At 47.6% G+C, this 288,358-nt stretch overlaps 5 protein-coding genes and 2 long non-coding RNA genes across 9 annotated transcripts; 3 read left to right on the top strand and 4 right to left on the bottom strand.

The window, feature by feature from the left end:
• Positions 1 to 51,726: 51,726 nt before the first annotated feature.
• LOC144161896 (beta-1,4-mannosyl-glycoprotein 4-beta-N-acetylglucosaminyltransferase-like) lies at positions 51,727 to 61,491 on the bottom strand. Its single transcript, XM_077692458.1, has 2 exons — positions 60,495 to 61,491; positions 51,727 to 52,387 (listed from the first exon to the last, which is right to left on the bottom strand). Exons 1-2 carry the CDS (start codon positions 61,446 to 61,448, stop codon positions 52,181 to 52,183), a joined length of 1,161 nt encoding a protein of 386 aa, XP_077548584.1. The 5' UTR covers positions 61,449 to 61,491; the 3' UTR covers positions 51,727 to 52,180.
• A 36,876-nt stretch (positions 61,492 to 98,367) lies between these two features.
• On the bottom strand, positions 98,368 to 99,748 carry LOC144162501 (uncharacterized). The gene is made up of 2 exons (XR_013320681.1): positions 99,647 to 99,748; positions 98,368 to 98,535 (listed from the first exon to the last, which is right to left on the bottom strand). It is a non-coding gene; the product is annotated as an uncharacterized LOC144162501 (long non-coding RNA).
• A 389-nt stretch (positions 99,749 to 100,137) lies between these two features.
• On the top strand, positions 100,138 to 132,251 carry LOC144162502 (E3 ubiquitin-protein ligase PHF7-like). 3 transcript variants are annotated; one of them, XM_077693065.1, is made up of 11 exons: positions 100,138 to 100,767; positions 100,813 to 100,934; positions 100,993 to 101,094; positions 101,163 to 101,287; positions 102,974 to 103,130; positions 105,735 to 105,841; positions 111,394 to 111,510; positions 123,146 to 123,270; positions 125,141 to 125,352; positions 129,418 to 129,607; positions 131,464 to 132,251. In XM_077693065.1, exons 1-10 carry the CDS (start codon positions 100,719 to 100,721, stop codon positions 129,604 to 129,606), a joined length of 1,305 nt encoding a protein of 434 aa, XP_077549191.1. In that variant the 5' UTR covers positions 100,138 to 100,718; the 3' UTR covers position 129,607; positions 131,464 to 132,251. The 3 variants fall into 3 exon arrangements, with proteins under 3 accessions (XP_077549191.1, XP_077549190.1, XP_077549192.1); XM_077693064.1 differs by having other exon boundaries at positions 100,141 to 100,767; positions 125,141 to 125,356; positions 129,419 to 129,607; XM_077693066.1 differs by having other exon boundaries at positions 100,144 to 100,767; positions 100,825 to 100,934; positions 125,141 to 125,356; positions 129,419 to 129,607.
• Positions 132,252 to 146,905: 14,654 nt separating this feature from the next.
• On the top strand, positions 146,906 to 156,643 carry LOC144162503 (uncharacterized). The gene is made up of 3 exons (XR_013320682.1): positions 146,906 to 147,021; positions 149,461 to 149,563; positions 156,515 to 156,643. It is a non-coding gene; the product is annotated as an uncharacterized LOC144162503 (long non-coding RNA).
• A 7,165-nt stretch (positions 156,644 to 163,808) lies between these two features.
• Hacd1 (3-hydroxyacyl-CoA dehydratase 1) lies at positions 163,809 to 188,158 on the top strand. The gene is made up of 7 exons (XM_077693068.1): positions 163,809 to 164,048; positions 167,721 to 167,838; positions 172,183 to 172,290; positions 178,177 to 178,298; positions 179,271 to 179,310; positions 184,517 to 184,655; positions 187,371 to 188,158. The coding sequence occupies exons 1-7, from the start codon at positions 163,945 to 163,947 to the stop codon at positions 187,448 to 187,450; spliced, it is 711 nt and encodes a 236-aa protein (XP_077549194.1). The 5' UTR covers positions 163,809 to 163,944; the 3' UTR covers positions 187,451 to 188,158.
• LOC144162504 (ribosome production factor 1) lies at positions 188,145 to 202,984 on the bottom strand. Its single transcript, XM_077693067.1, has 9 exons — positions 202,826 to 202,984; positions 202,055 to 202,111; positions 201,887 to 201,967; positions 201,686 to 201,781; positions 200,721 to 200,874; positions 198,939 to 199,021; positions 197,262 to 197,440; positions 190,967 to 191,093; positions 188,145 to 188,352 (listed from the first exon to the last, which is right to left on the bottom strand). The coding sequence occupies exons 1-9, from the start codon at positions 202,982 to 202,984 to the stop codon at positions 188,311 to 188,313; spliced, it is 978 nt and encodes a 325-aa protein (XP_077549193.1). The 3' UTR covers positions 188,145 to 188,310.
• Positions 202,985 to 211,923: 8,939 nt separating this feature from the next.
• LOC144161531 (uncharacterized) lies at positions 211,924 to 225,610 on the bottom strand. Its single transcript, XM_077692190.1, has 5 exons — positions 225,385 to 225,610; positions 224,085 to 224,197; positions 217,857 to 217,921; positions 217,428 to 217,712; positions 211,924 to 212,738 (listed from the first exon to the last, which is right to left on the bottom strand). The coding sequence occupies exons 1-5, from the start codon at positions 225,608 to 225,610 to the stop codon at positions 212,654 to 212,656; spliced, it is 774 nt and encodes a 257-aa protein (XP_077548316.1). The 3' UTR covers positions 211,924 to 212,653.
• Positions 225,611 to 288,358: the final 62,748 nt, after the last annotated feature.

The raw sequence follows: 288,358 nt of genomic DNA on the forward strand, positions 1-288,358 counted from the left end.
GTGCACGGTTCGGTAGGAAAAGTCGACTGTGTTTCTACATACGTAGAAATATAAGTATTAGGCGTGTCCTCCTGGGCGCTGTACCGCTGACTTCCTTTGCCATCTCTCAATTGAGAATACGAAATCAATGTATTGCGCATTGCCAAACATTTTGTTCAGCCAGGTTTTTTTTTCATATGCTCTCGGAGGCGCAGTGCCCATCGACGCAGCCGCCCATTGGATCCTTCAGTAGCAGGCAGCAACAGAGAGCGTAGATCACGGCTTGCATGGCGTGTCGCATAAGCAACGGTGGATTTTAACCACTTCATCCACAATTGCCAGACACTCGCACTGTGTGAACTCGAATTGACGTTTCAGCGATGACAAGACGTGCCTGCACTTCGCGTGGACGCACTCGTGATGAACTTGCCTACGCACCCAAACCGCACTCTGACACGTCGTCTGTATCAGTGCGGACATCAGTCGGAGCAGAGGGGTGGAAACACGCCATCACGGAAAAAACCATCAGGCTGGCGGCGAGCACCAATGCGTCGCGTGTTCTCCGGGCCTCCGTGTGAATGTGGCTCTAGTCCGGAGAAGAGCCCTTATTTGACGGCCGAGGGCTGCGAACGTCTTTGCGAATTGCCAGAAGTAAGAACATAGCCTACTGAAACTAACGGCAGCACGCAGTTAACGCATCCACAGGGCCCCTTGCCGGAGCTAAAATAGCCAGCAGTATTTGCTTCTCTTTATCTTCTCTATAAAGAAAAGCACAATTTAGCACCCTAAACTTTATTGATTGAGTGATTGTAGGGTTTAACGCGCCGACGCAACGCAGACGATGAGCCGCGCCGTATTTAAGGGCTCCGGATTAATTTCGACAACTTGGGGATCTTTACCTCGCACCGAAATCTCATACACACGGGCGTTTTTCCGTTTCGCCTTCAACAGAAAAGCGGCCGCTGCGGCCGGGAATCGAACCCGCGTCCTCGTGCTCAGCAGCACAACGCCTTAGCCACTGAGCCACCGCGGCAGGTAGCGCCCTAAACATCGCTCTTAAGCTCCAATGCAAAATTTCTGTGGGGTGTTCTCGGGAAAAAGAACTGCAGTTAAGCTAACCATTCCTGTCGAATGCAACTGTGGTTAAATTAAGTTCGTTCCTGTTTGATGCTTGCAGTGGCAGTCCCGCATCGGATACTGCTTCCAGATTGATGGCCTCCTGGGCGCATTGAATGCCTATGAGTTCCTGTACTTGGTTGGCCGCCTGCGAGGCATCGCGGACGAGGATCTCCGCACGATTGTCGACAACATGATCACACTCACAGAACTGAATGAATACGCCCACCGAGGATGCGGCGGCTACAGGTGCGCGCTTCATATTTTAAAGGAAACGAACGATCGATGGGCTGTTCTATTCAGCGCAGTCACTGTGTGCACTTCTGAATGTGGCGGCTGTGTGTCTGGAGAAGGCGAAAACGCCAACACTAAGGTGTCGATACGCTGAGAGTTAAAAAAGTTCCACGTCGTTTAGATTGTTCGGTACCCCAACGCTACTAAACGCCTCGTGAACCAGTAATTCGACGTGTAATAACCAAAAATGCGCAAGAAACAAAGGACACTTGAACAGAGACTTGAAAGGGTGATCGACGGCTTTAAAATGAATTTACAATACTTCTGTCTGTATAACTCGGCGTTTCGTTGCAAAACCTGCTGATACCACGTTGCAAACGTAGCGCAGATGAACAGTATTTGTGCCACCAGTGGTATTTCGCTGTTTCCCAATGGTTGTTTTTGGTAGTGCACGGCCATAAAAATTAAGATGCTACCATACTGGGGCAAAAAGCAATTCGGACTTGGCTTGTTTCTTTGTGAAGTCAAGATCCGGCGAACAATGGATATCCGGGATGCCTCCGGCGTTCAGCTGAAAGAAGTTAATTGTCTAAGCAGAACTTTATAATGTTGCTGTCGGTTAGGGGGGAGAGTAGCGATGGGGGTAGACACTTAGCTGGTGAACGTAAGGTGAACGGCAAAACTGAGATTGCGAAAGTTAGTCTGGCCTCCTTGCATGTTAGACGCTTTTTGTTGTAGCCGCGTCTTCGGGAAGAAAAATGTCAAGAACTTGGTTGAAAATAAACCACCTTCCCTATCGGCATGAGAGGTGACAACATATGCCGCAAATTTGGGGGACAACCGAGGCAAACAGAGAGTTTAAACATTTGTTTTCAGGAAACGCTGATTTTAGGCTTAGGGGCTTTCTAATAGAGGTAACACTGGGCGCCACTGGCCTTCCCGGGCCGCACTAACTGCAGACGCTGAGATGTAAGGTCTGGGCAGGTCAGGTGGGCGGCCCTTGGCTTGGACTGACAGCATGGGGACAACAGGTTTGTTTATGCCCGCACAACAAAGGAGGCTCGGCATAGCTGAACGGGACGGGGTAGATGAGGGAGGTCTGGCTGTAAACACGCGCTGAGTGACCAATTAGCGCACAATGCCCAGTTAAAAATCGCGGCCCGAAATTATGTCGGGGCAAGGCTGGAATACTCTGAAGAAAACGAACGCGTGGTGTTGGCCGATCACCTCACGTGAGGCACGCAAGACCACTATTGTCTCTCTATGGCAGTCTGCGATTAGAGAGCACAGAAAAATGCAATAACTGCATTCACAATTCTATCTTCCAAATTCTCAGAACTCCCTTTGCTCCTTTATCTCCATAGCGTACGCACCTTAGAGCGCATGGAGGTCATTCAAAGTGTAAAAGAATCAGAAGGGCATTTATTATGTGCAACTGAGGAAGCAAACGTCTTACGTTGACCAGAGCAAATAAAAAGAATACCTTGTCGGTGAATGCCAACATCCGAAACACAGTTGATGCAAAAGTGCACCGTTCACTTGAGTTTATTAATCAAATGGTATTATTCAAATGTGGGAATCTCATTAGGATTGGATGTAGCCTTACCCTGACACGGGCGTAGGCCAAACGTTTAGGCGCAAAAATCAGTGTGCTAAATAAATTCAATTTGCAGTCAATTTCGTGTAATTACGAGCTTACTTCCAAATCGCCCCATTTGCGGTTCCTATCAGAGCAGCAAGAGCGCATTAAGTACGCGAATGCACAGCCGAAATGAGCAAACTGATTAAATTGACATAATGCCATGAGTACATACCCACTAATATATAGGCACCAAAGTGAAAACATGTAAAACTGCAAAATTCGGGGAACCTATCTTATGCAACCACGAACAACTTCTCCAATGCTGCCAAACCTTGAACAAGCGCATCGAATGTGCGTAAACGGGACGCTACAGTCGCCAAAGGTTTTGCTCGACTAGTATTGCGTCAAGGATGCGCATAACTGGCAACAGCAATGGCAAGAACTAGCAGCAAGGTTTTGCGATGCAAGTTCCAACTTTCAGCCGATGTCAACAAACATAGCTTGGCCCCAATTCCAGAGAACCGCAAGTGGCAAGTGCCCACCTATCTCTTCAATTGCGGGCTGATTCTATCCATCACAGATCGGTACACCATTCAGTGTCAACAAAATAATGTTTTAGACTCATGTGCAAATCCCAAAACAGTCGACAGACTTGCGAGGATCATTGGGAAGAAACAGAGGAGGCGCGAGTACGGAGATAGGAAACCCAGCTGGCCTGCTTGTTTCCCAGCTCCCTTCTTGGGTGGCCGACACCGCCTTTACTACGTTGTGGCCAACGTGAGCATAGCCTCCAGCGCGAAGCAACACGGTTGGCTGCTCTTAAAGGAACCAAAGATGCCGATCTCTCTTTGGATTCGTTATGACTGAATTTCAACACTGAATTATTTCGTGGACTTTTACGGCTGTTTCGACTCTGGACTATCTCAATAGCGAAAATCGCTTAGACCAGCAGTCCTCAGCCACAGTCCACACATGGCACTCGCGAACAACGCAAGCGCTCATTTCTCCCTTACTTAATCGTGCACCAGTTGCGCGCCGACGCAAATTTCCTGTAGAACAATACGTAAAGCTGTACACAGCCTAAATCTGCCACACATTTTGTTATCAATAGGTATGCACCGCGTATTTCACCGGTTAAGTGTAAATACTTTTAGCCAAAAGGGAGCAACAGGGGAGTGCCATTGCTCCTGTGGGGGACTAACTGCATTGCCACAACCATTAGTCCCCTACGGGAGTAAATGCGAGGGGACGAACGGTTACACCCCCACCCGTTTGTCCTTAACGGAAGAATGGTTGCTCCGTTCCGTTACCCCCCACGGAGACGACATAGGATGGGCGAAAATAAAACCCTCTGGCGGGGAATCAAACCACTGCCCCCGCAACACGAACCCGACGCGCTACCCACTACACCACGAGACCATATGGAGAATCGCGCAGAGAAATGGTAGTCGAGCGGAAAACCTTTGGTACTCTGAACTTGCTGTCGTTGAGTTTATTGCTGGCGTCAGAATTCCTAGCAATGCAACTGATGAAATTTACGCGCTGCGAATTATAGACATTATTGCTGAGCTTCGACTGCAAGTAGACGCTCACAAGCATAGTCTTTCCTCGTAAAAGAACGAAAATTAACTGCCCTTGTCGCGGCTGGAGGATGAGTGGTCCAACGACGCACCCGCCTCGGCAAAAACTAAAAAGTTTCTTAATGTTCGCAACTTACCCCAAATTTCTTTGTTCTCATATGTGCGAGTTCACGGCCGTCTGTACGAGAGAAATAATAGCAGAACAGGTCTTATGTCCCTGCGTAGACGAAATAAATTTTCTCCCTGCTGAGTTCTTTGTCATGTTGGTAGATGGGATTGGAAAATGCAGCCGGGTCTTACGGCTGTTGAGGCATTGTCATTGCTTTCGTACGAAAAGCATTTATGTATCGCTAATGAAGGCTAACAGCAAACCGCTTACCTGTAGTATGCGCTTACAATTTACAGTTGTTGTCATTGTTTTTTACCTTTGTCGGCACGTGTATTCACTACACTTAGTGAATAACGTTAGCACTTTTTACTAACACCTGTCTCAGTATGTCATGTGCGCGGAGTCTTTCGTTTGCCTGTAGAATCGCCCGCCAGATCTGGGTGCGTGACACTTCGTATCAACGTGAACAAGAGACGTTGGTCTATCGCACATTGCCTCTCCATTCCACGAGCCACCTCTTCACTTAGGGCGCTTTTTGTTATTTTAAAGCTAAAATTTCTTCCTATGCCACTATATAAAAGATTCTGTCTTAGCAGCTACGTTTGTTTGAAACTTATGAAACTGAACATAGATATGCGGCAGATGGCATAGCAGCGACACCATTAGAGGGGGCAGTAACTGCCCGGCTCTTCGTCCTCCCGTTGCCCTCTAGATCGGCGGGGACGAACATTTGCTGCGCAAATTATGCGCATGTCACGAACCTCCCCACAGTAACTCCTGTTGAGGAGCATGGTCACTCGAAGGAAAAAACGGCTGTAGGTATTGATTTTTTTGCCCTTTTTGGCCAAGAGTGTACACATGTGCGCAAACGAAGCGTTTCTTCAAAATGTTTTGAAATATTGCATGGTGCCTTTTTCGAGCATTTTTTCGAGTCTGTTTTTGGGTGGTGGGGTTTCAATGTTGGGATTTATATCGCATCAACCTATTTGCTCTCTGTGTGCACACATGGCCGGATCAAGCGGGGGCAACAAACGCAAGCTTTCCGTGGCCGCGGCTTTGCTGGGGCTGCCCCCTCTCGTGTTCCTGGACGAACCATACGCCGGAGTGGACGTTGTGGCACGCAACAAGATCTTCAAGGGCGTGGACAGGATCAAGAAGATGTCCAAAAGCACCATCGTGCTCACCTCTCACAGGTGAGGTGATTCGTCGCATTCTTTTGGAAACAACGCATATTTTCTGCCAACTCATCAGGAATCACGTTTTTACCCACTCTAACAGCACAGCATATAAAGACACGTGGAGTACTCCAAGTGCACGTTCACCACCTTATCCTAAAAGTGGTAGTGTGAATTTCCGAGCCCACACAACCTCTCTGAATATGAAATGTTCTATTCTTTGATATATTTGCGTTTTCTTTAGTGAATATTCACTGCCTGCAATATTTTATTGGATTTGGGGATTACGTGCTTCAAGCATGCACGTAAACTCGAAGAATCGGTTCATTGATGACTCCAAGACGCCAGGTTACCGAATTGAGGTCTACAGCCCGTAGTATACAACGGTCTACTCCCACATGAAGAACAAATATGTAATTCATTCATACTAAGTCTTTGCAATTTATAGCATCAGTCAAAGAAACTCACGTACAAGCACTTCAGTTTGATTCTGGATATCAAAAGAAGTCAAACCAAAGTGCGGACGACATATTAAATAGACTCCACTAGGCTCCACTAGGCCACCTATTAGTCACAATAGCAACCAGTTATAGGCGCGAACACAAATAATCATGTGATCCAACCTCTGGCTCTCCTGAAGAAACCACGGGGTGCTCATCAAAGCACGCCAACAAAAACACAAGACTGCAGAGGTTGCAGCGCTCATCAAAACATGGGTTGAAAGTATAAAATTATCGTCCGTACAATGCGCGCATAAAGGTTCGCTTCATGCAGACAAATTCATCATTTGTTTGGAAATCCCTCGTTTTCCATTATCCCTGCTCTGCAAGCAGCCGCGACCAAATATATTTTCTCGCCTGCGCTTACACACCGGGCCATTACCACAGAGGGACAAACACCGCTTGCGGGCCCCAAAACAGAACCGCTTGTCAGGTATGCTGACATTCTCATTTATTACCGTCAAGGCCGAAGAACCTTCCCGACTACGCACTCCCAATTAACAAGAGCAGAAGCCACCACCCTTCGAAGACTACAGACAAATACGTACCCCCACAGAACCCTACTCCATGCGATTTACCCTACCCAATACCCGTTCACCTGCAATTTCTGTCCAACTCCCTGTACACTGTACCACCAGATTTGGGAGTGCCAGAAGACCCCAGGCTTTGCCCCAATAACCGCACCCTCCTACAAGCAGTGGGTGAACCGCCTGACGAGCCCGGACATTGGGATTCAGCGTGAACTGGTGAAGAGGGCCTGGACCGCCAGCCGAGCTCAGGGTATCCCGGAATAGAGAAGCCCCCCCACCCCCACCCCCCCCCCCCCCCCGGGCGGGTGCCCTAACATCTGCACCAGCTTGACAAATAAAGATTGATTCATCATCATTCATCATCGCCTGCCGCAAATCTCCGTCTTTGGGACGACACAGCAGTCGCGTGATGGATCGAAATGCCTCTCGGTAGCAGTAATAACCGAAGCAGAGACCAGCAGCACGGAGATTTATTGAGTGATAGCCTAGCCTAAATTGTGATAGCCTAGCCTAAATTGCATCAGCACCGATACTTACCGGCGTTCATGAAGAGAGAGAAGAAAAGAAGGAAAGGCGCATGCTCGGCGCTTTGTCCTGCACGTCCCCGCACGGTGTCACCTGGCACAATATCACATCCTTCCCTCCAAAGTGTCTATGACGTATCGGCGCACTGAATGCTGATCGCAAGAGGACCGTCTCAACCCGGGTGTCTCGGCCGAAGGTGGCCCCGTTGCCAGACTTGAAGGATACGGAAGTGCAGCCGAGGCCTTGGGCTGCCCAGAATCTAAACTTGGCATTTCGGGAATGGCACACGAAACTTTGTTCCGCCTCTTGTTGGTTCTTATTCCGATGGTGTCGATGGATACTTCCGTCTGACATCTGGGCCTCGTATATCAAGTGACCACGGGGACGGTGCACATGAGCCGCCAACCTTCTGGGACCGCGGCGAACGTTTCTTGCGTAGACAGAGTCGTCGGATCGAAAGCTTTGTTCCGGAGGCTGCCGCTTGAATTCCATGTCCATCGAATCGGGATGAAGTTCTGACAGACCCGAGCGTAGCTTGAAACCCGGCATAAGCTCTGCGGGTCATAGTGTGGCGTAAAATGGTGCTCGAACCAGAACAGGGACAGTTAGCACGCCAGAATGCCCTGACTCTGTTTTCTTAACGCAAATTTTATCTCATGAACATAACGTTTCGCTCTTTCATTACTTAAAGGGCGGTTGGAAGCAGTTCACATGTAGTCAATGCTGTGCAGCTTCAGGAAGGAGGTGAAGAGCGAAAACACCCGTGTGTTGGAGATTTCGGCGCACCTTAAAGATCCCCAGGTGGTCAAAATTAATCCGCAGCCCTCCACAACGGCGCCGCTCATCGCCTCCCAAGCAGGGTCGTGTAAAGCCCCACAATCAATACATAAATCAATCAATCAACTTCAGGAAGGATTGCATTTCGAAGCTTGTAAACGCCGTGCCGTTATTTGAAACGACCAAATCTGGCAGTCCGTGTGCGCCAAATATTTACGCAGCGGCTCTATCACGGCAGATGAGCGCAGTGGATCATTATTTCCACTTCAGCCCAGTTCGACAAAGCATCAGTTACAACCAAGAAAACACCACCATCGGCAGGACCCGCAACAAAATTCGTCTCCGTCCCGCCCGGCGAAAGTGGATGTCCATCAAAGCTGTCGTCAACCACTGCAAATGGTGACGGAGGAGGGAATGAGCTCTTTCTTGTCATCTCGGCAGGCTTCTTGGTTGCACTCGGCTAGTGTAACTAGATGAGGGTACAGCGTATCGCCACTCTTTTCTCCTGTTATTTCGTGCCGCCGCCATATTTCTTGGTCAGTTCGCTTTACGGGACAACTTCTTACACTGCGACGGTTCATGCGCGCCGCGATATCGTTGTTTATGTGTTTTAGTCGGTCACCTCTGGTTGGCTTGGCTTGTTTTCCTTGCTCTGCGGCTGCGCGCGACAGTCGTAGTTTCGAATGGAAATCAAGCATAACGCGTGTAACAGCATTTAAGCAGCAGAAGCATCTCCAAAGATGCCGTTTTTCTGCGTCTTTAGTATGTTGTTAACAAACGACCCGGTCAAAGTTAACGCCGAGGCCGTAGATGCGGCAATCTCGCAACAATGATGACCGACGAAATGGCCGCAGCCGCTGACTTGCGTGCCTGAGTGGCGGTACATTAATTACTTCTCTACTGACACTCCGCGCGCCTTCTCTGGCAGCAAATACTGGGATCTGCCTAGACTGACGCATGTGCCCAGCGTCTTGGAAAAGAAATGTTCTACTTAGTGACACTAGTGCTGTCTAGCCTTCAACGCTAATATGCAAAAATAATTTTTGCCAGAAACACATTGCTGGGGGAGCCCCGTTGGTCATAGGCGCCTTATCAGCTATATTACAGTTTCGATACTTCTTTTGGGGTTTCCTTAAACGAAGGCTAGCTCTATATTGTAGTATGCCTTATTAGCCTGACGCATATGCACGGCATCATATACCTTCACGTATTTGCCACGGAGAACTTTTTTTTTCTCAGGGTGATGAAACCGCGGGGGAACGGGGGTATAGGCATATTTCTTTACTGTAAAATAGACATGAACTGCGCGCCACGGTTCCTCCGGCTTTCTCCAGGAATGCGTAGGCGTTTTCGGTGAACTTTGCCTGTTCTCTAGACACGCCTTGCTGTGCTGAACGAATTCTTCGATCTGCGCATCCATGTTAGGCCACCAGACGTAGCACCTTGCGATAGCCGTCATTGCTCTCACCCCCGGGGTATTGGCATGAATCAAGATGACCACAGTTTTGCAAAACAGCGGGAACTGCCACGCGGTTTCCGTAAACAACACAATCACGACGCACAAACGGTTCATGCTGTCTCAACATGTATGTAACGTTGTCTTTGGGTACCCCTTCTTTTGGCCTGCCGTCAACAACCCATTTCCTCACTTCCGATAGCAGACAGACTCGTGACGTGCGCTAAGCCATTTAGGCGGCGGTGACTTACGGGTACTCGGCGGGTTCGAAAAGCTACACGTCATCTAGCGCCTCTGCCAGCTCGACAGGTAGCCTGCGCAAACAATCCGCGTTTGCGCGATCCTCCGTTTTGCGGTAGTCAAGCTGGTACTCGTACGGCGACAGCCTGGGGCTCCATTCCAGCATGCAAATTGACACAACTACCGGTATTTTTTTCTCTCGGTGAAATATTACTAGCAGCTGTTTGTGGTCTGTGGAAATAGAACATTTCCGACCGGGTAAGTACTGGAGAAAATGACACACTCCAGATCACACGGATAACGCTTCTGGGTCGATTTGAGCATAGTTCCGTCCAGCTTTCATCAATGTCCTTGATGCATAGGTAATGGGTTGCTCTTTTCCCGTTTCGTCAGCGTAAGCGAGTGCTGCTCCCGCAGTCACCGGGGAAGCGCCACAATACAGTACCAGCGGCACACTTACCTTAAATTGCACCAGCAAGGACTGCGATGTTAGCAACCTCTTTAGACCTTCGGACGCCCGTTGGTGCTCTTCGCCCCACTCCTTGGTAGCATTATCATCACGCAAATGATAAAGCTGCTCGGCTATTTCAAATCTCCCCCCCAAGAAACTGTTGTAAAAATCGACCATACCAGAGAAGGCCTGAAGTTCCTTGTTGTTTGTTCGGAACGGGGCTTTGGCTTTGTGGATGGCCTCGACTTTGGATTCGCAAAAATCGTAGATGCCACACTTGTTAATGCGATAGCTCAGGAACTCCGGACTTTGCTGAAGCAACTCACATTGGTTGGCTTGCACTCTGAGTCCAACATTAGCTCTACGGCTGAATACCTGGGTGAGCATGCATTCTGGCTCTTCTACGGTTTCGCTCTCCATCAGAATGTCTTCCCAGGTACAGAGCTACTTGAAGTAGGCCAGCCAGGATTGTTTCCGTGGCCGTTTGGAACACGCCGGGTGCGACAGACACGCCATCCGATAGCCGACAATCTTTGCGGAACCCTTCTAGTGAGCGCTTTATTGTAGGGCCCTTCTATGGTGTAGAGAATTTGTACCGTCGACTAAGCTTCTGATAAGCAGGTCTCTGATAACCAGCAAGCTTCTGATAACCAGGTCAAGCTTCGAGAACAAGCGCCCCTTTCCTAGCTTGGCAAAAAGCTCCTCGCTAGTGAATAGGACATGCATGTTGCCCTTCAACGGGTGGTTGACTGTTCTTCAGTAGTCGCCGCAGATTCTGAGTGAGCCACCGTTTTTCCGCACCACACCACTGGACTGCTCGGAGTATTGGGTTGGCTTCAAAATTCCTACCTGCACACGCCTATTCAGCTCTCTCGGAATAGCATCCTTCAGAGCAAAAGGAACGTTTGGGCACTGAAGGAGCCTCCGCAGGGCGCTGTCCTTCAGCTCAATGTGAACGGGCGGTAAAACAGCAACCGGAAGCAGACACTCGCTGAAAAGCTCCGGAAATCTGGCGGCGAAAACTTCTCGGCTCCTATTGATGCGATGAAGACCTATTTCCTCGGTTTCCAAAGGCCCGAACCAATCGTGGGCAAGCAAATTGCTCCCGTAGTTTTTGATCCGCATCTTACGGGAATTCGACATTTCGCCCCTTAATCTTAAAGGGAAGGTGAAGCGGTTTTAGAATTAAAAGAAAAGTTGACTAGCAGCAATTACACATTGAATCGTTCATGTGTACGAAATATTTTCGCAATACATGCAATAGAAGCGGCGCAATGAGCAAACAAAAGTGGCCCGATGCCCCGCCCCCATCTCGCCGCGCGATGCCGGAAGACCGAAGAGCGCGGGCGAAAACCGGCTGAAAAACGTCATACCTGGACTTCCGGCCGGATCGGCCGCCTCGGCCATGCTCTTTTCGCCGTGTTTCCTTGTGAATGATACTTGTTGTTGTTGTGGTTGATAGCACTCATTTGTACAATTTTCGTGTTCAAAAAGTATGCACGAACGCCAAACGAGGCATACGTTATCATGCCGTATTCCTAAGCAGAATAATGCCACGCCGGGATGCTTGATAACTTACGGAAGCGACAGCTGAGGTGGCTGTGCTTGATGACAGAGAATATGCTACACTACGTTAAATACTTTGTAAACCGCTCCAATGCGTTTTTTTTTTTTTTTTTTTTGATGCGACGGACGTGAATGTTCACATTAGATTCTAGATTTAGGAAGGATGGGGAATACTGCTGTACTTTGGCCGGGGATGTTTCGTTCCATTCAAGAAACCAAGTCACATTTGTTCAGGAAATACTTGTTTCGTTAAACGCGTCGGTTTTCTTTCTTTGGGCTCAGGACAGTGTTCAAAAAAACAATTTTTTGGCGAAACTAAAACAAGGGGCCAATCCTGATAGAAGTTCTCTCCCGGCTAAGAGGTAAAGTATTCCTACAAAGTAAAAGAACCAAGACAACCAGATTACTTATTTTGCAAGTATACATATGTCACGTTATAAGGTGATGTTTGTCTGGAATTAAAAAAAAAACCACCACTCCGAACCACCACCGTGCCATAATTTGTGTTGACTGCCGGGGCCTAATTTTTTGCCCAAGATTCCGTGTGGCTGCATATTATAACCTGGCAAGCACTTGTTGTCACTGAACCTCAAGTGTGCTCCAGTGATAGTCGGTGATATATATAATGATGATACTAAAAAAATTAGGAGCGAAGAGTAAATATACGGCTTCTGCACGACTAGCGCGGTAAATGCTTAAATCTAAAAATGCTGAAACAGGCCAACGATTCATTATCACAAACGTTTGGTGATTGTTACCTAAAGTAACGTAACTACAACGTAACTGCCTTGTACGACTGGTCTGTTTATTATAACGAGGTGGCCGTAATATTGTAGCAGAATGCACAACGCACAAGCGAAAATCAAGCCCTACTACAGCCAATAATGCTGAGCAGGCATTAGTATGCTGCAGTGTTTTCAGAATAAATGCATGTGAAGCAGTAAGACGCCACTCATCGAAGTGCAGCTAGCAATCGCGGAGGCGCCGTAGCGCGCGCGCGCGTGTGGGTCTGTGTACGGGGATGAGTAACGGGGCTGGGGTGGGCGACAAGGAACAAAGGAAATGCGGAAGCAGAGTCTGCTTGTTGGTTTATGCGTGTACCCCCAAGATGTGTCTCGCATATACGTTTACAGCGCATGAACGCTATTTTTTCGCGCAGTGCACGTACGTGCTTTTCGCTGGTAGATTGTTTATAAAACGCCCATTAATCTTCGGCATAAATGGTTTTGTGTATAATAAGAAACAGTTAAGGCAGTCCCTAATATTAACATAAGGTATAAAATCCCCCTATGCTGGTTGCCTAATTCAAAAATATTTTGATATGGAACCCACTAGTCGACGTCACAGTCAGTTTTGGGGTTCTCTGTCGTGTAAAGCAAATTTAAGCTCAAAGATAATTGAACCAACAGCACGGGAAATTATAAAACAAACTTCCAGTCATGTGCGAAAATTAAACTGCAACCTAAATTGCCGCAAAGGCAACCGTACGATCGTTCGCAATGCTTCCGACAACCCGCGCGGCCGAAGGGTGTCCTCCTTTGACGTCATGACGGGCGCAACCAATCAGGGGCGTCAAAAGACGAAAAGCGCGCGTCTTTCAAACGGGGCCGCGCTTTTTACAAGATAAATGCCACTTGGACTCATGTACGATAAATTTCAATGTGATATTCGGAATCAGCGCGCAAGAAACTATATAACTGTTAATCTAACTCAAATTTTTTGGAAAGCGCTTCAGCTTCCCTTTAAGTGAAAACACAGCTTTTCCCAATATGTCAATACTCTATTTCATCCAGGTGACTAGTTGCGGGTTCTGGCAGTTCCACTTTTCCACGCTTTGCCACCAGTAGTTTTTAAGCTCGGTCTGATAATAGGCCACGATGTCCCCAATCCGCTTCCATATTCTCATGGCCGCTAATCTTCACATCAACGACCTACTTCGGACACCGCATGCAACTTGACCGACGCTGAATAGGCTGTCCTACTCTGCTCCTGTACAAACTCCAGTCTAATCCAGCTGATCCTGTGCTTGTGGCTTACTTGGTCGACGAGCTTTGGGGGGGGGGGGGGGGGGGGGGGGGGGCGTCTAGCATCCGCCGGGGTACCTCGTAATGCGCGCCACCAGTGTCAAATGCTCCCCTGTTATCACGTGGTGTCCGGAAATCTTTGCATTAGTTGTCATGGCAGCGGCTGGAAAGGAGAGCGACGGGGCTGCGTGATGTCATTCTCTTTCTCGTGATGTCATTTTTTTTTAAGATGATAGTCTTTCTTGCGGTACTTACTTGATCACAGAAGTTTTGGTGTCTCTGTATGGCTGCCCCTCGATTCAGGCTCCCGGCTAGTTAAACAGATGTTGAACAATACGTTTATATAGCCGCAATCATTTTTAAACATCTAAATATTGTGGCAATATTTGCAGTTGTCAACATTGTTTAGAAAAACGAAACATTGCAATATCTGAACCCAAACAGCAATTCATAGGTGATATTTGCAATGCTACCTTATGAAAAATGTCACAGATTCTTGTTTGATGCGATTGCAAATGAAATACTAGCCACTTGAGAAATGCAAACCATAAGACAATCCGGTAGAAAGATTTTTGGTGGTCGTTCTCTTTGTTGTGGGCGGGCACCTCAGAATACGAAGATATGGTGGCGCCATCTTGCAGTGGCCCGGGGCGCGCAACACCGAGGGTGTTCTAACGCCACTGCCAGGTGGCGCCACCAGGCTTGTGGGCACTATGTTTCGATATATCGCTCCGGCGTTCGTATCTGCAACCCGGTTTAAACGACTTGCGACATCGTCTTTCAACGCGGCCTAACACAAGTCGGAGTACTGAAGTATGCCTGGTACCTCAGCGTTCACAGACCCATGCCCTGCATGGTTGGCAATGCATCAGAACACGATTCATGTGATTGGGATCCTCACGGCGCCAGATGTGTTAGTGCGCCTGTGAAATATCATCCTGCCTTATACCATGACGTCACCAGAGAGGGCAAGGTGTGTACTTCGGCGAACCATTAGTACATGCGCACAGCCAGTGACCCTACCATAATACATCCTGGTTTCACAAATAATTGTTCTTTCAAAACTATGACGCTATAGAGTACTGCACGGGCGCCAAACGTTGCAATGACCTGAAGTTACCAACACATCGCACGCCACGCGAGAAGAGCGAACGTGGTAAAACATCTGCAGAAATTCAGAGAATTGTCTTCTAATGCGTCGCATTGCTACGCTTCCTGCCTTGAGTGTGAGTTTTTTGCAGCCAATTCTTTTGATTGTGCTAAATTCTGTCCAACCAATCATCTCCATTTAAGCTACTATAGCGATTACAGATGGAACTTTCGCGAAATCTGCATTATTGTGGAAATTCAGGGCGTTAAATGGTTCGCCATTTTCCGTATTTCTTTTATTTTTTATTTTTTCGAAATTTCGTTCAACCAGCTGTCTCCCTTTTAAGCTATTATACCGATCACCGGGGGAACTTTCGCGAAATCTTCATTTTTGCAGAAATGCAGGGCGTTCCATAGTCGTAGCTGTGGGGGGTACCCGGAATTTAATGCACCGCCTTAAAAGAGGAATCCCCTTAAAACAAACTTCCATTGCCTTTATGTCCAACGCCTTAAAAGAAAAACCTCCTTAAGCATACCCCCATTGGATTTAGCATGCCACGACGAAAATGGTACGGGAGAGCATCACGGGTCAGCGGTTAAAGACGAGGACTTATTTAGCACAGGCGGCAGAAGTCTGTCATCGCCCTTTTCGTAAACAAATATCCCGCAGTGTTCATCGTTAAAGGTGCTCATAATGTGTCGCGATTACGCTGGGTGATCCGCACCAACGCCGCCTGTAAAAACATTGCCTAACGCGTCACCCGGCTGTATAATGGGAGCAGTAGGGGCGCTTAGTTCAGGCACTCATCCGCTACGTGGCGCGCGCCTGTGGAGGTCCTGCCTTACGTCAATGATCGCGGGTCGCGGACGCTGCACCCATTTCTACGACGGCTGGCTGCAAGCTTCCTGTTGGGTTTCAAGAGCCGTTTTGCTCACTTCTTAGCCGTGACGGGGCGCTACTTCTGGGGTGCACTGGGGATCTCATTCAACGTGTCGCTCGTTACATACCTGCTGCATTTTTCGCAAGATGACTGACGTACACGGAAGTGAAATAGTGTTAGAACATATTAATTGGCGGAGAGACAAATAGCAAACATAGAAACTGTATATTTGGATGGTACAGCCAGTATTTTACTGATATATTTTTTTTCCTAAACGATTTAGTGAAGGAAAAAATGAGTATACATTTTTTGTTCAAGCGCTACTTTCACAAGCGCTACTTTCAAGCGCTGTTCACTACTTTCCAAAAAATAGCACGTGCTTATAATTTTTAAGCGATTATAGAAAACAACAGGATAAGCAGTTGACCGTCCAGCCACGCTGTAAGGGCGCTTTTACAGTACAGTCCTCAATTTTAAAACTGTGTACCGATGCGGATGGCGAACAGCGTGTACAGAACAAGGCAGAAACGCAGAGGGATCAGAGGGGGGATGCCCCAATCAGAAAATTTCGGGGCCCTTGATTCCAGGACGTAAGCGCGCGGAGCCGGCATAATCCTGCGGCACCACAAGTGGTTTTGCGTCCGCCGTGGCGCAGACGGTTTTATCAGCGTCAGGCCAAGACAGACAGGCATAGTGATAACCAAGAAGGCGTAGGAGCGCCGCCTGTGGAACGCTAGACAAACTGTCAGTCATTTTTCCACGGCCTCCGCGATCGGCTGCCGGCGGCGCGCCGTTGCTCCGGCCGTCCCATTCGGCGCGTCCCCCAGCAAAAAAATGTAATGTGGCTCACTCCGCAACGTGCCGCGAGGTGGCGGTGTTATCCGATGGTTCGGCCGCTCGCACCGGCTCCTCTGAATAGCTTGGCGGAGATTGCGCGGCTGGGTGTCTTCGCTGTCGTAATTCCTTTTGCCTCCCCTGCGGGCGTTTTGTTTTGATGAAATAAGAGACTTGACAATGATTTTATGAAGTCGGCTTGTCTCAGCAGCTTAGAGAAACTTATTTAACTGAAGCAAAGGTGTGCCAGCGATCAACGAAATGTTGACCAACTTTCAAGCGTGGAGCGAGCATACGGAGTGGTGCGCACTACTTTCTCGGAGGTTATTTATAGAGTTATTATAAATAGTTATTTGGGGTTATGAGAACAAGTTTGCAGTTGGCGTGCCATGTTGTTGCAACGGTCACCTACCAGGCCCCATCGCGCAAGGAACTAACATCCAGGGCACTGCAACGTGATTTGAAATTATAAGCATATATATAAAAATTTTTACCGCACTGAAATATTTTCTGCTTGTGTCAGGCACACGCTTTGAGATCCTACATTTGTGAATGCAACTACTGCGTATATTTAAAAAAAAAAAACAGTTTACTGCCGTTCTTCTGTGTGAAAGCTGACCAGCGGCCGGACCAGCAGGCCGGGTGCAATCGAAGAAGTGCATGAAACAAACATTGTTTGTAATTTGTGATTGAACGTATACGGTATACTCCTTAGTTAATTTGTTTAATGAAACTGGACAACCATATGAAGCTGTTCGTTTCCCTCACGTAAATGTTTTGACAGCATACGGGAATTCCAACTTCAGCTGTGAACTACTTAATGGTGAAAAGCAGATAAAACGTAGCGTAATGTTCGAGTCGTTTCCGTTAATAGTTGTGATATTGGTTTCGCGAGAGTTTTGATAAAACAAACGTTACAGCCGTTTTTTGTATCCATACACTCTCCAGAGGGCCATGTAGAGCAGACGGGACTTTTGTAACATTTATAACGTCACTGTAAACTAATTATGACAAATAAATCAAGCACAGCGTAATGATGCAACCGCCCTGGCGACCAATTTCTTTATTATTTTTTTAGGACCGAGATGAGATCGACATATACAGAGCAAACGCCAGAAAGTTGGCTTTGCCACAAGATACATGCTGTCAACGCAACTTTTTCTACGCACCCTGTCGACGTTCGCAGATATTGATCGGAACCTAGCCTGTAACACTTCCCCTTAAACACGTTCACAGAGACACTTTGCTTACTTGCAGGAATGCGAATCCATTTTATTTTAAGCTGTACGTGCGATCCTCAATGTAGGTCCGTCGCGGTTGTGTCACCTTCTATTTCGACAATGTCTTAGTCATCAAAGGGATACGTCTGGCGTATAATCTACGTGTCGTAACGGTTGAGGAGGCGTCGATTAGGAATCATTTTAGCGGCAGCGAGAACTTGCGTCTTTGTAGGCCTTGCGTCATTTTTTGTTCGTTTGCATCTTCTTGCGAGCCCCCTCCCGTGGTCGCCCACGTTTAGCAGCTCCCGCTGCGAACTGTGGACCTGAGTACCGGTCTATAAGGCCACAGCGCATTCACTGGCCATTTTGCAGGCGTATAGCGTGTTTGACAGCTGGCAATCCGTCGGCTCAGAATTTCATTTCCTGATCAAATACATCGTGTTTTCTTCCATTTTATTTTCTTTGCGCAGCCTGCAATTTTTGGAACCATATCTCGCTCGCACTGACCCGCAACTCCATATTTTTGCGCAATTGAGTATTTAATGCTTCCGCAGTGATTATGTAAAAAAGCCATGCGGCCCCTGGACTCGCTTGTGCGCTGTGGTAGGTAGGTGAACAGAAATTGCTAACATTCGGCGCGCCGCCGGCAGCCGATCGCGGAGGCCGTGCCATTTTTCATAGTTCCCGAGAAGCGCCGCTGGCTGGCGGACATGAAAGCACGCAGGAAGGCTACGGAGCGAGAAAGGGTAGGAGAGAGCAGCAGGAGAGTGGCTGTTTGCCCATTTTTCGCTCACACGTTAGGCAATGATTGTACAGGCGGCGTTGTCCGCCCGCATCTGCAACCACTTCACCATCTGTTACGCGCTGTGCACTGCTATGGCAAACATGGGCCCGCATAAGACATCGTGCATATAAAGAGCACACCCACGCACTCTTGGTTGATGACGCGCATCGTCCGTGGGAAGCTGTCAAAGTGTAGAAATGCTGCGTCGCAATGACGCATATCATTACGCTCACTGACGTCAGTAGCGCATTGAACAGTCACCTGCGTGTTAATGAAGACGCCTGCAGTCAACTTTTGTGCTCTTTAGTCACGTCTCACGAAGTTGCAGTTTGTGTTGTATTAATTGTTACTTCGCTTTAGGCACGCCATAATAGCGTTCGGCCATTCATCTCTGCAGCATGGAGGAGTGCGAGTTCTCGTGCGACCGGCTCTGCATAATGGTGGCGGGCCAGATGAAATGTCTCGGCTCTCTGCAGCACCTGAGAGACAAGTTCGGCAAGGGCTACCGGTTCGAGTTCATGCTGAAGCACGGCGCCGATAACGACCCGGCCAAGTTCGTGGCAGCTGTCCTTGAGCTGTTCCCGGGCATCAGAGTCGTCGAGACGCACGAGGTCAGTGTGAATATCTCTTAGTGCGTCAGCCAATCATTCTCCGTAGTTTTAAAGTGTATATCTCCACGTATAATTCATATCTAAAGTTATCTTTCATTTTTTCTCCAAGCGATGGTGTCTTTCCTTCGGAGCCAACATAATTAGTAATTTCCTTCGGTCCCGCAAGGGAGTCGAGTCATACTTCTTCGCTCTAGCTTGGACAACCCAAACATAGTTGACCGCGCCTTTTGCGTGAGCCTAGTCGCGCACACCGATTTAACCATAAGACAATCATACCTCTTTTATTCACAAGATCAAAGTGTAAAAACACACAGTTTTTCCGAAATCTTCATTGTAAGTATAGGGTGGGTGCTATGGAGAGATCTTCTATAACAGTGTTTAGATACCTGCAAAAACTACCTCTACCAACAAAAGGCATTTCAATATCTGAACTGCCCGGCGTTAAAAAGTAAATATCTGAAAAATTATTTCCACACTTTTCACTCTATTCCTTTTCTAGTTTTTATAAAGCAGCAATCTTGAGCTCGTAAACCACATAAACAATGTGTTCATTATATTCGGATCTGTTTAAACCAGCTGTTTCGCTAGGCGTTTGGATTTCCTGTTAGGTCTTGGCGGCTCATCAGACGTGCCAAGTTAAAACAAAAATACTTTTCGCCCTTTCACCGGCGTCGCAGGGCGAAATTCTTAACATTGGTTTTGCGCAATTGTATGAGTAGCATTCATTGGCAAAAACCAGTTGGTTAAATAATTCTCTGAAACATTTATTGAAGAATCTTTCAGAGCACCCATTTGTTCGGAAATGCAGAATCGCCCCAACAGTGTTGGTTAGGGTGAAACCGTAGCCCTACTTTTTAAATAATCTTAAAGGCTTGACAAATGACCAAAAAACACTTAGATGTGTGAATGGGTGACCGCGATAATAACAACTTTGCTATAACACAATTTCCCTCTTTTCGTTGGTTAGGATGGGAATTTCCAAAAATCCCGCATTAGTGAGCCCCTACCTCATGACACTAATGTACTCCCAAACTTTCAAGTCTCTATATCTGGCAGTTTTGGTTCTGCGTTAATGAAGCAGTCAGTGAGTCAGTAAGCCAGCCGTTCGGGCACTTCTCTTTATAGTTCTAGATTTCAGCACACAAGTAACGTACCTACAAAATAAAAAAACTATGCCGTTAGGAGTATTTTCATGGATCTGCAAATTGTTTCGTGTTGGTGCGCGATGGCTTGCAAGCCCGTGGGTCATCGTAGGCCCCATAAGAATAATAACAGGCGAGTCACCCTTAACGAGTTTAAGTTGTGGCAGTTGACGGGGAAAATACTGGAAGAAAGACTACCTCAATGTGTATTTACCGCCAAGTCCCGTAAAGAAGTTGTTCATTTCCATGCAATTGTCAGTAAACATAACACTTGACAACAGGCGGTTTCAGGATTATTGCAGAAGCACCTTTCGACTTTGCAGCTTGCCGATTCGCTTGTTTTTTCCTAGTTCCGTGCAAGTAGCTGAATTTTTCCTAGATAGCAATACAAGCCTGTGTTGCGTTCAGCATTGAAGCTGAGAAGCCTTTTGTACTCACTTCCACATAATCAGAGGTCATGGTGTCTGTAAATAACGCTGTACGGTCCTCAACGATCAGGTTATGTATATGTACAGTTGTGTTATTTCTGCACAGGCCTTTTTTTGGAGCTGCTGGGTTTTACTTAAATTCAACCAGTGCAGATTTGCACAGCTCCGAAATCTTTAAGGGGAATTTGCTTCCTTGGTGACTTACATTTTCATGGTTCATGTCTACAGTGCATTGGAACGCGACTTGGAAGGTTTGGCACTAAAAACTATACGCTATTAAGATGATTACCTGCTGTTTTAGGACTCCAATCCTACAAGAAAAAAATGTGGTTGATCCTTTGTTCATTGGAATCGGTAAAATACGAATGTGAAATGTGCCTTCCCTGGAGCATTTGAATTTTTATTGTGCATCGATATCAACTTGCACATCGCTTTTTATGGCACCATAAGACGCATCAACATTAGACACTAGATTACACGCGACGTAGCATTGCGTAAATCCGATTGAAACACCAGACGCTGGCAAACCGTGCGAACAAAACCGAACTGGTTGTGAGCGAATCGTTTAGTGAAGTCACAGTAGGCTACAGTGAAAGGAGCATGATTTGCGGGTCGGCTGCATGCGGTCTTGTCGTTGTGCTTGGAGAGCGACGTACTTTAGGCGGGTCGCTTAGGCAAGCGTGCAAACTCATTGGTCCTGCTCTGTGACGTCTACTCCAAGCGCTTACATTGCGACGAGGTCAGGTTCCACAAGCTGAGCGGCATTCCACATTGACCGCGGACGAATTAACACAGCAGCGTCGGCTGCTACACACAGACCTATCGAGGCGCCAACTTAGTTTTGCTCGCCCTCTGGCTTTTAATGTTTTTTTCTTCTTGGAGTTCAACGCCTGTCTTGTCTTTTCTTCTCCAATTTGTTCCGACCGTTTTTACGCTGTGAAGGTAAACCTTAACAACTCGCCCGGCTTTCTGCGTTACTATCGTTCTGGAAGCCCTCACAGCTCTCCCGCCACAAGTGCAACTTCAACAGCAATTGCAGGCCGTGCAACAGGCGATTCAGAAGTAGGAGCAACAAGTCCAGGAACAGTAGCAGCGCATACAAAATGAGCTGCACTCGCCCGACGATTTTTATCAGCGCGTGACGGGCCAAGACCTCCGAGGCCCCGCTCAAACGGTCAGACCAGCGGTCGCTGTCAATGCCGATGCTAAAGCTACTGCGGCGTGCGCCAACCTTCCATTAGTTTTGGCTTAGGGAACGCGGACAAACGTTCCAAAGCTTCATTAACAACGTGCCTAGATTTCTACTTCGTCTATCTTGACGATACACGGTTTTCTCTTGCAATGAAGAGGACCACCGCCATCACTTTCGGGAACATATTTAGCGTCTCAGTGACCACGGTTTACTCAACAACGTCCAGAACATTATGGTTGGCAACCCCATCGTCACCCTCCTCGGCGACAATTTTTTTTTAGAAGGGACTACCCTTTCCTGACTGACTCCTGGCCGTCGAAACCTTTTCTCGGCCTATCACGGCAAAGAACCTTCACCGCCTTCTTAGAATGCTTACTTTCTACAGACACTTCGTGCCTACAGCAGCCACAAACCCGGTTTTATTCTACGATGCCTACCGGAAAGCTACCCGCATGTTAGGCAGCTTGCGCCGACAATTCTCATCTGCGCCATAGTCAAGAAAACTACTCTTAACAAAACACAACTGCACTCCCAACAAGAATACGTATGCGCCTTTTGGGACCCGGTAGCATCACACGCATCACAGCATTAAAGCGATTCAAAATCGTGTTGCGCGTTTTATCTTATCTAACCACTCTCGATATGCCAGCATTAGATCGGTGAAGATATTGAACTTTCCCGAACCTTTTGTCGTAGATGCTTTTGCTTTTCGCTTCATAAAATCTAACCCAAACCTTTGTTGAAAGAACAGCTTATCAAACAACTCTTGTACACATCTCGCTCTGGCCACAGTTTCAAAGTTGGCGTGCCGTCTTCACGTACAAAATTTCGTAACAAGGCATTTATTCCTAGCGCAAGGAAATATAAATAAAAAATGCACTGCATATTTTACGAACGCCTGCACCAAACGATTGACAGTTTGGAACAAGTTTACAACCACCAAATGTTCCAAATGAGTCCATATTCCCTCAGTAACGCTCACCGGTACTCAACGCATTGATAGCGTCGGCATGGGAAACAGTGATTGGAAAATTGTTAGGTTTGTTAACTGTTATATACTATACTATAGGAGACGAACATGCACGCAGCTTTAAGCGCTTTACCCCTATAACTGAAGCGAAACATAAAACTGCGTCATGCCGGCTTTCTCTTCTCGCAGAATGTGTGCGTGTTTATCCTGGAAAACAAGCTTCCATGGAGCACTATCTTCGCCAAGGTGGCCCTCCTGGAAGAGACCTTCACCTTGGAGCACACCCTCATTGGAGAGAACACGTTGGAGCAAATCTTCATCGCATTCGCACAACAAGAGGAAAACAAATCCGCCGGTGTTCGAAGTTGATGACGAAGGGTCGTAACTTGCGCCCCTTGGCTGTGTTTGACGGGCTCATTGCGAAAGCAGTATGTATTATTAAAAGCGTAAATGGCTGACATTTCCAGCTCGGCTTCCTAGGGGGTCCTGAAAGCACCGCTGAGTCTTCCCTTCATTTTGTGTACGCCATTTCCCGGGGCGTAGTGAGGGGGTTTCTTTCTGTAGATTTTTTCGGTGCATCCCGGCGGGCTGGAAGTTTTGGGCGCAGTTTAGCCGGAAACGTTCTTGCTGTCATTTTTCTGAGCCTATTCCACAACGTGTTCTCGACAACAAACGCCCTTTGTTGAACTGCGGGCTGCTCTTGGAAGCCAAAGGAGGGCGCTGCGAGTCAGCAGCCGAGCGAACGCGCTTTCATCGACACCGTCTTCCAATGAGCCTTTCGCGGTTTTAATTATGAGAAAACCTAAACCTTTGCCCATGAAACAGTTCGCTGCTTCGAATGGCATCGATTTACTCCAGCATCATCGAAGGCAAGTGCGTTTTCGTCGATCTATTGGACTCTCTCGCATCACTACTGAAGGGAGGGGGGCAGCAAAGCCTACGTATGATCCCCGAGGCTAGGCTTAACGCCGCACCGGGCAAGGCCTACCCGGTATTGAAGGACGCGAAGCACCGCCGCGGCGATGGAGGTGTTCACTTTGTCAACTAATGAGGCATCTAGGGTGAGCGTGCAAGTATAATGTGAAGAAATTTCACCCGAAGAATTTAAGCAAGACTCTGGATGGAGGCTGGCGAACGACCGACTCTCGCGGAGCCGGCGCCGAGTGGCCTCGACGCCGTCGACCGACGCTGCGGCTGCTACCAAGAAGGCCGCTGCGTATGCCAGGAAAATTAGAGCCTCGGCTATAAAGACTGCGCGCATGCCGGCACTGCCGAGAGACGCAATAAAGATTGTGCTACGACCGTAGACTCGTGGAGGTGACCGCAGCCGTTCGGGCGGCGGCCGGTGTTACCAAGGACTCAGGTAGTGGGGACATTTTGTGCATCAATGCTCAGCAGGACATCGTGGTGATCAGCACCGCCATGAAGGAGCGTGCCACCCGATACGGCAGAATCAGCGAGATCGAAATCAAGGGCCACCTCCATGAGGTGTTCAAATACAGGACAGCGCCGCACGACACAGTCAAGGGGGTCTTAATGGGTATCCCGCTCAGCGAGACCCCCAGGACATCGACACGAGCATCGTCAATGAGTACAAACCGCTGGCCCTCGCGGCCAAAAGGATCGGCAGCACGACGACGGTGATCGTGATCTTCGAAGGCCCAAAGGTACGGAACTACGCCAGGTACATCTCGGCACTACTAACGTGCTATTTATGCCGCAAGCACGAAGACCTCTGCTATCAGTGCGGGCGTGCCGGACATCGAAAGGATGTGTGCCCAACGCCCGCCGAAAAAAGATGAAGGGAGTGCGGAAAACTAGACCCCGAGGCGACTCATCCGTGTACGCCAAAGAGTAAGCTGTGCGGTAACGGCCATTTAATGGCCGATAAGAAATTTAAGGCCAGATACAAAACACCGTACGTGGTTCGAAAGAGACAATGGGAGCGACGTGAACCAGCAGCGGAGGAGCAGTAGCGGCAGCTCGAACGCGACTTCCCGGTACTCGGCTCGCTGGCTGTGCGCAAGTCGAAATCTCCATACAAAAATCGCTCGCTTTCGAGAGACGCCAGCAAGCAGCGACGCCAGAGCAGCAGCGCTAGCACCTGGAAGAACGGAAGATCTCCGTCACAGGAGCGCGCCAGCTGGGCCGATGCGGCCAGGGGAACCAAGGCCGAGTCAACCAAGACCAAGAGTAACGGAGCCATGAAGCAACACAACAAACACAAGGAGCTCGAAATGATCGAGGCCCTACGCGAGGAGAATGAGGAAACGAAGAAAACTATACAGCGACTCACTGAGGTCGTGTCTGGCTTTCGGCGTCACGGGACTTAGCGGGGAATTAGGAGGCAGCAGAACCAAGGAGTAACCGATGGAGGTTGGGGTGACTGCAACATCCGAGCCGTCTACAAGCACGTCCGTGACACAAGAGGCGTAAAACGCCCAGGAACCTAAGGAACCGGAGCACAAGAAGAGCGTGACCGAGAAGCGGTGAAGCAAGAAAATCACCAACGTTGACGCCAGACTCGACTGGCTCGAGAGGCAGATCCAAAAGATGTTCACGTCACTCAAGACCACCATCGAAAGGAGATTCTCCGAAGTCGACGACACATACACAGCATTGGAAAGAAGCAACCAGTTGATCATGACCCATCCTATATTTGCACACAAACAGGAGCTCCGAGTGGCGGCGGCAGAAAGAAATCCCACACCCGATAAACCATGGCCACAACAGTAACGAGCATAGTGATGTGGCAGTGGAACTGTCACAGCCTGCAACGGAGGCGAGCAGTTTTACAACAATACATCCACCATGCCGGACACAAGCCCCACATTATATTACTGCAAGAAACTCTCACGGCAACACCGTTTATCCCTGACAACCGGATGCAAACGGGACCGCCCGACGGCTGAGGACTCTGTACATTTGTTAGAAAGGGACTCACAATGGTGGAGCACCAAATTACAAGCGTCAAGATGGCGCACGATTTTAAATGCAGAGCATTTCAGTAACTCACGATGTCACCCGCGTTGGCGTCCGTAGTCCGCATCGCTCCCCCTACACTATATAAAAGAATAATTCCTTCCGGCGCCAGGTTTCGATCCCACGACTCTGCGGGCGGAACGCAAGGTACACGGCGCTCTACCGACTGCTCCACAAAGCCGACACAGAATGGAAGGTTACGCACGCGCCTTATATCCTTGACTCATTCAACTGTCGGCCACAGGTGCGCCCTCTCCCCCGCGTCCTCCTCGCCTTCTCTCCGCTCGCAACACCCTCTCTCGCCGCGTTCGGTTCGGGCGCACAACAAGTGGGGACGTGCGCAACACCATCTCTCGCAGCGTTGGGTTCGCATCACGCGTTCGTGTGGTGGCGCGATTTCGGCGCATAACACACTCTCGCGAAGGGCATTGGATTGGATTCGATTGGATTGGCTGGGCTTGGCTTGGCTTGGCTTGGATTGGATTTGGATTGGGTTGGATTAAAGTGGATTGTGTTGGATTGTGTTGCGTCATAGCCGCGCCATGTTGCGTCATAGCCGCTCCACGTTGCGTAATAGCCGCGGCAGTGGGTTCACGGCACGTTTCACGTTTCACCATCGACTTCATCGACAATGTCTACGCTGGAAGACAACAATTACAACAACAACAACCAATACGTAATCCATAAGACTTGCAGGCGCGCCCCCCGCGGAAATGCTCTGCACTTGATCGTGCCCCTCGCGAGGGGGATGGTTTGTATGTTTGAACAATTGTGTTACACTGTAGACCGACCAACTGTTCGCTGCTTCCCTTTATAAGATGGGGGGGGGAGAAGTCGTGTGAGGATGTCGGAACTTGGCACCGCCGAGAGCAGGTCTCGCGGCAGCAGGCCTCGAGAGACAAGGGGTCTTTTCTAAAATTTTGGTGGGCGTTTAGGATACGTTTTTGTCCTTAGAATACGTTTTTGTCCTTAACATATACAGCAACTCGTCGCACACCAAACAGCGGTTCAAGGCGATCCCGCAAAAAGCGATTACGGTGGCGGGCAACGCTAAACTGCTAGTGTGCTGGGACTTCAACGCCGTGGACCAATCATGAAGGTACTATTATAAGCAATATGAAAGGGAACACAAGAACGCGTAGAAAACGCCCTCAGACCAAGCCGCCATCGGAAACAGAGTGGAAAGGAGGACGCTGTTCTTGCAACTGTTCCCATTATTCCCGCATTGCGCCTTATCGGCTGCCCGACGATACCATATTATCGGTGAAAGGACGTAAGCTTCTGCTTTGTAGAAATTCCAGCGTGGTGGGAGTGCAAACAGTAAGTGGAAGAGCGCCCTCCTTTTCCCCTTTGGTTGTCACAGCGCCATCCGCGTATCGCTTCGAGTCTGTTTCGAGGCTGTTTGCCACGCGTTCCTGTGTTCACTTTTATATTGCTCATAATAGTACGTCAGAAGCAACGCCAAGGGCGGGGACCTGGTACAGGACGCACTGGACATCAGATACGTCCTCAACACGGATCCGGCCAACCCCACGAGAATAGGAAACTTGTGTCCAGGTACACAACCCCTCACCTGACGTATACCAAGAACATCGAAGCCAGTGAAGTCACCTGGAGAAACACCGGTGACGAGCTCGGCAGCGACCACATGATGGTGGAGACCGAGCTAGTCACGCCGGTAGCCAAGTCGATCCCCCCAAGCAGGCACACTTGGGTCGACTGGGAAACGTTCAGGAAACTAAGGAGCGAAGGGGGTAGTGATACCCAAAACATCGAAGACATCAAGGAATGGATTAAGGAGATCGTGAGCGACGTCAAGACTACGACCACGGAAATCGAAACGGAGGGACAGGCCGACGGCATAAACAGCAGACTAGCCCACCTCGTCGAGGCGAAGCAGTCCATCCTGCGACGGTGGAAGAAACGAAAACTCAACAGGAGACGCAGAAAGAGGATTGCGGAACTAAATCTAGCTATAGAAAAGCACTGCCGAGTGCGTAGTATCAAACGGTGGAACGTACTCTGCAATGTGCCGGACGGGCCGTTCCATAACGGGAAGATGTGAATCCTGTTCCGACACTTGCTAGACGAGACAGACTAAATCGCACCAAAGAGACGGGCTCGCCAAACTCCTTCATAAGGAAATCGCGGAACACGGTGAAGATGCGGTGAAAAAAAACTCCTCGAGAAGTACATTCCCACCACGCCGACGGTCACCCATGGCCCATACCACGGGAGACCGAACGCGAGACTGGACAGAGACATACAGGTGGAAGGGATGAGGATGGCCCTTCACGAGCTCAACAGCAAGTCGGCCCCGGGGCCCGACAGGGTATCGAAAAAAAAATCAAACATCCCCCTCGCGAGGGGCACGATCAAATGCAGAGCATTTCCGCGGGGGGCGTGCCTGCAAGTCTTATGGATTACGTATTGGTTGTTGTTGTTGTAATTGTTGTCTTCCAGCGTAGACATTGTCGATGAAGTCGATGGTGAAACGTGGAACGTGCCGTGAACCCCCTGCCGCGGCTATTACGCAACGTGGAGAGGCTACGACGCAACGTGGCGCGGCTATGACGCAACACAATTCAACACAATCCACTTTAATCCAACCAAATCCAATCCAAGCCAAGCCAAGCCAAGCCAATCCAATCCAATCGCGAGAGAGTGTTATAGCGCCGAAATCGCGCCACCACATGAACGCGAACCGAACGCGGCGAGAGAGGGTGTTGCGAGCGGAGAGAAGGCGAGGAGGACGCGGGGGAGAGGGCGCACCTGTGGCCGGCGGTTGAATGAGTCAAGGATATAAGGCGCGTGCGTAACCTTCCATTCTGTGTCGGCTCCGTGGAGCAGTCGGTAAAGTGCCGTGTACCTTGCGTTCCGCCCGCAGAGTCGTGGGATCGAAACCTGGCGCCGGAAGGCATTATTTCTTTATATAGTGTAGGGTGCGGACTACGTAGTGATGCGGACTACGGACGCCAACGCGGGTGACATCGTGAGTTACTAAAATGCTCTGCATTTAAAAGAGCTCTCAATAATCTGGACGACTGCTCCGTGGAATCTCTCACGGCTTACTACAACGAGTTCTGGAGGGCCGCATCACTGCTGAAAGAATGAAAGAAGCCCAAGATTATTTTCATCCCGAAGCCAGGGAAGCCTCCGAGCACGGACAACCTGATCTCGCCCACGTCCATTGTGGGGAAGGTGCTGGAACACGTCCTGCTCGCCCGATGGCAAGAGTACCTGGAAAACAATGATCTGTATCCGAGACCGTAATTGACGATTGGCTTCCGCCAGCACCTCAGCACGCAGAATGCCATGATACAGCTAAAGCATTATATTATAGATTGCGACACCCTGGACTTTACGGCTATATTAGGCCTGGACCTGCCAGGGCCCTGTGGCAACGTCAATCACGCAGCCATACTCAACCAGGTCTCGGAACTAGGTATGGGGGAGAGGTCTGACGACTACATAAAGAACTTCCTAACAGGACGTATGGCATAGATCGTGGCAGCGCACATCGAAACGGAAGCCAAAGAGGTGTGTAGCCGAGGCACCCCTCAAGGGTCGGTAGTCTCACAGCTTCTTTTCAACTTCGTCATGATTAGACTAGCCAAGAAGCTTAGTCAGCTAGAAGACATCGGACATACCTTATATGCCGATGCCATTACGCTATTGGTAACAGGAGGCAGCGACGTTCACGTTGAAGCTGCATTACAGCGAGCACTAGAGGGAGTCGAGGAAAGCCTGGCAGGCGCGGGGATTCGGTGCTCACCCAGGAAGTCCGAGCTCCTGATATACAGACCAAGGGAAGGACGCCGTGCAAGAGAAAGAAATGAGCATGGGGAAATCAAGGTATTCACTGGTGACGGCAACAGAATGCCAAAGTTAAAGTACATTCGCGTCCTGGGCATGCTGACTGACGAGCATGGTAACAACCGATGCACTATAGGGCTCCTGCGGAGAGTGTCCAACAGAAGAGGAGGAATAGGAGGAATGCGCGAAGACAACCTCGCCAGGCTCGTGCACTCCTTCGTGTTGTGCCACATAACGTGCGTGGCAGCGTTTCAACGATGGAAGAAAAGCGAGAAAAAAAGCTCGAAGTCATTGTCCGACGGGCATACAAGACGTCCATCGGAATACCCGAGAATACCAACATGAACAGACTAGTTAGCCTGGGCATCCATAACACGCTCGACGACATGGTCGAGGTCCAAAAGGCTGCCAAGCTGAAAAGACTGTCGGTGACCAAGGCAGGAAGAAAAATCCTGGTGAAGCTGGGAATTGCGTATCACAGGCAACAGGGTCACAAGGGTCCAATTTCCGAAGGCGTACGCGGCAGTATCCGCGTGGACCCTGTCCCGCGGAACATGCATCCAGAGTATAATGTCGGCAGAAGGCGAGCAAGGTCCAAGGCGTTGACGAACCTGCACGCCAACGACAGCAGCTCTCGATACGTAAATGCTGCAGAATACGCAAGTAGAGACGGCTTCACGGAGGTGGCAGTCAACGCTGAGGAGGAGACGAGAGCGGCAGCCAGCATAGCCCGGCAAACAACCAGAGAAGACAGAAAAGATTGCCATCGCGCTCGCCTTCGTGGACCCAGGAGGCCGAACAGTCCTCAGTGACTCTAGGCAGGCCGAGGCAGTGAAGAACTACGGGTACGCGTAGGCAGTGAAGAACTACGCAAGCGGTAGAATCTACCCTGGGGCGGCCAGGATACTACACCAAAAGACTGAAAGCGACAGATATGTTAGAATCAAGTGGTTCCCGGCACATGCAGGGAAAGTTTCGAAGACAACGACAACCGCAACGAGACCGCACACTCACGAGCGCGAAAATTAACAGAACGCGCCGTGGGAGCCTGCCGACGACTCTGGTTCAGTACCAAGGACTGCATGACAAGCTTCGACGAGATCACGAAAGCCTACAGGATGGCCAGACGAACCCTACCGCCGTCCTGCAAAGGGCTCAGCCGGGAGCAGGCCATCATATACACGCAACTACAAACAAGATTGATCCCGAGCCCAGCGCTCAAGCACAAGATGTACCCAGAAGCACACCCTGACGACAAGTGTAGGGAGTGTCGAAAGGAAGTAGCAACGCTCGACCAAATAGGTTGGGACTGCATCAATTTCCCAACGGAGTCAGTATCAGGGAAGTTACCGCCGGCGATGCAAGAAGCAACGCGGCAAGGAAACCAAGACCCACAAATCGAGGCCGTCCAGTGGGTCATCGTGGCACTGTCTCGGCAGGAGCCCGGCGGACCGGGAAAAGCTAGCAGGGCTCCGGCTGCGGCTGGGGTCAGGAAGAAGACGCAGGCCACGTCTGAAGTCTGCATGCAGACTTTACTGCAGGACCAATAATTTTTTTTTTCAATTCAATTGGAAGCCAAAATGTGCAGCGAATCAGGGGGCACACAGGCGCAGATAAGCGAGATCTTTGGACGTGTACATAGCGAAGGCCCTGGGAATGTGCGCACTCCAAACTGAATTTTTTTACCTGTTCTCAATATCCCTTTCTCACCATACGTAATAAACAGCAGTGGGAGGTAGCGCTGGGCATCCGGGACAAAGAGGTCTGCCGGACTAAACATGATGGCAACCCCGCTCCCATAAACATGCTTAAAGGACCATGTAGACAAAACACACGTTTGGTTAATTCGACAGATAGCCTCGATAGAATCATACTGGCACCAGTTCTAACGTAAACGTTGGTCTAATAAGCTATATTATTAGGAAAGAATGGGATGGCCATGCGATCCATTCGCTCATTTTTGCAACAAGACCTATGATGCCACATGTTGCAGCTCTGCGATTAGCTGAGGCCGCCAAAAGCAAACGCAAATTAGGCAGGGTTAGAAGCTTGCCGAACGAGCTATCTGCGCCTAAATTAAGGGCACAGTCTTTTTATATCAGTAAGAATGCTTGGGTAAACAGTGAAAGTTATGGACGTAGAGGCAAACATAGAAGTTCCGATGCGTGCTGTTGTTGGTACTGCGCACACTATGCTTCTTTTGGCTTCACAGCACCACGATGCTTTGGGATTGTCTCAGACGACACTGGCTGATTGGCGTAAGCGATGGTGTCTTACGGGACCATATTTGTCGAGCAAACATCGTGTTTCACGAAACGATTGTTTTCCACCTTACCAAAAACAAGCCAGGTACAAACACGGTCAAAAACAAAGCAAAGGCCGAAAACGGCCCTTCGTTGAGTGGTGGCGCCTTTTACGTTGAATAACGGTAAGCAAAGCTTCGCAATTGGCTGCAGAACTGTTCTTGGGATGTCATTGCACACGCCGCGAAAACACACTACTGGGCGGGAGAATGGAAATATCAAGTTAAATTAAAGCTGTGTTGTCCGAATCAATCCTCTGCGAAGTTTTGCGCGTGAGTTCAGCAATGGCGTTCGTCGATGATGATTATTCCTCACATAACATTGGTGCTCATTTCTTCGAGAAAATTTTTGTTTCGCCTATGTACGCCTGATGGGAATCAGCGCACGGTGTCTTGAATACGACTTTTGGAAAATAATCACTGAGCAGCCTGTCTTTCACAGTCATAAGCCGGTTTCAGAAATTCCTGGTCGGTCCATTGCCAATGGCCATGTCGCATTGCGAAAAAAAAACGCGTGACAGTGCTTCGCTGTTTCCAGGGACGTAGTGATGCCCTGTTGTCGGGTATTCTTGGCTGCAGTATCTTAATCTAAGTTTCGCGAATAAATCGTTGAGGATTGCCGTCGGCGATTACCTCACTGCAGGTAGTTCCTAATTCATGTATCAGTGCACTACCATCTGAACAGACAAGTGCGGCGCGCGTTAACAAAGACGACACAACAGACGTCTTGTGGCCGACTGGGCGGCAATATGCAAAATTGAGGTAACGACCCGTGTGTGGGGACTTCCTGCTCACTGAGAAGGCCCCCTCCTCCCGGATAATCAGTACAACAAAGAAACAAAGCACGTCGTCTTGCTGGAATTTCACCGGAATCTGTATCTTCGCATTCTGGGCGTTGAGGCTGTCAAGGTTGGTTGGTTGGTTGCCTCAGACCATCGCACATACCCACGCGGGGGATTGGCCAAGAACCTTTGTACCTAATCAGGATGTGATCTAATTTATTTTAGATCTCAAAATTTAGAAAAGGAAATACAGAACAGAACTTTTTAAATATATATAATACGGAAGTAGAGTCAGGAAGAAAAATGAAATAAATGTGAACGCTTTGCTGGCTAGCAGAAAAACCGGCCTGTCGCCGCAACATAAGAGTAAAGGGCGGACACAACATCCCCTGTGGCAGACTCCTAGGGCGGAAGCGCCTTGTGACAGAACCTCGGAAGTCGATAGCGGAAGGTGGAGGCGCCTAAACGTTGACTCCAGAAGCATGCGTCGCATTGGGGAGAAGCTGCGGCAATTAAACAGGTAATGTTCGATATTTTCTATGTCGTCGCAGAAGGGGCATTGCGGATATGGAGCCAGGCCAGATTTATAAAGATAAACATTTAATGGGGGAATTTCGCACCGAAGTTTAGTGATTGCTACCTCGCATAGCCTTGATTCACAAAACATCAGCTTCCATGCATGACGAAGGTGGCTATAATCTGTAGAAGAGAGAAGGGCGTCTTGCCGATAAGTCTGGAGTAGTTGTAAAAGTCTATATCTCGCCCCCAATAGAAAGCTATCATTTAGACATTGCACGACCTCAGGGCCACCAAGAGACATACTGGCTAATTGATCAGCCACTTCATTGTATGAAGTGGCTGATCAATTGCATGTCCTGGAACCCACACTAGCCTAAACTCACAAATCTGATAAGGAACAAATGACCGGAATGTACGGACCATTGAAGAATCTTTTTCGGGTGTTAATACGGAACACACAGAGAGGGAGTCAGAAAGGATAACATGTGAAAATATATGCTGAAGTTTTTGAAGCGCCAAAATCATTGCCAATAATTTCGCCTGGAAAATAGGTGTGTAATCAGGTAATCTAATTGAAAAGGACCGATGGAGGGACTGTGAGAATATCCCGACTCCAGCCTTCTCATCACTTTGCGAGGCATCAGTAGCAATGATGATATGGGAATGAAGGGTTGCCAAATGATCCTCCAGCAATCCATTGAGGATTCGGGCCGGCAACATCTTTGCATTCGGGGGGAAGATATTATCAATGTGATTTCCACAGATGACACGCTAATACGAGGAAGGGGAGTCTAAAAAGGTCTGCATGGAGTGGTTGAAGCCATGACTGTACTAGATCCATCTGGGGGCTCTGGAACCGCGACCACTGAATGCTGTGACAGAGATCAGGCCTCAGACGGAAAATGAACTGTGCGTCATGCAGTGGGGAGTCAAACAATTTGATAAAGGTTAATATGGTCAATAATTGAACTCTATACTTCAGTGGAGGAAATCGCGCCTCAAGGTGGAAAATAGGGTTAGCGCCATATTTTGGTAATCCCAAGCATACTCGCAAAGCCATTCTCTAAACGATAAATAGGGAGTGTAACTTGTACGCCCCACAACCAGAAAATAGGACGCAGCCAAACTGTAATAACGGGCGGACACAACTCCGATATATCATTAACAGTGTGTCTCTACACAACCCGAATTTGTGGTTACATAGCCTGCGGAGCACGCCTGCAGCTCTTTCTCCTTTAGCAGCAACATGTTTAAAAGAATCATTAAACCCCATGCTTCTTTTTTATCAAAAGGAGTCGTCCACGTAGCGGCAGAAAATTCTTAGTAATTTAAACTGGAAGTTGTTGTGCAAGTTGTCGACTTGAATAATAAAAATTATAGAAGGGAAACAAATTATCAACACCAGCAATGTCGCGAACGTTTTTTGGCAACATGAAAGTTTCAGTGTTTTTCTTTGTAGTAGTCATCCAACCCAATTTGCAGTAGTTCATACGGGAAGCAAACATGGCGTGAAAAAAACAACACGTTTCCGTGCACTGTAAGTAAAGATCGGCAATATCAAGTTCATCGAAGAGCGTATCCCACACTAAATTTGAAAGGAATGTAACACCAAGAATTTTATGTTCATCTGCAACCGCTATCTCTTCACCGGCATAACTGATAATTTCATCAGTCTCACCTTTTGTATTCTGGGTGCGGAAGAAATTTTAGTTTTCGAAGAATTAATTCAAATACAGTTTGATTGCGACGACAGGTGCAGTTTGTTAACTGCAATGTTACACTTCTCGATTATGTCATAAATTTTCATTTCAGAAAACAGCAAGGTACCATCATCCACTTATATGATGTATTTTACCGATGTGTCGACATTAAGAATGTCATGAACACATAGGGAGAATAAAATTCGCCCATGAGCACTCCCTAGAGTTACACCACAATACAAGGGTTGCCAATGCAACTCTTGTTGCCCATGGAAACACACTGATGTTTGTCCTCTAAGTAAAAAGATGGCAAGGGCTCACACAAACCACAGATTCCATTACGAGAATGCTTATCTCTCAGAATGCTGTGTTTCAAGCAATCAAATGGTTTTTTAAATCGATAAAGAGAGCAATCATCTAATGTGTTTTCTTAAAAATTGCACGAAACTTGTTTTGTTAGCGTTAGGGCAGATTCCGTGGATCATCCGGCACGAAATCCAAATTATGAACCAGATAGAATCGGATTTCTATCTCAATATTTTACAAGCTGTGTGCAAATTATTTCTTTCATAATACTGTAGGCGAATTCGCTGGCTCTAGCTGGAGTAGGTGCGTCCGACATTACTGTAAAAACAACAGACAGCAATATAGCCGCAACATAAAAGTTAGGAGAGAAGGTGACGCTCCAAGTCAGAAAACTATTAGAATCAAAATGTTAGAGGGCAGTAAATTACGATCTTCCACAGTTCTAGGGAAAAACTATGTTCTAGGGAAAAAACTAAGTTTGGCAGCATTTTATCAGGCAAAAATCAGGGATAGAGAATATTCATGACCATGGCGTGCACGTCGTGTTGGTGGGGGTTCAACCCTGTCAGGGAGATACATTTTGACATTACCATATATACCGTTGTACAGAAAGGAAAGGCGACGCAACTTTCTGCGATCTTCTAAAGCACAAATGCCGTTTCATTGCATTAGCTTGGTCGAGCAGCAAGCCTGAGATATTTCCCAAAAGTAAACATAGCTGCTTTTCTGTTAATACGCCCGAGTTGCGCGATATGTTTCTTTCTACTGGCAGAATAAGAGGAAGAAACAGAGGTGTTATAACCTATGTATCTCAGTGTATATGGGTGAATACATCCGCTTTCTTTTCAGAAATTATAGCTTACATAGCGCCGATAAGGTGATATCAGATATGTTGGTTGACCAAGTTAGCTTGCTTGTGAAAGTGATGCCCTAATACTTAATTTTATCTACATTATTTGTGATGCTGACCCTTAGGGAATAGCAGAATTGACTAGGATTTAGTTGTCTGGGGATACGCAGTAGCATAGTTTTTTGTGCGTTCAGCTGTCGTCCCATTTCTAACACCAGTTGACGATAGCGATAAGTGCTGTTGTAATTTCACATGATCACACGGAGATATAGGTTTAAAGAATGGTACGATCAAATGCAAACAAACGTACAGACGTATTTTAAGGAATAAAAAAAGCGTATTCACTAACACAAAAAAACAAAAAAGATTTTATCACCTTTTCCCATTGGATGCCATAAGAGACAAAAAGAATAGTTGATGAGAAATTGTTAATCTATTTTGCAGTTAGGCAAGGAAACAGAACAATTTTTTTAGGTATGACTAAACACTGTAACTTGCATAACAACTTCCCATTTGGCACTTTATTGAAGGATTTACAAAGATCTAGAAACAATACATCAGTTTGTCCTAACATATCACGCACACGGGGAAATTCATGGCACTTGTCCCTAGACTGCGTAACAGTAGATAACCCTCTTCCGAATCCATGCTGATGCTTTGATAGTACACTGTGTACACTGAGAAATTTATACACGTTGTTTCCAACGATATGCTCAGGAAGTTTTCAACAACCGCTTGTATATAGATGGGGCGATAATTCTCAAACGATACGGGGTCACCTTTTTTATGAATCGGTATAACGGGTGCCATATTCCAAATATTTCAGGGTTACAGACAGAGATAGAGGGACATCGAGGTAGGGTTACAGAGAGATAGAGAGATATTAGGCGATAGAGAGAGGCAGAGAGATGGAGAGTGATCGAGAGATGGAGAGATATAGACAGATAGACATATCGAGAGAGGTAGACAGCAATACAGGGAGATAGAGCTATAAATACAGAGACATGGAGATAGAGAGAAATAGAGACATAGAGAGCGACAGCAAGAGATAGTGATAGATATTGTTACGCGGCGGCAGGACATAGATGAGACGAACGATGTAATGTGGTGGAACGATCTATTTACAGTATTTACAAGCGGCCATGGCCGAGTCCGCTGAGTCTGCACGCGCCCTCTTCTACGTCGTCTTCGATACCGAGCTATGCCACCATGGGGCATTGTCCACTGGTCCCGTGACACTACCCCCCCGGGCAAAGACGACCGTCCCGGTCGAGGCCGTAGGGATACGACTCGAAGGCGGTGCCGTTGATTCCTTTCACCTGCGAGGGTCCGAGTCGGCAGCTCGACCTTGTCTTAGCAGTGCTCGAGTGCCAGCCGCAGTAGTGCACGTGGTTATATAGGTTGAGCGCAATTGCAGAAGACGGGGGCTGTGTGGTTGGATGTGCCTGTACGACGCTCAGCTTTGTTATTGGGGCCTCTCAACCGGGTAGCTACAGGCAGCTCTTGGTCCACAAGCTGTTGCACCAGTAACTCAATTTTTCTTCGGGGCAAGGCTTTTCCCGTCGCGGAGAATCCGTCGGTAGCAACCAGTGCGAGTTCGATGATGTCGACGCACAGCCGGAAAGTTTTGACGTCGATAGCTGCGGTGAGGACGAGATGAGATGAGTATATATAGTGAAGTCCTGGCCGCCGCATATGATGGTGACTGTCGTGATAAGCACCGGCCCCGGAACAGCTGTGACCACCGCCGACCCCACGAGGCAGCATCCAAAGCTCTCGGAGAAGCGCCGGAGATCTGGGCGTGGGAACGTCGTCGGCTCTACGTCTGGTCGTGGCTGGTCAGTTCGTCTGGTCTCGGCGGGGCATGGGCAGAGGACACGGGGCTGGGGAATGGTCGCTTCCATGGCTCACCGGGGCTGGGGCGGGCCGACGCTTTCCAAGAGCCAGGGTGAGACCGCTTCATGAGTCGAGGCGAGGTGAAGCTCGAGGCCGGGATGATGGGACTGTACCCCGCACGCTCCACCAAAATGTTACGCGGCGGCAGGACATAGATGAGACGAACGATGTAATGTGGTGGAACGATCTATTTACAGTATTTACAAGCGGCCATGGCCGAGTCCGCTGAGTCTGCACGCGCCCTCTTCTACGTCGTCTTCGATACCGAGCTATGCCACCATGGGGCATTGTCCACTGGTCCCGTGACAATATGAAGAGATAAAGAAAGATAGATAGATATTGATAGAACGACATAGAGAGAGCAATAGAAGGAGATAGGGAGAGCTAGAGATAGATTTAGTCAGACAGAGAGGGAGATAGACATAGAGAGTGTGTGTGAGAGATATAGACTTTATTGCCGTTCTTGCCGTCCTTGTCGTTCCTTCCTCGTCCCCGTTCGTTTTGCGTAAGTCCAATCATGAATCGTTTCCAACTAGGCCGGCTTGCTGAGATATAGATAGAGATTGAGAGATAAAGATAGGGATATAGAGAGAAACAGATAGAGGTAGAAAGATAGAGAGATAGAGAGAGAGTAAGAGAGACATAGAGATAGAGAGATAGATAATGAATGGCAGCCTACCATTGTCCCTGACGAAGAAAGTGTACAACAGCTGCATCTTACCGATACTCACCTACGGGGCAGAAACTTCGAGGCTCACTAAGAAGGTTCAACTTAAATTCAGGACGACTGAGCGAGCAATAGAACGGAAGATGGTAGGTGTAACATTAAGGGACAAGAAGAGAGCAGAGTGGGTCAGGGAACAAATGCGTGTTAAGGACATATTAGTAGAAATTAAGAAGAAATGGACGTGGGCAGTGAATGTAATGCAAAGACAAGCTAACCGTTGGATATTAAGGGTAACAGAGTGGATCCCTAGATAAGGCAAGCGTTGCAGGGGGGGGGGGGCGGAAAGTTAGATGGGCAGATGAGATCAAGAAGTTTGCGCGGATAAATTGGTCGCAGTTAGCACAGGACCAGGGTGATTGGAGATTAATGGGAGAGGTCTTTGCCCTGCTGTGGGCGTAGATAGGTTGGTGATGATGATGATGTGATGATGAGACATAGAGTGAGACAGAGAAATAGAGCGATAGAGAGAGGGAGTGAGATAGAGATAAAGATGGAGAGTGATAGAGACATTGCGAAAGAGAGATGAAGAGAGGAAAGTGAGATAGACATAGAGCTAGAGAGATATATAGATAGCGACAGACATATAGAGATTGAAAGAAATATGTATATGTATATATATAAAACTTTGAAGATGGTAGAGAATACAAGAAAAGAAAACTTCGAACAAGGTAGAAGCACGATGTTGCCAACGTTTAATCGTGCTTCTACCTTGTTCGAAGTTTTCTATTCTTGCGTATATATATATATATATATATATATATATATATATATATATATATATATATATATATATATATATATATATATATATATATATATATATATATATATATATATATATATATACATATATATGAAGATAGAGAGAGGCAGTGATAAGGATTTGGAGAGAGAGGAATAGAGGGCGATAGGCATAGAGATAGATTAAGAGATATAGAGAAATAGGGAGAGAGATAAAGGGAGACAGGGCTAGAGAAAGAGGGATAGAGATGTAGGTACAGAGATACCGATAGAGATCGAGTCAGAGAGAGAGAGTAAGATAAGGATTTAGGCAGAGAGATAAGAGAGAGATAGCGAAAGACATAGAGATAGAGAAATAAAAGGACAGAGTGAGAGGGAGAGAGAGAGTGAAGGGTGCGAGAGAGAGACAGATGGAGATAAAGAGAGAAATGAAGACAGAAACGTGAGAGATACAGCTAGAAAGAGATAGACATGGAGAGGTACAGAGAGCAAAAGGGTGAGATATGGATGGATTTGGAGGCAGAAATGTAGAGAGATAGAGATAGTGAGACAGAGACAGAGGTAGAGATCGAGAGAGAGATGGTGATAGACGGTGGGATAGGGTATAGAGAGATAGAAAGAGATAAAGGTACAGAGATAGAGATAGAGAGAGAGATAGTGATAGAGAAATACCGAGAGATAGGGAGAGAAAGGCAGATAGCGACCAAGAGAAAGGGACATAGCCATGGAGAGATAGATAGGGATAGAGATAGGACAGAGATAGATGGAAAGAGAAAGAACAAGAGAGAGATGAAGATAGAGAGGGATAAACCAAAAGGTGAGATAAAGACAGAGATAGATAGACAGAGAGAGAAAGAGGGACATATTTAGAGGTAGAGATATAGAGAGGTAGTGAGATAGAGACCGAGGTAGAGATGGAGAGACAGTGATGTAGAGAGATTGGGAGAGATAGGGTGACATACATTTGAGTAAAGTGGCAAAGGTGCCTACCGGTACCACGTAAGTACAACCGGTATGAAAAAAAAGAAAAACAAAATAAAATAAAAAATGAATAAAAAAAGAAATGTCAGGAAAAGTAAGTGAGGGAAGGAGTTAAAACTTAGTAAAAAGAAAATTAAACGAAGCAAATCCTAACAAAAAACAAAAACAGGAAAAAGAGAAAGAGAAAACCCAACAAAAACGAAATGACGAGTTTCTTGGAAAACTCCAGCCTAATCACTGAAGTACAGCCCTGCCCCCCCCCCCCCCCCCCCCCCCCGCAGCGCAGGCAAAGCCCGGAGAAACACCGCCCACAAGGCCCCGAACCCCCCTCCCCCCTCCGGAGGCGATCCCCGCCGCGCGACACGCGCACACCCGCAAAAGCCGAGCCCCCCCACCCGAAACGCAGTGCAAAATAAAAATCCACCAAGAACCCTCGGAGCCGAACGGGGCGACGCAGAAATAGCAAACCACACCCCCACGCCCGCCAGGACGCGAAGCCCAGCGACATTTATTGAAAAGCCATTTGGGGTGTGCCTGTGCAGGATTAAACATTAGTCATCAATTAAGTTACTGCACTCCAGAGTGTGGGGGGGGGGGGTTACTAGCCCATCCCAGGGGGATGAAAAACCATGCCTCCCTCTCCTGGCTGGGCGAAAACATACCCCCCATAGTGATGAGGTTGGTCTCGTCCTCTCCTGACCTTGAATTAAGGGGAACCGAAGTCTCCAGGCCTTGCTCCAATCCAGGCTATTGTTGAGAGGGTTCCGTGTTGTATTCAACTGGTGGACGGACATTCCGAAGGCTGAAAGGAAAACTGGCGGAGTCCACCGCCTCGTCTGCCGTCTCTGCGCCTGCACTGTTTCCTCTCCTGACCAATTCCTTAGTTATTGAAAGGTGGTTGCTTCGTCCCGGTACCGGTGTAGGAGGTGTCCTGAGGCTCTGTATGGCGCCTGCGGTGTTGCTCGGTAGATTGCGTGTTCCTGAGAGTGGTGGCTGCCAGTCTCGTTTTTTGTTGTGGCCCCCTCTGATTCTCGAGGGGTTCCAGCACGCCCTCCCAGCTGTGGTCTGGTCGTCCCTCCAGCCCTTGTCATCCCCTAGAATGAGCCAAAAGAGCGTCAAAAGCCTCCCCCCCTCCCCTAGGTGAAGCCTAGGGGACTAGCCCTAGTACTGCGACTTTTGGGCCTACCCCTTCTGAGTCTTATGCCCTCCCAGCCTGTCTGCGTCTTTTGTGAGACCCCTGCTCATGCGTTATTTGAGTTACCCCTATGTTTTACTGCGGGGAAAGGTTTCATTTTGTGCTTTCTTTTTTCTTTCTCTCTGATTTTTTTTTAAATTTTTTCTCTTTCTTTGGTATTTTGTCCGCCTGTTCTCTATCCCGCTCCTTGTAACGCATATGTTGAAAAGAAGAGAATAAAACCAGGAAATGTAAGATATGTACATCTGCAATGCGCAGTGTTTAAAGAAAAAAAAATGACAAACTATAAACCCAGGAGAGTGGAAATATTGTCAGTATTCAACACTTTTGACAGGCTTTACAGTGCATGGCCACCTGTCTGGAAAAGTGTGATTATATGGTGAATAAAAACGAGGAAAAAAGCGGGAAAAAAAAGAAGAAAGAAGAAACAAAAAACAAAACAAGCAAAAGAAGCCATAAAAGCATCTACATAAAGATGGTAATGACGCAAAACTAGGGGACAGCTGTCCTGAAAGGACAGGTCTGACACGGCAAGCGATATTAAAGGGGCACTGACACAAAAATTTTGCATCTTGTTTTTTTTTTTTTTTTTGCGATAAGTAGCTAGTGACCTACTTATAACCTGTACAAACCTCATTTGCTTCAGCGTGCGACGGTTGTTTAACTAGAGGCATTTTCAATGCGGCCAGTCGCAGTTTCGGTTTCAGCGAGTGCCGCAAAACGATGGATTTTGTGGATTTTGTGTGAACAAAGCTGACCACGTGACCGTCGGAGGGATATCACAGAGCAGAGCCGCCGTAGCACTGTCGAATCCGCATCGACGGCAGTTTCTGCGAATGCCCCCACGTACTGATCTCGTGAGGCGCTTAATTAAAAAGCGACCGTGGATGTGACGCACGCGCTGCGAGTGCAAATGCTACCGCGGCTAAAGAACGACGCGCGACGCTCGAGACGGTGGGTGGCAAGACGCGCGCTGGGAGCAGCCGGCCGGTCTGCCTACAGGTCCGCCTACAGATGTGTTCGGCTTAGCACTGCGGCGGATATTCGAGTGCCGCTCTCGTAAGCGGTGCAGATGACAATTTTTAATGCAACCCGCCATCGCATCATTAACTCCTTTCTCATGTAAGCCACCATGGTCGGGACTTGGGGACAATTTCGGGCAGCGGTAACAAGCTATCACTCTTGCTACCTGCGCCGGCCTGGGCCACTTCGCGGCCGTGGCCGCCGCCTGCACAGCGACCGTGCGGCTCGCTCAGTGGGCTTTTCGTGTCTCCGGCGCGTTTTCGCATCCAATGGTAATAAACAGTAATAGAAACAGAGTGCCTCGAATCGCTGTAGAACTTTGGTCGCGTCCAGCTGCCCGATGAGCTGACGAAATCACGGCGCCTCCGCCGCCAACGATCGGGTCGTTCGTTCTCGAGAGCAGAAGCTCCGCCCTCCGGCCCTCCGATTGGAGCGGCGAGCTGGGCGAGCCGGCGAAAAACGCCGGCAGTGCGGAAGCGGCAAACACAAACTCGTGACGTGTTGGATGTTGTTTATTTACACAATATCCTCGGGATGTCGATTGCGCGTGGTCCTCTGCTGGCTGCTCGGTTGCGTTTCGCACACTTTAAAATTGATTTTAAATATGTTCTAGGCTGTATTCGCCGCTAATACTTTGCAGATGATGTATATGTGTTCCCACCAATCTATCTCCGAAGTTATCTCGCCTTCAAAATTTTGTGTCAGTGCCCCTTTAAGATCTCCTCTTGACCCTAGTCCGCGCCAGAACGGGCCCCGTGACGCTTGGTATGCTCGCGGGGGTAGCTGCAAGGCCCCTAGGCGTTTGACCGCAATGGGATGTCATTGTGCTGGCCCCAATTTATGCCCATCGGCCAGCGGCGGCCTAAGTGCCGCGGTCGGTGGGGATGGCGTCCTTTGTAGCCGCTAGAGCGGTGGCATCTACCGGCTGTCCGGCGTGGGCCACAGCCTCCCCACATTGGGCCGGCAGGGCGAGCTTCTAAGCTGTGCCGGTGTAGGTTGTGGGGCCACACTTTTGAAGTAATCCACATTGCGCTGGGTTCATTCCTCGCGGTTAAAGCTTCTATTTCGACAATCGCACTGGTCGTGTAGCCTATCCCCCGTGATTTCAGAGGTGTGACTCCCCAACCCGTACGACTGCCCCCCTGCGAGGGCCTTATGTGTGCTTTTTGCTTAGTGGTTTTTCTGCTCGGGCACACTTGGAGTAGTTGCTGGGGAAGAGGGTATCGAACGATACTGATAGTAGACTGTAAGGGAAGCATAGGAGCTATCATTTAGGAGAGAGCAAGTCTATATGGCCTTCAGGTTAATGTGGTCCACCATTTTACCTAAAATGGCTATGGATACTTTGCTCTTCACTATTTCTGGCTTTGCCTCAATGGTCCCGCCATGATGCTTTCTCTTCAGTTTTGCTCTGAATTCTTCCGTTAACTTGCAGTCTTTTAAATAGTGGTCCATTTTTTCGGCAGGTTGCCCACATTGACTGTTGTAGTTTTCGCGGATCCCAAAGCGGTAAAGGTAGGACGGAAACCTTTCATGACCAGTTAAGGCTTGTGTGGTACGATGGTCACTAGGGAAGTTTTCCGGTATATGTTTGGCATTTCTAATCCATTGGTACAGTTCCGAGTCTGCCTTCCGTGGTCCAGATGCTGTTCCATTTTTCGAAGATGTTCTTGGTGAGCTGTTTGTTAATAAAACGTTTAGATATGGGGATATCTAGTTTTGTGCCGGTGTTTATTGCCTCTTTAGCCAGTTCATCTGCTAGCTCGTTGCCTCCAATTCCACTATGTGCTTTCACGTACGAGAATTGAATCTGGAATTTCCCGCATATATTCCTGTATCTTGACTTGATCTGGTTAACCAGCATATTCCTGTTTTCAGAATTTGCCATTCCCCGTAAGGTTGACAGGCTGTCGGAAAAAATTGGAACCTGTAGGCCTTTTTCTTGGTTTGAGACTTATTCCAAAGCTTTGAGGATTGCCACTCCTTCAGCTTCAAAATTGTTGCTGTAGTTTGTCAGCTTCATTTGAAGGCTGTCTACTTTGCGTCCCGCCTCATCCAATACCACATACGCTGCTCCCACCCCTTCCTCGCTAGCCGAGCCATCTGTGAAGATCTTATGCCCTCCTGTCGGTTCTGACCCACTGTCGAATGCTATACTGAGAAGTTCACTAGGGTGGTGCTCCCACGAGTCAAAGTTTGTTCCTATTTGCTCTCCCCGGAACTCGGTCTCCTCCCATGTGAATGGTGCTCCCTCATGTTGAATTGCAAACATTGTATTTTCTCTCTCAATGATAAGGTGCACCAGGGATACTCCTGCCAGAATGTTAAGTGAAGTGTTGGGAGCTGTCCGATATGCCTGAGTTATTTTGAGTAACGAGAACCTCTGCCTGGACCGCAATTTTCTAGGGTGGCATACAGAAAGAGAGATAGGGAGAGATAAAGAGATCGAGAGAGTTGGGGAAAGGAAGGTCAAGCTGCATCTCGCAGCTTATAGCCCAGGAGGCCGTTCAGCGGTTGATCTGCAGAATAAATGAAATGAAAATGAAATGAGATAGATAGATACCGCGAGATAAAAAGAGATTGGGTGAGGTATAGTGATAGATTTAGGGTTAGGGATAGAAAGATAGTGAGATAGAGTGATAGGAAAACAGACAGAGAGAGATACAGAGTTATAGAGGTAGAGAGATATCGAGAGATAGAGAGAGAGAGTTCAGAGATAAAGTTAGAGGGACATAGAGATAAAGTTAGAAAGAGATAGGGAGACAGAGAGATATAGGGAGATAATGAGATAGAGGGAGATAGAGACCTATCGAGTGATAGAGAAAGAGAGAGATAGAGAGAGCAATAGATAAAGATAGAGATAGAGGAACATATCGATTGAGTTATAGAGAGAAAGAGATAAAGTCTTATAGAGACAGAAAGAGATAGATATGTAGAGAGATAGAGAGAGCAATAGATAAAGATAGAGATAGAGGAACATTTCGATTGAGTTATAGAGAGAGAGAGATAAAGTCTTATAGAGACAGAAAGAGATAGATATGTAGAGAGAACGAGAGACCGATATAGAGATTGATAGATGGAAAGAGACAAGAAGATAGTAATATAGAGATATAGAGAGCAAGAGAGAGAGAGAGAGAAATGGAGAGATAAAGAGTGATACAGAGATATAGAGGTAGAAAGAGCGATAGACATAGAGAGAAGTAGAGACAGCAATAGAGAGATAAATATATAGATAAATAGACATGGATATAGAGACAGACAGTTAGACATAGAGACAGAAAGCTAGGGTTATGGATATATATAGATATAGAGATAGAGACGGAGAGATAGAGGGAGCGGTAGATATACAGAGCGACATGAAGATAGACGGAAAGCGAGAGATAATGATAGAGATAGAGGGACATAGAGATAGAGTTGGAGAGATATAGAGATGTAGACATAGAGAGAAAGAGATAGTTGCAATAAGAGAGAAGGATAGAGGGAGATAGAGAGAGTTTGACACATTAAGAAAGATAGGAAAATACAGACAGGTAGAGATAGAGAGAGATATTCAGAGAGATACAGAGAGATAGAGAGATATATATTGGGAGATAGAGATAGGTAGATTGAGAGAACGCAATAGAAAGATATGTAGACAAAGGTAGAAATACAGAGATAGAGATTGAGAGAATAGAGACAGAGATAGAGCGATAGACTTAGAGAGAGATATGGAGATAGAGATAGAGGTAGAGATATATAGAGATACAAATAGAGAGACATAGAGACACAGCGAGATAGCGGAATAGATAGCGAGAGATAGAGCGAGCGATTAAGATTGACAAAGAAAGACAGACAGAGATAGAGACAGAGAGAGATAGACAGACATGGAGAGATAGAGATAGAGAGATCGAGATAGAAAGATAGAGAGATATATAGAGATGGTTAGAATGAGATTGGGGATAGTGAGATAGAGAGAGATAGAGACAGATAAAGTGAGAGATAGAAATCGACAGATAGTGAGATCGAGAGAGATAGAGATAAAAAGATGTCGATACAGAGAGATGCGGAGATAAAGAGAGATAGACATACACAGAGAGAGTGATAAAGTGAGAGATACCTAGATGGAGAGAGATAGAGAGATACTGAGAAAGATATGGAGAGAGATAGGTATGTAGAGATAGAGACAGAGGGAGATATTTATTGTTTGATAGATAGACATAGAGAGAGCGATAAAGGGAAATAGAAAAATAGCGAGTGATTTAGAGATACAGAGAGATAGAGATGCATCCAGAGTGAGAGATAGGTATAGACAGAGGTAGAGAGAGCTAGATAGAGAGCGATGTAGAGATAGAAAGAGGGGAATGAGATAGATGGAGATAGATGGAGATAGAGTGGGCTGGAGATGAAGATAGAGAGAGAGAGTTAGACAGAGATGGAGAGAAAAAGGAGATAAAGAGAGACCAAGAGAGAGTGACATAGAGAGGGAGAGAGAGATAGATAGGGATAGATACAGAGAGATAGAGAACGAGAGAGAAAGAGTGAGAGAGATGGAGATAGAAAGAGATAAAGAGAGAAATATGGATGGATGGATGGACGGATAGTGAGATAGAGATAGACAGATAGATCGTGAGAGAGATAGAGAGATAAAGATAGAGATGGAGAGACGTAGAGATAGAGTTAAAGCGATACAGAGAGAGGGATAGACATATAGAGAGAGGCAGAGCAATAGAGAGAGATAAAGATATAGATAAATAGACATGGAGATAGAGGTAGAGAGAGATAGAGACATAAAGAGAGACAGAGAGAGCTAGTGATGGAGAGGGAGAAATAAAGAGAAACACAGAAATATATAGATGTTAATATAAAGAGAGAGATGGATAGATGTAGTGATAGAGGCAGATTGTGAGGGATTGCGATGTCCCATGAGTATGAAGATTTGTTTGTATTTCCCCGCCTGATTGTATTACAGTGAAACCTGGATGTAACGAATCTCTATGTAATGAATTTCTGTATTTAATAAAGTTTTCAAAATTTCCGATTGGAAGCCCTATTGAAAGCCATGTGCTTGCGACCTCTATGTAACCAAGGCGCTGCGGTGGTTAACCTTGATGTAACAAGTTCTCTACGCTTATCAGCCATTGTTTTTTGCCCTTTTTCTGAAACATCGTCTCGAGATATGCACTAATTTGGCTAATTTAGCCCGCACCGCAAACTATCGTGCATTTTCACGTGTGATTGTAGTGTCGGTTAGGTCCAAGGCCTGCCTGTCGGTGGTTAGACGCGTGTCTCTACTGCTACCTGCAATATCGATTCATCGGTGATAAGTTCTGCTGCCACAAAGCGAAAAGTTTGGGTGTTTCCAAGACGAGCTCCCAATTTTACATTCTGATTCCGCCGGCGAGAGAGAACAACGTCGCCACCCTGTACAGTATCCGAGCTAGCACCCTCTCACCAATTCTGAATGGGTAAAAGGACATCAAGTTTACGAAAAGGCTTCTTTGAGCAGAAGTTTAGTCCTTGAAAGGAGTAAAGGTACCGAAATGTGTAAAACGGCAAATGTGATAGTTCATTTGCGTTTGTGAGTACAGGGTGAGTGAGTTTGCTAAATATGCTTTTAGGAAAGCAGCAGGTTCACATCACGCCGTTTTTTACTGTGAAATATAATTCTTGTAGGGCGAGTTCACCGGCACTCAAGTCTAGCACTTTGGTTTCGTTTCTTCTTCATTCACGTTCGCCTTAACTCGAAACATGCTTGTAAGGAAAACATGTAACGAAAAATTAGGAATTTTTTTCAACTTCGTTATATCCAGGTTCAACTGTAGAATTATTATCGCCATTGAGAATGAAGGTGGTTGGCCCGAAGCACTCAGAAACTAGAAGAGACAAGCACGGCTTGTAAAGGTGAGGCACAGAAGGACTAATGCAATGCCGGAGAAAGGGTTCACTCGATAACCCTAAAATAATGCATGAAAAAATTGTGCAACACAAAAAGCACACACAGAATATCATCACCTGTCAAATGTAAGATGTTGCTAAGCGCAGTGTACAAAACTGCATTTTCGAAGCACGGTAAACAAATATGCTCAGGTCACAAGAATAAGGAATAAAAAGACATGAGTTGGTGTCGGTTATGCTCACAAAGAAATACGAGTCCCACATAACCAGTTTTTCGAAGTACCGTACGATAGCAGATACTTCCACGCATATTACGCGCCCAAATAAAGGGTTAACATAGCTTCCCCAACGCAATTACATAGCCACTGAGTTTGTGTCAGCCAATGGCGTGTACAGCAAAGGGGCGCAGCCCCTTCCGGTCTTGGACTGTCGACACCTGTCGTCGTCGTCGTATCTCGTATCATGTATTCACGGTACTAAAACACCAGGACATTCGCTTTCCAAAACCTTGTTCTAGGACATAACGCGTACTAAAAGAACACACCGGAACACTCGTTATGAAACGCCTCGCGCCAGGACGTGTCATCACCATGGTGGAAAAGACATACTAAAAAAGCACACCGGGACACTCGTTTTCCAACACCTCGCACTGAAACGCTTCGTGCTTCAAAGACACGAGACTTTTACAGCAAAGCTCAAAACCACACAAAACCCCAGCAAACCCCACAAAGATTTCATCCTTGTAAGCAAAAACGCGAAGGCGCTGAGAATACACTAACACACTCATTGCTTCGCCCCTCCCCAGGTTTCTCGTTAGTTGAAAAGGTGCGGGATTTTTTTATATATAATGAAGCTGCTGCTAACCAGTGATGTTCTAACCAACACTGATTACAGCCACTCGACAAAACTGAACAAGCATTGCCTGTTAGCTTCCACGTGAAAAACGTTAAGATAAGATATAGAATGTGCTCACTGAAAAGTTTAGCGGGCGACTTTTTCTTTTGGAAACACTGAAAACCGCCAAAACCGTGTCCGCTGTAACTGCACATGCGCTTTGCGCCCGCATCTTGCAGAAAAAAAACAGTGTGCATCGCCAGCTGAGTTTCAACCCGATTCTCGGTGGTGTCGTCAACATATTATTAATCGCGCTCAGAATATGTGTTGGCGCTTCTCTAACCATCGAGCCCTTTGCATCCCCAGAGAATGAAACCGCAGGTGTGAACTAAAGCGACACGGCGCTTTAAGAGGCCAACGCTGCAGTTGCCTGCCACCACGCATTTCGCCACAAGTGTTGTTGAATGCAAGGTTGAGTGCAAAAACCGGAGAGTGGTTTTGAGGAAATGTTTCACGCGTACGCTAATTTTGCTGGAGAGATATAGAGAGATATAAAGATAGAAAGACCGAATAGTAGAGAGAGAGATAGAGAGACGTAGAGAGATTGAAAGAAACAGGGAGAGAGAGAGAGATATAGAGAGAGATAAAAAGATAAAAGGATAGAGAGAGACATAGAGAGAAAGACAGAGAGATAGAGGCAAAGATAGAAATAGAGAGAGACTGAGAGACAGAGAGATAGAGGGATAAAGAGAGGTACACAGAGAGATAGAGAGAGAGAGAGACACACAGAGAAAGATAAAGAGAGAGATAATAAGAGAGAGGTAAAGATTGAGAGGGAGAGATAATGAGAGAGAGGTAGAGATTGAGCGAGAGAAATATAGAACGAAAGAGAGGAAGATACAGAGGAACAGAGAGAGCTGGAGAGATAGACGGAGATGGAGAGATAGACAGAGATGGAGAGATAGACAGAGATATAGAGATAGAGATGCAGAGAGAGATAGAGCGATAGAGTGAGGGATAGGGAGATACAGAGAGAGATAGATTGAGATAGAAAGAGACACAGAGAGATAGCGATACTAACACACTACACTGAGGAAATGTATCACGCGTACGCTAATTCAGATACGATGGCAGCGTGGCAGCTAGTGCATACGAATTCGTCTCCCGAGCCGTGCCATGCTTTCACTGCCCAGTCGGCACAAGCGCTGGTGGATCGCAAGCAGCCTTTGAACAAATCACTTAACTTAAGCTTCCACGCAGAAAAATTTTCACCAATATATCTGTTGTTGTCCTTAAACAGGTGACAGACTTTGAGTGGCAATCGGCTTTCACTTGCACATGCACGCGATTAGGTCCATCACGATGCTGCCATGCCGCGCACTCGTTGGCTCCGGAGTTTTTTCCGTTATACCTAGCCTTGCAACGATTTCAACCGTGTCTCACGATAAGTACATCGTATGGTGCTGCACGTACCAGTGTTTGGCATCGAGGTATTACTTCGCGCTCGGCGGGGCATAGTTTGGGCCACCGAATAGCTCGCTGTAGTCATGTGGTGTGCCTTTTCGGGTGCCAGCACCGTCAACTACTGCCGTCTCGTGGAGCCCGACATAACCAGTGCGGCGTTGCCTTAGCAACACAGACGTTTGAACAAACGCATGGCAGCGCACTAGCATGGTTGCCCGCATGCTTGCCATGTCATTGAATACAACCTATGCCTGTAGTAGAGCTCTATAGAAGCACAGTAGGGAGACTGCAAAAAAATTAGAGAAGAGACATCACCGCGCTCTTGTTTTGTACAGCTTAACAAAACAAATATGATCAAAGGATTCAACGGTTTTTATTCATGATTCTCGCTTCATGGCAAGGCCGAAGATGAAACTTGCATACAAACTGCTTGTCGAGGGCGTCATACTAGTCCGGGCGCTAAGCAGCAGAGGTCAATATACATGCGGTACATTTTCTGTAGAATTGAATACAAAACAAACCACTTGAATCCTACTACAGTAACAAAAACACGCAAAGAAAAATGTATACACACTTACAAACTAAGCAAAAGAAGCCAAGATTGCATTCCGAAAATGTAGCAGTGCAACACAGAAAAGCTAATGCGTTTGCTGAAAAAAGAAAACAAAAACCACTAAGCACATATTGAAACCAAATTTTTTATATAAATGTGCAAGTCTACCAATTAGATGTACAGCGAAATAAGGAAAGTTATAACAATTAGCAGTGGCTTAGCTCCGCTATGCCAGGATATGCGTAGCGTGAGCTAAGGTTCAGCTGCTTATTCTTACGTTTCCTGCTTGTCTAGGGTTAGATGATTGTCATGCTTACTGCTGCTAAAACAATTCCCAATCCAATACAATCCAATTTATTCCAATTTTATTCAACCTAAATCAATCCAATCAAATTCAATTCAATTCAATCCGATCCAGTCGCGGCGGCGGCAGCTCCGGCGCGCCAGCTGTGCGCCGTGAGACGTCACTGCTCTTCGCGCATGCGCAGCGCGGCTCTCCAGGAGCCACGCGAAACTGCTCAACGTCGGCCAGTGTAGTTCACGCTACAAAAAGGAGTGCACAGCACGAAACATGGTACGCAAGGGTACACATCATAAAAGAAGACACATTGCACGATTTGTATATTGAAATGGGCTATTTTTAGGCACGCATAAGGTATGGAAACAAACGTTGGTGATGCTTGACGTATGCTGGAGCTGCGTCGACGGGATCGCACCCCCTCAGTGTTGTCGTATTGTCGAAATATTTTCCAGTCTTCCTCAGTGACTGGATGTACTCCAGGTCGGTTTTGTTGACGACGTCCCCCCAGCGTATCCCATCGTCTCTCTGCGCGGAAGCCAGCTTCACCTGCAGAAACAGTGAGAAGCACATTAGGCGTAAAGCAGTAACCGCTGTCCGAGGAAGATTAGTTACTGCGCTTACCATCCACATGATGCAGAATTAAACATGATAGACACCACAAAAGTCCAGTCTCCTTCCGCCAGATGAAAACAGATGCCCACCGAAGCCTTGGTGCGAATGTCAGAGTCGCCTTAGTAGCTAATTGTAATACAATTTGTTTTCGAATACTTCTGCAACCATGTTGCGTCGGAAGGTGGCCAGGAATTGAGACAGGAAATATTTCTCTAGCGCTTACAACTTTCTTGCGAAATACTTATGACAAGGAAATAAAACTCGGCGCAATGGTAGGGTTGTCTTGGCGGCTAATTATTATACGGTTTGTTTCGGAATATTTTTGATAACTCAAGAGTTAGTCTGTATACATAACCTTTCCGTGAAAGGCCTTGATTCCCTGCGCAACAGGCAATGTAGAAAAATGGGCTTACAAATACCAAGCTATAGCGATACTCTTAAAGTCCGCTTCACCTCTAAACAATATTGAATTACTCGGAAAACTTCTTCCAGGCACAATATGAGACGCCATATCAAAATGTGAAAGCCCAAGAAAGTGAATATTTTACGAACTTGAATGCCGCAGAATTGAATGTTACAATTGCAAAAGAAATGTAGATTGACGTCATGGTTACAAGAGTAGGAGATACACCAATTTCTGAAAGGGTTACAGGACAGGAGTCTAGTCTTAAAATGTACGTGTGAATGGCCGTAACCACACCTTTTTTTACTGGTTCAATTTCCATCGGCGATGAAGGAGGAGAGGAAAAAAGCTGTGTGAACAGCTTTACAAGTCCCCTCCCGCCTTCTGTCTACAGCGATTGGCATAGCACTCCCAACAGAGAATGTAATAAAGACCGCTTTGAATATGCGGTATACAAAGAGAAATTATAATGAATAATACTGGGCTTACGGAGCACTAATAAACAGAAGGCGTACACATAGCAGACATTGCAATATTAGTTTGATACAAATTGTTCCCAGGTAGGTATATGCCCTACGTACTAACAAATAAATACTAAATGAATGTATATATATATATATATAAATATATATATATATATATATATATATATATATATATATATATATATATATATATATATATATATATATATATATATATATAGAGAGAGAGAGAGAGAGAGAGAGAGAATAAGTGTTGGCAGTCAAGAAAACCTCGGAAAGCAAAGGGGGCATGCGGTAGGTCATAGCAACAGATGAAGAATTTATTATGAAGAACTTATGAAGAAGAACAGATGAAGAGTTTCTGTGACACAATATTCACGTGTTCATCCCACAACATATTGCTCGTGTAAGTTATACCTAAAGGACGGGGTAGCGACTATAGCTTTGGCAAGGAATATGGTTTCTTCGATTTTTGAAGCATTAATTACTAAACCATTATCAGGTCTTCATTTCATGATTTTGGATAATATAATGTTTGTGGTATCGCAGAGTGTAAGGCAGAAGATATAAATATGTTGGTATCGTCTGCGTATATAACAAATTTTGCCCGAGAATTGATGTGTACAATATCATTTATATATATGTTGAACAAGAAGGGTCCTAACGCGCTGCCCTGGGGAACTACATTTCGGGTCTGCAAAAGAGTTGAAGAACACCCGTTGTTTTTAACGAACTGAAATCTATTGGATAGGTACAATTTGATTAATTGTAACGGTTGCCCTCTTATTCTAGAATATCTTAGTTTATCAAGTAAAAGATCTCGGTTTAAGTATTCAAAGGCCTTAGTGAAGTCGAGAAATATTCCTAGCACAAATGTTTTGCCCTCTGTACCTTTGAGAATGTATTATTTTCGGTCAAGGCGAGCCATTTGTGTGGATCGATGAGGGCAGAAACCGCACTGTGCCTCTGTTGCTAAGTTTGTTTTATCTGCAAAGGATGCGAGGCGAACATAGATAACTTTTTCTAACCCCGTTAGAAAACACTGGTAAAATAGAAACAGGATGGTAGTTCCCAAGGTTATTTGCATTTTTTTATGAAAAATACCTCAGCAAAAAGGCAAGTTAAAAATACGTATTAACACCGGAGCTATGACATCGATTACAAATTTTACCGGTTTTATTTGTATGTCTTCCGCGTCGCAACAGTTGGTATTTTAGGGCTGCTAAAGTGCAGAACACTTATTCAGCAGAAACATGGTTTAAAAACATGCTATTAAACTGGCTGCCATTATTTGCAGTGTGGGCCTGATAGACGGTATAGGTAAATTAATAAAATGCGTATTTAAGAGATTTGATAAATCTTGGCCATTTCTTTTTGCACCATTGATAAGGAGTTCATCAATTGGTTTCGCGAGGCGAGAGTTTTTCAAAAGTTGGTTTAATTTCCTCCATAAAGCCTTCATATTGCTTTCAATTGGCTGAAAACTGTCTCCAAATTATTGAATTTTTGCTTTTTAAGTTCCTCATTCAAGTCATTACGATATCTTTTGAACTCGTGAAATTTCTTCTCATTCTCCACTTGCATAAAACTATGGTACAAGCTATTTTTTACGTTAATTTTTGTTGACAATCCCTTTTTATTCATGGCTTCCTAACTCTCTTGGATATGCTAATTGTTTTAAAAGGGAAGTATCTACTGTACACCCCCTTGAATTTATTTAAAAATATGTCATAAGCAGTATCACCATCTGGAGAAGCAAACACTTCCGACCAAGTTGATTTCATTATCTGGTGCCGGAACCGATGCAGTTGAGATGGTAGAATGCCCTGATAATTTAGTTCTTCCCTGAACCGTTTTTATTTACCGGTAGTATTTACGCACAAGGAAATTGGAAGCTGATCGCTAGTGTGGTACGCCAGGACTCCAGCTTTAGTTTGACAGGATTTATAATTTGTTAGAAATAAACCTATCAGCGTAGACGAGCTGGGTGTTACCCTTGTTGGTAATGAGATAGTATTTATGACGCAATGTGTTTCAAGTAAAATAATAAATTCTTTAACAGGTCCACGTTCCAACCAAACGTTAAGATTAAAATCACCACCACAAATAATGTTCAGCATATCATCATTCGTATAAGAGACAAGACGTTCTAAGTAACCAAAAACAGATGTTACGTTGCCGTCCAGAGGCCGGTATACTGTTGTAAAACTTTTTGGTTGCACTGTAGAGTGATAATCTCAATATCCCGTGTCGAGCACGTAAAGGGTGGCATTAACTCGCATTTCGTATCATTTCTGATCAAAATAGCAACCCCGCCACCCCTACCGGTTTGTCCGTTCAGGTTGTGCGTGTGATATCCTATGGCACTAAATGGTACATCGTTATTTTCATACCATGTGTCGGTTAGCATAACTGTATCGAATCTCATTTTTAGTTCACTATGTAAAACTTCCAAAGCGTCCAATTTATTTCTCTCAGATGGCATGTTGACGTGAAACCACTTCAGCGACGAGTGAAATTCTGGGCCTACAAAGCTATCAATCTGGTCTAAGTTTATGTACTTAAATTTCTGTTAAAGAATATAAGTACTTATGTTAACTTATATTCATGTTAAAGAAAAAGAACAGGAAACGTTAGCGGGGTGGCGTCATACATAGATTATCGGTTCTCTGCATTGGTGTCTGCAAGATTGTCCACTATTCTGATCTGGTGCTTTCGGTCACCGTTCTTGCGTCGCGTAAAACTTTTGCAGTTACGGTGCCAAGTGAACTGAAAGCGTTGTTGCTTTTCCCATTTCTTACTTTCAAAAAGCAGTAGCTTACAGTCCTTAGTCAAGTTCTCCTGACCTCTGTGACAGAACCCCAAGAATGCCTCCTTGAACGAGATGAGGACAAAATCGACGGAGTAAAGCCAGGGCGTTCAATTGGGGCCGCCAGGCAAAGTATCCAAGTGAAAAAAAAAACGCCGCAACACTCAGACAATTAGTAATTGCTTTAATTTCACCGCAAGCAGCACAAAGACGGGAGGGGTTAAGATGGGCTCGATGCAAATTAAGGTTAAGTGGGTTTGTCCCGCATATGGTACTGGTTAATATGACATCACACTTTCATTCTCAGATAATGAATGGCAGCCTACCATTGTACCTGAAGAAGAAAGCGTATAACAGCTGAATCTTACCGGTACACCTACGGAGCAGAAACTTGGAGGCTTGCTAAGAGGGTTCAACTCAAACGGAGGACGACTCAGCGAGCAGTGGTACGGAAGATGAAAGGTGTAACATTAAGGGACAAGAAGAGAGCGGAGTGGGTCAGGGAACACACGCGTATTAAGGGCATATTAGTAGAAATGAAGAAGAAGAAATGGACGTGGACAGGGCATGTAATGCGAAGGCAAGATAACCGCTGGTCATTTAGGGTAACAGACTGGATCCCTAGATAAGGCAAGCGTGGCAGGGGGTGGCGGAAAGTTAGATGGACAGATGAGATCAAGACGTTTGCGGTGATAAATTGGTCGCGTTAGCATAGGACTCGGATAATAAGAGATTAATGGAATAAACATTTGCCCTGCAGTGGGCGTAGATAGTCTGGTGATGTGATGCATATAACATCACGCTGGCGGGGCTCACAAAACCGTAAAACTCAAGCGTGCGCAAGGTGGTTATAGTCGCCCAAGCATGTGATAGCAGCTTTCCGTCATCTCTCTAGATGTTGATATCTGTGGACACTTCCTCGCGCCAGGAGCGATTGTGTAGGAAAGACATCCACCGGACGCCTATCTGAAAATGGTTCGGCAAAAAATCGGCCGTTCCATTCAGCAGTAGGCCCCGTGTGGCCTGGAAGCAAAATGCGTCGGATGCCGCTTAAATGGGAAGGCACGAGGGAATGGAAGATAGGCATTAATAATGATTTATTGGAGATGTTAGACAAACATAAACAAACAAACTGAATAAACAAACGTTTATATACTGGGCTGGTACCCTACTGGTACCCTACTGGGCTGCAGTAGGTCTCGGTTTGCAGTCGGCGGAGGAAGTAGGCTTGTTGGGCCGTGAACAAAAAGTGAAGGGGGGGGGGGGGGGCTATCGTCGTGGGGAGTTGGTGCAGTGGGAGAGGATGGATCCATAATTCATTTTGCACATGAACACTGTAAAACCGCTTAGTTATTGATTTTCTGCCTTATATTTGCGTAATGTCTTGTTCAGTTTCAACAATATTGAAAATTATGAGTATTCACACAGGATTCACACGTTTCGATTTGCCTGTGGGTATATCTAAGACTATTATTACGCAACCAATGTTTCATTTTGGCAGAGTCGCTGAATGGAGTCACAGACAGACAGACGGGCAGACAGAAACACAGGCCAAAATTTCGGCATTTAAGTAGCCCAAGAAAGACTATTATCTTTAAAAAACACCGGGACACTTGTTTACACCTCGGGCTATACAGCTTCGTGCTTCAAAAACAAGAGGCGTTTACAGCAAAGCTGTATACCTCTACCCCTCAACGGTTTCATCTCCGTTGGCAAAAACTCCAAGGCGCTATGAACACACTTATACAGTCAAACCCGTTTATAGCGAATTGCAATATGCACCGCGATTAGTTCGATATATCCAATAGTTCGATATAGCCAAACCCCCCTATAACGAACTTATCGTTACAAGTTCGCAATCCGCGGGAGCCCCCTCGCCCTCCTCAACTCCACCATCCCCGCATGTAAAAACGAACACAGTAAAGTAGCCATTACCCATACCCAAAATAATCCATTTATTGCAAGTATTAAAGCTACTTTCCGCTTAAACTGCCTACTTTGCAAAGAAAAAAGCGGTGATTTTTGTTTTCACTTTTGTTTTGGGGGCTTCAACTAGCATAGCAATCTCTACACGAAACATTATTTGCACCAGTTTGAGTCCGCGTCCTCCAGAATCTAAGAAACATTGGCGAAGCACATTGCCGAAAGCGCTTCATTATAAGCATCGGACGGCTTTCACTCGCGACATCATCGGGAATGTGGGAGAGCTCTTCCCACAGTTCACCGATGCTGCTGTCTTGGTCCGGACTCGCTGACTGCGCGGGTTCCTTTGCGAGTCCCGCGCGTCGGAAACAGTTACGGAAAATGTCGGTGGTCACGTCGCTCCGTGCGAGGCGCAATGTTTAAGTCGCCACTCTTGCTCCGTGGTCGCGGCCAATCCACATCTCAATCGCCGCTCCGAGACCATGCATTTCGGCGGCCATTTTAGGCGCGCGGAGTTGGATATATCGGATGTGAACTTCGTTATAAGGATTATGTTTCCAATGTATTTCCGTAACTGAAATATTTTTGTTCGATATATGTTTGACTGTACACTGCATGCTTTTCCCCTCCGTAGGTTTCACGTTAGTGGAGATAGCCCTGGATTTTTTCTTGATGTACTTGATGTGGCTTTGCTGAACATCATCATCACCGTTTTGTGAAACCTATTGTGTAAATTCGGATTTCCTCGAGCGTGATTTGGTGACTGCACGAGTGCCATTAAAGGGGCATAGAGAGCTTCATTTAAAATAAAACGTCTGTGGAGTGGTATGTTGGTTGCGCGCCCGTCCAGCATTCCAAGGCCATTCAGTCAGACTCCCAAGCCTCAAATTTGCCCAATCGTTTAAACTCGATTTTTTTACATTGTTTGCGGGCACTTGAATAGAAAATTATGCTTAATGGAGCACTCGTTGAAGTGTCGTTTGTTTTTCAGCTTTCACCCTTTTTGGATGCCTTCCGTCGGGAATTTTGTACGTCATATGCCGGATATTTGGTTGCCATCTTTTTTCATGGCGTACATTCTCGACCTACTGAGTTAACTAAAGCTGTTGCATAAAAACGAACTTTGATGCTCCAAGAAATTCAATTACAAACAAGAAATATAGATATAAGATTTACAATTCGGAGATCGAGAGGAAAGAACGACGAGTTTTGCGTACATTGGAAAGGTATCACCAGTCATGAACACATAAAAATGGCATAACTGTGGGTAAAATTTTTTGTTTTGTTCAAAATTGTCCAAATTCCTTCAAAATTGTTTTTATTATTACCTGAATACAGTGGGGAAATGTTTAGGCGGCATTCTTTGAAATCAGAGAAGCGGGAGCGTTTTTTCTAGAAAGATAAAAAACACAAGAAAACACTCATAAAACGTTGGCCGTACTGAAAGAAGATTTACACTGGTTAAAACGGTGGGCAATTACACTTTGGGCGTCGCACGCCAGCGCATTGTTTTGACATGCTGTTTTCTCATAATTTTGTGTGGTATTGCTCTGTTGACGTGTGCCTTACTATCCCGGACTATTAGATGCGACTGCATCTCATTCACTAGCCTTGTTCCTCCATATGGCGTTGTTGTTGTCCGTCCACACCCCTCCCCCATTTTCCTCACCGCGCGAGCTGCGCTCTCCTCCGCTCACCCCCTCTCCTCTCCGATAGCGAACACTCTCTCGCGAGGGGCATTGGATTGGATTTGATTGGCTTGGCTTGGCTTGGCTTGGCTTGGCTTGGCTTGGATTGGATTGGATTGGATTGGATTAAATTGCATTTTGTTGGATTGTGTTACGTCATAGCCGCGCCACGTTGCGTCATAGCCGCGGCAGGGGGTTCACGGCATGTTTCACGCGATGGGAGAATCAACCTAACGGAAACAACAACGGAGCACCCTATGCGTCGCATCTACACAGGGGTTCCCGCGAGGGGAGGTGGGAGTAGTTTTTTAAGCGTTCTCCTGCTTTGTCGTTGTACTATTTTCTCGCAGTGATTTTTCAACCATGGTACTATTTTCTCGCTGTTCTTTTTTCAAGCGTGGTGTTATATCGGCGAACTTCGGTCGCCTGCTTTTGTCGTTCGCAGTGCACTGAACCCCAATTTTGACTGCAGTAACTTCTCACTTAGCCATTTTTTGACCACAGATAAAAATTTTCGTACTAGGAAAATGACCGTTTTCGAAAAAAAATAGTCTTTTAAAAACATTTGTTTCTTTATGGCAGATTGTTCGCAGAGATTTTTAGAACAAGTTCTTATGAAGCCGCTTCTGCATTACTGGCTTCGAAGGGGGATGTGTTACACGAGTTCTCTGTGTAGTAAATGCCGTTAAGAGGTAATCTCTGCTGATGGTCGAGATATGGAAGCCACCCTCACCTGTATGCCGCGAGCAGTGAAGCACCAGGAACAGTGCCACCCCGAATAGCGAGGTTCCGTTCCACTCAGCGTCCACTGTTCTTGAAAGGTCCCTGTGTTAGGCAACCCAACGTGGCGGAAGTCCCTCGTTCCACGGAGAAGCCATGAGTCATTGCCAAGGACACGGCGCATGAACCCCACCGTGCACACTCCTGCTACGACGGATGCCTTATCCATCTCCCAGAAGAAGCCGTACATGAACCAACGCAGACTAATGGAAATGGGCTCACCGTAGCCGTCGTGATGCTTCAGAAAGAGCAGAACGTCGCGGCTAATTATTTCGTCGGCGTCGCTTATCCAAAAGAGATCGTCGTCGCGCAGGCTCGGAAGTCGGTGTTGCCCCTCGCGCCAGACGGAAGTGTAACAGTAGCGTTCGGGAGCCCACGGGCTGCCGTCACCGTAGTTGTAAACTCCCAGTGCAAGCGGAACGATCTTGCGGCTGTACTCGCGAAGAAAGCCGTCACTTAAGTTCGAACGCAAGTGGAGACCCTTCGGTGCGCCGAAGTAGGTGTAGTTGGACTCAAGGATGAGGTAATAGTCGACCGTGTCTCCAAGTTCCTGAACGCGTATTTTCACGAAGTCGAGTTCGTGATTGAAGAGGAGGCCGTTTACGAGAGTACGCGGCTGTGAGCGACGCGTTATGTACCCGTTCGCGTAGGCTATCTGGAACTCTTCGTTAGTCCACACCGCTTCAGGAATGGAGCAGTGGACACCATGCCAGCCCGGAGAACACACGCACGTCCTAGTCTCCAATCCAGGGACTGTGCCCGCCGCAAAGCACAGGTCACCAACGTTGACCAATGGTGTTTTAGAATAATCTTTTCGGAAAAATCCAGTTGATTTGATAGACGTATTTTTGGGAGACAATTTGGTGGGCAGTTTTTGGGCGATCGTCGTGCCGTTGACCAAAGTCATTTCATTTTCCCCAGCGTGATTCCCAGGCTTTGCGTGTTTGAGAAATATCAGAGCGATGCCCGGAAAGAAGCTGATTGCACAGAGCAGAAGCGCAGGCTTTCTTCGCTTATAAAGCATGTCTGGAAAAAAAAAGATACCGTTATGTGGCCGTTGTGCTGCGCCAAAGCTTTATTCACTTTTTCACGGCAGAAAATAGGCAAAGAGATTACCTCCTCGAGCACCAAGTAACCTGGACAAGGAAACTGGCAATTCTTGTTACGAGCACACTGCGAAGTTCGGTAGGGTGGCGAATGGTTTGCTGGAAAGAGGGACAGCTGTGTTTATAACTGTACACATTATGTACTCATTTAAATATGCTTCCAACAATTCGCGCAACGTGGAGCACGGTTCGCGGGTTAGCAGCCGCTCTGCAACCGAATTTCGACATAGAACTATGGAGGTTTTTGAAACGACCTCGCTACGAATCCACGGAGTTCGACAGTGCTCAAGACGAGCACCCGCTTCTCGTGCATTTTTTTTTAATTTAATTAGCACTGACAGTTGTCCCAGAGACCCCTCGTACTTTCCAAGTGGAAAAGAACAAGAGGATGTAAACTACTGACCATTACGTCCACCCGATTCCGTGTGATTGACCACTGATGCTCGCCTCGGGGCCCACACCTTCCGGGACACTTGTGCTGTGGTTGCTGATCCTTGGTTGACGGCACATACTCCCGTGGGGATTGGCCAAGAAGCGTGGTAACTTGGTAATGGCACTGTAATTTCAGTCTGTACCGCAGAACTGGGGAAACGGCCACAGAAATAAATAATGGAATTAGAGACTTGCAGATTGATTACATCATTAGAAGAATAGGAGAAATAGCTATTTTGAATGGGTTAACAGGACAGGCGTCCAGTCTCCGAAATGTGCGCGTGAATGGCCGCTGCCACACCTCTGTGACGGAACCCCGAGGATGTCATCATCATCAGCCCACTCAGGTCCACTGCAGGGCGAAGGCCTCTCCATTTGAAGTCCAACTACTCCTGTTCTGCACTGCTGGAGTCCACAGTTTACCCCCGAATTCCCCTATTTCATCTCTCCATCGGATTAATGGCCTTCCCCTTCTTCTGGGCCCATCTCTTGGTATCCACTCTGTTACCCTAACCGTCCACCAGTTGTCGGTTCGTCTCACTACATGGCCAGCACAGGACAATTTCTTTTTCGTTATTTGAACTATAATATCGTCTACTCTAGTTTGTTCGCTGATTCAGGTAGCTCGTTTCCTGTCCCTGAGTGTTACACCTAACATTATTTGTCTCGCTGAGCAGACCTAAGTCTAACATGTCTCGCTGAGCAGACCTAAGTGTACTTACTGGTTGTTTAGTAAGGCGCGAAGTTTCAGCTCCATATGTCATAACCGGCAGTGTGCACCGGTTGTGTATTTTTCTTTTGAGTAGCAGAGGCAGCTTACTTTCATTACTTGGGAGTGCTTGCCGAGTGCTCCCCAATCGATGCCTATTCTGCGCCGGATTTCTCTCTCGCTGTTGCAATCAGCAATAACTATCTGTTCGAGGTAACTGTATTCTTCCGAGGTACTTGTATTCTTCTGGGTCTCTGCCATAGCCATGCAGGTATGGAGTACTGCCTGCTGCGGAAGTAACCATCATACCGGATAGCTAAAAGCCTACACTAGAACGGTTCAACCATGCATGGCCACCCTGGTGTAGTTGATGGCCACCACCTCCCATGACTGACCAACTCCACTCTCGGCTTTCAGTCACCGAGGATGTGGCCCCGAACAAAAGGAGCACAGACACCAATAGGGTACGGCCAACGTGTTGGATTGGTGCGGCTAGGTAAACTATTCAAATGAAAGAAAAATCGTGGCAATTACCAAGAAATGCTTTATTGTTTCACTTCCAACGCAATAAGCACGAAGACGAAAGGGGGTGAGACCGCAACGATGCAAGTAAACATAAGCTGGGGTATTCTACATGGGATGCTGCTACTGTAATGCAGTAGAATCCCGCTGTTACGTTCCTCACTGTTGCGTTTTCCTGGCTGTTACGTTGTTTGTCATCGGTTCCGGCATAGCTCTCATATGATATAATGTATTGCGAACCCCGCTGTAACGTCGCAACTGTGGGCCCGTTCCCCTATGATGGGTCGCAACCTGACACTCCGAAGCGGCTTGGGCACCGCCATTTTGGCTTTTGATGAGTCTTGGCCAGGCTTTGTTACTGTTCTGGATACAAGAAACCCCAAACGAGTTGGAGATCATCACTGTGCTTACAACAGATGTTTCACTTCGTAACGCCGGAAGTGCTTGATGTTAGCGCCGCCGCACTGTTGTAATGGTTGCGTGCAGCGTATTTAGATTAGGTCAGTTGGCGACGAGCGCGGCCTTCCCGAACCGCTACAGTGGCTAGAATTCTAGCCACTGCAGTACCGCGGCGCGGGCCGATGCTGCCGCCGACCAGGCGGTGGCGCTGCGGTGGCGTTAAGTTCGGTCTCGGCGCTTCGTCTGCTGCTCTTTCCTTGCTACTATCGGTTATTTGTCTGGTTATTTGCCAGACACTACAAACGTTGGAGAAGCCGTCGCGACATTGGGCCTCCTTCGCACATACGTCGCACCTCTAAAGTGACGCTGAAAGCAATGCGGCCTTTCAGATTATTGAGAAGCGTGTGGTGCTTGCGAGCGGGCAAAAGAAACGGGAAGCTTTTTTTCGATTTTTTAAGCGTTAAGCTCACATTGCAGAAACAAATCTTTTTTGTCACAGGGGCACTGCTTTCATTCATTTTGCGTGTCACGATGTCCGTGTTCGCGCTGCGAGACGGTCTGAACGGCGAGCGAGTGGTATCGTTATTTCACGACGCCCGATTTTGTTGTCGACCTTCACGAGTAGGGTGACGGCGAGCGAGTAGCAGTGATTTTACGACGACTAACATGACTTCACGCCCGTCTTAATTACTATCAGCAACACTAAAAGTGCACATAAAAATGCAAAAGAAGACCGCTACATTTCGCAGAACGGATAGAAACCAAGTTGGCAACAATGGAGCTCTAGAAAATGTGAAATCGGATTTTCTGATCGTCTGCTAGCTCATTTGGCTCCTCCCTAGGTGCATTTTCTGATCGTCTGCTGCACCATTTCGCCCCTTCCTACCGTGAATCCCAAACGTGCGTTTCGCTCTGCATACCCCAGGTGGCGCCGTCGTCCCAACGTCAACTAGCGCTACCTCGCACGTCCAAATCAGGCGCCATTTTCCCACATATCCAGAAATCTGGGACACTAAGGTCCCTGAAATTACTAAGGTAGCGCCATCTTTAGATCTCGCCGCCTTTCGCCCTCGCCCGCGCTCCTTTCCTCCTTCGTTTTTTGCCATTTTCTTTTTCGCCGGCGAACGCCGCGCGCCATTGGCCAACGGCCAGTGACGTAGTACCTCGATCGTCCCCGCGTTGTTTGTTTTTTCTTCTCTTCGCCGCCACTGTCCATTTAAATTCGCCATTTTAGGCTCAGCGGCCTCGGAGCAGGCCTTATCGAAGCCGCCAGCGTATAACAACCCATAACAACCGAATAGTCAGCTGCTCGTTTCGTTTGCGTCGGCGTCATGGAGGAAGAAAAAGTTAGGAGACGGCGCCGCCGGAGAAACGTGAAGCCTATACATAAAAAGTAAAATCGAAGTCGGCCCAGGCGTCACTGCACCACGTGACCCCACCGCACCGCCTCTGTATGGGCCGCCGCGCTCTTCAATTTCGTCTGCTCGAAACTGCTCTGCGGCCCGTTGTCGCGAAGCCTGCTATATGTTGTTTTTTTTCCCACGGCTTTTGTCTTCCGCACGTACGCGGCACTCCTGCCCGCACACGGGCATGAGATCGCCGAGCAGACAAATGCAGGAAGGACGGGGAACAGCTACCGCCAACGAAACACGAGAGATGCCCCGGAGTCGGAGACCGCCGCCGCCGCCGGCCCACCCGACCTTGGAGGGCCGACTGCGGCGGCTTGAGAAAGGGAAACGGCGGAGGGAGCGGCTTCAACGGACCTGGGCTTGCGAAGGCTAGCTGCGTGACGTCATGCCGTCTCCTAACTTTTTTTTCCTCCATGGTCGGCGTCACTTTATGTAGCTTCGCGATGCCGAGTTGTTGTGCCTTCGGCTGCTCGAATAATGTCAGTGCAGTCGCGGCCAGCTCGGCTGTAGCAAGCTGTAATTTATCAAAGCCCCCACATGAATCAATGTTAGCTGTACAGCATAAAAAGGATTCACAATTGCGCTTGTTAGCGCGCTTCTGGCCTTGGAATACGGTAGTTATTATGGAACTGGGCACTACAGCTAATTGTAAGCTGAGCGCATTCTTTAACTGCGCGTTCTTTGTGCCAGCCTGTTCCAGATATGCCCGACAAGGCCTTACTCGAAGTAATTGTGAACGCCAATCGCACGAACATTGCTATGCCACGGACGCACTGCCAAAAGTACAGCCGTCATGGGCGAGGCCAACGAGGAGACGCGAGAACTTTGACCTTGACAGCAGCCTATAACGACGTGAAGGTGATATATATTTTGCAACAGCGTCAAAGCACCGGAAAGTGCACGGAATAAAGGTGGCACGAATGTCAGTAGCTAATGCGGGACGCATACTGAGCGCTGCCTAATGATCTGCAACTAACGCAAAAAACGCGAACGCAAAAAAGCCAGCGCAGCGCTCGAACTGCCGCGAACCAAGGTCACCGCGAACCATGCGCAAGCCCTGTGTGCAGCGCTTGCACGACCACAACTTAATCACGCAAATGCAAGAACGGAATTACTGTAACAGAGCAATTTGAAACGTCCACGTTCGATCCTTTCGCGTTCACGAACTATCCTGAGCCTGCCGCACACGTAAACAAACACCGCGCTGTCCGTATGCGCCAGCGGCATCCATCCCGCAAATATCCCCTTCTACACAAAAATATACAACAAAACAGCCTCTCTTAGGGCGTGTTGGTAATACGGGGCTCTAGAATTACTATGTAACAGAGCAGTTTGAAACGTCCACGTTCGATCCTTTCGCGTTCACGAACTATTCTGAGCATGCCGCACACGTCAACAAACACCGCGCTGTCCGTATGCGCCCGCGGCATCCACCCCGCAAATATCCCTTCTAGACAAAAATATAAAACAAAACAGCATCACTTAATGCGTATTGGTAAAACGGGGCTCTAGAAATACTAGTAATGCTACCAAACAGCGATTGCGGCTCGAAAACAAGAGCAAACTGCACGAAAATCTGCAGCGAGCGGCCCGAAGCGTTGCGAGGGCGTCTGCTCTGAGGAAGCCAACAAATATGGCGGCCCCGCCGCGGAGTTACAGGGACCGCGGCGCTGCGGGTGAGGGGAGAGAAAAAAGAGGAGGGCAGCGGAGAAGGAGGGAGCAGTTGGCGCTACCTTAGTAATTTTAGGGACCTTATGGGACACGAAGCAACGACGCCCCTGCTGGCCCCGACGCGAAGCACGCGCGTTTTCAATGGGAAGAGGTTGTTTTTTTAATTTAATTAAAAATACAGGGCATAAATTGAATTTGTGAGGACGGGGAACGCTTCCAGTAATCACTGCGAACATTTTAAAGGCCACAGCACGTTTGCTCACGCAACATTAGTTGTTCCCACAGCGAATGAAGTTTAAACAATGGGAGCCTATGGAAGCAGCTAAAATTTGGGGCCACTTTCAGCCACAAAAACGCGCCTAGTGACAACACAGTGGCTGAAGTGCAAGTTGTGTTAACTGATATAGCTAGAGCAGGGACTTGGCTTCCCTTGCGTGCAAACGACAAGTCATCACGCGGACGATAAAGCGTTCCAAATTGACAATTTCTGAAACACAGTCGCTGTTATCGCCTAGCAGCTACATAAGCGCACTCTTCATTCAGCGCTTCCATGTGCCGATGGCCGAGCGGTTTTACCTCAGGCACTTTGCGTTGATTTCATTTTGCAGGGAAGGGATGTCGATTCCGGACGCCGCAGCTGTTTTTTTTGTTTTTCGATTTAACTTTGGTGGTGAAAGGAGGACATTTTTGGTGACAAACATTTTTGGTGGTAAATCTACTGTACCTCGCGCGTTTGCTTTATAACGTTTGTACAGATATCCTTTTAATGCTTATTTTATCTGCTTATGGGGTGTAAAAGCTCGTCGCGAAATATGTTTAGCACAGTTTCAATGTTTTCTTTGTGTGTATGCAATGTTAAGGTAGCTGGCTGTGATTCGTTTATTCAACATACAGCAGTTATCAACGAAAAAGTTCAGAAATTGCAAAAAATATTAGAAGTGACATAGGTCCCTGGGATAAATTGCTAGGTAGCGCCATCTACGCAGTTCCCATGAACTAAAAATGTCACAGTTGAGGAAAGTTACAAGGGCGGCGCTAAACAACAACTCGTATCATGGGGGTACATGCGAGAGGGAAGATATCTCTACGTTGTTTGACTGTTGGCCTTAAGCTTTGACCATACAGACGGAAAACTATTCCCTGACGCCTGTTATTTCATGTCCTACGCGCAGCGAAGGCGCGCATGTTTTAGATCTTGGTGCTGCGATCGCAATTCCCTTTTAGAGCAGTAAACAATCGTGACAGGTGACAATATTAGAGGGAAGTAATGGCTAAATATACTAACCACCTCCGCTAAAGGAAAAATTCACCCGCATTTCCCCGAAGGGGAGCATGGGGAAGTGCGAATGCACGGGTGATGCGAAGGAACTCTTCTTGGCCAATCGCCCTAAGTGGGTATGTGGTGGGGTCGCTTTCGCACTTAAAAACTCTTCTTGGCCAATCGCCCTAAGTGGGTATGTGGTGCGGACGGACGGACGGCGGTGTACGCGTGATTCAGGGTCGCTTAAGATAATACTGATTGTGGAATTAAAAGCTATTTAATTCCACACTAGCCTGGTCAAAGTTTCAATGACTTGTGGACTTGGCGCCTCGTGATCCCGATGTATGCTATAGGATTCAACCAGGGCTTCAATCCCATCTCGGTGAGGTATATTTGTGTACAGAGAAGTTACATCTATAGTTACAAGGAAGGCGCCATCAGGGATTTTTATGTTGTTAATTTCCCGTAGGAAGTGGTTAGTATCACGAAGATATGCCGAATGGGTAGCGAAGGAACTCTTCTTGGCCAATCGCCCTAAGTGGGTATGTGGTGGGGTCGCTTTCGCACTTAAAAACTCTTCTTGGCCAATCGCCCTAAGTGGGTATGTGGTGCGGATGGACGGACGGCGGTGGACGCGTGATTCAGGGTCGCTTAAGAAGTGCATTCGCACTTAAAAAATGTGGCCACCATCCCACCCTGCGAACGTGAATGTCCAGCGAAGCTGTATACCACACATGCTGATGGGGGGTATGTTTTAAGTGCAATGCACTTCTTAAGCGACCCTGAACCTGCGTCCACCGGCGATGTCCGCATCACATACCCACGTGGGGGATTGGCCAGGAATCTCCTCGTCTTCCTTGGCAACGGGGGGAGATGGGCGCGCGCTGCCTGGCCGCTGACATGGCACATACCCACGTGGGGGATTGGCCAGGAATCGGGCGTGAGAAGGGCTAATGCACCCGTACTGACACGAAATTTCAAAGCTGAGATCCGCTCTAGCAATCAAGTACAACGACAACACAAATAGGTGTCTGTGAATAAATGCATCTTTCTTTCTTTGTAGTTGTGTGTGTGTGTGTGATCTCTCTTTCGCGAACATTACCGAACCGCGCAAATTCAACTCGTGCATTCGCACTTTCACATTATTCCCCTCGGGGAAATGCGGGGAATTTTTATTATTACTTTAGAGTAATGGTAGTGATAATCGCTTTGTGGTCGCTGTTGTAGACCGTGATTGGTTCTGCGACCATTTCCGCTACATTTTATGCAACCGGGAAACACATGCGGGGTGAAGGAACGTGCTCCCATTGCCGCAGGCTTGGTTATAAACCATTATGCGGTTTGCACTTCACATGAGAGTTTCAAATGAGATCGAATGGTCCTTTCGAAAGCAGCTGCAACCTAACCTTTACCGGGAACGCGTGCGAGGGTGTTCCCATTGTTCACAGGACCTTATCATCCATCATATGCGGTATGATGCTTATTGAAACGAATTTTAAACCATCGTAGCCGTTTGACTGAGGGGTGCATATTTATGTTTAATTACTGGATACGTCCATGTACCCCTCTCCAAATGCGAACGGCTTCGACCGCGTCGGAATGGCACAATCGCATTGACATCGGCTACATATCGCGAAGGACCCATGTTCGAATCCGAACACGGGAACTGTTTTTTTTTTTCTTGAATTCATCCACTATCATCACCATTGCCAGTGAAAGTTGGCTTTCCTGCAGTGCGTTTTGCGTTTACGCCACGACATTTTTCCACCAACGAGAGGTATACAGCTTCGTTGTAAAAAGACCGAAGGTTCGTCGAGGAAGGACCAGACTTGCCGTGGGAGCTTGTGTGGATTAGATTTATTTTCAATTACAGATGCCCTGTAGCTAGTATTACCTGCTCTGACTGATATTTATGTGTAGAAGAAGTGACAACTGGGCTAGTTGGTAATGCAAATGGGACATCTTGAAGGTGGCGCACTTAAACACGGTCACTAGCGAAAGAAACGACAAACCACAGCGCTGTGGTTTGTCGTTTCTTTCGATAGTGTCCGTGTTTAAGTGCTCTACCTTCAAGATGTCCCATTATGATATTTATGTAGTGGTTACGGTAACTTCGCGTTTCGTGCAGTGCTCTTTCTCCCCCTTTCCCTTTTTTTAGATACGTGCGTGAAAGCTTGTTCGGCAGCGTGCGACGTATCGTTGTCTGCGGATCGTCCTGGTTCCCCCGTGTCAAGTGTTGCGACCACGCACACCAGACGTAATCGAATTAGCAGTTATCAAGCCGCTGCCGGTTTGTGCATACTCAAGTTCTAGTCATACAAGGGGCCGGATTCTGTAAAATGCTGGCCGTCTTTGGGAATGACGGGGTTTTGGCGTTAGGAATGAGTGTTTTCCTTGGTTCGGGAGGTCTCTGATCGTAGACAGCCGAAAAAAATAGCGCTGCTCCTGACGAGAAGCAAAACGACAGCTCGAAGCGACGCGACACTGGGCGCGAAAAAAAAAGAAAAAAAAAGACAGAGCCATTTTGAAGAGGAGGAAACGACAACAAGGAACGCGACGGTGTCGCTTCTAGTCAGTGTTATTTGCCTTTTTAAATATACCTACAACATTTCGTCTTTTATTGCTGAGCTTCTAGGTGATTTTATCTACTTTGCGTGCGAACTGAAGCTACTCAATTTATCGTCGGTAGACGGAAATATCGCAATCCTAAACGGTATCGGCATGCTTTCTACTAGCGCGCGAGAATTGAAAATCAGGCGCTGGCTGTTTAACGAAGAGCCATTATAGCTGTGCTTGAACCATGATCATATTGTCCAAAGATACTTTAGCCACAATGTATAATTGATCATTTTCAGAGGAAACGCCCCAGGCAAAGACAGAAAGCGCCGGACTGTTACATGCTCCACCCCCCCCCCAACTTTGATCTCAGCATATGAATGACAATTATTCACATATTTAATAACAGCGTAGTGCAGACAGGATGCAGAAAAAAAATTTTTTTGGTGTTTCGAGTAAGCTCAATGAATGGGCACCCGAGTAGCTTCGTCCGGCCCTGTTACAGTCATGAGTGTGGAAGTTCCCAATCACTATGAATAAAACCCTGTAAGCACGTGTCATTTACATGCTATTTCCGTTTTAGATGCGACTGCATCTCATTCACTCGCCTTGTCCCTCCATACGGCGTTGTCCGTCCACACCCCTCCCCCTACACTATAAAAAAAAATAATAGTTAGCGGCGCCCGGTTTCGATCGCACGACCCAGTGGGCGGAACGCGAGGTACATGGTGCTCTTCCCACTGCGCCACAAAACCGAGACAGAATCAAATGCTACGAACGCGCCTTATATCCTTGACTCATTCAAACTACGTCAAGATGCTACTGATACAACGCATGATGGGGCAATGATTAACACTTGCAATAAAAGAAAAGAAGCTCCCACTTACAGCAACAATGATGGAGTAAAGGTCGTTGCGACAGCGAAGCCCCAAGCATACCACTTAGAGAGATTAACCAAGATTGGCCAAGAAAACATAATAATAATCATAAAACATAATAAGCATAGGCGTTCCCGACACGTTTCACGCGATTTCAGAATCAATCCAACGGAAACGCCAAGTGAACCCCACGATGCGTCGCATCTACACAGGGTTCCCCTCGCGGGGAGGTGGGCGCAATTTTTTCTTTCATTTCGTTTTATAAATTATCAAAATCGTTTTTCTTTTATTTTTTCAGTCTCTGAAAGTTCCCCCTCAGGCTATGCTCCTGGTCGAATAATATATACATTAAGAAGGGAAAATAGCAGTTTGTAAACACTGTTATTATGACATAGCTTGATATTTCATTCTCACAAACTGATTCCATTTTCCCCCTTGCTATGGGAATCACATTGATTTGCAATGCGTTATGCATAGAAGGAAAAGCTGAAATTTTAAGGATGTGCAATGCCGTCAGGATTTCCAGTAGGGCATGAACCTTTCCATGTGCTGGGAAAAATAAAAAGGATATTGCCGCTTTTAAGCAAATGCAAAAAAACTCCCACCTCCCCTCGCGGGAACCCCTGTGTAGATGCGACGCATAGGCGGAGCGGCGAAGGGAACGCGTTTTATAGCGCGCATAACGTTGAGGGGACTGCGTAAGCTGGTCCCAGTCGATGACGACGTTGGCGTACTTGTAAAGCGGCGTGGACTCTAGGTGTTTGAGCCAAGCGTGGATGTTGCTTCGCCGTAGAACGGCACACCGGTTATATGCGCAGCGCGCCCGAAGGAGAGGAAACCTCGGAAGAGAGAGTACTGCACATGCGCCGGCCCCAGCGCGTCTGCCGCGGCTATGACGCAACGTGCCGCGGCTATGACGCAACACAATCCAACACAATCCACTTTAATCCAATCCAATCCAAATCCAATCCAACCGAATCCAAGCCAAGCCAAGCCAATCCAATCCAATCCAATCCAATCAAATCAAATCAAATCAAATCAAATCCAATCCAATGCCCCTCGCGAGAGAGTGTTCGTTATCGGAGAGGAGAGGGGGTGAGCGGCGGAGAGCGGCGGAGAGCGCAGCTCGCGCGGCGAGGAGAATGGCAGAGGGGTGGACAACGCCGACGACAACAACGACGACGACGCCGGAGGGACAAGGCGAGTGAATCAGATGCTCTGCATCTAAAACCAGAGAGTTTTAGCTGTGCGGATTTTCGGCCAGCGGAGCGCAGACGCCAGTGTGCCTGCGCAGAACGCTGAGGTCGCCAGCGGTTTCTGGGAGCGGATTTCACGTGCGCTAAACTGCCCACCCAACGGTGTTAAAGGGGTACTGATACCAATTTTCGGGGCTGATATTATTGTACAGTTCGTTTCCTTTACCTACCAGGGTACCCTGCGTAAATTATAAACAGCATGCGTCGCGTGGAACATATCCTAAATTGAGTGCAAATGTAGCGCCGACGAGACTGCTGTGCTGGAGGCTTCCACCGAAATCGACATCGTGTGACATCAGGGTGTGGCAGAGCAAACGAGGTGACGTAGCCGTGTGCTCCCCTGCTCCTTGACGTCTACCCGGCACCCGGCTAATGACAAGGCGCAACCGTCTGGCGCGTGGATGGAGCGTCACGGGTTTTAGCATACCCACGTGATAGCGCCTGCCCGGTTCAGCGGAAACCGTGACATCCTAGCGTACTTTTGGGCGCCCGCGAACTCAGGGCTTTTTGAAACGGCAGCCGTTGACGGCGGTAATCGCGGCGTTATAGTCCCTCATTTATCGTCCGATGATGTATTTGAACTACTGTTTCATGATAGTTATCCCTGCAGGCATCGATCTAAGCAATAAAAACATGACGTAAAAATTTGGTGTCAATACTCCTTTAAGTGGTCTGTGTGATATAAACGCTTCGTTTTGTTTCTAAGCTAGGGGTTATCTTTATCCTTTTTGACTGAAATAAGGGATGTACCGGACGGCTAGGGAAAATAATTTGTCTCTGTAGACCACCCAGTTATCACTGATGTTACGACTGTAGAAAGATGGCAGGAATGTGTCAGTATAGAAGGTCTCGAGTTCGGCGTTAATTTTGCTGTAGTCACCTTTACTGTAACCATGATTTTTTTTTGTTTCAGTGCCAGTGAACGCAAGCCGAATGTTAAGGGTTACTTGAGGAAGGTTGTGATCGCAAAATCTATCTATGTGTAGCACGGTACCAACTGTTTCAGGGGTGGTCGTCAGAATGAGGTAGGGAATGTTAGAACAGCGAATGCATTGGTTCACCATTTGAGATATAATGTCTAAGGCTAGGTTTATAAACTCAATAGACGTCTTCTTCCAACCTACTAAATTTACTATATTTCAGAAGCCGGTCAAACAAACGCAAAAAAAGCTTTAATTGAAGGTCAACGCCGGTATTGAATTGAAATTTAGCGTGCGCTGCATCCTTGGAAGAATGACAGGGACAGTGCAACAGACAAAGCTTATGTTGGTGCGCAAATTTGCAACTGGTTTAATCAAAGTGTTGATCGTTTCATGTGTGCATGCGAGGTAGTGGTGGGGGTACAATCCTGGTGAAACTGCTCACGTGTGCTCACAAGACATCGGATTTTTTCTTTAGCATTGCGATCTCATTATCAGTGCGCGCTATTGTCGGCACGCTTAACACATTCGCCATGTGCCTCCGAGAACATATTAATTAACAGCCTCTGCCACCTCCCTCACTCTCTAGTCCCGAGAGCATGACAGCTCAGTTGCATGGCCAGCCGCGCATCCACACCTAGCACAGTGGGCAGCTATATGGACCGGCGATTGCAGTTGTTTGCAAGCGTTGTTGCGCTCGAAGTCTATCATTCAAACACCGGCCAATTTGGCCGATGTAAGATGCGCCACATGAAAAGAGAATTTTATAAACAACGCGAACTGCGAATTCGACGAATTCGCTGACTTGTTTTAGCCACGAGACCATAGCACGTTTTGCGTGGTTTCCTTCAGCGAATTTACTTTTTTGAAGATCGCCTTTAGTTTCGAATGCGCAGAACATACCACGTGAAGATTGTGCCTGCCTGCCACTTTTTTCAGTATGTGCGAAACTCTGTGAGCGTACAAGAGCACTACGAGGGCTTTTTTATATGGTTTCGCTTTATCTTGGTCATAAATTTTTCGGGGACATTGTTCTTGAAGTCTGAGCTTTCAAGCTGAGCGCCTTAGGTCCAGCGGATACACGAAGCAGGGGGTGGTTTCCGTGGCTAAAAGTGCCTCAGAAAAATTCATGACAAACCGAAAGGAAAAGCGAAACTACACAGAAAAGTCCCCGGTAGTGCTCCCGTACGTGCACAGAGTTTCGCACACACTGAAAAATGTGGCAGGCAGGCACAATATTTACGTGGTATGTTCTGCGCCTTCGGAACAAAAGGCGATATGCGTGTTATTTGTCTGTCCCACTGTTCCTACATGTCATTCGTCCAAGGATACAACGCACGCTAAATTTGAATTCCAGGCCATACCAACTAGCCTCTACACAAGACTTTGTTAGCTTCAACGCTGCTGTCATGCGTTTCAATCTCAGTTTTTTTTTATTCTGAATGTTATGTTCCGGTGTCGATAGTAAAGCTAATGTGCCGCAGTCCGAGGGGGTTTTCATTAAATTTCGCTGAACGGGCAAGTGGCAAACAACCACGTCGCACAGCCCTCACACCTCACAGTCAGGAGGAATCAGATTTTGAAACCGCTCCCAGCACCCCTACCCCCCAAAAATTTCCCCGCATTTCCCCGAGGGGAAGAATGTGAAAGTGCGAATGCACGAGTTGAATTTGCACGGTTCGGTAATGTTCGCGAAAGAGAGATCACACACACACACAACTACAAAGAAAGAAAGATGCATTTATTCACAGACACCTATTTGTGTTGTCGTTGTACTTGATTGCTAGAGCGGATCTCAGCTTTGAAATTTCGTGTCAGTACTCCTTTAAGCGGATGCATTAGCCCTTCTCACGCCCGATTCCTGGCCAATCCCCCACGTGGGTATGTGCCATGTCAGCGGCCAGGCAGCGCGCGCCCATCTCCCCCCGTTGCCAAGGAAGACGAGGAGCGCGCGCACCCGCTGCTGTTGCTATGCGGACGGCGGCGGAATGCGGACGGCGGCGGACGCTTCAGGCTCGCTTAAGAAGTGCATTCGCACTTAAAAGTGCGGTTGTAGTTGTTCGGTACAGAAAAGGGCTGCCGCTGTAAAGAGTAAATAAATAAAAAACACTTGTCTTCCGATCGGATTTCAACTCGGGCTTCCAGCGCCGTAGAAAAGCGCGTTACCAACAACATTATTTCCGCAGTTTGCCAGCGGTGGAACAAAACTTGTTAATCCTTTCTTCATGCCACATACCCGCTTGGGGCATTGGCCACGAATCGAGAGCTTTAAGGGGCTTATGTGCCCACTTCACAAAATTTACAAAAAATTGGCTGACGATTACGATACTCCCTAATGCGAAATGTGAGCGCAGCTGGTTAGCTGGCTCGACTATCCAAAATATTTTGAGGCAAATATTTCGGACAGACGTATATGTATGGTTACAGACCACTTTTATTCTTCACATATTACTCCTTCTTCGCGGTGCGACTGCCACGCTAATCCGGACATCGCGGGAGCCAGCGAGTGGGTGCGGTCCCCAGCCGCGCCGCAGACACCTCCTGTTATGCTGCGCTTTGTTTCCACATTGGTATCGGTGGACGTGCTACGAATTAGTGATCGCGTCATCGGCGAACACACAACGGCATGCGCTAAAGCTTTCCTCTCTCCAGTGTCCTCTTCTTTCGACACACGGCGGCTCGTGGCGAACACACAACGGCACGCGCTACAGCTTTCCTATCAGCGGCGTCCTCTTCTCTCGACACACGGTGGCTCGCGATGCCGCTTGCCTCGCTTCGGTGTCCTCTTCGTTCTCTCGACACGCGGCGGCTCGCGCCACCAGTTTATCTTCGGTGTCCTCTTCGTTCTCTCGGTTACACAGACGCCAATGCCGATGCCGACGCCTACGCTGACAAACCCCTGGAGCGGACGCATAAGAGCTGCCCTCTAAAACGTGAATTGAACCGCAAAAGTTGTAACACAGTGTGTACCGCGTGACACCTGAACGTGATGGCACGTGAGCAGAACAGGTGCACACCAGCCCCACAGAACCCTGACTCTCGGAAAGCTGTGGCGGGCACCAATCAGGTTGCTGACGTAAGCAGTGAATACAACAATGCAATAATGACTATCGCTAATAATGGACAGTACTTTCCCCGATATATTGGTTCGGAACGTGTCAAGGCACGCATTCCGCATTTAGCGCGTGTATGATAACCAGAAGCTGAAGCACGAGCAGCTGCGGGCGATCTAACATCGCCTTCACTTCTTAAACAGCTGAGCTGTATAAGCCTGCGAGTTCCATCCGTGTCTGGCGTCGCTCAAAAACTCGGTGCAGCAAAGTGGAGAGGAGGAAAGTGCTAGGCCAAGAACTGTCAGGGAAAATGGCGAGGAGCCGACGAGTAGGTGTGGGGAGTGCGCGCCTCAAGAAAAAAAACCGCTTCTCGTGGTCGGAATGAAAAATGGGTCCCTGGCTTCATGAAACCAGCGTCTATCCGATTACGCTATCATCGCATTCTTGGCGCTCAGCACTTCCTTTGGGTTTGTAGAGTGATTTGATTTGATTGTAGGGTACGTTTAACGCGCCGACGCAACGCAGGCGATGAGGCGCGCCGTAGTGGAGGGCTCCGGATTAATTTTGACCACCTGGGGATCTTTATCGTGCGCCGAAATCTCGTCTACACGGGCGATTTTGCTTTTCGCCTCCATCAGAAAAGCGGCCGCCGCGGCCGGGAATCGAACTCGCGACCTCGTGCTCAGCAGCGCGGTTTGTAGAGTGGGCGTTGGCTTTGGACTTTGGCTGAGTTGAAGTGAATGGGCAGACCTAAGAAAAGCCAAGTTTAAGCTAGTGTCGACCACCAGGTCCGCTGTCTCCTCAGTCTTCGCATCTTAATTGCGATTGCGGCCGAATTTTTATCATAATTGGGTTTCAATGGCAAATGGGTTTCAAAGGCTCCTGACATTCGGGTTTGGTAATTTACTACACAAAACTATACTGCCGAGAATAACGCCGATCTGATTTTTGTGCTTATGTTTTGGTGCTAGCTCCTGGCCGCGCCCAGCCATCTGTTTTGTGTTAAGTGAAGCGCGGGTGTCGTCCTCCTCCTTTTGTACGCCACACCGGCAATCTTATTTTTATAGGAAACATGTGTTGCGTGTGGTCGCTATACTTGAAGCTTCTCGTTTAATCTATAGTGTTCTCGGTCTTAACCGACGTTTGCTGAAAGGAGCACCTATCGATAAAATCGGGCTGAACATACGCCTTGACATTCAATTCGCCGACGCTCGACTGTGCATGCCACTTTGTTCACTGTCGACATTTGTGTTTCTTTTTTTGATTTATTAGGGAGCAAACGTTCGCTCCAAATAAACGTTACTTCTTCAAAAACCTTGCGTCGTTCCTGGCTGCGTGACAGTATAAGGGGAACAATACAAGTCCCTACAGAAAATAGTGCAAATATGTAAAGTCCAGCCTCGTTTTACTAATAAATTAACTAATACTGCCTAATTTTGTGTAAAGATGTATTTTTATTGTATTACCTTTGCTGCTTTTTGTTGTTCTACTCATGATTGTAACCACTCCCCTCTATAATGCCATTGGCCTTGAGGGTATTGCTAATAAATAATAAATAAATAAATGCACCTCCATCCACCAAAATGCCCCACGTAAGACGGTTTTTAAGCCCCCACATAAAGTAAAACAAACGTGGGATACAAAACTTTTAAATTTTTCACATGCACAGAAGGATGGACTTCGCAGAGAGCATTGGGTTTGTTTTACGTACATTGAGTGTAGGCTACGCAGAGGGGAATACGACCTCGCCAGCTCCTACGTCACCCCAAAATGAAATGAATTTTCTCGATAGCACCTCAACCTCACCGTTTAGGTTTAGGTCTAGACAGGCGAGTTCAGCATAGCATGGGATAAATCCATGCATTTTAGTTAACGGAAGGTGACGGACGAGAAACAGGATCCTACCAGATGTATGCCACGCCCCCTTCCCTGGCACCGCCTTTACTTCACATTTACCGCAAATGTATACAAAGTACTTAACACGCCAAATGTCTTTTTACGACGCCACACGACGCCAAAATGTGCGTCGTAAGGCACGCGCCATTGGAAAATGATTATCGCGGTGTGTCGCCTTCTGCACGCACGAGCCAGCGGGTTCGCCTTGCGCGTGCGCCGTGACGCTGGGCGCCGTAAAACTTCAACGAAAATGATAGCGAGCGGGCGCGCATATGAAATGAAATACAAAGAAATGTAGCGCGCCCATTGACTGCGACGCGTTCTTAGCAAAAAATGTACAAAGGGAGAGCGCTAACGCTTTCGCGTTCCACCCTTAAAGGCGAAGCTTAAATATTAAAAACAAATCAATGAACAAAATTAAATTATAAGTAAGAAATAATAAAGATTAAAAAATAAAATTAAATTTAAAAAAATAAAATAGGACATTCAATAAAGAAATAAATAAAAATATATCAAAATAAATGAAAATACGTGCATAAAACAATGAAAAGATATAAAAGAAAAATACATCCATAAATAATGTGAACACAAATGAAAATGAGGAAAAAGACAAGTAAAAGATGAGTGTAAATAAATAAAGCATAGTATAAAATAAATGAAAATAAAAACAAATTGGAAATGAGTACAAATGAATAGGAAGGCAGCGATGGCGTAGAGGTAGAACACCCGCCTCGCGTGCAGAAGGACCGTGGTTCGAATCCCGGTGCCGGACAATTCCCACCGGATTAAAAAAAAAAATCCGCGTATTGATGGAATTGCACAAAGGGGCTTGGGGTGCGGCCTGACCCCGGCGACCATTGCCGGTAATGCACTCCCTCACCAGAGCAGGATTGGCCACCCTGGTGTAGTACCGGCCACAACCTCCCATGAATACGCCAACTAACCCTCGGCCCTCAGTCCCCAGCGGCTGCGAAGCAACTGACCACGGCGGCGGTCAGACCTGTGACGCAGCAGAGGGTGCTTAGAATCACTGGATCCGGACAGGCCGCCAATGGAATCTGAACCTGGCAACGTTTAACGTGCGAACCTTATCTAGCGAAGCAAGTCTCGAGGTGTTGTTCGAGGAATTAGAGGGCATTAAATGGGATGTAATAGGGCTTAGCGAGGTTAGGAGGGCAGGCGAAGCCTTCACGGTGCTGAAAAATGGACACGTCTTATGTTACCGTGGTCTAGAGGACAGAAGAGAACTGGGAGTGGGATTTCTAGTCAATAAAAGCATAGCTGGCAACATAGACGAATACTACAGCATTAACGAAAGGGTAGCTGCTCTTGTAATTAGGCTCAATAAGAGGTACAAGCTCAAGGTGGTGCAGGGCTACGCGCCCACATCCAGCCACGACGACCAAGTAGTGGAACGCTTCTATGAAGATGTGGAATCGGCAATGGCTAAAGTAAAAACGCAGTATACTGTAGTTATGGGGGACTTCAATGCTAAAGTAGGCAAGAATCAGGCTGGAGACAAGGCAGTTGGGAACTATGGTCTGGGCTGTAGAAATAGCAGGGGGGACCTACTAGTTGAGTTTGCAGAACGGAATAACCTACGCATAATGAATACCTTCTTCTGTAAACGGGAGAGTCGGAAGTGGACCTGGAGGAGCCCGAATGGGGAGCACAAAAAAATCCCCCGCATTTCCCCGAGGGGGAGAATGTGAAAGTGCGAATGCACGGTTGTCGGCCCGCTTGCGGCGCTTGCGCTCGGCCCCCGCAGCCCACCGCCTCGCCGCCTTCTCTTCCATCTCTTCCATCGGGTTTGTAGTATCACGTGTACACCACGCAGTTATCAAGCCGCTATAACGCCGCTGAGTCGCCAACGCACGCCGCTGACGACGTCGTTTGAATGCGTTAAAGATATAAGGCGCGTCACTAACGCTGATATCACGTCGCGTCCGTGGCTTGGTCGGTAGAGCGTCGCGCTGCGGCCGCAAAGTCCGCGGATCGAAACCTGGCGCCGGATGCTGTTTCTTTATAGAGGAGCACTGCGGACGCCGACGCCGCCGCCGCCGCCGACGCCGGCGGTGGATGGTTTGGGGTCGCTTATAAAGTGCATTCGCACTTAAAAATGAAATAGACTTCATATTATGCGATAACCCTGGCGTCGTGCAGGATGTGGAAATGCTCGGAAGGGTAAGGTGTAGTGACCACCGTATGGTAAGATCTCGAATTAGGCTAGAGTTGAGGAGGGACCGCAACAAGCTAGTACGAAAGAAGCCGATAAATGAGCAAACAGTAAGACGTAAAGTAGAAGAATTCAGGATCGCGCTGCAGAACCGATATTCCGCCCTTAATGAGGAAGCCGAGCTTACGACACAGGAAGCCAGCGACAACCTTACACGCATTCTCACGGAGTGTGCAGTAGAAGTCGGGGGCACTATGGCTAGACAGGATACTGGTAAACTTTCACAGGAGACGAGAGATCTAATCAGGAAACGGCAAACCATGAGAATCTCTACCGCAGCTGACAGAATAGAACTAGCAGAGCTCTCGAAGTTAATCAATAAGCGCAAGACAGCTGACATACGGAAGTATAATATGGAGAGGATCGAATACGCTGTAAAGAACGGAGGTAGCCTGAAAGCAGCAAAGAGACGTCTTGGCGTGGGGAAAAATCAGATGTATGCACTTAAGGATAAGCAAGGCAATGTCATCACAAATAGGGATAAAATAGTCACAGTGGCCGAGGAGTTCTATAGGGATCTGTACAGTAGCCGGGACATACAGGATAATGCCGAACGAGACAGTAGTTCAGAGGAGATAGACATCCCACCAGTAACGACCGAAGAAGTAAGGAAGGCTTTGAAAGAAATGAAAGGGGGCAGAGCACCTGGTGAGGATCAGATAACAGCAGACCTCTTGAAGGATGGCGGAGAAATTGTACTTGAAAAACTGGCAAACCTGTATACGCAATGCCTAATGACCGCAATGGTACCGGAATCTTGGAAGAACGCGAACATCATCCTAATCCATAAGAAAGGTGACATGAAGGACTTGAAAAACTACAGGCCGATCAGCTTACTGTCAGTCGTCTACAAGGTATTTACCAAGGTAATCGCTAACCGAATCTCTGCAACCTTAGATTTCAGTCAACCTAAAGAACAAGCAGGGTACCGTAAAGGTTATTCAACAATGGACCATATTCACACGATCAATCAGGTGATAGAGAAGTGCGCTGAGTATACTCAACCCCTATATATAGCCTTCATAGATTATGAGAAAGCATTTGACTCGGTTGAAACCCTAGCAGTCATTCAGGCATTACGGAACCAGGGGGTAGATGAGCATTATGTAAGAATACTAGAGGATATCTATAATGGGTCTACAGCTACTATCATCCTCCATAAGGAGAGCAGTAAAATACCTATAAGGAAGGGTGTCAGACAAGGAGACACAATCTCTCCAATGTTATTCACAGCATGCTTACAAGAAGTATTCAGAACGTTGGATTGGGAACAGGTGGGAGTAAGGGTTAATGGAGAATACCTCAGTAACCTCAGATTTGCTGATGACGTTGCCTTGCTAAGTAACTCGGGGGACGAATTGCAAAGCATGCTTTTCGCACTGGGCGAACAGAGTAGAACCGTGGGCCTGAAAATTAATATGCAGAAAACTAAAGTAATGATCAATAACCTCGGGACAGTACAGCAGTTTGAGATAGATGGCGAGGCAGTGGAAGTGGTAAGCGGATATATATACTTAGGCCAAGTTGTGACCCCAGATCCCAACCATGAGGCAGAGATAATTAGAAGGATCAGAATGGGGTGGGGTGCATATGGCAGACATTATCAGATAATGAATAGCAGCCTACCATTGTCGTTGAAGAAGAAAGTGTATGACAGCTGCATCTTACCGGTACTCACCTACGGGGCAGAAACTTGGAGGCTCACTAAGAGGGTTCAACTTAAATTGAGAACGACTCAGCGGGCAATGGAGCGGAAAATGATAGGTGTAACATTAAGGGACAAGAAGAGAGCGGAGTGGGTCAGGGAGCAAACTGGTGTTAAAGACATATTAGTAGAAATTAAGAAGAAATGGACTTGGGCAGGGCATGTAATGCGAAGGCAAGATAACCGCTGGTCATTAAGGGTAACAGAGTGGATCCCTAGAGAAGGCAAGCGCTGCAGGGGGCGGCAGAAAGTTAGATGGGCAGATGAGATCAAGAAGTTTGCGGGGATAAATTGGTCACAGTTGGCACAGGACCGAGGTAATTGGAGAAAAATGGGAGAGGCCTTTGCCCTGCAGTGGGCGTAGACAGGCTGGTGATGATGATGATGATGATGACAAATGAATAGATTTGTTGATTGATTGTGGGGGTTTAACGCGCCGACGCAACGCAGGCGATGAGGCGCGCCGTAGTGGAGGGCTCCGGATTAATTTTGACCACCTGGGGATCTTTAACGTGCGCCGAAATCTCGTACACACAGGCGTTTTTGCTTTTCGCCTCCATCAGAAAAGCGGCCGCCGCGGCTGGGAATCGAACCCGCGACCTTGTGCTCAGCAGCGCAACGCCTTAGCCACTGAGCCACCGCGGCGGGTAGTATAAATGAATAAATAAATAAAAAGTTATAATATAACTGAAATAAAATTGGAAAAACTACGCATTGCGCGCTAAGCTTCGCTGGTCATTCACCTTCACAGAGTGGATTGGCTCATCAATTTTTTTTATCTTCATCGCCGCTGCTCTTTGGGTGCTGCACGACACAGCTGGTAGCCCGTGGCGATTTTCATTATTTCTTGAAAGAAACAAACAGGCAGTAACAAGAAAAGGTACGAGCACAAGTTTCTGAGATACTGCTGTGCGCTCACAGCAGCTTACGATAAACTAGCCGTAGTCCCCGGCCATGCCCGGGTGTGTCAGTACGCATAACAATGGGTATAACACATACTCAGTACACCGTTAAAGCCGTTGTTTTAGCCAAATCTAGATTGGCCTCCGTAGGTATAGTTTAGAACGAAGTCCGAAATTACGTCGAAGACATTAACCTCGAAGACATAAAATTACTTCGAAGGATCTCTGAAAGAATCGTTTTATTGATTGATTGATTGATTGATTGATTGATTGATTGATTGATTGATTGATTGATTGATTGATTGATTGATTGAATGATTGATTGATTGTGGGGTTTAACGCGCCGACGCAACGCAGGCGATGAGGCGCGCCGTAGTGGAGGGCTCCGGATTAATTTTGACCACCTGGGGATCTTTAACGTGCGCCGAAATCTCGTACACACGGGCGTTTTTGCTTTTCGCCTCCATCAGAAAAGCGGCCGCCGCAAAGAATCGTTTTAGCCTTTGAGTGAAACTGTATACCAATACCCCTCTCCATCACAAATAACTCAATCGTGTACGGCGTCAATAGACGAAAGTACACACAATACGCTTTACGGCAAAGCCAACTTCCCCACGAATTCTCCGTAGCTCTATGTCCAACTGGCGATTTTTAAAGGTGAAGGCCTGAAGTGCCCCATTGTGCGAACAATCGGCGTTGCTGTTGGTGAAGTTGTTGTTATCATCCCGCTCAGAATACGGACGCAGCTGAAAAGAGTAAATAAATAACGCATTTCAGTGCGAGTGGGAATCGAACCTGGGTCTCCGGAGTATGAGCTGAGTGCGTTAGTACCACCACGCTACCACAATTTTTTAAGGGGCGAAGCTCCTCTTGCTCGGGCCCTGTCCCGTCCCTCGTTGCTGCTGTATCCGGCACATTAATGATGATTGTGGCAGGGCCACTAGGGATTGGCCAACCAAAGATTGGCCGAAGAGGTCAAAACGTTCAACGCGTTCGTTGCTACCCAACAAGGAGGAGAGGAAGAAGAAGAGGTTGTCGTTCGTCGCCTGCGAGCTCAAGACACGTACCGGGGGTGCGCGACACAAGACGGTCTCCAGAAGGCGATGGCCAAGGTGGCTAAAATGTCACACACCGAATTCGCCAACTTACCCATGGAGATTTTCATCGTCCCAAACAAGCCCTACATAATCACCACAAACATCGACGTCGTCGATGGGCTTGTCAACGGAGCGGTGGTAAGCTTGACGTGGCGAGTCTTTATATGATGTGCGGGCGAATGTTTCGCGGTTTTACCGATAAGCATTTTAGCTTCGCCCCTCTCATCATCATTCACTTCGTGGAAATGACGGGATTTTTCTTTAATGCCGGTCTTCGACACAACACAGAAACACAAAACAAACTGATTTACATGAGCAACTCGAGCGACAAGCCACCTACCTATGAAAGCTGATGTCTCTCTAAAATTCCCTAAGTGTAATCAAGGGTTCTATCCTTGACAGCCACTCAGGAGCGCATGCCTTGCGCTTCTGGACTTCTACGTACTGGGATATGGACTCACGAATATACTGCCGCGTAGGGCGGGCGTCCAGACCACCGTGGAGCCAGGCCATGCGCGAGCACCGTATGCTATGCAAGGCCACCAACATAACGAGGTCCAGGGGCGCCCCCTCCTCGTTTTCTACCGCTAGATAGCGTATGCCATGGGGGCTCAGGGGGAAATCTTTATGAAGGGTCCTATACCGCGGCACAACAATGCAGAAAAACGTGTTCTATCATTTCTGGCTATTCACAAATTGAACACTGAGTTCCCCATGGCCCAAATATCCCTCTATTCTACATCTAGGTTCCAACAGACAAGGTGCCTGTGTGTAATTTGAAGAAAACGGTTTCCACTCCAGGGTGAACCTCCATTCTTTTGACGCGCTTTAGCACATTTTGGCCTGGCCCAGCACGGTAATTATATCTACACATAGGGACGGGGAAAACAACATCGCAAATGTCCTTATACAGTTTTTTGCGTGTCACAGAGGACAGGTACCCGTCAGATAAACGTGCGAATAGAAAATGGGCCGTCATAACTATTTCCTTCAAATACCTATACACGCCACCTGGCATGCACTATGTTGATACTACATATTCCGGCATAGCACGCGCCAGCCGTACTTGCATGACACTCTGCAGGAACGGGTCACGAACATCTCGCAAAAACAAAACCCGGTTTACCAGCTGTCGCACATACAGGTGCGCCAGCCCCAAGCCACCATCTCGGACTCTCCGAAACAGGTTTGTTCTGCTGCACCTCTCCCATGAAGAAGCCCAAACGAACACTGCAAATACCCGGTGAAGCCATAAAGCAAGGTGTCCTCGAGTGCTGCGACGCCCTGCCCACGGGGGGTGCAGTCCTGCAGATTGACTTGGAAAAAGCGTTTGATTGTGTGTCACGCGAAACATTGTTTTGTATTTTGGACCATGTGAACGTTGGATTTGTAATTAAAGAGGGCGTCGCCCTGGCGTACCGCAATTGCACTACGCGGCTGATCATTAACAAAAAGTTGGGAGCCCCAATTGAAATGAAACGTTCGGCATAGGTCGGCAAACTGACTCACGAGTGCATTCACACCCCCCCCCCCTCACCACTCACGAGTGAGTGGTGAGTGAGCCTCACCGTCGTTTTGGTCTGGTGAGTGCGAGTGCGAGTGAGTGCGAGCGCCACTCATGGTGAGCCCCGTTCACCACTCGCGAGTGCGAGTTCCACTCGCAGCGGGCCACGCCGAGCATTCGCGAGTGCGAGCGCCACTCGCGGCGAGTGGAACTCGTCACTCGTGAGTGCAAGTTCCACTCGCGGTGAGCCCCGCTCAGCACTCGCGAGTGCGAAAGCCACTCGCGGTGAACCCCACTAACCACTCGCGAGTGCGGGTTCCACTCGTGGTGAGCCCCACTCACCACTCGTGAGTGCGAGTTCCACTCGCGTTGAGCCCCACTCACCACTCGCGAGTCGGTGAGCCTCATTTGCCACTCGTGAGTGCGAGTTCCACTCGCTGCGAGCCCAGCTCAGCACTCGCGAATGCAAAAGCCACACGCGGTGAATCCCACTCACCACTCGCGAGTGCGAGTTCCACTCGAGGCGAGCCCCGCTCACCCTTCATGAGTGAGTGGCGAGTGAACGCGCGCTTCTTGCACGAAGTGCGGGGCTTACCGCGGAGAGCATCACTCGCTGTTGGCATTCGTCGCAGGAGCCGCTTTCTGTGGTAATTGCTGCTGGCGATATCCACTCGTACGCATAGTTAATAGAACGACTGCCTTTAGCCTCGGGAATATGTGGCTACTCTTTTTTATAATTAAGGCACCGTGGAATCAACTCTCCAGCGACCTGTTGATTTAGGAATACGGTTTGGATGGACGTCTGACGCCATAATTCCCTGATACTCTCACCGTCATAACTCATTGAGGGGCTGTTGCGGCGCAGCGTGCGTATAGGCGTTTCCTAGTCAGTACAGCCAGCCGTCACCTGAGCTTGCTTATGGGGGTTATATCACAGCATAAACGTACCTAAAGCATACATAATCACCCGAACTGAAATAAATAACAGCCAAAACGGACCTGCACTGGTTGAAAACCACGGTGTAGAAAAACATTCAACAGAAATAGCCGAAACCGACCTAAAAGGGGGAAACCCGCAAAAGCGTACAAGAAGCAGTAGCTGAAACTGATCAAAAGGCAACGAAAATACTCGAAATCCCGTTTATAATGCATAAAGATGTCATAAATAGGTTATGTGGGTGATAACAAATGTTAATATTAAATATGATAAACCGTTGAAAATGAAAAAAAAAACGGTGACGGGATTTGAACTCAGGGTAGGATGTTTGTTTCGCAGGAGCGGAACTACTACACTAGGAGAACAAGCGGTTCTGAGCGACTAAATCGAGGGCCACATGCACGTGGACATAGCTTCAAACATGCCCCTAGATGGCGCCACGCGTCGCTTGGCTGTGCTGACTAGGAAACGCCTATACGCGTCGCCCGCCGAGGCCGACTTGCAAATTAAGCAAGTCGGCATTGCACCAAGCCCAGCACATGAAAGAAAACACAGCATGTTGACGGAGTCATGAAATGCTTTCACCCGCGGCCGCGCTGTTCAATATCATCCCAAACCATCATCATCACCTCACCATCATCATTGTTGTGTCGTGGGCGACAACGAGCGGCCTCGGCAGCGACGGGAGCGAAGGCCGGCCGCCGGGCCCACCCACAAGCCCAAGAAGAAAGAGTGCGGCCTGCTCGAACCAAGACCAATCTATTTATGACATCTTTATGCATTATAAACGGGATTTCGAGTATTTTCGTTGCCTTTTGATCAGTTTCAGCTACTGCTTCTTGTACGCTTTTGCGGGTTTTCCCCTTTTAGGTCGGTTTCGGCTATTTCTGTTGAATATTTTTCTACACCGTGGTTTTCAACCAGTGCAGGCAGAACCCAAAGAGAACGTTTATTGTTCAACAAGACGACACCGAGACGCATACGCACGTGACCCGTCACGTGCGTCCACAGCAACGACATCTAGTTACAATTAATACAACCAAGCGCACACAGTGAGCGGGCGCTCCACTAGAGGGCGCCACTACACCACATCATCTTCCCGTGCAAAAGAAGTTCGCACACTCTGCGAAATACGCCACTACACCACATCATCTTCCCGTGCAAAAGAAGTTCGCACACTCTGCGAAATACATACAGCATCTTAAATGCACACTCCACATCATTCTCCCGTGCTTTGAAGAATGTCTGCATTTTCCTTTCACTGGACTCACACAACAGGCTATCAGTCGCTCACGACAGTTCTATAAGTCCAAAAAAAAAAAACCCCGTCCAAAAGACTTTCAATGATGATATACGATTCAACACAGACATGACACGTTCAACATGACGCAAAGCATGGACCGTACGTATACCCCTTACTGCACATATTCGCGAAGCCACTGAGGCTGCTTAGTCTTACGGCGCGGACGCGTAGACGTTGAACTTGCATTATTTGACGATCCAGAAGCCCCCTCATTTTCCCTTGTGTTGTCTACATGGCTATTTGGATCTGTTTGTTCACTATTTTCTTCCTGACATTCTAATGGTTCCCGAGGGACAATGGATTCAGACCTTGCACTGGTAGAAACCTCCGACAGATCAGGGTCTGTCTGAACACTGGGGCTTGTCCCTTCTGACAACTGTAGACTAGGGGACTGACTGTCACAAATGTCCAAGTTAGACAAAGAGTACAAAAACTCTTTATGCCTCGTCGAGAGTTCAACATTGTCAAAGGAATACGGTGCTGAGCCAACCTCGATTCCCTTCGGAACGACTGTGAGTTTTGAAGCGTTCCAGATCTTTCCATCACTGAGCTTAAAGGTGAAAGGTGCAACCTGAGCTTGCACTGTCAACGGCTTACTATACTTCAGAAATCCTTGCTTACGGAATTTTACCTTCACGACATCTCCCACCTTTATGCGGGTCTGCTGCGCACCTTTCCTTCTGTCAAAGTACTGTTTAGCTTTATGCTGCTTCGTGAAGACCTGATTCCGAACATGAGGCAGGAAATTGTCCGATTCTGCTGCCCTTTTACGTATCCTGAAGTTGCTAATATCCACTTTGGAACGAGGCTGACGTCCATGCAGCAAAAAAGCTGGAGAAAGACCTGTCACTGAATGTGGTGTGACCCTATACGACCCAAGAAATTGTGTAATGCTTTTCGAAGCATCCTTGCCTTCAAGTCTGGCTACCTGTAAATGTTCTTTGAGAACTCTGTTAAACCGTTCAATCTGGCCGCTAGCCTGAGGGTAATAATTCGACGAGAACACGTGGCGGATACCTTTCTCCTTTAGATACTCCTGCATTTGTTTGGAGACAAACTGGAGTCCATTATCCGTCACTAAAACCTCAGGGAGCCCTTCCCGACTGAAAGACCAGTCCAACAACTTAATGACATCCTCAGTTGAAATGGAATTTGTGCCCAGAACCTCAGGCCACTTAGAGTAGTAATCGACTAGTGTAACAAGAAATCGGGGGTACGACACATCTAACGGACCGACGATGTCCATTCCCAACTTTTGCCAAGGCCCTTCAGGCCATTCCACTGGCTGCAACGGAGTTACATGAGGCTTAGCAGACTTGTCTGCCAGCTGACAAACGTGACAATGCTTTACATGTTCTTCAACATTGCGATCCATTTGAGGCCACCAGTAACGTTCCCGGAGAAGTTGCTTCGTTCGTACTATTCCTTGATGATTTTCATGTGCTAACTCGAGGAACGTAGGTACCAGTACACAAGGGATAACTACACGGTCATCACGCATGAGTAATCCGTCCACAACAGAAAGTTCATCCCTTACATGAAAGTAAGCAGTTAAATCAGTGTGTACCTTTTTCTTATCAGGCCAACCCTTTGACACATACTCTGCTACCTTCTGCACGTCACATCGGCCTTCGTTGCCAGCTGCACGGTTTCTTTATCGACTACTGATGTTACCAGCGACACTATATCTTCTTCCTGAAGTTCCTGACCGGTCTGAATGGGTAATCTTGACAGAGCATCAACCACCAGATTTTCTGACCCTTTGCAGTACTCGATGTCAAAATTGTAATACAGCAAACGAGCTGACCACCGTGAAATCCTCAAAGGTCTCCGACCTGAGTCTCCTGCGGCTAACAAAGCCACTATAGCCTGATGGTCACTTCTAAGTGTGAACCGTCTGCCCCAAAGAAAAATGTGCCACTTTTCGCACGCGAACAAACAAGCCAGCGCTTCGCGCTCTCCCACAGAGTATTTTCTCTCAGTCTCCGACAAAGTTCTAGATGCAAAGGCTATGGTTTCAAGCCGAGAACCATACCGCTGCTGTAGTACCGCGCCAATTCCCACATCAGATGCGTCGGTAGTTACTACTACAGCAAGTCAGGATTAAAGACCTTCACAACCGGGGAACATGTGAGGCACGCTTTCAACTGATCGAAACTGCGCTGAGCATCATCAGACCAACAAAACGTCTGACCCTTCCTGAGCATGAGGCGAAGTGGTTCAACTATCTCTGCATAGTTCTTTATGAACTTAGCATAGTATCCTGCAAGACCTAAAAATGATTGCAGTGACTTTATGTCCGTAGGAGCGGGAGCATGAACTATAGCTTTTACTTTGCTCTCCAAAGGTGAGATGCCCTCAGCCGAAATCTTGTGACCCAAAAAATCAAATTCCTTGACCGAAAAAAGACATTTGTCGTTCAACTTCATGCCACTGTTTGCTATACATGTTAAGACTTCAACCAGGCTCGCGTCATGCTCAGCTTGAGTCTTTCCCCACACAAGAATATCATCAAGATAGCAAACGACATTTTTGCAATTCTTCAAGATCTGAGACATCATTTTTTGAAAAACCGCAGGCGCCGACGCCAGACCAAAACACACCCTCTTAAACCTGAATAAGCCTTCATGAGTCACAAAGGTAGTTAAGTCCCTACTGCCCTCTTCCAGCAACAACTGATGATAAGCCGACGCCAAGTCAAGCTTAGAAAAACAAACAGCACCATGAAACATCTGCAACAGCTCTTCAACATGCGGTAAAGGATACCCATCAATGATAATTGCCTTATTCGGTTCCCGGAGGTCCACACACAGCCGAATGTCACCGTTCTTTTTCCGGACGACGACGAGTGGCGAAACCCACTCCGAGGCGTCGACACGTTCAATGACATCATTGTCCTCCAGGCGTCGCAGCTCGCTGGACACTGGATCACGGAGAGCAAGAGGCAATCGTCGTAGCTTAGATGCAACTGGAGTCACACCTGGCCGCCGTTGGATCTTATGCGAGACGTCCTTGACAAGACCCAACTCGCCGTTGAAGAGATGTTCGAAACCCGGGGGCACGTTCACGGGACACTGCACTGCACACACCGATGCTAGTCGACACGTAAGAGACGCACCGTCGATCTGAATGCCCAGTTGCTGGATGGCGTCGAGCCCCAAAAGAGATGTCCCTTTGTCGGTGACGTAGAATGTGACGGAGCAAGACCGTTGCAAGACTTGAACAGGAGCTTGGAATGAGCCGCGGATGCCGATACGTTGTTTGGAAAAATTCCACAAGTTGACGGAAGCCTTGGACAGCGCATGCTGTTTACTGAAGTGACGCTTGAAATCTTCGACAGTCATCAACGACACGGATGCTCCGGTATCGACCAAGAGTTGCATGGTCACTCCACTGACTACGGCTTGTACGACTAAGTCCTTTCTTGGAGGATTGTTGACGCTGACTTCCGCTTGGACGACTAAGTCCTTTCTAGAAGAAGTGCTGACTGTTAACACGGAAGATCTCGAAGATGAGTTGATCTCCGTGGATGTTGGATGCTCTACAGGTTCCGGTGTCGAAGCGGGTCCCGTAGCTTCCCTCGAAGAAACTCGATGCACTGGTGCCGGCTTGCGACACATCGACGCGAAATGTCCCCACTTGTTACAAGAGTTGCAGCGCCGATTTCGGGCTGGACAATTTTGAAATGCTGAATTATGCGATTTATTTCCGCATCGCTCGCATAACTGAAGCTTGCCTGCAAGCTTCTTCGCCTGGACTGTACCGCGAAACTCTGCAGCTGACTGCGAATGGAAACGTCCATCTTGGGGGCCACCATCTTGTCTTCCCGAACCCGGTGGAATGACGTCACGGCCTCCCCGGCTGGCCAGGCCATCTTGAATTCCTGTGCCGCCATCTTGAGCGCGCCGGCCTCCCCGGCGGCCCATGCCATCTTGATTATCCACGCCGCCATCTTGAGCGCGGCGGCTTCCCCGACTGTCATCTTCCGCGACGCCACCTTCTCCTCGTCGACCTACTGCTTGTACTTGATGATGCGAACCGAAGGCTTGGTTCGCCAACGACAAAGATTCAAAACTCCGACCAATCTCTTCAGCTTTCTCCAAAGACAACCTTTCGCCATGTGCGAGCAGCTTTTCTCTAACCTGGGGGTTAGACGTTCCATGTATGATTTGATCTCGGACGCGCTCCGCGTACGTCAGCCCGAACTTGCAACGTACAGCTTTCTCCTTTAGAGCGGTCACGTATTCTAAAAAACTTTCCCCCCGAAATTGACGACGGCTTGTGAACTCATGTCGTTCAGCAAGCGTATTTGTGGACGCAGCGAAGAGCCGGTCCAGCTGCTCCAAAAGTTGGTCGAATTTCGAAATGGCCGGAGCCGAGGATGCGGTCCCACTACAGTCGGTCGCGGAGTCGGTCACGATAGGGCTGGTTACATTAGCGTCGGTCACGTTACTGGCGGCGTCCCTCCTTGCTTCGTCCTGCTCCGCCTCAGCAAAATACCTTCGTTGCCCCTACACCACAGCGTTGCTACCCAAAACGCTGACGAGCGCCGACGCGCGTCGTCCGTCATTCCAGTCGCTGCCGCCAGCCGCCTCGAGATGGGCCTGAAACAATTTTTTCCAGTTATGCCACGGAATCGGAGGCGGCCCCGGCAATTCGAGGAAAACGGGCAGGTTATCGAAGAGGCCCATGCTGCCAAGCAGGAAGGAGAGAGATGCAGGAGCAGAAGCAGAAGAACGAAGTAGGGCGAGGCCTAAACGACAGTTCGACAAGCGTCAGCACAAAGAACGCTAGGCCTCGCGACGCCAGACGCGCCGGACAGTCACACTCAAGCGAGGTCAAACGCACTCACGTTTTCATTCTGCCGGACCCGTCGACGATGTCGTCGCAGCAGAAGAAAATGATCCCATCCTCGTCGCCAAAAAGATGTTGTGTCACGAGTACGGACGAGTGTCACGAGTCGTGGGCGACGGCGAGCGGCCTCGGCAGCGACGGGAGCGAAGGCCGGCCGCCGGGCCCACCCACAAGCCCAAGAAGAAAGAGTGCGGCCTGCTCGCACCAAGACCAGAACCCAAAGAGAACGTTTATTGTTCAACAAGACGACACCGAGACGCATACGCACGTGACCCGTCACGTGCGTCCACAGCAACGACATCTAGTTACAATTAATACAACCAAGCGCACACAGTGAGCGGGCGCTCCACTAGAGGGCGCCACTACACCACAATCATCAGCAGCTCAATATCAATATCATCATCATCAGCTCAATATCATCAATATCATCAGCTCACAATTGAAGCTGGGATAGAACTACTATTGGACCTTTTAATTTCGGCGGCCCAAATTTTTCGCGAATCGGGCTACAAAGCCTAGGCTATTTGCGGACGCTTACCTTCGCGAGTGAGACCGAAGGATGAAACCGCAGCAACGAGAGTAGCCGTTTCGCTACCACCGCTGGTACCATTATTTCGCGCATTGTTGAGATAGTGAGATCCGTTCCAGGAGAGCCCGGCGGCGCCACACGCAGTGTTTGTGCTAATTGTGAAAACTACGTGGTTATCCCCGAACGTCATGTATTGAAGGTGGTCTGCATGTACGCGTCCTGGCTGACTCGAGAAAAAAGAAAAAAAAATCTGTAGTGAAATGCTTTACCAAAAAACCCGTTCCTAAATACTTCTGGCCAAGTCCTCCTACTTCCCCTAGGGAGGGGGGATGTTAAAGCAAGGCATATGGTCATTGAAATAAATAAGCCTAAATAAGCTGATCTTTTTTCATTTCAAACAGCCGCAAGTAAAATGATTGGCCATAACACAGATGTTTTCCCTTGTTGCTTTCCCTGCGTGCGTCTCGCGATTCACTCCGAGTATGCGGGCGTTCAAAAAAAGAAAGCCCTGTGTAATGAAGAATGCAAGCGCAGTTACTGTTTGGCAGCCTGATTCTAGTGAAAAAGTTTCCCGCTCTCTTCAAGTTAGCGAATTTTCCAAATCGTGGAATTCACAAAAATTACAGACGCGCAAAATAGAAGCTAGTACCACAGTTTCTGTCTGTTGATTGAAAGTGCCAAAAACATCATATGCGGGCGTACATTCCTATTACTTTTATTCGGTATTTACATTTAACAGATATTCCCAACTGAGGAGGCAGCGTTCGACGTGCGATGAGGCCTAATTAATGAACGATGCGAATTGGTCAGATTCCGTTCAAGCTTCAAAACGTATACAGTAATCCCTCGTTATAATGAAGTCAGCAGGACGGCGGAAAATTTTGTTATAAGCGGTATTTCGATATAAGCAACCGCTCGAGAAGAGCTTAAGCAATTGAGCTTTAATTGCACCAGAACTGCAAGGAACCAAAACACAGTGTATTCAGAGAAGAACAACTTTATTCGGGTGTAAAAAGGGGAGTGAGTTTTGGCTGTTTCAAGTTTTTGTCGGGCACGAGCAACTCCATCTCCGATTTGACCAGCAACGCATGAGGCCGTGGTCGTCGCCCATAAAAGTGGCAGTAGCTGTGGCCAATTTATAGGGAGGCGTGCGGGCGCCACAGAATGATACGCGAATTTCCGGCTGGAAACCGCCGCAAATGCCGTGGTTAGAGTCCAAGGTTGTGCTTGTTGTGCTCAAAAAACGATTACCCGCTCAATCTGGGTACACAGCGCAATCATGAAAACTGACGGTTTTCGCACTAGAGGCTTAGCATGATCACTGGGCAAATTTTCCTCGAGGTGTGCAGCCGTGAAGTTTGCAAAACAAGGGCTTTTCAGCGTTCCCTCGTCAACGACACTGCTAATTCTACTGTTCGAGTGTCGGTGTTCGCACACCGTCGTGCCCACGCCATTGACCAATGTCTAGGAACAAAATTTAAGCACCGTACCACGCGGTTGGACCGTTTGTCTAAAGTCGGTTGACGCAAATCGAGCATGAACTGACTCCAGAAAATCGCCCAGGGAAAGACCAGTTAGCGTTGACCGCCTGACTTGCCGATGGGTCGCCGCCAATGGGCGACGCCTCCGCTCGACACTTCGCTCTAAGCGTGTCAGGCTCTTCGAGCGCTTCGAGTAATGCGGCCTAAAAAGCATGCGTTTGGGTTGGGACCAAAAGAAATTTCGAATAAAGCGATATTTCGAATAAAGCGATCTGGTTATAACGAGGGAATACTGTATTTGACTCCCAAGCAATGAGGAGTGAGGATGGTTCCAAAGCTCCTCAAAAAAAATTGCGAGGCGCCCACACACAACACAAATATTTTCGCGCGCTATAGATCCACGAGGTCGCGGGTTCGATTCCGGGTCGTGGCGGCCGCTTTTCTGATGGAGGCGACAAGCAAAAACGCCCGTGTGTACGTGATTTCGGCGCATATTAAAGATCCCCAGGTGGTAAAAATTAACCCGGAGCCCTCCACTACGGCGCGCCTCATCGCCTGCGTTGCGTCGGCGCGTTAAACCCTACAATCAATCAATTATATATCCACGGCAGTGTACGGCGGGGGTATACACAAAAACGCTTCTTTGTTAGGTAACTCAGTCGAAATACCGCGTGATGTGCCCCAGCTAGCAAAAGGTTCCGTGCCGACAGTGTTTCCGATGCCCCGCAGAATGTGTCGAAACCTTTTCCCTGGAAGAGGATATCGAGGATAGAGCGCAGTGACACGATTCCATGGTTTGGCGGCTCGATCGTTCTGAATTCGCAAAAAAAACGTACTGGCATCAATTCATGCTTCGGTAACAAACTCTTCGTATTCGTAGGAACCAATTTATTTGGCTAATCTGTTTTGTAGAGGACGAAAATGCGCCCTTAAAACCGGCTGAAAGCGCCCATACCTACGAATGCAGTACAGCGAAGCGCCGTCCACTGCGCTGCTCCCCAGGTCGACACGGGCCGGCCGCGCTCCGAAAGAAAAGACCCCCGGCCCCCCTTCGCGGCCGGCGGACGGCAGACCGCGGCAGACTATTTCTAGGGACCATACCCGGCTGCTTATGGAAAATGGTGTATAACACCATTTTCCATAAGCAGCCGGGAAAGGAGGAAAATACTCTCAAACCAGTTCTCTCGGCGGCCGACCAGTGTTGCCTGTGCGCGCTGGGCTGTTAACATCGCTTGGCGCGGTATGCTCCGCTGCGTATACCAGGGGGTATTTCGCACCGCGTGCTTAGTTTTTGCGGAACTTTCAACTGTTTTAGCCAATGCTGCGATGCCGTTCAAGGCGCAAACGTCACTTGGTCAGCACTGCGCGGTGGTGGGTTATTGAACAACCAGAGAAAGCGAGAAACAGTCGCTGACAGCACGCATGTGCACGACACTGCCTGGAGAAAATGCAGTGCGGTTGCGGCGTGTTTTTGCTGCATCGCTTCCCAACACACACCGAGTTGAGATATTGGTGGATGCCGCTGATAAATCGCAACGACTTTGTACCAACGACCAACTCCAGGGTTTGTTGGGTGCACTTGGACGGCAAGCAGACGGAGCAAAATCCATTTATCACACGCACAGCTGCGACAGGGAACGGAGCCCCCTGAAATGTTAGAAGCAACTTTATCCTTTACCATACAGCATTGATTGATTGGTTGATTGATTAATTGATTCATTATGGTGTTTAACGCCCCGACGCTTCTGGGTGTTGAGGCGCGCCGTAGTGGAGGGCTCCGGGTTAATTTTGACCACCTGAGGATCTTTCACGAGCGCCGATACAATACAACATTACAATAACTTCTGGTTCCTTGTAGTCAATTTAAAATACCATATATTGTTTGGTCATTACAGCCGATTGGCATTAAACAATACCCTTTTCATCTAATCTAACATTAAAATCACGGCGTTTTGTTTACTTTTTTTCTGGCCAACGCATTACACTGCCAAACGATATGAAAGGATAACTTTCTCCTTCGCACACTGCTGGTCGATAGCAGGATAAGCAGGCAGCCCAATGTGGAAACGAAGCTCGAGATGCGCGTGAACGCTGCATTTGGAAAATAGCTCAACCTGTTCACAACGCGGTCAAAGGAAAAGCTTCTAATCCTTTTGCGTTGTCACGGAATCTAATTACAATTACAAAACAGTTACTGCTGATCGCATAAAGCATTTGTGGTGCAAGCAGCTGGCGGTTTCACAAAGGTGGGCTCCGAGCGACAGGCCACATGCGCTGCGCAGAGTTAGGTCAATCATAATCACGATCATGATCAACCAGAATTAACTCGCCCGAACGTCGACCCTTCTGCTCATGACCTTCGAATAGTAATTTGTCTGGTTGTGCAGTCGCGTTATTTTTCCGCCCAGGTAATTTCGTTTCGTCAGTAACCGTCATAAGTCTAGTTAAGTCAGATTATATTACATTGCAATGTCAACAGCGTAGCAATCGCCTCGTCAAAAGTCCATCGCGAGCACGGATCACCGTGACCCACATATGCTGTGCGCGCTTCGCATTCGACGTCCGCGCTTCCGTAAAAATGACTAATCGGTGAACATAACGAGCACGGTGGCATTGAAAACACGTATTTACTCCCCGATATCGATTTCTATGTCAGTCGGTGCCATACCGGTACGTTTGCATCGCGGAACTGCGGGGCACCACCGGCACCACCGCTACACTGCTACTGCTGCTCGCAACAGCCGGGATCGGCATTTTCCGCTCTGGCAGCAAATGAAGACCTAAAATCCGTCCGCAGATGATGAAAACAAAACAGAACACACACACACTAGCACTGCAACCGCTAACTTAACGCCAAACCACTACGGTTCACTTGGTAATGCACGGGTACCGAGCAGACGCACGGAGCCCTAGTTAATGTGCTCAACATTCATTTCAAATACCTGCCCTGGATATATCATCGCTGACATCACAAGACACTATTTAGCGAGAGGATTGAAACTTTGGCTTAAATTGTGTAATCTCTCAATGAATAAGGCATCATTCGCTGCTTGGCAAGCAGTAGGGGCACTATAAGACACCCAATGTTGTGAGTGAAACTGGTATTTTGTCCTAATGGCCCCTTTAAGGCGAATAAAAGGTTTTCTCTACAACAGGATTTGTAGCAACTGTGAAACTTAGCAAATAACTGTAATGTTGTGGCACAGCAGATAAGACGAACCGTGGTTGAAGTTTATGAGCGATCTATTTACATCATTTACAAAATGGCCATGAGAGAGTCAGTGCTGGCTTCGCCCCCACACAGCTTCTCCCTCGTCATTGTCATCAATGGTCAGCCATGGGAATTTTCGTCCACCATGCCCCGCGACAGAATGGCACCTGTAAAAATCAAGGAATGGTCAGGGTTACTCATTAAAGGCCAACGGTACTCACACTTCAGCTCAGCCAGATTTATCAATTTGTAGTAAGTATCACCCAACGCCGCCTGCATAAACATTGCCTGACACGTCGCGTGCTTTTCAATAGGAAGGGTAAGGACGCTTGGTTCAGCCACTCATCCGCTATGTGGTGCGCGCCGGCGGACATTTCGCCTTACGTCACTGCTCTGGAGTCGCGAACGCTGCACCCACTTCTATGACGTGTGTCTGTCGGCTTGCCTGTTGGGTTTCAAGAGCCGTTTCGCTCACATCTTAGGCCGGACGGGGCAATAGTTCTGGGGCGCGCTGGGGATCTTGTTCAACGTGTCGCTCGCTTTATACTTGCTGCATTTTCCCAAAAATAACCGACGGAGGAGGAACTGAATTATATGTGTAAGAACATATTAATTGTCAGGTAGATAAATAGTGAACAGAAAAACGATATTTTAGGAAGGCACAGCCATTATTTTACTGATGTTTTTTTTCTCTCTGGAGGATTTAGGGAGGAAAAAATTGCCGGCACATTTTTCATTCAGGCGCTCGCTTCCACCATTACTTTCGAAAAATATCACGTGCTTGTATCATGTTCATATGGAGAACATGCAACAGGGTTGCCGCTATTTAATACTGCAAAAATTCCTGAACAATTCGCAGCTTCTATGTTTTGATGCATACATAAATAATTGGTTTTCTTCGTTTGCTGGTGTGATTATTGGACCTGCTTGGTACGCTGGTCATACGCACGCACCTTGACAACAAATTTGTCACATGTTTATATTTGGCAGAGGCATAAACAGTAATATTTAACAGCCTCTGAATGCATTGCAACACCACAACGAATGTGATGCACTGTGCGGAAGAAGCAGGACATGGAATATTATTGGGGCTCTTCGATTATGCATAGTCTGTAGACGCTTCCTCGTATTAGTCCAAGGATCGTTCAATTTGTCCTCGCGGATCGTGTGTGAAACCTCGCGACAACAGTCTCGGGGCGGGACAGCAAAGAAGGAAGCGTAGAGGTATTAAAAGCATTGAACCGTAACAGACTGGTCGTATGTATTCACCACACTCACCATGTCGCATCGATGGCGATCCGTTGGTCAACCGGCCGCTGCTGAAAAACGACGACCGCACGCTACAACAAAGCCGCCATCACGCAAGAGACAAAAAAAAAAGAAGAAAAAAAAAAGTACGCTTGAGGGCGCAGAGATCACGACCGAGCAGTGGTCTGGTAGCGAGAGTAGACTGTGTTGTTTTTATTGTGTTTTATTGTGGAATGTCGCAGCGGCGAAGCTAGGCATTCTAGCCACCCTAGCGAAGCTCTCGTCTCAGCGCCTAGGATAAAGTCGCGCCCGCTTTGGAAGGCGCAGTTTCGAAACTGAAAAAGTATGTATAAACGTTGGGCTGAACAGTGAACTGGCTGGACGTGTATTCATAGAGAAAGAAATACTGGTGTATTCCTTTTCTTTCTTTCAGTTGCGTGCGAACTAGAAATAAAAATTGTTAGCACGCGGCGTGCGAACAAAAATAAAAATTGCTCACACGGGGCGTGCGAATAGGGACACCCGCCCGTCGAGGATGAAAAGACCGAAAAGACGCACCGGTGCGGGGGTGCGGTTTATCGAAGATGCTATCAGGCAAAACCATAGAAGGCAAAACTACAGAATAGCCCAAAAATAGCCAAACAACAAACCAATAATTTTTCCCGTGTAGCCCAATTTCGCTAATTATACCCCAATCTGGCATTGATGTCCTCCTCCCGCGTCATTCAGGACGCCGCCGCTACGTTTTCTGGCAGCACAGGCAAGGCTTCGCCCCTCTTTTCTTTTCTTTCCTCCATGCTTCGCCTTTACTTCTCGAAGTCGAAAACACATTCACGCGTAACCGGTGTGAAATGTTGAAAGGACTCACTGAAAGCAAGAAATAAATGTGTGGCTGACTAATTGCGCAGCAGGTACATAATTACTGCTGAAACAACAATACGAATGTGCCAAATGTGGCAAATGTGGGAAAAAAGAAAAAAATACCCCGACGTCCGGAATTTTTCTTGAATGGTTGGCGGGAATGGCCACGCCGCTCCGAGGCTGAACTGCGGGTTCAGCGTTGGCCGTGACTGACGCCCAAGACGGAAAAAACGTCGACGGCATGGCGCCAAAGAGGCCGAGGAAAACAGCGCGCAGATCAGCCGTCTCAGGTTAGTGCAGCGCACGCTAATGTCGCCGCAGCATTTCGCCAGCAGTGGCTGTCGCAGGAATCAGCCCTTCGGAGCCCGCGTGCAACCTGTGTCACAGACCCGGCAAGGATGACCTCGACGGGGAGCTGCTTTGCGAAGACGGCCTCCACGTCCACCACTTCTGCTTGGTGAGTCGCCGGAGCAAAGAGAGAACAGCCGACAAAAGGCTCGCTTCTTACTTCGCAGCTCTTCTCCAGCGGCCTGTTAGGCACGGGGCCCGACACCAGCCCGCTGCGCGGCTTTCTGCCTCAGGACGTCCGCGCTGAGATCCGCCGGGCGTCCCGTCTCGTGAGTCCGCCGCCGTCGCCTAGTCCTCGGGCCGGCGGGGCCGCGCTGATTGCTTCCGCCTCGCGCAGGTGTGCTCGCTATGCGGGAGAAACAACGCCACGATCGGCTGCATCGTGAAGACGTGCCGCAGGGTGTACCACCGGCCGTGCGCCCTCGCGCACGGCTGTCAGCTGCAGTACTTCCAGGATTTCAGGTCGGTCCTCCGCTCCTTCTTGGCAGTCAAGCCGGGAAACTAACGGCCTTGATAGCGAAACTAACTGATACCAGAGTTTGGAAATGTGACGAAGGAGTAGGCAAGGAAAATGATTGCTGAGAGCCCTGTGACGAACTCGTGCCTGTAGAAGTACATAGGTGACAGTTTGATTTCGAAGGCGTCGTTAAAGTAGAGATTATATACGAAACACAAGCGCGGTGAAGCAGCCTGGCTTCAGCATAAGCCCATCAGAGCCGTGCAAGTTCTATTCACAGAGCTTTGTCCCCGCGAATATGCGCTGTGTAATCAGTATTTGAGAAAAAGTTTGATCCTGAATTTCAGGACGGACGCTTTTTTCGTTATTCGATCTGACCATTGTCTGAAGTGCTCTAATTACAGTAATTCAAAAAGAAGGTGCCTGCACAATGAAAAACAGAAAAGAGAGGCTGCAAAAGGGAGAGGGAGGAATTCGTCCCCAGATTTGCAACTAAGCCATAAGGCCAACATTCGATTAATAAGGGCTTGCATATGTTCGTAATGCTGTCTTTGGCTCAACATATTGATGGCGCACTTGCCCCATTAGGGAAGAATACCACAGTGTGCAAGCAATGTTTTACACCTTTTGCAGCTGATTTACGCACACTTTTGCACAAAATTCACTGTGAACGGCCTCGTTCCCTTCGCACCGCACCCGTTGCCAGTTTGGTAACATTAGTTCAGCTACACGCTTGAAAACTCAGCACTGACTGAATTGAGAACACTTTGAGCTGAGCTGACCAAAGAAAAGGTCAAACAATGGTCACAAAACAGGTAAAATTCCAAGCTTCAGAAACTGAGACAGTGTCGCACCGCCATGGAACCTACCGTGACGTTGTTGGGATATGGAGCGAGGCAGCAGCGGCAAAGTGTGTGTGGTGTGTTCTTGTTTTCTATCACTCACCGGCAAACAAGGACTCTAGGCTTTCACCTAGCAGTGGAGGTAACGAGCTACAGCAATGGGACTTGATGGGGCCACAAAGACAAAATTCGAGTTTGGTTTGTTCGAGAGACTGCATTTACCCAACATTGACAATGTTAACTTTAATGAGAACTTCCAGTAAATGAGCCGGGTGTTAAGGAAAACACAGATGAGGCACTTGCGACTCGCAAGACACGTTCACCTCGTGGCATACATAGCTTGCACTGACGCCACGATAGCTGCCATGTTGGTGAACCACGTGGACAGCGAAAGGCAGCGAACTTATCTGAGCTCTTATCTCGAGCAGCGCTAGGGGAACTGCGAGCAGTCCACGTGAAAGAGTGGTGGTGACGTCACGTGCAAGCAAATATTCGTGCAAATAGTGGTCGCCATCCGAAGCCACCGCCAAGAAAGATGACTGCATGATTGTAGTGGTCCACCACTAGGGTGCTAATGTGTACTTAACATGTCGATAAGTCTGTTCCCAGTATTCCCACTTTTGTGTCACTTCTACCAACGCTTAACATGAAGATCGAACATTTTTCACTAATCCTTGCCTTTCCGAATCAGTCAAAAAAACCTTGCATTTAGTCTTTAGGGCCCCTTTAATGGTGCGGCCAGAAAGAGGCGTTTTAAAACACGATGCTTTAATCATGGAGGAGAGGGCAGTGGCTCGAGGGCATTCTGGTGCCCTCGGTCGATTGATGGGTGTCTCCTCCCCCTGGCAGGGTGTACTGTCCCCGACACCGGCAGGAGCAGCAGGTGACACCCCTGGACCCCAGCAACCGGCCGTGCCCCATTTGCGCTGAGGACATGGTGTACCCGTCTCTGGACGTGCTGGTCACCCCCTGTTGCCGACAGCTGTTCCACCACCACTGCATCCAGGTAGGTGGGTGGGTGGCCACCCGGGTGGGGGTGGGCAGCAACTACTCGCCCAGTGGCTCCGAGCACCTCCTTCCTGACCGTGGAATCTCCACCTTGCCGAGTTGTTAGACGGGAAGGTGCAGTGGGGAGGTTGTTTCGGAAATGGGGTGCCACTTAGCTGTGAATCGGTGAGTGTGCCGTGATTGCGACCTTTCGGGTTGGGGGACACAAAAGGTGCGACCAAAACTCATTGCAGGGGAAACATTAGATCACCTCAGTTCTCTCCCGGAAGGGTTACCCTTGGGTGTCAGCTACAAATTTATCCGTAGAGCACGCATCTACTGGTTCCTTTGCTACGTCGTAATAAATCAGCAGTTGTATTGAAGCGACAGTATAAATGCAGCCCTTCAGCAGAAACAGGTCTCTCTGGGCTTCTGTCGGAGTCATCACGTCACTGTTGCGGCAGTCATTATGCCCTCACTTTGGAGCAAGCCTTGTGAGAGTTGCTGCAATGTTCACAATCCTAACTTTGCACACACTAAACTGAGACACAACAGTAAAGACTCGGACACTGCGCTGCTCTTGGTGTCTGTTTTTCGTTGTGGCCTGTTTAGTGTGCGCAAAGTTACTGTCGTGAATGCAAGCCGGCTGGCCCGCGCAATTGCAGTATTCACCATTTAGAAACAGCCAGGCAGCAGCATCTGCTTCTTTTTATTCTTTCTTTCTCTTATCGGTGCCATTTGTTTTGGGGGCCATGAGGGCTATATACAAATTTGGTTCATTTACAAACACTGCTTTGTCTCGAGAACAATGGTGCCAATTTGATCGCGAAATTTGAACCAACAATGGAGATGCTAGGCAAAACAAGTGAAGTCAGCGCATCTCTCACAGGGTTCGCAGAGGTCCTTGAAAACCTTGAAAACCCTTGAATTTAGAAGTGTCAATTTCAAGGCCTCGAAAGTCCTGGAATTTTTAAATGGTCCTTGAAAACCCTTGATTTTTCTGGAAAGAACCAATGGCCCTCTGTTTCACAAGAATTTTGAAGTGTTTGTCGTAGATTTGTGTTAACAAATGTAAAGAACCTTGCAACAATCAAGTTTCAGTGTATTGCGTGAAATTATGAGTTTGGTGGATTCTCATTATTACGAGGCAACATTGAGAGCAGCACTCCTCAATAGAATCCATGTCACGATACAATCCGGTGAAAGCCGGCTTTTCTTCTCGAACGTGCATGTTTCATTTAGTCGGTGGACGGCATCTGCGTTTGCTTTTACGTGCACATGGTGTACGCTGATACTTTTGCTGACAAAGCAGGAGATGCAGGCGACATTAACTAAGTTTTGAAATCAAACAGCTTCAGCAAAACACCAAGAAAAAAAAACCTCTAAATACCAACTGTGAAATAAAAAATAAAGCTGGCGGAGCATTCACGAACCCGTTAGCACCTATCTAAATGTGCACTAATGTGCTTAGGTATTGGGCAATAACAAAATTTTGCATTATGTTGAAAAAGTTATAAATAATCCCAGATAAAACATTAGATGGAGATCTTGAAAATGTGCTTTCTGGTCCTTGAATGTCCTTGAAAACCCTTGAATTTTTGCTTTTGAATCCCGTACGAACCCTGCTCTCAAGCCAGTGCGAGTGTACCAGTGTTGTGGGGGTGGGCACAAAATGAAGGCAGGTGCAAAAACCAAACCCAATGCTCTTGGGAGCGTAAATCTTGAACTCGAACTCAGTGTGAAACGCCGACGATTTCATGCACTGAGCGCAACCTGCTTTCAAAAGGTTGAGTGCGTGGCATAGGGACTTTGTCGCTTTGGTGGAGTGATACACTACACGTGCGAATATAGCCGTTCGTAGCTTGTACCCTTATGCAGCCAAACCTGGTTATAATGTAGTAGTATCATGGCAACAAATTAGTTAGTTATAACCGACATTCGTTTTAACAGTAGAGGTAAAAATCGGCAATAACAAATCGACAATCTGGCTCGCACAAAAATACTTGATACAAAAAGGCATTTTTTGAGGCTTTGAACCCACTATACACACGGTAACCCTTATTTTTCTCCTTTTTGCATTTCGAGCTCAATGAACAGGAACATGAATACGTGAAATTACAATGGAACAGAGTTCACTTGACAAAACAGGACTGCATTCATATTTATTAATGAAGGGTGTTATCTTCGTCTGGTGGCTACTCAGCACTGAGCGGGATGAAGTTTTCCACAGTGTCCACGAACGAAAGGGCCTCTGCAGTTTAGGACTTCGGGGGGTTTTTCCAGTTAGCTTCTCAGCCTCCTGGTCAAATATTTCTCTGCTATATCCAATATTGCGCGGCTCTCACGGTTTCAGTTTCGCTATAAAAGAACAAGTGTCCTTGAAATGAAGCGTGACCAGCCAAAGTTCGTATTTAGTTCGCTATAGCCGATACTTCGCTATATCAGTGTTCGTTATAAAGAGGTTCAACTATATAGTGACGAACTTGCGCTCTGTCCCCTTACCCCTTGTGTGGGACTGTTGGAGGGGAACGAGTGCTGCCCTGTTCCCGCCCGCACGTCGGTTACAGCAGCCACCAGGTACTGGGGGGTGACGACTGCCTGTGCATTGTTACACACTGTGCAGCGCCAAGCCCTGAATGCGGGGAGCCACTTCTTCCGCTGCGGCAACTGCAACAACGAAGAGCTGTTCCGCAAGGAGATGGCCGAGCGCGGCATCTACATACCCGAGCAGTACGTCCACTCCACCTTCCCACCTCTCTCTGGGCAGCGTTTGAGGGGCCACACTGCTCTTACAGCCACTCCTTTTAATTTGGAAGAAAACCCTGTGAAACTTGTCAGTCTTGCTGCTTTTTTTCCCAGTGATTTCAAATATGCCATTATTTTTAGAGTAAGTCAATTCGTTACCAAGATGATTAGAGATAATTAGTCATCTTTGGAGGAACAACAGACAAAACGGCGTTAGCCATAAAACTGTAATCTTTACATTTTCCAATACTATGAACCCTGATGAATGCAATACGAGAATCGGTTTTTCGATGCACTGCTAGGAACTAATTTTAAAGCCCATTAAACTTTGGTGTTTGAAATTGGCATTCGAAGTGGTTCCTTGCCACTGGTGCCACCAAGGTTTAATGAGCTATAAAATTAGTTCCAAGCAGTGCATCAAAAAACCGATTCTCTTATTGCACTCACCAGGGCTCATAGTATCGGAAAATATAAAGACCACAGTTTTATGGCTAACGCTGTTTTGTCTGTTGTTCCTCCAAAAATTACCAATTATCTCTAATTACCTTGGTAACTAATTGACTGATTAAAAAAAATAATGGCATATCAGTGGGGAAAACGCACCAAGACTGGCAAGTTTCACAGAGTTTACTTCCAAATTAAAAGAAGTAGTTGTAAGAGCCATGTCCGCCCTTAAAGGGGTCGTGAAGAGAAAATGCATTTGTCTTTGATTATTTTTGTCTGCTTGAACGACCTTTTAAGAACAGAAATCCCAAATATTTTCACAATTCATTGCTCCTGGAATTTAGGAGGCGCCTTTGAAATTCTCGTTTTGAGGCGCATCGTAAGCGACCATGCTCGCGTCGTCGGTCGGCAGTGCAACTAGAGTGACGTCACGTCAAGTACATTCGAGAGTTCATCGCGTTCAACGTTCTTTGTGTATATTGTTATGTACAGCGGCGAGCCCGATATTTTAAAAATAATGCATCCTTTATTTGTTGCCAAAAACGAGTTTTCCATCCACGTGAGCGATGTCGTGACCGTTGCAGTTGTCTGGCAACCATTGCAGCAGAACTCCCTACGGACTGTTTGTACAGTTTGTAGCCAGTTGCCCTGCTGAATTTCACGTTATTTTGCCGAATTCTCTTCGGAATCTTACCTGTTTTCGATGAAATGGCTCAAAACCGCTCGCAAAAAAAAAAAATAAAATAAATGTGCCCCATGTTCGATTCAAACTTGCGGTCTCCGGGCCATCCAAACGTTGCGGCCAGCCTTGTCGAACACTTTACCCACTACACTATCGACGTGAGAAGCGCGCGCAGCGAAAAACTGCTGCATAAAAGCCTCTTCGCATTTATAACCCAGAAGTCTGTCGTGTTTTCATAAATTCTAATCAACCCAGAGATTTAACCGCCAACTTACTGTTGAACGCTTCTGCAGTAAGCCAAAGGGGAGCGGATACAATCAACAAAACAGTGTTAACAGCATTGTTTATTACAGGAAAGCAATCGTCGAATTGCGTGATGGTGGGACTCGGCGCTGTATCGCTACTTATCCTAGTTATTTTTGCGCTTGATGAGTAAATGATGGATGGGTTTTAAGTTCCGACTACTCGAAGTTCCTTCGATAAACGTGTTTTTGTAATAAATTCTCATCTTAAGCGTTTGGTCGTTATCTCGTCAGGTCAGAAGTTTTACGTTCGTGCAACTCACATTACAGGCTCGGCAAACTTGTGCATGAATATCGGCTAGCAAAACGACAGTTTAGACTCGTGTGAAACAGAGTAAACAGTTTACAAATGCCCAGTTTAGATTAAGCGTGGTTACTTCTGCCTGCGCCACTTGCCCGCGTTGTTGACTGAAAGTTCCACCATGTTGATAAGTCGTATCAGAGACCAGAGATCTCCCGTTCAGTTGCAGGACGAGTTTCATCATGGCACCGATGTTGTAGCTTTATCTGAAGATTTGCAAGCCCGCCCTATGCCGACATATTGTGCAGACAAGGGAGAACTGTGATTGGCTGCTTACTGACTTACTGAAACGTCACTTCACGAGTTGAGGAGGAAGGCCTCGGTGAAACCGTAACTGCATTTGTTTTCCTATTTGCCGATATCGGGCAACGAAACGGGTATTCATTGTTTGTTTATCAAGGTTCCACGGTTATAAGCGCACACACAACACTTTTTTTTTTTTTTTTTTCAAAATCTCTTCACGACCTCTTTAAAGGTGTTGTGCCACCAAATTTGTTGCTTGTGCATTCTTTGTTGCAAACGTTTTATATTTCATTAGAAAGCATGATACATGCTCTCACATGCACATATTCTGAGTAAAAAATTTATTATCGCACGATTCATGTGAACAGGATTCGGTTTCGGTTTCTGGGCGCCGATTCAAGCAGTGACGTCACAGCGTTGCGCCATAGCCTCCTTTAGTAGGTTATATAGGAGGCTATGGTTGCGCGGACGCTCTGCCACGCGTGTCTACCATGCGGCGCTGCGGTACGTTGCGACTTTACTGCGGCGTCTGCTCCCCCACATACGTGCTTCACCACGGAAGTAAACACGCCGACTCGTCACGTCAAGCCGCGACAGCTCCGACGCGGATTTTTTGTCTGCATCCTCGGATGCAGACAAATGAAAACCATGGATTTGCAAACCATAAAAATGCTAAAAAAACGCTAAAAAAAAAAAAAAAAGCTGCCCCCGCCGCGAATCGAACCGGCAACGTTGACCGGATGGGCGGAACGCGCGAGACCACTGAGCCAGCGAACAAACGATTCCACTCCGCGATATAGCCGGTGTACTAGATGGAAGCCCATCCTTGGAGTCGTACGTCGGTGTTTACTAGCTAGTTTACAGAATTCCTGGCTTGCAAACTCACATTTTTTAAATAGCGCTTGCGCAGCAAGGTTCCGCGAAGCCCCCGCGACAGCTTATCGCCATCAACTCTGCTCTTCTGCGAAAGCGCTCGCAAAAATAAGTGTGCCCGGCTGCGACTGCGATTTTGCACTGAAGGGATAGTGCTTGCCGTACTTTGGTTTTACGTTAAAAACCTTTGCCGATACTGATCTCTTATTACCCAAATTACCCTACGTAACTGTTCTTCTGCACGAAACTGACCTTATATTTTCTACAGGCGAGCCGATCGCACACGCATTCCGGGGTAGCGGCGTCGCCGAAGAGCACGGCCGAAGCGTCGAACGCCAAAATACGGATCGCATTAGCGCTAGTGTTGAGTTGTATGGGCTTCATGGAACTTACTGAGTTTATTACATTCCAGAAACTAACAAAATAGAGCCGCGTTCATTGCGGCACGAATGTTGTCGGGGCGCAGTTTTCGCTTCTCGGTCGATTGACGACGCGTCGTGCGACCAGTCAGGCGACCGGTTTTGTTGGCGTCTTCGGTCGGCGAGTCAGTCACACTACGGCGACTTTCCATCGGCCGACGTGTTTGTGTCGCCGTCGGCGTGGTGTGACAACGCGGTCTGGCAATTCGGCAGTTGGCCGATGTTTTAACGACTCGTCGGCGTCGCGTCGTCGTCGCCGTCGTATCGGTATAGTGTGTCGATACGACCAAGCGACCAAACAAACTGTGGTAACTGGAGTTCACGTTCACGTCGCTCGAGTCGCTAGCGTTGTATGACGTCACAAACTTTGCTGCGCTGGCAATTCACTGACGTCATGGTTCGTGGCGCTAGCGATGGGTCCCGATTTCCAGAAGAGCATTTAGGTAATTTTTAGAAGCGAATTAAAATATATATTAAGCGCTTGCTGTACCCAGCACTTCGTGTTGAGGGTCGTTGCATGCAGAGGAAGCCTACAGCAGGCTTTTTACAGACTTAAAATTTGGTGGCACAACACCTTTAAAAGGGCACGCTGGTCTCACTTTTTTTGCTTTCCGACCAATTTTAATGTAACTTCATAAGCATGTCCAGTTTATTTAGCTGATTTCAAGTATACAATTAGTTTTGATGTACGGTAATTAGTTTGCGAAATAATTACAAATCTCTTTTGATTGTTCTTGACAACAACAGAAATAAAACTATCCAGCAAAAAAATTACCAGCAAGGCATGAATAGATACCAGAATTTGTAGAGAATGCAATGTTGGAAGCAGTTTTTTTTCTCTGGCAATCACAGTAAGTTTACATCAACTCTAACTACTAGGTTTAAAGTACACCTGCTAACCAATTACAAAAAAAACTAATTAAACAATCGCTGAAACATGAAATGCAAAATTTCCCATATTGCAAGGTTTAAACATTCAGCCTCACACTGCAAAGGAAATTATCATTCTAACTGCACTAGAGGCTGCGATATTTCTCACATTTTGTTTTTTTTTTTTCACCGACATTGGGCCTGTACAAGTGTCCCAAAAAGTAAACGGAGCACTGCTTCGTGAAATTAGAATAATTTCTATTTTATGCGACTGTTAGCGTAAATAGAATATGTGCATTGTATTGTATATTTGTATATATTGCCAGATTGTATATTAGAACGACTTTCTTGAAAAGTCACTTTGAGGTTGCTGACTAGGCATAGTGTGAAGATATCCCCTCCAAATCTCCAAGCCGTGCTCCATTTACTTTTTGGGGCACCTGTACAGCGTTTATAAATATCTAGCACTGTTCAGGTACTATTCCCTTTTCAGAGGAAAAGCTGTGCCAACCAACAAGAGAGAAGTGGTTCTTAAAAAATGCTTTTATTTTTGTCAGTTTTTCGTTCCCAAAGGCCCATGTGCCCCTTAAAGGGGGACATGGCTCTTAAAACTACTCCTTTTAATTTTCAAGTAAACTGTGAAACTTGCCAGTGTTGGTGCTTTTTTTTTTTCACTGATTTGAAACATGCAATTATTTTTTGGTTCCGTCAGTTTGTTCCCAAAATAATCAGAGATAATTAGTCATTTTTGGCAGAACAAAACAGTGTTAGTCATAAAACTGTAGTCTTTGTATTTTCCAATACTATGAGCCCTGGTGGGTGCAATGAGAGAACTGGTTTTTCGATGCACTGCTTGGAACTAATTTTAAAGCCCATTAAACTTTGGTGTTTGAAATGGGCGTTCGAAGTAGTTCCTTGCCATTGGTGTCACCGAAGTTTATTGAGCCATAAAATTAGTTCCAAGTGGTGCGTCAAAAAACTGATTCTCTCATTGCACTCACCAGGGTTCATAGTATTGGAAAATACAAAGATTACAGTGTTACGACCAACACTGTTTTGTCTGTTGTTACTTCAAAAATAGCTGATTATCTCTAACTATCTTGAGAACTGATTGACCAGCTGAAAAAATAATGGCGCATTTGACATCAGTGGGGAGAAAACAGCAAGTCTGACAAGTTTCACAAAGTTTACTTGAAAATTAAAAGAAGTTGTTCTAAGAGCCGTGACCCCCCTTAAAGGAGACGTTAGAGCGTATGGCTAACAGGTGTGCCCCAGCCAACGCAGGGCAACCCTGCCGCTGTTTGGCCGCTCGGTGTTGCAGGGCCCTTTGAGTGTCCCCTCTCTGACCCCTCTCACCCCGATGGCTTCCTCCCCCCCATTGCTGCCTCCCGCCCTGTGCGCAGAGACGCTTCGTGGGAGCAGGAACCCAACGCGTACCGGGAGCTGCTCTTCCGGTACAGCCACTGCGACGCTCCCCGGTGCGGCTGCCCCGGCGGACGGGGCTTCTCCAAGCCCAACAGGTTCGTCTCAGGCCCCTGCCCTCCTTCCCCTGACCGCTGTAAAACCTCGCTTGTCTATTACCCATAACAGCCTCCACTGGGCACTTGCGGAGTCATATCGGGCAAGACAAGTTGGTTTCAAGTTCACTAGCCTCCACCTTCACCTCAAGTGTCCAGCCTCATCGTGGTTGCATGTACAGAGTAAAAGCTCGTTAATTCGAACTCGGTTAATTTGAATTTCTGGTTAATAACGAACTTGCGCCCCAGTCCCGGCACAGCTCTGTATACTTCAATGGGGGAAAACTTCCGATAATTCGAACGCATCAGTATCCAGAACGGTTAATTCGAACTATGATCCCCCTGGTTTCCATCGCTCCTCGCAGTAGAAGTCGGCCCAGAGTGATTACAATGCGTTGCAAACCTAAACCAAACCAAATTTACTAGAGATGCAAAACAACGAAACAGAAAAACAACAACGTGGCATGCGTGCCTGCGTGTCTGCGGGGGGCGCCGCGCCACCGGTGCCGGTGCTCTGGAACATGCGATTATTATTTACGAAGCATTATTTACAAAATCGCTTGCCACAAACGTGCAGTAGCACCAAATTCAGGATAACGAGTCCAGAGGTGGTTTCTTTGTGTTCCACCGGCGCTGTGTGGCGCGGCGTCTATTCATTCTAGCGCCCTCCCGCTAATTTCAACTCCGCTTAATTCAAACAATTTTATGGCCCCCCTCGAGTTCGAATTAACAAGCTTTTACTGTATCTGGGAATCAGACCAGTTTCAGCTTGCGTTGAATCCATGTCCGGGTTGAAACCGTACCCAAGGCTAATGCCACTTTGCTTTGCACCCATGTGGTGTTTAGTATTGAAGCCAAGTTGTGTGGGACTTAGTCTAGCGTTTGTCCCGTCCGTGTCCTTTCTCTAAGATCCTGTCTTTTTTTGCGCTGGAAAAAAAACATATCCCAGTTGTGTGGGGCACGGGACACCGCCCTTCCCAACAGCCACAGGCACTCCATCGCACTTACAGCCAGCCACAGCGCTGTTATGTAGAGAAGTGGTCGGAACTTTTTTTTTTGTTTCGTTTTGTTTTCGGCCACGTTCACAGTTGTAGGTAGGACAGGTATGAAGCTGTCGGCTTGCCAAGTATGTTCACGCCCACTAGGATTGCACATTGGCGTCCTCTGAGGCAGTAGAGTCTTCGGTTCCGGTTATATTCCGGTTCCGCATGTTCCGGTTCTGCGTGAGCAATGCAGCGTGCTGTTCAGGTTCATCATCATCAGGTTCAGGCACTAATCGAGGAGACCTGGAACATTGTCAGAGGTGCAGAGGTTCTGTGTGGTGATTGGGATACCACTCCTGGTTCCACTTGAGCCACCGGAGTGGGGGGACACTACTATTTGCAGTGAAGAACCACATGAATCTTCCATGACTTCGTGTGCTGCAAAAACGGACAAGAAATGCAGAAATAGGGGACGGGCGCAAGCGCTACTCTCTCCGTGCTTGTCCGTGTTTTGCGCTACGCGAAGTCATGGATCGCCGATATCAGCTATCCCAAAACCCAAAATCGGTTAAAATGGCTCTTAAAACAGTTGCTTTTAATTTCTAAGCAAACCCTGTGAAACTTGTCAGTCTCACTGCTTTTTCTTCGAGTGATTTCAATTATGCCGTTATTTTTTTGAGTCAGTAAATTAGTTACCAAGGTAGTTGGTGATAATTAGCCATTTTTGGAGGAACAATAGACGAAACAGTGTTGGCCATAAAACTGTAATATTTCTCAATACTGTGAACCCTGGTGAGTGCAATAAGAGAACCGGCTTTTTGATGCACCGCTAAGAACTAATTTTACAGCTCATTAAACTGTTTTTTGAAATGGGCATTCGAAATGATCCCTTGCCACTGGTGCCACCAAGGTTTAATGAGCTGTAAAATTAGCTCCAAGCAGTGCATAAAAAAAAAACCATTCTCTTGTTGCATTCACCAGGGTTCATAGTATTGGAAAATATAAAGATTGCAGTTTTATGGCCAACACTGTTATGTCTATTTATTGTTCCTTCCAAAATGACTACTTGTCTCTAATCATCTTGGTAACTAACTGACTTACTCAAAAAATAATGGCATATTTGAAATCAGTGGAAAAAAAAAACGGAAAGACTGACGAGTTTCACAGGGTTTGCTTAGAAATTAAGAGCAGGGTCTGTCCTTTAGCGCGTGAATGTGTGTGTATTGAAGGTGTCATCTCCAGGGTCCACCAGGACATGTGCCTATCCCGGGAGGTGAATCGTTAGGAGTACCCCGCTACAGAGTAGTCACATTTCCAGATGTGTTTCTGTGCCATAGATGCACCTGCATGCCCTGGCTGTGCCTGTTGCACTGGTATGCACTGGCTGACTGTTTGCCTGTAAGCAATGGCAAAGGCCACACTTAGAGCGGTACTGACACCAATTTTTTTGTGCTAATATTATTACGCAGTTCGCTTCTTTTACAACAACAGAATACCCTGACTGAAATATGAGCGGCCTGCGATGCGAAGAACATAGTTTAATTGGATCTCATTTATCGCTCCGACAGAACAGCGTGCAAAGCGGCGCTCAGCAAATGGACATCAGTGTAGCCAAAAGAGGTGACGCGGACAGCACTTGTCAAAAACTCGTGACATCACTTCACGTGCGCGGCCCCGTGAGCGGCGAGCGGCCACCGGCGCATTCACAAACGGGTGCACGTAGCCAGAGCTACAGGCATAACCGCTGCCCAGAAAGGCACTGTTGGCAAAAATAAAGTTCCACACACAGGAAAGGAAGCGATAATATAGTCCGGAATAGCAGTAGAAGTCGCCATCAGGACTTTTATTGAAAGCGGTCATCGAGTTTCCGCCGCAGTGGTAGGCCTAGCACCTTCAGGCAGCTCAGCCGTTCAGCTCCGGCGGCAGTGCGGTCGAAACAACGCCCCCACCGGCCTCCGCAGTGTTTTGACGTCCGCACAAAGCGGTGGGGTCACGCCGGGATTCTGTCATATGCGCCTTTCAAGCTGAAAGCGCCGGAAATTGAAACAAACTATTTTCAGACCGTTCAATGTAATTAATTATTGCACGCTGAAGTATTTAAGGTGCTGTGTCGGGTTCGCCAGACCATTAAGCATCGATAAAAGCAAGGAAAATGGAACACAAAGTTTTCGTGTCTGTACTCCTTTAACGGGAAAAACCAGGAAACTGGAGTGGGGATGTAGCCAAGAGCAGTCACGGACGAACAGTGCTGTTTTATTACCAATTGTGACCTCTGAGCAAACAGGACATACACACTAGAGCTGGGCACGGGCCGAAAATTTGGGCCCGAGCCCAGTCCGGGCCCGGTGCTTATCGCAGTAGGCCCGGCCTGGCCCGGCCCGAGACCTTAACCTTATGGCCCAGCCCGGCTGCGTGTTTCCAACCCAAATACCTTCGGGGCCCCCGCCTGATTGGGGCACGTTTGGAAGCGAAAACTACCTGAAGGCGGTAAAATGCATCGTAAGGGAAATGATAACAGGCAAAACCAACATTAAATGGGCAAAACAACCCCAATTAAACATAACAATCATGCACATATCCCTACCGCAGCTGTCCTTCACTCAGCTGCATACGAAAGAATTGAAACCGACTTAAAGGTGACCAAAAAAAGATGAACCAAAAACCCCCCAACCACGGACATATTCATGGTAATATTGAAAAATATTCAAGAAAAGTAGCCAAAACCGAAATGGCCCAAACCACTGAAAAGTTAAAAAAAAAAGAGCTGGAGCTCACCTAAAGGGAACAAAACCACTCGGCATTTTGTGTAGAATTTCATAATGTGCCACAACTGAATTAAAACAAGCAATTGAAAATAGAATGGCACCGTGGGCATTTGAACCTGATTCTTGCAATTGCTATCCAGCAATGGAACCTGTATGCCAGGGGACCAGCCGGTTCGTGTTTGTTTAAACAGGGTGTGTACTTGCTTTGTTGTTTCGTCCGTATACGTTTCCTTTTCTCAAGAGTATATAGGGCTGTCGAACTCGGTCCCTTCTTTTTATCGAGACGCGAAGTACACGCGTACATTTATGCACATTTTATCGTCGCCGCTTCTCTACGTTCTATACCAACTCATATCGATTATCTATAAAGTTTCAATCATAGTAAGTGTTACTGTTTAGGCGGCTGTTGGCGCGTTTAAACCACCCTACTCCCCTGTTGCGCTTTTCCTTTCGTCTTCGTCTGCCAGCCACGATGCCCGAGGGCACAGGCCACCTCCTACCACCAGCTGCGCTCGCCACAATGTTTTCCCGCCGAAACAAAGAGCAAAACTAAAAGTTGAATTGTCACCTCAGTCTTTGACAGCTTCACTTTTGTTGGCTCAGAGAAGGCAACGCAACTCTGAATAGGGCACTGCTACAGAAAACAGATGGAGACACAGGTTTCTCTGGCAGCGTTTGCAGTTCAAAGTGTTCCATCTTGAAAATTTGTTTTCGCCCTAACTTAGAGGTGGAAACTAGTCACGCTGAATTGTCATTTGTTGCACTTCCCTAGGTGGTGCGTCGCTGAGCCGCATGTATTGCTCAGTTCATCCCAAGACATGCAGTTGCAGATCTCTCATGCTTACCGGCTTGCCATACGCCCACGTGTGCCTCAGGGCCTAACGATAAGTCCCGTGGAATGTAAAAAGAAGCCTGACCCAGGCTTTTACCGCGTGAGCATCATGTAGTTTCTGTGATATCGTAGAAAACCTAACTATTGCTTTACTGTGCCGGTCCAGCCCGTCCGAAGCATTTACATTTCGGCCCGAGTCCGGCTCGGGCCCGGGTGAAAAGTAAGTATCGTGGCACGGGCCGGGCCGGGCCCGGGTTTTCGGGTAATCCCGAGCCCATGCACACCTCTAACACACACACACACCCCACCCAGATAACAATTAACAAGTTAAGTAACCCCGTTCAAAAGGAGTGCGCTATTGCAAGCTCACTTGGAAGCAAAAAAAGAAAGAAAGCTGTGGTGGGAGCGACCAAAGTGGGATTTTGCGGAAGCTGTCTGCATTCCCGAAGAAAGAGTGATTGCTCTATTTACATCACTATCTCAGTCTAGGGTGTCCAAAGTTGGCGAGCGTAGGAAGTCTTCAGAAGGTGGAAGCAGAAGCAGAAACTACGAGGGACGAGAGAATGGCGTCAGTGTACGGTGTCGGGGGTCGCATAGAGCTGTGCATAACAGAGCTTTGCCAAATGCCAGCTTTGAAGTGCTGCCCACTGCACACAGCCCTTTTGCCCACGCAAGAGCCTATCTGAGTGAAGTACTTCCAAGCTAAGTTACGTTGAGTCAAACACCTAAACCTTGAAGGGCTTTATGCCTCAAACACTGTGAAGGGTCTTGAGGTCAGGAAGCGTGGAAGCAGCTCTACTACAAGTCACCGTTGCACACTCAAGACGGTAACAAGTGTTTCAAAGCCGGACAAATTAACTTTGTGTAGTCACTGTCATAACAATTGGTTTATTCTTTTTGTGTGTGTGCAATGCACAAGTGATTTGTGATTTTAATTAAAGGGGCCCTGAAAGGCATTTTGAGCACACTAAACGAAGTAGCGCAATCGTTAGATTGGGTCGTCAAGGTCATCTGGGCCAAGTATTACTCTTTTACGCGCAGCGGAAAGCTCACACTTTTGTTGCAAAGTTTGTCGCTTTTTTCTCACCCTTTCCTTCGTGTTTTTGGGCGCCGCCATCTTCACATGTCTACATCATCGATTCCCAGATGTTCGTCATGAGCTAGACATCCTGCTATTGGGCGGCTTTTTCACGCACTTCCGGCAAAGAGATGAGTCGTCTGCTCAGCGTCGACTCGCCAGTTGATCTGCCAGGGGAGTGTCGGAGTGCTTGAACATTTTACGACAAACGAAACAAGTGTAAACAAACGCTTAACCGTTCCATTGAATGCAACACGGCCATAACACGACATGGATATTCTCTTGCCGGAGTACGTTCCATAAAGAAAGCGTTGAAGCCCCGCGGCACTTCTTTCGTGCAATCGCAGAGAACACCCTGAGCCGAATGCCCGGGTTTGACGGATACATTTTTTCCCACTTCAAAACAATCCAGAGATGCGTTTCGAACGAACACAACGTCACAACATGCGTTGCAAGTCTGAACCGCGATTGACAGACGATGGGTTGCCTCCTCCTGCCCGTCGTAAATTCGGCACTCACCTCGCGCGCGGTTTGCGAGGACGAACAGCAAGTCACTTAAGCGCGCAAGCCGAGATAGCTTCTAGCCACGCACACTGCACATACCCCATGCGAGGTTGAGTCGTACGTCGCTCGAGAAAGATAATCCAGACCATGGGAAGCACTATCCACCCGCAGAAACACAACGTCGCATTTCATCGCGAAACAAAGGCGTCCACAACACACATACCATCGCCTCCTGTAATGCCAAAGGCATCTCACACTTCCTAATGAGAGTGAGTGGTACGCCTGCAGTGCCCACATGTCGCGAGGTGGGGCCCCGAGCTGAACCGGGATCACGCAACCGTAACTGACTTCTGGGGCGGTTTGTGCCTTGTTGCCAAGGCAACCGATGTATGAGATCGCCAAAGAAAGGCGCTCGCTCCAGCGCTAGAAAGCTCAGAGCCGCGCCGGAGCATGTTTTGCCAACGTTGCCGCTCTCCACCACGCGTCGCCCCAAGCTGAACAGGTCACATGATTGAAGCGTTTTGTGCGCGGGTTCTGTTTCGGTTTAAGGGGGGACGCGGCTTTCAACTTCGGAAAAATGACCAAAACATCGTTTTTTTGAAACCCACATATTCGGCTTCTATGTTTCCTATTCTGTGCGTCTGCAAAGTTTTTACGCTGAAAAGCGTCGCAAAGTGGCATAAAAAAATACTTTTGTCAGGCGCGGTGACAAACTATCAGCGCAAAAGGGCGAAAAAACGGCAATTTTCGGAGCTCTCTATCTCCGCAACGGTGCCACCGGGCGCGGCCATTTTGATATGGTTAGATCGGCCGAGCGATCGTCTTTCCGGTTCCGCTCGTCTCTTTTATCTTCGTTCATTCACAAACGCACAAACGGCAGAAAAGAAACGACGCACAAACGAAGCTAGAAATAGATGCTGAAGTGCTATTGGTCCTCCGGTCGGGGCGCAGAACAGCGACCCTCCTGATTGGATGTCACGGGCGCAACGCAAGATGGCGGCCGCCTGAGCTGCGTAGCGAGCGGATTGAGTTCATTTTCGCCGCTTCGCTCGGCCGAGTTTCTGTTCAATCTGTGGTATTCAACACGGACGTTATCGCGATGGGAATGCCAGAGATAACGAGCCAGATTACGGGAAGTTGTGTGGCTCGAAAGGCGGAGGTCATCGAACGCTTCGTGGTGCGCGTGACTCTACCGTCGCTAGACCCCGGAGGGTGACGCGGTGTGCGCGCTTGCGATAGCGGTTCGTGAAGTGAACTTTTAGTCGGATTTGCGATGTTTACACGCTTAGTTATTGCTGTGTTTTGACTGTGGGCTCGCTAGCCTTGAGAAAGAAACGGTCGACGCGTCAAACGCTGCGGCGCGCACGGCATAGCCGACGCGCATTGGAGCATCACATGACTGGGCAACCGGTTACGATTGAACGCCAGTAGTTGTAATTAATGCCTGCTACGTTAGTTTTATTTTAAAAGCGACCTGACCAGCCATATCAGGTATAATCAAAGCTCGATATGTCGCGGTAAGCGTGCGCTGCGATGCGCGCGAGCCATATCGCCTTTCTTGCACAACGTTTCCCGTGCACTTGTAATTTTCATGCAAACAGGTTTGAGTTAGTAATATAGGAATAAAAATATGCTCTCTGCGTTAAAAATGTACGTTACTGTGGCAGCATTTAACAGTGATTTTTTTAGGGAAATTATTGATACCATTGCTCAGGGCATACTGGCTGTGCTGCGAGAAATATTGGATGCCTTGAATGTCAAAAGTAGTAAAAAAATATGCTCTTGCATTGAAGTTGGGAGTTATGCAGAATACTCTACCAAGCTTCAAAGTAGCTCATTTTCAACCTTGTGGTATGTAAACTTTTGGCAATGAACACCTGCACTATGAGTACTAAGTTGCTGTGCCAGGCAAGATAAAACATAAAAAAAAGCCAAAAATGTTCAAATTTAAGTTAAAAAAATGCTTAACTTGTTGCCATGGTGACAACACTGCAAAAGGAGGTTGTCCAGTGCGATACAGCCAACCAACTAACCTACTTTGCATTGAAAGCCCATTGAAACCCATGTCCCCTCCGTTTGGTTTGCAAAGGGGGGTATGTACTCTTCACAGAGGAGCTGAAAATGATGTTTTCTGGAAAGAGAAAGGCTGAAAAGGCACTCCAATTTCAAGGCAAGGCCTTCCAGAAGCCCCATGTTCAAAAGGACATGAAAGGCTACAACCGTGACGACTTTTGATATGTGAAACCTATGTTGCAACTTCGGAAGCCGTTTTCTCAAAACAGTTTTTTTTGCCACCTGTGTCGCTTGTCCCAGGGATTTCTTCGTGACCGCTGGGTCTATTTTGATTCCGTTTCTTGCATTTCATTCCTTGATGAACTGTTCAGGTCGTGACACTTTTAGTTTTCCAGAGTTGTTTTTTGTGATTTTTTTATTCAAATAATCGTTCACAGTTGACATGCCTGTTGCACATTAACCTCTAAAAAAGTGAAAACTAAAAAACATTGTGTTGTAAAAAAAAAAATCTAAAACTGTGACGACCTCGTCCATTCATTTGGGAATGCAAAGCACTTCGAACAAGTTTTCTATCGTGTTTTATAAGCCGCTCAAGCTCGGTACAAGCGAAACAGAAAGAAAATTTCATACATAAAAAAGTTATCAAAATATTAACTTCAAATTTTTATGGTGTTATCGCAGAAGCATTTCCAGTTGCTGTGCCAATTTTCATCAAAATCCACAGAGAAATAAAAAAGTTGATTTTGAAAGCCACGTCCCCCCTTAAAATGTCTTTTTCACATGGCGCCGGCAGGAATTACCACCACCGCAAAATAAGACCCGGCACCAGCGGGGCCACATCTGATACGGCGCTTTTTGGATAAACAGTGCGCGGTGCATGAAAGGGACCGAGCGCAAGATCCTCCCCAGCGGCTGCGAATTCACCGCTGATTAAAAGTCACGTGCTGCACTGCAGCAACGCACACCGCGAAAGGGCAAGGCCAGGCCACCGCACACATGCGGCCAGATTTTTCGTTCGCTTATCCATCCTTGAGCGGAGTGCGGAATTCATGGTGTCAACAAAACTTGCCCGTAGCAGACGGCAGTCGGAGGAGCGTAATGCGGAAGTACGTCACCGCTGACTAGCGCAGCATCATGGGAGGGAGTGCTCGCGCACCGTCAACAGTTGAAAAGAGGAGGAAACGTGGCGCGACGATAATGCGCGGTTTTTGATTTACGATTTCTCAGCTAATACTCATCGCTTTAACAAAATTCTTGCGGGAGGAGATTGCTAATACATTGTCTTATTTGGTTACATGTACATCCATGCATCGGCGGAAGGTATTTCAGGACCCCTTTAAGGTGTTGTGGAGGGGACTGTGTTAGAGGCTGTGGAGGCTGGAAACAGTTCTGATGTAAGTGTACAGAAAGTACGGTGGTAGTTGAGGTTTCGGATGGGTGCCCATGCTACCAAGAGGCAGAGAAAGGGGTCTGTCGAAGTTGTGTTGTCCCAAGACGAGAAAGACAAAGTATCGTCGAAAGCTCATTTGTTTCTTGTCTCCTGAGTGCGAGAAAGTAGCTTCGAGGCCTTGCCACCAGCTTTTAGTTTGGGAGCAGTGCACCTTTTTGCAAGATATTGGCAGCTGGCACGTTTGGCAGATCTAGTGGGTACCAGTCATTCCAATCTAGCTGTGGCTCAGTACTTGATTAGTCTTGTATTATCTAGCTATGCATAACTGAGGCTTTATCACTCTATCCCCCTGGCCCCGCGCAGTTTGTTTACATCAGTGGTGTGTGTCTGAGTGCCCGTCAGCAGTCGTATGACAGTTCCCGTCAGCATGCTCCCCTTGCAAAGCACAAACTTTCGTCATTTGCCCCCCCCCCCCCCCCCTCGTTGATTGATTGATGCCTGCGTCAGAAGACCCGGTGTGTTTTAAAGCGAACCTTTCTTGGCCTCACCGCGGGACAGCCAACTTTCTCTGACGAAGATGATTACGATCGTGGGGGGGAAGTGAAAAGTGGTTGAAACGCGAAGCTTTCCCTGTTTGAAAGCCACCGCCTTCAAGGTTTAAAGGTAAAGTCCGAAATCCAAATTGTTACGCCCAGAACGCACTGCAGCAAAGCCAACTTACTCAATCGGTTTCCACGAAAGTACATCAAGCGTATCAAGAAAAAAAGCACTTCTCGTGGCTGGACGTAAGCTTGGGTTCCTCGGGTTATGAAGCTGACATGTATGCACATTGCGCCATTCTGCCACCGTTGAATCAGTTTAGACGTTGAACTTTGACTTTGAGGTTGCATAAGAGAAAGCTTTGCGTTTTTAACCATCTTTGTCTCAAGAAGAGGGCTTCGAAGTTTGTTTTGATATCTGTGCGTATGGGCTTTAGTGGTGTTGGTTGACCCCAACAGGGGTGGCCAGAGTGTGGAGGCCCCCCTCTTCCTCTAAAAAATGCCTCTTGAATTGGTTGCTGAATTGGTTGAATTGGAGCCATTGTCCCTGAAGAAGGAAGTGTGTGGCAGCTGAATCTTACCGGTACTCACCTACGGGGCACAAACGTGGAGGCTCACTAAGAGGGTTCAACTTAAAGGAGCCAAGAAGACAAAATACAAGTTGGGTTTGTTAGAAAGACTGCTTAGTCCCGTTAACAATGATACCAATATCATCGCAATCATCGAACAAATAACGGAGATATTTAAGAAAACGTGTGAAGCAGTCACGACCCCGTAGCCAATTTCCCGCAACTTTCCTATGACGTCACAGAACCTTGCTCGTGCGATTGGCGGCCGCCTAACTGAGCTGTCGCGACGACACATGACTGGACGTCTGTAATGGGGCCTCTAGTTCCATTTGACCGCATCACTTGAATGCTAACGTGCAGTTAACGCACTGAAAATTATGTTTTATTGTTGGCCCGTATGACGTCATTCTTGCTCATAACACGTCACTGTGGCGTAAAATTTGAAAGTTTTTAAATATTTCTTGCTTTTTTTTTTTTTCGTTAAAAAACATCTTTTGGGGCTGTAATGGAGCTGAGTGAGATACTGAATCCTAGTTCTTTCAAATTACACGAAGTTGTATTTTCTCTTCATGGCTCCTTTAAATTGAGCACGACTCAGCGAGCAATGGAACGGAAGATGATAGGTGTAACATTAAGGGACAAGAAGAGGCGGAGTGTGTCAGGGAACAAATGCGGGTTAAGGACATATTAGTAGAAATTAAGAAGAAGAAATGGACGTGGGCAGGGCATGTAATGCAAAGGCAAGATAGCCGTTGGGTAACAGAGTGGATCCCTAGAGAAGGCAAGCGTTGCAGGGGGCGGCAGAAAGTTAGATGGGCAGATGAGATCAAGAAGTTTGCGGGGATAAACTGGTCGCAGTTAGCACAGGACTGGGATAATTGGAGATTAATGGGATAGACCTTTGCCCTGCAGTGGGCGTAGATAGGCTGGTGATGATGATGATGATGATGATGAATTGGTTGCAGCATATGGGAGCTGGTGGTGTGCACCGACTGTGGGTCCCAGGGCAGCCACGCCCTGTGCAGCAACGTGCCGCCGCCGGCCCTGCACTGGCGCTGCACCACCTGCCGACAGGTGGCCACTGCAAGGGGTGAGTGCACTGGGGCCACTCTTGTGAGTGCAGTCTCGGAGGAGAGCGCAAGGGATGGCACAATCCAATGCCCCCATTTGATGAGGAATCAAACTCGCATTCCCGGCACGGTTTCCCATAGGCCGGTTGCTTGCTGAACTTTATTACAAGGTTCCCGATTTGAATGGAATGGTTGGCGCATCACACAGCTTTGTTCAATTGAAGTTCAACCATACATGTAATGAAAGGGAGTGCGTGCAGCATGTGTGTACGTGTGACTTAAAGGCCAACTGCAACGAAAATTAAAGCCGTTCCACTCAGTGTGAAAGCTGGCGGGAGTGCAGAGCAGTGGTTCTCCATAATGGGCTGCAGCGCCGTTATCTGCTCACTACTACCACCCAACGCGTTTCAAATTTCCCGCCTTCGCAGTGCTTGCACGCCCCCTGCCTGGAACTGTGCCAGCGGGAGTGCTGTTCTTTTTGTGCTTTCTTTTCCTCCCGCACATGCCAGCAATGCACTGCCACTTTTTTTTCGCTTACTATCGTACAAACCAACCCGACGAGTGTTCATAACTAAATGAACATGGGCGCTGCCGCTTAATTACGCATATTTTGCCTCAAGTGTACCTGCAGTTTTCTTTGCACTAAACAACGCGGAAATGTATGACAAGCGCCAGTGGTTCACGAGTTTCGAACGCTTACGACTATATAGACCGCTTGGCTTTCAAAGCTTCTGGGTTACGCCGCGACGACGGAACGCCGAGTGGCTCTACTTGGGTCCAGCGACCAAGCTACGACGACAAGGCGAGCCGCTAAAGGGCTCTGCACTTAAAATTTACCTGACCCAAATTCTGCTTCACGTGTGTATACACCACCAAAGTCTCTTGTTACCTAATTTTAAGCTCCACACGCGCGCAGTACGTTTATTAAAACCATTCAAAAACAAACCACTTCCGCCGCCTCACCACCCAGCGGTGTGTCGCCGCAACTGGTCGCCACTGCGGCGAACTTCCAGATGTGACGTTCCAGTCAGGACTCCCATGCTGCTGTCGCCTCTCCTCAGTAGCCCTTAATAACGTGCAGCCTCACACGAGTGAGCAACGTAATTCGCCCCTCTTGCGTGAATAATTGCTTTTGCGCATTTCCGTAGTGCAAGAAGCTGAAAAAGCTCGGGGTTGTCGAGACAGAAAGAGCAAATTCGAAGAGTGCCGGGGCGGTCGAAGCGAGGTGATACGATGTTGTCAGCTGTTATCGCGGCCGGTCGAGGCACAAATAAGTACAGCACGCGGTGCACTGCACGCAATTGATTCAGGTGAAATAACTTCAGAACTAGCCTCTGTTCGCAAAATTTCATTCACCAGTTAGAAAAATAAAAGGTGAAAAGGGGCCGACATTTGGCAGCATTGAGTCTCTGTTGAGGTTACTGTTTCACGACGCCAGCGAAGATGGTGCTGTATAGTTGCACTCCCAGGTCCTTCTAGAGCACAAAGGTATAAAAGCTATTTGAGTATTTCATGGGTAGATAATGAAAAAATTGCTTGAAACGGAGTGGCATAATAGGTTGCACAACTCTAAAATTCCACCCTATAGATGAAAACTAACTGCATATTTGTGCTCAGGATGTTAAAATATGCCCAATGTGTAAATCTCAAGCGAGAGGCCGTCTTTTGGCAGTTGGGGCTTCTTTGTTACCGGCATCATCGGCGCTCTGTGCCAATCAATGCAAAATAGTGCCCGTGGTCTCATTAGGAGCGAGTACTCTGCGTTCGTCAAGCGTGCGGCTGTTTCGTGTCTAGGGATATCCGCGGATGGCTTTGAGTGGATGGTTAGAAGCACGCATTGGAGTCTCGGTGCTGTCCTCATTGTATGGTGGACGGCCCTGGGCGCCGCAGGCAAGGCGGGTGGCAACGGTGGGGCGGCCACCAGCCCGGCGGTGGCGGACAACGGCGGCAAGGTGGCCAGCGTGATCTACATCAACAGCAGCGACGACGAGGACGACGAGCAGATGCACTGGGTGCCCAGCAAGAAGCGCCCCCCGGGAAAGCCCGGCCTCTGCTCGCACACGGCCAGTCGCTGGCAGCTGTTGGCAGGGCGAGGCAGCCACCAGGGTGAGTACGCCGGGTGGCTGCTCATCTGGGCGCGCCGTTCTCTCGGCCTCCACTTCCGTTTTTACAGCAAAGCTGTCCACCGCTAGGTTCTGAACATTCTTTGCGTCCCTACACAGAATCGCATCGACAATGAACTCTGAGTCTTGTGACAAAGCCATCTTTTCGGTGAATGGTCCGTAGCAGATATCGAAAATCTGGTGAAATGTGGTGGCCACTGGTTGTGGTATTGCGGCCTAGAAGTAGGCCGTGTGCAGCTGGGCTGCCGCAAGAACGGGAAAAGAGACAGAGCCGCCGACGATGCGGGCGAGATAACGACAACTCTTATTCCATGCCACCAGCGTACATATATAACAAACACGCATGTGGCCAGTGACGTCACGTACAAACTGCAAGTGGCGCGTTGGGGTGAAAGCAGCAGATAACACAGGCACGCGATACACGGCATAGGCGCTATCAGCACACTGGTGTTGGTGTAGCAGTAGGCTACACCAGACACAAAAAGTGGGGAAAACTGTGTTGGGGCTGTAAACCGTGCTTTTCATTCACTGGAAAAAAGCTTTTCCAGCTCCTAAGCACCGAGAGTGACTGACATCACTTTGCTGCAGGTGTGTTTTAATGCACACGACAAGGTTTTTTTTTTTTTTTTTTTTTTTTTTTAAATACTCACCCTTGAAAGTAATGAAAATTGAAATTTTACGTTTTGTATTTAAAACAAACCACACTGAATAGAGTCCTCCAAAATTACTTAACGCAGGACGTCCGACTAGTGTTTCCTATCTAACAAATCATTCACTAACTTCTTATCTATGGCATTTCGGTTGCGCCAGAACCAATAAAGTGTGAAATTGTTGCATATTAACTCGACAGAAATAGAAGTTGCACTGGGTCCTATGCTTGAATATCAAGATTAAAAAAAAGGTACAGCAAGCGTTCTATTGAATGCGCGGTAACTTTCTGAACGAGCATCCCCATAGAAAATGGAGTGAGAGTTCTTTTACCTAGCACTGCGAAAGATATGAATAAAAAATTTGATTTCACTTCACTCAAACTGATTTTGCTAGCTTAATTAAAGAGTTAGCCAAGTTGCTCCCTTAGTGATAAGATGGACAAAAGCAACAAAAACGCCTTCTTAATAAACACTATGTTCTGGAAAATCGCATGCACAGAAGAGATGCCAGAGCCAGAAATACTTTGCAATGGCTGTATTTTAGTGCTGGTGAAATCTGGTGAAATTTTAAGTAGGGGCTGGTGTCGGAGCCTCTTTCCAATCTGGCAACGCTGCTCTGTAGCCCTCAATCTGGGGTTTGTACCCTGAAAAAAGAATCACAGGATGGGCTCTTACCATTGCGCCGAGTTTCATTTCGCCTAGTTAGTTCACGGTGAAGTTTGTAAATGCCGCAGAATTTCCATCTGCTGTGAACACATGGGCTTCTACGATGGGAAAACAAAGGTCTCTACGTTTGTCTGCTGGAATAAACGCTACTCGTTTTACGTTTCATTCAGCTAGTTGGCTCGATCGCAAATTACAGACCGCGCCCACTCCTTGGACTGCACCCACATCCATCTTCCCAGAGTGGAATTAGGGGCGCTGGATTTTTTTGTTCGTTCTGTCCGCAAGGGTGTTGCCCAAGTTGATTGTTGGTCAGACATGGTCATCGAGCTGGTCTGCAGATCAGTAGCTAACACGCTGCTGTTGTGTGGTTTGACCTGCCTTAACCCTGTATTTATTCACTTTCGTTGCTCAGAACGGCCGCTTTAGGCCGTCGTGAAGGCAGGGAGTCGGGGGAGCAATTTCTGGATTGCTTTGGCTACGCGCCGTTCATGGACCTGTCGAACTGCCTGCAAACTTTACGCCTTTGAAGGAGTTTGAAGGAGCTGTAAAATTAGTTCCGAGCGGTGCATCAAGCAACCGCTTCTCTTATTGTATTCACGAGTGTTCGTAGTATTGGAAAATGTAAAGATTACAGTGCTATGACCAACACTGTTTTGTCTATTGTTCCTCCAAAAATGGGCAATTAGCTATCATTATCTCAGAAGAAAAAAAATAATGGCATATTTGAAATCAGAGGGAGAAAAGCAGCAAGACTGACAAGTTTCACAAAGTTCACTTGAAAATTAACTCTTTCGTTACCACGCCTATTCAAATCGATCACCGGTGATCGATGATTTATATTGCCTATTTCGACATGTTGTAGTCGTTTCTCGTACACGTAATGCAGCCAGTGATTAGTCTAGGCATTGCCCTTTTAGAATCAGTTTAAATTTTCCCGCTCCGGCGACATTGAGATTTTTGGCGGCGTTTTTTGCGAGCTGAGGTGCGCGTGTTTTTGACGAAGGGGGCAAGGCTGGTGCACTTGAGAAAAATGATGCAGATCGTGGTGAGGCTGCATTACCATAATGTTTTTTTTGTCAAAAGGCTCCTGGAAAGTCAAATACCAAATAACGGGGTCAGCTTTGTAATCCGACAGCGTTGAGAGGTGATAATTACTTGAAAATGGCCCCAGCTATTCACTAATGATCTTTGGTTCGGACAAAGGGCAGCTTTATTCTCCCAAAGCTTATTTCTGATGGTCCCCCGCATGTCCAGCAAGTGCGCCTGACATTTTCAACCAGTTTCCAGCAGTTTCGGTTTCGTTTCGCATTGCGAAATTCATGTTTGGCGCTACTACGCAGTTACCCAACTACAAGCTCATTTGCCATGGCGCCTCCGTTGCCCGCTACTGCGCCTCAAAACAAGCATGCCGCTCGCGCTTCCACTTTATCTACGCCTTGCTTCTGCGATAAGAGCTTCCGCGGAAAGTCAAACGATAACACCAAGTCGTCGGGTATCAGTTCAGACGAGGAGAACGCTTCCAATTGGCCTTGAACACCGCCAGCTGTTCACCGGCCAGTTTCGGTTTCATACGAGGGTATTTCCGGAAGTCTAGTGTCGCTTCTTAGTAGTACTGTTTATTCTGACAAAGTCTCCAACAGCCTTGTATTTGTTTCTTTTCGAAATTGTTAGGTGGCGCTGCAAGTAGTAGGCTCGTAGTGCTGAACTCGCTTCACAGCCCGACGGCGGCTTGGTGAAAGCTTGCTGGGCATGATTCTAGCGCATCGTACCTTATTCTTGCAAGCAGGGCTACCATAGTGAGTCAGAACATGATAATAAAACGCAAATGAAAGTTCTGACTGATGAGCGATCATCAGAACGTCAACAAGCATCCACCAAAGAGTTTGGTTCTCAACTCCAAGCGGATTTTTTCACAACGCTTGCTTGCCTTCAATATTGTGCCGGTCATAATCATTGACAAGGTGTTTTTACATCACGTGGAGGCTAATTTGGGCCTTTAATAATGTCAAACCACCAGATTTCTTCTAGAGAACTATCCAAAATAGCAAAACTTGAAATAGAGGTTGGGCTTCACCACATGGCACGGGCACCACGTGGGCTGACATTTTCTTTTATATCTGACAAATTGTACTGCGCAACTCAATTTTTTTTCTAGGACGGGTTTTTGAAATGTCTACCTACAAAATGTATATTCTAAATTTTTTCTACTACACGTGGTTTATTATACACAACTTACTTTTTTCTTTTTTCTTCGACGCGCGGACAAAAATTTTGAATTCGATAATTTTTTTCGGAATCATTATTTAGGAAAACATTAATAAAACTGGTGTCGTTGGAAAGCGCGTGGAATAATCTGCATTGTATGTCACTGCAATGTGTGCCTAACCAATATGTATAGCACAAAATAAATGTTTTGTTAGACCCTTCAAAATTGGTCAATTTCCCGCGGTAACGAAAGAGTTAAAGAAGTTTTTGTAAGAGCTGTGTGCCCCCTTGATTCGATTGATTTTATGGTCCCCTTCGAGTTCGAATGGACGAGCTTTTACTGCAGTGCAGCTAACAGGGGCCATTGGCTGAGCCTATCGCTCATTGTAGTGTCGGAGAGTGGAACTGGAGGAAGAGACGAGAGGATGTAGACGGGATGTGTGCCCACTCAGAAGTCGGCCACCCGTGTGTTTGCAAGGAGGACGTCACAGAGGGTGCCTGTGCCATTGTTTCTGCCCCTTTAGTGTCCGTGGGTGGCAACAGCAGCGGCGAAAGCAGCAGCCACTGCTCGGACGAGCTCATCGTCATCGACAGCGATGATGACAGTGTGGACGTGAAGCCCCCGCTGCAGTCCGGCTCCAACTCGGCCGGAGGCGGCACGCCGAGGGTCCTGCGCCGGAGGAACGCCAACAGCACGGCCCCGCGCCGCTGAAGTGAGTCCGTCTGGGGAGGGCAGCGTTTACTTTTCCGGAAGCGCAGGGTCCTTCCATGCTGATTACGCTTGTGCAAATATTTGAATTTCCTTCGACCCGAATTTAAAATTTCCGATATTTCGAAGTATTCGGGGTGAGCGAATATCAAAACTGCATTCAAGTACTATGTGGAGTTTTGGTTCCGTTAGGCAAGCCGCAGTGCCATTGACATCAGGACCATCAGGACATAGTAGTTGCAAACGTGCTGAACAAATCGAGTTACAGTTCGTGGCAACATGAAACGATCGCGAGGGCGTAAATCTCATTGGTGAAATTGCCGAGACCAATGGCAAGCACAAATTGGGATGAAAGTTGCTTGGCATGCCCGTGCCATTGTGGCTCATTGTGTGACTCTCCGTGGCATTCGATTTTTAAGTCTCTCAACTTCGAGGGAGCATGGCATGGGGAGAGATGCGTAAGAAGGAATGAAAGGCTTTAATAGTTACTGTGTGTGTGTGGCTTAACAGGGCACGTGGCTCTTTGATCAAGAAGTTTATTTTTACAGTAATGATGATGGAAATTGAGGAACATGTTTAGTTTTTCTTTCTGATTGTTGATATAAAATTTGTTTTTGTGTAAAATGACTATTTTCAAATTTATTTTGATTTTTATATTTGATTTCTTGGCAGCCTTCATAAAAACTGCTGGAGGGACGCAGCTGAACAAGGTACCAGTGAACTGTGCACAAATCAAGGAGTGCAATAAGACTAACATCACCATCCTATGTGGTCTGTAGCAGAAGTTACAACAGTAAGAAGTTTGAGCTTTAAAATGTGGGAACCAGAAAAACCAGTTTTGCCTTCCAAGCCTGAACTTCACACGGTCGTAACTTCTGCTACAGACCACATAGGATGGTGATGTTAGTCTTATTGCACTCCTTGATTTGTGCACAGTTCACTGGTACCTTGTTCAGCTGCGTCCCTCCAGCAGTTTTTTTTTGTTTGTTTTTCACGAAAGCTGACGAAAAATCAAATGTATAAATTGCAGTGAATATGGAATTAGTCATTTTACACAAATACAAATTTCATATACACAATCAGATTGAAAAACTGCATATGTCCCTCAATTTTCATCATCATAACTGCAAAAATAAACTTCTTTGGTTTAAGAGCAGCGTGCCCCCCTTAAGTGGCCGGTGTCGTGTCTGGGAAACATTATGCCTGGAGTACCGTGTGCTTTTGGCACAGGTGGCAGTGTTGGGAAAAAATTGCAGCCGTTCCACTCAATGTGAAAGCTGTCAGAAGTGCAGAGCAGTGATTCTCCATAATGGGCTCTACCGCCGTTATCCGCATACTGCTACCACCCCATGCAATTCAAATTTCCCGCCTTCGCAGTGCTCGCGCGCCCCCTGCCTGAAACTGCGCAACGCCAACGGGAGTTCTGTTCTCTTTGTGCTTCCCTCCCCGCACGTGCCGGCGTTGCACTGCCACATTTTGTGTTTACTATCGTAAAAACCGACCCAACGGGCGTCCTTAACTAACGGAACGCGGGCGCTGCCGGTTAATTACATATATTTTTTTCTCAAATGTACCTGCAGTTTTCTTTGCGCTAAACAACGGAGAGATGTATGACAAGCGCCAGTGTTTCACGAGTTTCGAACGCTTATGACTATATAAACCGCTTGGCTTTCGAAGCCTCTGGGGTACGCCGTGAACGACAGCGTTACCCCGGAACGCCACCTTGGTGCTCAATATACTTGGGTCGAGCGAGCGAGCTCGGACGACAAGGCGAGCGCCTAAAGTGCTCTGCACTTAAAATAGATTTCTTCACGGAGGTGGGCCTGACCAGACGGTGTGTTTACCTTTTGCCGCTCGCAGGTTTCCTGTACACGATGCCTCAACGCGCGAGTTGCTCCAAGCGACCTCCCCATCACAGTGTGGCTGGATGCGTTTTCCTTTTTTTTTTTCGACTTTTTCTTGTCCCTCACCACTGAGGGCTCGACTGATCGAGTTTAAACGGACTGGACCAAGACAGAGGAGAAGGAGAGCTTCGAGGGGGAAGCTCACGCCCACCCAACCACACCAGGCACTTCCGCCCACGGACGTTTCATTGTTCATCTAGTCATGCTCTCGTTGTGCGATGCGGCATTCATGATTCAAGTGCCTGCAGCCTCCGAGCCTGGGACCAGTTTCGGAAAGGGCCGCTTCCTTCCGAATGCCTGGCCGATATCCCTTAAGCAGTGCGGTTACCTCGTGCAAAATACGTTGAGTGAGTAAAAGCGTGAAATAAGTAAAGCGTGGAGTGAGTAAGAGTATGGTGTGACCGGCGTGGTTGACCGCTGGGTGTGGTTCTGCTTTGTTTACTTTAGCAGAGTAGTTGCCGGCGAAGGTCACCGTCTAAATGTGCGTTCAGTAAGTTGCTGCGGTCCTGTTGATCGCGGCAAGCCGCAGGATAGGTGTGACTGTCCGCACACATTGTCCTTTTTGCTTGATCCAATAGAACTGTGTGTTTTCGCTGTTTGAGTGGTGTTTTTAGGCCGGGTAGGCTGAGGGTTTTTTGCGAGGGTTGGTGTTGGTGGCACCGACTGTGCCTTTTTATTAGTGACACAAAAGGTGCCTTGTTGGGGTGCCTCACGTTTTTTATGCAATAAAGAAACCGAAACTCATCTCTCACTTGTCATTTGTCAAGTTTTCGCACAATGAAAGAATCAGACATTTTGTGCCTGTTTCTGAAACTTCAATCGAGTGAAGAAAGCGGGAGCCCGGATAAAGAAATTACTTCTCACTTTTACGTTAGCTTTCTTGTGTCGTTTCTTTTTCTGCAGTCCCTGAATAGAAAGTCTCCATAGCACACATTCCCTGCAATACTTTTCCAGCAGAAAAGGTTGCCGCATAATTTTAACAACTCCCTACAAGTATTCGCACAACCTGTTATCAGAAATAAAAAAAGAAAAGTCATTGTAACTTGTGGTTAAGGGGGCAGACCAGTCTTAGAGCTATTTTTTTATTTAAGAACCAATTTTAATGAAACCGCAGCATTATGGAGTTTTTTTGTGCTGATTTCAAATCTGCGGTTAGACTCTTTTGCAAGTTATTTTTTGAGACGATTAATGATTCATTGCCATTATTTTAGGTCACAATTACAAAATAACCACTGCATACAGAATGGTGATTACCCCGTGGCTAGGCAGACAAGTGACTAAAGAATGCAACGTTGGAAGAACTTTTTTGATTAGCATTTTTGATTATTTTACAACACACTGAACTTCACTTTTTCCACACTCTGCCAGAAATGGCTCAGGGGTGGTGTCAAATGAACACAATAATAATTTCCCAAAGCCTCCATTTGAAAAATTGTTTCCAACATTGTATTTTTTACATGTTTAGCTATCAGAAGCAATCAAAAATTACAGTTCGCACCTGCTGTGGGTGCCGAGATATCCGAGGGCGAAATGCTAGCTTAGCGTTGCAAGAAAAGTGCCGTTTCACCATCGAATTCTGTGCAAACTGAGCTGTAGAGTGCACCTTAAAATGTTATGTACAATAAAATATGGTGCCTTATGAGAAAATTTGCAGACTGGTAGAGAAATGGCCGTGGATGCCGCAAATGCCATTTTCCAGAAAACGATTTTTTGACCGTTTTTCGGCCCCAAACACCCAGATGCCCTTTAAAACCAGTGTAACATGAACCCAGTTGTGGGCCGTAAGTTCGCTCTGTTGCGAGTTCGCAATTCTCATCACTTTGTATTGGTTGCCAACACAAGCGTTGACAAGCATTCATGAGCCCTGCGGTGCTTTAGCGACTCTGAATCACGGAACAGTGATTGTTCGAACGCTTACAATGCCTTAAAAGTAAGCATTTATTTGCACTCTCCAAGCCTGGCTTACCCATTTAGTCATCACAGTAGAAAGCTCTGGGTAGGCAAGGTTTGCCGAACCGGTCGCTCTGGTACGTTAACAACTGTTCAAAGCACATCAAGGCCAGCTTGCCTTTGAAGCTGCTGAACAATCACTTCCCCACAATAATGAGATCAGTGTTATTTTCACTGAGCGCCTGTGTGGCTTTGAAAGCGTGATGATTCACAACGCTCCCTAAAACGAAGCAGCATTGCTGTTTTCGGCGCAACTAAAATGACGTAGACGGTGCTTATCAGCTACTAAAGTCATTGTTCTTCCAAAGTGAGAAATGGACGTTGATCTAGTAGTACTGGTACATAGTAATCTGAAAAATGCAGTCTACTCATTGTGGCTGCAGTGTCTGGAAAGACCAGAGCTATCTCACAGGGAACGTTTTAACATAGTGCTGAATGTCACAGATACACAAGAACAGCTCTTGTTTATGCACCAATTGCCTGCACTTGGTACGTCACAAGTTCGTAACATTCGTTGCTAAGTGATCATTTGAAAACTGCCACAAAAATTCCGTGATTGCAATGCTTTTTACACTTGTGGCTCTGATTGAAAAACAGGTCCTTCGTGTTTTTCTAGATTCCGTGCACATCTGTTTTGGCCTAAAGCCAGGTTGAGCTAAGAGGGAAAGTTTTTAGGCGCACAAAACATTTTTATGTTCTCCCAGCCAGTCGAGGGAACCGTATGTCCTCAGATTTCGGTTTTACACTGAGAAATCTTACTGAAGTAGATGCCTGCAGGTGTTCTTTCTGCCATATGAACGGAGTAAAGGGCTAAGAATTGTCGGAAACGGGTTTTTCAAACAATATTCGTCCTTGTAGAGTAATAAGAGCACTCTACAGTTTCCGTTTCCGTTCGCATGTCTTTAACTGTCATCGTTGCCAAAAATGGTTTTACAGTTAAACCTCGTTATAACGAAATTGAAGGGGCACCGTGATTTGCTCGTTATAGCCAATATTTCGTTATAGACGTAGCCGACATTTACTGCAAATATTATGCATTGTAGTTACCTAAAACAAAAAGCGGGCGAAATAGCATCTTGCTGCACGGCGATAGTTAGTAAAGTAAACACATTCCGGAGGTAAAAAGGAAAAGTCACGAACCTACTTTATTGCAGTTCAAAACTCGTATTTCAAACAGACTTGGCTACGAAGAAGTCCGTAATTGGACATTGATAATTGAACATTGATGCACCTTCCCGATGCGAGCGATGGCTCCCTCAGCTGCGGCCGCTACGTTCACACCATCTTTGCCGCCCTCCTGCGCGCCGAAGTAGCGACGCAGCACGTCCACCGCATCTAGTGCCTCCGACGCCGTCCTTAGCGCTTCTTTTCAAGCCATGTGCAACAGCGCTGACGATGGACTCTCGGTTGCTCACGATGGTGGACAGCGTACTCGTCCACACGTCAAAGTCTCTTGCCACCTTACCACGGAGTGCACCTTACCTTCCTTCGCGCCCGATGCGACGGCTTTTATCATAGCCGTCTTCTGTTCAAGCGTTATAGTCTTTCGCTTTCGCTTCCCGCCTGTCGCACTGGCGTTGTCGGAATCACGCCGGCAGTACGATAAAAGATAAGGCTGAAGACTGTCAAAACCCACACACACACAACTACGCAGCGACGTCGGCGATACGAACAAGGGAAGGGGGGGGGGAGGAGGAGAGGAAGGTGACGCAACCGCGCGCGCCGTGTGCATTGGGGTTCTTCTCGGGCTCACCGCGGATAGTCCGCGGATTCCCCGAAGCCATAGGGATACGTGGAAAAATCGAACGTCGGACTGCTTCTCGGGGAGCCCGCGGCGAGTCCGACACTGTAGATCGAAGGGCCCCATTGTCTGCATGCCGTGCGCAGCGAGAGGAGGGTGGGGGCTTCGCGGGCGCAGCGTACGCACGGCGCGGCGTATTCCGGTTTCGGCGATGCATCACCCACGAAAGGGAGAAAAGGAGGAGTGCGAGAGGGAAAGGCGAAGGGTTGCGGGGCTGTTCTGCCGGCGCACACACTCCCCGCTCTTGGCCCGGCGGCCGGCCGGCAGTGAATACCGAAGCGTGCACCCTTTTCGCTTGCGCCAACCGGCAAGTGTTTCAGTTGCGCGTTGGATTTCGCCTTCTGGGACGGCTGCGCTGATTCAACCACACTCCTAGATCTGGATATTTTAACGAAGTTAAAAGTGCTTCAACTGCGCCTGTGTTGGATTTCGCGTCCCCTTGTGGTGACCGCCGCTGTGCATTTCGAAGTGCTTCAACCGGGTCGTTTGATTACGTTTTACGCTGCAACAGTGTTCTTGGTAATATTACCTAAATACTTTGTCATCCGTGCTGTTTTGCAGTCGCAGTGTAGCGTTCGAAAATTGTGGCGTGAACGGTTGCTAGGCAAGCGTGCATCCACAGTTCACCCTGTGATCGGCCGCCGCTGTGAAAGTCAACCTTTATTATGAATGAATTCCTCGAGTGTGACAAATAGAAATTTAGCCTAATGCCCCATAAAGTTGGGCCTAAGTCACGCTGGGAATACGCGATAAGTATAATCACTTGTAGCCCACCTTGAACATGTTGGTACTCAGATTTTCGGACGATTGCTTTCAACCTTGTCACGATGGTTGCACTTTGTGCCCTGCTTCTTCTTATGCGATCGCACAAACAACCGGGTTGCTTGTTTTGTTTTTTCCTTTATCGTATCTAGCGCTCCGCCAAGACGAAACGGCAGTTGGCACTAAAGTTTTGCCCAGGCAGAATTAGAACTGTCAAATACTCCTGCTCTGATCTTCGCCTCTGACACGCAGGACTACCTTTGCACCGGCTCCTCTTCGCGATCGTGTGTTCACGGGTCTTTTTCTTTTTTGCTTGCAAGCCCCAATGGTGCTAGCACCCACATTTATTTGCGCGTTGGACTATGAAGGCTCCACTGATGACTTACGTTTGTCCACACACACTGACCAAAACAAGCTACAAAGGGCTTTAGTATTCTTACGCTGCAGCATGCTTCAAGGCATGTGATCACAAAAGCACTTAAGTTCACAGCAAATACAGGTTCTCAAATTGACTGAAAAACTGAAACGTAACATTAATATTTACCTAGTACGTGTGCTAGTTCTGCATCAATTGCTAAAAAAAAAAAACCCACAACACATGCTAATGAACTGATCATGAAAAAGTGACGTAGTGAATAGTAAATCTGTCTGCTGAAAACAATTTTTTAATAAAACTACAGATTTGAATATAGATTACATGTTGCAATGTATGGGCATATGAAACAGCAGAAACCAAGTCCCAAAGCTCGAAAATTCTTTATTAAATGCTTTATAACCTCAAATATACATACAACATTTTACGTGCCCATCACGGTTTAGGCCAGGAACATCTTGGCTCAAAACTTTCCACAATTTCTCAGTCAGCACCTGCAACACCAAAAGAAACAAATAAACGCTTCCTTTCACAACCACACCGCAAACGTCAAGTGAATCTAAATTCACAATTGATGGTGTATTTTGTCCCATATATGGCTACATTAATATGTACACAAAAGTTAGTTTAGCCTGCTTTTGAACTATTCTAACTGCTTATTCTGAATTTTTTTTCTACGCGACACCAGAGATCCTTTGCTGATGCAGTCTTGTGTCTAAAACCGCTTTAGTCCCTTCACACCAAACGGTATTTTTGACTTTTTTGAGAATTTGTACAAGGCCAAATAATGGCTTACACTAGTAGGATTAAAGTTCTGAGCTAGACTGCTTTGATCTCTGATCTCGTTAACAAACTGCACTGCCTTTCCCAATAGCTAAGCAAGTGCTTACAGTGTATCTGACAGAACAGCTGTCACGCAATGGCCATACAGGACAACTGGGTCGGTTTATCAGTCAAGAATTATATGAGGGGGCACTAGGCTGAGCCCAACTCATCGCACCACTGCTGCAAAAACAAAGTGGAAAAAGATTCTATTTCGGGGGTTGTAGTTGCCGAGGCCACTATTGGGCTATGAAGCGTGACACAGTGCTAGGTTCGATACATGTTAATCCTGACATTTGGGTTTCTTACCTCGCACTGAAATCTCCACACACGGGCGTTCTCGATTTTTTTCTTTTTGCCTTCACTAAAAAAAAAAAGTCCTTGGGCGCAGCTGCACAATGCTTTAGGAACTGCGGCTGCTGCTCAGGCACAAGTTGGAGCCATTGCTTGACTAGGCACAAATCTACAAGAGTTGAAAACTGATTTCAGCGCAAAGCGGCAAAACAGCACTTTATTAAAAACAAGAGAAGTGGGAAAGACCTTATAACAACACTCGCTAAAGAACGACCTCTTTGAATAAACAGTGTCACTTTGTAAATCGTCAATGCCTGGATAGCATATCCTTCATGCACAAGTATACTTAGTTGCTCCTTTAGACCAACAACGATGGCCAGAGGAAGTCAGGCTGCTGCCTTGCACGCCTTGTACTTGCTGCTTCGACTTAATATTACCATAAGTTAGGAGCCATGTATCTGAAATACCCATCTGTTTGATGCTTTGAACGTGCCATGTAGGTGTTGCCGTGCAGTAATCCTCATTGGACGACGAGAACGAATACAAATTAAATGACTCACGAGCGAAAAATGACGTTACCAAAGTTGATCAGTTCGCTACTCTGGCACCGCTTTACCATTGAGCCAATGCTGTGGACTTGTTTGTAAACAACTTGTAATTTCTCCGCGCCACGTAACATCATTGATAGTGGTTGCCGACTGAAGTAGCGTAGAAAACCGGGCTAGTTGGTGCAGATTCATCTTCGCAGCGCACAAATAACGGGACAAAAAGGAGGATAACACTGGACAACCACTGAACCAAAACTGAATTTTTATTGAAGAGACAAATATAAAGCCATCGAAGGTATGAAAAAAAGATAAAAACATGACACATGAACCCACTATAAGCAACTGTACAGCTCTCAAGTACTGCTCTCTTCAAGATACGCCAATTCTGCATCTAAAAGTGCTAAAGACGAGCGCTAACACACGAGTCAGACATTTTTCGAATTTTATGTGCTTCCACCATACTTCCCTCACCTTTTGTTCATCATGCGAGAACAGTACCATTGTATAAGAAGGAAAAGCGTACAACCACAATCTTTGCAATGGGTGGGAAGAGGGCCAGAAGGCACTCAGGGAACTGGCCAACATCAAAGCGACCACACTTGAAAGGAATGCAATAAACCACATTTAATCTACAAGGAACAAACTGTTTCTCATGTTTCACACCACAGCTGTTTGCTCGGCCCTTATTACTAATATTCTTTTCGATGGCGGGACAGATGCACTTTAACTTAATTTTGGCTGAAAACACCACATTGATGTTATATCTGCTCCCCACTTCTTTCAAGCGGTGAGATACCTCGTGCAGGTACGAGATTACAACTATCTTTTCCTTCACAACATCACAAGCAGGAGACAAGTTTTCTTCACCAAATCCAACAACTGAAGACAGGCCGACCCAATGACTCCGTCACCGTAGCCAGCATTTTTGGGTCCAACTAACTGTTCACCAAAGCTAGACTCAATTAGGTGAAAACAAGACTGAAAACAAAACAAGATGGCTGACCTGAGGCAGTTGACAACAATCCCATATTTTGCAATCCTAGAACGTGCTGATGAAGAGTTCAGTAAAGGCTTCTTCGATCGCCGGCTATAGAGCCAACATACATGATTCTGCTCAAATTTTAACAGGTCCAAAAACTGGATTGCTCTTTCGTTTAGCACCTTGGACATAAAGGTCAGCCTAAATGCGTGACGTTTGAATGCTTTTAAAATGTCTACCATTTTTCTTGTAGGGTCATAGTTTCCACAAAGTACTAGGTAATCGTCAACATACATGAAAATTTTAATTGCCAAACCCTCCAAGTCACGTTCCAATACACGGTCAACATAAGCCAAGAAAATGTCACTAACAAGGTGAGGAACTTTACAACGTCTACAGATTCCAGATCTCTGCACAAAGACACTGTCACACCATCCTACAATACTTGATGCTCAGTAGAAACGCAGAAGCTCCAAAAAGGATTCCACGGAAATCCAGCAACTTTGCATAAACTTAACCTTGCCGTTGTAGACGGTGATACATTCTTTCACAGAGACCAAAACTTGTTCATGCGGAAGGGAGTAGAAAAGGTTTTCAGCGTCAATGCTGAAAGCAGAGCACCAGCCTGGATTACTGCGCGCACAGTAACCTCATTTGCGCGCTGTGAAGATGAAGAGGCTTGCGCAGCGTGCCCTATCCTGGTCCTCTTGCAGTGCAACATCTGCTACCTCAAACACGGAGCTGCGCAGTGGACGCCAGGTCGGCACAAAATTTTGGCACTCGATGGAGCCCTCTGGCCGACTATTCCACTTATGGTCGTCTCCCATCCCTGCGACCGCAGCACCTTCTGCAGCACTGACGTTGATGACTGGATAAGCACCTACGAGAGTGCGAGCGCTCATAACAGGTGGGATGCAACCTTGGGGCTGGCCAACGTAATATTTTACCTCAAGGGCCCAGCCAGACTATTGTTGGTTTGAGACACACGAAGCAGACCTGACAAGCTGGGAAACCTGCAAATTGACATTACGTGAGCTGTTCGGAAAGCTTGTTGGCCGCCAACTAGCCGCGAAGGAACTTTCTTCCCATGCCAAAACCTCGATGGAGTCATCCGTCGCCTATATTCAGGATGGTGTTGCTCTGTGTCACAAGATAGATGCCGACACATCAGAAACTGGCAAAGTAGGCCATGTGCAGAAAGGAATTGCTGATGGCGCTTTCAACCTGCTTGTTTATAAGGACTGCACCAGCACAGACGGCATCATTACACAGTGCAGACCGTTTAAACATCTTGAAAAGGGCCTCGCAGCCTCTGGAAAATGTTTCTTTGGTTATCAACGTAACTAGTTGATGCATTTCCTTTTGTCATTCCCCCCCACTTTAATGCGAAAAGGCGCTGTGGGTACCAAATAAAGAAAGAAAGAAACAAGCGAAAGATCACTGTATTGCCCCACAGTTCACTCGACTGCCTAACACGGCTCCCACATCCTATTACGAGTATACCACTCCACTGGAATGTGCCTTTCTTTGTTCGACGACTTAATTAAAATAGTACGCCGTGAGCTGGAGGCTACGGCTACGGCTGCCCTACGAGCCCTGACCCGTGAATGAACGTCACCTTCCATCTCCCTAATCCATGCGATATACAGCAAGAGCTCGCAAGCCACACCATTCCACGCATTTGTTCTGTAGCTCACCCGAAAAACGCTTTCACTGTTCCTCGTGTCTTAACTGGCCCCATGCCATTTTCAGACACAAAATTCCGAAGAGTGGAGTACTCCTGAAAACAAGCCAATATGCTTCCACTGCTGTCACGGTGGGCATGTGGCCCGCTACAGCTTTCGACATTGCCAGGCTAAGCCTTCGCCTCATCAGACGACTAATCAATGCAGCTCAAGGAGGTAATACTGCACCTGTGACCTGGACGACAGATGTTCTATTAACCAAGGAGTCTAAGCCCAATTTACTAGACGTTACTGTTGATGGTGTTGCAGCCCAGGCTCTCACTGACACAAATGCTCACATCTCTGTAATGAGCTTAACCCTCCGCTGGCATCTCCGCAAAGTTCTGACGCCACCCATGCAAACATTTGTTCGAGTTGCCAATGAGAGCACACCTTCAATTGCCGGAATGCGTACCGCCTGAATATGGATTGCCGACCACGATAGTGTCGTTCTCTTCACCGTCCTTGAAAAATGCCCCAATGACATTATCCTCGGCGTCGATTTTTTCTCGAACCGCTCTCATTGACTGTTCTGCGGGACTTCTCTCTTTTGAATTTCCTTGTGCCAAAAATGCTCAAAAGCACCGTTGTTGTTCCACAGATTATGTCCATTTGCTGTCAAATGCTGTAACATACATGCCCCTGTGATCAAGCCCACCTGTTTCTCACAGTTATTTCTCACCAGATTGTTCGACAAGCCGAGCGGAAGCTACTACAAGCACGTATCCTTGAGTGCCGCCAGAAGCTACGAGCTTTGGAGAAGCAAACCTTCTTTGCACGCCGGCAACTTGAGTATCTTATTCCTGAGGACTTCCCAGATGTGCAGCTGCACGCAAACTTCACCGCTAGCATGGGAGAAGGCCGTCATAGAACGTCGCAAGAGAGGAAACTGCAAGCACTCCAGCCGGACGTGCCACAATGCACCCAAGAGGTCATCAACCTATCTCCGTACACACCGAACGAAGAAGAGGCTAAGGTTTTGTCCCTTGGTTTGAATTTTAACACGGAAGCACCCCCGGAGCCAGGAAAGGTGATTAGTGCGGTCGAACGCGCGGTCGGCCAGCTTCCCTCTGAAGTACGGCAAGAAGCGCGCACCCGTGCTATTGGTGTGCTCTCTGGTTTGCGAAGACATTGTGCAAGACTGCATTTATCGGTAGCGGAGAGGCAAGCCATCAGGAGCCTGCGGAATAACAGCAGTATCGCAATCCTTCCTGCTGACAAAGGCAATGCCATGGTCTTGCTAGATAGCAGTGACTACCACAAGAAGATGTCGGCCCTTCTCGAAGACCAGCAGACATACGCTCCTCTAGCCCGTGACCCAACTAGCAGGTTACAGTCCAAGCTTCAAGAACTGCTAACCAGGCTTTTCAAGCTAGTCCCTCCGCACCACAAGGGCCTCTACTACAGGTTACTGTGCATGAACGGTTCAGCCCTGGCAATCTACGGTCTGCCTAAATTCCACAATCCTGGTGTTCCTCTTCGGCCTATCGTCGACTTATTGAGGTCACCGCTCTACCGACTATCAGGCTACCTTCACCAAGTGTTGAGCCCTCTAGCCGGTAAGACGCCCACGCACATTGGAAACTCGTCCTCTTTTGTTTCGAAGCCGAAGGACGTAACTCTAACTGAAGACGACGTCATGGTTTCGGTCGACGTCAAGTCTCTTTTCACTAGTGTCCCAGTGGATCTGGCAGTAGCCACGTGCGAAGAAGCACTAAACGCGGACATTAGTCTTCCCGATCGCACTCCCTTTCACGTCCCCGAGCTCTGTGAGTTGCTTATGTTTTGTCTGAGCAACACCTATTCTTCTTGCGGGGGAAGCCCCTATCAGCAGACCCATGGCACGGCGATGGGTGCGTCCATATCAGTTACTACGGCCAATCTAGTTATGGAGGCTTTAGAGGGGAAGGTAGTGGCAACCTTCACACTGGCACCGAGGTTTTTCTGCCGCTATGTCGACGACTGTTTTTGTATTTTAAAAAAGCAAGATGTCCCATGTCTTCTGGAGAGCCTCAACGCCCAGAATGTGCATATACAGTTCACCGTGGAGTTCGAGCAAGGCAACATGCTTCCCATTTGTGGATGTTCTTGTTCGCCGCGATGCGGCCGCTCTCTCCTTCTCAGTGTACAGGAAGCGCACACACACGGGTCGTTACTCCAGTTTTGAATCTTGCCACCCTCTCGGCCACAAGACATCCGTTGTGTCGTCCTTGATAAAGCGCGCCGTACGCATCTGCTCAGATGACAGTGCACTGAAATGTGAATTAGGAACGATTCGCCGCGAACTAATCGCCAATGGCTACCCTAAGCGACTTATTTGCCAAACCAAGAATAAGATGGCCAACAACAGGACATTACGAGCACGCGCAGCCATCCCCTACATCCCAGGAATAAGCGAAGCATTGTCGCGCGTCTTTTCAAAATACGACATGCGCATTGCCCATGTACCAACCAGCGAGCTGCGCGATGACTGAAAGAGCACCAACGTGATGTAAGAAATCATAATCACATGACGAATGCCATTGCGGAGCACGCGCACAAACATTCCCACAAGATTGACTGGGAGAACACCGCAATTTTAGGTAAGGAAAACAACACATCATCTCGGCGTCTGCTAGAGTCACTTTTTATCCCATCAACGCCAGCCACAATGAACCGGACGGATGGGACTTTGCCTCCCGTCTACGCATGCTCTCTACGTCATGTGCTGCCTATATAATTGACGACGATGGCTTGTCTTACGTAGTGAACAAGGAACCCGTATGTGGTTCCGAAACGTCAATATATTTTTATTCTTGGTCAGTGTTCGCTTTTCTTTTGCAAGTTATTATATGGTCTTCCCTATTACAGATGCGCTACTTCTGTGAAACGTCACTCTGCCACACATCATCATTACTGTGGTAGGGAACCAAACCTGCCTTCCCTTTCAGTTTTTCAACTTCAGTTTCACACGTCAAGTCCTTCCCAAGGGGATTTCGCTTGCAATGCTGTGCCCTTTCTGCCATGAATGCTAGCACCCCTGCAGATTTACCTTCTGCAGTGCAGGTGTCCCATCAAGCACCATCAGTCAAGGCAGTGGCTGCTTCAGACCTTCCACCGGATCATACCGCCGATCTCCTTCGTCTTCTGGATTCCTGCAAGGACATCTTCGACTTAGTCAACCATCCACCAACCCAAACTTCTGCAGTCACCCATCATATGAACACCAACGATGCTTCACTAGTGTACAGGTGGCCCTATTGCGTATCACTTGCTGAACGACTCGTCATCACCCGCCGCGGTGGCTCAGTGGCTAAGGCGTTGCGCTGCTGAGCACGAGGTCGCGGGTTCGATTCCCGGCCGCGGCGGCCGCTTTTCTGATGGAGGCGAAAAGCAAAAACGCCCGTGTGTACGAGATTTCGGCGCACGTTAAAGATCCCCAGGTGGTCTAAATTAATCCGGAGCCCTCCACTACGGCACGCCTCATCGCCTGCGTTGCGTCGGCGCGTTAAACCCCACAATCAATCAATCAATCAACGACTCGTCATCCAAAAGTTAAAAAAAAATGCTCAGTAAGGATACAGTCAAACCATCTTCCAGTCTGTGGGTGTCTCCAGTCGTGTTGGTCAGAGAAAAAGATGGGACGTAGCGCTACTAGATGGATCATGCTAACTTAACTATTATGAAGGAAGGCCTTATACAGTGGGATTTCATTGATACAATTCTGCATAATACGTTTTTCTTTTCATTCCAAGCCAAAATCCCTTAGAAATAATGCATTTTCGTGCATTTTATAGGATCACATTTTTGCCAGAAATTGGATAATACGACCACGAAATTGAACCTTGACCATTTTTAGAAACCTTACATTTATGCTCCGGTATACTAGCTCAAACCCCATGTCAACAACACATGACCTGCATGGCAGCGCCGGTTCTGCGACAAAAACACTGCTGCCGGGTGTGGGCGCTCTGTTCAATGAGGATGATATGTGAGGCGAGGCACTTTGCCATCTAGTGAAACATATCATAATCACAGAGTTTCTCAGTTTGATCATAATCGAGGAAGAAGGTTCCAATGCTCTTGGCAGGCGGCGACTTCCCTCCCCAACTTCTCGCCATGCTCTGTGCTTCCCGCTCCGTTCTTTGTTCTCTTTCTGCGCTGTTCCTGTGTTCGGTGGTGTTGCTTATGAGGCTATTTTTGTTGTTGTTCTATTTGACTAGTCTTGTTCTCCTTAGGCTGCCTTGTTGCTGTGCGGGGTGTGCTGCCAGGCTTGTGGAAATGTCGAGGAAACGGAAGGCACTCAGTATAAAAAGAAAAAGTGGGAATTGTACAGAAATTGGAAGAAAACCCGAAGAGGAAATGCGTGGATTTGGCACACAAGCTCGGTTTGCCAGTGTCAACGCTCAACACTATTGCCGGTCAGCAAGAGGTACTTCAAAAGAATCTGCAAGTTTCCGGCCCTGATGCGAAACAAGCACAAGGTGCGAAGCATGACCAAATGGAAGACATCCTGCTCACATGGTGGGAGGAAGTTAGAGCGGCAGGATGAACGCCGATAGGTCAGTACTACGCGAAAAAGTTGACAACACTGCGCTCTCCTTGGGCATTGAGGACTCCAAAGCGTCTGGTGGCTGGCTTCACCAATTCAAGGCACAACGTGAAGTGTCATACAGAACAGCATCCGCGCAAGTGAAAAATACCAGCAGCTTTTTTTTTATTTTTACATTTCCGGAGAATTTTCTCCCAGACTTCAAAAAGAAAGTGCAGCACAAATTTACCAGCTACTCCACTGTTGCTCAATAAAATTAAGTTGCTGACGGAGAATGCAGATTTTTCTCCTTTTTTTTAAACAAACTCTTTGGATAATACGATTTTCACATAATGCTTTTTATTTCCCGGTTCCCCTGAAAAACGTATCAACGAGATTTCACTGCACATGATACATAGACAAGATGTGGCTGGCAACTTGTGAAGGGAGGTAACTTCGTGCAACCAAAGCCTGATTAGTCATGCTAATTCCTCCTATATTTCAATATGGTCTAACACCAGCTACCCCACTTCGGCAGAGCCAGTGGGGAACATTTCAACACTACTGTCACTGTGTACTGCAGAACGAACATCCATCGCGCATTTAAAAACCCTGCATACGAAGCTGCATCGCGCAAAGTTGTTCTATGGCCACTGAATGTCCTCGCTGAATGTCAAGGAAGCGTCCTCACCAACGCGCTTTCGCGTCGTCTATCAGCGGGTTCGTATGTATACAAGCGTTTAAAGCAAGAACGGTAAATATATTACTACGCCCTTCAAGCACATGTCGGCAAAATACGATTACTTCGCCGCGTTCGCAGGATTGAGCCGCACAGTAGAGACCACAGTCGTAGCATACTAGCAGGAATGAACGCATCGTACGGCTTCTTCCACGTTTCGTCACCCCGTGACTACAGTTTACCTCAACACCAATTTATAACGCACGCCCTTAAAGAGCTTACACTATAAAAAGCGCTACAACCTTTCTGGTAACCTTGAGTGAATGTAGAAGCGTAGCCACCGCGCACATCACGTCGTAGCTAGCGCCGACTTCAATGCGAACGCGGTCGTCGACGCGGCTACGTGAACGTACCGCTGACAGCCTCAAGGAAAGTGTATTTGGGGGCTCTAGAACAACGTATTTAAATTTAGCCCATATTTGCGAATAACAAATGATTCCTTGAGTGCTTTAGTTACATTGTCATTCAGAATGTGCCCAGCCAGTTATGTCCAACATACGGAGAGCGCACGGCGTTTGCAGTACACGGACAGGTATATAATTACCCGTCCCTCTTGACACCAGCCCTTAAAAAATATCTTACCTTTCGTTTATGACGCAAAAAGACGCAGAGGAGAAAGCAGCAGGTTTCGTTATCTACAAGAAATCGGTGTTGGCTTGCGCTTTGAAACTCGTACACAAAAGACAAGTGGCTTCGGCTTGACGTGGCTTGACCAGTGTTGCTTTTGACTTGCGCAAAATTAAATCTACTAAAATCCTCTGTTACACAACTTTTTATTCTGTTACCTCCGGAAATAACAGAACACGAGCGGCTGTATTTAGCTGGTTGTGTGACAGAGTTTTTTAGTTGAATTAAGTTTGCACAAGGCAAAAGCAACACTGGTCAAGCCACGTCAAGCCGAAGCCACTTGCCTGTTGTGTACGAGTTTCAAAGCGCAAGCCAGCATCGATTTCTTGTAGATAACGAAACCTGCTGCTTTCTCCTCTGCGTCTTTTTGCGTCATAAACGAAAGGTAAGAGACTTTTTAAGGGCTGGTGTCAAGAGGGACGGGTAATTATATACCTGTCCGTGTACTGCAAACGCCGTGCGCTCTCCGTATGTTGGACATAACTGGCTAGGCACATTCTGAATGACAATGTAACTAAAGCACTCAAGGAATCATTTGTTATTCGCAAACATGGGCTAAATTTAAATACGTTGTTCTAGAGCCCCCAAATACACTTTCCTTGAGGCTGTCAGCGGTACGTTCACGTAGCCGCGTCGACGACCGCGTTCGCATTGAAGTCGGCGCTAGCTACGACGTGATGTGCGCGGTGGCTACGCTTCTACATTCACTCAAGGTTACCAGAAAGGTTGTAGCGCTTTTTATAGTGTAAGCTCTTTAAGGGCGTGCGTTATAAATTGGTGTTGAGGTAAACTGTAGTCACGGGGTGACGAAACGTGGAAGAAGCCGTACGATGCGTTCATTCCTGCTAGTATGCTACGACTGTGGTCTCTACTGTGCGGCTCAATCCTGCGAACGCGGCGAAGTAATCGCATTTTGCCGACATGTGCTTGAAGGGCGTAGTAATATATTTACCGTTCTTGCTGTAAACGCTTGTATACATACGAACCCGCTGATAGACGACGCCAAAGCGCGCCGGTGAGGACGCTTCCTTGACATTCAGCGAGGACATTCAGTGGCCATAGAACAACTTTGCGCGATGCAGCTTCGTATGCAGGGTTTTTAAATGCGCGATGGATGTTCGTTCTGCAGTACACAGTGACAGTAGTGTTGAAATGTTCCCCACTGGCTCTGCCGAAGTGGGGTAGCTGGTGTTAGACCATATCGAAATATAGGAGGAATTAGCATGACTAATTAGGCTTTGGTTGCACGAAGTTACCTCCCTTCACAAGTTGCCAGCCACATCTTGTCTATGTATCATGTGCAGTGAAATCTCGTTGATACGTTTTTCAGGGGAACCGGGAAATAAAAAGCATTATGTGAAAATCGTATTATCCAAAGAGTTTGTTTAAAAAAAAGGAGAAAAATCTGCATTCTCCGTCAGCAACTTAATTTTATTGAGCAACAGTGGAGTAGCTGGTAAATTTGTGCTGCACTTTCTTTTTGAAGTCTGGGAGAAAATTCTCCGGAAATGTAAAAATAAAAAAAAAGCTGCTGGTATTTTTCACTTGCGCGGATGCTGTTCTGTATGACACTTCACGTTGTGCCTTGAATTGGTGAAGCCAGCCACCAGACGCTTTGGAGTCCTCAATGCCCAAGGAGAGCGCAGTGTTGTCAACTTTTTCGCGTAGTACTGACCTATCGGCGTTCATCCTGCCGCTCTAACTTCCTCCCACCATGTGAGCAGGATGTCTTCCATTTGGTCATGCTTCGCACCTTGTGCTTGTTTCGCATCAGGGCCGGAAACTTGCAGATTCTTTTGAAGTACCTCTTGCTGACCGGCAATAGTGTTGAGCGTTGACACTGGCAAACCGAGCTTGTGTGCCAAATCCACGCATTTCCTCTTCGGGTTTTCTTCCAATTTCTGTACAATTCCCACTTTTTCTTTTTATACTGAGTGCCTTCCGTTTCCTCGACATTTCCACAAGCCTGGCAGCACACCCCGCACAGCAACAAGGCAGCCTAAGGAGAACAAGACTAGTCAAATAGAACAACAACAAAAATAGCCTCATAAGCAACACCACCGAACACAGGAACAGCGCAGAAAGAGAACAAAGAACGGAGCGGGAAGCACAGAGCATGGCGAGAAGTTGGGGAGGGAAGTCGCCGCCTGCCAAGAGCATTGGAACCTTCTTCCTCGATTATGATCAAACTGAGAAACTCTGTGATTATGATATGTTTCACTAGATGGCAAAGTGCCTCGCCTCACATATCATCCTCATTGAACAGAGCGCCCACGCCCGGCAGCAGTGTTTTTGTCGCAGAACCGGCGCTGCCATGCAGGTCATGGGTTGTTGACATGGGGTTTGAGCTAGTATACCGAAGAATAAATGTAAGGTTTCTAAAAACGGTCAAGGTTCACTTTCGTGGTCGTGCCATCCAATTTTTAGCAAAAATGTGATCGTATCAAATGCACGAAAATGCATTATTTATAAGGGATTTTGGCTTGGAATGAAAAGAAAAACGTATTATGCAGAATTGTATCAATGAGATCCTACTGTATAAGGCCTTCCTTCATAATAGTTAAGTTTGCATAATCCATCTAGAAGCACTACGTCCCATCTTTTTCTCTGACCAACACGACTGGAGACACCCACAGACTGGAAGATGGTTTGACTGTATCCTTACTGAGCATATTTTTTTAACTTTTGGATGACGAGTCGTTCAGCAAGTGATACGCAATGGGGCCACCTGTACACTAGTGAAGCATCGTTGGTGTTGATATGATGGGTGACTGCAGAAGTTTGGGTTGGTGGATGGTTGACTAAGTCGAAGATGTCCTTGCAGGAATCCAGAAGACGAGGGAGATCGGCGGTATGATCCGGTGGGAGGTCTGAAGCAGCCACTGCCTTGATTGATGGTGCTTGATGGGACGCCTGCACTGCAGGAGGTAAATCTGCAGGGGTGCTAGCATTCATGGCAGAAAGGGCACAGCATTGCAAGCGAAATCCCCTTGGGAAGGACTTGAGGTGTGAAACTGAAGTTGAAAAACTGAAAGGGAAGGCAGGTTTGGTTCTCTACCACAGTAATGATGATGTGTAGCAGAGTGACGTTTCACAGAAGCAGCGCGTCTGTAATAGGGAAGACCATATAATAACTTGCAAAAGAAAAGCGAACACTGACCAAGAATAAAAATATATTGACGTTTCGGAACCACATACGGGTCCCTTGTTCACTACGTAAGACAAGCCGTCGTCGTCAATATATAGGCAGCACATTACATAGAGAGCATGCGTAGACGGGAGGCAAAGTCCCATCCGTCCGGTTCATTGCGGCTGGCGTTGATTGGATAAAAAGTGACTCTAGCAGACGCCAAGATGATGTGTTCTTTTCCTTAGCTAAAATTGCGGTGTTCTCCCAGTCTATCTTGTGGGAATGTTTGTGCACGTGCTCCGCAATGGCATTCGTCATGTGATTATGATTTCTTACATCACGTTGGTGCTCTTTCAGTCGTCGCGGAGCTCGCTGGTCGGTACATGGGCAATGCGCATGCCGTATTTTGAAAAGACGTGTGACAATGCTTCGCTTATTCCTGGGACGTAGGGGATCGCTGCGCGTGCTCGTAATGTCCTGTTGTTGGCCATTCTTGGCTGTAGTACCTTATTCTTGGTTCGTCAAATAAGTCGCTTAGGATAGCCATTGGCGATTAGTTCGCGGCGAATCGTTCCTAATTCACGTTTCAGTGCACTGTCATCTGAGCAGATGCGTACGGCGCGCTTTATCAAGGACGACACAACGGATGTCTTGTGGCCGAGAGGGTGGCAAGATTCAAAACTGGAGTAACGACCCGTGTGTGTGCGCTTCCTGTACACTGAGAAGGAGAGAGCGCCCGCATCGCGGCGAACAAGAACATCCACAAAAGGGAAGCATGTTGCCTTGCTCGAACTCCACGGTGAACTGTATATGCACATTCTGGGCGTTGAGGCTCTCCAGAAGACATGGGACATCTTGCTTTTTTAAAATACAAAAACAGTCGTCGACATAGCGGCAGAAAAACCTCGGTGCCAGTGTGAAGGTTGCCACTACCTTCCCCTCTAAAGCCTCCATAACTAGATTGGCCGTAGTAACTGATATGGACGCACCCATCGCCGTGCCATGGGTCTGCTGATAGGGGCTTCCCCCGTAAGAAGAATAGGTGTTGCTCAGACAAAACATAAGCAACTCACAGAGCTCGGGGACGTGAAAGGGAGTGCGATCGGGAAGACTAATGTCCGCGTTTAGTGCTTCTTCGCACGTGGCTACTGCCAGATCCACTGGGACACTAGTGAAAAGAGACTTGACGTCGACCGAAACCATGACGTCGTCTTCAGTTAGAGTTACGTCCTTCGGCTTCGAAACAAAAGAGGACGAGTTTCCAATGTGCGTGGGCGTCTTACCGGCTAGAGGGCTCAACACTTGGTGAAGGTAGCCTGATAGTCGGTAGAGCGGTGACCTCAATAAGTCGACGATAGGCCGAAGAGGAACACCAGGATTGTGGAATTTAGGCAGACCGTAGATTGCCAGGGCTGAACCGTTCATGCACAGTAACCTGTAGTAGAGGCCCTTGTGGTGCGGAGGGACTAGCTTGAAAAGCCTGGTTAGCAGTTCTTGAAGCTTGGACTGTAACCTGCTAGTTGGGTCACGGGCTAGAGGAGCGTATGTCTGCTGGTCTTCGAGAAGGGCCGACATCTTCTTGTGGTAGTCACTGCTATCTAGCAAGACCATGGCATTGCCTTTGTCAGCAGGAAGGATTGCGATACTGCTGTTATTCCGCAGGCTCCTGATGGCTTGCCTCTCCGCTACCGATAAATGCAGTCTTGCACAATGTCTTCGCAAACCAGAGAGCACACCAATAGCACGGGTGCGCGCTTCTTGCCGTACTTCAGAGGGAAGCTGGCCGACCGCGCGTTCGACCGCACTAATCACCTTTCCTGGCTCCGGGGGTGCTTCCGTGTTAAAATTCAAACCAAGGGACAAAACCTTAGCCTCTTCTTCGTTCGGTGTGTACGGAGATAGGTTGATGACCTCTTGGGTGCATTGTGGCACGTCCGGCTGGAGTGCTTGCAGTTTCCTCTCTTGCGACGTTCTATGACGGCCTTCTCCCATGCTAGCGGTGAAGTTTGCGTGCAGCTGCACATCTGGGAAGTCCTCAGGAATAAGATACTCAAGTTGCCGGCGTGCAAAGAAGGTTTGCTTCTCCAAAGCTCGTAGCTTCTGGCGGCACTCAAGGATACGTGCTTGTAGTAGCTTCCGCTCGGCTTGTCGAACAATCTGGTGAGAAATAACTGTGAGAAACAGGTGGGCTTGATCACAGGGGCATGTATGTTACAGCATTTGACAGCAAATGGACATAATCTGTGGAACAACAACGGTGCTTTTGAGCATTTTTGGCACAAGGAAATTCAAAAGAGAGAAGTCCCGCAGAACAGTCAATGAGAGCGGTTCGAGAAAAAATCGACGCCGAGGATAATGTCATTGGGGCATTTTTCAAGGACGGTGAAGAGAACGACACTATCGTGGTCGGCAATCCATATTCAGGCGGTACGCATTCCGGCAATTGAAGGTGTGCTCTCATTGGCAACTCGAACAAATGTTTGCATGGCGTCAGAACTTTGCGGAGATGCCAGCGGAGGGTTAAGCTGATTACAGAGATGTGAGCATTTGTGTCAGTGAGAGCCTGGGCTGCAACACCATCAACAGTAACGTCTAGTAAATTGGGCTTAGACTCCTTGGTTAATAGAAGATCTGTCGTCCAGGTCACAGATGCAGTATTACCTCCTTGAGCTGCATTGATTAGTCTTGTGGTGAGGTGAAGGCTTAGCGTGGCAATGTCGAAAGCTGTAGCGGGCCACATGCCCACCATGACAGCAGTGGAAGCATATTGGCTTGTTTTCAGGAGTACTACACTCTTCGGAATTTTGTGTCTGAAAATGGCATGGGGCATATTGGTGGGGACCAGTTAAGACACAAGGAACAGTGAAAGCGTTTTTCGGGTGAGCTACAGAGCAAATGCGTAGAATGGTGTGGCTTGCGAGCTCTTGCTGTATATCACATGGATTAGGGAGATGGAAGGTGACGTTCATTCACGGGTCGGGGATAGTAGGGCAGCCGTAGCCGTAGCCTGCAGCTCACGGCGTACTATTTTCATTACGTCGTCAAACAAAGAAGGGCACATTCCAGTGGAGTGGTATACTCGTAATAGGATGTGGGAGCCGTGTTAGGCAGTCGAGTGAACTGTGGGGCAATACAGTGAGCTTTCGCTTGTTTCTTTCTTTCTTTATTTGGTACCCACAGCGCCTTTTGGCATTACAATGGGGGGGAATGACAAAAAGAAATGCATCAACTAGTTACGTTGATAACCAAAGAAACATTTTCCAGAGGCTGCGAGGCCCTTTTCAAAATGTTTATATGGTCTGCACTCTGTAATGATGCCGTCTGTGCTGGTGCAGTCCTTATAAACAAGCAGGTTGAAAGCGCCATCAGCAATTCCTTTCTGCACATGGCCTACTTTACCAGTTTCTGATGTGTTGGCATCTATCTTGTGACACAGAGCAACACCATCCTGAATATAGCCGACGGATGACTCCATCGAGGTTTTGGCATGGGAAGAAAGTTCCTTCGCGGCTAGTTGGTGGCAACAAGCTTTCCGAACAGCTCACGTAATGTCAATTTTCAGGTTTCCCAGCTTGTCAGGTCTGCTTCGTGTGTCTCAAACCAACAATAGTCTGGCTGGGCCCTTGAGGTAAAATATTACGTTGGCCAGCCCCAAGGTTGCATCCCACCTGTTATGAGCGCTCGCACTCTCGTAGGTGCTTATCCAGTCATCAACGTCAGTGCTGCAGAAGGTGCTGCGGTCGCAGGGATGGGAGACGACCATAAGTGGCATGGTCGGCCAGAGGGCTCCATCGAGTGCGAAAATTTCTGTGCCGACCTGGTGTCCACTGTGCAGCTCCGTGTTTGAGATAGCAGATGTTGCAATGCAAGAGGACCAGGATAGGGCACGCTGCGCAAGCTTCTTCATCTTCACAGCACACAAATGAGGTTACTGTGCGCGCAGTAATCCAGGCTGGTGCTCTGCTTTCAGCATTGACGCTGGAAACCTTTTCTACTCCCTTCCGCATGAACAAGGTTTGGTCTCTGTGAAAGAGTGTATCACCGTCTACAACGGCGAGGTTAAGCTTATGCAAAGTTGCGGGATTTCCGTGGAATCCTTTTTGGAGCTTCTGCGTTTCTACTTAGCATCAAGTATTGTAGGATGGTGTGACAGTGTCTTTGTGCAGAGATCTGGAATCTGTAGACGTTGTAAAGTTCCTCACCTTGTTAGTGACATTTTCTTGGCTTATGTTGACCGTGTATTGGAACGTGACTTGGAGGGTTTGGCAATTAAAATTTTCATGTATGTTGACGATTACCTAGTACTTTGTGGAAACTATGACCCTACAAGAAAAATGGTAGACATTTTAAAAGCATTCAAACGTCACGCATTTAGGCTGACTTTTATGTCCAAGGCGCTGAACGAAAGAACAATCCAGTTTTTGGACCTGTTGTTAAAATTCGAGCAGAATCATGTATGTTGGCTCTATAGCCCGCGATTGAAGAAGCCTTTACTGAACTCTTCATCAGCACGTTCTAGGATTGCAAAATATGGGATTGTTGTGAACTGCCTCAGGTCAGCCATCTTGTTTTGTTTTCAGTCTTGTTTTCACCTAATTGAGTCTAGCTTTGGTGAACAGTTAGTTGGACCCAAAAATGCTGGCTACGGTGACGGAGTCATTGGGTCGGCCTGTCTTCAGTTGTTGGATTTGGTGAAGAAAACTTGTCTCCTGCTTGTGATGTTGTGAAGGAAAAGATAGTTGTAATCTGGTACCTGCACGATGTATCTCACCGCTTGAAAGAAATGGGGAGCAGATATAACATCAATGTGGTGTTTTCAGCCAAAATTAAGTTAAACTGCAGCTGTCCCGCCATCGAAAAGAATATTAGTAATAAGGGCCGAGCAAACAGGTGTGGTGTGAAACATGAGAAACAGGTTGTTCCTTATAGATTAAACGTGGTTTATTGCATTCCTTTCAAGTGTGGTCGCTTTGATGTTGGCCAGTTCACTGAGTGCCTTCTGGCCCTCTTCCCACCTATTGCAAAGATTGTGGTTGTACGCTTTTCCTTCATGATACAACGGTACTGTTCTCGCACGATGAACAAAAGGTGAGGGAAGTATAGTGGAAGCACATAAAATTCGAAAAATGTCTGACTCGTGTGTTAGCGCTCGTCTTTAGCACTTTTAGATGCAGAATTGGCGTATCTTGAAGAGAGCAGTACTTGAGAGCGTTTGTCTGTACAGTTGCTTATAGTGGGTTCATGTGTCATGTTTTTATCTTTGTTTTATACCTTCGATGGCTTTATATTTGTCTCTTCAATAAAAATTCGGTTTTGGTTCAGTGGTTGTCCAGTGTTATCCTCCTTTTTGTACCGTTATTTGTGCGCTGCGAAGATGAATCTACACCAACTAGCCCGGTTTTCTACGCTACTTCAGTCCGCAACCACTATCAATGCTGTTACGTGGCGCGGAGAAATTACAGGTTGTTTACAAAAAAGTCCACAGCATTGGCTCAATGGTAAAGCGGTGCCAGAGTAGCGAACTGATCAACTTTGGTAACGTCATTTTTCGCTCGCGAGTCATTTAATTTGCATTCATTCTCGTCGTCCAATGAGGATTACTGCACGACAACACCTACACGGCACGTCCAAAGCATCAAACAGATGGGCATTTCAGATACTTGGCTCCTAACTTATGGTAATATTAAGGCGAAGCAGCAAGTAAAAGGCGTGCAAGGCAGCAGCCTGACTTCTTCTGGCCATCGTTGTTGGTCTAAAGGAGCAACTAAGTATACTTGTGCATGAAGGATATGCTAACCAGGCATTGACGATTTACAAAGTGACACTGTGTTTATTCAAAGAGGTTGTTCTTTAGCGCGTGTTGTTATAAGGTCTTTCCAACTTCTCTTGTTTTTAATAAAGTGCTGTTTTGCCGCTTTGCGCTGAAATCAGTTTTCAACTCTTGAGGATTTGTGCCTAGTCAAGTAATGGCTCCAACTTGTGCCTGAGCAGCAGCCGCAGTTCCTAAAGCATTGTGCAGCTGAGCCCAAGGACTTGTTTCTTTTTTTTTTTTTAGTGAAGGCAAAAAGAAAAAAATCGAAAATGCCCGTGTGTGGAGATTTCAGTGCGAGGTAAGATACCCAAATGTCAGGATTAACGTGTATCGAACCTAGCACTGTGTCACGCTTCATAGCCCAAGAGTGGCCTCGGCAACTACAACCCCCGAAATAGAATCTTTTTCCACTTTGTTTTTGCAGCAGTGGTGCGATGAGTTGGGCTCAGCCTAGTGCCCCCTCATATAATTCCTGACTGATAAACCGACCCAGTTGTCCTGTATGGCCATTGCGTGACAGCTGTTCTGTCAGATACACTGTAAGCACCTGCTTAGCTATTGGGAAAGGCAGTGCAGTTTGTTAACGAGATCAGAGATCAAAGCAGTCTAGCTCAGAACTTTAATCCTACTAGTGTAAGCCATTATTTGGCCTTGTACAAATTCTCAAAAAAGTCAAAAATACCGTTTGGTGTGAAGGGACTAAAGCAGGTTTTAGACACAAGACTGCATCAGCAAAGGATCTCTGGTGTCACGTAGAAAAAAAATTCAGAATAAGCAGTTAGAATAGTTCAAAAGCAGGCTAAACTAACTTTTGTGTACATATTAATGTAGCCATATATGGGACAAAATACACCATCAATTGTGAATTTAGATTCACTTGACGTTTGCGGTGTGGTTGTGAAAGGAAGCGTTTATTTGTTTCTTTTGGTGTTGCAGGTGCTGACTGAGAAATTGTGGAAAGTTTTGAGCCAAGATGTTCCTGGCCTAAACCGTGATGGGCACGTAAAATGTTGTATGTATATTTGAGGTTATAAAGCATTTAATAAAGAATTTTCGAGCTTTGGGACTTGGTTTCTGCTGTTTCATATGCCCATACATTGCAACATGTAATCTATATTCAAATCTGTAGTTTTATTAAAAAATTGTTTTCAGCAGACAGATTTACTATTCACTACGTCACTTTTTCATGATCAGTTCATTAGCATGTGTTGTGGTTTTTTTTTTTAGCAATTGATGCAGAACTAGCACACGTACTAGGTAAATATTAATGTTATGTTTCAGTTTTTCAGTCAATTTGAGAACCTGTATTTGCTGTGAACTAAGTGCTTTTGTGATCACATGCCTTGAAGCATGCTCCAGCGTAAGAATACTAAAGCCCTTTGTAGCTTGTTTTGGTCAGTGTGTGTGGACAAACGTAAGTCATCAGTGGAGGTTTCATAGTCCAACTCGCAAATAAATGTGGGTGCTAGCACCATTGGGGCTTGCAAGCAAAAAAGAAAAAGACCCGTGAACACACGATCGCGAAGAGGAGCCGGTGCAAAGGTATATAGTCCTGCGTGTCAGAGGCGGAGATCAGAGCAGGAGTATTTGACAGTTCTAATTCTGCATGGGCAAAACTTTAGTGCCAACTGCCGTTTCGTCTGGGCGGAGCGCTAGATACGATAAAGAAAAAAACAAAACAAGCAACCCGGTTGTTTGTGCGATCGCATAAGAAGCAGCAGGGCACAAAGTGCAACCATCGTGACAAGGTTGAAAGCAATCGTCCGAAAATCTGAGTACCAATTAGTTCAAGGTGGGCTACAAGTGATTATACTTATCGCGTATTCCCAGCGTGACTTAGGCCCAACTTTATGGGGCATTAGGCTAAATTTCTATTTGTCACACTCGAGGAATTCATTCATAATAAAGGTTGACTTTCACAGCGGCGGCCGATCACAGGGTGAACTGTGGATGCACGCTTGCCTAGCAACCGTTCACGCCACAATTTTCGAACGCAACACTGCGACTGCAAAACAGCACGGATGACAAAGTATTTAGGTAATATTACCAAGAACACTGTTGCAGCGTAAAAGTTAATCAAACGACCCGGTTGAAGCACTTCGAAATGCACAGCGGTGGGTATCACAAGCGGACGCGAAATCCAACACAGACACAGTTGAAGCACTTTTAACTTCGTTAAAATATACAGATCTAGGACTGTGGTTGAATAACAGCGCAGCCGTCCCAGAAGGCGAAATCCAACGCGCGAATGAAACACTTGCCGCTTCACATGGAGGAAAGAAATGGGTATTCACTGCCGGCCGGCCGCCGGGCCAAGAGCGGGGAGTGTGTGCGCCGGCAGAACAGCCCCGCAACCCTTCGCCTTTCCCTCTCGCACTCCTCCTTTTCTCCCTTTCGTGGGTGATGCATCGCCGAAACCGGAATACGCCACGGCGCGCCAGCCAGCTTCGCGCGCGTGGCGGGAGTTTTGAACTGCTAATACAGTTGCCGCGTCACGCACTGTCTCAAATCCGCGTTGCGCACTGTTGTAAAATTGGCTCAAAATTTGATTTCTCAACGAAATTTGTTCGTTATATCCCGTAACGGGGAAATTTTACCTCGTTAAAACGAGGTTTTAAATACATTGGTTTCTAAGGGGACTTTCAAGGGGAATTACAATTTGCTCGTTATATCCATTATTTCGTTATAGCCCGTCTCGTTATAACGAGGTTTAACTGTATTGTGACTGTGATGACAGGGAAAGGAGCTGGTTTTTAAGCAAATTTCGTAGCAACACTCGTGCTGTAGAGGCATTACAGAGGTAGGGGAATTGTACAGAGTGTGTAACCGCGGCAGTCAAGAAGAATGCAAATCTAACATGCCTTGCTTGGTGCATGTATGCACCTGTTCAGCTAAGTCTTCCCTTACATGCCGATGGCGCAAAGAAGCAATTCCTGCTTGATTTCGAAGACAGCGTTGCTGTTGGAGTGAATTGAAACGAGGATGAGGAAATGGGCGAAGTTTTTGCTGAAAAGTTGACATTTTGCGGCTCGTGCAAACGGTGGAGCGAGCTCGCCAGAGCAAAGTTTTCACAAAAACTTCCTATCTTCTGCAGCAAATATGTTGCTGCCCAATCAGACTGCAGTTTAACACACAAGTGGATCATTCTAACTAAGTTGAACTACGATGTGTCTGCTGCCTACTTTTGGGGGCTACCCTTCTCAAGATCTCGTGCCTCCATCCACCATGTGAGGTGGGCTTCTTGAAGTCGAGCACTCTCAAAGCTCATGTCAAAGCACCACTTTTATTTGCTTTAAGAAAATTAGGAGGAGCTTTGTGTGGCAAAACATATTCTCGCACTTGTAATACATCTCACCCAGGACATTTGCATGTATCTCATCCAAAGTGTTTCCTGGATGGATTCTAACGCTCTCGTGGGTCCGGCGAAATGTGCTCCCCCCTCACATTGCGGCGGATGGTTCCTGCCACGTACCCTGCATTCGTTTTACGACCGTTGCCATTACTAACAATAGATGCCCCAAGACTATTTCTCCAAGATAAAGAAGATCTTCGTCGCGCCACACGAGCTCTATTCCCACTTGCGTGGAGCGTACCCCCCCAGTAGACTTGCTCGCTGGGAGGAGGTCTTTCTGCGAGGACTTCCTGTTGGTGTAGCCCTCTCTCCCGCTGTTACCCGGGAGTGGCCACCACGCTACCGTGCCCCGTTCGCACACAACTGCCCCTTGTGCACGGCTGCTGCCGAAGATGCGGACACAGGACACCTGCTGTGGACGTGCCCTTCATTGCAACCACAACACGACACCTTCGGGGCACAAGCCTCCACCTTGGAAGACCACCTGATCTTCGTCGGTGGATATGGGGACCCCACCACCGCTCCCTCCTTGCGTTTCTTCGTGGAATGGGAAGAAACCTATACTTGTAAGTTGTAACGTAGTCTTTATGTCATCGGGTATACCATCGCAATAAAAAAAATTACCTTTCGAGATAGGCCTGCCAAGTGGGCCGCCGATTTTAGTATCCCCCAGCAGGTCGTTTTCTGCTCCATTGAGGCGGTTTATAATTGAAGACTTCACAAATGACTTGGCCACAACGTCAATGGTTGCTTAGAAAAGAGGGTGCTTAGATTTGCACGCAAACTTTTTTTTTTTCATTTTTGTCCCGAAAGTACGGGAAGGGGCTTGCAATCGGGGGTTGCTTAGAATTCCGAAAATACGGTAATTACTTCTAACTCTTCTCCAACCTGTGCCGGATGAGTTTTTTCTGCGTACACAGGACCGCCGGATTTTCCTTTCGCCGAGCCGCACAAAGCTTCGCTTTAAACAACGCCGCCCGTATAACATTACCTATTGCATCAGCCAAAAATGGCGGAGCAGCCACTTTCCTGCTGCCGCCTTTCCACGCGCTGCCGGCCTGAGTGCCGTCCGCTGGACGTGCCGCTTCACGAAAGCTGTAAGAAACGATTTACAGGCTCCCTAGGACGCTTAGTTTCTCCGCTGATTCGTGGTATGGCGTGCGCCGCAGGCGGATATGTTTCAGGCGTCCTCAGGGCTCCCATTGTGGCTGACGCCACAGGCGGCGTTGCCTTAAAAGACTTTCGACCAAAATTAGCCCAAGTGCGTGACAACAAACCCCAGAGGGTTCCATATGTACAGAGTATGGGCATTACAACTTTCCCGATCGAGTAGAGGAACGTCAACGCCTTCCTGCCCAAAAAACCATTATCTCAGTGTCTACGAGGCAAAGCTTGACAATTTCAGCGCTTTTCGGATCTCCGAAAATTAAAAAAAAAAGGAGCACAACGGGTTTAAAAAAAGATCAACAGCAAACCGGAGACTTGCCATCCCCTGCCTGCTGATCTTTTTTACCTGTCATGTTCCTACATAAGATTTTTTTTTTCTAGGGAAGAGAGGCACGATGGCGGTGTTGGCTCAACGCATAAGAGGTAAGAGGCGATCCTGGAGGAAGCGATCCCCAAAAGCGCCTTCCTCCTCTTGCCGTTTGGCTGCACGTCACCGGAGCAGTGCGGGAAAGCCACTCGCTGCGAACAGTGAACGCCGGTGCATTTTTCCGAACTTCGATACTTCGAAGACTTATTTGCAATCTCTAGTGCTATTCGATTCCAAATAGAATCCAAGTTTGCACTATTGATTTCAATCTTTGCATGTTCTGAATATTTTCGCATACCCCTAGTGATTTTTACTTTCGAAGGGATTCAATTGGAATACTCGAACAATTTTAAATCGAAACAAACACTTTGAAATGGCATATATGAAAGCTAAACTATATAATTTATCGATTATGCTTCAGTAACTACCACGTGGAAGAAACACGGAGACTGTTTAAAAGCTTTTCTAAAACTTTACTGCACATGCCCCCAGTGATAAACACGGTGAAGGCTTGCTAAAGTCAGTTCAATTTTCCCGCGTTCTACTGCTTGCGTGCCACCCCCTGGCTCAGAAAACCATTACATTCCCATGAATACCAAAGAAAGTGGAGGGGAGCACAGCCTCGCAGGCAGCCTGGTTGGTATGGCATCGCACCGGTATTGCGATGGTCATGGCCGGGGTCGGGTCCCACCCCGGGAGCATATATGCACGCTTTTCTCCACTTTCCATCTTTCAAACATTCCAAAAATATATATGTTTCAAGTAGAAAAAATGCCGAAACACTTCCCCGTTGCCTTCCCCAAGCAACCACCGGACGTCCGTCGGCCGTCCGCCGTACGTCCATTCCGGCTCTAGCGGACGTCCGATGACGTATATACGTCCGTTTCAGGGCCGATGGACGTACCATGTACGTCCGCTGGACGTCCGGTTCTAACACTTCCGTACGTCCAGTCGGACGTCCGAAATCGGCTGTATTTTGGATGTTCAGTAAAAATTTACAGAAACAGATAACATGTTAATGTTCTTACAACGAATAGTACAGTACACCGCGCAAGGCTAGCGCACTACCGGGCAGACGGCATACATGAACACAGTGAACTTGCTTCACGTGTTTCGTTAGCGGTTCTCAATTCTTATATATCCTTCCCCGAAGAGATAATCGTTGGCGTTAAAAAAATTAAGCTTAATATTACAAATATATGCAGATGAAACTTGCAACCTACAAGTCAGGGTGTTTTAATTACAGTCTTTTTAATTGAAAAGCACAGTAGCTTTTTCGTTTTTGCTTTTATATCCAACTTACACCATTATTTGATGCTTAATCCGTTGGCGGATGTAATTCGGACACATCCGTTTCTGGATGTCCACTGTACGTCTCAATATGGACGTACAGTGGCCGTCCAAACTGGGCCTTAGATGTTCGGCTGTATTTCGGACGTCCCACGGACGTCCGTGGTTGCTTGGGTCGTTCGTGTTCTGTGTTTATTCAACGAGCCCCTCATTCCCAATTGTTAAATATTGTGCATTTACGCAGGGATCGTCAAGACAATGTTTCGGCGAAGTATGTGTACTAGGGATACGCTAGGGATACACTACGGATACACTAGGTACACAAGGGAAACACTTGGTACACTAGGGTACGCTAAGGATACTAGGGTACACTAGGGATACTAGGGTACGTGTACACTAGGGTAGTGCATGGCGAGATCAGAGTAAACTACATCAGCCTTTGTGCTTAGGCGCTGGCATTTTCATAGTAGACAGTGCAAGAACAATCTGACCTGCTTATTCAGGGGCGGAAGTAACCAAGTTCGAAGTTTCGGATAGCCTGCCGTCTTCATGTTCGTCCTTTGCGACCCCTTTGGGAAGATGACGAGTACAAAGTTTCTAACCAACACGTTTTAGTTTAGGATGTGTCTAGCGTTCCGCCCAGAGGGAACGATAAGGAATGCTAAAGTTCCACCCAGACGGAACCCGGAGTGAATTGTGTCGAGTCCGGCCAGACAGAACGGCACCCGTCAAGTTCCGTCCGGAGGAAACGTAACTCGCGGTGAGAGCAATCTTTCGTGATTTTTACCCGACTGTCCTAACCGCTTCCGCTCATTGACTAGCCAGAATCACTGTTAATTATTGATCACTATTACAATAATTTCAGAAGATCGGACTAACTCTCGCTCCAGCCAGACGGCACTTCACGCCGCTACCCAACGCTTGCTTCACAGTACTTAGCGAAAGCATTCTGCCTTAATTTTTACCCAAACGGCCAAGCCGTTTCCGATCACTGGCTAGCCAGAGTCATTGTTAATTATTATAATTAATATTAGTAATTACACATGACCTGACGCAACTGTGGCGTTGGCTACGTCGGCAGCGGTAGCGGTGTGGCTGGTTACGTAAAAATCAAGACAGACTGCTGTCACCACCACGTGAATTGTAAAGCGGGCGTGAAGTGTAGCTGTTACAAAAATGCCGCGGCCCACACAAGAGAGAGAGAGAGAGAGAGAGAGAGAGAGAGAGATAGAGAGAGAGAGAGAGAGAGAGAGAGAGAGAGAGAGAGAGAGAGAGAGAGAGAGAGAGAGAGAGAGAGAGAGAGAGAGAGAGAGAGAGAGAGAGAGAGAGAGGTTCGCGGTAAGGTGAAATCAAGACTATAACGTCCATAATTCGAGGCGGAACCTTTACACCAAATGCCATGCAGGTCTGCAAATGGCGTCTAATCGCAGCTCTGTCCTTTCGTCTGGAGCGGTCTGGACGGACTCTACACACTTTACGACTGTTCCCCTGGACGTAACTTTAGCTTCTGTCTGGACGGAACACTAGACACTGCCTTCAGTTTAGCGCTTTCGTCTCATGATATCTGGATCAGCTCTGTAGCTCCATGGGGACGAAGCTGCTTTGCTCTGTGTAAATGAAAGCGCAGTGGTCAACGCATTCAGAGTGAAGGGCAATTAGAAAGTGAAGTAACTAGACGAAGGCAAGCAGTTTCAGAGTTGTACAGCATACTTCATTGTTTCTAAGAAGCTGCTGGCAGCAAGCACGTAATATAAATACTCCGGGAGTAGGCAAAACGTACAACAGAAGCCGTGCTTCAAACTAGTGTACTTCAAACGACAAGCGTTTCCCCGCCGTTTGCGTCACGTGATCAAGCTCCGAAACCAGTCTTTTCCTCTCCTCTCCAGTCGCTGGTCCGCAAACTTTCCCCAGCGCCTCTCAAAATGAACGGATAAACCGGTTCATCTTGAGAATTAAAGCGCCCTTCGCACTTCCTACGTGACGTCCACACCACGTTTTTCTTTCTTTTTCCCGGTTTCGCTGGTTTCGCCGTGTGGTGGTTGTTGTTTTAGAGGGCGCTACACTCGGCGACGGCGTGCCAATCAAGCCAAGCCAGACGCGAGCTGTGTGCAGGCGCCGGACTCGCAGTTTCGGAAGCGCGAAGTTAAATTTCTCGTGTTGGTTGTGTTAGGTTCCGCCGTCTGCACCGGCATGTCTCGACCATCGACGCAGAGCCCTACTTCGAAGCCTAAGCGCGGGCCTGGGGAAACCGGAAAGCTGTACTTGGCGGCGTACAACTTCTTCCAGTGTCTAGGGTGAGTGTCATTTCTTCCTCTGCCTGCCTGACGTCTCCGGCTTTATCGCACTCAAGGGGGAAAATGACCCGTGGAGAGTTTAACCTCATCCACTGCCCCCGGCGATATTCACTGTTCCGAACCCTCTACCGTCTTGTAATGCTGTGGCCGATTACCTGATATCTCGCGCAAATCATTCGGAAATATCGTACGATAGCTTGAATTTTCGTGATAGCTTTTGTTCCCTACGTTTATTCAGAAGTCATTCTGTAAACCATCAGTCACGAAGACGCCCCACTCTAACCATTCTGTTTTTAATTGGTACTTTTCGTCGTGCCATGCATGCGGCAATTTGTACACCGTTTTCCTTGTCGGCCAGCCTTGATCCAGTTATCCGTCTGCAATCGCAGATCCCGGCGACCTCCCATTACCCGGTGGCCTCCTCAGTTAATTTGATGTCAGTCCAACTTGATTGTTTAATGTGTGGTAGAAGCACTGCTGTGGTCCTCCGTGGTCGCGGCCGTGTCCCTCGCGAAACTTCCTCAATATACGAAGAGTCCGTCGAGTCGCCGCGACCTTGTCTACCTGTGAATTCCCACGAACGCCACTTTTGTCGCACCCTTAGTTTTTCTTTCGAGGAGGAAAAAAAGAACCCCGCTCATGATTTACTTCCTCGTGCGGAGTCGGACCTCGTGCGGAGTCTCAGCGCGTACGAGGTGGTGGCGGCGGTTTACTTGCATATTTCCTGCAGGTACCGCCTTTTCTCGCCATTTTTCCCCCTCCTCGCTGCTCGAGTAAGGTGTTGAAGAACTACAGCGAGTTCGTATTGCAGTGTTGAAACGGTTTTCGCGACGGGTTGAACTCACGCGAGCGGTATACTCTCTCTGAAAGCAGACGATCCAACTTCGGCGGGCTTTGAAGTACCTGGCGCTGCGTAGCCATTTTGTGGCACCGTGGGAATGCAAATTCGGTCAGCATCCCTTGCGGAAAATTTTCCGCGCATTAAAAGGAACGGCAGTAGTTAGTAATTTTCATTTTACCTGGAGAAGGGGAAGACTTTCGTAGAAGAGAACAGTGCATTCAGACGGCTTTCAGTGTGGACTTCACCCACTGAAGTTCTATTTTGCGGCAGAAAAAAAAGTAAAAAGAGAACCATTAGTGCAGTTGGTAGCGTGTAAAGCTTTGTTTTTTGCACCTTTTATCCTAATCCAAACATATGTGTTTCTGTTTGTGTCGTCTTGTGGTGTGTTATTACATGTTCAAGTCGTTGAATGGCACAGGCCGTTGCAGAGGATTAGAAGCCAAATAGAAAGATGGGGCATCCTTGATTTGGGGTTTGGGGCACTCTCCTCTGAATGGACGTGCCTGCAAAGTGTTCTAGAAAAAGTGGTGCTCTAAAAGCTCGTTAATTCGTACCGCAAGGGCTCGGACCAATGCAAGTGAAGAACTACAACAGTACAGTGCAATTAAAGAGTAGGGCATGTCAACAGTTTGATGCTTGAAGACGTCTCTGATTGCCGTCTACCTTTCCTCCATGAAGGCGACAGCCAGTGCTTTCTTGCTGTAGCAAGCGAATGTAGCAGGAAGAGGCCTTGTATTCGCCATCTGCAAGACTGAAAGATGGACGGGTGGCATTCAGTCCAGTCATGACTTCCGGCGGGAAGCGCAGAATAAGGACACACTGGACAGCACGCTTCTTTCTTTTCGCACTTTTTTCCAAGATGTGTCGCCGACTCGACCAACTTTCAGCTGTCCCGAGGGGACAGCCACACTGCTCTTCATCGTCGCTGGCAGTGACAGGTTGCGTGCCCCCAATCTGAGATGTCACATCCTCGTATCTCAGCACACCACACTCCCCTGCACATGTATCCACGTCGACTTAGTCCATAAAGAATACGTATTCTGAAGATCCACCGGGGGGGGGGGTTGGATGGGTTTTACGCCATTTCACCTTCTCTTTTCGTTTTCATTTGTAAGCAGTTCGTGCATTTCTCCGGCCGCTTACCTGGCGTCAAACCAAAGGCATAATGTTGTGTCATTCGCATTATGCAGCATTCGAATTAGTGTTCTTTTTTTTCGTGTCTAGCCTTTTATGGAGCTTGGCCATACCTAATTGTACAATTTGAATTGCCCGTTAATTCGAGTGATTGAACTTGGAATTAACGAGTTCTCACTGTAGGATTCGGTAGCGTCCTGGGTTGCCCTGCCGGGAAGCTGGGGCTGTTGGTTGATGAGAGAAGTGTCAAATTGGGATGCCGCATAGAGCAAAAGGAGGGAGCGATTGCATCGTGGGAGGCGCATCCGCAAGTTTCTGGAACGTCCAGCTGGGTTCTGGGAGATCCTTACGGAAGATATCGAGCGTTAACATATACGGTTGAACCTCAGTTAACATAATAGAAACTTGTTGTTGGGCTAGTTGGGTCATGTTTTCAAGTGGAAATTTGAGTGCAAAAATTCGACAAAGGCACAGAAAGACCAGACGGGACTAGCGCTAGTCCCGTCTGGTCTTTGTCGAATTTTTGCGTTCAAATTTCCACTTGAAAACTCGGTTAACATGTATGGTTAACATATACGATTGGAGGTCTCTTCAAGTGATACGCCCCCCCCCCCCCCCCCCCCCCTCGATGTATTATCACCACATTTGACACGTTACATGGGGCAAGAAAATGCAGTCACCATGTGTCGTGTTGGACACGTTAACGCTCACAAAAGCACAAAATTTTGTGAGCATTTTCGGGGTGCTGGGAGTTGAGTCAGTGTCTGTTCGTTATTTTTCTGATGCTAATGTTCCCTTGGCCGTTGTCTGGATTTTGTGTTCCAGCACCTGGTGGTTCGGAAGAAGAGATGCAATCAATGTTTCGTTGTAAAATTAACTACCGTATTTTCTGGTGTATAAGTCGCGTTTTTTTTTTCTGAAAATTTCGTTGTGCATCTTATCCACCGGTGCGACGTGTGTATGGAATAAATTTGATACGTGGCAGCCGCGCGTGGTCAGCACTGGAAAAGGTGCCTGTGTGCTGCGTGATGTCAGCGCACGTTATGAGACACAGCTCGACGGTCTGAATGAATGAATTATTTGTTAGCGAGTTGGAGGAAGCAGGCTTCGATGGTTTTGCCTAAACGCCGTCTGTAAGTACATGCCATCTGTGCGTATCAATAAACCATTTTTGAGAAGTTAGTTCTGTCTAGACTTTGGACGGCGGATGCACGTGTCTAGCACTGCTTACCGGGGGATGCGTTCAGAGGTGGCGGCTGCCACAACCATGTACTTTCGCCACACTTTCTAACAAACTGATCCTCTATGAGTTTACCTGATCAACAAATGCGTTTTGTACACCGGTGCATCTCATACACTGGTGTGACTTGTATTTGTATTTTTTTTTCTGGAAAAGCTGCTGTTTTGAGGGGGGTGCGACTTATACAAAAGTGCGACTTATAGACCAGAAAATGTGGTAATAGCAAACTAAGAGAGAAGCGGATCCTCCTAAAACCTGTCTTGAGTGTGCGGCTAGCTTCTGCATAAGTCGTGAACTACAAATGGTAGCAGTAATAACTAACAAGGGAGGGTGACTATTTGGTAATCGACAACACTGAGTGCTGCGTTGTCCCACGGACTGCCCCCAGTGGGCTTCAGTGAGTGTTGGTGACCTGTTGTACTAAGGTGGGCGCTCTTTTATTACGTGCACTGCGCAGATGGAGCTACATCCTGTTCTGCACGCTCCACTTCCTGTTCTACAAGCACACCTTCAAGGGTCTCTGGCCCGTGGTGGCCACTCCCACCAAGTTCTTCCAGACACTGGCACTCCTCGAGGTGAGAGCCCGCTCTCGGAGCACAGCCGCAAAAGCGTCAAAAGCCTGGAAATGATGCTGACTTTTGTCTCGTGGTTAAAGCCTGGCATTGGGGAGGGGGCACCTTTTCTGTTCTCTTGGCCATTTTTTCTTATTTCTCACAAGGAAAGGGCTTTCTCCCTCACACCATCCCCTTTCCCTACGTGCTTGCTGGTGCCAGCTGTATGACGGGGCCCATAAACAATGAGAGCTTGCTTCTGGGCTAGTTGGTACATTACTTCTTACAAAACACCAGCTGAAGTGGCTCAGTGGCCAAGGCGTTTGTGCTGCTGAGCTTGAGGACACGGGTTCGATTCCCGGCCGCAGCGGCCGCTTTCTGATGGAGGCGAAAAGCAAAAACGCCCATGTGTACGAGATTTCGGCGCACGTTAAAGGTCCCCAGGTGGTCAAAATTAATCCGGAGCCCTCCACTACGGCGCGCCTCATCGCCTGCGTTGCGTCGGCGCGTTAAAACCCTACAATCAATCAATCAACCAGTCAATCAACTTCTTATAAAACATTGCACTAAATTGACATTGACGAAGGCGAAGGAAGGTGGAACACAAGATGCACATGTACGAAAGCGCAACTATCAGCTGTCCTTTATTTTCAGCTCTGAGTGAGACCGCGGGAAAAAGAGGTGACGATAACAACTATCAATAATTGAACACAGATGGCGTTTTGTGGTTTTCAAAGTTTGTCTTTCTGTTTTTGTTTCCAATCTTTTCCGATGGGGTCGGAAAATAAAGGCTAGTTGATAGTTGGGCTTCGTATGTGTGCATCTTGCATTCCGCCGTCCTTTGTCTTCGTCAATGTCAATTTAGCGCAGTGTTTTATAAGAAGGGCCCATAAAGTCCACTGTGTGAATATTTTTACCACATTACAGGCGCTTGTTTTACAAACCGTGTGTATTATGTCCTGTTCAATAGGAGTGGAAATCAAAATTTTGGAGACTGGATAGTGCTAAACGGCATTTTGAACCAGTAAATCGTCACTGCAGTAGGAAGAGATAGACGTCATTATTGGTGACGAGGCAAGTTCGAGGCCTGTTAAGAGCTTAGGTTAACCCGCTGCAGTGGCTCAGTGGCTAAGGTGGTGTGCTGCTGAGCACGAGGTCGCGGGTTCGATTCCCGGCCGCGGCGGCCGCTTTTCTGATGGAGGCGAAAAGCAAAAACGCCCGTGTGTACGGGATTTCAGCGCACATTAAAGGTCCCCAGGTGGTCAAAATAATCCGGAGCTCTCCACTCCGGCGCACCTCATCGCCTGCGTTGCGTCGGCGTGTTAAACCCTACAATCAATCAATCAATCGAGACCTGAGGTTAAAGCATGGAAGCCAGGGGAAATGAGCTCTTGAATGAGGAGGGGCCTTCTGGGAGAAGGAACATGAGTGCTATGGGGGCATATAACCGGCTGGGTGGTAATGAAGTGCCAGCCAGTAAAGTGGTGACAAGTTGGTCGGTCCTAGCTGCTTTGTGATCAAATGCAGGAAGAAACTCTGTTCTGTCAAGGAGTTGTTCGAGGATAGGGAGGTAAGCAATGCCTTGAGGGCTATTTCTGCAGCTTGCAACTTAATCTGCTTTTCTTTGAAATAGGAAGAGCGTTTGGAATCTGGCCTTAGGCTGTTGTCTTCTGCGTAGATAGAGTGGAGGCCGCCAAGTCCCCATCAAGATTTTGGACAGCCCTGGTCACGGCCAGATTAAACAGCGTGGGTCCCAGGATGGAGCCTTGAGGCACGGAGTCCAACTAGGGAGTTTTAAGCTGAATGGGGCGAGCGTGAAGAAAATTCTGAATCTGCCTGGGTTCTTTTACTTCAGGTGTGGTTGCGCCAGTTGTGTGAAAAACGGTTACAAGATCCAGGGCAAGAATGAAGTGGATTGGTCGGCTATTGACGCGGGAAAGCGGCCCAAGGCTATCGGGGTGCATACATTAGCAGGGTGTCTAGCGACCGGGAAAACAGGGAAAAGTCAGGGAATTTTGCGCCACCGGGAAAAGTCAGGAAATTGTCAGGGAACTTTTCAATCAAGTAGTACCAGTCAGGGAAAACCATTTCGGGGCCTGTCCACAGTTTTAGAATAGGGAAAACCAGTGTTGCGGCCCCCCAAGAAGTTACCGAACGCAACACGTTCGCGCGCGACGAAAGCGTGAACCGCATGAAACGTTTGTTGGTTTTAATGCAAGTACACAGTACACAGGGCTGTACATATTCCAGCTAATGAATGAGCTGATTGTTTACCTTGCCCAATTGGTTTGCAGTGAGGGAGGCTGGCCAAAGATTGGAGGGATGGGCTTCGGAACAGTTTGAGATTGAGGTAGATTGCGAAGATGTTGCCACTTAACCCCGCCAGGGCCATCTGAAACTCTCGCTGGCTTATGGCTGCAGAATGTGTGAATGGCTGATCGGGGTCATCACTAGGCAAAGGAATGTGAATTCCTGGTCGAGGCAGGGGGGACGAGGGTAGAGATGATGTTGAGCGCTGCATCCGATTGTTCTTGTGTTAAAGTAAGAGTCGTCAGTTGGGGGATGCATTGTTTTTAGATGTGACGCTGAGAGCATCTCTTTTCGGCGGCCCGTTCCTTCCTGCGTGCGTCCGTCGTCGGCGTCCGCACTCTCCTCCGCTCACCCCCTCTCCTCTCCGATAGCGAACACTCTCTCGCGAGGGGCATTGGACTGGATTCAATTGGCTTGGCTTGGATTGGATTAAAGTGGATTGTGTTGGATTGTGTTGCGTCATAGCCGCGGCGAACGCACTGGCGCCGGCGCATGCCCAGGTGAGAGCGAACACTCTTTCTCAACATCTGCGGGTGTGCGGCCCGCTGCGGCGGTGGGTGTGCGGCCCGCTGCGCATGTGCAGTACTCTCTCTCTCTTTGTGGTCTCCTCTCCTTCGGGCACGCTGCGCATATAACCGGTGTGCCGCTCTCCGGCGGCCTTTCAGTCGACGGTTGCTCTCCACTTGCGCTTGAACCCCCCTCAGCGTCGCATCACACCAGGGTTCCTGCGAGGGGAGGTGGGTGTAATTTTTTCTTTGTAAGCTATGGTGTATTTTCCAGAGGGCCCAAAGGCCTTTCTTTTGGCCAAGTGTGGCACGGAGGGGAGTGATCGATGGCCTGGTGAAGCTTGGTCAAAGATTGAAGCCTGACAGAAGGGCAGTTCAGTTGAGTGAAGTTGAGAGTCGCTTCCAAAGATAGCTATGGTGATTGTGGGTCAAACAAACTCGGGAGTTACTTCAGTGGCTGATTTTATCGAGGAGCCGACTGAGTGGGCACAGGCTGGAGAATCGTGTCCCTAAAAAGAGCCCAGACAATTCTTCTGCGAATCTTTTCACCTCAAAAGGAAATGAGGATGGGAAAGTGGCGGAAGAGGTTCTAGTCCCCGAATGGGGCCAGGCGGGATCAGGTGTGGTGGCATCTGTGTAAGCCGTGGTTGAGGCCAATTTGTGTGCCGTGAAGGGTTCGTTACGGAGGTTAAAATTGGTAATCTCCAAGGTGTTGACCAGAGCGGCGCCTCCAAGTGATGCATTGCCCTGTTGAAGATGAAAGGTGGTGAACTTGCTTGCGATGGGACTTGAGGCGTCGGGCTTTTAATTCACATCAACTGTCTGAATTAGCTGGCCCGGAAAAGGGCTTCTAGCATGCAGAGGCAACAGTTAACGTGTGGCCCATAGGAAATGTGCGTGAGAGCTGTGACAAGAGGGTCACGGGAATTGTTGCGGAAGCTGCAGTGGTGGCTGCCAAGGCTGCATGGTGTTTTCTTGTTTTTAGTACTTTGCAAATAAACTGCGGCCCGATGTGCTTTCGCTAAATATTTTGGCTATGCTGTCCCGAACATTTGAGCCACATGTTGCACATCTGTTCACAAGTAAGTGGTAGATTTGTTTCGTGTTGGAACAAAAAGAAAGGAAAAGGGAGTGCAGTGTTGTGGAGTGCTCCTTTGTTGGTCCTTTTCCTCTTTGTCCCTACAGTGCAGGTAAGAAAAGAAGGTACTTAGCGTATTGGCTGCTAACAGCTTCACTGAAGAAGTAACGCACCATTGATCATAGCCCACATTATATATAGTAGCTTCCCTACTGGTGGAAGCGTCTTCTGCCACCAGCCTGTTGTCTTGAGAGATGTTGTCACAGCATCCTGCTTGTGGGTTGCACAGGTGACCCTGTACTTGTAGGGTGAGCTGGTTGTTGTCCCCACATTTGATCGCTCCTTGGCAAAGCAGCCCCACCACCGTGTTGACCTGCCTTGATGGTACTGTAGCGTCTCCTGCTCTTCCGCCTCCCTTGGAAAGAAGGAGGTTCCCCAAGGGTGACCACTGTGTCCCCTCCTGTTCCTTTGCAGGTGGTGCACTGTGTGATTGGCCTGGTGTCCAGCAGTGCGTTCCTCACCCTCATCCAGATCCTCTCCCGCCTCATGGTGGTCTGGGGAATCCTGGTGCCTGTGCCTGAGGTGGGTGCATGTTTCTCTCCTTTCTCTCTTTTCTCAAAGGGGAAACCAGTGTTGCTATCCACTAGGGAGAAGGGCCGAGTTGGCGCCACCGCAGTGTTACCTCTGCACGCCTGACAGGTGCAGAATGCACGTGGGTGGAACAGGTGCGCGACACCAGCCACGGAGGACTCCGATTTTGCAGTTTTGGCCCTCAGTGGTCTTTGGGAAAAAAAAAGGAGCAGAGGGAACCTAAAACACCAAAAACATCTTTGCACTCTCATGAACCACTCTTGTTAATTTGTTTCTTTTTGTTTTGTTTTTTTTCCTTTTTTCAAGACTTATAAAAACAGATTTATAACACAGCTAAGTGTTGCACATTGCAGCATGCAATGTCACCTCAATTTGAATGATTGCCATATCGGAGTAAATGCCAGTGTTAATGCACACAGCTTTGAATTAACCTACCGTAAAGTTCTGACAGAGCACCTCACCCTGAAACATAATATTCCATTTACCAAAGGATGCCAAATGTTGCCCACCCCCTAAAACAGATGGCTTTTGTGCTGAAGAGTAAACAAAATAAGCGCAAATCATCTATTCATGTGTTGAAGCGGTCACTTATTTATCCTTCCGCACTTGACTGAAATTTTGTCCCTCTCGCGTATTTTATTAATATCTCCGCAGTTCTGGTTAGCGGTGCGGCCACTTTTTTGTAGTTTTTCGCACCTGACGCTAAAGTTTGCCGCCCATCGCATATTTTTCACTCGATATATCTGTACTTTGGGTGGGCGTTCTGTCGGAACTTGACGGCAGAGAATCGAAGGAGGGGTTGGCATGGGTTGACAGACGGTGCAATTGCGCAAGGTGATGGACATGAACTTGTGTGATGACCTGACATCGGTAAAAGGACATCCATGCTGGCGAAATGAGCTACTTCTGGTTTGACTCCAAGACAGTGGTCCAGGCAAAGTAACAAATGGCTGCAATATGAAAATGCTGCGAAATGAAAAACCAGCGACCATTGCATTAATGATACAATGTGGTAACGTTGGGGCCAACCCGCTGCGGTGGCTCAGTGGCTAAGGCGTTGTGCTGCTGAGCACGGGGACGCGGGTTCGATTCCCGGCCGCGGCGGTCACTTTTCTGATGGAGGCGAAAAGCGAACACACTCGTGTGTACGAGATTTCGGCGCACGTTAAAGATCCCTAGGTGGTCAAAATTAATCCGGAGCCCTCCACTACGGCGCGCCTCGTCGCCTGCGTTGCGTCGGCGCGTTAAACCCCACAATCAATCAATTAGACAGGGGCCAAAGGCGGCATTAACAGCGTTAAGTCTGATTTTGGCTGGCCCCCCACATGTCAGGAATCGTATTTGAAGGAGATAGGCAGAACTGACTATGTATCTGCCCCTGTAACCACGAAGCCTCTCTCAGTTGGTTTTGGTTCAGGAAGAATGTAGTGAGGCAGGATGCAGTTGCAACTTACAGGCTGTCTCTTTATAGTCTCTCGTGCATATTCTCGTTCCCCCCCCCCCCCCCCCCCCCTTTTTTTTGCTCTTTTGTTGGCAGCAAATGACAGTGATGTGATTGCTGTGCCAGTCAGGTCAAGGGACAAATCCTGCTACGTTTAAAATTCAGCTGATCCCAGATTTATTGAACTCCAAGGGGATAGTGTGATAGTTTGATATATCGATAATTTAAACTACGGAATGTGCCTACCTGGAGCTTATCTGAAAAGTGTGCCCATCACTGAGAGCTCTCTGAGATCGTGACAGGCAATAGCTTACAGATTTGTTCCTCAAAGCATGGGAAATGCGAAAAAGTGTGATAACCACTGCACTTTATTTTGCATGATAAAAGCTCCTTTTTCTGTGCCACGAAGTTCATTAGGCTGTCTTTAAACGCGCTGACACCATCCCAATGTCAGCATAGGTGATGCAGGCAGAGTTTCATACTGACATACAGTAGAGGGCAATGTGGCACCCTTTTCGAAGCGAGCTGTGCTTTAGCGAGTGTGCTGTCACATACCAGGTAGGAGCGTTCCATTGTCCTTGGCATGGCTCTTGGAACTGTCTGAAAAGTTATCTTTGGCTGCAAAAAAGCAACATTGTTGTAAAAGATTATTTAAAGTTGCTTTGCAAATAGAATAGTGGAGAGCAGCGAGAGATTTATTTGCCAGGGAATTTGTAGTATAGCTCCATGTAAGACAACCAAGACAGGAGGTGTTTTTCTTTTTTTGTGATTTTGGCTTCAGGAGTGAAAAGTTAAGCCATGTGGCTAGCCAAGCCAAGTAGGGGAGGAACACTTCGAGCTGCCATGGTGGTGCCCAAGATGGCATGTGATCGCAGCAACAGGTTTCCCTCTAAGTATATGAAACTCTATGGATGCAGGAACACGCACTGACCCACTCGAGAATGGCCAAGCTGCACTGCCGCTGCTTGTATGTCAGCTTTGTTTAGCAGTATCGTGCTGGGAAGTGCTGCGGGGAATTCCCAAAGGCCTCTGCAACTGACGCCCGGTTTTCTCTGGCCTCCACCTGTGGAACGATGCCTGCCTTTGCTGCTGAATCACGATTCTTCCGCTCTCTTTTTTCTATGTCCGTGGCTCCAAATTGTGGGACAGGGTGCCGCAGTCAAATGAAACTCGCGCATCGTGGCCTCTCCCCGCGCTAGCAGAGCCACCACTCAAGTCCGTATGAAACAGTGCAAATTGCGGGATAGAGTAAGGAAATGGAGTGTTTATTTGGTTAGAAAGGATGAAAGATGTAGGCAAAGGCAGGGGTGGAACAGCTGCACCATTTACGCCACTGAGCACCAAATCGTCCTCGTTACGACAAACTCGTTCATCAGCGCCGTCTTGCGCCGCAGTGTCTGAATTGAGCCGCAAGATACGACCGCCATGATGCCCCGTGCCCGAAAACGTGGCTGAAACATCATGTTTTCAAAGCCTCATGAAGGCTAAGGTTACGGTTTCAGTTTCATCAAGGCTATGGACGGCTATGAAAGCTGGCTTTGGCTTAGCCGTAAGGCCGCAGGACCTTCTCTTTGCATTTTTGTTTCACATTTGTGCAATTTCGTTTGCCGGTGCCGGCCGCTGCGCCACAATCAACGAAAAACGACTGAAAGTAAAATGTTTTGTGGCTTATCACAAACGGATAGGATAATATTCGCATGAAAGGTTGTCGTTTATTGGAGAGAAATTTAGTCACCCATTTTTGACGATCCTGGCTTTGCTTCCCACATCTTTTGGTAACGGCGTGTATTAAACGGACAGGTTCCTGGGCACTTTGCCCTCGCTTGTTTATTCAGTTCGCTTTTGTTGTTGCGAGGCAATTGCTCGTTTTCGCCTGTAAACTTTGGGGTTAGCTTTGCTTTATGGGGGATGGTCCAACATAATGCGTGCCTGCAAACACGCTCTAGTTACGTAGTCTGCGTCGTATATTCATCGACTTTCACATCCCTGTGAGGTGTGAAGACAAAACTATGTTCAGCATCGGGCGCTCTAAAACCGCCGTTCGATGGAAAAAATGCAAGCAAACACCTTGTTTTATGGAATGCCACCATGAGTTCGCCTAAACACTGCCGTTTACTGGACGCGAAGCAAGGCCTCTTATCTGATCCCCTTTGGCTCTGCGTGTGAGGTTTGACCTTTGAACAGCGTTGATGAGGTGTGCTTGGTAGGGCCAAAGGTAGCTAATGCCACATGTTGTAAACCTCCAGATATCTTACAAGAACTGCATTCGTGGGTCGGAGTGGGTTCTAGTGCACGGTGGAACGCCTGAATAGTAGATAGGTAAAATGTAACTCTAATAGGGCAGGCACAGCGGCCTGTAGGGAGGTTAGGGAGGCACCGTAATGCTGTGAAATGGTGTTACATGTGCTCCAAACTGTACTTCTCGCTGCTCCAGACCTGCTCCAAAAGGCCTTCCTGGCTGCTCCGAGCCTGCTACGAAAATCACTTTTGCCTGCTCCCAGGACTGCTCCCAAACCAATGTACCCTGTTCCACTCCTGCGAAGGTTTTCTAAGTGCATCCATGCACATGAGCAGTTGAAAGTAGTATAGTACTACTAATGCATAATTACTTGCAAACAGAGGTAATGTTAGCAGTAACGAAAGGTACTATCTCAAAAAGTGTGCAATTCCTTTTTCCAGGAGCAGTACGGACAGGGCACTTACGAACGAAGTTCCTTACCGTGCATATAGAGGAATTGATTATCTTCCCTATCTTGAGGCTGGCAGCGTGCTGAATGTATGGTGATAGTGCAACTGCTTTGTCCTTGCAGCTTTCTGGCGAGGGCTGAGTATACAAACCAGTGAAAACATGCTACACAAACAGGAGAAACAAAGGCACAAGCGCAGTCACTCTTTCTTTCCTCCGTGTAACGTTTTTTCACTGGTTTGTTTATTCAGTACTTGTGTACCAGTGGGCCCAGACTTCCACATTACTGAGTTACTATTTCTTCCAAATTTCCTCATGTGCTAGTGTTCCACATATCACTCATCGCATCACTTTATTTCCTTATTAAAGGAGCCATGAAGACAAAAAATACAAGTTTGTTTTATTCAAAAGATTTCTCGTTCTATAGTGCCCCCAGCGCTTGTCCAGAAACAAACGACGCTTTATTCAGTGCGAAATTAATCAATTTAAGCTAAAATTCTCTCACCAAAACGTGCGTTTGAATGACGTTTGCAATGACATCATAAGAACAGGTCTTGCAGCTAAACTTGGTCCGGAGCGGAGACTTGCTTACTGTTAGTCAACCTAGATGGCGCCACCGCACTGTGGCAAGCCGTTTTGTGCCTTTGGTTTGTTTGTGACCATATTTAAACCTGGCCTGTTTTTGTTCTTGAAGAAAATAATCGCTTCATGAAACATGGTGCTTGCCCGACAAATGTGGTCACGCAAGACACCATCGCTTGCGTCAGTCAGCCAGTGTTGTCTGAGACAACCCCAAAGCCCTGCAGTGCTGTGCAGCTAAACTAAGCATAGTGCGCGCAGTACCAACAGCAGTATGCATCGGTACTTCTATGTTTACATGTGCTTTCGTAACTTCCATCACCATTTGTCCCACCATTCTTTCTGCTGTAAAATGAATCTGCATTACATTTAAGTACAAATAGCTCGTTCGGCAAGCTTATAAGCCCTGCCTAATTTGCGTTTGCTTTTGCCGGCCTCTGCCAATCGCAGAGCTAGCTGGTATGATATCGTAGGTTCTGTTGCGAGAAATGAGCTAGTGGGTCGCATGGCCATTCCCTTTTTTCCTAATTATGTAGCTTATTTGAGCGAAGTTTACGTCAAAAGTGGTGTCAGTATGATTCTAACGAGGCAGTCTTTTGAATGAACCGAACTTTCATTTGCATGGCCCCTTTAAAACCCAGTGCGGGGGTATTACATAAGGGGTGGGTTAATAAGATAAAAACTGTGTTATTGCCACAAGTTTCTCGTTATGAAAAATAAAGTGGACAGTGGGCCGAAAAATGTTGATGGGCAGGAAATGGCGACGATGTCGTGAGGAAGGTAATTGTAGTCCGTATAAAGGAGGAGATGGAAAAAGTGGTTGGTTTAACACACAGAGTGGATGACCAGTGCAGTGAGGTATGTGGGCTGGTGGAATAATGCAGGGATGACGGAGTAGGCTGTGGAAAAAGATAACTTGCTATGCTTCCGAGAAGCTGATCGGACAGCCCGCTGGAGACTGGCCTGCACTGTGTGTGTGTGAGAGTGCCTTTTGTCGCTGCTCTAGAAAGCTTCTCTTGCCTCTTCAAAATGGCTTGGGCCAGTCGCATTACCAGAATGACCACGACTGCATTTTGTAGCGGTCGCGACAATGCCTTGTGCGATACTTTTTGCGTGGTGCGAAAACAAAAGGAACGCCTCAGCTCTTCTTCTTCCATGGCCTCCCTTGCAGTCACAGGACCAGATGGGCATTGTGATGCTGCTGGTGGCGTGGTGCTTGGCGGAGATCACGCGCTACGCCTTCTACGGCACCAGCCTCTACAACTCCTGCCCATACCTGCTCGTCTGGTGCAGGTGAGCGAGAACGGCAGAACGCTCTATTTCCACTGTGCCGTAGAGCTCTAGCGTGCTCTTTAAAATGCCATTTATCATAAAATATTGTGCGTTTTGATGAGGAAATTTGCAGACTGGTAGAGAAGTGGCCGTGAATGCCGAAAATGCCATTTTTCGGAAAATGATTTTTTGACCGTTTTGTGGCCCCAAAGACCCATCTGCCTCCCTTTAGGCGGGTCTTAAAACAGCTTCATTCAATTTTTAAGTAAACTCTGTGAAACTTGTTAGTCTTGCTGCTTTTTATTCCCCAATGATTTCAAATATGCCATTATTTTTGCAGTCAGTCAATTAGTTACCGAGACAATAAGTGATAATTAGTCATTTTCGGAGGAACAATAGACCAAACATTTGGTAGTCACAGAACTGTAATCTTTATATTTTCCAGTACGATGAACCGTGGTGAGTGCAATAAGAGAATGGGTTTTCTGATGCACCGCTTCGAAATAACTTTACAGCTCAATAGCCTTTGGTGGCACCAGTGGCAAGGAACCATTTTCAGTGCCCATTTCAGACACCAAAGTTTAATGAGCTATAAAATTAGTTCCTAGCAGTTCATCAAAAAACCGATTCTCTTATCGCACTCACCAGAGTTCATAGTATTTGGAAATATAAAGTTTACGGTTTCAGGAACAACACTGTTTTGTCTATTGTTCCTCCAAAAATGCCTGATTATCTCTAATCATCTTGGTAACTAATTGACTTGCTCAAAAGATAGTGGCGTATTTGAAATCAGTGGGAAAAAAGCATCAGGGCTAACAAGTTTCACAGAGTTTACTTCAAAATTCGAAGAAATTGTTTCAAGAGCCACCAGCCCCCTTAATTAAGGCTTGTTGAAGATGCAGGGCCACGCTGCCATACCACACGTTGCCGTAGAGGAGACTGTGCTTTCTCAGGTCCTGCTGACAGTGTGGCGGTGTCTGTTGTGTGGCGCAGGTACTCCTTCTTCCTGGTGCTTTACCCAACAGGCGTGTCGGTGAGTGTACTTCGGACACGCGTGCTTACACGCGTGTGAGATGCTCTTCCTGTCACACAAACGCGACATTTCATTCCAAGACCGACACTTTTGGCGTTATGCAAAACGTTAACCCTTTCGGCCCTGGTAGTGCCAATTGACGCCATCATATAAAAGTTCCTCTACTGCACAGAGAACGAAACCAAAACTGCTAGTTTTCTTCAATGATACCTATTGGGATAGAGATCACTGTTGTTTCTTTTTAGTGGAGCTGCATGCTACAAGGAAGCACCTCCAGGCTCCAGTGAAGACGAAATCATGACATGGAGGCTGAAAAAAAAATGGCGGTCTGAGTTTTCTTCCCAAGCTTGTAAATCTATCAATACGCGCACTGCGAAGTTGATTTTTTGTTTGTTGGTTCATGTATTCCGAACATTTAGGAAAATATGCGAAAGTGATGTCTCTGCTCAAAATAAAATTTTGAATTGCCAGATGTCCTAATTAATTGCCTCGTTAACAATTGTTTCTTGCACTTCTAGCTCTATTTTCTGTTTGGGGGCTTATGGGATCTAAAAATTTAGTAAAACATAGAAAACATTGTTTTATTTGAAAGAAAAAAAAATTGCGGCTAAAAGGGTTAAATATGCTGATATGCTGTTGTCGGCAAATGTGTGGTTCGCCTCTAAGCCAACCTAAAAGATAACAAGCCAGTTTTGTTTACGAAAAGAATAGGCAGAATTGAGCTGAGAGAACATTTTACAATGAAAAGGAAAGAAAAGTGGTCTTGGAAAAAACTATTGGTGTTGCCAGGGCTCGAGCATAGGGCGCTCGTTCCAAAACCCACGATTGTAACCTAACCTAACAGAAGAGCTCGTCCAGCGCTTGCATAGAAGAATAGAGAAAAATTAAAGCCCTTTACTCAGCGTGAAAGCTGTCGGAAGTGCAGAGCAGTGATTCGCCATAATGGGCTGCAGCGCCGTGATCCGCTCACTGCTGCCACCCAGTGCATTTCAAATTTCCCGCCTTCGCAGTGCTCGTGCCTGATACTGCGCCAGCGGGAGTTCTGTTTTTTTTTGTGCTTGCTTTAATTTTGTATGCTGGAACCTTTCTGCAGAATTTAGAATGCGCCATTTCTTTCATGCGCGGCCACTTTTTTTGCTTGCTATCGTAAAAACCAACCCAATGAGCGTCCCTAACTAATTGAACGTGGGGGCTGCCGGTTATCTGCACAGATTCTGCCTGAAATGAACCTGCAGTTTTCTTGGCGCTAAACAACGGGGAGATGTATGACAAGCGCCAGCGGTTCACGAGGCTCGAACGGTTATGACTCTTTTAACCGGGTAGTTTTCGAGGCCTCAGCATGACTACCTGACGTCGGTACACCAGGCTCTACATGGGTCCATTATCTCGCTGCGCGCCGCCTGATTGCGGCAGTCGCATCGACCGTTAGCGAGCTAAGACAAGGCGAGCGTGTAAAGTGCTCTACACTTCCTCCATTTGGAGCATGTTGAGGAACCTGCTTTTCTTCACAGCAGGGGCTTTGTTCCAACATGTTGTCCTGATGTTTTATTTTTAGTTTTCGGTAACATTTCCCTATCTAGCTCTGGTACCACCTGAATACTTGACTGCCCAAGTTGCCTTTCTCTTTTGCAGCCATGTTTTCGAAACTCATATGCACTAACGAACACAATCGTACTTGAAAACATTTGATTGGCAGTCAGTTTTCACTACTATTTGTATTCAGTTTGCAGTCCCAAATGTGATAGTAGTACAAATTTGCTCACCTCTATGAAAATTCCAATGTGTTGGGAAGCCCGGTGCAGTGTGTTGTTTTTCAGCCTTTCACTCCCAAAAGGTGTTTTCTTGCAGCAAGCTAAAGCTGCAAGCGTGGTTGACCCCTCGCAAAAGTCATCTGACTTGTGGCCCATGGAAAGCCCACAAACTGTCATCTCAGTCAGGCGATGCATCGCTGTTAGCACCTAGTATTAAGCATTCACTTAATACTAGGGCCCAACATTATTTGTAAGGGTAGTTCTAAGCATTGGAATGGGCACTGTTGTATCTGATTGCAAGCCAACACAAGAAATACTATTGTATCTGATGCATTGACATAAGAGAGGGATGCAAATGCTACCTTGTACCGATGCAAAACAGCTGTTATTCCTCTGATATTCTAATGATGATGGTAGAAATGAAGCCACCTTAACACTGTGCACCACCTGTGGCAGAAACATGAACTAAGTTACTCATCACAGCAGGCCCCAAACCGGCAAATATTTCCGACCACAAAGGGTCGGCAGTCAATCGGGGCAGTAGTTTGTAAGTTCTGTGGAACCTTAGAAACAACTCTGAGGCTGGTGCATGGCTCTGTTGGTGGCTTTCCCCCCCTCCTTACTCCCTAACAGACAGAGGTGCAGTATGCTTGATGCAACCTCTTCTGTGCATTGTGGCCCAATTGAACTAACCATGTTGCAGCGTGCCTGTCTGTCAGTCGTTCCGCAAAGTGCTACAAGATGAGCAACCTTTTTTTTTTTTTCATTACTTGTGGCATTGCTGCGCTGCTGCTAGTATTTCTTGTGTTGGCATTTTTCAAACATTGAAGGAAACTTGAGGAGCAGTGATGCCGGGAACTGTATTTTAAGTGGGGGTGCTGAAGCAAACATTAACAGAAAAAGCTGTTCAGGCCACGCTTTGTCCGTTCGTGGCGCCAAGAAAACCTCGAAGCCTCAAGAAAAAAATGTGCTTAGGGAGGTATTGGGAATCAAACCCAGGACATTTATGCCGTGAAACTGGCACCCTGACCACTGGGCCACCCCAAAGGCCCAAGCGGTACGGGGTTAGCAGCAGCAGGGAAGAATAACATGGGCCGGTAATTGGAAAGAAAAAAAAAACAAAACAAAAGAACACCCTCTTCTTGTGGCCCAAATTGAACTTGGGTCCCTTGCGTTATGAAACCCGTGTCTGTCGAATTGAGCTACGATCGCATTCCGGGCTCCCAGCATTATTTCCATTTGGCTCGTAGCACGGGCATCAGCTTTGGACTTGGCCGCGAATTCTGGCCCGTGCTAGCGCCCTACTCTTAGGGAGAGATGTGAAGGCCTGCAGACAAAAGAACCCGGGCCGGCCAGTCATGGAGAACCTTCAGCGGCAAGTTCGGTAATCCATGTGAGATTCAACAGCTGGGTCTCCAATAAAGGGAGAGGGGCTGCCAGCTCTGCTGTTTCAGATATTAAAGTCCGAGTTTTGCTCGAGAGAAAAAACCCGACATTTCCGTCTGACCATGTGAGGAAATAGCTTTTGTTACACACTTCGTCTTCTACTGTAACTAGTAATAATAACAGAGAACGGTACCAGCCCTGTCTGCCGCTTCAGTAGCAGGGCTAGGGTAGGCAGGTTCCATCATGCCTTCTGAGTGAAAAGAGTGTGCAGGTGTTTTGTCAGATTGGGCTGGTGTCGCATAGCTCTCGCTATTGGCCCGTCATCATTCAGTGGCGCCTTCCAAAGGCAGCTGCCTGCAAGAGCCTGAAGGCCACTGAGTGCGTTTCCTTTTGAGGTGGTTGTACTAAATTAACGTGCTTATTTATGGTTTGTTTATGACTTGCTTATGACATGCTTATTTATGACTTGTTCATAAATCGGGGAACACGGAGCACAGCTTTATCTTGTCTTTTGTTTTGTGGTTCCCTATGCCAGGGAGTGTCCATAAACAATGCTGTCCAATCGAAAAAGTGAAATTTCCCCTCTCTGCAGCATCATTCTCAGTAGAGGGAGACATCTTGGGCGCACTACAACACTGCATGCCCACAGCAAGCCCACGTACAATGCTTTTGCCGGTTTGACATGGCGTGGAAAATAGGTGGAAGAATGGGGGTCCTACAGAGACATGGAGAAAAGGGTAGAAAGGGGTAACCCAATGCAACAATTGCGATAATTATAAGTGCCGTTGGAATCCTTTGCTGTCCGCCACACACACTAAGCCTCAAGGTGCCTGCCGGGCACACATATTTGCCGCCAAAGCACACATGCTGGTGGCTGTGTTTATCTAAAGCCGTTCATGTGGCTTCTACGTTGACGCACCGCATTTCTTGTCCACTTTCGAGAGGTGATTGGTCATCTATCACAGGAATGTCCGACTGCCACTTCTGGGTGTAACGTCCGCTCGGTCGCCCCTTTTGATGCATGTGCACACACGAAGTACTGCTCATACCGACAAAGCTCAGCGTTCCCCTTTCAGCCTGTACGGTAGCGTATCCCGCTTGCCGCTTCTACTTTCCGACAAGCCCTTGCTTCACCCGCCGTAGCATGACGAGTCAGTCTCCTTGGCTGACTTGGAGCCGCGCTCTCCCTCTGCTGCTTTGTCCCGCAGGGATAACGACACCGCCCGGTATTAAACTGCGTCACATCGTGAAGCTTAGCAACACCAAGTAGATACTCGCTACAAGGATGAAACTGCCCACGGAGATTGACAAACGGCTCCCGTTTCTCAAGCGCAATAAAAGTTGCTGCCAAGCACACCAGCATCGGAATGTCAGTTCGACAATCCGTGGTTTTGCGAGTGTTGCCAATGTAAAATCGGCTACTTGTATCACATCATGGAAGCAGTCAAATTTATAGAAACTTGTAGAGCTAAAGTTGAGCAAAAAAAAAAAACTGTGGTTGATTCCTGTGTCATAGGAATCGATAAAACACGAAAGTGAAGCGTGCAGCGAAATCTGCAGCTGAGCATGATTTGCGGGTCGGCGGCTCTCTTGTGGGTGTGCTTGGCGAGCGACGTCCTGCTGGCGGGTCGCTTCGGCAAAGGTGTACTGGCATCATTTCTGTGACGGATATGACGTCAGCGAAATCTTGGTGTATCCCGCCATAAAACACTTTCGTGTTAAAATATAAAACCTGAAAACGAACAACTCTAGTATACCACGTACTCCTTAGTACTAAAGGTTGCTTCCCCGCCAGAAGACCCTGCGTGCAGGGGTGCACCCTTTACAGGCTGCTTGTTCTGTTGTACTGGCATCACTTCCGTGACGGATATGACGTCAGTGAAATCTTTGTGTATCTGGGTATAAAACACTTCCGTGTTAAAATGTCAATGGGGCAGGGAGTAGGGTGGGGCCTAGCCCGCACACAAAAGTACCTGGGGATGCTGGGCCCCCCCCCCCCCCGGTTCGGGCATCCCTGTTGAGGAGGCAGTTGAGAGAGACTGACCCCCCTTGGTCTCCTCGCATTGCAGGGGGAGATTGTGACCATGCTGGCTGCGCTGCCGTACATCCGGAAGCGCAACCTCTTCTCCTACCAGCTGCCCAACGCGCTCAACTTCTCCTTTGACTACTACACCGTGGTCATCCTCATCATTGCCTCCTACGCACCCTGTGAGTCCCTCCCTGCCTCTGTCACGTTACCCGATGGTTTGGGGGCCTCAACACATTGTGCGCTGTACTCCGCAACAAGTTAAAGGGGAACACTGGTCTTAAAACAACTTCTTTTAATTTTCAAGTAAACTTTGTGAAACCTGTCAGACTTGCTGCTTTTTCCCCGCTGATTTCAGATACGCCATTATTTTTTTAGCTGGTCAATTAGTTCTCAAGATAATTAGAGATAATTAGTCATTTTTGGAGGAACAATGGGCAAAAGTTGGTCATGAAACTAATTTTTAGTATTTTGCAATACTATGAACCCTGGTGAATGCAATAACACAAGCAGCTTTTTGGTGCATCGCTTAGAACTAATTTTACAGCTCATTGAACTTTGCTGGCACCAGTGGCAAGGAACCATTTCGAATGCCCATTTCGAACACTAAGGTTTAATGAGCTGTAAAGTTAGCTCCAAGCGATGCATCAAAAAACTGCTTCGATTGTTGCATTCACCACCAGGGTTTATAGTATTGGAACACTGTTTTGTCTGTCTATTGTTCGACCAAAAATGGCTAATTATTTCAATTATCTTGGTAGCTAATTGAGTTGAAAAACTAATGGCATACTTGAAATAGGAGGGAAAAAACAGCAACACTGATAGGTTTCACATAGTTGACTTGAAAATTAAAAGAAGTGTCCCTCCTTAACTCTTTGCGTACCGGGGGAAAAGTGCCGTTTTTTGTGGGTTCCGGTAATGTTTTTTTTATGAAAAACCTGTTAGGTGAAAAAATGTATAAAGCACACGAAAATGAACCTAAATAGATTCTCTTTTTATTGACATAACTTTTATGAAATTGTAAAGAGAGAAAAAGCAAAATAAAAATTGTCAAATTAGACATTTTGGGCAAATTTAGCACAAAATTGCGAAAACGCTCTTTATAACTTCAAAGAAAAATTTTTAGAAGAAATTCTGAAATATACAAATGTTTTCTGCATTTCTTGACAATGTTCTCTAAAAAAATCAAAGCCCTAACTTTAGCGGTTTCTGAGCTGCAAAAGTTTGTTTACAGCGCTTCAAAACCACGAAGAAAAAAAGCTTTTCTCGATTGTTTTAGGTAAAGATTTTTATTGCAAAAACTCCGTTGTCGAGGCAGCAGCGAGTCTTGGCCAAAGGATGTGGAAACCCTGCAGATAAGATAGAACCATGCGTGACACTGATAAACCTCGCGAACCGTCAGCGGAGCACTCAAAGAAAACCGGCTACACTAGAGAAACAAGCCGCTCGCTTACCTGTTGGCGGCCGCTGATGTTCCGGGCTGATTGTCGTCATCGTCACTGTCAAAACTCAAGTCTGACTGATCGAAATCATCGGAAGAGTCACTGCTGCTAGTGAAGTCCCGAAAATCCACCGAAGATTGAGTAGAATCTCGCGATTTGCGGTGTTTGGGAGCAAGCGTCGAGCTCGCGGGGGCGCAGCCATCTTCCGCGGCAACTACGCCGCGTATACGCTTCTCCCGGCGGGCTTTAAACTGCCGCCACCTGGCTCAAAAAATACAAACTACACAGCAAATGAAAGCTTATTTCTTGTGCTACACGGTAGATGGCGCCAAACGTTTCAAAGCGCCCGGCGCGACTTTCAAATCAGCGTTTGAAAACTCCGATCGATTTCGATCGCTCATGATCGAAATCGCACGTCCGGTACGGAAAGAGTTAAGAACAGCAGTAGCTCATGTACGCTATCACTCAGCCTAAGCGATAGACAGAGTCAACGGGCGCACGCGTTTTGAAAGGAGATTGCTATGAATGCGTGATATCGTCCGCCTTTTCTCACGCAGTTTGTTTGTCGTTGCTGCAGTTGTTTATAAGCATATTAAGTCCAAAAAATTGAGGGAAACTGCTCGTGCCATGTTCAAAATATTTCCAGTAACGAATGACTTGCGCCGTGCGGAGTAACATCTGGCTGCGGTGGCAAGGCACAGAGGCAACTCCCGTTGCCGTTCTTAACTTGTACCGGAGTATATAGCAAAGTTGGTCGTGTGACTTTTCAGTTGAGGCAAGCGAATCCGGGGCCACTCCGAGATTGGCTCCAAACAAAGTTGGAAATCTAGCTGTCGCAACTTGTGGAATGCCAGTTCTTTGACCGATTGTTTGTGGAATCTGACGTTGTCTGAATCCTTTACCGAAACGTTGGTTGCGTGGCTGCAAATGATGTCACAAAGGTCACGCAACACACGAGTAGATTCATGCTTGGGTGTGTCTGTTTGGGTTTGTGGTAGTTCCCGTGTCAAAAGTCGCCCATTGGTACTGCGACTGATTTGGGTGTTATTACGTTCAGCATAAGTGCGCAGAAAGAAAAAAAAAAAGACATGGACACAGAAGACGACAGGCGCTTGTTCTGGTCTTCCGTGTCCTTTGATGTTTTTTTTTTTTTGTGCTGATGATGAACAGAGTGGATCCCTAGAGAAGGCAAGCGTGGCAGGGGGGTGGCATAAAGTTAGGTGAGCAGATGAGATCAAGAAGTTTGCGGGGATAAATTGGTCGGAGTTAGTGCAGGACCGGGATAATTGGAGGTCTATGGGAGAGGCCTTTGCCCTGCAGTGGGCGTAGATAGGCTGGTGATGATGAACGTTGTGGAATACCAACTAGCCTGAACGCAAGCCCTTGATGCGGTTGTTATATGTTTGGGAGAGTGTACCGTCTCTAAAACTGCGGTCCCTCTCTCGTCCCCTGCAGTCTTCCCGCAGTTGTTTGGGCACCTGCTGAAGCAGCGCAAGCGGTTCTTGGCCCCCGTCGACCACTCCAAGAGCACGTGAACTGCGCACTGCTGCACAAACAAGGGCATGGGGAGAGACCGGCAATGCTGGTGGTCTTCAAGCCGCATCGCAACATCTACAGTTGTGCCTGTGTCGCTACTGAATTTTTTTTTAACGCTGTTTAAGAACTGAAAATGAGTCTCTGGGAGGAACAAGCGCTGGCGCTGTGGCACCACAAATTTCGCCCCCGAGTCATCCTGAAAGCGGTGGCCTTATAGGCACAAAGTATGTTTCAAGGTTTTCTTATTCTTATTGACCAATTTTTGAAATGCTGGAAGTGCAGTGATGCACACGAGACAGCGGATAGGGTTTTGACTTCGAGATATTTCGGTGCTTTTTATGAACTAAATACAGAAAGAAGCAAAAATGGTCAGTTGGAGAACTTGAGTGATTGAATGGTTGTGCTGTCTTGCAAGTTATCTTCGATTTTGAAGACCTAATAAAATTGAAAATGACAATTTTTTGGCCACCTAGCGAGCCATGAACTTGCATGTTCAAGTGACGTGACAAGGGTGGTAACGTGACATCCCCATTAAGTTGTTTCAATCGAGGACAGCACTATGCTGCACTGACACTGCCCCTGAACCACTTGTAAGAAATGCCCCAGACTGTGGATACGTGCTCCTTCATGTTGCAAGGCTGTTTTACTTACCAGTTTATTTTTCTAGAACAAATAAAAGCAGTCACACGGTGCTTGTTTGAAACAAATTTCTGTATTTTCTGTTCACTGGCACCACTTGCAAGCCACACGTCTTGGTGCACACACACACTGCAACAACTTGATCCCCCTCTGAGCTGGGGAAACTGACAATGACGCGCACTTTGTGTTCTTGGAAGCCGTGGTCCTTGCAAAGATTTCTTCACAGGAAGAACCTTCTCCGACTTGTCTCCATTTCGTGCCTCTGCAAAGGAAGACCACACATTGGTTTTAAGTGCGATGCACTTTATGAGCGACCCTGAATCCGCCGTCATCCGCGCTCCTCCTCCTCTCCCCTAGCAACGGCGCGAGGAGCGGAGAGGAGCGTCTGTAGCAACGGCGCAGCGACGTCACACCCCACGTGACCCGCACGCGCTCCGCCTCCCGCGCCGTGGCTGCGCGCGCCAACTCCCGCACCACTCCTCGCGCCGTGACGTCACACTCCCACGTGACCGCGCGCTGGCGCCTTTGCGTCTGCTCCCCCTCTCCTCGCGCCGTGACGTCACATGCTCTGCAGCTGGTGCGCCTCTCCCCCCGTTAGGTTTGCACTCACCCTTGGCGCGCGCCTCTCCCCTCGCCTGACAGCTCCCCCTCGCTGGTACTGCGCCTCTCAAGGCGATGGCAGAATTACTACGCCGTGTACTCTCGGCGCAAGAAATGCATTCGCACTTCCTCACGATTCCCTTCGGGGAGGTGGGGGCAATTTTTTCGACCAAACTTCTTTCTGTGAACTAATCTTAATCTTAGTTCCGCTAAACCTTTTCGTTTCTTTTTTTTTTTTTTTTTTCAAGACAGTTTTCGGAAACACTTTTTCAAAATGTACAATGTGTTGCCCAGATAATCCAATAGCTGCTGAAATTGCAACCTTAAAAAGAGAGAGAGAGAGAGAAAAAACAAGATTCTTGACCACAACCCAAGTGGTGGCGCCTGTTCAGAGATATCGAGAAAGTGATGTGCAAAGCCAGTTAGTTCCTCAACTAATGTGCCACCGTTTTCATCAGACTCAAAAAAAATGAGTCAAAGGTTCTTTTTTTTTTTTCACTTCTTGCTCTTTATTTGCACCACTTTGCAAACGTAAACTACTACACAAGCATCACTCGCTTCAGGCCAAAAATAAACGCCCCCACTTTCACCCACAAAACACATCTTGGGGTCAAGGGAGCCTCTGCTACTGCAACAGCCAGGCAATTACCAGCTGGGTCGGAGGCACCCAAAGTCAGATTGTAAGGTCAAAGAGGCTGGGAGCTGCCTATTACTGTATTCACTGGCGAAGATACAAAGTTACGTCGTGTTTATTCAGATAACAGCCATACCAATGGTTATGTTTTTTACCTGCACATAAAGAGCTACTTTGTGGCAGGAGCAGTGCCATTATTTTATCCTCCTCTGACTGAGCCCGGCCGCAACTGGACTTGGCAGGCAAGCCGCACATGCTTGCATTTATCACGTCTGCGCACTCGCAGCCATGATAGCATGAGGTGGGTTAAAAACTAAGCACGAAAACATTATTTCTTGTGTTCGACTTTGAAAGAATGTAGAAGGAAAACTGCAAAGACAGCCGCTCACAACGCATACATGATGGCGCCGCGCCAGCAGCAGAGCACATTTGCGCGCGATTTCAACTGGATACGGATTGGCTGTAGTTCCGGCTTGGCGAACAAGGCGTGCGCCTCATGTAAAGGCAGCCAGCCACATCGTTATCACCAGCAAACAATGGCGTCCATCTACGAGTTTGTTTTTGTTTAAAAGTGGTGGTGCGAGCGTGTGCCGCAAGTTTTCGGTTAAACAAAGCACCCTGAATGTCTACAGTTTTACATGCGCTGGCGTTATGCTCATTTTATTGCAAAATAAATGTTCGAACCCAGCCCCAATGAGCGAAAATTTCATTAAAGCGAAAGCAAGCCAGACAAATGGTTCGCTGTGGCAAAGACTTTGTTGAATTGACTTCTATGGCTAGCTGACTGGGAATCGGCACCGTTGTTATCAAGACAAAGCAGCAATATTTCCGATGATTTCCAAACTGGTGGTATTTTTTCTTTGCAGCCCCTTAGAGCACCATTTCACCATTAAGGGGCCACACTGGTCCTAAACTAAAGTTTATTCTTGCAGGTACGACGATGAAAATTGGGGCGGCATGTGTAGTTTTTCATTCTGATTGAAGGTGTGAAATTTGTTTCTGTGCAAAACGGATACATTCAAATTTATTTGGACTTTTATGTTTGATTTTTCGACAGCTTTTGTGAGAAAACTGCTGGAGGGATGCCGCTGAACAAGGTACCAGTGAACTGTGCACTAATCAAGGAGTGCTATAAGGCTAACATTGTCATTCTATCTGGTGGTCTGTAGCAGAAGTTACGACCGTCTAATGTGTGGGCCTGGAAGGCAAGAGCGGTTTTTCAGGTTCCCACCTTCCAGGCCCACACATCAGACGGCTATAACTTCTGCTACAGACCAGATAGAATGACAATGTTAGCCTTATAGCACTCCTTGATTTGTGCACAGTTCACTGGTACCTTGTTCAGCGGCATTCCTCCAGCAGTTTTCTCACAAAAGCTGTCGAAAAATCAAACATAAAAGTCCAAATAAATTTGAATGTATCCGTTTCGCACAGAAACAAATTTCACACCTTCAATCAGAATGAAAAACTACACATGCCGCCCCAATTTTCATTGTCGTACCTGTAAGAATAAACTTTTTTTAGTTTAAGACCAGTGCAGCCCCCGTAAACGCAGAGGACACCGCACCACGCTTGCGAGCGAATGCGTGCGTCCCTCTACAGAGACGAGCGGAGCCCCACAGACGGACACCCTCCTCCTCACCTTGAGCACCCACTCGTACTCGCCAAACTTGGAGTCGAAGGTGCCCTTCTGGAGGCTCTTGAGGCGCAGCGTGAACCTCGGCCCAATCTCCTGGATGGACACTTTCTCTGCATTGCGGAACTCGTACCTGCACCAGGGGGGAGGGGGGACGTCATTTATAGTGTCGGCCCGATCAGCAGAGGAGCCCACTGCAGACATGCACTGCGCTCACAAGGGGGGCAACAGAGGACGCAGTTGGGAAGAACCACTGTCAACGCATCTCTCTCTCTCTCGCACACGCAAAAACAGCGAGTGGACAAACCCTCAGGGCCGATCTACTACGCTGAGAATGAGACAACATGCCGGCTTTTTTTCCACAATTGAAATGGCCAGTGGCAACCTGGTGACCAACCAGCACAGTCCAACTCCTCTGCACACATACGCAGTGCACAAGACCACTTTCAGCTATTACCCGCACTGCCACATACACTGCCCAGCCCCAAATTTTGACATCTGCCCAGCACTGCGGTTGGACAACAGGCCTGCACATAACACGAGGGTTTTGCACAAATTCTCTTGGCAGGTTAAAGGGGTAAAGGGGGCACTTGGGTCTTTGATCAAAAACTTTATTCTTACAGTTATGATGATGAAAATTGGGGGACATGTGTAGTCTTTCATTCTGGTTGTAGATATAAAATTAATCTTTGCGTAAAACGACTATATTCAAATTTACTTATATTTTTATGTTTGTTTTTTTGACAGCTTTTGTAGAAGAACAGCTGGAGGGATGCAGCTCAACAGCGCACCAGTGAACTGTGCGCAAATCAAGGAGCGCATTAAGGCCAACATCATCATTCTATCTGGTCTGTAGCAGAAGTTACAACCATTTGAAGTTTGGCCTCGAAAGGTGGGAACCCCAAAAAACGGCTTTGCCTTCCAGCCCCAAACTTCAAATCGTCGCAACTTCTGCTACAGACCAGATAGAATAGATAGAACCAGATAGAACCTTGGTGGCACCAGTGGCAAGGAACCATTTTGAGTGCCCTTTTCAAACACCGAAGTTGAATGCGCTGCAAAATTAGTTCCAAGCGGTGCATCAAAAAACCGATTCCCTTATTAAAAGAAGTTGTTTTAAGACCAGAGACTCCCCTTAACCCCTTAAGGGTCGAATTGTTTCGCCAAATGCGACTCCCCAGGGTTGATTTTTTTTATTGCTGATTTAAATTCTTCCCATGAATCTATTTCGAGAAATAATTATCGTAATTTTTTAGGGTGACCATACAGCGACAAGAAAATTGTTTGTGTTGTTACATATGTGTGGTTTATTCATGAGTAAAAGAAAAATGATAAATAAAAACGAGAGAGTAACAAGCCGGCACCTTTTGAGTGGATAGAAATCAGATAGACATCAGTTTCGCGGGCGCAAAAAGCGGGAACCGCCCGGAGGACGAAACTGAAACCAGCCGCTGCACGTGCGCGAGCAAGCGCAGCTGGATGCGGGAGCGATAGACGGCGCACTGCTCATAAAATACAAATAAAAGGAGAAAAGAGCCTCATTAGTTTCGTGGGCGCCCTTTGTCTGTGGCAGGCGCAAGAAGCGAGAGGCGCCCGGTGGGCGATACCCAGCGCACCCCCTTGTTAGCAGATGCGCAAGCGATAGCCAGCGCACCGCTGAAGTAAACCATAAAAAAATAAAAAGAAGAGCCATCGGTGCAAGAAAAAAATTTGACATATTTCCGAAGTGTGGCAGCACATGCCAAGCAAGAGAAGTTGGGGAAAACGGTGCGCTTTTTAAAGATACAAAAAATGCCGTACATGTACGTCATTGACCATTTTGAAAGTGTTTGCCGATGCCGTACGTGTACGGCCGTGACCCTCAAAGGTAAGAGAATAAGTTGCAGCAAAAAAATTCTCTTGACAAAGGGAAAAAAAAAAAAAAAAAACACGTAAGTGCTGGACTTGAACTCAAAGCGTTAGCATCAAAACCTAAGAGGCTACTACTGCACCACGGAAGCCAATGAGTGGAGCCCTTCTAGCAGTAGAACCCTGTGCACTGGACCACAGAATAAAGCTGGACACTATTCTGAAGTCTTTTTGCTCTCGTCCAACGTAGAAGCAGAATCTCACAGCAAAGAGAAGGCTGGGCACATCCTCTCACTAAATATTCTCACACCACGAGTGCAGTCAATGCAACATCGGAGCGCGGTCTCACGTGTACGAATGCCTCCCGCCATCATTTCAACCGCATGCACAAACCTGCCCACTTGCAAACGCCTTGGGCTGGCCAACAACAGCAGGAGTGAGCAAAAGTTGGAACCAAGCTCAAGTGTTCTCAAAATATAATCCGTAATATCAGTGAAAAGTTTCTCGCCACTTTTGGGAACCTGAACGTGTCGATTATAAAGACAATTCAGGTGCTTTACGTTCCAGGTCACTGCAACATTGTTGCACTTGCTGCAGTTTGACATTCTTTTTGTAGCACCTTTTATTTTTAGTACGTGCACGTGTTCCAACTAACCTAATGTGACACCAAACCCACTACTCCCTCGTCATACAGCTCCAGTACAACTGTTCCCATGTATCACAGCCCCCGCCAACCACTAAACTGGGGTACAGTTAGCGTGTTTAAAGGAGCACTGACACCAATTTTCGGCGTTATTATTATTGCGCAGTTCGCTTCCTTCATTCAACAGAATACCTTGGGTGAAATATGAGCAGCCTGCGACGCGAAGAACATAGTTTAATTGGATCTCATTTATCGCGCCGACGGAGCAGCGCCCGGAGCGGCACTCAGCAAATGGGCATCAGCCAAGGAGAGCCAAAAGAAGTGATGTGGCAGCGCTCGTCAAAAGCTCGTGACATCACTTCATGCGCGCGGCCCCACGAGCAATGAGCGGGCGCAACACCCTCTCAAGTGGGCACCGGTGATGTCCACACAAAGCGGTGAGGTGTGCCGTTCGGGATGAAAGCGCGGAAATTTGAAACAAACGATTTTCAGGCCGTTGAATGTAATTAACTATCGCGCGCTGAAGTATTTGAAGTGCTGTTTCAGGTTCGCCAGGCCATTAAACATCGATAAAAGCAGTAAAAGTGTAACATAAAATTTTCGTGTCAGTGCTCCTTTACACTGGTCTTCAGGACCGAAAATTTGCCAGCGAATCAATTTCCTGTATCAATTTTATTTGCAGTCTACAGGCCCCAAATATTGTACCTGCAAAATATTACAGCTGTACCATAAGTGTTTACGAAGCTGTTGCCCTTTCAAGTTGCCTAAACGACCATTTTCACCTGTTTCCAAACTTCGTGCCTTGATTTCTCAGGACCACATTTTTTCCCCACGAGGTAACTGTTGGGTACAGTATCTTGGGAAGCACTGGTCGGAAGGCACAACATTTTCAATACAGAATTCTGCAGCAGCACGCCACAATAGCCCAGGGTCATTTTTGGTTTGTCCTAGATGCGCGTCTGAATAGTCTATTACAGCAACGTCGCTTGCCCTCGAAAAATCTTTAATTAAGGCCTGCGTCACAACTTTCGGTTTAAGACTGACTGCTCTTTCTTCAAGAAAACGAAATTAATTTATGGTCGGATATACCCGAATTTACCTGAATGACTCCCCCACTAAACATTTCAGAAACTAGCAACACGCCTAGGATTGAATTTCCCCGAGGGTTGTCTTTCACAATTTTTTAAAGGTTTTAAAAGCAAACATTATGTCTAGTAATGAATCAGAACAAGTAGACAAACCGTATTGCTTATGCTCCCAGTCAATAGCAGGTAGGCTGAAATCACCAGTAACTATGCAATTCTTACCCTTTAATATTATCATTCGGTCATGGAATTTAAGAAAAAAAGAATCGTCAGCGTCTGGTGGGCGATAAACTGCACAGAGAAAAAACATGTGCCCCGAAAGTGAAACCTTTAAAATTAAACTTTCGTAGTTATCAATTTGATTCCCTACTGTTTTAATCAATGCCATTGTTTACTACAACTGCTACTCTGCCCCCTCGAGATCCCCTATCTCATCCGAATAATTGGCACCCAGGCGGCACGATTTCGTCATCGCTAATTGCAGTATGCAACCAAGTTTCTGCAATTATGGCAAGGGGTGGGGGGGTCATATATCAACAACGTGTTCTCTAACTTTCGTCGACATTTGCAACGAGAGGAGCAGATGTGCGGCCAATTCTTTTTTCTGCAGCCGTACAAGTACATTTCAGGTGGACGCCAAACTTCCCCTTGCAACAGGAACTTGCTCCACCTCGGGTATTTCCCTTAAATCTGGTCGACTGTGAGGTATGAGGAGTGGCCGCAGTAATAACACAAATAGTTGCTCTCAGGGAGGGCTCAGTGGCTGGCAGCACTTCTACCAAACTCCGAAGGGTCTCCTCATCGCTGCTTTGTTGGACATTGGCCACGCCTGCTGAATAAAGTGCCTCGTATTGTGGCTCTTCGGTCCATGTGTAGCTGGCTGCATGTATAGATAGTCAAAACAAAGTGTCTGTTGCATTTCACAGAAACTTTTCGTTTCTTTTCTTCTGGCAGGGAAGCAAGTGCTGGTACTACACACGACAACAGCTAAGCCAGATGAACTCACTGAAAGACAACCTTCAATTCAGGCCGTCGAGTGGCAAGATGAAATGCCGGACACTGCCGAACACATGGGGTGTGGAGCGATCTATCTCCACCCTGTGAAGTTCAATTTTCTGCTCAATGTGACGTAATTTCAGCCTCCCCACCACAGCAACGAGACGAGACCCCACTCCACATCTGGCAGTTGCTGGCCTCACCTCCGTGCTTGCTTTATATGCAGAGAAGCGCGCGCTAAGCCGCAGTTCTTTTTGTACCATTACTTTGGCGTTGAACGCACCAAAGCTATACAGCTTGGCTGTAGTGGAAGGAACTCCAGAATAATTTCAACCACCTCGGGATCTTGTAAAGTGCACCGACATCTCAACAAACGGGCGGTTTTGCCTTCTGCCACCATCAGCCACCATGTCCAAGAATCAAAACCTGCAACATCCTTGCTCTCAGCAGCACGACACCTCAGCCACCGGGCCACCGTGAGAAGGTCCGTTGCTGTTTGGACAACAGCCAATGTAGCAATGCTACATCCTGATACACCTTCGCTTGTGCACTATTCCCTCTTGTGCGCAGACAGTACAGTGATGTGGGTGGCCTGCAACTCTCGTTACGGCAGGAAAACAAAGGCCAATTTTGAGTGTTTCCACAAATTTTTTTTTTCTTTCTCTTGAACTAGTGCACACATTTAGCCTTGCTACGCATCAAATTTTAGCTTATAGATTGCTCTTCCAAACCCATAGCAGCAGTTTTGTGAAAGGTACAATTATTTACAGTTTATTCGTCAAGTAATCAGAAAAAAAAAATGCACAAAAAAGTATACACAAAACACAAATCGGCAATTTTCCTGAGCCTACAAATTATTTTCAGGAATTCTACGATATAAAAAAATTGTTCTTGCGTTCCTTACGTTCAATATATAAATCGACACTGTACACCAAGTTTTGGGTTTTCACGGGCCCGTCAACCTAGCGGAACTGACGGCTGTGCCACTCCTCGAAGTCACTCGAGGGTAAGTCGGTCTCCCTAAAATACGCATCCAAGCATACGTGTTTGCATTCTGACATGAAATCATTATCACTGCAGTGGTAAAAACAAAGAAACAAATTTAGTGCTCTTGAGAAGTAGCGCTAATTTTAGAACAGCGCAAGGCTATCTTGAAGGTGATAACGCGATACGGCGGGGTGCATTTGGCAAAATATTCCCACTGCACGTTGTCCAGACCCTACACATCAAACTAAAACCGCAGTTGTCAGATAGGAAGCACATTTCGTTTATAATTACAGCGCTAGGTAAATAAAAACGAGCCTACCTGGCAGCATCCGTTGAAGTCTGAGGTATTTGAATGGGAGCGTCATCATCAGAACTAAAATCTAACGAATCCACATCGTCGGTGGAGTCACTACTGCTGCTGAGGTAACAAAAATCAGCAGCAGCAGCTGCTGACGTCCCTGCCACAGCTGTCCGCATTTGCGAAGCGCGCTGTGAAATGGACGCCATTTCCGCGCAACTTGGCGCTATCACGGGTTAAAATTTCACTCTCAGCGCCGTCTCCGCACGCAAAATGTCAACAAACCATGATACAACCAAAAAACAAAAAAGGAGTTGTCAATACACACGCCAGGTGGCGTTAGTTGGCCGCAAGGCGCCGCTTTTAGCTTTCGTGGGATGTTTGAAATCATCGGAACTCCGTGCACGATGGCTATGACACCGCAAGGAAAGAGTTAATCGGTACCTGTGGTGCCGGAAGAAGATGTAGTCCCGCTGGTTGTGGAAGGTGACCACCCGGCGTCCCCGGAACTCCGGGTCATAGTGGAACAGTGCGGCCAGCATGCGGCCCACCGAGTGGCCCAGCCGCGTGTTGAAGTTGTTCAGGATCACCTCGGGCCGGTGGGCGCTGTACAGGGCCCGGCCCTGGGGGTCATTAAACACGGGGTCAGTCATTCAGGGGCCGAACTGCCCAGGCAGCGCGCACAAATACTAGCTCTTGCGCTGTCCCGGTGAAGACAAAAGCACCGTGCCACATCCCAGCACGGTGTTTTGGAAATGGTACCCCTCAAGGCCCCACTCTTTCCCCCAGCTATGCAGGACGTTCTCTCTCCCGTACAACAGCGAAACGGTGCATTCTCCCTGCCTGAGTTGCCCCCTTCCTTCCCGTAAGCTATTCGGTAAGTAGGTAAGTAAGTTGTGGTTTTTTGGCACAGCAACCTTTCGGTTATAATGCGCCAGACGCAAGTAAGCTATTCGACCCATCCCCCACTGTTGACCACTGGTGTGTCACTGCTCAGCCGTGGCCACTGCACGCCGGTTGAGCTGCAGGACGTTTTTTAGGAGAAACTAAATACTCTGTCACAACACGCGCTTGGAAACTGCACACGCACGTTACACTAACAAACCGGGGGAAAAAAAAAAGCAAATGCGTGTTTTAAATTGCCTTGCTGCTTGCAGTTTTGCCTTGCTATTTGGTCTGCAGCAGAAGTTACGACCATTTGAAGTTTGGACCTGGAAGGCGAAACTGGTTTTTCGGGTTCCCACACTTTCCAAGGCCAAACTTCACCCGGTCGTAACTTCTGCTACAGACCAGACTGAATGATAACGTTAGTTCCTATTGCACTCCTTGATTTGTGCACAGTTCACTGGTAGCTTGTTCAGCTGCATCCCTCCAGCAGTTGTTACAAAAGCTGTCAAAAAATCAATAAAGATACAAATAAATTTGAATATAGTCATTTTACGCAAAAACAAATTTTACATCTACAATCAGAACGAAAAACTATGCAACATGACCCCCAATTTTCGTCATCACAACGGTAAGAATAAAGTTTTCTGGTTTAAGACCAGTGTGCCCCCATGCTGCTGGAAGTAACTTAGACACATTTTTTTAGTTGAACTTCCAGTGAGAATTTTCCCTCAAATATCTATGCTGACAACCTAGAATACAAATGCAAACATTTCTGAGAAAAAGTCAATTTTTCGATGCAATATCCCTTTAACGAAAACGTTATCAAGTTAAATAAAAAGCAACATCTCACCAGCCGCTTCTAAACACAGCCCCTAAACAATCACAGGGACTATGGTCTTTGCAAACGGCAGTCCCCAACAAAAGCTACTGCCAAGAAAAACACTGCTGCTACCTCTAATTCCATTTCATCGGGCCACCTAAACGCTAACAAGAAGATGACTTTCTTTTCAGCGCCAAATTCCTCTGCTGACGAGAATATATTGTGGAAATTTGTGATCCTTTCTCGCAAGAACGCCCCTCACAGCCACAGTGAACTCGACCAAGCCATCGGACGCCTTCAAAAAACAGCAGGGATAACGTTAGTCCTATTAGACTCCTTGATTTGTGCACAGTTCACTGAAGTCACAGTTCACTGGAGTCACTTGGTCAGCATATCACAGGGGACATTCTCACCTTGATGTCCTTGCAGAACTTGACATTGCTTATCCGAAAGTAGGCCGTCGGACCATCGGGCAGGTGGGTCAGCAACAGGCCGTCTGGAAGGCACAGTACCCGGCGCATGGAATACTCGTAAACAACGCCCTTCAAAACAAGCGTTTCGTATTAACCTAAGCCTAGACGAGCATGGACTCAAGGACCAGAGGGAGAAGGGCACGTCCTTCTGGTTTCCTGTCCCAAGAAATCTCCCTCTACTAGAAAAGCAGCGTTCTTTAAAGGAGCCATGAAGACAAAATACAAGTTGGGTTTACTAGAAAGACTGCTTAGTCCCGATAACAATGATATCAATATCATCATAATCTTCGAACAAATAACGGAGGTATGAAAGAAAACGTGTGAAGAAGTCGCGACCCCAGAGCCAATTTCCCGCAACTTCTCTATGACGTCACGGAACCTTGTTTGAGCGATTGGTGGCCGCCTAACTGAGCTGTCGCGACGACACATGACTGGACGTCTGTAATGGGGCCTCTAGTTCCATTTGACCGCATCACTTAAATGCTAACGTGCAGTTAACGCACCGAAAATTATGTTTTATTGTTGGCCCGTATGACGTCATTCTTGCTCATAACACGTCACTGTGGCGCAAAATTTGAAAGTTCTTAAACACTTCTTGCTTTTCTTTCGTTAAAAAAACATCTTTTCTGCCTGTAATGGAGCTCAGTGAGATACTGAATCCTAGTTCTTTCAAATTAAACGAAGTTGTATTTTCTCTTCATGGCTCCTTAAGAGGTGGCACTCAAAGGAGTCGTGAAGAGATTTTAAAAAGAAATTGCGTTGTGCGGGTATTTAGAACTGTGGAACCTTGATAAACAAACTGTGCATAGCCGTTTGGCTCGACGATACCGGCAAATAGGTAGAAAGTTTCAGTTCTGGCTTCATTCAGCCTTTCCTTCTCAAGTCGTGAGGTGATGTCATGTGACGAAGGTACGCAGCTAATCAAGGCTCCCCCTCATCTGCACAACATGTCAGCGTAGAGTAGGGTCGCAAAGGGTGACATAAAACTGCAACTTCGGCGCAATGATGGAACTCGCCCGCGACTGAATCAGGAATGTCTGATATGTGATACGACTGATCAACATGGCCGAAAGAGTGGACAAACGAAAGAGAGAAACAATTTATGATTCGAGAAACTGCTTTGCACAGTGGCGTGAAGCCCACTACTGCTAACATTGCTTTCTTTTGCAAGTTTATACAGGAAGTTTGATATTTGCAGGGGTTTTGCACACATGGTATATGTACAAAATGTACATCTCAAATATTCTACGTTTTATCTGTGTGGAGGAACACCGACGTTCTTGCTTATTTTTTTGTGTGTGTTTGTCCCGAAACTTTTCTGTACAGCTCTTTTTCTTCTATTTCCAACTAAAATTTCCGTTTAAAACAATCACCACTGCAAAGGAAATTTGCTCTTCTACAATTCGATACCATACACTTACTCGTACGTCTTTTTGCGATTGGGAAAAAATTGTTTGCTAGACTACTCAAAATCACTACTCTTCCCATTGGCAGGAAAGTGTGAACACGATGCTTACATGAGAGCTTTCACTAGGCCACGGCAAACTACACGGCCAAACGGTTTTTTCCAGACACACTTCTGAATGCAACATCGCAAGTTAACTGCTACCTCCCACTTACCAACCGCTATTACTGCCTCACAGAGTGTTGCCAAACAGCTGTGTGTGCCTGAACAAGAGACGCTCAGCCTACACTCGACCTGCCAGGCAGAGGGGGACTCACTGGGGTGTCTGCGGTCTTCGATGATGACCGCAATGTCCGAGTAGCCGCGTTGGATGGCCTGCTCGACCGTCTTCTTGACTCGCGACCGGTTGCGCCACCGGAACTCCGCGTTGGGGATGCTCTGCTTCAGCTCACGGCAGAACTTGATGGTGCGCTGAAACAGAGGGGTCCAACAAAGACCACTCGAGCAAGACCCTCCAATTCGGGTTCACAGGGCACGCCTGCTTAACTGTACAATTCCACCGGATAATCCAGGGCAATGTTTCCACTTCTACCGCACTAATTCTATCATGCGCCAGTGAGATGTTGGAGCACTGGGTTTCCCCTCCATATCGAACAACAAAGTTTCACGTGCAGATATTTCTGAAAGCAATGCCGCAGATTCTGCTTCTACAGGGTTGTCTCCCAAGTGCAATCTCGCAAACCACTAGCTAACACGTACTACTTTAACACTTCATGCCAAATAACCTTTTTGTGAAAGCACTGTTCCCATTAGTGGACATTGGCAGACTGAACACGATGTAAACGGGGACACCATTCCAGGTTCTTGCCCCCGATCCCCTTTTCTCATGAGAAGTGAACAGGAATTATCAATTATTGGGTCTTCAAACGTGCACAATCAAAATAAGGACCGTGCAGATGAGACAACTTCAGCCGCAGAAACACAGCAACCAAAGTTCAAATCCTATCTATATGTAAGCAATCACCACCGACAAAAGTGCTGCCTTATGACGCCCTGTCATTCAGCGAATATTTAGGTTCACGAATATTTTGGCACGACATTAGGTATCATGATTAGGCCAAAAGCACGAGAGTTCCGGCCAGTTGGTAATCCATACTGTTTCATGGTAATAAAAAAAAAATCCAGACAACGCACAAAGTGAATGTATATTTCGGTACCTGTCTTTTTCATTAAAAGTTAGTTGGACGTAAGCACTAGTTTGTGGCGCTCTACTTTTACTAACCGTGTGTGGATTGTCACTAGTGGTGATGAGCAGCTTCGGCACGTACTCCTTCCGAAAGTAGGCCGCCATTTCGTCCATTGCTTCGTCCAGTTGGACCTGCGTGCAAAAAAAGCAAAGAAGAAAGAGCGGTAGTAATACTTTCTAAACATCCGGGACACGGGTTCTGCCCGCATCAACGGCTTTCCCCAAATGAACACACACCTCTTCGTCGTCCGGCTGAACCATGGTGTCGTCCGGTTCCCTGGTGTTTTCGATAGTACGCGGCGTCTGCTTAGGAGGTGCCTGCGCGAAAGACGCCGCAAAAAGAAAAAAAAAAATCAGTCCATCAACGGTCGAGTACTACATCGAGGGAAAAACGGCAAGACTCACATTTTCGCCAAGGGCCTCGGCTTCCTTGCGACGTTTCTTCTGTGCTTGCCGCTTGAGCTGCAATTATTAACAGGACGGCGTCATAACATTGTGCAGAAGCCCGACTTCGGGTTGACGAAGTCGACGCGTCCACGCGAGCGGTGTCGTCCAAGAAAGCCGACCGAATGGGCGCTTCTGCGCGAGCACACTACAGCCGACGCGTGGCATCCCAGGCGATGCAGCTGTCATAGCGCGGCACAACATGAACCCGCCGCGGTGGCCCAGTGGCTAAGGCGTTGCGCTGCTGAGCACAAGGTCGCGGGCTCGATTCCCGGCCGCTTTTCTGATGGAGGCGAAAAGCAAAAACGCCCGTGTGTACGAGATTTCGGCGCACGTTAAAGATCCCCAGGTGTTCAAATTAATCCGGAGCCCTTCACTACGGCGCGCCTCATCGCCTGCATAGCGCCGGCGCGTTCAACCTTACAATCAATCAATCAATTCACGACATGAAGCAAATCATGCAAGAACGGAGCACAACCAACGAAACAGGTGACAGCTACGGTTAGTGGACAGACGCGACGCGCGACAAACCCTTCAAAAGGGCGCAGATCACCGAAGAATTGCGTGGGTAACGATTACGTTAGATGTCAGGCGAAGTTACTTGGCTCGAGATGGGACACGCAAGCACCGCGAACTTGATTCAATCGCCGTAGAGAAGCCACGTGCGTGACAGAGTCGAGATCGGGCGGATAAGAAGCCCCAAGGAGTACAAAAATGACTGCCGTCGCTTGCCTTTTGCTTGACTCGCTTGAGCTTCAGGTACTCTTCGAGCCTTCGTTTCTTGTTTTTGATCTGGGAGATGTTTCGTTTGTGCACCGGGGCTTCGTCAGCGTTCTCGTCCGCCATGTTGTTGATTTTATGCCGTGTCCCATGACTCCCCATGACTCCCATCCAAGCTCACAGGCGTGGAATATATTGCGAGTTTTTGAGTGAGGGCGCTACAAGTTAAAAAAACAAAACTTTGAGCACGTAAACATCTAAAAAAAACTGTGCTACAGGTAACTTTGTTTATTTTATTATTTTTGGTTTATTGATTAAAGCAAGCAAAGTGAAGCATAAAAATAACCATTTAGGAACAGAGTTGCACGCTGTCACATTTGTCCCTATTAGCACACATAGTGAGAATAGCGTTTAAAATTGTTCGCACGCTTAGTAAGAATAAACTGCACACAAAAAAAGAAAGAAACGCAGCTTGTCAAGGCTGGAGAAGCAGCTAGCAGAGCTGGGCGTCCACCTGGCTAAGGTGGCTAGAATGAACCTGGCTTTTCCCCACACTGACAGCTGATCCCAGGAGTGAGGGGGCAGGAAGAGCGAGCCTCTGCACGTTCCTCGTACGGTCATTCTCGTCGCCTCCCTCCGACCCACCTAGATCTACCGCTCTCAACGATCCCGCCGCTAAATTCCCAATCTCAGCTGACCAAAAACGTAACGTGGGCAACACCACGACCGGCTATATTTCGCACGACCTGCTCACGCCGCCCCTACCGCCGACTCCCGGCGCGAGCAATTTAGTTTTAAAGCGAAGCTTTATCGCTTTATGGAAAAACAGCGCTAAAACGGGACAAAGAACGTGACAAGACTGAGCGCCCAGTCTTGTCACGTTCTTTGTCCCGTTTTAGCGCTGTTTTTCCATATTCAGTTATGTACCAACAAGCCCGCACCAACACACTTAATCGCCGTCGCACGCCAATACGCCCTGAAGGAAGGTCTACTTTCTCTGACGATGATAATGAATAATCGCGGGTGAAATAAACGAAAAAAAAAAAATGCTCCCCGTGGCCGGAATCGAAACTGGGTATCTCGCGTTACGAGCTCCATTTCGACAAGGTCGAAGCGAGTGCCAAATGGCAGTATTTATGCCAACGGGCATACTGTCGCAAAAAAAAAAAAAAAAGAGTGCCAAATGGCAGGTACCTATTCGCGCCGTGCACCCCAAGCCCAAACGTAAAGCGGGGGGGGGGGGGGGCGTTTAAAAATATTGTACTAACCCAGCAGATGTAAGACGCGGCACCTGTGCATCCGAGCAATCCGGTTTCCGACGCGGCGCGTGAAAATCTAGCAGGTTGGATACGCGCGGAAGAGAGGGGATAAAAAAAAAATTCCCCGCATTTCCCCGAGGGGAAGAATGTGAAAGTGCGAATGCACGAGTTGAATTTGCGCGGTTCGGTAATGTTCGCGAAATAGAGATCACACACACACACACAACTACAAAGAAAGAAAGATGCATTTATTCACAGACACCTATTTGTGTTGTCGTTGTACTTGATTGCTAGAGCGGATCTCAGCTTTGAAATTTCGTGTCAGTACTCCTTTAAGCGGGTGCATTAGCCCTTCTCACGCCCGATTCTTGGCCAATCCCCCACGTGGGTATGTGCCATGTCAGCGGCCAGGCAGCGCGCGCCCATCTCCCCCCGTTGCCAAGGAAGACGAGGAGATTCCTGGCCAATCCCCCACGTGGGTATGTGCCATGTCAGCGGCCAGGCAGCGCGCGCCCATCTCCCCCCGTTGCCAAGGAAGACGAGGAGCGCGCGCACCCGCAGCTGTTGCGATGCGGACGGCGGCGGACGCTTAGGCTCGCTTAAGAAGTGCATTCGCACTTAAAAGTTCATGCGTTTTTGCAGCCGCCCCTTTCCATGGGACCGATTTCCCGTGCAAGCTAGCCGGGTGAACTTCCCAAGCGTTTGAATTCCCACACAAAGGCCGAGCGCCAGGCCGGGGAGTCGCTTGTATCTGTTTTACCGGTAGGTGCCCGGCGCCACCAAACCAAGGCACACGAATGCACATGGTGCCTTCCACAGCCACGGTCGACGCTCAATTTCGCAACCGCCTGCGGCAGCACATGCCGCCAGACTGTTTCACCCCCGGCAATGCGGCAATGCGGCATGATGGCCGCGGGGCAGGTGGACAAGGGTCAGCGGCCCCTCGAAAGGGTAAGGCGGCTTTTCAGGCGTGGATTTCCCTTTCAAGGGTTCGCACTCGACCAGGGACGCCTGTACCCATTAAAGGGACAGACAACCGATTTTTGTCGAGTTACGACCCCTTCCACCAGGGCATTTCCCGACAAAGTCGGGTAACTTCCCAAGCACTAGATCCCCTAGCTGTTTAGGGGGTGCTTGTACCAATTTTTTTACTGGTTGGTGCCCAGCGGTTGCTACTGCCTTTCCTTCGTGTGTTGATGCATGCGGTTCGCAACGCCATGTGCTGTTTGTAAGGTCATTCCTTCAAAACAAAAAGTGTTACACAACAGCCAGTTATTTTTTTTTATTGGCGATAGAATGCCCGTTGGCACAAAAATAACTTATTTACAAGTAAAGATGGGCACACGTCTCTCGAAGGAAGTCAAGAAGGGAGCGGTGCGGGGGCCCCCAGAGCCACCGCTGGAGGTAGGGGGGTCTTCCAAGATGGAGGCCTGTGCCTCTCAAGTGTCGCTTTATGGCTGAGTCCAGTGAAGGACACGCCCATAATAGATGGTCCACATCAGCTTGTTCGGCAGGAGCTGTGCAGAAGGGGCAGGTTCATGCTTTGTATTTCGATGGCTCTTCTCCTGATGTCGATTGTTATCGCTGCCTTGTAGCAAGGACTCAAGATCCTTCACCTTTTTCACCGATTTTCTATATGTGTACTTCAACTGATTGTTGCCTTCGCCGGCGTTATCCTGGAGGGATACATACTGCCGCTTGTCGTTGTGTCAGTTTTTAGATAATGAAGAGTACGTGTTAGTGTCAAAAACACCCAGAACGTGCTTGAAAAACAACAACAATGTTAAAAGGTTCACCTTGGTGTGAGAATTTAGGGGCTCTTGTTAATAACTTTAGCATGCATGTGAAAACTGTGAGAACATTTCTTCCAACCGCTTATGGTATTTCCTTTTCTGTATTTTCAGTTTTTTTTGTATTTCTGTATCTGTATGAACGCCTCTACCCCCTTCCCTTTACCCCTTCCTATTAACTTACTATTTTTGCTGTCTCGCCATGCAAGGAGATTCTTGCCTGCCCTCTCATAACATAGCGTTCCTGCTTCGACTTTCCGACAGCTTAGCCGTCTGTCTTCGGTGCGAGTGGGGCGGCTTGTTCTGACCGCCCCTTGTTCGGCGGCCTTTGGGGCTCCCGTGTATCCGCTTCCCAAATTTCGCCGACACGTAGACACCTTATGTCTTTGGTGCCGGGCGCGACCTAAAGAGGAAAAGTGGAGGGAAATGGAAGTGGGGTCGTCTTTGAGGCCGACGAAAACACGCGCCCTTCGCATGCGGGGGCTTCAAAGCGCGCGCACGTATGCGTATTGCTCCCCTCTGGGAGCCGACGCTAACCGAGGGCGGTTACAACTCGCCGCTCCTGTCAAACACGCAGTTATGTGTCCCCTAGCCAGACAAATATGCGTGCTGTCCTTCACTCCCTCACGCAGTTATTTCTATATGTTTATTTTTGCCCTTTCTTATTACCGCCATTCTCTCTCACTTTTTTGTGCTCTTTAGTTCTCGCTTCCCCGTTCCTATCCATCTCCCTCTCCCTTATTAATGCTTTTTTAGTTTACCCATTCCATATTGCTGCCTTCCTCTCTCACTTTTTAATGCTCTTTTCTCTCTTCTTTATCTATACGTTACCGCCCTGGAGCCTCAAACGCTTGAACTGTATACACAAGGATTTTCACCGTGCCCTGGCAGCCGCCCTTTTTAAACGATCCGTGCGCCACCTGGCGGGTAGTTCTTAGGGACTGCGGGGAGAACAGACGACGCCGCAGTCACACTGGTCACACGCTGTTGCGCCGTGCTATGCGTGGATATCAGATGTCCCAGCGGCATCGAAAATCTTAGGTAAGTGTCATTTATTCGGCATGTCAGCAGCGACAAGTTTAGCAGTGCTTTAAGGGGAGCGTTCAAAGCGTCCGAGAGCCGTCAGCTTCGCCCATTAATTTCGTTCTCAAACCGCTAAAAAGCGGCACACCACCCTACGCGCGCTTTGTCCTGGCGGGGGTTGCCTGTGAGGCCAAGTTTGCCGCGCCAGCAGGACGTACGCCCGACGTTTTATCACCAATTGATGTTTATTTTCTTCATTCTCTGGAAAGGTTGCCGTCATTGCCTTTACTTGGCAATGTACAGAAGCTACTCATCCGGGCGTCATTACGCCGATGTTGGCTGCACCGCAGCGTAAGCGCTAAGTGCTCATACAAGAAACGTGTGAAGTGCACCACGACAAAAGAAGTGTCTGCATTTGCGGAGTCTATTCGCTGCACAAATTAACTGCGTCCCTTGAGTGCCGCCGCGAATTGGTCGTCGCGCTGAAGAAGAAATACTTCGAACCTAGCAAATTTGCCATAGTACGGTCGTACGCTGCCTTGGAAGCGCTGTTTATTCACCCTCATGCTCAATCCTTATCGCACGCTTCTGGGCTCTGGACGTATTCTCTGTTCATTTCACCGACGGGAAGCCGGTAAAAATCAACCCGACACCTATTCTGCAGCTCGGGTTCGCGAAAACGGCGAGCCGAAAGCGAAATACGAGAGTCGCGGTAGCGAAGCACGTCCGGTAGTTTCGGTAAATGGCTGTTCACGGTTCCCACCCACCGCTGAAACGCAAAACTTCTTTTAAGCAAACAAACAGCCATGAAATCTTAGACACTCGAGTCACAGCCCTTGGTTAAAAAGAAGGTCCCCGTCACCCCGACTAGTCCGAGTGGCTCGGGCTACTACCCCCAAGCGCAGGAAAAAAAATACGTTAACATAAAATACCCGAGAAAGTGGAGGGGAGGACAGCCCCGCCGGTAGCATAGTGGTTATCGCACCAGACGCGTATTCTGGAGGTCGTGGGTTCGGATCTCACCCGGCGGGCATTTTTTTCCACTTCTTTCTGTCTTTCAAAATTCTTCATGTTTCAATGACCCACCGCATTCTCCCCATTGCTCTCTGAGGCATTCTTGACTGCCAACCCCTAACGAGCGGGGCTCGTTGAGGAAATACAGAAAGATAGATCGGCAGTCTACAACGCCAAAGGAGGCATAGGGGTGTGGTTAGGCTCTTTTTTGTTTACTACGGTTAATGAAGTTAACTTTTTTTTTAATATACGGAAGAAAGAAAGAAAGAAAAACACGCGCCCAGAGTGGGGACCGAACCCACGCCTTTCGATTAGATCTCGAATGCCTTACCAATTCGGCTATCTGGGCGACTTTGTTCCCCTTCACTTTCTGGGCTATTTATATTTACTAGAAGTGTATCTGACGCTTGAGGGTGGTAGCCAGCGCCACTCTGATTACACGGGGAGAAGGGGACCTTCTTTTCAACCCCCGGGGCGTGACTCCAACGTCTACAGCCTGTCATGAGCGGGTAACTGGCGGGAAGCCCTCTTATGCTACCTAGGCATCAAGGCTGCCAGTACCGAGACCCTCGTTAGGCTTTCGCAGAAAATATAGTAAGGAAAATGAGGGGCTCGTTGAGGAAATACAGAAAGATAGATCGGCAGTCTACAGCTCCAAAGGAGGCATAGGGGTGTGGTTAGGCTCTTTTTTGTTTACTACGGTTAATGAAGTTAACTTTTTTTTTAATATACGGAAGAAAGAAAGAAAGAAAAACACACGCCCAGTCTTTCGCGAGCCTGTTTCTACAGACACTGCCACAGCCTGGACACGTGACATTCGCCGTCGAATGTGCGCGGAAGAGGAGGCGACGTGGCAGCGTGCTGCGCGGGAAAAGTCCACTCTGGCGGTTTACGCGCAGCACAAGACCGCGATCGGTGGCTCCCAGCTGTACGACAACAGGTAGGGGAGTGTGATGCTCTTCGAGGCTCGTGCAGGAGCCCTCCGTACTCTTGTACGCCAGAAAACGTTCGACGACCAGGTGGCCAGTGTGATGTGCCGTGCTTGTGGTGAGGGTGACGAGTCCGCCGAACACTTGATTTTAAGCTGCGCAGTCCTCGGACACTGTGACAACCTCCGCGAAAATGGTCCGCCTCCGACCCTGCAGGAAGCTCTCGGCATCGGGGACGCCGATGGTGTGGTGGACGTGCGTGCTGCAGCGCGTACAAAGCGCCGCCTGGAACGCTGGTGTGCGACGGCAGCCCTGGGACGTTAGTTGTACATACCCAGAATCTGTTTTTTTTTGTTTGTTTCTCGTGTGTGCCTGCGTGTTGTCAGGTGTTCCCTTTTGGTGTGCCATATCTGTGTGTCTCGTTCGTGCCACGTTATTGTCATATGTTATGTTTGTCATGCATTTCTCTCGCTGTTCGTCCTGGCTAGTGTGTGTGGTGCGCACCCAACCGATTCAAAGGGTACAGTCCAAATATCATCATCATCATCGCAGCGCCCGGATGTGTGGTGTCACCGCGCTATTCCTTCGCATCGTGTGCGGCTTCGTGCCGGATGTCTTTGTAGTCTCCGTGTGTCTGTAACCTCTGAAGAGGCACCGACGCGGCCCTCAGCTTCGCAACCATAGGTGCGCGCGCCTATTTTTTAACTTCTAGGAGGGGGGGAGAGGATGCTTTCCGTCACGTTCGTGCGTTGGAGAACAAAGCCATGGCCATCGCATTCAAAGAACAGAAACAAAGTCATAAGGGATTATTTTATTCAATAAAGATTTTGAGCGATTTCAAGTAACCCGATCTCAATCCTTGCTGCTTTTTCAATAAATTTCGATACTTCAAATTCGGTTTAATACGAACTCGTTGAGAGTCCCCGCGAAGTTCGAATTAATGAGCTTTCACGGCACATAGAAACTTGTTTGGGTTCGAATGAGATTTGAACCCGGGTCGCCGAGAGCCGCTGCCAAGTGAGGTAACTACAGCGTTAACCATTTACAGCGTTAACCATTAACAAGAATTATCCGGATGCGTTCCGCACGAAGGGTGGACGTGACGGCACCGCAAACACGATGCAGCAGTGAAGAAGTCTTCAATGATCGCTGGCGTTCGCCTTCAAATCAGTTAAACACTTAAGTGCTGGATAATCTTTTCCCTTTACACTGAAAAGACTATAATGCTGCGTCACAAAGTCCCAGCAGAGCCTCCGCTCTCAAAATATGCGCACGATTCCACGTCAAATAATTGATTTCAGAAAGCGTTTGATAGCCTACTCAGCTATCACGACATAGCGACACATTTCCGCCTCGCCCGCCGTGTATATCCCCCTGCTCACGTCAGTCTCGACAACGTGCAAGAACGCACGTGGCGCCTTCTGCAGACAGGCAGCCTCCCCTGTCGCGCGCTGCTCCATCGCATTCATCCGTCCTTATTTCCCTCCCCGAACTGCCCATCATGCGGCATTCCCGCCACCTTATCCCACACCATGTGGGCTTGTCCCAATGATCCTTTTCCCTCCATCACCTGCGACGAGCACTGGGAGAGGGCGCTGGGCAGCTCTGATCCGGAGGTTCAAGCCTCCCTGACGAATCGGGCTGCCATTGTCGCCGCCAGGCTAAAGCCAGCGGCCACCACGTCCCCGCAACAGAGCTTGGCTAAATAAAGTTTACCTCCTCCTCCTCCTCCTCCCTCACTGCAGACTAGCCGCATCACAACGAATTTCCCCGGAGAAGCTCTGTTTGTTTTTAACACGAAAGTGTTTTATTCCCGGATACACGAAGATTTCACCGATGCCACATCCGTCACGGAAGTGACGCCAGTACAACGAAGCAAGCGGCCTGTAAAGGTGCACCCCTGCACACACCGTCTTCTTGCGGGGAAGCAACCTTTAGTACTAAAGAGTACGTTATACTTAGGGTTGTTCGTTTTCAGGTTTTATATTTTACAGTGTTTTATGCCGCGATGCCCTAATATTTCGCTGACGTCATATCCGTCACGGAAATGACGCCAGTACACTTTTGCCGAAGCTACTCGCAACCAGAACGTCGCTCGCCAAGCATTTCCACAAGACAGCCTCCGACCCGCAAATCATGTTCAACTGCAGATTTCGCTGCACATTTCACTTTCGTGTTTTACTGATTCATGTGACAGAGGAATCAAGCACAGTTTTTTTCAACGTTACTCTGGTTAAAAAAACCTTTTCTAGCGCTTTTTTCTTTTTTCTTCAACCGCTCACATCTCTAGCCTGGGCCCCAGTCATCCTCCCTAATCGTCGGCTGGGATCCCTTGGGGCACGGCGGCGGACGGTGCGAGACCGATGACTTGGAATACTTTTTCCTGGTAGAGTACCAAGGACGCCACGATTCTCTACATCTATCCGGCTAGTTACAGCATGTCCACACCATGTGTATTAGGCCCGCTGTACCGCCGCATCAGAAATCAGAAAGTGGGAGGTTGTTGTCGCAAGCCTATTCTGGTTCACCGTAAGCTTCGTGACGTTCTCCCGGCGAACAAGCGTAAGAAGCTGAGTACCAAGAGCCCCAGACGAATCTTTAATTGCGCCCCAGCTAAAGAGGACTTCCTACGGAAATTTTCTCGATTCCCGATTCCGTGATTATGCTATACGGCTTCCTTCCCTTCCTCCTCGATGATATCTGCAGGAGTTTCAGAACAGAGGCAGGTTGGGCAACATAATTGAATTACTTAATACGGTCTAAAAACAAAAGTTATCGGTGATAACGTAGCATAATAACAGCCCACGTACTGACAAACACAAATAATTAAAGCCATTGCAAACCGTCAAGACACAGGCAAAGCGACGTGGGTACGCACATATAGGGAATACTTACTTTAAAAGTACTTACTTCGTATATTCCCACGTTGAAACGATGCACAAAGGTGAGAGACAAATAGTTCGCTTCAAGGACTAGGAAATCCTGTCGAAACTGTGCTCCCTGTCTTACGCCAAGTAATGTGCACGAACCAGGGAAAGAGGTCCAAGTTTCAGTTTCAGTTTCAGTTTATTATTCATTCCAAAAAAGTAGTACAGTAATATTATTATACAGACGAGGGTCCCAAAGTTAAAAACTGTAACGGGACCCTCGATGCATTACAACAATCAATAAACTAGATAAAGTAAACAAGCAACGAGTGAATGGCAATCAATTATACAATATAATGGGGTGAGTAATCATTATAAGCTAAGTGACACATCAGGCAACGACAAGCAATGCAAATAAGGAAAGAAAAACAGAAGAAGAAGAAACGAAAAAAAAATTACATCAAGTTTAATGGCGGACATTGTCAATCAAAATACAATTATCTAAATTGCATAGGTAACCAAAAACTCAATGCCTCCAAAAAGCCCATAAACAGGCAGCTAATAATTTAACAGAAAACTTTTAAGCGACTTTTTGAATGATGACAATGTAGACATCGTTTTAACAGAAAGAGGCATGTCATTCCATAAAGTAATGGCCGCAAAGGCAGAGGTCATTTTTCCGTATTCGTGCGCGACGTGCACACGTGCACAGTACACGTGCACAGGTTGAAACGCATACGGCAAGAACGAAGAACAAATCGCATTCGCTCGAAACCCACTCTCCCATGTGTCCCACGCCGTAGACGTGCATCTGGTGCCATCCACGTGGCGCGACAGCGGAGCACGCTGCAGCGCGCTGAAGACTTCGGTAGAGTTGCACCGTTGCTGCTGACGTCAGAGGCGCCTTTGTCTTCTAGGTGTGCGTCTGTCTTGCGAATGGATCTCAACAGGAAGACGGCTACTGCGCCTGCGCCTCCAGCCTCTGCCGAAGTGCTCGCGGCGGGGACTCGACTTTCCAGAGTAGGTACGCCTTCCGGTAGAGCCTGCATCATCACAGTGGCCAGAGCAGAAAAGTTTTCCGAGGATCACTTTCAATAGAGAAATACTTTCTAGGACTTTTACACGAAGCATGAATCGGTATCTGATGTAGTTAAAAGATGCACGTATACATGCCAACAATGCTGGTGGCTCATTGCTTATTCGTAACTGATAAAATGCGGATCTCAAACGCCTTTAGCATGACGTGCTACTTACGCGGCCAGAATGCCTGTAGGCTATTCGATAATTGCTCACGCAAGCTTTTTAAATGCTGATTGTTCCCAAACCCAACACGCTGACTGGAGGGAGGGCCAACGAGTGTCCCGCCTTCTCGACTCTAACTTGCACCCACGTCTAAAAAAATGAAGGCAACTCGCACTAACGTGTAAGACTCGAATGCAGCGAAGCTGTGCGCAATCTTCAAGACCATCACGACGATTGAAGTCGACGATTGCAGAGAATTTGCTTTTTCTTCACTGCCGCAACGACCTTTACTCCATCGCTGTTGCTATAGCGGCGAAGAAGGGGAAACTCGAAGAAGCAGAACGAACGAACGGAACGCGCACACTTTTTTTTCTTCATTACCGTTTGTCTCAAACGAAAAACCAGTTTACAGTCATTTCATGACATTCACCACCTTTGCGATAATACAAGCTTAAAATCTCTTCAGCTGAAGGAGGTCATCTAGCATTGGTAACCATTCAGGGGGTTCGCTTAACACCCCGCATACCTCACGTATGTTGACCATACTATCAATAAAATACTCTCTGGCGGGCCGTGCATTAGGATCGGCATACCTTTCAGCCATCCTTGTGCGCCACAAGCTGTGCATGCTGATCAACATAAACATGTCGAACGGCACGCCGCCTGTTTCACAGAGAGAAAACGGATGCAGAAAGGGTTTATGGGCAGGTCCTTTTTAACAGTACGCCGCAGGGTGTCCTAGTGAAATCTAGCGTCTGAGCAGTGCAGAAAAATGTGGTCACTAGTTTTCGGCTTTAAGCATATAGGACAGTTAATGCTCCAAGGTATGTCTAATCCTTTCTCTTGGAGCCATGGCTTTACAGGAAGTGTGCCACTGTGGAGCTGAAAAAAGAAACTTTTAACGGACGCCTGCACAGGCATTCTCTTTAACCTTTTAAACGCATCCCCTTAGCTTCCCTTCTATTCCCACTGCATAAATAGACTGTATAGGGAATGGGTAACATCACATCAATGAAGTCCTTAAATTTTTGCGTGTCACCTTCCTCAAGTACTCTATCGAAAAGCGCACTCTAAACTTGAACGCCCATACAACTTCGCGCGTGAAACCACAGACTCCCTCCTCCACCACCATAAGATGACACAACAAATTCAGGTATATAATCACGAAGGTGCACTTGAATGACAGTAGTTATAAAGGGATTATTCTGGTCCCTTAAGAAACAAAACCTGGACACAATCTGCTTCAGAAACAGGTTGCAGAGCCCCAAGCCTCCTTTTTGTAACCGCGCGCAACAGGTTCGAACGGCTGGTCCACTCCCAAGTCGACCCCCAAACAAAAGCAGCAAAGACTCTGTGTAGCTTCTCAACAGAAACTCTCGTCAGCGACAGCATATATAGAACACTTTGGCTACAAGAAATAAATTGCACACAGTAGCACGTGCAAACATCGACAATTCCTTCCCACCCCACCTTGTTGTCTGCACTCTTACGCGCTCTGTTTCCAGGGTCCACAATTCACTAGGCTGCCTGTAGTTATAGGGTGGTACGCCCAAGTATTTGGCCGGAGTTATTGTCCACGGCATATTTTTAAACACCTTTTTGAACTTCCCACTCCCCGTGCCAGAAACCTAGTCACTTCTTCCAGCTTATATAGCACTACCCGTATGTTTACAAAATTTTACGGCTTCTTTTACTGCCTCTAGAACACTTTCTTTGTCGCTGCAGACTATCGCTATATCATCCGCGTATGCCAATACTTTTACTTCGCTCTCAAAGAACTTAAAACCCCCTATTTTTCAACTGTTCTTAATCTTTAAACAAAGCGGTTCCCAGTTGATGGCAAACAACAAAGCACTCAAATGGCAGCCTTGCTTAGCCGACGATAGAAGCTGAATACGTGGCGTAATTTGCTTATTGACAATAAGACTAGGCGCCCGCAGGTGCAACGTCTACCCTATGACATGTTGGTTGCGTGATTCCTGTCCGCTCAGTCACAGCCGAGTGAGTAAGCCGCTTGACGCTCGGGAACTAACTCATGCTCGTAGCCGAGTAGGTAAGACAACTGACTCTAATTCCGTTGATCTACCAGTCACAGGCTCGAATCCTGTTGGTGCTGGTGATTTCTTCTCTTTATACTGTTATACTGTTATACTGCGTTTAGTGGAACGCCGAAATCAACGCTAAACAGGTTGGCGGTTCATATACGTTCAAAACGCGAAACATTCAAAAACGCGAAACGCGAAAGCATTCAAAACGCGAAACGCGATTTTTTTCGAACAACACTACCAGACATGCTCAAAAATAACCCTAGGAAATTCTGGCAAACAATAAACCCAACAAACATCTTGCCGATAACCTTATCCGGTACGAATGACAAACCGCTCAGTGACGTAGATTCGGCCAATGCCTTAAACCATGCCTTTTGTTCTGTTTTCACGCGTGAACATAGCTTTTGTGCGAACTTCGGAGAGACCCCCGAATCTATCATAAACGAGCCAATGTCACCTATTCAAATTTCTGCAAATGAAATAAGTAACGTAATTAGAAAAATCAAACTTTCATCTGCAAGTGGAATTGATAACATAAACAGCAAATTATTAAAGATTACACAATTCATAATTAGTGCAGCATTTCAGCTGCTCTTCTCACAATCCCTTTCGCAGGGACAGGTGCCGAGCGATTGGAAACTCGGTAAAATCACTCCATTGTTCAAAAATGGCAACAAATCATCCCCATATAACTACCGGCCTATATCGCTTATCAGTGTCCCATCCGAAATTATGGAGCACATTTGATTTACCAACATCATTAATCACCTCGAACAGCACAACTTCATTCACCCTTCCCAACATGGTTTTCGTACAGGGCTGTCGTGTGAAACGCAACTTGCTGCCTTCATTCATGACTTGCACACAAATCTTGACCGGAATATCCAAACTGACGCCATATTTCTTGACTTTGAAAAGGCTTTTGATAAAGTTCCTCACCACCGCCTTATGACCAAACTGTCTTTGCTTAACCTCGACCCATTTGTCTTGTCTTGGATTAATAACTTACTCACTGAGAGAAAACAGTTCGTCGTCATAAATACAGCTAGGTCCCAAATCTCTCCCGTCCTCTCCGGTGTTCCCCAGGGAACAGTACTTGGCCCCCTGCTTTTCCTGATTTACATAAATGATCTTTCACACTGTATTACTAACAATAGAAGATTATTCGCCGACGATTGCGTTATTTACGCAACAATCGCTAGTCATGAAGATCAAGTAACTTTACAAGCAGACCTAACAGCCGTTCAAAATTGGTGCCAGAAGTGGCAGATGAGTTTAAACATTTCTAAATGTAGATCAGTGTCTTTCCACAGACGTACTAATCCGTTTTTCTACAACTACGCCCTACATAACAGTTTTATTCAATCCACTAGCTCTTATAAATACCTTGGAATACATATCTCAAGTGACCTATCTTGGGCCCTCCACATTAATCACGTTATTTCAACAGCTAGTAGATCTTTAGGTTATATTCAACGAGTTTGCTCCCAGCCACTTAAAAATACTAGCTTTCACCACAACAATACGCCCTAAACTGGAGCACGCCGCAGCAGTTTGGGACCCACACCAGAATTACCTCATCCAAAACCTAGAAGCCATCCAAAACCGCGCTGCCAGATTCGCCTTTTCCGATTACTCAACGTTCACTAGTGTAACAGACTTAAAGAAACGTGCCGCACTCATTCCTCTTAGTCACCGCCGAAAAACTGCGCGACTCGCCTTATTCCACAAATTCTATCACGCATCCCCATCGAGCATTTACGTCACCCAACGCCCCCATTTCTCTGATCGTTGTTGCAACACTGTGCAAGTTCATTACCCTCGCCCCAAAACTACCACATTTGCAGAATCTTTCTTTATTCGTACAGCTAAGGAATGGAACGCCCTACCATATACCATTGTTAGCATTCGGGATGCAGAAGCCTTTAAAAATGCCCTGACGACGATCATTGAACCGTAATAAATTGCCTGGTAACTTTCTAACGTGCTCAACTTTTTTTTCGTGTGACCTCCCATGATATTTCTTGTATAATGGTTCCTGGTGTCATTTTCTTCGTACGGCGTTTATATATGTGTATGTAAGTGTGTATATTGAAGTATATATATGTATATATATGTGTATATGTATAAATATATCGTACTTGACAATGTTTTGTACCTTTTAGGTGGTATCTTTTGCCACTGCAAATTGTTTTCATCCACAGTCCACAAACAACTGTACCTGTCCCCCCCCTCCTCTTTTCTTTTTTGTTGTTGTCTGTTTCTGCCGCTTCAGCTATATCCCAAAATTTTTTGTTGTTTTATTGTGTTGCACATCCAATTTTGCCTTTACCAATGCCTTGTATAGCCACCCCTCATGTAATGTCCCTTCTGTTAGGGACCCTTGAGGAAAATAAAATAAATACACGCATTGAGGCCATGCTGCAACAATGGCGCACCCACCAGAGGCTGTAGAAGGCGAAGCCCAGCCAGGTGAGGCTCTGCAGCAATAGCAGCAGGCCCAGGGGCAGCGCGAACAGCCAGAACATGGCAGACAGCGTCTGCGAGGCCTGCAGCCACGCGAACGCGAGCACCATCACCAGGCTGAGCGTGAACAGCAGGCTCACCACGAACATCACGTGGTCGCCCAGGTTGTCGCTGTCCGTCAGCCAGTTGACGAAGCTCTGCGACGTGAACCACACATGGCGATACGCACAGGACGACGAAGAGCCTGCACTACTTGCTGCTCTGTTCAGTAGTCGAAACAAGAGCTGATGAGTGGTGCGGCAACCACCTTAGCAGAAGGCGGACGTTCACAGAGACCGGAAGAGAAGAGGGGAGATAGTGCTAAGATGAGAGAGGATCAGCGCGCCCATTCAGTCACCAGCCTACCGGAAGTGCACGCGTAAGTTATTCGGGAAGGCTGCTTTTATTGCGTTGCGTAGCCCAAACTCGATCTGCACACAATGCGTGCAGATAGGGACAAAAAATTAGCAGTGGCTTAGCTCGGCTATGCCAGGATATACGCAGCGTGAGATAAGCTCAGCTGGCTATTCTTAGGTTTCCTGTTTGTCCAGGATTAGCTAATTATAATGCTTACTGCTACTAAAACGATTCCCAGTCCAATCAAATTCAATTCAATCCAGTCCAGTCCAGTGCGGTCCGGTCCAGTCCAGTCCAGTCCAGTCCAGTCCAGTCCAGTCCAGTCCAGTCCAGTCCAGTCCAGTCCAGTCACTGCCCCTCGCGCATGCGCAGCACGGCTCTCCAGGCTCCGGCGCAGCGTAAGACTTGGATACTGTACGACGGAGGCGCACAGCTGAGCACGCGCCGGCGCCAGTGCGTCTGCCGCGGCTGTGACGTCACTCCTCTGGAATGCGCAGACCGGTGAATGGGCAGACCCAATTCTCCACACACCCGTACTTCAAGTGGATTGGAATACAATCCAATTAAATTCAATTCAATTCAGTCCGATCCGATCCAATTCAATCCAATTCAATCCAATCCAATCCAAATTCAATCCAATACAATCCAATCCAATGCTCCTCGCGCTTGCGTCCTACGACCTTTCAAGGTCCACGCGAAAATGCTCAACCTCGGCCAGTGTAGCTAACGCTAAAAACGGCACTTAAGACCTCGATCCTTTCGAAGCCCCGTATAGTCCGTATTTGTTGTCTAAACTCTAGCATCTGCGCGTTCAAAACCACGCGGTTTGCCTCGTCCGCGAGTTGAGCAGTGCTTCCAAGGCAGGCACTTGATGACGCCTGTGTGCAGCCGTGCCTTGCTTCAAAATTGTCCACCAAGAATAACGGGAGATGATTTCCGCTTCCCTCTTTCTTTATTTGCGGATTTTGTGCTTTTGGGGACTTGTGTCTGACGTAGGCACAAACCGTTGGTCACCGGCCAGTGGCGCACTTTCAATTAATATCGGCAGAATCATGCCTTCTTTTTTTGTTTACTTTTGTGTTTTGTTGCAAGCGTCTGGCCGCTCCCGCCTGTCTTGTCTGTTCAAAGCGAAGCTCATGTTCCGTTCTTTTTCTTCGAACACGCTATCTTATTTGATAGGGAGAGTGTTTCGGCCTGTCGTCACTAAACTGGAATATTCTAATTCGACCGCCACTGTTCTGGATCTAAGTAGACGGTCACAGGAATAATCACGTGGAAATATAAATGCTCCCAGGTAAAACGCGTCGGCATTTGAAACGTCGATGCTCGTCTGCGCTCGCAGTTTTACCGGCTGCTCCTTTGCTCCTTGTGTATTGCTTGAGCTCTTAGCAGAGCGCGCGTTCTCGCCGGAAGGGGTTTGTTCTTTGAATAAACGTGCGCCGTCCTTGGCTACGTGAATATAGACCACCTGGGTACCTTTAACTAGTGTCACTAAACCTTATTTAGTGACACTACCTTAAACGTGCAGCTAAAGCACGACTATTGCACCTCCACGAGGAAAACAGGCCCTGGAGTGCGGATTGAACTGCGATATAAGTCCTTTTTTTATTGAAAGTACCATTAAGGGCCCGGAAAGGGGTATTACACAAGAAAAAAAAAATGGCCGCGTGCCTGCTCCTTTCGTTGCAAATGTCGCCGAAAGACGATAGTCGACTGGCGTCCCTGCCAAGTAAAAGCCTCCATTTTCTTTCCCGCTCACCGCTCATGCTGTTCCTTTCCCGCCTCGTTCCTCCCAAGATAGCACGCTAGAGGTCTGTTCAAGTCAATTTAAATTTACCCGGTTCTACTGCTCCAAGTAGGGTGTCCCGATGCCAGCGCTGCCGTATGGCGGAGACGCGCGTGAATCGAGGCACCCAACTGTAACATTCATAGAACCACGATGCCCTACTGCACCGGCGTTCTAAGCGGAACGTCGATCCCATCTAGTGGAACCTTTCGTTTCTATTGCAGTTTGATTTTGAAGTGCCGCCAGGAGGTAGCGCTGGCAACAGCAGGCGACGGTTTTCTGCCGGTGATGTAGATTTGCATTTCCGATCACAAAAAGCAACCACTCGTAATTTTTTAATAAACGAACACTGCAAATACCACTCATGTATAGATTAGCTGCCTTATATTTGCTAATGTCTTGTTCTTGTTCAGCAATGTTGACAAGTATGAACATTAAAACCGGGACTTAGACGTTCAGATTTGACTGTGAGTATATAAGACTATAGCGCAGCATGTGCTCAGTTTGGCTGGCTGGCTGAATCGAGTGACAGATCGACAGACATAAAGACAGGCAGACCAAAATTTTCCCGTTGAAGTAGCCCAAAAAAGACTACCGTCTTTAAAAGGTCGGGAACTTCGGCGCGACGGCACGCGGAGGTGGAAGTCGAAGAAGAGGGCTAAAAAAGAGCGTTCTCGGTCGCCATGTAAAAGCGCCTTTACGCTCATGTGAAGGATTCAATGATTTTTATTCGCCGTTTGTACATGGCATGACGGACGCTAAAAGCTGTATAGAAGCAGCTTGACGAGCCGGTCAGCCTAATTCTGACGCGAGCAGCAGACGGCAATATGCATGTTGTACAGTTTCAGGAGCATTCAACATAAAACACAGCAGACGTAATCCTTTTGCAGTAACAAAAGTATGCAAATGTGCGCACTTACAAGTGAACAAAGAAACGAAGATTGAATTCTAAATACGTGACAGCGCAGCACGAACAAGAATTTCTTCCTGAAAAAAAAAACAAGGAAGCACATACTAAAACAAACTTCTCGGTAGACAAATACTGTCAGTCCCCAAAGATGCACTGGCAAAGAAAAAGTGATAAAAAGAGTACACATATGAACTATTGCATACAACAGAAACAAGCCATTCAAGAAAAATAGTTACAGCAATCAAGGTATTACCCGCAGTGAGATACATTATGCATTACAACATTGCGCGTAGAAAAACAAGTAATATTTATTTAAGGCCCGAATAATTGAAAAGTAGTGAACAAGAAAAAAGGAAGGCCATCAAAGAAGTGTTTTGCAAGGTTACATTGATAAGTGCAAGCTTGACCATAACTGGATGGGCGACGCAAAAAAAAAAAAAAGAACAACGCTGGCAGAACGGCCCTATCACTTCCTCATTTCCTGCCTCAAGTTTGTTCAGTAAAGCTTGATGTCAGGCTAGGTGGTGTAACATGTTTGCTGCGCCCGTAGAATAAAATGTAACGCTGTCAACATCCCGTGATTGGTTTTCCACATCTAGTTGTGTAAAATCTGTGTTACTGTGTATGATCATTGCTCCTTTGCGTGGCTTTTTTTTTTTTGCTGCGTCGTTCCCTGCCTCCTTATGAGCAATATATATGAAATATGGACTGATACACCTGTTCGTGTTCTCTTGTGTTTTCTTCGATTGTTCATAGCGTAATTGTTCTTGCTTTCAATTTTAATTTCTTTTTTCCTTCCTCTTCCTTCTCTCTCGTGTTTAACTCTGGTGTACCTCATTGATGTATAAACAAGCCACTCCTGCTTGGGCCACCCAAGGCCTGCAGTATTGTATAAATAAATAAATAAATAAATAAATAAATAAATAAATAAATAAATAAATAAATAAATAAATAAATAAATAAATAAATAAATAAATAAATAAATAAATAAATAAATAAATAAATAAATAAATAAATAAATAAATAAATAAATAAATAAATAAATAAATAAATAAATAAATAAATAAATAAATAAGAACACGCTCTCCGGCAAAGTCGCATGCACTTCAAAAACTATACGTCTCACCACTTGGATACGCATTTGAGGTGGATTGGTTACCATTAATAGGCACCATTTTCAAGGTCAGTACAGTCGAAGTACAAGTGTATGCGTGTGTCTTCTGGATGACCACTGTGTGCTGAATAGCTTCGCTGCTCTGGCAAGACTGGAAGGGAGAGGTAACTTTTAACACGAATGTGTTTTATTTTAGGGTGCACCAAGATCTTACTGACGTCATATCCATCACGGAAATGATGTCGCCAGAAAAAGTGCAATCGGCGCGGTGGCGCCCGGATTCGAGCCCACGAGCTCTCTGGCCTCTCGCCGCAACGGGAGGTACGAGGCGTTCCGCCCACTGCGCTATGAATTGAGACGTAAGCAGCTCTATGAACGCGCCTTATGTTCTTCCCTATGACTCATTCAGATGTTTCTGCCGTCTAGGAGAGGCGAAGCAAAGTAGCGCCTTATGACGCTAATGAGCGTAGACAGTTGGAGCCTCGATACCAGCGCCTTCGTGTACGGGGGACGCGCGTGAATTGAGGCATCTTCCGCTGTCGCGTTGTTCCCATGACCGTTATGTGTTAACCTGCTGCTTCTGTGCGTACCATTTTAAATGCAGAGCATTTCTTAGCCTCGCCTCTTCCTGCGTCGGACGGCGTCCACATCTCCGCGTCCGCAGCAGGTGCACGCGTCTCCTCCTTCCCTCCTCTCTCTCAACAGCAGCTGGCGCGCGCATGCGTCGTAGTCAGCCCGTTCGCTCCGTCGCGGTCTCGGACTAACAGGTGCGTGATAGCAGCGTGGTGGGGTGTGGAAGGGCGCGCGCTGCTTGCGCATGCGCGCTCTCCCCCCCGTACTGCTCTCCCTCTACTGCGCGCGCTGCAAATATAAAGCGGCTAGCGGTCGCTCGTGCTTCAGTCACTGCGTTGCTCCTTCATTCCTTGGTTGACGCTCGCTCCACCCTAACGCGACTTTACTCTCCTCTCTCTACCCCAAACCAAAACCAACGCAACTACGACCCAACTACCCACCCTAACGCGACTTTACGCGGCGTTAACGACCCCCAATGCTCTGCATTTACTCGTGTTCCCCTCGCGGGAAGGCGCGGGAATTTTTTGCTTTTTTTGTCCCGGAATAAACCGGTTATTTTTATGTTTCTTACGTGTCAGCGTCACTTCGTCTGGCGGGGTCAGGCTCGCCAACCCGTTGCAGATGGAGGAGGTTCCTTCAACGTTAAACTGCTCCTGTGAAGGCACCTTTACCTTTCGTGTTTTACTGATTCCTATAAAAGAGGGATCAACCACAATTTTTTATCATTCCTTGAGCCATAGGCCATTTTTTTTGTGGCATCCATCAGACACGTTTCCCGCAATCTGTCTATCCGGGACGTCTGACTTTCGAACTACCGAGTTCACACCTTCGCCTTAAAATCAACCTGCAGGGAGGCATGGTTATGTCAAGGCCAAGGATAACGCTGTGGACGCCCACTTCTCACAGTGTGGGTGCACATTTAATGTTCAGGCTGTGGATGTGCAGAGGAACTAGTTCTGCCGCCTCGGCGGCCCGGTTTTAAATCGCGTATGTTGAGGTTTTTAAGTCGAAATGCTGCAGGATTACGCTCAATGCTTTATACCATTGGCCCTTTCATAGAAAAACGGTTGTATGCGTGTGTGTGCGATTTTTTATTTATCACATCACGAAGAGCTTGTGAGAAAAGGCTGCTGAGGAAGGCAGACTTAGCGACAAGTTAAGCGGGCTCCCGACAGTCAAGTTAGCGCCGTTCCTTTGTGTCACGCTGTATTCGCGCTGCGCACACACAAAAAAATTGTGGTTTGATTCCTCTGTCATAGGAATCGGTAAAACACGAAAGTGAAATGTGCAGCGAAATCTGCAGCCCAGCATGATTTGCGGGTCGGCGACTGTCTTGTGGGTGTGCTTGGCGAACGACGTTCTGCTGGCGGGTAGCTTCGGCAAAGGTGGACTGGCGTCATTTCCGTGACGGATATGACGTCAGCGAAATCTTGGTGTATCCCGGCATTAAACACTTTCATGTTCAAATACAAAACCCGAACAACCCTTAGTTAACGTACTCGTTGGTTCTAAAGGTTACTTCCCGCAGAAAGACCCTATGTGCAGGAGTGCACTCTTTACAGGTGCTTCGTTGTACTAGCGTCACTTCCGTGACGAGTATGACGTCAATCAAATGTTTGTGCATTCCGGAATAGACCACGTTCGTGTTAAAACAACGGCGACAAATATTGGGGTGGTCTTTAATGCTCCTTTTCGACATATTAGCCAGCCTACGGACCAGCGGCGAAGCATAAGCGTAGTCAGCCGTGCAAGCACAAGCTGCATCCGCTGGTGTAAGCGTGGCCTCACTTCTGTTGCCCCGCACAACCGCAATGCAGGGGAATGCAGCCCATGCGGACGGCCGCGCCCGTTTACCTTCTGCTTGTCCCAGCGGATGTTGAAGTCGTAGTGGCACATGGGGCAGGCGTACACTCGGTTCTGGTATATCTGGATTGCGACGCAGTTGGCGTGGGCGTGGCTGGAGAGGCCTGCAGATCGAGGAGGAGGAGGAGGAGTAACGAACCGTCTGCGTTTTGTTTTCAAAGGTTTTTTTTTTTACGTGCGAATCAGACCATGGCGAACCCTGACTGATTTTTGTTTTGATGCTTTATTGGAGCCGAACTCGGATTTCTCCCATTTGAACAAGTGGCGTACAGTGGCGGTATACTCGGTGACAACTTAAGAACGGCACCGGAAGTTGCCGCTGTGCCTTATCACCGTAGCCAGATGTTTATCCGCGTGGCGCAAGTAGGGCGTCACTGGGAATGTTTTGAACATGGCGTGAGCCGTTCCAGTGATTTTTCGTACTTAGTATGCTTATAAACGACTCCAGTGACGACAAACAAACTGCGTGAGACAAGGCAGGCGATATCACGCATTCATGGCAAACCGCTTTCAAAACGCGCGCGCACTGACGTCACGGGTCCGGCGCTTTGGCGGAGTGATACACTACATGATGTGGTGCCGTTCTTGAGTTGTAACCGAGTTTAGCAGTTGGTGTAGTCAGAATTATATGCGGAGTTGAAATTTCTCTCAGCTTTCAAGAGCAGTGCTATACTCGGTCACAACTTAAGAACGGCAACGGAAGTTGCCGCTGTGCCTCATCACCACAGCCGGATGTTACTCCGCGCGGCGCAAGTAGTGCGTTACTGGGAATATTTTGAACATGACACGAGATTTTCCCGTGATTTTTTGGACTCAGTATGATTGTAAATTACTGCAGCGATGACAAACAAACTACGTGAGAAAAGGCAGAAGATATCACGCATTCATAGCAACCTCCTTTCAAAACGCGCGCGCCCGTTGACATCCGGGTCCATCGCTTCGGCGGAGTGATACCGTACATGAGCTGTTGCCGTTCTTAACTTGTTCCAGAGTATACCGTTGACGATACATTCATGAATCTCAACTTAGGTGACCGTTTTGTAGGGCAGGGCGCATCAATACCCACTGGATTACAGATCGGTATTCGGCCGTCCACGGGCTTATATCAACCCAACTATTACCCCACCGCACCCGCCTGCATCGCCAATGCGACTCGGCGTGCTTAGCGTTTTTCATCCATCCCCAGGATCTTTACGTGCGTTAAATTTAGCCGGGCCACTCGCACAGTTCACTAGGGCTCGCCGATATAACAGTTTTCGACTACTGCTTAAGCCTGGTTGAGAAGACGCACCTTTGCAGTTGCAGGGCATGACCATGGCCGCCTGGTTGTCGCTGCGGAGGCAGAATCGGCACGTGTAGTCGGGCATGTGGTCGGTCGGCCGCAATGGCTCTGCCCATTCCAGGTCGCCCTCAAGGGCAGCGCCGTCGCCACCCGTGCCGGGAGTAGCCGGGGCCAAAACTGGACCCGCGGGCCTCTGCCCGTGTTTGCTAGTCGACGGGGCCGCGCCCTTAGGCATCCCTGTGCGTGTATAAGATGCGGGGCTATTGCATGCGGCCTACGCAGAGCAAGCATTTCAAGCGCATTCTTTACTCCCCATAAATTTGGGAGATTTGTGAAATTTGTTGTCAATGTGTTGCGCATTCCATCAGCCTTAAAACCAGTGCTAAGACGTCATCACATGACAGTATAAATTCTCAGTGCACAAATCTTGGGTGTCTGCGTGACGCCGTCTGTGTGCACACCTACGTCAATAGATGGTAGTATTGAGTTACCACGAAGTATTGCACTCACTCACTCACTCACTCACTCACTCACTCACTCACTCACTCACTCACTCACTCACTCACTCACTCACTCACTCACTCACTCACTCACTCACTCACTCACTCACTCACTCACTCACTCACTCACTCACTCACTCACTCACTCACTCACTCACTCACTCCCCAACTACCATCTAAGAAGCGGCTCTAGACGAGTACATTATGCGTAATGCTGATTAAAAAGAAAAGGAACGAAAAAGAAAAAAAACCCAAAAGAAGGAAGTCAGAACAGGCGAAAAGGGAAAAAGATGGAGGGAAGAGAAAGATAAGAGGAATATCGGAAGCAAAAAAAAAAAAAAGGCCAGAGGAAGGTGCATAAAAATGGCGTTCGAAGGCCGGATGCAAGAACAAGAAAAAATCAGTGAAGGAGATATATTAACGTGAAAGAAATAAACAACCAATAGTGCAAATGAACAAATTGAGAAAGGCAAAAATATGACGGAAACGTAAATGAAAGACTGAAAAGTAACCTCGAACCTGTAAACGAAGACGGGAGACAGCGAACTATCAATAGAGGGAAGAAATAGAAAAAAAAATGGCCGCGTATTTGCTCCTTTCGTTGCAACTGTCGCCGAAAAACGATAGTCGCCTGGCGCCTATGCCAAGTAAAGGTCTCCCTTCTCTTTCCCGCTAACCTTTCATGTTGATCCTCTCCCGTCTTGTTCCTCCCAAGATAGCACGATAGAGGTTTGTTCAAGTCAATTTGAATTTACCGCGTTCCACTTCTCCAACTCGGATGTCTCCATGCCAGCGCTGCCGTACGGCGGAGACGTGCGTGAATTGAAGTGCCGTACTACAACTTTTATAGAACCACGTTGCCCTACTCTACTATCCATCCAAGCGGAGCGTGCATCCAATCTAGTGGAACCTTTCTTTGCTATTGCCGTTTGATTTCTTAAATGCCGCCTGGAGGTAGCGCTGGGAACAGCAGGCGATGGTTTTCTGCCCTTTTATGTAGTATTTCATTCACTATCGCAAAAAGCAAGCATTCATAAATTTTTCAATAAAAGAACAGTCCAAATATCACTTATGTATTGATAATTTGCCCTATATTTGCGTGATGTCTTGTTCTTGTTCAACAATGTTGACAAGTATGAACACTGACACCGGAATTAGACGTTTAGATTTGACTGTGAGTGTAATATAAGACAGCATGTGTTCAGCATGTGCTCTGTTTGGCCGGCTGGCTGAATCGAGTGACAGATTGACAGACATACAGACAGCAGATCAAAATTTTCCCGATGAAGTAGCGCAAGAAAGACTACAGTCTTTAAAAGATCGGGAACTTCGGCGCTATGGCACGCCTAGGTGGAAGTCGAAGAACAGGGGAAAAAAGGAGCGTTCTCGGTCGCCATGTAAAAGCACGTTTACGCTCATGTGAAGGATTCAAGGATTTTTATTCGCCGTTTGTACATGGCATGACTGACGCTAAAAGCTGACGCGACTGAGGCGCCAACGTGGCAGTGGCTGAAAACTGAAAGCGCCCTCATCATACGGGTTGGTCCCCCAAGCCCCTAAGCGGCTTCGACAGAGGCGGCATGGCATACGAAGTTGGGGCACGATATAGTTGCTTTAGAGATTTCGATCGCGCCTATAGAGAATTTCAGCTCCGGAACAACGCCTTTTTCGTAGTGAAAGCTACAAAAACAGTGGACGTCGTCAATTCGTGGCTAAGTGTAGGACTTGAACGACTGCAAAAGAAACTGAAGTACACAAACGCGACAACAGACTCGGACATCACGATAACAGAATCGGACAATAGACTCGGACATCGCCTTGAGTGTTAATTAAAGCGCCCTATTATTTTCGGAACGATGGGTGCACTTTGTTGAGTGTCGTGGTTGCTCGCATGGCTGTTATGTTACACGCTGATACTTCTACGCATTCTACGTTTTGTTTTATTGTGCGGAATAATCTGATTCTTTCTGTTTCTTGCATGTCGGCGTCATTTCGTAGAGGGGGGTCAGGCTCGCGAACCCTTCGCACATGAAGGAAGTTCCTTCGCGACGTATACATAAGCCAAGCAGTTCTTGGAACGTTCAGTGAACATTTGATTTCTAACTTTTAGTGCACGTAAATGGCTAATGCCCAAAGCAAACATAACCGCTGTTATCATTGCTCAACACATGTGGATGTGCTTGAAATTAAATGTCGTGGGTATTCATTTAGAAATGGTGAAAATTGGCTTGCATGTGGCCACCGAAATTCGTTTTAAGAATAAAATGAAATGGGGGTGCATCTGACTTCGTTTTTTTATAATTTGTTGCAACTGAACTCCAACCTGTAACTTTCTTAACGCGCATGAGTAGAACAATTTGAGTAGAACAACGAGTAGAACAATCGTTTAGGCTATCGGTCAACGCAATCCTTCATATACGTGTTAATTCTAAATATAGGACAGGTGCTTCCATCCCACAGTATTAATTCGGAGGCTGGATAAGAGCACCGCCATCCGTTGTGGCTTCGATGCGATCCCAACCCGAGCACTTCTGAACAGCATTGACTATACAGATTGTAAGCCGAGATAAGAAATACGTGAAAATTATAACCTAGGTTATTTTTAGGAAGCTGAACGTTATTTAAGAGAGTCAATTTTCCCATCGGTAATTGGGAATATGGTCGGTCTGTAAAGGACGTAATGTGGCACATAGCATGTAAATAAGTCGCGTAGCTGCAATCGTAGGTGAAAAAATTACGCCCACCTCCCCTCGCGGGAACCCTGGTGTGATGCGACGCTGAAGGGGGTTCCATTGGCGTCGCATCAAGCAATCGTCGGGTACGGCAAGAGAGCAAGCGCAAGCGCAAGCGCGGACGACCGTCGACTGAGAGACCGGCCGGAGCGCGGCACTCCGCTTCTATGCGCAGCGCGCCTGAAGGAGAGGAGACCGCGGAGAGAGAGAGTACTGCACATGCGCACAGTGCGCAGCCGCGCGCGGCGCCGCGCGCAGCGCGACCGCAGATGTTGGGAGAGAGTGTTCGCTATCGGAGAGAAGAGAGGAGGCGAGCGGAGGAGAGACGCAGCTGTGCGGACGCGGACGACGGACGCACGCAGGACAGGGCCACCGGCAAGAGATGCTCCTCTCAGCGTCGCATCTAAAATCGTCCCATCCCCAGGATTGAGGGACACGCGCCGCCGAAACCTGATTGCGCCCTCTCCCCTCGCGCTTCGCTCGTCCGGGGCGTAACTGAATGGGGCAGAAAAAAGAAACGGCCGCAGTTTAATAACGAAGACAGCTAGAAAAAGCGACTCTGGGATATACGTAGCATGACTCTAGCGGCACACCGTGGCAAAATTTTGGGCTTGTGCGACTAACTTACGAGGTTCCCAGGCCGTCTAAACTTTTTCTGCTTCTGCCTTGAGAACAGGCTGGATTTCAGGTCGTTCCGCACTAGTTAACACAAAATTGTGGCGCTCAGAAAACAGATGGTTCTATGTCTTGCTTTGTATCCATAACATAAGCTGTGCTTTTTTTATTGCGATACAGAGCGCGAAAGGTAAACGAAAACCAATTTCGAGGAGCGTTGTACGGCTGTCATTTGAACCATCGGCTTCGCGACCCTTGGTATGGTACCCGTGGTGCGACTGAAAAGGGCGATAGAGCCGCTTGGAAATTCGGCAAAACGCTGTATCAGGGCGATTGGGACGGGCAGAGCAACAGCGCGGCGTCGGTTGCTTTAGCTGCCGCGTTGGCGCGTCATTCACGTCGTGCGTATAGTGGCTTCCGCCAGAATTCACGACGTCGTGCGTATAAAGTCAGTCATTGTCTATTATCCCGGCAACCATGAGAATTACCGTCAGAAATTTCTCACGGAAGCCGCCTCTCATTGGCTAAGCACGTTACGCGGAGATTCTATGGGATAAATATTTCCTACAAAGCCGTGTTTGCTGCTGCCCCTGTAGCGCTGTGGTATACCACTCGGTTATAAACGGGAAGGCTCAGGTTCGAGTCCGCCATTGCGATGTGTTTCGGTCATCGTTATTGTTGGGTTACATTTACCTCTGGTTGTGTTCTGTGTCGCTGGGTTGGGTTAGATTAGGTTTGTTGCAGTTGGAATGGATTCGGGTAGGTTATGATGCGTTCGGTTCGGTTACGTTACGTTAGGTTCGGTGAGGTTATGTTACTGGGTACATTTAACTAGCGCAAAAGGAGGACCACAAGAGCAAGAAAATCGCAGAACGAATGCTAGCGTTCGTCCTGTAACTTTTTTACTGTTGTGGTCGCGTTCGTCCTGTGATTTTCTCACTCTTCTTGTCCGCCTTTTGCGCTAGTAAAATGTACCCAGTATCGTCTAACCAACTAGCCCAACTTTCCGTCCTTAAGAGGTTATGTTACGTTAGGTTACGTTGGGACGTAACATTATTCAGCGAATTTTAGGCCAGCCATCTTTTATGGAAACTGCCGTGAGAATTTACCGGAGGTAATTCTCACGGCTGCCGTGAGATTAGACGCAGCCTTGCAGGAAAATCAGTGGGCCCCGCATATTCCGCAAAAGTGTTTGCTACGAGCCTAACCTGCTGACGCGATCGATTTGGGCCCAGCGTCTCTGAGGGCAGCAGATTAGGATATATCCCATACCATTTCTCTAGCGCAAATTAAGGGTCAGCGAAAGCACGAAACAAGCGGCGCACCTGAAGAGACGTTGCGAGGCTCCTTCAAGGCTTCTTCTTCTTCCTTCCCTGTCGTTGCACCATGTGATGATGATGATGATTATGATGACGATGATGATGGTGATATTTCGACGGTCTGCCAGCACCCAAGGGGCATCTCCCAGGGTTTAGTGGTTAGCCATATAGACAGCTTGAGCAATCTCATAGAATTTCATACAAAAACAACTAGACAGGAATCTGGCGCTGCGATCGTCCGCCGCCATGAGCGTGATCATAGTTTCATGCTAATATATACTAGAGGGAAATCTGTCGCTGCAGTCGCGGGCCGCCGTGGGCGGCGCCATTGCCGCTAGCGACGTTCCTCGCCTATTTGGCTTAGCTACCCATAAAGCTTCTTTTTTGTCTCGACGTTATAATCAACAAAGGGCAACATTTCTGTTTTGTTCATCGTGCACGAAGCTTTTACATAATCACTGACAATTTATTCTCTTTGGAGGTTCAATTTTAGAATAAAAAAAAATTGATGAACCTTGTACAGTAATATTGTTGCTTTTTGCAGCCAGAGTGAACCTTTCAGCCTGTTCATGAGCCATGCCAAGGACAAGTGGAACGTGCCTGCCCGGTACATGACGGAAAGCTCGCTGCAACGCGGCTCCCCTAGACAGTGGCGCCAGATTTCTCTATATTATATATTAGCATGACACTCTATGGGCGTGATGGGTAGTTCTGGATTCGGATTGGCACTGGATGGCTTGCGGAAGTTATTATGAATTGAATCGTGCAGCCAGTTCCGTTTCTGTTTTCGACTTGCATGAACGCATTTGCCTACGTTGGACGAAGCGTTCAAAAATACATTTCTCCTTGAACTTAACGACGCACGCACACTGACACGGCCCCGAGTGGAAAAGTTTTATAACTAGAGTTGCGAATCGGGTGGGTTATGATACATTTCCGGCACAGCGAGCACGAAAACACAAATGACGGCGCTGTATGCGGCGAAGTTGCCTGCGAATTGGAAGTTGCGGACCTGCTCGTTCGGAAGAGCAGTGTATTTTCGAAGCCGACGACGGTTGCGAGCTGCTTGGACCAGCCACATTTTTCGTGTGAACGCCGGCTCTTGCGGCATAGACCAGCAGCACCGGCAGCTGAAAGGAACGCAGCTTGATGAATGTCACCAAACCAGGCTAGAATAACCTCTAAAAAGGTAATTGGTTTGTTTTTTTAGGAGCTCGAAACTTTTCTTAATATTAAAAACTACAAGCGCCGAAGCTTTTACAAATAGTTTTTATAAAAGATCCGCGTCCTGCTGTAGTTGCCGGGAAATGGCAAACGTACTCCGAAAACCTCCCCGACTCCGTGCCTGCTTTTTCTTTAAACGCGCCGTTTTATTTCGTACAAATTTAGTTTTTGGTCACTAACTTTCTCGTTTGCCCTGTAATTTGTAAACGACGAACGGGGCAATACGAGTTTTTTTTTGTCAAGAAACACAATTTGCGCAGCCAGAGGCCCGTTTTGATCCTGCGCAATCCGGTTCCAGAACTAGTATACCCGTCATTCCCGTCGAAGCGGAAGCGTCGCCTCTGTGTTCACATTGACACTAGCGCCTGTTTCCCCTCTAGTTATAATTGTATGAAACTCTGTGAGCACTGCCACTGGTAATCTTGGCCTGTTTTCCTCGATGTCGCGGCGGGTTCGAAGCTTTCAGCGGCGCTCAGTGGGCGAAAGAGGTGGTTACACTTAGACGAAGGGTATAGAGGGCGAAAATGAGGAGACGCGCTCAGTGATAGGAGGTGAATGGTCATGTATCTGATGGATAGCAAATTCAGTGCTCGCATGCGCTGTTCCCGCGTACAGGTACCGTCAGAAGTAATTGAAGCACGGGAGCTGTGGCCGAACTGCATAGCAGCGCCGTGTAGCTACACCGGCGGTAAGCGAAACCAGCAGAACACGCATGCGCACCTGCCAGCGGTGATAGCCCCTGTTGCGACCGGGAAGGCCGACCCGAGCCGAGCTCCGTCGCCTCCGACATGCGTGTGGTAGCGTGGTTTGAAGCGAACGGCCAGCCACTGTTGCAGCCGTGAAGTCGAAAAGCCGTAGGCTAACGTAAAGGTTTACTTCATAGCGAGAGGTGAGCCGAAGCCAAAGAACAACGCCCGGACGGGCGAGGTAACAGTACAGGACTCGAGCAGTGGGACAGCATTGATTCACTGCTCAAACAGGTATAAAATACAGCGCTTGGAGGGGTCGTATTTATACCCAAAAGAGCCAACGGTCAAAACAGCGTTCTCTCTAGATTGTGCACACGCCACGAACGTCACAGACACACACCACACTCTTTCCAGAGTTCGTGAGCAGTCGGTAGTAGCGGCGCACGCTGAGTCTGAGAGAGGGGAGAGAGGAGGTCTCTGCAGAGGACGCGGGGCTTCTGTGTCCTTGGGGCAAATCTGCACGTGTTGCGTCGGCACGCCATCGAATGTTGATCGCGCCGATAGATAGGCTCCAGAGATCCTAGGCTTGTCGAGACGTGAAAGCGTGAGTCACCGACAAGGGGGGCCTGCCTGAGAGGCGCACGTAGTGGAGGCTTCGCCGCACAGCCGAGGAGTATTGAAACGAAGCCCAGCGGCGGGCTCAATCGTAGCGCCCCTCTATACATACAGTTTCTTAGAATAGAGAGGAATCTGGCTCTGGCGCTAGCGTCTATGCGGCTTACATCAATGCCGTCTGTGTCGTCATGGGCCACAGAGTTTTTTACAATATACACTAGAGAGGAATCTGGCGCTAGCGTCTACACGCGGCTCACATCAAGGCTTTCTGTGTCGTCATGGACCGCAATTATGTCATGTGCTCGCCTTAGATTTCATCGTTGGCTTGGATTGAAATCTGTTAGTGACCACAAATTGAAACAAAGTACCACAAAAAGCGAATAATAGTGTGCAATTATGTAAGAGGAAAATAAAACAAGCTGTTTTAAAACTAAGGGAAAAGGAAGTAAAGCGCATTTTTGCAGGAACGGTTGTGCCTGCTATTCTGCAGGCCAAGGTGGTAGTTATGAACAATGTAAGTATTTGGGGAGAAATTCATTGAGGCTCTTATTTTATTATTTTACCATTATTTAAAATAATAAGTTGTTTTGAAGAGTTTAGAAAGTTTTTTGAGCGTGCCTATGAAAACGTCGCCTTCGTGGTGAACCGGTGCACCGACCGTCAGATACAGTTTAACAAAACTTTCTGCTGAGCGAGTGTGTTTATACTTGAAGAAAAAAGAAAACGTGGCGTTAAACAGTCTTGGATGATGACAAGATAGGACGGATACAGGCGCCCGCATCTTTCGTATCGTGTCTTCGTCGAAGTACGTTTTGTTTCTTTTTTTCGTCAGCTACAAATTTCGCGGAAGCATATTACCCCCTCAGCCATACATCCTTCGACTGCGGCATGACCAACGTCAGGTACGATCACGCACTGCCTGCTCTTTCAACGAACACGGCTACCCAAGAACAGGGAGGATTTCGGCTCCCTCGTAGATCGTAGACGTGTTAATGCATAGGGAAGAAAGCAAATCCCCAAAACCGCTCAAGAATCCAATTGTCATGCCAAGCCCAAGCCAAAAGTGGGGGTCTTCCCATAAACCACCACGACGACGTGGATTACCAGGGGCAGTTTCCTCTCAAGCATACTTTCTAAGAAACTCTATGCCTCTATGCTTCTCAACCCACTTCTTTTAACGCGGCTTCGAGCGTTGTTCGCAGCATACTGGTCTCGGCGGTGGCGCTGATAGCAGACCCACCAGAAGTATTAATTTTGCAATCACAGGCGACGAGGCGCGCTGTAGTGGAGGGCTCCGGATTAATTTTGACCCCCTTGGGATCTCTAACGGGCGCCGAAATCTCTTACACACGGTCTTTTTTGGTTTTCCCCTCCATCAGAAACGAATCGAACCCGGGCCGGGAATCGAACCCCCGTCTTCGTGCTCAGCAGCACAGCGCCTTAGCCATTGAGCCACCGCGGCGGGTATTGCTCCCTCCAGCGCTGCAGGCAAAAAGTTTTGAATAATGACCATGAAATTCCTGAAGAACTTTGGGATTATTATTGAAGGTATTTATATTGTATTCAATTTCCAGAATTTCTTTCGCAAGTGAAGATTGCCGCTCGTCACTCAATAAAGCCTTTGTTGGTTGACCTCAATAAAATCGTTGTGTGCGCGACCGGATTTAAGCCCCCCGGTATTTTTCTGCAACGTGCTACTGCATCTGGCCTTTCGCATTACTAATTTCATCGACATAGACTCCTGGCTCAATCCTTTTGAATTCATGCGGCCTTGTCAAAGCTCACCCCTGTTCGTCGACGTGATGAAGTTTTAAAAGCGCCACCTGGACCGATGCCTCTACCGGCAAGTTTTTGATTTCTTGCATAAAGAGATCCCACTTTTGAATAATCGACACACCAGTGTGCTCTTAAGTAGTGTGCAGGCAAACAGAAACACTGTGTTGAAAATTTTAATCTGAAAGGAGAAAAGAATTAAGTTTCCGTTATCCCCACTGGAAAAATGGGTTTTATCGTATAATTGCCAACACCAGGAAACCTATTCAACAGTGACGTAGATTCTGTCAAGGCGAGCGCCACACGTTGGCTGAAAATGCGTAAACTGAACGATACACCCTTTTTCACCGTCACCCTTTTCACCCTTTTTCACCGTGCTCAGTCAACGAGTCTTGAAGAATTTCAGCGTTAGCGTCATACCGCGCAGTACAAACCGAACGATCCACTAGATGGCAGACGAAATTAGAATCTCCCATGTCGCGGTCAGTTGTTAAAAAGTTAACCAGCGAAAGGAGAAAAAAAAGTATCCTGTCTTGTGCCTTATTTGGGACATACACTTAAATATCCCGCCAATCTATTCCAGAAACAGAAAAGTCACAGCATATAAATCTACCCTAGTCATCAGCTTTGCACACAAAGGTCTGCGAATCACGGCATTTGGCGAGGAAAAGCATGAAGACAGCCGTGAGGCCAACTGGGTGACTAACACACACGGGACAGTCATCTCAGAAAAGTTCCAACGCAACAACCGTGGGCTCATCAGTGCATAACTTACTTTCTGGACGGCAGCCATTGTTGCAGCATTACGTTTCAACAGCTGCCTCAGCTGATGCTGGCTACCCCTGTAGCGCAATCCCCTTACATTAAATACAGCAATCTGAACTGCTGTGACATTTTCCTTGGATTTCAAGCACTTTAAACACCAGTTCCTGGCGTTTTCCTCATTTTATTTACTGCGCTATAAATCAATGTAAGCAACAATATTTACAATAGGTATTTACAACTATACTCGGTTACAACTCAAGAACGGCACCACCTCATGTAGTGTATCACTCCGCCAAAGCGCCGGACCCGTGACGTCAGGGCGCGCGCGTTTTGAAAGGGGTTTGCTATGAATGCGTGATATCGTCTGTCTTGTCTCACGCAGTTTGTTTGTCGTCACTGGAGTCGTTTATAAGCATATTAAGTCCAAAAAATCACGGGAACGGCTTACGCCACGTTCAAAATATTCCCAGTAACGCCCTACTTGCGCCGCGCGGTGATAAGGCACAGCGGCAACTTCCGGTGCCGTTCTTAAGGTGTCACCGGGTATACCACTGCATCTCTCGGCCCTCAGTCCCCAGCAGCTATAGGGCACCCGACGACAGCGGTTGTCAGGCCGGCGATACAGCAGAGAGTGCTAAGAATCTTTGCCTTTGGAAATTGACCCTGGCAAAGTTCAATGCGCTAACCTGCCCAGCACAGGAAATGAGCTTTGTAGTGGAATACAGATTAATAAAGTAAAAGCGTGATAAAGTAGTGTACAGTGGAATCTCGTTAAACCGTACTCGCATAAGGCGTAGTTTCTTTTAATACGTAGGTAAGCCAAATCTCCGACTTGGTTTCCCTTTAACCTGATGCATTCGGATGAACCGTAGTTCCGGTTAGCACGTACTTTTTTCGCATTCCCGTCAGGCATGGTTTAATGAGGTTTCACTGTAGTTCGACTTGCTTGCTCCCAGTAGCCACCAGTGCAGCAGTGGAGCGAGATAACGCAGTGAAAAATGCGTCACGCCCTAGTCACGCCTCCTCAGGACCAGCTGCCCTGGACCGGCTACGTAACCCCAATAATCAGCAAACAGCATGCATTCCATTTTGAAAGAGCCTGAACTCCGCCTCTGAATATTATCATTACATTACGTGGGCGTCGCTAGAGCTGTTCCGCTCAATCTCCGGCCTTCTGGAATAGCACCATGGAGGGAAACGAAAAGTAGTCTGGCTAAAAGAGCAGCCCAAAAATCCGTGAGTCATTACTCCTATGCGACAACTGGCGGTTCCTTGGGAAAGTCCGAAATACGCAGCAAGTCCGGATTTTTGGAGTCCGAAAAAACGGTTGGTTACAGCATTCATTTTCTTGATCCTCGTCCGAACATGCACCCAAAGTGTTTCTTAATTGTGTATTCTCTAAATACTCATATATCTTCGTTCGTCCTCTCGCTGCTGCGTTTATTCGCCTTCTTTTTGTCGGCTGGGCTATTGGCTGGCTTTGTGAGGCTAGCCATCATCATCATCATCATCATCATACAATCGTCGCCATCTCCTTGGGACCATGAATGAGCCAGCGTCGAGGGCGAATCGTCCTTGCGGGGCTGCGAAGAGAATTTCCGCTGCAGTGCCGTTCTCGCCGTCTACCGAACCGTTCTCCAGTCCGTCGGCGCAGGAGCACCGGCCTCAGTCGGTGAGCACGATGCCCTGACAATTCCCTAGCTGCGCGCTCGGGCGTACTTTATTGGCTGTGCCTAATCTCACGGCAGCATGACAGTTTCCATAAAAGCTGTTTGGCCTGAAATTCGCAGAATAATATTACGTCCCAACGTAACCTAATGTAACATAACCTCACCGAACCTAACGTAACCTAACCTAGCGCGTCATAACCTACCCAAATCCAGCCCCACTGCAACAAACATAATCTAACCTAATCTATCGTTCAATGCGTGCAGTCGCATTGAACGCAGTGAACCGAATGCTCGGTTTAACGCATACATTTTATTCAACTTCAAAACAATGCAGAGATGCGTTTCGAACGAACACAACGTCACGATATGCGTCGAAAATCTGAACCGCGATCGGTTCAGTTGCCTTCTCCTAACAACCGCCGGAAATTCGGCACTCGCCTCTCGCGGTCTGCGGGTACGAACAGCAGGTCACTTAACTCTGGCGCGCAAGCCGCAAAGGGTTTTAGCCACGCACACTGTACATACCCGATGCTTGGTTGAGTCGTACGTCGCTCGAGAAAGATAATCCACAGCATGGGAAGCACTGTTCGCCCACGGAAGCACAAGGTCGCATTTCATCGCGAAGCGAACGCGTCCACAAGCCATACAAACACACAGCTTCGGTCCCTGGCCTGGCTACAAAGCTTCGTTCGGGTAGTCAGCGATGTCACAACGATACAGAGCTGCGCGAAGGCGACGTGTTAACCGCTCGACGTATTTAAAAACACAGGAGGAAAGAAATTCGTCCGTCGGAAGCAAATTGCTCTCCACAGAAGAGCGGAACCGTGGGTGGTTGTCGCGCTACTTGACGTTATGTTGGAAACGCAAGCGGACTCACGTACGCGCGCTATTTTGCTTCCGTCCGGTAAACGCAGAACCGGCTTAGCGTACGGCACATGCGCAGTGAGAACGACGAAAATAAATGGCGTTCGCTAACTGTTTGTGTAAGGCTGCGTGCGTTATTCTAAAATGCTCTATTCACATATTCGGCTCATACACGCAACAAATGCGAACGCCTAACCATGAATGCAACACAAGCGCTGAATATGACACGTGTGCATGCAAACACTCACACACACACATACAGTCGCCACGCAAACACGTTCTAACACCCGCAGACGTCGACTCGCACACGCACGCACATACATAATCCCCCCAAACACAAAACACACACGCAAAAATAGGAACAGCGCGCGCATGCACGCTCCGCACTGTCCGCACACGCAGTAATTCACACACGCGTACACATGTACGCACATAATAAACTGAAACGAGAACGTCAAGCCGTCTTGAAAAAACGGGAGCGCGTGTTGAGAAGCCCACTGAAATCCATGGCGCAAGCCTCAAGAAAGCGGTCCTGACATCGCTATTACAGATGCGGACGGTGCGGTAGGTTACACAGCCTCAATTTTGCGAACATCGGTGCCGATTCGAACACAGAAGGCAGCTCTTATCTAAGCGGCGGAAACGGGGTCTGGTGGGCGAATTTAACAAGGTAGAAGTGAGCATTGATAAGCACCAAGAAATGTTTCCGTTTTGTTCCTTCCGAGGTCCAAGTAAAACCGTCCTACCTGTCAAATAAAACGAATAAGCGCGTATGATGTTCTATTATCGATACAGCAATATTATAATTTCTGTTGTATACCAGTAGTAGCTCCTCACACGCAGAAATTGCTCGCGCGCACGCGTGATTGATCTACGAGAAATAATGTCCAAACTGCAGACAACTGGGCACGCTCCAACACGTAATAGGTGTGTGCAATTTTCCCAAGTTCACCCCAACCCCATCCTCTCACATCAACCCTGAGCGACGGGAGACCTTGCTGTCCGGCCCCGCCCTGGAAGAACAGATTGCAGTGATCACCAGAGGACAGGAGTACCTGGAGACATATATGGTGCGCGAGAAGAGGGCACCACCCAATCAAGCGCCTAAACGGCACTAGAATGCTCAATAAAGTTTGTTCTCTCTCTCCTCCCGGCCTGTTTTGACCAGGATTCCGGCGGGGCCGTGACCACGCGAACCTTCCAAACCAAGGCCGTCCGGGAGCCGTACTGGGTGCTCGTCGTCGCGGTCCTGGCGACGCTGCTCATCGTCGCCGTGGCAGCCAGTTTTCCCTACGTGTCCAAGTACGCTCTACGAGTTTAACTGCATGACACAGCGATATTTGGGAACAAGACTTTCGAAAGCAACCAACGGGCTGGCATGGTGGTAACGATACAGGACACTCACCTAGGAGGCCTGGCGCGATTATAGGTGTTTGGTTCTATGGAGTGTGCACCCGGCCCCGCAAAAACACATCCCCATATACCAGAGAGACTTAAATGGACACAACAGTACATGAAATCCTCCCTGAAGCACCACAAATAGGACTCATTTGGCACATTTGGCCACATGCTTACGTGAACCGAAAAATAAAATCGTGGCCCTGATCACGGCGGCGGTGAAGTCCTTGATACTGCAGCTATGGCTAAGAACCTCTGGGCTCGGTCAGGGTACCACTGGAACTTGGACATGGAAAAGTGTAACACTGGGACTGTGTCGAGCAAATGTAGCTTAGTTATTCGACTAGAGGCTCTATCGGGAGTTAAGTGGAATTCGTAGCATTAATAGAGGCTAAAGGAGCAGCTGAACTTCTTTAAGATGTTGAAAGTGGTCATAATAAGGGCACAAAAACAGAAAGGTATCTCAGGGTAGGTTTTTTTAATCCACAGAGAGGTACTGGAGGAGGTAAAAGAATTGGACAGCGTTGGTGATAGGATCACGGCCGTTGTGATGAAGCAATACGGATGCGCAAGTTAAAAAAGTGCATAACGATGCACCAACGTCTAAATGCGTTGATGACGCGGTGAACAGCATCGACAAAGATACCGAATCGCCAATGGAAAGGTATACATAGCGTCACTAGATAAGATACAGAGTACCGTCATTGAGACACGCAAGTCAGCAACAGCGGCCGTTTTGGTGTTTATCAGTGTTGCCAGATTGCCGCTCTTGCGGTCTCACCGCTAACTTCGACGATGTCATTTGTAAACACCAGGCAACACTGCCGAAGACGCAGCAACCCGGCATCCTCTGACACACTTCTGGGGCCCTATTCTCGACTGCACAAATTGCCGGCAATTCAGGCAATTTTCCGGAAGTTTTAAGTGCGAATGCACTTTATAAGCGACCCCAAACCATCCACCGCCGGCGGCGGCGGCGGCGGCGTCGGCGTCCGCAGTGCTCCTCTATATTTAAAAAAGAATCAGCATCCGGCGCCAGGTTTCGATCCGAGGACTTTGCGGCCGCAGCGCGACGCTCTACCGACTAAGCCACGGACGCCACGCTGATATCAGTGTGAGTAACGCGCCTTATATCTTTAACGCATTCAAACTACGTCGTCAGCGGCGTGCGTTGGCGACTCAGCGGCGTTATAGCGGCTTGATAACTGCGTGGTGTACACGTGATACTACAAACCCGATGGAAGAGATGGAAGAGAAGGCGGCGAGGCGGTGGGCTGCGGGGGCCGAGCGCAAGCGCCGCAAGCGGGCCGACAACCATGCATTCGCACTTTCACATTCTCCCCCTCGGGGAAATGCGGGGGAATTTTTTTTCTGATTGGCTTTCAATTTTGGTCCCGTGCTTCCGGTTGACAAAGCGGTTGTGTGTGCTGTCGTCATTTTGACGTTTCATGTCGTTTACGGACACCAGTTCTAAAGTTTGCCTTATTTCTCGTTACTAAAGGTGCATAATTCTTGGCCGGCAATGAAAAACCACACTAAACACAGCGGACATGACAACGTAAGCCTGTCTTTGCTATTCAACAACAATACTGCTTGTAATACACACCCCCTCTGTGATTGGCTGAGAAGGCGTGACGTAATTTAAACACTTGGCGGGAACAATTACGTCATGCATTGGCAACTTCAGCCTGCGTAAAAGTGACGTAACGCTACGTAACAGCTTGAAAATGGTGGCTGTTTTTGTCGCAAAATACAAGCAAAATAGGGCACACTATTGCCCCGGCTTACGGCGCCGCGAAATGTGCGGCAATTTGCAGCAGGCGCAGTTTCGATGCGCGCTGTTTAAAGCATGTTTCCTACCGAAACAAATTATACCTTCAACTGCTTCCAAGTCAGCGATCATGGAACATACAAATAACATGCAGTATTTTGCTTTTATGTTTGGCAATGAAATAAAAATTATTTGTTTGGCGTAACCGCAACATAAGAGGGCAGTACAAGCCTCTTCATAACAAAGAGAACCCAATGCATGACATTTGTCCATACTAGTCCTAGTAAGCTGTTGGGTCACATGATCGAACTCAAGAGAAAAATAACAATGAAAAGTGACTATTTAGTTCATTACAGCGCTGATTGCATTCGAGCTTGACGAATGAGTGAATCGGCGACATCAGTGCGCTCCGCGGTTACCAGGCGTAGCGCTTGGCTGCTCTTATGTGTCATAAAAGCGATGGTCGCGGCCGTCTTTGTCTGTGATCACGCCATAAACTTGTAACATAGCAGCAGACGATGGCGTGGCGGCGGTGGCGGCAGAGAAGGTGATAACGCAACAAAGCTTGCATTGAAGCAGAGAGCCCAGCTATGTTAATAAAAGCGATTGAAAGAAATAAATAGATACGATAAAAAATTGTGTGATGTTCTTTAGCTCGACATCCACCTTTCGCTCGCTTTTGGATCAACGTTACTCGATCGCCTTGTGGTGTTGGCGCCAAATTTGACCTCCAGAAATGTGTTTTTCTTGTCAGCCTCAGGTACCGTCTTAATTTTTATAGTACATGCCAAGTGTTTTTATATCTTTCTTGCCCAATATTTGATACCTTGGTAGCGATCTTTATGAGTGACTCGTCGAATTACACTGCATGTCGTCATAGCTATAGGTGCAGCACGTCACTGATTGCTTACGTCGTGCTTACGCAAAAAAACATGGGCGAAATGCCGGCAATTTGTGCAGTCGAGAATAGGGCCCCTGAAGCTGAAATGCTGTGAAGCGCGTTATCTTTGATTCGCGTTCGGAACGACGCCATTCGCGCGCAGCCACAGAGCAGGGAGGACAAGCTGAGTCTAACACAGTTGACCGACAGAAAAAAGCATAAACAACAAAATGGCGGCGCCCATGATCTGTGGCAGTGCAAACAAATGCCACGTGATTCGAACTGACCAATGATCACGGCGGCGGCACGGAACAATAGGAGAAAAGGGTGCCGATACTCCGCAACCTTATCTAGTGACATTAGGTATACACACTAAGCACACTAACCGGGTAGAAACTTTATCAAAAGATGAGCGAAATGCATCTGCGGCAACGATCATTAGGAAACCTCGCAGTGAATAGTCCACAGATTTAAGGTTTGTTCTATCTGCACAGAGAAATGCCTTGAAGAAATGCCTTGAAGACAATGAATACATTTGTCTCTAAACTAACAGGAAATGCACATAGAAAAGCCCCGTTTGTAAAACAAAATGTGGGATCGACATCATTCTCAGCGCGAGCTAGACAAGGTTCAAAATGACGTTTTCTCGGGGTTTGGCTTTGGGGTCTTTCGTAGGTTCCATTGTACTACAGTGTGGTCTCCTCGCTTACTTTGCCCAAAAGCCTTTCGGCCCTTTCATCGGAAGTAATTATGCTTGCAGCGGCTTTTAACATACCGAATATCGAATTGCGCGATCGGCGTCCTTTTGAGAGCGGTCGGGTCAGTCCTTCATCTACTTTTTTTGAACTCATCCAACTGTACGACCTCCTCCAGTTTGTCAGGTTTCCAATGCGACTGAATTCGGCAAGTAGCAATGCGTTGAATTTGCCTTGCATGAATCTTCATATTTTAGTGGAGTCCATTGTTGCACTCCAGGCATTATTGAGGCGTTTTATTACGAAATGAGCCAGATACACCTAACGCTAATTTGAGAAACAAGCTGAAGTTTGTTACCGGACCTACATGCAGCGCCGTCAAAACTATTCTATGATATATTTTACATGCCAACTAGAGGAAGTAGTTTAAGGCCACAAGTAATTAAAAATTATGCCGTGAATTTGAGCAATATTGGAGTCGTAAGTTTGGATTTGGCTTATATATTGAACTGAGACACTCGAGTTGATGCTGCATTCTTATGAAAACGTTATTTAAATTTACGTTCAAGAATGGTGCGGTTGAGTTTGGTGGAAAAGGCATTAAAGAGTTATAAATGGAGAGCAGGTGAATCCTCTTGGCACCATTAGCTGCTCTTTTCCAATTCTTCCTTAGGATAATTTTCTTGGGCACGCCCCAAGACAATAATGAAGTAAGCGAGCTCTTCATTGCTTCGCCATGAATCTCCAAAAGGCTTCACAAGAAGGCTGCTCATATATTCACCCTAATGAAGTGTTTCGCACTCTCAGAGAGGGGGGGGGGGAGATTTGTCAGTGCTTGAACGTGGTGGCTATTTAAGTACTGAAATGGTAAATATGGGACTAAAAAATACATATAACCAAAGTTATTTCTTAGAAACGGGAGAGAGACGAAATGAAATCATTGTTTCACATCTCTATTTCATTTCGTTCACTTCGTCGTTCACATCTGGGGACAGATCTTTCGACTATGTCCTAATTGCCGTCTGAATTCATAATAGGCCACCTCCGAAACGCAAAACAAAACAAAAAAAAAACTTCTGAAAACACCCACGAAACAGTCTGAACACTCAAGCCAAGAGCAAACTCCCATTGGGAAAATGAATTTGGATCATTTTGATCCGTGAAACAGCAGGATATGGCTCATTTTGGGTACGAACTAAGATCTGCGTACATGCTTTCAGGCCGTTATGTGAACTATTTTCTAGCGACCCCTTTTTTATTGGGATAGTTGCCGAGTTGTTCTTGATACTGCAGCTTTATCCGACTTATACCTGTGCTACACGAGCGTTTAAAATGACATTTGAGTCGTCGAATGACCTAAATTTCAAATGCCATTTGAACTGGAAGGAGTTCCGCCGATCTACACGACAATTCTCACAGGCAGTTGAAAGTTTCCGCGTTTGCCCGCCATGTTTTGGTGTCGCCACTGCTGCCCTGTTTCGTTCTTAGCAAAATTTTATTTTTAGAGTTAAAATGGGAAAGAAGACAATTATTAGTGGTAAAATTGACAACACTCTGCATGCGCGCACAAAACATGCACACGACAGCCATTGTTTTTTGTTTTTACGCACCGCCAATGTTGAGAGTACCAAGTTACCTTGTAATCGTCGAGCGAGTGACAGAAAACGAAAAGAATTGAAAAAAGTATGAAGATCGTGCACTTTAAACACCTAGTTTTACTCGTAAATGGTTGTTTTTGCTATTATTACCGCATGCAGAAACTGCGCCCGAGGGTACGACTGTTCACGTTTCCAAGTCCTTTGAGTTCTCAAATTTCAGTTTTCGTGCTCCTTCGACTGAAATGCCATTTCAACCAAACACCTTTGGAAAACGTCGTGTAGTAGCTCAAAGATGTAATTTGAGTCAAATGACATTCGACTCGAAGGCCTTCGAAACGCTCGTGTAGCGCGGGTATTAGTTTCGGTTTCTGCATATGGCTCATTTCGAAAAAAAAAAAAAACGCCTCAATTGTTCCCGAAGTCATTGCGGCTACTTTAGCAACAATTAAAAACTGACACCTACCATGAGCGTTTACACACACACAAGAAAATACATTTTGAAACGTCTTTCTTGCTTTTTATAAACATTGACGGTCGGTCTCAGTTTTAATTGTTGTCATGCGTTTTCCCGAGCGGACGGGCTTCCGTCCAACCCTTGATTCTACGCGGCTAGCATAGAGTGAAAAAACGTAGAAATGACCAGGCTTCATTGAAACAACGATAGATGCTGACTTGGTGATATCAACTATGATCAAATTGTTTTTACTATCCAGCCGCTCGGCAGACGTTGACAATTTGCGGGGTATTTTTTAAAGGAAAACTGTTCTTAGGTAGAAACTCATGTTTCACCAAAAAATTGTAACTGCTACCCGCCACCGTGATAAACCTCGGATTACTAAAGACACAGGAGCGTCAATTAAACGAAAGGCGATTGTGCACAAATATTAATTTAACACGCGAAGTGTTGAATTAGAAAGTAAAGCATTAGACTATAACCTGGAAAAAGAGATAAAGCTGCGGAAGCGTAAATATCTATCGTCTCTTGGAAGCAAAATAAAATGAATGTAAAGGAAGTGTGGCGTTATATTAAACGTTACAAAAAGGACGCCAGTGAAATTTTGTTCATCATGCACAATAATTGAAGTTACAACAGATTATATGAGTACAGCTGAATGCTTTAACGGGTATTTTCAGTGTATTTTCACCAAACTCGGTATTTATTGTTCCGGCACTGAGGGCGCTAAAATGAATGACATCAAAGTAACGGAATCGGGTGTAAAGAACGTTTTGCCTTAATTCGCAGCCTGTGCATGTTCCTAATGGAAATCAAACAGCATTTTCAGAGATTGTGCGATCCACATCGCTTCGTATTTAACCGTATTGTATGACGAGAGCAGAGACTAGCAGAGCTTCACAAATCTGCCGACAGTGATCAAGTATTTAACTATAGTATTACTAACTACCGTCTGTTGAAAAACCCTCGAACGTGTAATTTTTAACACGAAAGTGTTTTATGCCGGGGTACACAAACCTCACCGACATCATAAGCGTCACGGAAATGACATCACCAGAAAAGGTTTCCTTGACGCGGCGGCGCTAGCATTCTATCCCGCGATCACTCTGGCCGCAACGGGATGTGTGAAACGCTCTGTCAACTGGGCCATGAAGCCAGACCTGCATAGGTGTACGAACGCGCCTTATGTCCCTCCCTCTAATTTCTCCATTGAGATGGTGCTGCCGTCTAGGAGAGGTGACGCGAAGTAGTGCGTCATGGCGCTAATGAGCGCCGATAGTTGGCGCCTCCATAGGGCAGCGTGTAGCAGCGGAAGCTGCTGTGCTTATGTGTCCGCCGAACCAGAGTCCGTCAAAAGCATTGACGGACTCTGGCCGAACTCTGCGAACCGAGCTACGAACTCTCCCTCTCACGTTCCACAAGCTGATCTCGTCGCAACGCAAGAATCTGGCGTACACGCCACATGCTTGTCGTCACTCGCCAAGCACACCCACAAAACTACTGCCGACCGGCAAATCATGCCCCTTTCGCTGTAGCGGACCGTGACTTCGCCAAACGATCCGCTGACAACCCGTTCGGTTCCGTTAGCACGGTTTGCGAGCGCCTGGGGTTTCAATCGGACTTACGCAATGCTCCGGCGCATGTAATACAGTGTCTAACGTTGATGCGTGTAACGGTGCCATACCGACGAAAAAAAAAACTCCCACCTCCCCTCGCGGGAACCCCTGTGTAGATGCGACGCATAGGGGGTTCCGTTGTTGTTTCCGTTAGGTTGATTCTCCCATCGCGTGAAACGTGCCGTGAACCCCCTGCCGCGGCTATGACGCAACACAATCCACTTTAATCCAATCCAATCCAATCCAATCCAATCTAATCCAATTCCAATCCAAGCCAAGCCAAGCCAAGCCAAGCCAAGCCAAGCCAAGCCAAGCCAAGCCAATCCAATCGAATCCCATCCAATGCCCCTCGCGAGAGAGTGTTCGCTATCGGAGAGGAGAGGGGGTGAGCGGCGGAGAGCGCAGCTGGCGCGGCGAGGAGAATGGGGGAGGGGCGGACAACGCCGACGACGACGACGCCGGAGGGACAAGGCGAGTGAATCAGATGCTCTGCATCTAATAGCGTCCTCGATAAACACGCACCGGTGTTGCCCCCAAAACCGGCGCGGTGCACAGTGCCCCACGACGGTGCGTACCGGCACGGAGCGTTGATCGAGGACAAACGGGGCGGTTCTACCCAGGCGCCATCTCTTAATCTAAGAAATCAACTCATAAAAACGTTCACAAGTAACAATACAGCACTGTAATGAGACATAGCGCTATTTGAAAGTGGTATTTATTGAAGGCCAATGATTATATGTACGCACAACTTAAATCCGTCACACATGCGGAACAACGTACCGCCACCGCTTCCACTAAACAGCTACATACAAGCTGCTTCTAATCTTCGTTTGAGCCATAATGCGAGTGCCTGTTTTGTTCCGCCCTTCCGTTACAGCAAAACAAGTAGGTCTTCATCGTCTAGGCACTCCGGTAACAGTTCATGATAATTCGATCGAACGAAACGAATGTCAATCCCCAACCTGCAATGCATGCAGCCGTCTTTGAAGTACACAAAGTTCGCGTCCTCATTTACAATCACTGGCCGTTGTTACCACCCGTTAGGAGACTGTCGCATCGCTGCCCGATGAATTCCCAAGCACGCCATCCTTGTCAGCAACAATACACAGCTCCGTCCGCCTTGACACGAGTGCGGCGATGCGCCGTCGCTGCAGCAGACGGCGGAGGAAGCTCCTTCGCCGGCATCGTCCGCGATGCATCTCGGGACTGCACGCCGGCGCACCGTCGACTCTCTCGGTGCGCGGCGGTGCAACCAAAAATTGCCCCGCGACGGTGCACCCCGGTTTATCGAGGACGGACGGTGCACACCGGTGCGGTTTATCGAGGATGAAAAGGCGCACCGGTGTGCCCCGGTGTGCACCGGTGCGGTTAATCGAGGATGCTATAATATAAACAGCGATGTGCAAGTTCAGCGGCAGCGTCCGCGGCTCTAGCCCGGCCGTGTTCGACGCTGCTGCTGCGTTCTGGACGCCGCCCCCGCGAACTCCAGGTAACGGCTGCCAGAATCTCTGGTTTCTCTCTTTGTAGAGGTGTGAATTCAAGTGACGTCGCATGGGAAATTGTTGTGGGTGTCGTTTAAAGCTTTCCTTTCCAACCACCTTCACAGCGTGGACTGGAGCCAATTTTTAAAAATCTTTTATTTCTTTATTGCTTCTTTCTGTACAGAAAGGGGAGCAGTGGCTAAAGGCTTGAATCCTGACTAGGGCCCCTGCTCCGGTGGCAGGCAGCGTGCGGGCACAGTATATTATATTGCACACTTGCAGTCGAGTGTACAAGAAAAAGAAGGCTGCAGAGAGTGCGTGTGCAGTCGGGCTCCTCGAACGCTAAATGTGCGACCACTTTGAACGAAAAAGAATACAGAACCAAACTTTCACACAGGATATGGAATCAAAACACTCGCGTGCTTTCCGTGCAGTGCAAGCAGTGAACGAACAACAAAATACACCCGAAACAGAGGCTTTCTTCAGCATAGATATGTACAATTTCGCTGCAACAATTTATTTTATGCTTCGGTAAATCTTAGCTATATGCAATTAACTGCTCTAACAGGACATTTTTAATCCGTGTTTTTGACAACCGTTGGCGAAAATAATATGTTTCTGAATTAATTGTTTGGGCAAGTCATCGAGAGCCTCGTTGCCCTTTCTCGAGAACAATTCTGCTTCCCATAGAATGTCCGGAATAGAAATGGGCAGCATTGCTTACAACGTGACAATGTTTCTTCATCTTCCAAACAGGTCGTCGCAGCAGCAGTGCAAAACTCTTTCCTGCCGTGAACTGTCCGCTGTCCTCCAAAGAAGCATCGATGCGAGCGTCGAGCCGTGCGACAACTTCTACCGGCACGTCTGCAACAGGTGGATCGCCGGATCACCCACGGTACGGGAATGGCTTGACGTAGCATGGCCTTTCCCAACACCCAAGAACAAAGCCTGCCTTCTTAATGTTCCAAAGCGACGAGTGACGTTCTGAATACAATTAAGTATTCAGAACGTCACGAAGGTGTTCACAAAGCTCTCTACATCACGAAGTTTAAGAACCTTAAGAACTCCAAGAACATCAAGAAAGCGTTGCAAACTTTGATGTTATGAGGTTTCGGGGACTCAAGATATATACTCAGAGGCACAGGTCCAATAGTGGAACTATTGGACCTGTTTCGGAATTATTTCGGAATTATGAATGGAAGGAATATTTATGCGAGACGATACTGATTTAGAATGGCGTAGCAGAAACGAAAGTTGGAGACTGTTAAATGTCGGGTAGGAGAAATAAAGTGAGTAACTCCAATTTAAGGCTCAGTCCAAGTCGTAACCGATGAAGAAAGTGGAATGGACGCAGTCTTACAGGTCAACAAGTCTCGCGGTGGTTGCAGAGGCGAAATAGAAGAATCTGCGTTGTCAGGTGAAACAGCAGATGCAGAGAGCTGTGGAACGATGATACCTCGCAACGTTGTGGAGAATGCGGACGTGGTGCCTGGTTGTCCGGTCGACAGCCGCAGGACTCCAAGGTTCTGGCCGTCGGGTCGACAGGCTGCAGAACCTAACGACTTGCTCACTAACAGCGAGTCCGCTGGGCCGCCCTATTCCCGATCATCTTCCTCCTCTTCTGCCTTCCTCGTGGTCATGAGGATGACGTTCAACCAGCATTGCCTTCGTTGCGCCGCACACATGTCGTGGATTGTCCATAGTCTTTTCATTTTTACACCCTATCAAATAACACAAATGGAGAACTACTCAATTCCGCGGTTCAACACACAATATTTTAATAACTAATCAACCTAATACTCTCTCAGAATGGCCTTTATGCGAAGTGCGAATTTATTCATTGATCACTTTTTCGGAGGCATTTCGTTTAAAATATCTCGGGGAGTAGTTTATTCCCATGTGAACTACTTTCCGATCACCGCAGTGCTGGCCACTGAATCCTATTCTTCATCAACACCCTGCGTGACCCCACGTTTATCCCAGCACGAAGTAGCGCCAGAAGCAGAATCACAACTTTGGTACTGAAACCTCGAGAGGGCTGACAAAGGAGCGTTCACCCTTTGACAGGAGTGGAAGATGCGCCAATCTCGAAAGAGTCTGATTGAAGGTGCCGCTGTAGAAAATGATCTTCTTTCGCAATCTCGCAAGCTTTTTGCAGCAGAGCTGGTGTAAGCTGAGTTCTGACTGAAACTGCACTCGTCGACAGGATGTATAGAAAAACGTTGCGCCGACAAAATGTAATCTTGGGGGAAAGTCGACTTTCTTGTGAATGTCCCATGGCTGTGCAGATCTTCAGCTCTGTGTTTGTTTGTTTGTATCTTGAAAAAAGCATAGTAAATCAGCCACTAGGACAACTTTATTATTACGCCGAGTTCTGTTTATTTGTGTTGATAATTAGTTTACAAAATTCCAGAATTCCCGGCTGCTGTAAATACATAGTGGCCTACGGATGAACTATGTTTACAGAAAACAGTTCTAACTCTTACGTAACTATCCCAACAACTGAAATGGCAATCATCTGTGAAGACGACTTTCAAAAGACTCCGTGTTTTATCTATCTTTAGTAATTATGTAGTTCACAGTGAATTTGTAAATATTGTAATATGCCGTCTGCGGTCAATACACAAGCTTCTACAGGCGGAACACAGAGAGCCCGTATTTTTCCGTAGGAACAAACCTTGAACCGTCAGAGTTTTATTAAGCGAATTACTCAAACATTTAGTGTCAATTTGATATTTAGGGTCAATCTCAAATTAAAAAAAAAGTGTTTCGTGCAATTCTTGGAATGCGCCTAGCTCCACTTATAATCCTTCTTCACAGAGTGGAAAGGTACTGAATGTTGTTAACTGTCGAACTCTTGTATAAGCCATAGATTCGGTGCTGTAGGAAAAAAATACCAAGAAAAGGGCGAGCTCTCGTGAGCGTGCGCCTCGCGGTGGCCGCTGAATCCCCGGCTCGTGCAATGGCTTTAGCAAAAAAAGAAAAAAAAAAAACTCAGCGCTGTCGTGAAGAGCTACCGCGCATGTAATGCTTGGCATGAGAAACACGACGATATCGATGAATATGACGATGACTACTACTAGCACAGTGCAAAGCAACGACGGGACATGTAAAAAAACAATCTCAAACTTGTACAAAGGCGTGGTGATGTGTCCTTCAGTGCTCCCGTAGAAAGAAATCTTGCAGCTTCGCTACGGTTCAAGCCTGCGCGACTTAGAGCAAGCTTCGCCAGTTGAGTTGATGGAAGTCTACAATGCTGAGGATGGCTTTGCATCCACCACTCGCCGCGAAGAAGACGACCGACTCTTCGATGTATATGACGACGATTACTAGCACGTCAACCATGCAAATAAACGATGATACTGAACCTTTACTGTGTCCGGCAATGCGCACCTACAACGGCTTCGCCATTCAAGTCTTGCTCGTTAGCGCGAGCTTCCCTGGTTTTTTTTTCTTTGGAAACTCGTGATAGCCTCTTTCCAGAGACTATCCGCCTTGTCACTTTTAACTTGAAACGACAAAAGTGTAGGAATCCAGCCGAAAAACACAATGGAAAATACGTCGGGATAATCTTGTAAAATAATGAGACATTTCGTCGTTTGCATAACAGAAATGTCTGTCGTGCGACAGACATTCCGTAGTTCTGCTACAAATATTCCTGTCGCTTAAAAGCCTGGCAAGGGCTGGTCGGTTCAACATACTGAATATTAAGGCGCTAAACAACGGGGACAAGAAGAAACACGTAGAAGCTGACAAGGCGCCACTTCCAACTAAATTTGGTTGGTGGGACGATTTGATGGCGTTAAAACAGTGTATTTAACCTAGGGTTTTGGCAAATAAAGCTTAGTTGAAAGTGGCCGCGTGTCTGTTTCTACGCGTTTCTTCTGGTCCGCGTTTTTAGCGCCTTAACATTCAGCATGTCCTGTCGCACAACAGACCATCCCTGTAGTCCGAACAGAGATCCCTGTCGTACGAAAGATATTTCTGTTGTACAACACAAAATTCTGTTGTGCGACAGAAATTTGCATGAATTACCGCTTGAAATGCGAGAAACGAATTTGGATAAAAAGGCCTAGTGAGCGGAAGAGCGAGTAAGCGTGCAAACGAATCAGCGGCGATCAAGAGAGCTAGCTAGTCAGTGCTTCGCCAAGTGAACCAATGGTGAAGCACGTTTTGAAGATACAACTATTATATAGACACATGTAAACTTTATTAGTCATGGGATGGGGGGAACAACACGGGAAGGGGGGGGGGGCATCATTTCGTAGTTTCGTGCTTTATTATGTTAAAAAAAACCAGGACAGCACTTATTTGCTTGTTTAGCGAAAAGAAGCTTTTTCGCGTGTGGGAGATCGAGTAGCGGCCATTTCGGACGTTAAGCCAAGGAGGTTAAAAAAAATTGCAATTTTTTTTAACCTCCTTGCGTTAAGCCCACCTGGAACGTCGGCTCCAGGTGGAATACGCAGAATGAAACGCGGAATGCCGCAGACAAATGCGACGACTAATAAAAGCCCTCTCTTCGTTCCATGCTAAGGCGTAACACTAATAGTTACGGAAGGGTTTACGATTATTATAATAAATTAATCCCACGGTTCATCGCTTGCAATAACAATAAGCGTCGGATTTTTTCGTCTGCCTTCGGATCGTCTGTAAGCCACATTACCTGACTTTACAAAATCAGGCTCGCTACTCTTCATTCACTATTCTCGTTTTAATTTCATTATTGTGCGCGTGCGTGTTTGTGATCCTGACTTGCCGTAGTGAGATATTTCTCTGCAGACGAAGAGGTGGCCTTTTCGTGACACCAGAGACAATGATGTGCGCCAGGATCCTTAGGTTCGAGCCGTTTCGCGGCAGTTCAGACACGGCCTTTGGTATGCACTTTCATATTTGCAAAATGCCTCGAAACACGGGACAGGGTTCCCTGAAAAGCACACGAACAAGTTTATTTGCGGTCTCTTCAGAATTATCGTTAGATGTGTTTCCGCATTCACATATACGCGACGAATGTTTTAACACGAAAGTGTTTTATTCCGGGATACACCAAGATTTCACCGATGTCATATCCGCCACGGAAATGACGCCAGTACAGCGAAGCAAGCCGCCTGTAAAGGGTGTACCCCTGCACACAGGGTCTTCTTGTGGGGAAGCAACCTATAGTACTAAAGAGTACATTACACTTAGGGTTCTTCGTTTTCGGGTTTTATATTTTAACACGACAGTATTTTATGCCGGGATATACCAAGATTTCACTGACGTCATATCCGTCACGGAAATGACGCCAGTACACCTTTGCCGAAACGACCCGCCAGCAGGACGTCGCTCGCCAAGTATACACCCACGAGAGCGCCGCCTACCCGCAAATCATCCTCAACTGCAGATTTCGCTGCGCATTTCACTTTCGTGTTTTACCGATTCCTATGACAGAGGAATCAACCACAGTTTTTAACATGAAAATGTTTTGTGCCGGAGTACACAAACCTCACCGACGTCATATCCGTCACGGAAATGACATAAGCAGAAAATGTTCCACTGACGCGGCGGTGCTAGGATTCGATCTCACGATCACTCTGGACGCAACGGGAGGTGTCAAACTTTCTGCCAACTGGGCCTTGAAGTCAAGCCCGCATTGCCGTACGAACGCGCCTTATGTCCTCCCCTCTAAGTTTTCCGTTCAGATGGGGCTGCCGTCTAGGCGAGGTGACGCGAAGTAGTGCGTAATGACGCTAATGAGCGCCGATAGTTGGCGCCTCGATAGGGCAACGTGTAGCAGCGGAAGCTGCTGTGTTTTTGCATCTGGCGTACTCTGCGAACGGAGCTGCGTACTCGGCCTCTCGCGTTCCAAGAGCTGAGCTCGTCGCAACCGAAGCGTCTGGCGTAAAAGCCATAGAGCAGGACCAATGTTGTCGCACCTTTGCCGAAGCGACCCGCCAGCAGGTCGTCGCTCGCCAAGCACACCCACAAGACTGCTGCCGCCGGAAAATCATGCTCCTTTCGTTGTAGCGGACCGCGACTTCACCAAACGGTTCGCAGACTACCTGTTCGGTTTCGTTCGCACGGTTTGCGAGCGCCTGGGGTTTCAATTGGGTTTACGCAATGCTCCGGCGTGTGTAATCCAGTGTCTAATGTTGATGCGTCTAACGGTGCCATACAGACGAAATATAAATAGCGATGTGCAAGTTCGTATGGATGCACAATAACATTCAAATACTCCTATGAAGGCACCTTTCACTTTCGTGTTTTACCGATTCCTATGAGAGAAGGATCAATCCCATTTTTATCCACACTTCAGGGTCGGAGCGTGTTCGGGGAGATTACCCACGGAATACGCGTGACAATCGGTCACGACGCACTCGCCACAGCCGCTGCCGAACCTGCGTCTGAGCGTCCAAGCAACGCCTCGGGGGACCCCACCTCATTCGAGGCCAAGCGCGCCGCCGCTACGGCGTCCACCTTCTACACGAGCTGCGTTCGCGCCCCGACCGACGCTAACCGCCAGCTAAAGGAGCTGCGCAAAGTTTACCGAGAGACAGGCGTCTCCTGGCCGTACCTCTACCCTGTCCACCGGCGGCAGCGGGCACCCAGGGAAGACGCGGACGGCTCCTCCGAGGGCGTCCGCGTGGGGCTCGAGGCGCTGGTCAACATGGCCGTCCGCTGGGGCTTCCCGCTATGGTTCGACGTGGCTCTCAACCTCTCGAAGCCCAGGTGCGTTGGCTCGTTTAGTGCACTTAATATTGCCGCGAAACTTGCATTGGGTTTGTTGGTTTATGTTTTGTTTTTACCGCCCGGCTGCACCGGTCTGTGTTATCAGTGTGCCAAGTGAAGCGCTTGTTCCATTCTTTATTTTTACGCCGCACGGGTTATCTGCTTTGAGAGGGAGAGCGTTTAGAACTAACGTCAACAGTCTAGAATAATCTTCTTTGATCTACAGTGTTCTGGATGTAATTCGACGGTTAAAGAAACACTCGCGCCCAAATATAAATTCCCGCAGAGCAGACGGCGCGGTATTCGACTCGCCGACGCTCGCTTGCGCACGTCACTTTGTTGACTGCTGCTTCCCCGCCTGTGTATTCTTTGAGTTGTTAGGAGAGCCCAAGTTCGCTCCAATAAACTTGTTTTCCTTGAATGCAACTGCGTCGTCTTTGGCTTCGTGACAATATGGCGAAAACACAACTTTGAAGGATATCGTGAAGAGAAAATGCATTCGACCAGATTTAGGGGAAACCCTCAAGGTGGAGTACATTTCTGGGAAGGAAAGTTTGACATCCACCTCAAAGCAGGCATACGGCTACAAAGGAAAGATACACAGCTTTCTCAGAAACTTCCAATTGAAGAAAAATTCGTCCTGGTCTAGGATGAAAAATTCGTCCTCGTCCAGGATGGTCCAGGATTCGTCCTGGTCCTGATCCTCGCCAGGACGAATTTTTCTTCAACTGGAAGTTTCTGAGAAATCTGTGTAGCTTTCCTTTGTAGCCGGATGCCTGCTTTGAGGTGGATGTCAAACTTTCCTTCGCAGACAATGCACTCGTCTGATTAATTTTGTCCGCTTTAAAAACCTTGTAAGAACATAAATCTCAAATATTTTACACAATTCATTGCTTCTGGAGCTTAGGAAACGTCTTTGAAATTCTCATTTTGAGGCGCTTCGCAAGCGACCATGCGCACATCGTCGGTCGGTAGCGCAACTGGCAGTGACGTCAGAGTAAGAACAATCGAGTGTAAGAACAATCGAGTAAGAACAATCGCTCTTTGTGTATATTGTTATGTACAGCTGCGAGCCCGGTATTTTAAAAATAATGCATCATTTACTGGTTGCGATAAGCAGTTTCTATCGACGTGACCGGCGTCGCGACCGCTTCAGTTGTCTGGCAACCACTGTAGCAGAACTCAGAGCTACTGGCTGTTTGTACGGTTTGTAGCCCGTTTCCCTGCTGAAGTTGACGTTCTTTGAATAATTATCTTCGTAATCTTACCTTTTTTGTATAAAATGGCACAAAACTGTTCAAACAACAAAAGTGCCCTGGGTGCGATTCGAACTTGAGGCCGTAGGGTCAGTCCAACGTTACGTTTCGGCTTTACCCACTACACTATCGACATGATATATATATATATATATATATATATATATATATATAACATTTATTTAAAGAGTGAGAAGCGCGCGCGGCGGCAAGCTGCGGCATAAAAGCCATTTCACATTTGTAACCCAGCACTCTGATGTGTTTTCATAATTTATAATCAATCCAGAGCATTAAACGCCAACTTACTGTTGAATTCTTCGGCAGTAAGCCAAAGGGGAGCATACTCAATCAACGAAACAACGTTAACAACGTTGTTTATTGGAGGAAACAGGAAAGTAATCGAGCTTCGTGATGGTGGGGCTCGCCGACTCGGCGTTGTATCACGGCTTCTCTCTGGTTATTTTTGCGCTTGACGAGTAAATGACGGGTTGATTTTCAGTTCCGACTATTCGTTCCTTCGATAAACGTGTTGTTTAGGGTAGTAAATTCTCATTTTAAACTTTCTTTCATTTATCTCGTCAGGTCAGAAGTTTCGCGTTCGCGCAACTCACATTACAGGCTACGCGAGACATATGTCGGCAAGCTTGTGCGAGAATATCGGCTACCAGAACGACAGCTTAGACTCGTGCAAAGCCGCGAAAATAGTTTACAAATACCCAGTTTACTTTAAACGTGGTTACTTCGCCCGCACCACTGGCTCGCGTTGTTGACTGAAAGTTCGACCATGTTGAACAGTCGTATCAGATATCAGTCATCCCCCGTTCCGCTGCAGGGCGAGTTTCATTATGGCGCCGATGTTGTCGCTTTATCTGACCCTTTGCGAGCCCGCTCTATGCCGATATGGTGTACACTACTACTACTACTAAGTGGTTCGAGTGAAAAGGAAAAGGAGATGCACTGGGGATATTATTGAGCCCAGCTGGGGGCTCACCTGCATACAACCCAGTGCGGGGGGGAGGGGGAGGAGGGGTATGTAAAGATTAGAGGAGAAAGGGAGTGATAGAAGGATAGGTAGGAGAAAGGGAGAGATAAAAGGATAGGTAGGCGAGCAACAAGAGCGAGGAGCCTCGACGTGAACATCCGTGAAGCAGCAGCAATGGCGCGTCCAGCAGACTACTGTCTATAGGCGCTGAGCAAGTCCTGTAGCCTCCAAGTAGGCCAGCAGGAGGCGGAAGACGTCACGGCGGGTGGAGTCGGGGCCTGCTGGGTGTAGCAGGTTCTCCAGGCGCTGGTGGGGCAGCCCAAGACGTTGGAGCGAAGTCTGCAGCACTCCCCGGTGTGCCGCAAACTCCGGGCAGGAGCAAAGCAGGTGCTCCAGCGTCTCAGGCTCGGGACAGTGGGCACAGGTGGGGGAGGAGCGGCGGCCTTGGCGGTGCAGTCGGGCTGCCACATCGACACAATTCAGCCGCAGCCGGAGCAGGAGGCTGCGGACGTCCCTGCTCAGGCGCCCCGGGAGGACCCGGGGGGTCTGGCCACTCACCACACGTCGGTCTGGGTGCATGGCGAGGGCCACTTTGGCGAGCTGCTGACGGGCAGCGTCGAATGGTGTGACGTCCCGGGAGACAGGGGTGACTGGCTGGTGGGCACCCTTGGCCAGGGCGTCGGCGGCGTCGTTCCCCGGGATCCCCATGTGGGACGGCAGCCACTGCAGGCGGACGTTGCAGCCGCCAGAGGCAACCGCATGGAGCTTGGCAGCCAACGATGTTTCCACATGCCCACAGGAACTGGACGGCTGGTCTGCCTCCCGTAGTCGTAGCAGAGCTGGCCGAGAGTCCGTCAGGACCAAAGCCTGGCTGTCCTGGCCCGCCCGTTCCAGCAGCAGGTCCGCAGCCAGGTGCAGGCCAGCCAGCTCCGCAGTGGACGAGGGGAACTGTGATTGGTTTCTTACCAGGACGTCACTTCACGAGTTGAGGAGGACAGCCTCGGTGAAACCGTAACTGCATTTTTCCCCCTATTTCCCAATATCGGGCAACGAAACGGGTATGCATTGTTTGTTTATCAAGTTTCCACAGTTGTAAGTACCCATACAACACAATTTTTTTAAATTTAATTTAAATTTAATTCAATTTTTTAATTTAATTTCAATACGTTGTTTTCCAAAAACACGGTATCGCAGTCATAGCGACTTGTTAACCCTAAATGAGTACAGTCACTATTTTATAAACCGCGATGCGGTACAAAGACGAAGTGTCGCAACGGGCGTTACTGGACGTATGTCCTGTGAACTCCTACCCACAGATCACTGCAGATTAGGAATCTTCCTCCATACAACGGCTATGGGGAAAGACTGGAAGCACTCAGGGCAGCCAGGGCACTCTACCCGCCCCCTCACAAAAAACTAAACGCAATGGAAGCCACCTCCCGGAGACAGATTCAAACGAATACTTATCCGAACCTCCACAGGTATAGCCTTATTTACCCAGGAAAATACCGATCAGAATGTCCAACCTGCGGCAGCGCTCTCACACTATACCACATCACCTGGGAGTACAACAGCAATTGGCGGGAAGATACCACACCAGAGAAAAAACTTGACCTATGGGAGAGGCAGCCCTGGCCAGCTCGAGCCTGGAAGACCAGCTTCATCTAGTCAACCAGGCCCGGGAGAAGGCCAGACTCAGTGGAGCCCTGGACTAGGGACCCCACCCATCAGCGTCACCAAAAGTCCTGTTTTTCAATGAAAGTTTGTTCCGCCTAAATAAGTTTTCTGTTACTTAGTGTCCCACGCCTAGAAATTTTAGCGCATTCCTTGTGTTCACAAAAAAACAAAACAAAAAAAACTGTTAGGCTGTGCTTCGCTTCGCGGTTATCAAAGTTTACTTGATGGTTACTCGAACATTATTAGAGTGCCCGGAATACTAGTAACCTTTGCCAACAAAGCAACCCAATCAATGCCAACGGCCTGGGCAGTATTATCGGTACGCCAACGTATAAAGCCAAATTGTCCTGCGCCTGCACCTGCACCTATTCTGTCCCATGCCTATATTCTATTGATGTATGTAAATGTATTTGTTTGGAGGAAGAGTTCAAGACAGTTGTTTAAAGAAAGACCGCGATAAGAACTTGTTTATTAAAGACGATAATATTTCTTGACCTACCCAAACACGAAAGTTTTTGCCTTGTCGGTCAGTCGACCGACTCAAGCACCCGACCGATAATTGAAAACATTCTTCAACCAGAAAAGTACACAGCCAAGTTCGTTCCGAACTGCAAAAACCGGTTATACGAGTCAGGCATATCCAATTTATGCAGCGCGAAAAAAAAAATTAGTTCGGAGCAAACTGTCAATACACAACCGACATTGACAACGCTATTTTAATTAGGAATGCATGTCCGATTAGTATTTGCGATGGCAAATAAAAAACAACACGCGTTAAACTAAGATAAAGAAGTTCTGTGATTTCCCGTGAGAAGCGCGTGAGGAGTGTGAGCACGGGAAAATTTAAGTCAGGAAATCGGCTTGCATCGTCCAGGGGAACAGCGAGAGAGGCGGTGAAGGGACTGGGTAGGGAAGGGGTGGCAGAATACTATCGTGTTTCGGCGATATTTTCGGTGTAGCAAGCAGATATGCCGCTAATATTTCCATTCATCGGTCAATCTCTGGGTGTTGGTGAGTTTTAAGGGGACACTGAAGTGATTTGTAAACACTGCGGGATTACTAGCGCAAATTGTACTCCGGAGTCTATAGGCCATGTTTTCACCACTCTGAGTGCGTTTACACGAATTTATTTAGTGAAAACATCAATTCGAAAATGCTGTCATCCTCCCTGAATCCTCGCCCATTTTCTATGGCGTTTTAGTGTGACCTCAGGAGGAGATGAATTGGCTTGACTGCGCTACTGCACGGCTGGCCGACGGGTCGTCACAATTTTTCGCTCAGTTGAAACTAAGCCACGACACGTTTGTGAATGGCAGAATGTGCTTTTCCTTACTTTCTTAGTTTGTACACTATATCAAGCTCCAAGTCCAGGCTGCTCCACACAGGCGCTGCACAAGCGACGCTTCGCTGTCTGGTACGCTAGTAGGAAAATATAAGGCCACTTGAATACGGGAGAAGAGTCAGCGAAGTCAATATATGTACTAAGGAAATAAAATCAACTGAAACCTTTACCGTACAGCGCAAAACTAGGGAGCAGGAAGCACTTTTGTGCGCTGGGTGAACTAGCACAGCGGTCAGCAGCACGACACACATCTGCGAACGCTTTTCCGTCCAAGAAATGCAATTGCCAGACGTGGGATATTGTGTACGTTTTGGGGACGCTGTCTGCACAAACTTGGGGGATGCTTACTGCACGAGCGCTATACAACAAATAGCCACCTAAGCTGCTTGAAATGCTAAAACTAAGTAAAAGTGTAAACGGGTTATACCTTATATACCTCATACTTCCAACGCGGGCAGCGCTGGCCCGTGGCTGAGTGGCATGGAGCGCAAAGATGTTATTTTGCAAGTCGCAAGTTCGGATCCCCGAGGTTACGTTCTTTTTTTTTTTTCTTTTGTAAGTTGATTTTTTCGTTTTCGACCGTTGTTTTCTATGCTGAGTTCATCATTTTTGGGCCGTAACGTTCCACGAACGAGTTTGCAGAACGCGTGCAGACATACACTGACGCGCTAGCGAGTTCTCGTTAGGGTGCTGTTGCCATAAGCACCGACTACTTGCGGGCAGTGGGCACTGGCCAGAATCAGCAGACCCTTGGCCTGGTGCGAACACGGTTTTTACGATACAGGCATGAGTGAGGCAAGCTCCAAATATGGGGGAAAATATCATGGCATTTGAGCGTCTGCGGTGACGCGGAGGGCATTCATCCACTGCGTAGGCCTCGGCAAGTGATTGCTACGATTCCAAGCCGTCCTAATGCCTAAGATAAGCCTCCCAGGCTTATCTTAGGCATTTTACAGCCGACAAAACATGGCAGAAGCGCGGTATGACGATTATTGAGATGTCGAAAATGCCATCCGACGATAATGTTGGATGTTAAGCATGTTGTTTTACACAACCGAAACCGAAACTTGTTTGAATACTAATCTTGGGCATCGTCCAATTAAAGTCCCTTGATCGGCGTTTAGCCAAGTAGCGACAGGTTCCTCCTCTCCACCCCTCTCCCGCTCCTCTCCCGTCGTCTGCTAGCGCTGTCCGTCATGAACTTCCTAACCCGCGGCAGCTGCACGCCCGCCCGGCACATAGGATCGTCGCGCGCACTGCCTGCGCAGTAGTACGAAGCTGCTTCACCAACTTTTCGCTGCAGAATACAGCGCTAACGTTATTATTCATGCCATACCACACAAAAAAAGGAAGTCAAGCGCTGAATATACCCGGTGAAAAGCCGATGAAGGGACTTCAGCTACGCGTGCCGTGGAGCGCGGCAGTGAGCATGGTTTGCTGGCTCTCAGATTCAGGCCAACGTGCGTCGCATTCGGTGTCTGACGGTTCGTAAGGCGTGTGGATGACGTTTAAGTGCCTTCATCTTTGGATTAAGTATAGATAAAGGTAATCAACATTAGCTAAAGCTGCCTCGATGGATTTGCTTTTATGTAAAGCCCCTTGATCGGCGGCGATGAGGGGACTTCAGTTTTATGCTGGCCGTCTACCCTTCCGGAGTATTTCTTGTTTGTTTGTTCGCAGCGTGCCTTTCTAACAAAATCTTTCGCGCGCTCGGAGTTCCCCACAGCAGTAGTTAAGGTGCGTACTGTCACATTTACGAATGCAGCCTTAACAAGTTGCGTTACCGGAACGTTTATGTACCGCAGTTTTGTACTATTATGACACCGAAGTAGATAACAGCGTGGTAATGACTCCACATGGACGTTTTTTAGTCGCAAAGGTAGAAAAGAATGCTAAGCTGCTCCAAAACAAATGTATTTTTTCCCAGAATAGAGCGCTGCCCAGTACTTCTCAAACATCTCTCTACCCACAAGACCTCCTCCCCAGAACTGCTTCATAGACAGTAGTGCTCCGCCTTGCGAGTCTCGCGTATATGCTCCGTACAGCCGCCGAGGTTCTAAAAAAACATGAAATGTAGCCTTTAATGCTTGCAGCTTAGTAGTGTCAAATAAAATCAAGCCTATTTTCTGAGGCAGCAATGCTAGAAGTTCATAGAATAATTCTGTTGAAGTATTTTTTTTTCATCTTATATAGATACAATAAAGCCTCACTTCAGGGATTTCCGTTATTTCCTGAAATTTCGCGTATGAAGTATGGGTATAACTTTGACATACTTCTGAGTTTAAGCCACGCAGTTTGTTCAGTGGGAGCTGCATTGCATTTTCGTATTTTGTATTTTTTATAATTTTCCGAGGGATCTGGTGGATGTATATTACAAATGTGATATTTTGTATGCAGCATGCTGTTAGCTCGCACATTAGAGAAAGAGGTTTTCTCAAAGTCAAACACTTTTCGGATGATGCCCAAATAATGGAATTGAACATAACCAGTATTGAAGATAAAGCAAGGTTTTATATAAAGCAATCCGGTGCCACAAATGCCATGCATGACACTGTAGCTGTCAATCTATTTGTGTAAAATATTATCTTAGTTCGACGCAAGAAATGCCCTCCCTTAAACTGAATACATTCTAGAAGTAATCTGGAAGAATCTCACGGGGCGTGTTCAAAATCTTTTTTATTGGTGTACCGTTAGGCGAAATTTCAGCAAACTTGTGGGGAGTCCAGGGTTCGGCATTACTTGCCTTCAAATAAACATTTTACAATGAACACTTGACACCGTGAAAAGTCACATTACATAACTGAAAGAACACACAAAGAATCGTTTAACATCAAAACACTGTTTATTGAATGATGGGAAGACAAACAGGTGCAGACAATCAAACTCAGTTAAAAAATCTGCTCATCTTAACAGGTGCAAGCTCTAGATTTGAGTGAAAAATGGGGAAAGAAGAGGAGACTACATTAGAGTTAAATTGTTAGATACAGCATTCAGGCTTATTAAACATCTGTACATCTCAACAACTGCCAGATGACAATTCAACTCTTCCAAAAAAGCATGGTAACAAAAGCAAACAAAAAAAGAAAACCCAGCTGCAATGGGATAGCTCACAGCCAGATATTTAGAGACATTATCCCGGTTTGCTCAAAACTCCATCCTAATCGTTGCATGTAGCAGTTCCGAAAGTATTGCGAAAAGGCACCGGTAAACAGTGGGGGACAAAGGTCATCACCTCAGAATAAACTTTTTACACATACCATTCGGGCTTGTTTAAAAACATGCTTCAAATAAACAGCAAACTGAAAATGCACTCGCTCTTATGTATTTGACAGCAATGCATAAGTGAAAAGCAAATGATAAGGAGCACAAGTGGCAAAATTAGACAATGTGCAGAAGGCTGAATCGAGCAACTATAAAATTTTGTAGGTGTATGAACAATGCATCGGTGGAAAAGAGGTCAGCACAGGCAAAACTTAAACAACTAGCAGCTTCACAATCACTCAGCTGAATGCCAAAACCGAAACTTGACCAATGACCATCAACCGCTCCTGTATAAGTATAAATAAAATAAAATACCCTTCAAAAGAGAAGAAACGTGAATATCAACACATGAGACACTATAACTTCACAAGACCTAGTTTCAATGCTGATATATTGCTAAAAACATCAACATCATTTGACCTCACATCATTATACAAATGAAACAGTCGTTGCAAAGGAGAACAAACTTGGTTCCGAACACATTTAATTCTGAAAATAGCTTATAAGGTACCCACAAGTGTATTGACGACGTCAAACTCTCTCACTCAGTCACACGATGTAAATATTTAAACAGAAATATAAAATCTGCATCCTTCCTTCTCTTGGACAGTGTCACCAAGTGCAATTTATCCAAATGTTATTATAGAGGTAATACGCTGTCCGATCAAAATGCCTATCATTAACAATTCTAACAAAACGTCGTCGAACATCTTCAATCTTCGCAGCCTGGCTTGCATACAAGTTTTTCCATATGATTGACCCAAACTGAAGTTGAGGAATGACGAAGGATAAAAACAAACGTTTGAGGCACGACACATTATGGAAATGACGTGTGATGCTTGATATTACTCCTAACTGACTGTATGCCTTTTTAACAAGCTTTTCAATGGGCACATGAAAACGTAGTGCTGAATTGACGAAAATCCCTAGGTCATGACACCCATCAACCCGTGTCAGGATGCATTGATCTAACGTATAATCATATAACACACTTGTGCATTTCCTGGTTAGACTCATTACATATGTTTTGGTAGAATTTATTAATAACTTGTTAACAAGGCACTGATTACGCTGCAAATGTCGGACTGCAAAAGGGCCCAGTCATCACGAGAGTCAACTTTTCGGAACAGCTCTATGTCATCCACGTAGAGAAGCATTTGGCTGTTGCTTGCTGAACAAGCGAGGTAGTTAATAAAAAAAATGAACAAAGGTGTACCCAAAATGGATCTTTGAGGGACTCCTGTCTTGGAAAAAAAGGGTTTAGACAACACGCCACCTACGTTCGGTCGGTTTGGTCAGCTATTTAGGTAGTCACGAATGAACATGCAAAGGTTGCTGCAAACACCATATCGCAGCAGCTTTTGAAGTAGAAGATTTTGATCCACCAAGTCAAAAGCCTTAAACAGATCAAAGTACATTACATCAACCTGGCCGCCATTGGCGATGATTCAGCTAGTGCATTCAAGAAACGTTGTCAGGTTGGTTTCAACTGATCAGCCTTTTAAAAATACATGCTGAGCATATGTTACTTGACGCATAAAAAAGAAAGATAAATTCCTAAATAACACAATTCCAAAAACCGTGGCAAAAGATCTTAGCAAACATACTGGTCGGTTTTTTGTACCGTCACGCTTATCTTGTAGCTGCGAACATTGACCAGACGCTGAGGGCTCAGCTGTAGCAAGTGGGCATATCGGTAGCGATTGTCCTTGCTCGATTCCAGTTGCTGACATTTTGATTTTTTTGGTTATGGATATACATAGGCATGAATGGGAATCTACATTTAGCTTTTATAACATCGAACATAGCCTTTTTTTAAATAAGCCTGCACTCACTTCCAGCGCTTCCACCTGCAGCCCAACTTCGACGGTGCGGCAGCTTGCGTGATGACTTTTCTGGCCTGTGGCTGAATACCGATGGAACATCAGTACTCCTTAGCTTCTTTATGCCGAACTTCCAGAGGATGCTTGGCTCAAACTGGTCCTCTGTGAAGTGAGATTGCATAGCAGATGTGTTAAAGAAACAGGTACACATTACGCCACAAAAAGAAGTCGCTGTCAAGCTACCAATGCAGTTCAAGGCCAGCCTGAAGAAAATCAGAGCAAGTGAACGAAATGACCCGTTATGTAAACGGGTAAAGGGATCGGTCGATGTTTAAAGTGATACACATTGGCCGAAGATTACGAAGTTTACTACGAGTCTGGATTAAAAGCGCTGAGGCGATTCGTTGCAAAAACTTGTATAACTAGACTGCCTTCACTCTCATTCGAAGTTATTTCAACGCCTTTCAAAATTGAACGCACCACGGCGGCTCAGGGGCTAAGTAAGGTGTTGTGCTGCTGAGCCCAAGGACCGATACAGGCCACGGTGGCTGCATTTCCGATGCAGGCGAAAAGCGAAAACGTCCGTGTGTCGAGATTTCGACGCACGTTGAGGGTCCCCAGGTGGTCAAAATAATCAAAATAATATTAGCAAGTGAGAGCCAAATGCTCGAAACTAGAGGTTTCCCCGAGTGCTTTTTCTTAAGGCACGGCATTTCTGTAGCGAAGGATGTCGCGTCTAACACGGCGATCGAGCGGTGTTACCCCCGTGCCGCAGCAGCAGAGTGTTGCAGTAAAGTACAAACTCACCTCGCATAGTTTACTCGACTTGACAGGCTGGAAGTCTTTTCTTCCTATCCTGCGGAGCCAAACCTTCCTGCGTTTGGCGTTGAGCTTGCCGAACGGCGCGGCAAACAACGCCTTGGCTTTGCCCGACTGTGTCGTGAAGTTAAACGCGCAGCAGTCCGTCATCTCGCAGTGCCACGCACTCCGGGGCGGGTAACCTATCCACAAGACAATCCTCTTCAAAAGTGTCCCACAATCACAAGCGGCAGTTGCAATTCAGAATGTGCGGCCAGCGCTCACACAGAACAGGGAGCACACAGAAACAACGTGGGCTACACAGATCAAGCAAAACAGCTTGATCGATCATGGCGGACGGAAACGGAAAACGCAACCGGAACCGGAAATTTTTCGAAACTGGAACAGGAACTAAGGCGTGAGCCAATAGCAGGGCGCGTCGGCACATCAATCGTTGTCGCTATGAAGGGATTTTACGTCTAATCACGGTTCACCTCCTCCCAACGTAACAGCCTTTAGTTGGTGCGGCCGCCGCAGACCGCGCATGGTAGTTTTTCTTCTTTCGGGCTTTATAAAATAATCACCGACTTATAAACCGGATAAACGATGAAAAGTGTGTTAATTTGAGCCAGTATACGCAGTGCAAGCAAAAACGGGAGCTTGACAAATTCACTTCACTGTCCCTTTAAGGGTTTCCGGCACACGGCTATAGGGGCGACGGGGGAGCAGGACATCTTTCTTGGCGTGTATTGACTGGTGGATAAATATCCTCCTTTTCATTTAACCTTCCATCTATCGCGGTGTTTCAGTGGCTATGGCGTGATGATGGCGTTTACTTTTACTTTTATTTTATGTTTTCGATCCGGCCGCGGTGGCCGATTTTCAGATGGCGGAAAAAAGCGAAAACGATGGTGCGTCTACATTTCGGCGCCGGTGAAATATCTTCACATCGGCAAAATAATCCGAGTGTTTCCAGTTTTAGGGGTAACCCTGTGCTTTCTGCGCATTAAGCTCCATTCAATTTTTTTGTGTTTATTTATAATCGCTGTGTCCAGACGGGTGCCAAGTTTCAGAGACCCTTTGCGAGCTCGATAGCGTTAACATGTTTTATGGTTATATTTCAGACTTGATTTTATCTTTCAATTCAATTCAACCTCAAGTTACTTTTGCGCAATAAACGTTACACAAGGTAGCAAGGAAACAAAGGAGGGAGGAGTTTCAAGGCCATTTCTGAATAGAGTAAAGTTGTAGGACAAGGAAACCGGTAAAACTTTATATGAGAGTGCTAAGGGTGCTATAAGAACGGGCACTTGTGATTTTCACGTGAAGCATAATGTATTCTGTGTAGCACATGTGAGAGCTTATCGTCTAACATGTAAATTTTATTACACATTTTGGATTATGACACGTGGGGCTTATGACTCAATTACACACGATTATGATTTATGACATATGTGAAGTTTATGATTTTGTGACACATGCTGACATGCAAATTTTGTGACACACAAGAGAACTAGAATACTATAAACTCCGCAGTTTGGTTTCAGATAGAGAAGATCCACAGTGGTAGCAATAGCTGCTAACACCAAAGAAATGAGAAATTATCGTACAGTTTTCTAAGATAATAAACTAATCACTGGTATATTCGCTGATTCTTGAAAAACGTCTGACTTCCTCAATCAACATTCGCTTCAATGAACAGTTGAAAATTACGGCTTCCGTGGCATTTTCTATGCAGGCCATACCTTGAGAATTGAAATACTAATACGTTTTGACTAATAAATATATTCATAAATTTAGGAAATGGACCACCGGCGTTCGTCAGGGTAACACACTCGGGCCATTACCTTCAGTTTTTATGTCACTGACTTCGTAAACATAACTACTGTAGCGACATTTATTATCTATGTCATCGACACAAGTATCTTTAATCTAAAGCTCCGGATGAAGTCTATCAAATGACGACCGCTACACTTCAGAAAATAAACCTATGGAGTACGGCTAATTAAGTCAATATAAATTTCACCACAATTAAGCTAGAACAAGGGGTTGTTCACTCCTTTTAGAAGCGTTTCATTTTTGTGCTCGCATACGCTCATACAACATTGGAGTGGTGTCTGAAGTAAAAACACTTGAGGTTATTTTTAGCCAGCATCTGCTATGATGGAATCCGCACGCCCAACGTGTTCTGAGTTCTCTGCATAGTACGCCATGTACGTCCTAAATATTTTTAGTTACTAGTCTTTCAACCGCTTTTTACTATGAAGCCGTATATGTCGACCCCCCCTAGTGTTTATTCCGGTGAAGCCGCTTTACTTTTCGCCACCATCGACACCCCTTTCAGGACTGTTATTTGCCGGTGTCTCACGTTTAAGCACCCGCACATAAGCGGTTGCCGGTTTATTCGCGCAAGTGCGGCGAATGCAGGGAAGAAGGGGGACGTGCACGCGAAGCTAACGGTTTCATGCCCTCACTAATGGCACGTCCGGCCGTTGTTCTGCCGGGAGGTTTAGACACGGACGTCAAGCCGCCGAATGAGACCTCTCTGGTGTCTTCACTTGTCGAGCGGATTGGGATGTGTGCTGCACAAACAGTAAGATGCTTACGGCGTGGGAGGAAAACAGACAGCCCCATGATTGTTCGCTGGCCTAAAGCTCGAGTCAGTTCAAGTTTAATTCAGATAAATGGCGGGAAAGTATGCGCAATCGCAAATTGCACATAAACGTGGTTTGTTTCGTGCCCTTCGTCGACTGCGCCCAGCTTCACAGAATGGAAGGGCACTACTTTTTCTTTTTTCGGGTGTGCTTCAACAGTGGGAAATACGAATAGCACCTACTCGGCTCTACGAAAGTCCCTTCGTCGAATAGCGAGCGTCAGTTGGGACTCACCTGTGGACTATCTTAGGAAGTGTTACCGAGGTTTCACTGTTTTACCGTTTGATCTATAACATGACTTCAATGTAATCAGTAGGTAGAAGAACAGGCTGAAATATAAGAATTCAACATTGTTATCGCTGTTTGGTCGGCGAACGGTCGCTGAAACTGGGTATTCTTCTCGTAACAGGGATGGCTGGTTGATTCCATTTTGTAGAACAAACACGCGCTCGATGCGGTGAAAAACCGCGTACCACGAATTCTAAATGAAGTTGCCTCTAACGATATTATTTACGTGTCATTACAGCTAGTATACTAAAACTGTTTTGTAAATTTCTTTTTTCTTTGAAGGCCTTGCGCATTGTTATTTCCATTTGCCGCAGTAAAACGGGGCCTCAATTTGATGCACTAGTGTAATCTTGTGTACTTTTGTAATTATGTGCTTGTGTTTTGTTGTATATTGTAGTTTACTTCACGTATCTAAATACTGCAAACTCGTGACTTGTAACGTGCAAGTGTGAAATTTCCCTCGAGTCTCCAGGACGGTGGTGCTGGAGACTCTTCCCAGCTTCTCGAAGCCGCCGTTGAACGAAGAGTGGACACGCCTCAATCTTTTCCGCCCACAATTCGAGAAACTGGTGCGGGCTGTGCACAAGTTCTTCACCAACGCCGAGGTCAACCACGACGCCATAGAACCTTTCCTGAGGTCCCACAGGTAAGCTGGTCATGAGTGCTACTAAGACGCAGCTCTACAAAAATTCATGCCTGCCGTCCACTTTGTGGAGGTGGACGATCAGCGGAGGTGTTTACGGGTTATTGGTCGGTCCCAAGCTCCCGCCCAAACCGTGCCGACGCGCCGGGTAAAGCGCGAGACACATGCACGACTACAGCATGCGACTGGCATGCGACTGATCGTTACGACTATCGCCACGACTAGTCGTACGCGTGAATTTGAGACACATGGTCCGATGCGCGCGTGCGATGCGTCGTGGGCGCCGCTCCGCCCACTGGTTTTGCTCCGTGGTTGCCTCTCTGTTAGGCGCACTAAGGCCGATTTGGACATGTGCAAGGGAAATCCGAGCCGGAAAAGAAAACATTTGTCAACTTGAAGTGAACATGAATAGCGCTATTACGTTATACATTGCATTTTTATATGTTCAGCACAGCGGTGTGGGAACATTTAGCACCCTTGATTCCGCTCGTCCATGCTGTAGGCACCGCTGGCAACATGTGTCTACCAGACGGAGAGCGCACGGGTCGGCGGCGGCAGCGGCGGAGAGGGCTGCACCCCACGGCGGCACCTCACGCCAGACAGTTTCGGGCCCTTTTCCCCCTCTTCTCCCCCCCCCCCCCCCCTCAAATCCTATTACCTTAGCTTAGCAGCGGTGGAGAGCTGCCCAACCCACAAAATACCCGGAATTGCCACTGCCGCCTCCCCGTGGCTTTGAACGAAACTTCCTCAGCGATGACACCTTCGGGCTCTCATAGGCTGTGGCCGCACGACGATCGCAACGATGGCACGACTGCATCTGGCTCGCCAGTCGCACGTCGTGAGCCGCCTGCGACCCGCGAACGATGCCAGAACCGGTCCTAACGATCAGTCCCGTGCGAATTGCATGCACCAGTCGCCCACGTGTCTCGCGCTTAAACGTTCAGCTGGTTGTAGTCACGCCGACGTCTTTCGTTTTCCTACTCGCAGTATTCGGGGTCCCTACCGGCATGCGCACCTTACGCTTGGCCCCCGCAGCGCCAATGTCGTCGGTGGTATCCATCCGCCGCGGTCACGCATAGCCGCCTATTTTCGTCCTTATGGGTAGTCTTCACTGCTCAACACACAATAAGGGAAAGCGATTGATTAATCGATTGGTTGTACGGTTTAACGCGCCGACGTACGCAGGCGATGAGGTGCCGCGTAGTGGAGGGCTCCGGATTGATTTTGACCACCTGGGGATCTTTAACGTGTGCCGAAATATCATACACAAGGGCGTTTTTGCTTTCCGCCTCCATCAGAAAAGCGGCCGGCGCGGTCCGGGAATAGAATCCGCGACCTCGAGCTCAGCAGCGCGATGCCTTAGCCACTCAGCCACCACGGCAGGTGGGAAAGAGGGCTTACGACGACCAAACTTCGGTTTCACTTCTAAGCACAAATTTATTTCTGGGAAGACATTTTTCAAAGGGCGATATTAGTCCTTTTATAGTGTCACGGTAGAACGTATACTGACGGCAAGAAATTTATTTCCAATTGCGGACCTGCGCCCTCAAACAAGTAGCCCCGTCCAACTTTGAACGATCTCTGTGCTTGTTCTCCCTTTAGTAGTTCGCTCCGGCGTTCTTTCCGCGCACCCGCGTCGTCTTCAGTGAGTTATTGATCTGGCGATTGGCTTCCAGTTGGGCATGGGCTATAGCTACTGCAGCTGTCGCATGGTTGCCCCTGGGCCCAGCGGTAAAGGTCAAGACGATCATGAGTAGTGGCAATATCAAATTCAATATCAAGGATCAATATCAAGGATCAATATCAAAGATCAATATCAAGGAGCCATCGTAGTAGAACAGGAACCGAACTTAGAGGCTGTGCCGAATCGAGAAGAAGAGAAGCTACTTTTCCAGGTCTTCCCACGCAAAAAACCCTTAAAAACCGGGTAGTTTGCCAATTACAGCTATGTTGCAGGGGAAAAAATAGGCCGCATATCTGCTCCTTTCGTTGCAAATCTCGACGCAAGATTATAGTCGACTGGCGCCCCTGCCAAGTAAATGCCTCCTTTCTCTTTCCCGCTAACCTCTCATGCTGTTCCTCTCCCGTCTCGTTCCTTCCAAGATACCACGCTAGAGGTTTGCTCAAGTCAATTCAAATTTGCCGCGTTCTACTGCTCCAAGTCGGGTGCCTCGATGCCAGGGCTGCCGTACGGCGGAGACGTGCGTGAATCGAGGCACCCGTCTACGACGTTTATAGAACCACGTTGCCCTACTCCACGAGAGTTCCAAGCGGAACGCGGAACCTATCTAGTGGAACCTTTCGTTGCTGTTGCCGTTTTTTTAAATTCTGCCGGGTAGCGCAGGCAACAGCAGGCGACGCTTTTCTACAGTTTTTGTAGCATTTTATTTGCTATCGCAAAAAGCACGCATCCGTAAATTTTTAAATAAAGGAACACTGCAAATATCACTCATGTATTGATTTTCTGCCTTATATTTGCGTAATGTTTTGTTCTTGTGCAACAATGCTGGCAAGTATGAAAGTTAACACCGGACTTGGACGTTTACATTTGGCTGTGAGTATATAAGACTATTGCGCAGCTTATGTTTCACTTTTGCCGGCTGGCTATATCGAGTGACAGACAGGCAAACAGACATAGAGACCGATAAACCAAAATTTTCCCGTTCAGGTAACCCATAAAGAATATCGTCTTTAAAAAAATCCGATGCGGTGGCTTAGCGGCTAAGGCGTAACACTGCTGTTTTTCGCAGGACAACTGTTTTTCGCAGGGTTGCGAAAATGTGGAAACTCCGTGTGTCGAGATTTCGGTGTACGCAAAGATTCCCAGGCGGTCAAAACAATCCGGAGCCCTAAACTACGGCGCACCTCATAGCTAAGAGGTAGCCTCCGCGTGTTCAATACCAATATTTTTAGATGCGAAGCATCTCTTGCTCTCGGTTCCGTCGTCCATCGTCCATCCGTCCGCACCTCTCCCCCTACACTATAAAAAAAGAAATAGTTAGCGGCGCCCGGTTTCGATCCCAGGACTCTCTGGCCGTAACGGGAGGTACATGGCGCTCTTCCCACTGCGCTAGGAACGCGCTAGGAACGCGCCTTATGTCCTTGACTCATTAAAACTACGTCAAGAAGCTACTGATACAACGAAGGGACGCGAAGCTCAACGTCAACGGAAACGGCGAACTGAAAACTTTAGAGGAGGATATTGAATTTCCCGTGGGAAAGTTGTGGCGGGAAGCGCCACGCGCCTTGCAGCTCAACCAGAGAAGAGGATGAAGAGGGCGGGCAGCGGGGTAGGAGCGTGAGCACGCAATAAAGAAAGGCGATAACCAGGAGGTGTTCGATCAGGTAACGCGGGTGTCGGTCTTTTCGCTGTGTCTACATTTCTCTACATTTCTCTGTCTCTACATGGGGGTTCACACTACGTTCGCATTCGTGCTCCGATAAATGAAACAACATAAAGGCAACACACTGGAACCTACACTGAACCCCTATGATGCTTCGCATCCTCCTCATGGTTCCCCAAGGGAAGATGGTGTAATTTTTTTTTCAATCCCCGTGTCGAATCCGCATAGGATAAATTACTACCAAAAGAAACTTTACAAGGGGATTGACCTTTCGGTGTAGCAGCATTTGGGAGGGCACAGAGGTGAGCGAGATGGGAAGACCGATTGCGAAATTGTGTGTTCAATGAGAAAGAAAGAATGCGCACCCGTGTGTTTGGAGCACTGGGGTAGCGACACTATCGTGCCAACTCAAGGTGAAGTTCATAAGATGCCGCATTCCTCCTGAACTCTGATAGAGATCGATAAGGACGTGATTTGTGGCAGCTGGTAGAGGCTTCCATTTGTGATCGGGTGAGCCTGGCGTGCTACAGGAAGGTCTTAAGCAGGACCGAGAACCGATTTTCAGTGCGATGAGACCGCGGAGCTTGCATTTTAACACGAAAGTGTTTTATGCCCGGGTACACCAAGTCACGACTGACGTCACATCCGTCACGGAAATGACATCGCCAGAAAAAGTTCCATTGACGCGGCTCCTCCCGGATTCGAGCCACGAACTCTCTCGCCGAACCGGGAGGTACACAGCGCTATGCCATCGGCGCTATGAATTCAAGCGCAAGTAGGTTTAAGAACGCGCCTGATATCTTTCCCACTACCTTATTCAATCAGATTGTGCTGTTGTCTAGGAGAGGCAAAGCGAAGTAGTTCATCATGACGCTAAGGAGCGCCGACAGTTGGCGCCTCGATGCCAGCGTCTTAGTGCACGCTGGACGCGGGTGAATTGAGGCGCCATCCGCCTCCTACTGCTTTCGGTTGCGGTTTCGGTTCGGTTTCGTTCGCACGGTTTGCAAGGGGCTGTGATTTCAGTCGGATTTACGCAATGTTCCGGCGCGTGCAATCCAGTGTCCAACGTTCTTGCGCCTAACGGTGCCACACCGACGTAATATAAATAGCGATGTGCAAGTTCGTACGGATACACAATATACATTTAAATGCTCCCGTGAAGGCACATTTCACTTTCGTGTTTTACCGATTCACATTAAAAAGGCATCAAGCACATTTTTTACCCGCCCCGTTTACCTGCGCCTGTTCTTACTGGTTTACAAACCTGCCATTCATCCGCGCGAGGGCTATCAGCTACCAAAAGACGAAAATTCCGTACGGCCTCGCGCGCCCATCGGTCTCAATGTGCAGGTACATCCAGCGCCTCGTCCGGGAAGGCAGCACAGCCCGCGACACGCTCCGCTTCGAGAGCCTCCGAGCGTTCTCCGCCAATCTAACGGTGAACGTGAGCGCGCAGACCTGGGCCGACGTGCTGTCCGCGGCGTTCGACGAACCGCTGACCGCGGACTCCACATCCGTCGTGGTCGTCGGGGCGCCCTTCCTTACCACCGTGAACGCGATCCTTGCAGAGTCCAGCACCGACTCCGTTCTACTCCATCTCGGTTGGGCCTTCCAACTGTCCATGGGCCGGGTTCTGTCGCGAGAAGGCAAGGCTGGCGTTATTATTACAATAGAACTGAGTGACGCTATTACATTAGTAAAACAGCGTAATTAAAACGACGGCAGGGCAAAAGTGACACAATCCATGGCAGGTGGCGTATGGAAGCGCCATGTGGACTGCCTCCGTGTAGTGTTTGTTTTGTAGCGTGAGCTACACTGGCCGAGGTTGAGCAGTTTCGCGTGGCTCCTGGAAAGCCGTGCTGCGCATGCGCGAGGAGCAGTGACGTCTGACGGCGCAAAGCTAGCACGTCGCAGCCGCCCCCGCCGCGACTGGATCGGACTGGATTCGAATGGATAGGATTAGGTCGAATTTGATTAGAGTTGATTAGATTGAATTGTATTGGAAATCGTTTTAGCAGCAGTAAGCATGATAATCAGCTAATCCTAGACAACCAGGAAACCTAAGAATAACCAGCTGAATCTTAGCTCACGCTACGTATATCCTGGCATAGCCGAGTTAAGCCACTGCTAATTTTTCGCATATGAAACCGTCCACTATTTTTTTGGGTATATTTTAACCTGTCTAGGCTTTCCCAGGCTGCGTACTCGCCAGGCCATCGAATGCACCCGGCCGACCAATGGGTGGGCCGACTGCACCTGCCGACATCACACTTGTGATGTCAGGGGGAGCAGCCGGCTATTGCCTTTAAAATTTGGGTTCGTGCAATCGGGCACGGGGTGAGGCTACATGGAATAAGTACTGATTATCGATATACAGTGGTATTCTGTATCACAAAAAACAGTGGTTCATTCCTCTGTCATAGGAATCGGTAAACGACGAAAGTGAAAGGGGCAGTGAAATATGCAGCTGAGCATGATTTGAGGGTCGGCGGCTGTCTTGTGGGTGTGCTTGGCGAGCGATGTCCTGCTAGCGGGTCGCTTCGGCAAAGGTATTTCCGTAACTGATATGACGTCAGTGAAATATCTTGGGGTATCGCGGCATAAAACAATTTCGTGTTAAAATAATAAACCTGAAAACGAACAACCCTAAGTATAACGTACTCTAGTACTAAAGGTTGCTTCCCCGCAAGAAGACCCTCTGTGCAGGGGTGCACCCTTTTCAGGCCGCTTGATTCGGTGTACAGGCGTCACTTCCGTGACGGAGATGACGTCAGCGATATCTTCGTGTATCCGGGAATAGAACACTTTCGTGTTAAAATACTTCTGCGAGCCCGTTTGGTTATTACATTACAAAAGCAAGGGCTCCATGAAGACAACAAGACGTTTTTTTATTCGATAGATTGAGCCCGAAGGGCCTCGACAGTTTTTTTTTTCGTCTGGAAACGTTGAGAAGCCTCAGGCGAATTATTGTTTAAAGCCGCCTGCTTGAGAGAACTGTAGCCTCCATAACATTCGGGTCACCAATTAATGTAGGCGCGGATGTGGTTGTGGGGCAGGGCCTACGTTTATTCACAGAGGTAATTCGGTGACAGTAGGGACCCGCGAGCTGAGGAGTGTCCGTAGGTCGCGGCCGAGCAGCGCAGAAGCGTGGGTTTTCTCTGCCGCATGGCCTTGGAATGAACGACGAAGTGAGGCTGCCGCGGGTATGCACATAAACGCAGATGATGGGACGGGTGTGGAAAGCATCATGTCTGCAACGTTGAAGTGGGGGCGAAGGGGATAGACTCAGGCGCTGGATCCGTCGTGGTCTTCGCGTTTATCGCCACCTGCTTGCGGTTACTTCCGCAGAACGCTCATACCATGGTCACCATCGGTGTCGTCTCGCTATTCCGCGAAAGGCATACGAACCGACGCTGCGCCCGACTCTATTCCCTCCACCCCCGCTTCAACGTTGCGGTCGTGATGATATCACCGGGCACACTTGCCGTGTGGAGCGCTGCGCTTACAGAGTCCGCCCTTCCACATCCATCCCATCATCTGCATTGATGTGGATACCCGCGGACGCCTCACTTCGGACCAGCCTATTCGTCCACTGGCCCACTCCCAGCCCAGGCCACCGGAGGATATAGTGCGCTCCTGAAGCCGTCATGCCGATGACTTGAACTATCAACAGATGCTCTTACGGGACTGACCAGGCCTCTTCAGTATCTTATATCCCCTTTGACTTGGACTGTTTAATGACCTTGAGGGAGGACCTTGTACTAAGCTTTCCTCGCTATAGCTACTCATGTTCTTGCTTTCATGCTCATGCGCTCTGCGCTGGGGGTGGGGGGCGGGGGGGAGCTTCTTCGTCGACGGCCAGCGCCCGCGATCGTCATCATGCGTCGCTGCCATCGCCAGCAGCGCGTGGCCTTGGCTCGCTGGACGAGCCACGCGCCAGAGAACACCCATTCGCTCGGCCGCCACCTACGGGCGCTCCTCAGCCGGGTTCTTGCTGTCCCCGAATCTCCTTTGTGAATAAATGTAGGCCCTACCGCACAACCACATCGGCGCCTACTGCACCATCTTCCTCAACCTTTAGTGAATAAACGAAGGCATCGTTCATGTATTTGGGGGACACAAAAAAGCGGAAAGTAACGCCAGTGCTTCCTGGAAGCGTGGAGCTTTTCTGGTACGTTTTAAGTCAAGTCAATTCAGCCTTATTTGCGTCGAATTGGGGGGGGGGGGGGCAGGGCCAGGCTTGGGCAAAAAACTTTTACCTGGGAAAACCCGAGCCCCCTTGGGTACAAGAAATACATGAGTAATTCATCCCGACTCGTACGATTTGAGCACGCTAGCGGTTGTAGAAACACGAGCTTACAGAACACTTCAGCACTTCAGCCGTTCGTCCATCGAATTAACATCGCAAGTACAACGCCAAGGGGGAATTAAAAGTAAAAGCGTGCAATACAATTTTAATTCGCGGTTGCTTTTAAAGTTTCTCGGGAGATCTAGCTGAGATATAGCTGCGACCCCGCAGCTCAAGTTCGGGTGCACAGTGGGTGTCATCGTCATCATCTACAGCCTATTCAGGACCTCTGCAGGACGCAGGCCTTCCCCCTTGAGCTCCACCCGCTCTTGTCCTGTGCTGCTCGAGACCATTGTTTGCCTCTGAACTCCCTTATCTCTTCTCTCCATCGAGTTGATGGCCTCCCTTTTCCAGTCCCGCCTCTCGGTGTCCGCTCTGCTACCCAAGTGGTCCACCTCTTGTCGGTTCGTCTCATTACACGGCCAGCTTAAGTCCATTTCTTTTACTTAATTTGAAGGACGGTATCTTCTTATCGAGTTTGCTGCCTGATACACGGTTCTGGGTTCCTGTGCCGAAGTGTTGCTTCTATCATTTGCTGCTCCATGGCCCACCGAGCCGACCTTAGTTCGCTTTGCCGCAATGTTTTGTAAGGCACCAAGTTTCCGACCCATACGTCACCACCGGCGGCTCGCATTGGTTGTATACAATTCTTTCTAGCGATAAAAAGAGTTTACTCTTTATTATTTCCGAGTGCTTGCCGAATACACACCAGCCCATTCCTTTTCTGCGCCGGATTGCTTTCTCGTGGTTGGGATCAGCACTGACCACCTGGCCAAGGTACTTATATTCTTCTACTTGTTCTAGCGTTTCGGTACCTGTGCTGAAGAGGGAGCGCTTAAATGTTTTTTTACTGTTGCTTTAGATTTATTCACATTTATTTCTGGCCCCACGGCGGAGCTTTCTGATTGTACTTCTTCAATCATTTTTTTGCATTTGTTCTGCAGATTCACTGATCAAGGCTAAGTCGTCGGCAAACCTCAAATAGTTCAAGTATTCCCAATTTATCCGCAACCCCGCGTTTTCCTACTCAAAATTCCGGAATCTCCCTCCCCCCCTCCCCCTCCGGGACATGCTGTGAAGAGCGTTGGTAAGATGGTATCACCCTGTCGCAGTCCCTGTCGGATCGGGAACTTATCGCTTCGCCCGTGCGTCCTTCATATGGTATGTCGTCTGGGAGTTTTATGTATGTCTCTTCTATTTCCTGTCCTTTTAGGGCTTTTAGGATTGCTGCGGTGTCTATTTAGTCAAACGGTTTTTCGTTGTCTATAAATGACACGTAAAAGGGTTTAGTGTACTCTCCGGATTTCTCAATTGCTTGATTAACCACATGAATGTGATCCATTGTTGAGTACCCTTTCCTAAACCAAGCCTGCTCTCTGTGTTGTTGGGGATTAGGCTGTCACTAATGCGGTTAACTATTACTTTGGTAAACAGCTTGTATGTAAGTGGGAGTAGGCTGGTGAGTCTAATTTTTAAGGGCCTTGATGTCCCCTTCTTGGGAAATTATGTTGGCGTTTTTCCGGGCTATCGGCACTTTTAGAGTCGTTTCGAATTATGAAAATAGTGCAGCAAGCTTGACAGTACAATATGTCCTGCCTCCGTGTAAAGATCCACGGTTATGCCGTCTTCACCTGCAGCTTTTCCTCGTCCCATGCCGTTGAGAGCCATTTCTACTTCCTTCTTAGTTACTAGTGGGACATCGTAAGCTAAGCTCGCACGCTCAGAACATTTCCCTGGGGGCTAACGCCGCTCGCATATAGCCTGGTGCAGAATCGTTGGGATACTTGGATTATCGTTGCCAAGTTGTGCGTAATGTTACCTTGACCATCTCTGAGGGAGTTGGTACATTGTGTCTTTTCCGATAGGCAGCTTCGTATACTATAGCAGTTTTTCAGGCTTCCTCATATTTTCCGCGTTTCTTCAATTACTGCGATGTTGTTCGCACGAATGCCGTCGGTTTTATTTTTGTTAATGAATTTCTACAGCCCGGCTAATTTAATTTTACCCGCCGCCCTCGACACTTTCCCATTCTTACGTTTGGAAATTAGTTCCTTCGTGTGTCCGAGTTAGTTTTCCAGCTTGTTTTCTACAGCTGTTTTTCCCACAGGTGTTGCTTATTCTGTGATTACCTGTCTACACTATCCTCGTTCTACCCGTTTAAAAGCGCGAATTCGTTTTGACCCCCCCCCCCCCCCCCCCCGCGCGTTTCAATTCCGGTGCAGCCACTTTACTCGGTGCCGCTACGACATTCCTTTTCGCCACTGCCGACCCCTCTTTCACCGCTGTTATTTGCCGGTGTCTTTCAAGTTTAAGCACGCGCACATAAGCGGTTGCCGGTTTATGCGTGCACGTGCGAGGAGTGGAGGGGGGAAAGGGGCGTGCAGCGATCATGATGATGAAGAGAGAGAGAGAGAACAACTTTATTGAGAGCCTGCAGTTATGAAGACGCGGCCACGACGTCGTAGCAGTGTACCCCGTGCCGTGGCCTACTCGCGCTCCCCCCCGGAGAGGTTGCACTTTCGGGCCGTTGGCGAGCGAGGGCGGCTGCCACCTGCTGGACGGCCTGTAGTTGGCTAGTATAGTCACATGAGTTCATGGCGGCTGTGATGTTCGGAGGGAGGTCCTCTTGCAGAGCTTCGATGGGGTGCGGTTGGCAGTTCCATAGGAGGTGGGCGGTCGTCGCGTGGGCATTGGAGCACAAACGGCACGTGTCTGTTTCATAGACACTGGAACACACGTGTTTAGCTAACACTGGGGATGAAAAAACTTTTATTTAGTATCAATCAATGGGTTTTTTAAAACTCTTGCTAGGAGTCGGCCAGTATCCCTTGGGACCTGGCAGCTGCCTGAGCTTGACTGATGATTTTCCGTTGGGCTTCTAGGTCTGAGCTGAGCATCAGAGCCTCCCATGTGTCTATGGTGGGTGTGCCGTCGGATATCTGTGGGCACGTCCATATCATGTGGACCATGCTTGCCAGGTTTTCGAAATGTTTGCATTTTGGTTCAAATTGACCTGGGTAGAGTTTACTAAGCAGTAGCGGATTTGTGTAGGTTCCAACTTGTAATTTTCGCCAGACTGCCTCTTCCTTCCTGCTGAGTTTGCGGTCTGCGTCCGGACATTCTTTTCTTGTTAACCTGTAGTATTGCGTTATTTCTCGGTAGGTGAACATCCTGTCTTTTTCAGACAATATGTGTCCTGTGGAAGGGGCGCCTGAGCCTGCCCGGAAAGTGAGTCCTCGGGCGAGCTCGTTTGCTCCTTCACTGCCCCTGAGAGCCTGATGGGCCGGGGTCCAGATTAGTAAAACTTGATGGTCCATTGGGTTTTTTGCAAGGATTCTGACCGCCCCAGCTGATATTCATCCTCTGTTATAATTGTTTATGGCGTTTTTGGAGTCGCAGATAATTACTTTGGTATTTTTGGACGTAGCTGCCAGCGCTATCGTCACTTCTTCCGCCGTTGTGACAGACCTATATTTCTGATCGTGCAGCATGCGGGTATGAGCATGTTCTCATCGGACGCATCCACAATCTTGTCTCTTCTGCTACGGTATTCCGCCGCATCAGTGTTTAATACATCGCATCGTCCTCCGTACTTTCTCTGTAGCGCTTTGGTCCGGGCGTGCTGCGAAGATACAGGTTTCATGCTCTCACTGTTGACATTTTAGTTGTTCTGCCGGGAGGTGTACACGTGGACGTCAAACAACCGAATGCGACCTGTCTGGTGTCTTCAGTGGTCGCGCGGATTGGGATGTGTGCTACACAGACAGTAAGATGCCCACGACGCGAGAGGGAAACAGACAGCCACGTGTCTGTTCGCTAGCCTAAAGCTCGAGTCAGTCCAAGTTTTATTCAGGGAAATGGCTAGGAAGTATGCTGGAATCGCAAATTCCAAACAAACATTTGTTTCGTGCACTCCGTCAACTGCGTCCAGCTTTGCAGATTATCCATCTTCACCGTATGGAATGGCACTACTTTTTCTGCTGCAGTAAGTTATTGTGTTTTCTTCGGGGGCAATGCATTGTGGGAAATATGAATAGGACCTACTCGGCTAAACGAAAGCCTCTTCGTCGCAGAGCGAGCGTGAGTTATGACCCACGTGTGTTTCACCCTTTCCTCTATTACATAACTTCAGTCGAATGATTACGTACAAGAGCAGTCTGCAATATAATACAACATTTTTATCGAGTCTGCCAACGGTCCCCGAAAAAGGGTATTCTTCTCGTAACAGCGATGACTGGTTAATTGATTCCCTTTTGTAGGAAAAACACGCGCTCGGCATGATGAAAAACCGTGTGCTGCGAATTCTAAGTGAAGTTGCGTCTCAAGAGCTTATTTTAAATTCGTCCATCCTGGCTCTGATTGACTACATGCTAGGTTTCTTATTTTATACGAGTTTCCATGGTTATCTATTCAGATTCAACCTTACTTTGCACCGAACCATTCTATGATTACTGGTCGGAATCCTGCCGAATACCTCTACCTCCTGCACGATACTTGGGTTGTCACTTAAAATGCAGTCAATTTAATTTTTGTAATAGCGCTGGGTCTTTCCTATGGCCATTTCATATTCTTTTGTTTGTGGAAGAATCTGTTAATTTACCTCAGGGTATTTCTCTCCGCAAATCCTACCAGTGTTCCTCCTCTACTGCTGCGAGTGCCTATTCCAAAGTTGCCCACTTATGTTTATCCTCCAATTGGGAAATGTTATCATCATATTCATTGCTGATTCGACGTCCTCGTAGACACTGTCTACGGCCTCATCATCGTAGCTAGCTTCTCGGGCATACGTGTGTACTATTTTTAGCCTGTATCGCTTGTTAGCTTGATCACAACAGCTCCGACTCTTTCGTTAACACTGAAACAGTCTTCCACGTTACCCGCTGTCATCAAAAATCCAACCCCGTGCTCGTTATTTTCGTAAGGTCGCCGATAGCACAGAATATGCCCTAGTCAGTTCTGTGGAGCCTTATTCTATTCTTTAACCTCACGTAACCCTATGATATCTCACTTAATGTCTGACAGCTCTTCTAACAGTATAGGCTTCCCTCGCTAGACTGATATCGTGGGTTTAACGTTGCCAGGTTCAAGTTCCAGAGGCGGCCTGTCCGGACCCAGAGATTGATAGCACCCTCTGCTGCATCGGTGGCGTGACCGCAGCCGTGGTCACATGCTCTACAGCTGCCGGGGACTGAAATCCGAGAGTTGGCTTGGTCAATCAGGGGGGTGGAGGCCAATTACTACACCAGGGTCATGAGATCCTTCTCTTGTGAGGAAGTGCTGTTAGTTTCCCAGGGAACCTTCCTAGCATGGGTGCACCTATCTAGTGTAGCCTCTTTGGTATCCGGTATGATGGTTTCTTCCTGACCAGGCAGCACGCCATACCTTGGACATTCATGACATTGTCCTGTGGGCGATCTTTCACGTTTTCCTGATTTTGTAACTGATTCGACTTAGGTTTATGATTAGGTTATCTGAAAAGTTATTCCAACGAGCCAATACTATGAATGGCCATATATTGTGTGTGGTGTTTGTGGCCTGTTTCAGCGTCTTCCAAAAGCCGCGGTCGCGATGACACAATTTTCAATTGAAGCCAATGTTTCATCCCTTCCGTCATGTTTGTCATATAGTGGCTGCTGAAATCAATGGCTGGGGATCTACGGAGGAGACCATGGCCGACTACTGCTTCTTGTGGACGGAGCACCTCTTGGGTTTCGCGCTAACGGCGCCAGCTTTACGAAGAAGCCTGGACGCCAGGACCAAAAGCGCTGCAGAAGCCGTCTACGCCCTCACCTCAAGACATTTCCGCGAATCGCTGCAGCAATCTTCCTGGATGGACAACCGCACCAAGAAGCAAGCTTTGCGGCGTATCGGGGATCTACAAGTGAGTTTGAAAAAGCATTGACGATTGCTGTACTCACTATATCGAAATTTGTGCGCATTGCGAACTGCAATCTTCTCGGTCACGGTGCATATCGGCTGCGCCTCAGAAGTGATCACGTGTCCAGCGAACGCACTCAGAGCGCGTCGCCGCCGTCAGCGAACATGTTGTTGCAAATCGTGTTAGAACCTCCCGCGCAAATGTCACGTGGTTCGGGTGAGCCCCGAACGGGAGAGCAGCGTCTAGCGAAAGTGTGAGGGGGAGGTTGCTCTTCAGCGGTGACGCATAGGGAAAGTGTGAGGGTGAGTCAGGCGGAGAGACAACGCCATAGCAGCACGTGCTGCCCTCCCCATCACACTTTTGCCACATTCTCCTCCCCCGTTTTCTTTCTGTTTCGCTTGCTAGGTTACAACAGCGCCGCCGTCACCTTCGCCATCGCCGTCTAGTGTTGTGAAATAAAATGTGAATTTGCAGATGACTCGCTTTATTTCGGAGATATTCGGCATAAAAGGCCTTCGCTCGCACCACAACCCGTTCACAGATATGCGCGAACGTTACAAGTTTTACACCTAACTAAAATAAATAAAAATAAAGTGGAAACGTGCACACATAAGTTCCGGAATAAGATTATGAATGCTTACTTTTTCAAGAAATATGAAGTTTTATACAATTAAACGCAAGTTTAATGTCGTTATAAACGTTGAAGAATAATTCATCATGACCCTCACGATTTGGGCGAGCGGTTACAGAAACACGCGCTATCAGAACACGAGTTTACGGAAACACAAGCTTACAGAGTTTTCAGAATTCTTATTGAGAACGAGTGATACAATACAGCCTCATTGGCACGAACGCCGCCTTCTGAAGGAAGTTCTCGGGACGACCGTAGCCTGGAACTGAGTCGGAGGCGCCTGTTGCCGAAAGAGTGGTTTTTCAGAAACAGGTGGGGAAGGGGGGTGGGGGTGGAGGGTGTTGCCATGGCGGCTGTACGGTAGAGACAGATCCTAGAGTAATTGGGATTGCAAAATGGTTCCGTCCCTATTTGGTGCAGTGATACGGGAAGGCGATGGGGTTGATAGGCGTGGGATTGGGAAAGCATTGCCAGTGTGTGGAGAGACCTCCAGTGAGTAGCTTCGGGTCTGCTCAGAGGAGTTGGGGGAGCGCGAATCTTGTGCGGGCTTCAGCATAGTCCCGTACAGCATGATATGGTTCTTACGTGACAAGTGCATTCGCGAGCTGCGACGTTGCTTTAAAGGAACCGTGCAACACTTTCGATAAGCGTTTTCACTCTTACCTTCGCGTCTGGAACCACTGCGAAAGCTATAGTTATCACCAGCACGGAGCGGAACTGCGTGATTTGCACGTCATAGCATATGCGCCTTCTATTTGTGCTTTGTTTTTGTGGGTTTTTTTTAAGTTGGTATCGAAGAGCGTTCATTGTTGCAACTGAAAGAAAACCGGCCATCAGCCGCTACATGGCCTTAGTGACGTAATTCGAGCCGTCGTAGAAGAACGCCAAAACCGGGAAAGAAATAAAAATCTTTTGAGCGAGTTTACAAGTTATCTGATGAGCAGAGCAGTAATTTTTGGCTTAGGTACTTTTCGACCCCCTAATCTAAGTACATAAGGACCAGCCGACACGAGAAGTTGTTGAAGCTTTTCATATTAACAAGAGGTGAGCCGAATGTGTAAGCCAGCCTTCTCTGATGCTGTTCGAGGAGGAAAAAGCTTTCTTAGATTGCACCTAACCCTGTGAGTGGTTATCAGGCCTTTACGAAGTTTTATCAGAGGTTTCAAATTTTGTTTGCTTTCACCGCATCAGATTGTAAGTGTAGGCTATAAAAATGTGCGTTCCTTTCAAATAAAATACTAGTGGTAAGTCAGCGCCCTGCTTGTGGATTTCTTATGTGTCCCAGCTGGTCATTCATTGCGCTGTTACATTTCATCATAAATACGTACCAACTCGCCCAACTTTCTATTTTGTTACTGGTTGTGTTGGGTGACTACGTTCTGCAAGCATTAGGAATTTCAAAAGAAGTTGAAAAAATGTCGTTGATCCCGCTTTCATAGGGATCGGTAAAACACGAAAGTGAAATGTGCCTTCACGGGATCAGTTGTAGGTTTATTCTGCATCTTTATGAACTTGCACATGGCTATTCATATTTTGTCGGTATGGCACCGTCAGACTTATCAACATTGGACACTGGATTGCACGCACCGGAGCACTGCGTAAACCCGAATGAAACCACACGCTCTCGCAAACCATCCGAACGAAAGCGAACGGGTTGCCAGCGAATCGTTTGGTGAACTCACGGTCCGCTGCAGCGAAATAGCAGGATTTACGGGGCTCTCTTGTGGGTGTGCTTGGCGAGCGACAACCTGCTGGCCGTCGCTATCGCAAATGTGCGACCACTGCGTCCCTGCTCCGCGAAGTGTACGGCAGACGTTTGCGTTGCGACGAGCTCAGGTGGCGCCAACTGTCGGCGCTCATTAGGATCGTGATGCAATACTTCGCTTCAGCTCTCTTAGACGGCAGCACCATCGAAAGAGAGGCGGTGAAGGGAAAGATATTGGCCGCGAGGCCCACCACTGGAGAGGCCGGCGCTGCGATCGTTTTGACGTCACTTGTAGGATCACCGTTCCTATCTTGCTGCGTAGTTGGCTTGCAGCGAGTCACACTTCTCTTCAGAAGCGCGTTCTAAAATTATTTTCGTGTTAATTTCCTTCGTTTGAAGTTAATTCTCAGTGCGTCAAGCGCAGTTCGGCCTCATGGGGACTTTATAACCGTATCAACTGTGGTACATTATCCGTTTACACCATGAGCGTGGTGGTGTATTACGTATGCGACCGAAGCGTAAGCAGCGGCTTGTTTCCCCGGTCAACAATGTGGACTACGACGATCGCCGAGTTAAGTTTCTAGATTTCCCTTGTTTGCAAGAAATGTATAAAGCAGGAAATCGTGAAGCGTGAACTGCTCGCAGAAGCACACGCAGCCGCCGTGCCTGCCCGCACGGCCGACTCGAACCGACGCAGGTCGCGGAAGCAACAACTTGTCGCCGTTTTTTTTAAATCACACAAGTCGTGGAAAATAAGTTCCAGATTGGTGAAAGTGGATGTTAGTGTGATGAAACATTGTGCTAGGTAGTGTCATCAGCCGTGGTTTTCAAAGCGATGCTCAAATATCTGCCGCGATTTACGCCGACCGGCCGCGTAGGTCAGTCCCGGCAGCGCCGGCCCGTTCACGCACGGTGCGGCGAGCGGTCGATGGATGGCTATGCTTGCGGGCAAGAATCGGCCGAGGCCGTGCAGGTATCTTGATCGTCAATAGCTTCAACGGAAATCACCGCGCTGACAGAGTTTCCAGCGCGGTGAAACATTCTGTTAGGGACTGTCACTCGCAACTCTAACGGCGATGAAATATCTGCTGCGACGCCAAGCCTAAAGTTCCCAACATCCGATTACGTGCATCCGAAGCCGGCTGCGAGCTGTTGGGGAAGGCCCTCCCGTCGCGCACGCGCGTGTTGCATTTGGGTTCCTCTAGCTTCTTGGGGACCCCCAACGCTCGGTTCTCCTATTCTAAATCTCCCATTACCCGAAATCATTAACGACGTGTTTCGCCTCGTACGCAACCTCGCCTTCTGACAGCAGTCGTGAGTTTCGAAATTGATGCTTGAGAAAGGTCGGCTCACTGTAAACATACAAAACACGCTGCAATTATAAATGACCACGCCGAGCACCTAATGAAAACTAAATACAGCCTTGTACAAACCCGCTCGAAGGCGTTAAAAACTCGCGTTCATACCGTTCATACATTGCGGACAAGTTGTCCCCAAAAGTAAACATCATCCGTGCAGAGTAGCTACAGGCCACGGCAGTGATCGTTAATCAAATCCGGGCATGACTATAAAAGCATCGTAGGGGAAATAGGCACTGATTAAGCCAAACTCCAGACCATAACAATACTTTTAAGCATGTGCGGCGAAGCAATCTGATCACCGTTCTCACGTAGCCATTCATTTACGAGGCAATACGAGCAGTTGGCGCGGTGAGATCATAAGTGAGCGACGCGTTTCCGTCGCTGTTACAAGGTGCTTCCTTGCACACACATGTACCGTCACAAGTATTTCATAATGAATTTACAGCGTACTTTTCTCGGCATCAGCTGCATCGTCCTTGGCGTTAGCTGGCTGCGTATGTAAGAGCTGTGGGTCGCGATGGTAGCAACTACCTAAATGCGGCGGTATCGCCGGGAACAAGCGAGTCGCTGTTTGCTGGCCTGGATTATTTGGTTTACAGACAACTTTTTTGGTAATTTGCATCAAATCCACAAGGAGGGGGCGAGACGGTGGCCACAACAAGAAAACACGCTTCCGCATCCGCACGGGAAATGTGTTGTAGCAGACGACAACACGATTCGGCGTCCTACAAGTGACGTCACTCGTAGGTGGCGCCACGGTATGTCCTCGAAGCCAATAGGGCGCGTTCATGGAGGATAGAATACTCAGGAGAGGCCCCTAGCACCCCAATGCATTGCGAAAAGTGTGGAGGAAGTCACGTGATTTTTCTTGAGCATAGACAATGTTGCTTACTTGTTTACAACTGCGGCGGCCAAATTTGGGTGAATAGAACGGACAAATTTTTAAGGCGCTTGGTATGTGGCTGCCTCGCTACGCTTGCAAACCAGCGCAGTCGCTACGACAAACGTTTTTAGATTAGGCAAGTTTGAAAACTCCGCCGTCGGAGGCGGCCTTAACTCGTACCCCAGCCGCAGCGGCGCTTACGTCGCATAGAGATTGGCGGAGCGAGCCGCTGCCGCCGCCGGCGACTTGCCGGGAAAATCCCTTTCGCTCAGCGTTGGCGAGAGCCACAGTTCGTTCTTTGCTCACTTCGCGTTTCTTCGTTGTGAAGTGAAGTGAAATTTATCGCTGCTGAGACGTAGCGCGCAAAGACCGCAGTGCTGTACGAACCCAAACAGTGCTCCCGTCGTCTGCGTTCGTCATCCCGCGAGCCTGTTGCTTGGACGACGACAAACGCTACTTTGCCAGGCTTAAGAGCTGAAAAATCGTCCTTCTATCTCAAAAACGAAGGCCGTTTTTCGATTGAAACTTTGGGTGAGCGTTAGAATGGGAAAATTGAAGGCAAAATTAACAGCTTAGAACATGACATCGCCCCGAGGAATTAGCGACGAAGCTGTTTTCGCTTCGAAGCGGGAGGGCAGGGCGACGCCATGTTAGTCAAATCAAACCGGAGACAGCAAAGGATGATGGGATAGAGTGCTGGGCTCAGTGGGCTCAAGTCATGGCGGGACTCGGCTTCACAAATGTG

This window comes from Haemaphysalis longicornis, unplaced genomic scaffold (genome assembly GCF_048455015.1).
Source record: "Haemaphysalis longicornis isolate Haplotype H1 unplaced genomic scaffold, Haemaphysalis longicornis Haplotype H1 scaffold_12, whole genome shotgun sequence".
Classification (NCBI taxonomy): domain Eukaryota; kingdom Metazoa; phylum Arthropoda; class Arachnida; order Ixodida; family Ixodidae; genus Haemaphysalis; species Haemaphysalis longicornis.

What these genes read in the sequence shown, in the direction of transcription:
- LOC144161896 (XM_077692458.1), bottom strand. Translation starts at nt 61,448, where the DNA reads ATGACTTTGGTCAACGGCACGACGATCGCCCAAAAACTGCCCACCAAA. An exon ending in TCACTGCTCGCGGCATACAG is followed by an intron (nt 52,388 to 60,494) that starts GTGAGGGTGGCT and finishes CTGTTTCTGCAG; the next exon opens with GTGAAGCTGGCTTCCGCGCA.
- LOC144162502 (XM_077693064.1), top strand. Translation starts at nt 100,719, where the DNA reads ATGGCGCCAAAGAGGCCGAGGAAAACAGCGCGCAGATCAGCCGTCTCA. An exon ending in ACGTCCACCACTTCTGCTTG is followed by an intron (nt 100,935 to 100,992) that starts GTGAGTCGCCGG and finishes CTTACTTCGCAG; the next exon opens with CTCTTCTCCAGCGGCCTGTT. An exon ending in CAGTACTTCCAGGATTTCAG is followed by an intron (nt 101,288 to 102,973) that starts GTCGGTCCTCCG and finishes TCCCCCTGGCAG; the next exon opens with GGTGTACTGTCCCCGACACC.
- LOC144161531 (XM_077692190.1), bottom strand. Translation starts at nt 225,610, where the DNA reads ATGCCTAAGGGCGCGGCCCCGTCGACTAGCAAACACGGGCAGAGGCCC. An exon ending in CATGCCCTGCAACTGCAAAG is followed by an intron (nt 224,198 to 225,384) that starts GTGCGTCTTCTC and finishes CTCGATCTGCAG; the next exon opens with GCCTCTCCAGCCACGCCCAC. An exon ending in TCCGCTGGGACAAGCAGAAG is followed by an intron (nt 217,922 to 224,084) that starts GTAAACGGGCGC and finishes CATTGTGTGCAG; the next exon opens with ATCGAGTTTGGGCTACGCAA.
- LOC144162504 (XM_077693067.1), bottom strand. Translation starts at nt 202,984, where the DNA reads ATGGGAGTCATGGGGAGTCATGGGACACGGCATAAAATCAACAACATG. An exon ending in CCGAGGCCCTTGGCGAAAAT is followed by an intron (nt 201,968 to 202,054) that starts GTGAGTCTTGCC and finishes TCTTTCGCGCAG; the next exon opens with GCACCTCCTAAGCAGACGCC. An exon ending in ATCTTCTTCCGGCACCACAG is followed by an intron (nt 191,094 to 197,261) that starts GTACCGATTAAC and finishes CCCCTGGTGCAG; the next exon opens with GTACGAGTTCCGCAATGCAG.
- Hacd1 (XM_077693068.1), top strand. Translation starts at nt 163,945, where the DNA reads ATGTCTCGACCATCGACGCAGAGCCCTACTTCGAAGCCTAAGCGCGGG. An exon ending in TACCTGCTCGTCTGGTGCAG is followed by an intron (nt 178,299 to 179,270) that starts GTGAGCGAGAAC and finishes TGTGTGGCGCAG; the next exon opens with GTACTCCTTCTTCCTGGTGC. An exon ending in CATTGCCTCCTACGCACCCT is followed by an intron (nt 184,656 to 187,370) that starts GTGAGTCCCTCC and finishes CGTCCCCTGCAG; the next exon opens with TCTTCCCGCAGTTGTTTGGG.